The following is a 288,358-nucleotide window of genomic DNA, read 5'->3' as shown; positions in this document are numbered from 1 at the left end:
GTCACCCGGGTAGAGAAATTAAACAGCTTTTTTGCCGGATGGCCAGTTTGAATTAGGATTTCGGGAAGACTGAAAGAAAGAAAGCCTACATTTTCAGCAAGTTTCATTTCTGATTATTTCCCATTGTTTCTTTACAGTCTTCTTTGGCTTCCAAACGTTCTGTTCCGAATGTTTAAAACCTTGCCCTCTTTGCTTGAAGAGAGTTTTAAGTGAAAGAGGAAACAGGAGACTCACGGAATAGGCCCAGGCTAAGAGCCTTAGCGAATTTAGAGCAAAGAAGTGGTTAAGGATCCAGATGATTTAATCCCGTTTTAAGAAAAGGTTTTACAGTGAGCAATTAGATGCTGGTTAAGGAATTAATCACTAATGGGTCATTAACTTTGACTGCCATTGTACAGTTAACAAGCTGAGGCTGGATTATTAGACTCAGCCCCCAATTAAGGAGAAGATATTTACAAAAAAAGGGGGTGGGGGAAAGAAAAAAAGAAAATAAAGAAAATAAATTCCCAACAAATAGGATCTTAAAACGCAACAGGACAATGTGTAAGAATCCACACGGATGTACTGGATAAAAATGCACGTAAAATCAAGCAAAGGCGGAGAACCGGACATTGACGTTCCTCCCCAGCCTTCACATATTGAAATGAATTTATTCTGAATGGAAATAAACATTTGTTTATACATCTGTCAGCTCAGTGCAAGTGGTGTGTGTGTGTGCAGGGAGGAAAGCACCTGTTGGTTTTTTATTATTATTATTCTGTATGTAAATGACTGTTCTCTTGGTGATGTCCAATGTCTCTCTAGTAAAACTCTGCTTGCACAATGGCACCTCTCCTAGCCTATCTCCTCGCTCATGGTAGCCCTTGATGTGTATCCTAAAATCAGCTCTGGAGGGATGCCCAACAGAGCCAACCCTCTGGATCAGACTTTGGGGCACGCAGAAAGCTGTGGGGGTGAAGTCCTGTTCTGCTCACAGACAACTGTTCCACGAGTTCTACCTTCAGAAGACTTTTTGCACTCAGTGCAATCCTACACCTGTCTGGTCAGAAGTAAGTTCTGCTGACTTCCACAGGGCTTACTCCCAGGTAAGGGTGTCCAGGATTGCAGCCTCGGCCTGCAAGTGGTTCTTGCCTCTTGCAGAGGGTTCTGGATTGCACTCCGTTTATTCATGGTTCTGGACTACATCATCACATCTCAGATTGGGATTGGTTTTTGCAAAGGAAGATCAACAGCGAGGGACAAGCTTGCTTGTCCTTCTCAGCAAGGCTGTGGTAAATTTTGAAGTGCGGGAGCTCGTCATGGAGGCCCCAGTTGCCAGCAGCCCAAAAGGCCAGTCCAAAAGTGCAGGCAGCTTCCGTTACTGTTGCCGTTTGTGACTGTTATCAAATAACATTGTGTTATTTGAGTATAGTTTTTTATTCTGTATGCTGTTGTTTCTGTAAACTGGTTTCATAAACTGACTAGGAGAAATCCGATATGCCTTGAAATTATAGTGGGGATCTACGGTACTTAATTTTCACCTTCGGAAACAGTTGGGCAAACCAAAACGCGACTATCCTTCAAAATGTGTACTTCTCTGGGTTTTGTGACATAGTTTCCCAGCCAAAAATGTGTAAATAAATATGTAAATTAGGGGGAACTGCGAAGAAAAATTTGTGTAGCATTGTTGTTCGTTGGTGGCAACAATTTCAGCCTGTGGTGACCACCAGGGTGTGAGGTTGAGGCTTATATCTGATGCCAGCACTGACAGGCATTGAGGCTGTGCAGTAACGAGCATGTTATGATTCTGTAGTTGGGAGCGAGTAGGCAAAGCTAGTTTTATGTGCACACAATCCAAGGCCAAGGACCTGCTGTCATATAAAAGTAGTCTCCTCTCACGTGAAAGATGGGAGAGAAGTATTAGGTGGTCCAGTAGCAGGGATGCACAGAATGGAAGGGCCAAGGGGTGTCGAATTTTGGCCTCCACTGAAATTTGAATGACCAAAGTTCACCCCTGGAGTGCACAATCCCATTCAGAGATGGGGAGAACATCTTGCATGCCTATCAGGTCCAGCAGTCCTTTGTATGTGGGTTGCAATATTGTTGAGTACCAATGACAAGCTCAACTCCTGATAAATAACCAAGCAGCACTGGGAATCCCAGAGCCTAGGGCTTGCTGACCAGAAGGTTGGCGGTTCGAATCCCCGCGACGGGGTGAGCTCCCATTGCTCGGTCCCTGCTCCTGCCAACCTAGCAGTTCAAAAGCACGTCAAAGTGCAAGTAGATAAATAGGTACCGCTCTGGCGGGAAGTTAAACGGCGTTTCCGTGCGCTGCTCTGGTTCGCCAGAAGCGGCTTAGTCATGCTGGCCACATGACCCGGAAGCTGTACGCCGGCTCCCTCGGCCATTAAAGCGAGATGAGCGCCGCAACCCCAGAGTCGTCCACGACTGGACCTAATGGCTAGGTGTCCCTTTACCCTTTACCTATATATGACCAACATTTGAGGGGAAGCTGGGGTGGTGGGTTGTAGCATAAATCTCATCTCTCCAGTATCTCCAAATGTTGGTTTATTTATATGTTAGGCCAAGGGAGGGACAATGTTTATGCTGAAACCCATCGTCCCTTAAAGACCAGATCCTGCGTTCAGGAGTGGCTCCCCTGAGTGCTTCTTGGTTATGCCGCAAGCCATCCAAACACGTTCGTTGTTTGCCGGCTGCTCCGGGCTTCTCCACTTGGTTACAAGAGAATGGAGAAGGCCGAAGGGCTCAGAAGGAGGAGGAGGAGGAAGGAGGAGGAGGAGAGAGGCTGTTTTCAAAATACAGTGATTCCCATTCTTCCCTGAGAAAGAAGGCTCTCAAGTCGGCAAATGGGAGCGCCATTGTTGGGACCCCGGCCCTCCCCGCCAGCGAGGGATGTTGAGAAATAGCTGAGGTTAAAAAGCTCCCTGAAACGAGGCTGAACAAAAGATGACGAGCTTGTTTCTGACAGGCCCCTTAAAGATACGCACAGATTGTGAAAATATAATTAGAGGCCTGGCTTTGTCTGTCCACAATGAGTGGGAAATGTTGAAAGAAGCGGCCTCCTCACTCTTTATTGAACCATCCCCCCGCAGGAGACAATGAGGGGGCTTGTGAGCTTGCTCCTTCTCCTAATGAGAAACGTTAATTGCCACAATTTCCAGAGTGTGTAAAGCACCCTGTGCCCAAGGAAGCGGGTTGAGGGGGCGGGGGGGGGGGGAGTCGAGAGGAGGGAGGGCCCCGGGAGGGGGTGTTTTATTTAAAAGCTTCTCAGCCCCATTAAATGTGGTAACAGAGATAATGGAAAATAAAATCGCTGTGTTTTCAAATTCTGCAGCTCCGACAATATGAAAGAGTTAGCTGCAGATGTGCGATTGTCGGCCGATTCTCATCCTCGGAGCAAGTCGCCCTGGGAGGTGCCTCACATTTCTCCACTGTGGCTCTGCGCTTGCTTGCAAGATGGACAGCGGCTAAGAGGACTTCCTAAATTAAAAAAAGTGGGAATGTGGTTTGTTTTAATTTTGTGGTAATTTTTAAAGGATCCTCACAGACCAAATGTAAATGTCCGACACTGATTTCCACCTCCCTCTCTGTACAGCATAAGAAGAGAACTCGTTTGGTTCAGACTAACTAAAAGCCCAAATTCAGCGCATGAGCAATACTGGAGGTAGGATGCAGATGCCTTGGCTCCTAGCCATGGGGAATTTTTATTCAGTTCACATTTAAAGGTGACCTACCTGACTCACATGTTTGGTTAAAGCGTGCATAAAAATGGACATGTTCATGAAAGTAACTCCCAAAGTCGCATTACACCAGGGGAAAATGTGTATATTGCAAAAATGTGTATATTAGGCAGGACCGCATATGTTGTTGCTTCAGTTTTTTGCACACCGCTTGGTGGTATCCTTAATACATTAAACAATATAGAAATTACATAATAATTACATACAAAAATACAATTTTTACATACAAAAAATAGGAAAAATCATACATACACACACACCACAAACTTATGTAGAAATTAGGAGGACTGGATGTAAGATTGAAAAAATGAGAAATTGAGAGAAACAGAGATTTGCCCATATCTATCCTCCTTGAGTTTGTCAAATGCCCTTTAAATGTGGCCAGTTATGAGGGGCATCCTTACCACTGCACAGAGTGAGGCCACCGCCCTGGCCATTCATCATGAGACCACTCGCCATTCCCCCTTCTCAGGGGGCAAACCTGTATGTGCCGCAAGTACTGCTGCCTGTGGTGGTGTGGCCGCCATTTTGAATCTTCTGCAAAGCCCTGGAACAGACAATGTTCTGGGGCATTGTAAGTGGGGAATGGCAATGCCTAGGGTTGGGAAATAGAGAGACAGGTAATATGTTGGGAGAATTCTGCAGAGTGGCCTTTATTTTGTGAGGAGAGAGGGTGTGTGAGAGAAAAATAAAAATCTCAGACACCTGGCTCAGCTCCACTTAGGCTCACAGGTTGTGGGCAACCTGGAATCTTGCCAACTCTTCTGGATCCCTTTTTGTTCTCGATTTATGTTCCTGGGAATAGGAGGAAGGAATGGAGACAACCATTTGGTCGCAGCGCAGTTGGAGTAAGCAGGCTGTGTGCACCAAGATGGTCTCTTCCACTAGGCAGAGTGAGGCAGCCTCCTTTTTGCGGCAGATTTAGGGGAAAGAAAGGAACAAACTGGCTGTTTCAAAGTTCTCTCTTTTCCATTTCCTAGCTGTCTCAAGCGAGAGAGATAAAGGCTGTGGAACCCTCTAATTTCAACACACACACACTCATGCAGTTGGAAGGGATCCTGACGATCACCTAATCCAGGCATGGCCAAACGTGGCCCTCCAGATGTTTTGGGACTACAATTCCCATCACCCCTGACCACTGGTCCTTCTAGCTAGGGATCATGAAAGTTGTAGTCCCAAAACATCTGGAGGGCCAAGTTTGGCCATGCCTGACCTAATCCAAACCTCAGCTATGCAGGAATATGCAGCTGTCCCTTACTGGGAGCGCACCCCTAACCTTGGTGTTATCACCACCATGCTCTAACCAATGAAGCTACTATCCAGGCTGGTTCCCCATCCAGTTTGAAACCACCCTGGACCCTGCTTAGCTTTGCAAATGTGCTAGCAGTTTTACTGCTGCCTCAAATGTCTTCAACACAAAGTTCCAGGTGCATTGTAGTAATATAGAAGAGATATTTTATTAAAATGCAAACGCCTATATATATATATACAATGTCCGTCATCTGAACGGAACCTTCTTTAACTGAACAAGCTAATGGACAGCCTTGCTTTTAAGGTTCTATTCATCTTAAAGATACAGTAACATATCTCAGCATGGGTGGGTGGGTACCAAGGAAGCTGAAGAACAGGAGGAGGAGGAGGAGGCATGAAAATGGATCTGTGTGCAAGGAAGAGTTGAGAAAAGTAAGGAGGGTGGAGGAAAAAGGAGAGTGGAATGGGTGCACCAGGAGCTGCAAGAAAGAGGATGCAGTAGGGAGTATGGGAATGGGGTTGAAGATGAAAGCAGCAGCATGAAAGGGCCTGAAAAATAGGAGCAGGGGGTGGCTTCATAACTGGACAGAAGTGGGAAAGGGTGCTTAGCAGTTGCAATGTGTGCAAAGAGGAGGATACAGGAGGTTTTCATGGGGTGCTTTGTGTGCAAAGTGGGGGGAAGACGCAGAAAAGGAGGGAGAGGAGGCCTGGGCCTGGAGGTGAAGATGAAAACAGGGGTGCAAAGTGGAGCTGCAGAGATATAGAAGAAAGAAGTGGCTTCAGAAATGGGGTTGGGAAGGTGAAAAGTGAGTTTATTAGTTGCATGGGGTGGGAAGGAGAAGATCTTGGAGGTTTGTTAGAGGTGGGAGCAGGTGTTTCTCAACCTGTGGGTCCCCATATGTTGATGGACTACAACTCCCATCATGCCTAGCCAGCATGACCAGTGGTCAGGGATGATGGGAGTTGTAGTCCAACAACATCTGGGGACCCACAGGTTGAGAACCGCTGCTAGCTGGTGAACAAAGTGGCAGATTAATGCGGAAACGAGGCAGAATGGACTTTTGAACATGGGAGGATGCGGGATTTTTTCTAGGGCAGGAGTAAAATACTGAAAGTGGGGAAATGGCAGCTAGACTGGTGACTGGGAGCGGCCGCCGAGACCATATAAGACCAGTCTTGAAAGACCTACACTGGCTCCCAGTACGTTTCCAAGCACAATTCAAAGTGTTGGTGCTGACCTTTAAAGCCCTAAACGGCCTCGGCCCAGTATACCTGAAGGAGCGTCTCCACCCGCATCGCTCTGCCCGGACACTGAGATCCAGCGCTGAGGGCCTTCTGGCGGTTCCCTCACTGCGAGAAGCAAAGCTACAGGGAACCAGGCAGAGGGCCTTCTCGGTAGTGGCACCCACCCTGTGGAACGGCCTGCTACCAGATGTCAAAGAGAAAAATAACTACCAAACTTTTAGAAGACATCTGAAGGCAGCCCTATTTAGGGAAGCTTTTCATGTTTAATAGGTTATTGTATTTTAGTGTTCACACACAAAAATAAGATGCACAGTGTATTGTACGCAGTGGGTGGAATTTAATGTCACAGTATTAGAAATATGCCATCTGCTCAAGCATATCAGCTTGCTAGACAGAATTATTCTCCTCTCCCTCCACATGTTCTGGGGTTTCTCTCAGCAACCCCGGAGCCAATTTGGGGGAGGCACAGGGGGCACTGAGGTGGAGGAGAGAAAGGAAAAGCTCTTTGCCCAAGCGGAAGCATGCACAGGGCTGTCAACGCCCATGCTTTTGAGGGAACACATGTGGCGGTGACATGGACAAAAACAAACTGCTTCATTCATCCCTAACTACCGTTCAAATAATCTGGCACATGCTTCACTTGCAAGGGGGTCTCCAGTACAGTCCTGGATGACTCCAGTTGACAGGAGCAGCTGATGGGAAGAATTTCTGCCTGAGATCTTGGAGAGCCAGTCAGAGTACATAGTGCTGGGATAGGCAGAAAACTGCTTAACCTGGGAGTCCCCCCAAAAGGGGTCGTCTTATACACGGAAAAACACGGTATCACGAACCATCTGCAGATATCTCTCGATCCTGGCAATGAAATTAAGATGATTCTTCAGACAACAAATGCCTGGTAAAATATTACCTTCGTTAAAGCTCAAAATAACTCCTTTGCATCAAGTCTCCCATGGCAGCTAGGAAGGACCAGCTATTTCTTCAAGAATGACTGGTAGCATGTGCTGTCTAGGGCCCTGGTTTTACCAGCTGAGTCTTGGAGGAGTCCACTGGTGAGTTACTTGACAGTGCGCAACACCCTTGCAATTCCCAGAACATGCTCCTCGGTTGAGGCCAGGTAGTGTTCTTTGCATACTGGGCGTGTGGCCTAGCGTGCGCCCCAGAATCCTTTGCAGTGCCCCAGAATCCTGCCATGACAAGGGTCAACTTGGGAAGTGTTTCCTGAATGCAAGGAGCATGAAAACTATGGATCCAAGTCCATGTCATGGTATCTTATGCTATAAACATAGACTAGGAACAAGCTATCGAAGCTACAAACATAAGCCTGACCAAACTGTGGGAGGCGGTGGAAGACAGGAGTGCCTGGCGTGCTCTGGTCCATGGGGTCACGAAGAGTCGGACACGACTAAACGACTAAACAACAACAACAAGGAACAAGCTAACAGAAAATCAGTACTCTAGCAGAACCATTGAGGTGGTCTAAGCACATAAGCCAAACCTCATGATCAAGGCAGAAGCCAATGTCCCCTTCTCCCAGATGCAAGTCAACTTTGCCCTGTGGGAGAGGGACAAAATCCATCCAGGCCTCAAGTAGCAATTATCTGCTCATCTTCAAGGTGCACTCATTCATCCAGTTTCCCAAAGAGAACATGCCTTTGGCCCTTTAGCGCAAGGGTGGGAAACAGAGTGCCTTCCATAGGGTATTGGACTACAGCTCCCATCATCCTTGACCATTGGCAGATGGGGGCAGATGGGAGTTAGAGCCCAGCGGCATTGGCAGGGCGCAGGGTTAGTTAAGTACAAATGCATCACATGCAATATCCCTTATGCAACCACCGAGCCAAGGAAATAAGTAACTATACAAACTTTGGAAGACATCTGAAGGCAGCCCTGTACTGTATAGGGAGTTTTTTTTTAAAAAAAGTTTAATTATATTTTTATATATGTTGGAAGCCGCCCAGAGTTGCTGGGGCAACCCAGTCAGATGGGTGGAGTATTATTATTATTGACATTTTAAAGTGAGGTTGATCAGAACAAATATTCACAGGTTATTTCATTGTACCCAGGAACAGGTGAAACGAGCCACCATTGGCAGAACTGCAGGAGATACGCTCTATGCTTATGATAACGTACTCTCTTGTTAATTATTCTGCTTTAAATGTGCATTTTATATTTGACTTCCTTTAGTAGTGTCTTCTTTTGAAATGTTTTAAGATTTTTTTTTTGTTAACTTTGCTGCATTAAATGTGCACTCTGTAGCGGACCTCCTTCGCAATGGTTTATTTTGAAATCTTTCATATAACATTTTAGTTTCCTGCTAATGTTGCTTTGGGTGTATACTTTATATTTGACTTTATTCAGTCACGTTTTCTCCTGCATGGTGTTATTTGGTGTTTTAGTGTGCTGTAAACCGCTTTGAGTCCCCCCCTTTAAATATAAAACAGTATAGAAATGGAATGAATAATAATAATATGTGATGATCTGCTTACTGATTTAGCTTACAAAACCAAACCTTGATGGTCTAGAGGGATGCTGCAAACCACAGTCTGCAAACCACAGTCAACAGATTTAGAATTAGAAACCATAAGTAATAGATACAGAATTAACAACCCCAGTGTCCTGTCTGAAAATATGTGTGCTTTAATTTTACAAAACGTCCCTAGGAAGGATACATCATTTTCCTGCTTCTTCGTCACCTCTACTGTAATCCAGCCAATGAGTCAGGGATATTGGATGATTAGATCATTAAAAAAGAAGAAATACAACAATCAAAGCAAAGCTAGAACCAAGCCCTAAGTCTTGTGCCAAAGGTGGGGAAGAACACAAAGATTGCAGTGGCTAAATTGGAGGATTAAGGGGTTGGTGCAGAACGTTTTCTGTTTAATGCTCAGGTCCCTTCTACAACACAGAATGAGGGGGCACTCTTAACAGCAATAGTCTTTGCTTATCTGTCCTGAACATAAGATCTAAGGGATGAGACCACTTTCCAAAGGTGGAGCAAGGGGAGCTTTTCTCACAAACCACGCGAGCCAGAGATCTCCCTCCTCATATTGTCTGCCACGGTTTCCCAATGGACTGGATGTGCTCCTTTGCCTTCATCCTCAGCGCGGCAATACTGGTGTTGCGGGGGTCCACCTCTTCCAGCGGGAATTTGTCCACAAAGTTTGTCCCGCACTGGTAAGGCGGTGGAGGCCCCATGGCTCCTAGGGGTTGCAAGGTGTGTCCCATGGGGGGAGAGTTTAGGAAAGGGGGAGGGGTGTAGCTGCTGGGGAGGCTCTGTGGGGAAGCCACGAATCCTGGCAACGTCTGCAGGGGGCTGGTGTTGGGCATGGGCGGGTTCAGCCACGAGTCTAGGGGCAAGTTGCTGCCAATGGTCCCGATGGCAGAGGGCTGAGGTGAGCGGTTGAAGGAGAGGATGGGGGAATCCTGCAACTTCATGGATGTCACCTCCAGCTTCTCTTGACGACGCCACTTGGCTCTCCGGTTCTGAAACCAAACCTAAAGGGAAAAGGGGAAACCACATAAATACAAAGCAGGCACATACCCTCCAACATTTCTCAGATGAAAATAGAGACATCCTATTCTACATAAAAGAAGATCAAAGTGATCCATTCTGAAGGAAATCAGCCCTGAGTGCTCACTGGAAGGACAGATCCTGAAGCTGAGGCTCCAATACTTTGGCCACCTCATGAGAAGAGAAGACTCCCTGACGTTGGGAAAGATGGAGGGCACAAGGAGAAGGGGACGACAGAGGATGAGATGGTTGGACAGTGTTCTCAAAGCTACGAACATGAGTCTGACCAAACTGCAGGAGGCAGTGGAAGACAGGAGTGCCTGGCGTGCTCTGGTCCATGGGGTCACGAAGAGTCGGACACGACTAAACGACTAAACAACAACATTCTACATAAGGAAGCTTCTCCTGCTTTTGATCTCCCTCACACAAAGACATCATAAAACACATCGACATTGGCCACCTTGAGCCAGTGACAATGCATTCAAAAAATGAGAATGCAAAACACGGTTTTGTGTAAAATCCACACGTGCTAATTTATAGGCATAGATGCAGATTTGGAAACAATAAGCAAGGAATCACCCAAGGAGTCCCGTCAGTACAAACCTGCTGCAAGAACCTCTGCTTGTGCAATGGGGCTTTCTCTCCTCCCTCTCACCCCCTGAATTTGGCTCTGGGGGGGGGGGGGGAATGGGGAGAACCCCAGAACATGGCATGGGGTGAGGACAAGAGGGGATAATTTCACCTGGCAAGCTGCACTGCTTATAGGATGTTCACCATAACAAATTACAACCCCTGTAATTTAAGTAGAAATATAATGCAGCTCAGGGACATGGGTGGCGCTGTGGGTTAAACCACAGAGCCTAGGACTTGCTAATCAGAAGGTCGGTGGTTCAAATCCCCGTGACGGGGTGAGCTCCCGTTGCTCGGTCCCTGCTCCTGCCAACCTAGCAGTTCAAAAGCACGTCAAAGTGCAAGTAGATAAATAGGTACCACTCCGGCGGGAAGGTAAACGACGTTTCCGTGCGCTGCTCTGGTTCACCAGAAGCGGCTTAGTCATGCTGGCCACATGACCCAGAAGCTGTACGCCGGCTCCCTTGGCCAATAAAACAAGACGAGCGCTGCAACCCCAGAGTCGGCCACGACTGGACCTAATGGTCAAGGGTCCCCTTTAACTTTACCTATAAGGTAAAGCTCAGGGATACGACTCAGGAAAGGCTGTGGTGAGCTGTGAGCCTATTCAGTCAGCCATGCAGGTGCTAAACTGTTGATGAGACCCTCCTGCTCTCCCTCCTGCGGCTTCGTTAACCTGGACTTGGACTAGGCAGCCCTTGCAATAGAGGGGTGCTTCAGTGAGCAGCGAGGAGGTTCAGGCAGAGGAAACCAGAATTTATGAGGCAAAAATCCTGGCTATGTTCCCCAGTGGGATCTGGGGAGCTCACTGCATTCTGCTGTGCCACTCAAGCCTGTGTCTGCCAACTTAAAAGACAAAGGGGTGGGTGACCTGGGAGAGTGTCCCTGCCATAGACGAGCCTCCGTCTCCAGCATGATTTGTGGTTGGTTCCTCCATAATTCGGACAATTGGCATTAATCAAGAGGTGCTCTTGGGTTGACATATGCTAATAGGCTGCAATCAGTCAGCTGCCAAACGGACAGGGCTTGGCTCTTTGAAGGTATCTGAATGTTTTCTTTGAAGCTTGAGAACGCTTACGGCCGGGAAAGGAAGGTGGAGTAGAAGGTGATTTTTGCTTTCTTATGCTTTCTTACGGTTTTCAAATGGCCTCCTTTTTCCTGTCCTCCCCTATATAATGAAAAGGATGTGTGTAGCTCAGGCACAGGCAAACTTGGCCCTCCAGATGTTTTGGGGCTACAATTCCCATCATCCCTGACCACTGGTCCTGTTAGCTAGGGATGATGAGAGTTGTAGTCCCAAAACATCCGGAGGGCCAAGTTTGCCTATGCCTGGTGTAGCTGATGCTATGTTATTCTGTTTGTTGCTTCGGAAAGAGGAACAATGGAAGATAGTAATTAACTCTCCCAGCACACCAGGTCCAGAACAACAATGTATATTGTGAAATGGATTGTTTATTTATAAGATGTAACCAAGGTGCTGTTTGTAAGGTGAAAAAGTGGCCAGCTGGAAGAATGGTTCAACGGCAAGTGAAGGATGTCAACTGGACTCTAAATAAGAAATGATGCGGCTATGTTAGGAAATGGTGATGATCATATGTTTGGAACAGCAGTGGGAAACTTGATTTTAAGAAATTGTATTAAATTAATATAAATTGGTTTGATTTGTAATAATCTGGAAAATTAATTTTTAAAAATTGAAAAGTATATATACAGTGGTGCCTCGCAAGACGAAATTAATTCGTTCCGCAAGTCTCTTCGTCTTGCGGTTTTTTCGTCTTGCGATGCACGGTTTCCCATAGGAATGCATTGAAAATCAATTAATGCGTTCCTAGGGAAACCGCCTTCAGACCAGGTCCGGGGACAGTCTGTCCCCGGACCTCTTCTGAAGGCTGGGGGGGGGGGGACAAGGGCTTTTCTTCCCACCCCCAGCATTTTAAAAAACCCCGGGACAGCGGAGGACTTCTCCGCTCTCCGAGGCGATTTAAAAGCCCCTGGGAAGGCAGGCAGGGGGGACAAAGACTTTCGCCCCCCGCCCGCCTTCAGAAGGTGTTCCCGCCCCCGCCCCGCTTCGGAACAGCTTTCCGAAGTGGGGCGGCTGGGGCAGGTGTCCCCGCCCCCCCTCCCCACTTCGGAACAGCTTTCCAAAGTGGGGCGGCTGGGGCAGATGTCCCCGCCCCCCCTCCCCACTTCGGAACAGCTTTCCGAAGTGGGGCGGCTGGGGCAGATGTCCCCGCCCCCCCTCCCCGCTTCGGAACAGCTTTCCGAAGTGGGGCGGCTGGGGCAGATGTCCCCGCCCCCCCTCCCCGCTTCGGAACAGCTTTCCGAAGTGGGGCGGCTGGGGCAGGTGTCCCCGCCCCCCCTCCCCGCTTCGGAACAGCTTTCCGAAGTGGGGCGGCTGGGGCAGGTGTCCCCGCCCCCCCTCCCCGCTTCGGAACAGCTTTCCGAAGTGGGGCGGCTGGGGCAGATGTCCCCGCCCCCCCTCCCCGCTTCGGAACAGCTTTCCGAAGTGGGGCGGCTGGGGCAGATGTCCCCGCCCCCCCTCCCCGCTTCGGAACAGCTTTCCGAAGTGGGGCGGCTGGGGCAGGTGTCCCCGCCCCCCCTCCCCGCTTCGGAACAGCTTTCCGAAGTGGGGCGGCTGGGGCAGGTGTCCCCGCCCCCCCTCCCCGCTTCGGAACAGCTTTCCGAAGTGGGGCGGCTGGGGCAGATGTCCCCGCCCCCCCTCCCCGCTTCGGAACAGCTTTCCGAAGTGGGGCGGCTGGGGCAGGTGTCCCCGCCCCCCCTCCCCGCTTCGGAACAGCTTTCCGAAGTGGGGCGGCTGGGGCAGGTGTCCCCGCCCCCCCTCCCCGCTTCGGAACAGCTTTCCGAAGTGGGGCGGCTGGGGCAGATGTCCCCGCCCCCCCTCCCCGCTTCGGAACAGCTTTCCGAAGTGGGGCGGCTGGGGCAGGTGTCCCCGCCCCCCCTCCCCGCTTCGGAACAGCTTTCCGAAGTGGGGCGGCTGGGGCAGATGTCCCCGCCCCCCCTCCCCGCTTCGGAACAGCTTTCCGAAGTGGGGCGGCTGGGGCAGATGTCCCCGCCCCCCCTCCCCGCTTCGGAACAGCTTTCCGAAGTGGGGCGGCTGGGGCAGATGTCCCCGCCCCCCCTCCCCGCTTCGGAACAGCTTTCCGAAGTGGGGCGGCTGGGGCAGATGTCCCCGCCCCCCCTCCCCGCTTCGGAACAGCTTTCCGAAGTGGGGCGGCTGGGGCAGATGTCCCCGCCCCCCCTCCCCGCTTCGGAACAGCTTTCCGAAGTGGGGCGGCTGGGGCAGGTGTCCCCGCCCCCCCTCCCCGCTTCGGAACAGCTTTCCGAAGTGGGGCGGCTGGGGCAGGTGTCCCCGCCCCCCCTCCCCGCTTCGGAACAGCTTTCCGAAGTGGGGCGGCTGGGGCAGATGTCCCCGCCCCCCCTCCCCACTTCGGAACAGCTTTCCGAAGTGGGGCGGCTGGGGCAGGTGTCCCCGCCCCCCCTCCCCGCTTCGGAACAGCTTTCCGAAGTGGGGCGGCTGGGGCAGATGTCCCCGCCCCCCCTCCCCGCTTCGGAACAGCTTTCCGAAGTGGGGCGGCTGGGGCAGGTGTCCCCGCCCCCCCTCCCCACTTCGGAACAGCTTTCCGAAGTGGGGCGGCTGGGGCAGATGTCCCCGCCCCCCCTCCCCGCTTCGGAACAGCTTTCCGAAGTGGGGCGGCTGGGGCAGATGTCCCCGCCCCCCCTCCCCGCTTCGGAACAGCTTTCCGAAGTGGGGCGGCTGGGGCAGATGTCCCCGCCCCCCCTCCCCGCTTCGGAACAGCTTTCCGAAGTGGGGCGGCTGGGGCAGGTGTCCCCGCCCCCCCTCCCCACTTCGGAACAGCTTTCCGAAGTGGGGCGGCTGGGGCAGATGTCCCCGCCCCCCCTCCCCGCTTCGGAACAGCTTTCCGAAGTGGGGCGGCTGGGGCAGGTGTCCCCGCCCCCCCTCCCCGCTTCGGAACAGCTTTCCGAAGTGGGGCGGCTGGGGCAGATGTCCCCGCCCCCCCTCCCCACTTCGGAACAGCTTTCCGAAGTGGGGCGGCTGGGGCAGATGTCCCCGCCCTCCCTCCCCGCTTCGGAACAGCTTTCCGAAGTGGGGCGGCTGGGGCAGGTGTCCCCACCCCCCCCCCCCTTCGGAACAGCGTTTTAAAATGCTGGGGGTCGGGAGCGAAGCGCTGCCGACCCCCAGCATTTTAAAATCTCCCCGTGTCCCGGGAAGATTTTAAAATGCTGGGGGTCGGGCTGCCGACCCCCAGCATTTTAAAACCTTCCCGGGACACGGGGAGATTTTAAAATGCAGGGGGTCGGCAGCGCTTCGCTCCCGACCCCCAGCATTTTAAAACCTCCCCGGGACACGGGGAGATTTTAAAATGCTGGGGGTCGGCAGCGCTTCGCTCCCGACCCCCAGCATTTTAAAACCTTCCCGGGACACGGGGAGATTTTAAAATGCTGGGGGTCGGCAGCGCTTCGCTCCCGACCCCCAGCATTTTAAAACCTCCCCGGGACAGAGACTTCTCTGCTGTCCCTTGGAGATTTTAAAATGCTGGGGGTCGGCAGCGAACGCTTCGCTCCCGCCCGCCAGCATTTTAAGATCGCCCCCGGCAGGCGGGGGGAAGGCAGGCGGGGGGGAGCAAAGACTTTTGCCCCCCGCCGGCCTTCAGAAGAGGTCCTCTTCTGAAGGCCGGCTGTGGGCGAAAGTCTTTGCTCCCGACCGCCAGCATTTCCCTATGGGCTTTCGTCTTGCGATGCAAGCCCATAGGGAAATTCGTCTTGCGAAGCGCCTCCAAAACAGAAAACCCTTTCGTCTTGCGGGTTTTCCGTCTTGCGAGGCATTCGTCTTGCGGGGTACCACTGTAAAGTATATATAAACTTGGCCACCCCAGAGTCGGGTGTAGATCAAAATGCACATTCCATGCAATTTTCAATCATGAGTTTTCAGATATATGAAAATATCTCTTGTACAGTGGTACCTCGGGTTACAGACTCTTCAGGTTACAGACTCCGCTAACCCAGAAATAGTACCTCGGGTTAAGAACTTTGCTTCAGGATGAGAACAGAAATCGTGCTCTGGCAGCGTGGCAGCAGCGGGAGGCCCCATTAGCTAAAATGGTGCTTCAGGTTGAGAACGGTTTCAGGTTAAGAACGGACCTCCAGAACAAATTAAGTTCTTAACTAGAGGTACCACTGTATATTAAACGAGACTTGTGAAACTAGCTCATAAGTAAACAGCCAAATCACAGTTATTTGCCTTGAAGCCTAAATAATCACAAGGTGCTGCAGGACCCTGTTTTCATTTAAGTAAATGAGATCCCAAGGGTGCTTTAATAGTAGAATTTTGCCTGAAAGTCAACCAGCACTATTTGATTGCCCAAAGAAAAAGAGCTTCTCTGTCATATACTTTCTGAGTTTAGATGCCGGCCAAAATCCTTTAAAACCCATACCAAGCCCTGAGCTCCCTTAGTTAATTCAAACTTGACGGGTTAAAAAAGAAACCCCCTGCAGGCAATTTTGTCTCATGCTCCCCATCAAATAATTCCCCTTCGTCCATAAACCCAAATCTGCTCTCATTACCCACTAGAAGGGATAAAATTAGTGCTGGTTTTGGGAGGCTGCTTTTTCCAAACACACACACTTTTGGAAGCCCTCCCAGATTTTTTCCTTCTTCTTTTTACAGATGACTAGTAAATATTCCAGGCTTCTCAAACATTTTCGTGATCCAGGGATTACAGATCATTCAGCTTTAATTAAGCCTGCGAAAAACCTCCCACTTACAATTAAGCAGGTGGGGTGGGGGAGAAATCCCCAACTTTCTTCTTTTCGGTGGGAACTGACGTTTCTGAGAAGCAGCGGAGGTGGAGGCTCACACACACACACAAGGAAAACGCAGCTCTTTGCAACACACTCTACAACTGGTGGGATCCAGCTAAGGGTAAGTGCCGTACTTTTAAGTCCTTGGTGGAAAAAACATATCTCCATATGTATCCACCCACAATAGGATCTCGATGCGATAAGGAGGTAAATATTGCTCCTTGACACTTCCCCTCAATTTCTGTGAAGTGTGTGAATCGAGGGGCTCTTGCTTTCTTCCGCAAAGTTCTTCAGCAATCATTCATAACCTCCTCTAAACAAATTAGGCTCTCACAATGCAATTCATTTAGCGAAAAACACGGGTACCGTAAAGAGCTTAGCTGGTTGCTGCACTGCAAATATATATGCTTTTGCTCTGCATTAACTTGCACAGGACCCTGCCAGATTTAGAACTCTGAGAGACAGTGGCGTAGCGTGGGTTGTCAGCACCTGGGGCAAGGCAAGTAATTTGTGCCCCCTAACCCGTGGATTTGCGCCCCCTAACCCCCAGATGTTGCGCCCGGCGCGGCCGGCCCCCCCTGCACCCCCCCACCCTACGCCACTGCTGGGAGATCAGGGTTCTAAATCTCACTTGGGGGGATGTGAGGTGGGAGTTTGCTCAAGTACAGCAAACTCCCCTTCTCCAGAACTTCAGCCCCCAACATGTGGGAGGCTGCGCCAATGGGGGAGCAGACAAGGGGCTCCTCCCTTCTCCCCACCACCCCACAGAGCAGCCCCTTATGCATCACCACAAGAGAGGGAAAAAGATCTGCATAAAAGGTGCACGTGCTGTTCTATATGCATAGATACACATTTAGAAATAATTGCTGGAATTTCAATAGAAGTATACAATGCATCTCACCGCAGTGCGGAAGTGACCTGTGCCTGCTCAGCCTGCTGTCTGGCGACTAACTATTGAAGGGCAACTTCAAGGCCTTTCTTGGTCTCCCTTCTGAAAGATTTTCAAACTGAGCTTGGACTGAACAGCCCTTTGGAGAAAAGGCTGCAAAGTTGGACACATGGGACAGGATTCAACTCAATGGTTGCATGCACGGAATAAGGTCTGCTTGCTTGCACAAGTGGACATCCTGCTCTTCTGCTGTTATGTGTCCTCTTGTATGCTCCCTAAATCTGCTCCAGAGGGTTGGGATGGGGGGAACCCGGAACAACATCAATGTAGATGATATTTCAAATTGCATGATCTACCAAAATGACAACAAACCAACCAACACCTTTCTCCTGTGCTGGACATTGCATGATTAGGAGAATTCTTAGCCAGAGTATCTGAAACTAAACACTCATAATTAGAGAGAGATTGTGGTCTGGAGTGTTAAAAAAAGGCAGATTAAGGAAAATCCTTTACTACGTATGCAAAGTCTGAAATTATATCCAGGGTGGGGGAGCCTTTTACTGGATTAGCAGGGAAAGGCTGCTTTTGACTGAGGTCTTCTATTGAAGATGAGAACCTGAGGATTAACTGTCCAAGATTTCACCATGTGGCTAGATGGAGAAGGAGGAGGAGGAAGAGAAGACCACCTGACATTTTACCTGGACTCTCACTTCAGGTAGGTTGACCTTCATAGCCAGCTCCTCTCGGCTATAGACATCGGGATAGTGGGATTTCTCGAAGGCTCGCTCAAGTTCGTGCAGCTGGTAGGTGGTGAAGGTTGTCCGGTTCCTCCGGTGTTTCTTCTTGGGCTGGTCTTCATCGGACAGTTTGCCGTCGCTGTTGTTGCAAGTGGCCAGCTCTGGACTCAAGCACTCCTCTGAGCGTTTGGAGCAGTAGGGGTCTGGGGGGGGGGGGAGAAGAAGGAGAGGTGAGGCAACCCACCAACAAATGGAGTCAGAGCTCATGGATTTAAGGCTGTAACCTTGTACACACTTACCGGGGAGTAAGTCCCATTGAAATCAGTAGAACTTACTTCTGAGTAGGCGTGCAAAGGATTGGGTAGTCAAGCTGATTCACACCAGCATGTCTACCTGATGCTAAGCACATTTGAGTGAATGTAAGTATACCACTGATTTCAACACCATTTGCTTCCAAATTTAATAAATCCAGACTTCTTGTCTTGATTTGTTTTAAAATTTTGAGCTGGTTTCACAGAGAACTAATAGAGATAGATGATAGATATAGATGACAGATAGATAGATGATAGATAGATGATAGATAGATACATCTCCTTTATCTTTTAAAAGACTTTGAGTGTTTTACAAGAAAGAAAATATGTATTGCTATTAATCAACACCATATAATCACATTACTTAATTAGTGATCTTCTGTGTGTTCCTCCTTTCTGTTGCCTTCAGTTTTGACTTTATTTCAAAATAAAATCTAGTGTTAAAAGCAACATTGATATTGCTACTGTTTCTGCTTTTTGAAGCCTTACGCTGGATCCTAAAACCTATTACATATATGCAAATGCCATTGATTTCGTTGCTTTGAAGTCCGTTAGCTCTGATTTGGACTGGAGCAATCCTGTGCAGGCCTGCTCAGAATTATGCTGAACTCAGCAGCTCTGTGCCCAGCCAAGGATACATGGCCTTGGTCATTTATATATTATTATGAGTTAATAAAATTCTATCAAAATCTAAATGAATGGAAGCTGATCCTCTCAACTGCTCTGCACAGCTTGATGCTTCCCTTCCCCTTCGTCCCAGCATTGTACTATTCCCCTGGTAAAACAGAGGCCATTCCGAACCATTCTCCAATGGCTGTTTTTGGACCATCGCTCATCTGCTTTGGAAAGGTCTGAGATTGCATCTTGCTGGCTTAGAGCAAAGTCTGCCTAAGCCAGCTTTCCCATCGCTTCCCATGGTGTTGAGCCAGATGCTCACAAGTGGGGCGCGATTCACATGACACAAGTGCAATGTAGCCTGGGGGAAGCAATTTGAATTTGATGTGCTGGTGGGACCAGAAAACGATGAGACCTACACTTCATCCAGTCTAGCGTCCTGTTCTCACAGCAGCCAACCAGATGCCCGCGAGAAGCTTGCAAGTAAGGCAGGAGTGCAACAGCACTCTCCCCACTTGCGATTCCCAGGCAACTGGTATTCAAAGGCGTGTAATCTCTGACTGTGGAGGAAAAACATAGCTGACAAGGCAAGTAGCCTTGTCCTCCCTAAATTTGTCCAATCCCCTTTAAAGTCATGCAAGTTGATGGACTTCGCTGCATCTTTTGGAAGTGCAACCTTAACTAGGCACTGAGTGAAGAACTTCTAGTGTTCCAAGATTTAGCTTCATTGGGTGTCCCCAAGTTCTAAGTAGAAAAACATCTCTGCGTCCACTTTCTTCATAACCTGCACAATTTTGCACACCTTCATCATGCCCCAACTCTTCGTCATAAAGGGAGTTGCTCCAGCCCCTGTGATCATTTTGCTTTGCCCCATGTCTGACTCTTTCCCAGCTCTGCGAAACTCTTCTTGAGGTGTGGGGATCAGGATGGGACACAGTATTCTAAGGGTGTCCTATTCCCCTGGTAAAACAGAGGCCATTCCGAACCATTCTCCAATGGCTAAGCTTTTCCTAACATGAGCAGAGGTGGCAGCCCTCAGAGAGAGGAACCCCTGGATAAAATGGACAGCTCATAGGCGTATTGGTCCATTGGTTCCGTGCCATTTGATGGATCCATTTGGGAATACGCCGCACAAGTGTGGCAACCCCAGATGAGATAAGAAAACAAGCTTGAAGAACCGGACAAGACCATGTTTCTCTGTCTTCTAAGCTCCAAGGCTATTTCCCCCAAAATGGAAACAGCTCCCTTAGCGCAGAAGCAAGTCCCACTGAAATAATCTGAGCACTTGCCTTCAAGATGATGAGTTTAGGGTGAGAATCCCTCCCTGGGAAATCTGGTCCCCAACATACATTGTTGTATAGTTGTTTCTGACTCCATGGACCAGAGCACGTCAGGCACTCCTGTCTTCCACTGCCTCCCGCAGCTTGGCCAGAACTCATGTTTGTAGCAACTTACGTACTTCAGTATAAAATGCCATTGTAATGGATGGGGCCTCAGCCGCATTAACAGCCCATGCAAGGAGCCTCACTAAGTTCAGGTGGGACATGCGAATGTGTCCAGTTTCAGTGCGCTTGCCTTAATTTGCCATGCTGTGCTCTGGGAAATGTTCTCTTTCCTCTTTGCATGCCATAGTGCCTTTTCGAAAGTTGTACAATTTACAGAACACCCGGGGCACTGTTTGCTCAAGCAGCCAAAGACACACTCAGTAGGTTGCTCCTTTGAAAAGCATCACCATCACCTGGCATCTGCAGGCAGAGCTGGGAGAGCTGGAAGAGACACTTCTTGGAAGCCCTGAAGAGTGGCTGCCAGTCAGTGTAGACAAGGCTGAGTTAGATGGACCCATGGTCTGACTCTGTGTAAGGCAGCTCCCTGTGTTTGGGATTTTTAAAGAGTGGGGGTTTTTATTATTGTGTCTGAGGCGTCTCACAAAGATGCCTGATCTTTAAAATGCTTTCCTCCTCTTCTTCCTCAGTTATTCCCTCCAACACTTAACTAATTTTAAAGGCGCCCATTTTAAAAATGCACCCCTCTCTTAATAATAATTTTATTATTTATACCCCACCCGTCTGGCTGGGTTTCCCCAGCCACTCTGGGTGGCTTCCAGCACATAATACATCAAACATAATAAGACATCAGTCATTAAATACTTCCCAAAATAATAATAATAATAATAATAATAATAATAATAATAATAATAATGAAGTTATTCGAACTTGCTTCTAAAGGGGGTTAATGGGGGGTCTCCTTCAAATTGAAGCAAAGGAACCACACACTTTCACTGGTCCCAGAAACTACAGGAGGACTGGGTTCCTCCAGTAAGTGGGAGACTAAGACCTGACACCCCCCCCAAAAAACCCCTCGCCTTACCTCCAAAGTGTTCTTCCGCGGGCCCTTCCTGGCCCTGCCCAGGCTGCTCAGCTGGCATTTTGGAGAAGCAATCCCTGGGGCTGCGCTTCTCTCCCTCCTTCATGGACCTGCCTCCGCCACTGGCATCGTGGGCTTGGAAGGCACCCAAAAGGGGGTCCTCTTTGGTAAATCCCAGGATCGCTTCGATGCTGTGGAGCCTCGACGGGTTCCCTCCTCCGCTGGGGCTCCTCACCAAGTGCCCAGTCAGGGAGAAGCCGCCGTCGGTCATGTTCAGAAGGGAGCCTTGCTGCAGGTGCATGGAGCTCTCCTGGCGGCAGGGCAGGGGGCTGGTGTGGGGAGGGGGGAGGGCGAGGAAGACAGCCCTCCCCTTCCAAGGACCTCCGGGGGCTCCCCTATGCCATGCGCGCTCCTTCCTTGCTCAGCCGTCCAACAAGAGCACGACGGAGATACCCTGCTTCTCCTTCCTCTTCTCCTCCTCCTCCCGACGGCTGGAAGGATTTGAGAGGCTCCTCAGGCGACCAACTCCCGTCGGGATCTGCTCGTGTCAGAGGGCAGCAGCGGGCGAAGGCGGCTTGCGAGTCCTCGCTGAGCCTAAGCGGCTCTCGGCCCCAGCCGCCCTTCCCGTCTCCTTCCAAGCTGACGGGGCCGGGTCGTCCTCGGACGGCCGAGGATCAGCGGCCAGGATTGGAGTGACCTTTCTCCGGGCAGAGCAAGGAGCTCGCCCGCGCAGCGACGCCACCAGCCCTGCCTGGGAGAGGCGCAGCAGAGGTGCGTCCCGTCGGAGTCCCGCGGGCGCTGCTGCCTGCCTGCTCCCGTGCGCTCCGTCTCCCGGGGGCTTTGTGCGACTTGGGGGCCGGAGGCACCTGAATTAACGGGGGTGGGGGCTCTCCTTCGCCTCAGGCTCCTCCCCTCGACGGGAAGGGCGGCCCTTCGAGGAAACTGACCAGCGGGGAGGAAGCAGCCAGAGAGAAACGGTCGCCGTCGAGGGAGGCTGAGGAGTGGATGCGGTTTTGTTTTGGTTTTTTTGCTAGGGTTTCGGGGAGGTCTCGACTTCCGACGGGCTAACTCCGGTTGAAGAGGGAAAGAGGTTTTATTTTTGCTTTTAAAAAGGGCAGAAAACTTGTTTCAGAAGGTCCAGGCGGCTGCAGAGGGAGGGAGGAGCAGGGCAAAGTTTCCAGGAGGCATTTTGGAGCTCACGTACGCACGTCTTAAAAACAAGTGGGTTTTAAAAGAGGGACAAATTCGCGGAGAGGAGCAGCGAAGGCTACTAGCCACGCTGACTATGCCCTGTTCCACAAACACACTTTTAGAAAATCTCCTCCTGCGAACGGGAACAAGAGGATTTCTTTGTCAAAGGAGGAGCTATCTAGGGGCCTAGGGATCTAGTTTGGGAGTCTTGTCAGATTAGGATCTGAATGTGCGGCGGGGGGAGGAGGAATCGTGGAAGGGGCGCAGCTTCTCCCTAATCTTGAAAGACTTTCCAAGAAGCCCCCCCTTGAAATCCGTGGAGTTTAACGAAAGGATGGAGGTCGTTTTGCCAGAAAGGCGCCTGATGGTTTTACTGGTTTCTCTCTCTCTTCCCTCTCAGGCTGTTAATTAATTAAAGGCAATCAAAATTAGTTAATTGAAATAAATTGGGCAAGTCTCAGGAAGGGCTATCGGACGAAGACAGCGATTTAAGGAGCCGTCCAGGTCAGGACTGTGGGGTTTTAATTCGATTTCACCCCGTTGGCTTCGACGGAGTGTATTTGGCTCCTGGGTGTGGGTCTAAAGGACGAGGAATCGCTTGTTCTTTCTTTACTTTTCGTTTTTGCAAGGACCTCGTTCCCAGCGCGGCATTGAAAGATGTTATGCAGAGAGGACTCAGGGATGTGATATCGTTCCGGGGGGAAAAACTCCGCTTAAAATCCTATTTAAAATCTAACCGCTTAATCCGCAGTTAAGGCATTAATCGATTTGCCGCGCCTATTAACCACTCCTTGTTTTTCCTTCCCGGCTTTAAATAAATGAAATAAACTTATTTTCTTGCGACTGCCCAGCCAGCTGGATTTTGTGTCTGTTGTTCTGTCCCGTTTCTGGCCCTACATTTCTAGCGCTGATCCGATGTGCTTAAAAAAAGTTCTGCAAACGGAGCTGTTTCTGCGGTGGGCGCTGCTGTCGGTGAGTCTGAATGGCCGGATTCCAGACGCAGAAATACCATTTGATCGGAGTCAATCCGCTCTTACAACAAGTGCGGAATCAAGAAGGCAGCCACAGCCGCTGACTCTCCTGGGATTTATCAGCTGGGAGGGGAAAGGCACTCTGCACATGCTCAGAAACACGCACGCCTTTATTACTGATGGTCCATTTCCTGATCTTTTGTTGTCGTCGTTCTTGTTAGGCTTAAACTCACAAGTGTGTGCTTTCGATTGAAATTAAGGATAAGGGATGTCAACACCGATCTGTGTCGCTTCCTTCAGTTTCCTTCAGAATGAAGCGCCACCCCTGTTCCTATTCTCTTTACTCAGTATTTCCAAAATACAAAACCGTTGCAAATCAAGCATCTGGTCGCAGGAACTTCATTGCAGGTAAAAAACAGAGAACAAATAACAAGGACAATAAGAATATAAGGCGCGCGCGCGCGCGCGCGCACACACACACACACACACACACACACACATTATATATACACGCACATTATATATTATATATAGGATAAAGTAATAAAATAAAATCGCACCACCGGAATAAATAAGCAGATAAACCCACAATTTATTTATCACATATTAATATAACAAATGCAAACTGTTATGTTTCGAAGGATCTGTTCACGAAAACAAAGATATGCAGCAGCTTCAGAAAGATGTTAAATTGTGCGAAGGTATGTGTTTGGATATCAACATATGGGGATGAAGTTAGATTTTACTTTTTTGGGGGGGATCAACGTGTGGAACAAAGGGAAGAGCAAATCTTAAAGAAAGAGACACTTAAAGTTTAGAATCTGGCCAATGTTAGCTCTGAAACCACTTTCTGCTATTACTACTACTACTGCTACCAGCATGGCTACTAGTAGTTATAGTACCACCCTGCAATACTGCAGCTCAATTTGTAAACAAATATTAAAAGCACAGACAGCTCTCTGCCCTGAGGAGTCTACAGTCTAAATTTTGCCTCTAAGGCGGGGATTGAGGACCTTAGAAACATGGGCATAGCCAGGATTTTTGTTAGGAAGGTGGCAGCTTTTTTTCAGGAAATCAAAATTGTTGAGATTTTCTTGGGAAATCACGGATAAAAAATACCCCGTAAATAGGACATTGTGAGGGGGGGGGGAGAGGCAGAAACTCAGATAACTGAGTACTTTCAGTGCTTTTCGACAATATTTGTGGATCTGGTAGGGGGGCAGCTGCCCCCTGTCCCCCTTGGCTACTTAAAAATGAAGTTGACAGTGGGTGAAGCATAGGGATTAAGGGACAGACGTAGGCAAACACATACTTCCGTTTCCACTCCGTTTTGAGACTGGAGACTGGGATCTTTAAATAGGCTTTAGGGGAAAGTGGGCTTCTAAGGAGGAAAAGTATTTTGAAGATAAGCAGTGGAGGTACTTGGAGTGGTAAGATTCAGGGTCTCTCTTTCTCTCTCTCTCTGTTATTTGGGAAGTGTCTTCCTGTTGAAACAATTGATCAGCACATTGGTAGGCTGTTGTTCCAGAGGCCATCCGCTGTCCTGTGAAACTGCCATGCCCAGAAGTTGCTGTTACCTCAATAATAATAATAATAATAATAATAATAATAATAATAATAATAATAATTTATTTATACCCCGCCCATCTGACTGGGTTTCCCCAGCCACTCTGGGCGGCTTGCAACATAATATTAAAATACAATAATCTATTAAACATTAAAAGCTTCCCTAAACAGGGCTGCCTTCAGATGTCTTCTAAAAGTCTGGTAGTTGTTTTTCTCTTTGACATCTGGTAGGAGGGTGTTCCACAGGGCGGGTGCCACTACCGAGAAGGCCCTCTGCCTGCTTCCCTGTAACTTGGTTTCTTGCGGTGAGGGAACCACCAGAAGGCTTCGGCACTGGACCTCAGTGTCCGGGCAGAACGATGGGGGTGGAGACGCTCCTTCAGGTATACTGGACCGACAGCCACTGTATCATTTTATCATCTTGCACAGTGTCTTAAGGAAACATAGCAGCCTGGATTGAGCTTGCAGCATCCAGAACAAACAGCTTCAGGCAGGAGCCAGCACCAGGTTCTTTGAGTTGCTGAGTTCTGAAGCTGCTGAGAAAATAATGGCAGCTCTGATTTGGTTTAAGGCAGCCTCCTATGTTCTCCTTTGAGAACAACACAAGAAGGTCTGCATAAGGACTCAACTACACACCTATTTCACTCTGGGCTCATCCCTTGATGAATTCTACATGTGAAGAAGCCATCACAGATCAGATGGCTAATACATGTTACATTAAACACACATTTTGAAAAGTGTGTGTGGAATGGGTTCTTTGCCATCAAAGATGGTTTTTCAAAGGATGAACAAATGAAGAGCCATTATACAATGTACAATTTTATAACAAGGTATAAGTTTTAAAACATCATACATTATACAGTCATTCCTTGGTTGCTTCAGGTTGCGGGTTTTTGGGTTGCGCACTGTGCCGAACCCAGAAGTACCAGAACAAGTTACTTCTGGGTTTTGGTGCTTGCACATGCGCAGAAGCACTAAATCATGCTTTGCGCATGCACAGAAGTGCCAAATCGCGACCCACACATGCGCAGATGCAGCGCTGCGGGTTGCGAGCGTGCCTTCCACACAGATCACATTCACAACCTGAGTGTCCACTGTACTGACTATTTGTTCAACTAGCCATGTCTACACTGACTGCCAGCAGCAGGTATTCCTCACCACCTGCCACCTAAGTGAGACAGGGCCTTTTTCACTGTGGCACCTTAACTCCAGTCAGGAGAAGCCTAGGGCTTTGGGAGTTGGTGTTATCTTGTATGCTCAGGGAGTAGCACAGGTGGAATGCCTGTTAAAACCCCCCAGTCCAAATGACAAGGCATTAGGAACATTGCACCACTGTCACTAACAGATTTCCTTGGGAAGACACATGCAATTTTAAGTGGCGCAATGACTCCCCTGCTGACTGCTTCGAGTGTTTTCTCTGCTGCCTCCACGATGCTGCTAACTTGTCTCCTTCCACTTTCACCCAGTTCCCTTCTGTTTTGCCATCCCATAAACACACACAGTGGCGTAGCGTGGGGGGTGCAGGGGGTGCCGGCCGCACCGGGTGCAACATCTGGGGTTAGGGCAAATCCACAGGTTAGGGGGCGCAAATCCACGGGTTAGGGGGCGCAAATTACTTGCCTTGCCCCGGGTGCTGACAACCCATGCTACGCCGCTGAACACACACACACACAAAATGGGCTCGATAAAAGGGTAACCTTCCCTGGCAGCATTAGGGAGTGCAGGGCAACGGGTAAAAAGAATTAACTCTGGGAAAACAAAAGACTATAAGCCCCTTAGCAGCATGCAGGCAAAGGCTTAGAGGAAACACAGCCAATCGTGGTTTAGCCTGCCTCTCTGGTCTGGGTCGCAGGTTGGTCTGCCTAGCTGCCTGCCACCAGCAACAGCCAAAGGAGCTGTCTTGCATCAGACCATCTAGGTCCATCTAATAGTCCATTATTCTGTTTGGCCAGGCAGATGCCAGTGGAGAGCTTATTTTGAAAGCCTTTCCTTGTTCTTTGTCCCAGATATACTGCCTCTGGACAGAGAAGTTCCATTGGCAAGAATGGCTAACAGTCATTCTGGTAGATTGTAAAAAGGTAAAGGTACCCCTGCCCGTACGGGCCAGTCTTGACAGACTCTGGGGTTGTGTGCCCATCTCACTCTATAGGCCGGGGGCCAGCGCTGTCCGGAGACACTTCCGGGTCACGTGGCCAGCGTGACAAGCTGCATCTGGCGAGCCAGAGCCGCACACGGAAACGCCGTTTACCTTCCCGCTAGTAAGCGATCCCTATTTATCTACTTGCACCCGGAGGTGCTTTCGAACTGCTAGGTTGGCAGGCGCTGGGACCGAAAACGGGAGCGCACCCCGCCGCGGGGATTCAAACTGCCGACCTTTCGATCGGCAAGCCCTAGGCGCTGAGGCTTTTACCCACAGCGCCACCCGCGTCCCCTGGTAGATTGAGGGCCACACTAATACTGATGGAGAGGCTGTGAACCTGCCTGCCCTGCTTAAATATAAAATGGAGGATGGGGAGCAAAAGAGGATGGAGGAGACACACACATCACCTTCCTTTGCTGTGCTGTACAGTGGTACCTCAGGTTAAGAACTTAATTCGTTCCGGAGGTCCGTTCTTAACCTAAAACTGTTCTTAACCTGAGGCACCACTTTAGCTAATGGGGCCGCCGGAGCACGATTTCTGTTCTCATCCTGAAGCAAAGTTCTTAACCCGAGGTACTATTTCTGGGTTAGCGGAGTCTGTAACATGAAGCGTATGTAACCTGAGGTACCACTGTATGCAGAAAGCAGGGTTGAAAGTGAGTTTAATGAACTCTATGGTTATCATTTTCTGTTTGTGTAATTTTGTACCAAAACCAATAAAATATAAATAACCATTAACCCCCCCCCCCCAAACTAGAGCCTGAAGGCACTTTGGGATGAATAATAATAATCTTTATATGCTGCCCATCTGACTGGATTGCCTCTGCCACTCTGAAGAGCTTCCAGCAAAATCTAAAACCACAATAAAACATCAAACATTAAAAACTTCCCAATACAGGGCTGCCTTCAGATGTCTTCTAAAAGTCATATCACTGTTTATTTCCTTAACATCTGATGGGAGGGTGTTCCACAGGGCTGGTGCCACTACCAAGAAGGCCCTCTGCCTGGTTCCCTGTAACCTCACTTCTCACAATGAGGGAACTGCCAGAATTATGGAGGTGGAAATGCTCCTTCAGGTATAAAGGGTCAAAGCCATTTAGAGCTTCCAAGGTCAGCACCAACACTTTGAATTGAGTTTGGAAATGTACTGGAAGCCAATGTAGACCTCTTAGGACCAGTGTTATATGGTCTCAGTGGCATTTCCCAATCACCAGTCCAGATGCCACATTCTGGATTAGTTGTAGTTTCTGAGTCACCCTCAAGGGCAGTCCCATGTAGAGTGCATTGCAGTAGTCCAAGCAGGCGATAACCAGAGCATGTACCACTCTGGTGAGACAGTGTGCAGGCAGGTAGGGGCTCAGCCAATGTACCAGATGGAGCCCTGGACACAGAACTGACCTGCGCCTCCATGGACAGTTATGAGTCAAAAATGACTCCCAGGCTGCACACCTGGTCCTTCAGAGGCACAGTTGCCCCATTCAGGATCAGGGATGAAGCTCAAAGAGATGGGGAGGGGGCTGGGAGGGCTAGTATCCAGGGCAAAGTGGGGCAGAGCCCTTTCCATGCTTTTACTACTGCTTTACTTAGGTGTTCACGGCATCTATGCAAGGGATGAGGATTGGAAGAAGACCAGAAGAAATTGACCAGAAGAAAGAGACCTCCTTGGCTCCTCCACCAAACCCCATCTTAACCAGCCACCACTGTGAGAGGACAGCCCATGTTAATAAATGCACAGGAGCCCAGAAAGGAGGAAGAGTGGGAGGCTGCCAAGCCAACCTCTGCCTTTAGTGAACGAACCACCACAACTTATTTGTCAAATGCACTTGTCTCCTCTCCCCACCCCCTTCACTTCTCCCATGAGGGTGGTGGGGGTTTTGAGTTTCACACAGTAAAGCTACATTAATGCAATCCTTCTTTACTTGTTTTCCAATTAGCCTAATTGAATTCAGATTGCTTAAAAGTGGGCACCCGAGACGTTTATCTTGATGGGATGACGGCTCTGAGCTCCAGCGATCCTATTAGCGGTAAGAAGAATGAAAATCCGGGGTTGTGTTGTTGTTCCTTTGGCAGCGGCAGCCGGCAGCTCCCATGTGATGGAACACCAGTAAGACCACCTTCTTCTTCTTCTTCTTCTTCTTCTTCTTCTTCTTCTTCTTCTTCTTCTTCTTCTTCTTCTTCTTCTTCTTCTTCTGAGCTCTGCTTGCTTCCTTTGATATGGCAGCCATCCCTGGCAGAGATACACCCGTGTGCACATATTACATATCAATGTGTGCAATAAAAGCCATGGCATTTTTCAGAGGGGCAAGTGGGGGCTAGGCCAGCACAGACTTTTCTGGATGCTATGCACTGCTGCTCTTCAGCTTTTGTGAGTGTGTGTGTGTTTGTAGAGGAACAAAATATCTACCTAAAATTTTGGACCTTATCTAAGGGAGTGGTTATGGGGGATCCAACACTTCAAAATGTATAGAACTTTTTTTATGCATGCTACAACAGCAGCAAGAATACTCATTGCAAAGTATTGGAAGACAGAAGATCTACCCACCGTGGAAGAATGGCAGATGAAGGTGATAGACTATATGGGACTGGCAGAAATGACCGGCAGAATCCGAGACCAGGGAAGAGAGACGGCGGAAGAAGATTGGAAGAAATTTAATTCCTATCTTAAGAAACATTGTAAAATTATTGAATGTTAGAACGATGTTGCTTTAGAAATTAAGTGGTTTCTAGCTGTAATGATTATGTAATTAAGAAAAGAAATCTTGAAAATCAATAGAAACTATGGGGGGGGGATTTGCTGAATTAAATAACTAGAAATTGGAATACAGAAAGGGGAGGTATGAGGAGGTCGGGAAACTAAGGAACTAAGAAAATAAGGGATCGAAACTATACATGTTGTTGTCTGTGTTTGTATTTTTGTTCTTTTTTATTTTATATAACTTTTTTTTGAAACGTCAATAAATATCTTTAAAAAACAAAAAACACACACACCAAAATGTACATCTACATCACTTCTCTCATACACTATGAATACCAAACCTTCATAACAATGCATTGCAACCTTGGCTTTAGTCTTTTGCATTTGCAGGCAGTGTTCTAAGTGTATTGTACTTTGTAAACTTTTTTTTTAAAACACCTCCAAAATAAATAAGGGAGAGCCTGAGAGAAACAAAACTGGGCTTGCCAATTTTACAGCTGGCCATTGTAGCTGTGTAGCTGCTTGAGCTGCAGATGTCAGCAGCCGGTTGTGTTTATTCCACAGCTCCCTTAAAAAGCAGCTTGACATGCATGACTCAAGTAGGGGAAGGTTTCCCCATAGCTCAGGCACAGGCAAACTCGGCCCTCCAGATGTTTTGGGACTACAACTCCCATCATCCCTAGCTAACAGGACCAATGGTCAGAGATGATGGGAATTGTAGTCTCAAAACATCTGGAGGGCCAAGTTTGCCTATGCCTGCCATAGCTTCAATTCCATGTCAAGAAACACTTTACTGGGTTTTCTATAATTCTGGGTAAAGTCAGCTGTTAAAGGCACAGAAGCAGCTCCTGTTTGATTTCTACTAAGCTGGCGCTTGACTGTTTCGCAGTGACTTTTATGACGTGGCCCCCAATGCATGCTGATGACCAATCCCTTCTTGGGCCGTGGACGTGTCACTCACTGAGTTCCTTGTCTGAGCAGAGATAGGAATGTGAGGTCCTTGTCTCCATTAGCACATTCTTCGTAATGGGGGGGGGGGAGTTGCACAGGTTGAATTTCAGCCGGTCACATAGTATTCGGAGGAAGAGTGCCTTCCATAAAAACAATGATGTCCTGTTTAGCACATCTTCATCAGTAAGGAGTGGGGCTATATAGCTAAAATATGACTTGGTGAGTTTCATTATGATAGAGCAACATGGTTTAGACTGACCCTGTGGATATATTGATGATGAGACACTGAACAACAGTTCTCTCTCTTTCTCTCTCTCTCTCTCTCTCCTCTCCTCTCCTCTCCTCTCCTCTCGCAATGGTCCCTATAATTATATTTCAAACCTGTTAACTCCTATCAGCCTTAAATTTGATGGAATCTCATTAACCACTTGTTTGGTAATTCTGATTGTACTTTCTCCTTTGACCCCTTAAACCAGGAAAATGCTGATCCTATATGTGCTGACGAATTTAATTAGCTCCTCTAAACCACCAGATGCTTTCAATAAGATTTTCGAGATGTTCCTGTCACATTTTAATTCAAAGGTCAAGAGCTTTAGGTTTGTTTAGTGCCGTGTTTTTAGGTAAGGTACTTTGCTCAATAAAGTACCGTAATGCAAAAGGTTGGAGATCCATTGCCAATGGCCAGCTTGCAGTCGAAGTCTGTGTATGTGTGTTTAAAGGAATATAGAGTGATCGTCTCCGACCAGAGCTAAGAATAATTCTGTGACTGTAAAGAATCATACTGAGTCTGCTTTGGTATATTGATTCTCTCCTTCTCATAAACAGAACTTTAATATTTCTTAATTAAGGAAAAGTAATTAAGGGGTTATAGCAGGGTGAAAAAGAAGACAGGGTTCTGCCCTTTAGTAGTTGTATAGAGAAGGGAGTATTAGCCATGGTAGCTTGCCGGTGAGTTACACAAATGATGCTTGTCGAATTATTCACTTCCTTAAAGGTGTAGGAATCATGTGTGCTTTTGAATCTATTTTGCAGAGTTTAGAACAGCTCTGAAGTGTTTAGAACAACGCCCAACCCAAGTATCCTTCAGATTCTTGTTTGTTTTATTTTGCAAGATAATTGTTGGTATTTTGTAGGACACCAGCAAACCAGTGCAATAAGAGTACAAGGAAGAAATGATGATAAAAAAGGAGAAACCGTGTAGAGTGGATTATTGTACATCTCATTACATGCCGATACAATTGGTGGGAGGACCTGCTAGCAATCTCACAAGGTGGCACTCCTGCAGGTGCCCCCACAACCCTGCCACCACAGCAGCTGCACAACCCTGGTAAGCAAGACTTTGGCAGCAGGTGGCAAAATGGACTGGGCCACCCCTGGTTATTTGGGGTAAGGATGTGGAACCTGTGGTCGATAGCCAATGGCGATGGAACACGGAACCTTATAATATTACAAATTGCCCATCCCTGATGTCATAGGAATAATAGAATTGTACAGTTGGAAGGGGTCACGTGGCTCATTTAGCTCAACCCCTTGTAGTGCAGGAATCTTTCACCTATGCGGGATTCAAACCCTTGACCCTGAGATTAAGAGTCTCCTACTCTACGGTGGTGTGCCTGTTTTGCATGTAGAAGGTATCCAGTTCAATTTTCCTGGGACTAAGGTGGAGGAAGGTTGCAGGCAGTGGCAGCCCCTCGACTGGTTGCAGGCAGGTGGGGTCTACCTGAGGGCAGATTGAGATTGGCATTGCTATTGGCCCTAATTGACCAACCTTCACTGGGCATAATGCACTCTCTTATGTTCAAGATGACCTAAGACGACAGGGCAGCCTTTGCCAACCTGGTGCCCCCAGGAGCCGACTCCCAGTGCCCGTGGGGGCTTTGGCCCCTGCAATAAAATATTTGAGGGGGCTGGGTCCCTGCAAAGTTGATGGGCATTGCCATTCCAATGGTGTGCTTGCACTGTGTCATGTGATCGATTATGCACGGCAGGGCCCACCTGGGCTCACCTGTAATATTTCATTCAAGTTGTCACTTCTGCTGGTGCCCTCCAAGTCTTCTAGGAGACAACTCTCATCAGACCCACCCAGCATTGGCATGCTGGCCCCTAGAAGATTGCCCTGGAAGAAATGTGGCCCTCTGGAAAAAGCTTCTCCACCTGCGTTGTTATGGTATTGTTGAAAAAGAAGGTTTTTTCCCTATGTGCTCTCTCTGTTTCCCTCTCTCTGCAAAAGGTCCATACCCACAACTTCATTTTCATGGGAAAATATTGCCCGGTGCTGCCATGAGGTGAATGATAAGATTTGTAAGGGATTAGTAAGGATTAGTCGATAATCAGAAACTCTTCCAGGCACCTTGTAGATTAGCAGGTCCTGCTTCTTTAATAAAAGAGTTTCAGGGATAATTATAGCATGATGCTACCTATTATAATAAATCTACTTGGCTGTGTGCACAACGGGGGGGAGGGGGGGACCACTGCCCAATGCGGACAGGAATCAAGTGGCGTCGGGTTCTCATGTGAATTTCAGACATGTACCCAATGGCGTAGTTGAGCAGGGATGAAGTGCCACCACTCTGTTCACAGAAGGGACAACGACATCATGTCCAGGGGGTGCTATTTGCCAGTCCTCTGCATGACAAACAAATAAGGTAAAGGTAAAGGGACCATTAGGTCCAGTCGGGGCCGACTCTGGGGTTGCGGCGCTCATCTCGCTTTATTGGCTGAGGGAGCCGGTGTACAGCTTCCGGGTCATGTGGCCAGCATGACTAAGCGGCTTCTGGCGAACCAGAGCAGCACACGGAAATGCCGTTTACCTTCCCGCTGGAGCGGTACCTATTTATCTACTTGCACTTTGTGCTTTCGAACTGCTAGGTTGGCAGGAGCAGGGACCGAGCAATGGGAGCTCACCCCGTTGCGGGGATTCGAACCGCTGACCTTCTGATCGGCAAGTCCTAGGCTCTGTGGTTTAACCCGCATAAATAAGCATTTATCAAAGAGAAACTCACCAGATAAGCTCAACAAAGGAAGAGGTAGCTATGGGTTAAACTGCATGGAAGATGGAGCAAGCTTGTCTTCTCCTGTTCCGGAGGCTAGTACCCAAACCGATGACTTCAAGTTACAAGCAAGGACATTATGACTAAAGAACTTTCTGACAGTAAGAGCTGTCCGACAGTGGAATGGACTCCTTTTCGAGGTTGTGGATTCCTTTCTTTGGATGTTTTTTTAGCATTGGTCTTGGATGGTTTAGTTGAGATTCCTGCATTTCAGGGGTTTGGACCAGATGATCCCCAAGGTGCCTTCAAACTCTACAATTCTATAATTCACCCTCAAGTACAGGAATTCTGAGTTGGCCACCATGGCAAATAAGATTCTGTACAGTGGTACCTCAGCTTACATACGCTTCAGGTTACACACTCCACTAAGCCAGAAATAGTGCTTCAGGTTAAGAACTTTGCTTCAGGATGAGAACAGAAATCGGGCTCTGGTAGCGCAGCGGCATCAGGAGGCCCCATTAGCTAAAGTGGTGCTTCAGGTTAAGAACAGTTTCAGCTTAAGTACGGACCTCCGGAATGAATTAAGTACTTAACCCGAGGTACCACTGTACTGGATGTCTCCTGAGTCTGATCTAGGAGGGTTTTTATGTTCTGAAGCAGGTCACTTGTCCTTCCTTCCACCAGACTAGAAAGGCTTGAAGGTCTTCTGAAAGAGGCTTATGTCTGAACCGTGCTGGATTTGTGAAATAAACTTACCCCCTCCTTCCCACACTCGTCCCTGCAGCCTACACCTGATTTGGAGGAGCGGCCGTTTTCAACATTTGCAAGTTGTTTTCTTGAAAAGCTGAGTAGCAGCACGCGGAAGGAACTGGACTTGTCACGATTTTGCAGGAGGGATTCAGTTGCATACAGCTGAAGTTAGTGGGACTTGAGCTTCTGAATAGACATGTACTGTTAGCCCAAACTTTCCCTAGTGACTTGAGAATACAGAGTATATTGTTATGTCTTTGTGGGTGCTAGGCCTCTCTAATCCCCGGGTCCAACAGGTGTTAAAACCTAATCAAGCCTTCTGATCCCTGGATCCTGCAAGTGTTAAAATATAAGCCAGGCTAGTTTCATGATGAGGTAATCGCCTGGGTGTTGGGCCATAAAGAAAACAAAGGAAAGGGGGCTCTGTGTGAGATGGCAAATGGGTGGGGCTTCTTACACAACTTGAAGACAGTGAGAAGGACAATAGCCAGAGTTTAGAGCTGAAAGTGGGTGTGATATGACCTAGAAGAAAAGCGCCAAGCAGGGAGAGAGAGTGCCAGGCTTCAGGGAATCTGATCCTCCTCACAGCTGGCAGCCAGAAATGGGAATTGGGAAAACAAGATGTTCTTACCATGGCATTTTATTCAATATTCACAGAGACGGATGATGCCATCTCTTAGATAATGGCGTTGCTCCAATTAAAGTCCCACCCCCTCTGTCTCTCCTATTATACACCATCCCTGTGTCAGCTGATCTGTGCTTTCTGCCTTTGAGCTTTCTGTTCTACTACTCTCAATGCACGCCTGGCCCTGGGGGGTGGTGGTCAGGAATTCTTTCTAAAGACACTGAGTCTGTCAGCTGTCTCTGCCCTGCTTCTCCCTGCTGCCCTCCCAATATTTCCCAGCTTCTCCCCTCTGCAGCCTCTGAACTATGACCTTCTGCAAACAATTGTTCTCCTCTTTTTGGGAAGGTTTGGGAAGGGTATGTGTGTGCAATGTCAGATCTCTGTTCAACTCCAAGGCTGCAGCTAAGGGAAAAACAAGATCCATTTGGGGTGTTGATGTTGTGGACCCCTCCATTGCAAACTCAGGTTGTAGATATGTGCAAATAAACCATATATCATAAAGACACCACAGTCTCTGCTGTGCCTCATTTCCAAAAGGAAACTCGAATCCTGGGTAAGCGCCTGGAACCCTGGGATCTCACACCAGGTGGAGACTGGAGAGGCATGCAATACTATAATTGCATTAGGGAAACAGTGTACATTTAATCAATAATAACAACAAAATGTCCCAAAGCAGTTGGTAGGAAGAAAAAGTTTAATAACTACATTTCCCCCTCCCATACCCAGTATAAGGAACATCAGAAATATTATTCTGGCAGAAGAGATACAGTATGGAAAATCTGCACATGGGTCAAATGTAGAAGTACCGTATATTTTCCCTGTACTTAGAAACAAGTAATCTCTGTGTCTGGAGTTGCAATATGAAAAAGAGCCACAGAGCTTTTTGCCCATACAGAGGCTGCTTTCAGATGGGAGTTACCCTGCCCCCACACTCTTAATACTAGTGCAGCCAGCAAAACTAAGTCAAAAATCTGAGGAAACATATTAGAAGGAAGAGGTGGCTAGGAATGGGGGAGAGATTCGGCTCAGTTCACATTTAAATGTGACATTCCTAATTTGCATTTTCCAAAACGATATGCACAACCAAAGCAAGGCATCCTTGGGAATTTGCACTTCCCTGAATTTTCCAGTGCAAGTAATGTGAACAAAAATGCGTTTGAGTCTGGCCGTGCCATTTATTGAGAGGCAGTGTGAATCCAGTGGTTAGATCAGCCTTCCCACAGCCTAGTGCCATCTTGTTGCTTTGGACAGCAATGGCCATGCTTGCTGGGGCTGATGGGAGTTGTAGTTCAAAACAAACTAGATTGTGGAAGGCTAGGTTAGATTGCTGGATTATGGAGGCGGAGCCAAGTTCAAATCTCCACTCAGCTGCAAATTTCCCTGTATGGTCTTGGGCCAATCACTATTCAGAAAGCGCTCCTGGAAATTTGGATGCGGCCTTAATATTTCATTTTGTATGCTAACACCTGACATAATTCTATTAAGCCTTCTGGGTACGTGTAAACATTCATGCAAGAAGTGGAAAACTCAATATCGGGGGGAACTCCAAAGTTGGAGAGCTCATTCAGCAATACAGCAGCTCCGTTAGGGCTTAAACTTTTTTATTATTAAGAGTAATAGATGAGAAAACCTTCTCTGCACTGGGCTGCTCTTAAAAGCACAGGGGGTGGAAAGAAAAAGATAGCAGCCCCATAATAAACCTTAGCGAAGTTATAGTCATTTGGCTGAAAGTTGTAGGTGTCAGAAAAACCTTTAGTAGTTCTGTGATTCGATGCATTCTGAGTTGGTTAAATAATATGTCCTGTATTAAAGTGGCAGTGATAAAAGAGGTAATGTTCTGAAAAACAACAACACTGGAGACTTTTTTCTTTTCTTTTTTAAAGAAAGGTTCTCTGCTTTCAAGCAAATATAAAATCTACATTATAAATAGGGTGAGAGGAGGTTTGGAAGTTGTAAGTAGGTTTTATCTTAAACATATTCTGCTTTTACTCTACTATAAGGTTGCCATATGTCCGGTTTTTCCTAGACATGTCCGGGATTCCAAGGGCAAAATCACCATCCAGGAAACTTTTTTAAAAATCAGCAAAATGTCTGGGTTTTTGCAAATAGAACCAGGAAGTGTGTGCGCGAGTATCACACTTTACTTTTCCCGATCTCTATGGACACTCCTGCTCTCTGTACAAAGACTTGCTTTGCAAGCAGAGCCAAGGAGTGTGCATGTGAGGATCACTCTTTACCTTTTCCTGTCTCTGTGGTGTACCCACTTGGTGCATGCTGGGATGGGGCAGATGGAACAGCAACCCTACTCTATGACATCACTGCCCCCACTGGAAATAAAAGGAATATCTTCCGCTCAGCAAAGTCCTCGTGTAGAATAGAAACACCCCAACTCTAATATTTTTTTATCTAGGAAAGTCTGTTCTAATAACCCAAGGTGTGAACTACTGCACTTCTCTTCAATCCTGCAAAGCAAAATAATTGAGAATACTCCCATTCGCAAGTGACTCTTGCCACGTAATTCAGAACCTGACACCATGATGGGCGTTGGCAGGGACCTATGTGAGCAAGTGTATTTGCAATTGCTGCTTTAGGTTTGGATATTTACCTGCGGCGTTGGGGTCCTTCTGCCTCCACCATCATACGTCAGCACACATACCCTTATTAATTACTAGATTTTTTCTTTTTTGGGACACACACACACACACACACACACACACACACACACACACATCTTTCCTCGTGGAGGGGTAGAGAATGAGTAGCAGCCGCAGCCACAGCCTTCCATTTCTATGGGGTATTTGTATACAGATCTTGCAAATGTCTCTATTTACATTACAGAACACTTCTCCCCAGCTGCCTGTTTAATATCAGTGAAGGTGGCCTGGGCCTTTTCTTTGATTTGATCCATGTCCATGTTTGGGATGTTCTGAAGTTGCCCGAGTATAGAATCCTTGTCTTCTTCCTCTACTTGATCTTCCGCCACCATTTTCTGGAGGTCTTCCGGCAAGCCCACGTCGTCCCCAGCCATCTGGATCTGATTCTCATCTAATTCGCTCTGAGCAAGGAGGGAAAGGGAACAGGAAAGGAATATAAGTAGAAGAAGTGATGAGCATGTTCTGCAGGGAGAACTTAAATTTAAATTATCCCATCAAGTCAAATCTAAATCGTGTGCCAATAAAAACTTCCTGTAATGCTTGTAAGTTCAGACGGGGGGGGGGGATAGCAATTGCTATAACTCTTTTATCTCCTGTTTTCTCATTGTGTCTGGTTCTGTGTTCAAATCCCTAGCAAATGACCACAGTGCCTGGAGACAGATAGGCTGCATATCTGCAGCAGTGACCAGAGGAGGAATGACTGCTGAGAGAGGAAACGCCATGCTAACAGCAAACCTGGAGTCCTTCAACTGCCCCAGCTGCAATAAAACATGTCTCTCTTGTACGGTCTCCACAGCCATGGCAGGCTCTGTAGTTCTCCAACAGTTTGACCAATGGTACACCCTTCCATTGTCTCTCAAGACGGACAGGTGCCAACAAGGAAGAAGGACAAGGATTTTTGGATTCTTATATTTCACAAAAAAATGTTATAATATTTCTATGCCCAGTTAGCAATGCAGCCATTGCTGCAGTTCCAAAAACAAATATTCAGCCCCGTTCAGAGTGTGCAGGACTTCTCCTGCCATGTCATGCAACGCTTTTTTCTGCACAACAAATTTGCTAATTCTGCTGTCGGGGCAGGGTAGAGTTTGGGGGCAGAAGTCCAGTGTGTTCCACGCGGCGCTTTCAGCGAGACACTAAGAGTTCCAGGTTTTTCCAGTGCAGTCCTTTTTAATGTGAGCTATATACAGGCATTTACAAAAGAAACAGTCCATACAGAGTACTTACAAACGAATACTCTCCACCACAGCACCACCACACTACAGCACAACCACCACACCCACTGTTAAACAGGCTTTCCTTTTAAAACAGGTGATAGCCAATCACACTAATCACACTCCTGCTGAGTCACTCTGACCCAGCAGAGTATTGCATCATCCTGTTGAAGCCTGCAGACTTATCCAGTATCCTGCGAATCCCAACACAGTGCCCCTGTCATTATAATCATAGGAGCCAACTTCTAGGGGCGAGATCCCTTCAGCCCCCCCCCCCTCCCGTAAAATATTTGATGGGGATTACCATTCAAACGACATGTTTGCCCCATGTATTGTGATCATAATATAAGATGGGGCTCCCCCCCCATATTTTATTCAAGTTGGCATCCCTGATCATAATGATTGGGAGCACCTTCTGGTGTAGCCATGTTAGCTTACCACATTTTCAAGTAATAAAAATAACAGACATCACCATCTAAGGAGGGGGATCTAGAATCTAAAAAATTTCAGCTGCAGCCCTGGGCAATGCATCTTCAGTCAATTGCCTCTTTCCTTGCTCAAGCTATGGCAAATACTCTTCAACACACACACAAAAATGGCACAAACAAAATGAAAAAGAGCAATAAGAAAAAACGGCATGAAAATAAAACGGATTTGTTGGTAATAAAAATGGAAAGTGATGAGAGACTGTGAGAAAAGGGACAACACCTGGTTCACCATAAGTTTCCAAGCAGCCATGCTCCAGAGAGACAGAACTTACTAGAGAGCAACAAGCAGACATGAAGCAAAATGTTTTTCCATCAAGGTCCCTCCCCTAATGCACAGTGATTGGAGAGCCCTGGCAAAATAATTCCCTCTGATTAAAAGCTAAGAGCTATCCATCTTCCTGCCCTGCTCTCTCTTTCTCTCTCTCTCCCGCTCCTCACTCAAACAGCAACAGGCCATTCCCCTTACGGTCAGCTTAGTTTTGCTTTTAGATAGATAGATACACTGGTACTTCGGTTCTTGAACGTCTCCGTTGACAAACATTTCAGAACCCGAATGCTAAAAACCTGGAAGTAAATGCTTCTGTTTTCGAACGCGCCTCAGAAGTCGGACAGCTTCCTCTACGTGTTTTTCAATTTTCTCAACTGAATTTTCAGGTACCCCTTTGAGCCTTGGTTTTCGAATGTTTCGGAACTTGAATAGTCTTCCAGAACGGATTACCTTCAAGAACCGAGGTACCACCGCAGATGATAGATTAGATAGATATATATATAGAGATAGATAGATGATAGATAGATGATAGATAGATAGATGATAGATAGATGATAGATAGATACCGGTAGGTAGGTAGGTAGGTAGGTAGGTAGATAGATAGATAGATGATAGATAAGGTAAGGTAAAGGAAGCTATGAGCTATGCCGTGCAGGGCCACCCAAGATGGACAGGTCATAGTGGAGAGTTTTGACCAAACGTGATCCACCTGGAGCAGGAACTGGCAAACCACTCCAGTATCCCTGCCAAGAAAACTCCATGGACAAAGACAACAGGCATATAAAAGTTATGACGCTGGAAGATGAGCCCCTCAGGTCGGAAGGTGTCCAACATGCTACTGGGGAAGAGTGGAGGACAAGTACAAGTAGATCCAGAGCTGATGAAGCGGCTGGGCCAAAGCCGAAAGGACGCTCAGTTGCGGATATGCATGGAAGCGAAAGGAAAGTCCAATGCTGTAAAGAAAAATATTGCATAGGAACCTGGAATGTAAGAACCATGAACCTGGGTAAGTTGGATGTGGTCAAAAATGAGATGGCAAGAATAAATATTGACATCTTGGGCATCAGTGAACTAAAATGGACGGGAATGGGCGAATTCAGTTCGGATGACTATCATATCTACTACTGTGGACAAGAAACCCGTAAAAGAAATGGAGTGGCCCTCATAGTCAACAAAAGAGTGGCAAAAGCTGTACTGGGATGCAATCTCAAAAATGATAGAATGATCTCGATACGAATCCAAGGCAGACCTTTTAATATCACAGTAATCCAAGTTTATGCACCAACTACTGGTGCTGAAGAAACTGAAATTGACCAATTTTATGAAGACTTACAAGACCTTATAGAAGTGACACCAAAGAAGGATGTTCTTCTCATTATAGGGGATTGGAATGCTAAAGTAGGGAGTCAAGAGATAAAAGGAACAACTGGCAAGTTTGGCCTTGGAGTTCAAAACGAAGCAGGGCAAAGGCTAATAGAGTTCTGTCAAGAGAACAAGCTGGTCATCACAAACACACTTTTCCAACAACACAAGAGACGACTCTACACATGGACATCACCAGATGGGCAGCATCGAAATCAGATTGATTATATTCTCTGCAGCCAAAGATGGAGAAGCTCTATACAGTCAGCAAAAACAAGACCTGGAGCTGACTGTGGCTCAGATCATCAGCTTATAGCAAAATTCAAGCTTAAACTGAAGAAAGTAGGAAAAACCACTGGGCCGGTAAGATACAATCTAAGTCAAATCCGTTATGAATACACAGTGGAAGTGAGGAACAGGTTTAAGGATTTAGATTTGGTGGACAGAGTGCCTGAAGAACTATGGATGGAGGCTCGTAACATTATACAAGAGGCAGCAACTAAAACCATCCCAATGAAAAGGAAATGCAAGAAAGCAAAGTGGCTGTCCAACGAGGCCTTACAAATAGCGGGGGAGAGAAGGCAAGCAAAATGCGAGGGAGATAGTGAAAGATACAGGAAATTGAATGCAGATTTCCAAAAAATAGCAAGGAGAGACAAGAAGGCCTTCTTAAACGAGCAATGCAAAGAAATAGAGGAAAACAATAGAATGGGAAAAACCAGAGATCTGTTCAAGAAAATTGGAGATATGAAAGGAACATTTTGTACAAAGATTTCCATAATAAAAGACAAAAGTGGAAAGGACCTAACAGAAGCAGAAGACATCAAGAAGAGGTGGCAAGAATACACAGAGGAACTATACCAGAAATAAATTGATGTCTCATATACCCCAGGTAGTGTGGTTGCTGACCTTGAGCCAGACATCCTGGAAAGTGAAGTCAAATGGGCCTTAGAAAGCATCGCTAATAACAAGGCCAGTGGAAGTGATGATATTCCAGCTGAATTATTTAAAATTTTAAAAGATGATGCTGTTAAGGTGCTACACTCAATATGCCAGCAAATTTGGAAAACTCAGCAGTGGCCAGAAGATTGGAGAAGATCAGTCTACATCCCAATCCCAAAGAAGGGAAGTGCCAAAGAATGCTCCAACTACCGCACAATTGCACTCATTTCACACGCTAGCAAGGTTATGCTTAAAATTCTACAAGGCAGGCTTAAGCAGTATGTGGACCGAGAACTCCCAGAAGTGCAAGCTGGATTTAGAAGGGGCAGAGGAACCAGAGACCAAATTGCAAACATGCGCTGGATTATGGAGAAAGCTAGAGAGTTCCAGAAAGACATCTACTTCTGCTTCATTGACTATGCAAAAGCCTTTGACTGTGTTGACCACAGCAAACTATGGCAAGTTCTTAAAGAAATGGGAGTGCCTGATCACCTCATCTGTCTCCTGAGAAATGTCTATGTGGGACAAGAAGCTACAGTTAGAACTGGATATGGAACAACTGATTGGTTCAAAATTGGGAAAGGAGTACGACAAGGCTGTATATTGTCCCCCTGCTTATTTAACTTATATGGAGAATTCATCATGCGAAAGGCTGGGCTGGATGAAACCCAAGCCGGAATTAAGATTGCCGGAAGAAATATCAACAACCTCAGATATGCAGATGACACAACCTTGATGGCAGAAAGTGAGGAGGAATTAAAGAACCTTTTAATGAGGGTGAAAGAGGAGAGCGCAAAATATGGTCTGAAGCTCAACATCAAAAAAACGAAGATCATGGCCACTGGTCCCATCACCTCCTGGCAAATAGAAGGAGAAGAAATGGAGGCAGTGAGAGATTTTATTTTCTTGGGCTCCATGATCACTGCAGATGGTGACAGCAGTCACGAAATTAAAAGACGCCTGCTCCTTGGGAGAAAGGCGATGGCAAATCTAGACAACATCTTAAAAAGTAGAGACATCACCTTACCAACAAAGGTCCGTATAGTTAAAGCCATGGTTTTCCCAGTAGTGATGTATGGAAGTGAGAGCTGGACCATAAAGAAGGCTGATCGCCGAAGAATTGATGCTTTTGAATTATGGTGCTGGAGGAGACTCTTGAGAGTCCCATGGACTGCAAGAAGATCAAACGCATCCATTCTTAAGGAAATCAGACCTGAGTGCTCACTGGAAGGACAGATCGTGAAGTTGAGGCTCCAATACTTTGGCCACCTCATGAGAAGAGAAGACTCCCTGGAAAAGACCCTGATGTTGGGAAAGATGGAGGGCACAAGGAGAAGGGGATGACAGAGGATGAGATGGTTGGATAGTGTTCTCGAAGCTACAAACATGAGCCTGACCAAACTGCGGGAGGCGGTGGAAGACAGGAGTGCCTGGCGTGCTCTGGTCCAAGGGGTCACGAAGAGTCGGACACGACTAAACGACTAAACAACAACAACAACAAAGGTACCCCTGCCCATACGGGCCAGTCTTGACAGACTCTGGGGTTGTGCGCCCATCTCACTCAAGAGGCCGGGGGTCAGCGCTGTCCAGAGACACTTCCAGGTCACGTGGCCAGCGTGACATCGCTGCTCTGGCGAGCCAGCGCAGCACACGGAACGCCGTTTACCTCCCCGCTAGTAAGCGGTCCCTATTTATCTACTTGCACCTGGGGGTGCTTTCGAACTGCTAGGTTGGCAGGCGCTGGGACCGAACGACGGGAGCGCACCCCGCCGCGGGGATTCGAACCACCGACCTGATGATCGGCAAGTCCTAGGCGCTGAGGCTTTTACCCACAGCGCCACCCGCGTCCCCTAGATAGATAGATAGATAGAGGATAGGAAACACCTCTGCAGCATTTCATGTGTGCAAACGAGGCTTTGGAGGCCGAGAGGATGTTTCTCCTCTTGACCTGGAACACTTTGCTAACATCCTGATTCAACCTTGGCATTCAAAACAATGACACCTCAAGGCACCCTGATTTGACTTGTGACTTGGATTGCATGCAGAGCCGCTGCACACTGTTACATTTAACTTACAGATATAAACAAGACCTTCAGGATAAGGATTTGTAGTGAGTCAACCACTGGCAGAACTGGGTGGAGGGAGAAATCCGTCACATGTGGCATGAACCGAGCCAGGATTTCCTGGCAGCAAATCCTTGAGTCCTGACTGTTACAGGAACACCGATTAGCCATAAGGACCCTGAGACATGGAGTTGCTCTGTTCAGCCATTTGCCAAGTGAAAGCTGAAAGTGGGGGGAGGTATAGTTTAATTGCCACTGAAATGTCTTTCCCCCTTGAGCTCCAGGTCTAACGAATGGTGGTAAGATGGCAGTGGCTCGTTCTGAACTCAGCCGCTTTTAAGTCCTACCAAGCCGCCGGCTCCACAGTGCTAAATTAGAAGCACCATGAGTCACTTTTTCTGACCAACTCTTTCATTCCAAGTCAGCCTTTACTATCCATTCATACATATTTTTTTCCACTACATCATATTCATGCCAGACGACATGCTTTTTTGTTACGGTCAGAAGGGTGAAATAATGAACAATAAAATCACCCAGAAATGTAAAATCTGGCCTACTCAATTGCCTTTTATTGTGTGTGCCAAAAGTGAACCTGTTCTCTCTTAAGAAAGCTAACAGGAATGGGTCACCTCCCTTTCCATTTGACAGATTCGTTGTTTCACCACCTGCTCGATAGGAACATACTTTCACACTATATAAACGAGGTTATATTCTCATAAGACACAGTTAATCATGGCAGTTACTCCAGAGTACAAGAATGCAAGGAATGACCTGTTGGGTTTGGACAACAATACCTCTGGTCTAGCGTTCGTCTGTCAGCAGTAGCTACTAGCCAAATGCCCAAAAAAAGTCACAAACAGAGCACAGCTGGTATTGTGAATTCTTCTACCCTAATCGCACCAAAATTGGAAAAGGTGCTGAGCAGGAAACTCCATCTACTCTCATAGGTTGGTTGGTTTGCTTGTTTTATAACGGGACACGGGTGGCGCTGTGGGTTAAACCACAGAGCCTAGGACTTGCCGATCAGAAGGTCGGCGGTTCGAATCCCTGCGACGGGGTGAGCTCCCGTTGCTCGGTCCCTGCTCCTGCCAATCTAACAGTTCAAAAGCACGTCAAAGTGCAAGTAGATAAATAGGTACCGCTCCGGCGGGAAGGTAAACGGCATTTTCGTGCGCTGCTCTGGTTCGCCAGAAGCGGCTTAGTCATGCTGGCCACATGACCCGGAAGCTGTACGCCGGCTCCCTTGGCCAATAAAGCCAGATGAGCGCTGCAACCCCAGAGTCGGCCACGACTGGACCTAATGATCAGGGTCCCTTTACCATTACCATGTTTCATCAAGCCAGTCCACAGTGATATAAAACAAATCATTGATAGCAATACAGGCCCTCCAAGTGTCTCTATTTTCCAGGGACGGTTCTGGACTTATGGACGCCATCCCAGTTTCTGATTTGATCCTGGAATGTCCCACTTTTCCTTAGGATGCCCTTATTTTCATTGGAGAAATATTGGAGGGTATGGAGTTATGTGACCTCCTAACCAAGGAGATAAGTAACTAAACAACCTTTAGAAGGCATCTGAAGGCAACCCTGTATAGGGATTTTGTTAATTTTTAGTGCTTAATTATATTTTCATTATGTTGGAAGCTGCCCAGAGTGGCTGGGGCAACACATTCAGAAGGGCAGGATATAAATAGTCTTCTTCTTCTTCTTCTTCTTCTTCTTCTTCTTCTTCTTCCTAGACCAGGGGTCTGCAACCCGTGGCCCCGGAGCCGCATGTGGCTCTTTTACACCTTTGCCGCGGCTCCGGGGCGGATACTAGTGAGGGGAGGAGGCGCATTGTGCGCCCCGACACTCCTCACTGTGGCGGGCGCTGTACTGGCTGTGACGTCGCATGGGGGCGGTGCGTGCGTTTGTCATGCACCGTCCCGACGTCACCTTCCCGCCCGCTGTCAGATCGCGGCTCCGGAGATATATTTGTTTTAAATGTCGCAATGGTTTTGCAGCTCCCAGTTGTTGTTTTTTCTTTGGAAACGGGTCCAAGTGGCTCTTTTTGTCTTAAAGGTTGCAGACCCCTGTCCTAGACCCAGATGTGGATTCAGATGTATACCTTGTTACAATTCTCCGATCCATCTATTGTATGAAGCAATTAGCTATGTATATGCCGTTGCCTATACATATTCACTTTCCTCATTTATTTCATTATAAACACCAAGGTATCAGGTGACACCCTCGTTCCTGAATATTGTGGTTTGCAAATGCTAAAGCAGAACAATGCGCTGGACTTTTGTCTACCAAGAATTAATATGTGAGTAAATAACTGGTTAAGTAGCTGGCCAAGCCATTCTGCTCCTGAAGGGTTGTGCCTATTCATGCACTGTGTGCACACTCATTCATTCATTCATTCATTCATTTGCTCCTACTTTTATTCAGATGCACGATCCCATCTTACATTCTGAAACACCTCCTGCTGACAGCATTGATGCTTATTCCTGTTGGCCTTTAGCTGCTGTCAGCGTTCGTTCTGGAGATTTAATGAAGCATTAATGCTTATCTTTGATGGGTGAACTGTGTGTTTTTGTTTTTTTAAAAAACACACAAATCCTGTACATAGAAAGCCTGGGTCCCTCACAGCAAAAATCTAAACAAAATGGCCATTGTCTGAAGAAAGGACTGGTCCCATCAAGAAGGCATTACAGTAGATATATAGGAAACAATCCTATAGGAAACACAGTAAGCCCTATGCAAACTTACTTTAGAGTTAGCCCATTGAGACAAACTTCTGAATTAGCCTGCATAGGACTGGGTTGCATCTAGGGATGGGCAGATCTGTCAATTTCAGTTTCTCCCAGCCTCTCATTTTTCTACTCTTGAGTTCAGTTTTCTACATTTCCACAACAATTTCCTTCCCTCCCCTTTAAAAAAAGTTATTATGAAAATTCATCAGCATTTGACTGCGAATTTCTCCTAATATAAACATTTTTGCATGCAATTTTGTCCAAGATACAATTTTGTCCAAGTAAAGCGCTTCCCCCTGAATAACACATCCTTATATGTCATTTTCACTAGCATATGCATTTCAATGCACAATTTGCTCTTGTTTATGCATTTTTGTACACATCATTTGGCACTGCAAAATTCGGAAACGTAAGAATTTAAGGGATGGCAGTTTGCATATTGTTCCATAAACTGGAAATCAGGTAGATTCACCTTTAAATATGAACCGAATCAAATTTCTCCCTACCCCACTCCCCTAGCTCCCTGGCATCCTATTTTGAATGTCTTTCTGTGACTGAACAACACTATTACCCGTCCTCTTTCTGTAGCCCTTAGCTCTTTTTGTCATGCATCTCGACCACAATATGTTTTTTAAAAGAACAGTTGTCAGAACCATATTGACCGGCCTGTGCTGCCTTCTCAGCACAAGGAATGTGGTTTGGGCCTTCAATTAAAGATGTAGCTTTTTCAGTAGGCAGTTAGACGAGGAAGGACCTGATTACTGTTGTTGTTGCTGCTGCTGCTGCTGCTGTCAGTAATTTTACTTTTTAGTGGTTTGTTACGTGTTTCTAATGAATTGTGTTGCTTTATGGGGCTTATCAATATAACTAACCAAACAAACCAAAACAGATGAGGATAAAAGAATGTCAGTTCCCCTTCCTTGAGCAAGTTTCCATTGGAAGATGATCCATAAATAATACAAACAAACAAGTAGCAATTCATGCATCCAAACAAATGTAAATGGCTGCTGTTCAGACCTTTTCAGCAAAAGATTTTTCTACATGATTATGGGTGGTAAATAAATTATCCTCCACCACCAGGTGGCACTGCAGGTACTGAACTGCTTTTCTTGCCTAACCATTCATTATGCTGGCCTGGATAACACATATAGGTCAATTAAATAGATTCAGTAAGAAATGAAATCCTCTTGGGCCTGTATAAAGTCTCATATCTCTTTTCTGACGAGCCCTAAGTAGACCCACATCCAGTTATTTCACCCCCGACCTTCACCAAAAGGGAAATCTGTGATCCCCTCCGTCAGGGGTTCTCAAACCTCCTATCCCCAGAGCCCACAAGATGCCTGGAAATTACTTGGGTCCACCAGTCATGAAATGGTGACAGAAGGAGGCAGAGTTTGGCATAATTTGCTGACAATTACATCCTTCTCTACCAATACCTAACCCACCTGTGAAAATTGTTCTGTGCCAGAGCATTTTGCATGTGGCAAGGAGTTCAATAGCGCCACTTTCCTTGTGCTAAGGAGGCATTGTGATTCTGCCTCCCCATTTTATTTGATTCCGCGATTTTTTTTTACTGATCCTGATGCTCTTCCTTACACCTACAAGCCTTTCAAAGTACTAATACCCATCTCCTGTATTTTCTTATCCCATTCTCACTCAGCTTGTACACTACTCCCAACACCAATACCACAACCACTGCCCTTTTCTTTTACATTCGCTTCTTTGTCTTATAACACTTCCCCCTCCTTCTATCCCATTTCCTTCAGCACCTCCTTTGCCCCTTTCCCCTCAGAGGAGGGAGAACTTCCTTCCCTCCTCAGCCTTGGGACATTGGTGCCTCTCAACCACATTGGTCTAACCAACGCCTATAACAAGGCCAAGGGGTTGGTGAGCGGTCACTGGTCAGACTGTGGTACTAATACCCATCTGAAAATGGCCCAAGGCCCACTGATGAGTCCTGGCCCTCTGTTCAAGGAACATTGCCCTCATGTTTTTCAGGTTGCCCAGGGCCTTCCTCACCACACAGAACTGTAGAGTTGGAAGAGAAACCGAGAGCCAACCCCCTGCAATGCAGGAATCTCAACCACATTGCACTGCAACAAAGAGCTGCCTGTGCCTCAGTGCCTTCATTCTGCAGTTCACAGTGTTATACCTGTGAAAAGGATCTAGGGGTCTTAGTAGACCACAAGCTTAACATGAGTCAACGGTGTGATGCAGCAGCAAAAAGAAGCGAATGCTATTCTAGGCTGCATCAACAGAAGTCTAGTGTCCTGGTCAAGGGAAGTAATAGCAGAGCCGTCTTTTGTATTGGGCTTACTGGTGCGTTGCGCCAGGGCGCTGGCCTCTCAGGGGCGCCCCAGCAAGTGGGGGAGCTGCGCGGTTTTGCCGGCGGCCTCCCCTTTCCCTGCATGCCCGCCAGCTGTGCCCCGTCTTTGAACCACTGCGCTGGATATGCTTAAGATGGCCTTGAGTAATAGTCCCACTCTATTCTGACTTGGGCTCCACAATTTAAGAAGGATATTGACAAGTTCGGATGCGGGCAGAAGAGGGTGACCAAGGTGATCAAGGGTTTGGAATCCTAGCCTTACAAAGAACGTTTGCAGAAGCTGGGTATGATTAGCCTGGGAAAGAGGAGACTGAGAGGAGATATGATATCCATCATCAAATAGCTCAAGGGCTGTCACACGGAAGAGGGAACAAGCTTGTTTTCTCCTGCCAGTGTGGTGCAGTGGTTAAGAGCGGTGGACTCGTAATCTGGTGAACCGGGTTCGCTTCCCCGCTCCTCCACATGCAGCTGCTGGGTGACCTTGGGCTAGTCATACTTCTCTGAAGTCTCTCAGCCTCACTCACCTCACAGAGTGTTAGTTGTGGGGGAGGAAGGGAAAGGAGATTGTTAGCCGCTTTGAGACTCCTGAAGGGGAGTGAAAGGCGGGATATCAAATCCAAACTCTTCTTCTTCTCTTCTCTGGAGGGTCGGACTTGAACCAAAGTATTCAAGTTACCCAGCCCCAGCCCACCTGCAGAGGCAGTCTTGGGCATAAAAAGGTAAAGGTAAAGGGACCCCTGACCATTAAGTCCAGTTGCAGACAACTCTGGGGTTGCGCTGCTCATCTCGCTTTACTGGCCGAGGGAGCCGGCATTTGTCATGTGGCCAGCATAACTAAGCTGCTTCTGGCGAACCAGAGCAGCGCATGGAAACACCGTTTACCTTCCTGCCAGAGCGGTACCTATTTATCTACTTGCACTTTGACGTGCTTTTGAACTGCTAGGTTGGCAGGAGCAGGGACCGAACAACAGGAGCTTACCCCGTCGCGGGGATTCAAACCACCAACCTTCTTGGGAATAGCTATGGGCAAACTGAGCAGATAGATGATTTTTCCTCCCTGTTTTATAATGAAGCTGAATGTTGGCTGATTCAAGACTGGCAATAGTAAGTACTTCTTCACACAGTTCATAGACTATGGAATATGCTCCAGCGAGAGGTAGTGTTTGCCACCGTCTTGGATGACTTTAAAATAGGATTAGTTTAATTCGTAGGGGATACAGTGATTGATAGCTGCTAGTCATTATGACCATTGTTCATGGACTGCAGAGGTTGGGCATACACCTGATGTACACACATTTGCTTGCAAAACAGCCATGTAGACCCAGGAGAACATTTAGCGGGGTGAGTCCCTATATATATCAAATCCTGCGCTAAGTGACTTTCAGTGCCCCTTTAGCATTCCAGCAATAGAGTTCCACTTATGAGCAAGCCATAGGACTCATGGATGAAAACATCTTTTCAATGACAAATCTACCCTGACAATCCTATTAATAGGATTAAGGTTCATTAAGGACATGTTTTGTCATATAAGTCTGCCCCAAATACCCTGGAGGTTTAAGTCTTGCATCGGAACCTGGGGCCTCTTACAGACTAAAATCTAAAGTACATCTTCTGAGAGCTACCTACATTTTTTAAAAACAACAACACCAGACATCACTTTAACCAGAGAGTACTATATCAGTTTTATACCAGACTGCCCATCAAAATATATATTTTACATTTACATTCCTGCCCGTCTTCAAAGAAATTCAAGGAAGTGTAATGGGGGCTAGTCCATTTTATCCCCCAAAAAAACTCTGAGAGGTAGGTTAGGTTGAGAGAGTTTCACGGCAAAACCAAAACTTGAACCCAGGTTTCCCCGGAATCAAATGGATTCTGGTGCCAGATTCTTCTGTAGCCTGGTTCTGTTCGATTTTCTGCAGAAACAGGGGCACAAAAGTCATTACCCTTGAGCTGAATGTTTGCCAGTTTAAGTAAAAGTTGGTATTCCTCTCTCTTGCAAGCTGAGGCATGGCAGATGTGTAGAGGATTTCTGATTCTGCCTGGATGAAGTAAGCAAGTTGTGGTGAACCAGATTTCCTCCATATTTTTTTTACATATTTTTTTAAAGTGCACGCTCACTACATTCACCAAACTAACGTCACTTCTAATTTGGCCCCGAGTTGCAAAGTCTGACACACAGTGAAGCAATCACACTATTTCTTCACCATAGTTCTGTTTTTGCACATAGTTAACACACATGTTGTTCTTCAAACAATATGCAGCCAAAGTTCAAAATCTGCCCTTCTTCAAATTCTGTTTGTTTGTACAAATGCATGTACGCAAGGGGAAAGTGTGCATTACAGTGCATACAATAATATGCAGCAATGCATTCTATTAAGGGTGCAAACTTGAGCTTGAGATGGGAAAAAACGAGAAGTCAACATTGACAAATGTGTCCATCCCTAGTTACAGACAGGAGGGGGATGTATTGCAAAATGGGGGCCACATCACCACACAATCTGTAAGCTTGTCCTTGGCCCTCATCAAGCACGTCCACATTTGGGTAAAAGCAGAATTCATTGTGTCGGCGGGTTTGAAGAAATGTGCGCTGGTCAAGTTTTGCGTCCTGCTTGTCTGTTACTTTATTTTAGCCTATAGAGCATGATTTGCAGTGGAAGTCGGATGCCAAAAGACTTCTCCACCTCCATGCGCCCTGAGAAAAATGGTTCCCAACCCCCAAGGTCTGGCAAAGTGAACATTACGAGACCTGACAGCTCCTGGGAAGATTTTTTTCTTAACTTTTCTTTAAGTTGCGCCTTAACAAGGTGCCAGCGCAAGGGCCCAAGTTTAACGCTTTCCCCCTGCTGTTCCATAGCCTCGGTGATTGTAACCCTAAGCAATTATGAATGAAGGACCCCGAGGATTCAATAATTGGTTACCTGAGGACATTTCTGAATGTGTCAGATTCCCTGTGGATTGTTAATGTCATTACCAAAGCTTAATTTATACAGAAACTAAAAGGCTGCAGAGAAAACTTCCGAGCACTTAATTGGGCCATCGCTTCAGATAAATACTTAATTCAATTATTATTATTTTTAAAAACCAAAACATGTGCAGGAAAAATATCAGTACCAACACTTAACACTGCTATCCTGACATTGTAAAAGCTTGTTTCATTGATTATTTGGACAAGTGCATCTTGAATTGGATTTTGGCTTGATGGTCACTAAGGCAGGAAACAAGGGGGGGGGGGAATAGACTGACAAGGGTTCAGCATTATAATCTGGAACCAGAACATTGGTGCTACAACATGTTACAGGGTTTCAGCAAGAAGTTGCAGGACATGTACTGATTGGAAACTAAGGAGTATGACTGCCCTGAAAGTTTTCAGGCACAAATAGTATTGAAAGTGGGATAGGCAAATCATCTGCAGATGATTTGGTAATTACACTACAGTGGTACCTCGGGTTAAGTACTTAATTCGTTCCGGAGGTCCGTTCTTAACCTGAAACTGTTCTTAACCTGAAGCACCACTTTAGCTAATGGGGCCTTCCGCCGCCGCGCTGCCGGACCACGATTTCTGTTCTCATCCTGAAGTAAAATTCTTAACCTGAAGTAATATTTATGGGTTAGCGAAGTCTGTAACCTGAAGCGTATGTAACCCGAGGTACCACTGTAAAGGTAAAGGGACCCCTGACCATTAGGTCCAGTCGTGACTGACTCTGGGGTTGCGGCGCTCATCTGGCTTTATTAGCGGAGGGAGCCGGCGTACAGCTTCTGGGTCATGTGGCCAGCATGATTAAGCCGCTTCTGGCAAACCAGAGCAGCGCACGGAATTGCCGTTTACCTTCTCGGCCAGAGCAGTACCTATTTATCTACTTGCACTTTGACATGCTTTCGAATTGCTAGGTTGGCAGGAGCAGGGACCCAGCAACGGGAGCTCACCCCGTCGCGGGGAGTCGAACCGCGACCTTCTGATTGGCATGTCCTAGGCTCTGTAGTTTAACCCACAGTGCCACCCTCTCCCTAAAGTGATAGAAAAAATCCAAAAGTATGGACAAGTGGCAGGGTTTAAACTGAATAAAAACAAAACTAAATTATTAGTCAAAAATCTTAGAGAATCAGAAAAGATGGAACTCTCCCAGAGTTAAGATATAGAAAGCCATAAAAAAGTAAAGTATTTAGGAATATGGTTAACAAACAGGAATCTCAATATATATAAAGAAAACTATGAAAAAATGTGGAATGAAATGAAAAGGAATCTAGAAATTTGGAGTAGGATGACTCTTTCTTTTTTAGGAAGAATTGCAGCAATTAAAATGAATGCATTGCAAAAAAATGTTGTTCCTCTTTCAAACAATACCAGTAAAAAGTAAAAGCATCTGCTTCAAAAAACGGCAAAAAGATATTTCAAAATTTATGTGGAGGGGGGAAAGACCAAGAATAAAACAGAAAATACTTACAGATGTAAAAGAAAGAGGGGGCTTTTCCCTTCCAGATTTCAGAATTTATTATGAAGCAGCATGCCTTACTTGGATTCGGGATTGGATCAAATTGGAGAAAGAGACGGCAATAGAACTGGAGGGACATATTAACAGATTTGGCAGGCATGCATATTTGTGGTATGGAAAAGCCAAAGTACATAAAGGATTTCACAATCATATAATAAGACAATCTTTAATAAAAGTTTGGGAAAAATATAAAGACTCATTAGAAGAAAAGACTCCATGGTGGTTATCGCCTATTGAAGCACTATCATTTAAAATGACAACAAAGAAAGAAACATGGCCAACATATAGAGATCTATTAACTGAACAGGAAGGAAAGCTAAAATTGAAGGATTATGAGGAGTTGAAGGAATACCTTCAAAGCTGGCTACAACATAGACAGGTAAATGAAATCTTTAAGGAAGATAATAAGAAAGGGTTTGCTTATACAATTTCTAGATTCCAAAGAGACATAATAGATGGTAATTTCAAATTATGTTTTTTAAGAAAGCTCAAATTTTGTTATTGGAATGGGAAATGAAGGAGGAAGAAGTTAAGTCAGTAATGATTAAGTGGGCACAAGATGAGGGCATAATATACAATTTGAAGAATGAGAAAAACTTTGGAAAGTAAATATGAAATTCACAGACTGTATTTTTATTGAAAGAGAATTACATGAAAATGATGTATAGATGGTATATAACACCGATTAAGCTGGCCAAAATGTATAGAACAGAATCAAATAACTGTTGGAGATGTAAAAATAAGGGAACCTCTTATCATATGTGGTGGGAATGTAGTATCATCAAAAAAAATTGGGAGATGATATATAACGAACTGAAAAAAATGTTTAAAATGACGTTTGTTTAAAAAACAGAAGCATTTTTACTAGGTATTTCTGATCAAGGACTGCTGAAAGCGAAATGGAAAATATTCATGTATGCGACAACAGCAGCAAGAATCCTAATAGCACAAAACTGGAAGACTGGAGAAATATCTTCGAAAGCACAATAGCAGGAAAAATCGATGAACTATGCGGAATTAGCAAAGCTAATGGATAAGCTACATGAAAAAGACAGCAGTGATTTATAAAAAGAATGGGAACCTTTCATAAACTATCTGCAGAAACAACTGAAAGGAATGGACTCGGTTGCAGGATTTGAATAAACATTCACAACTTTATTTAACATGAAGAATAACAATGTAATAACATTTTGACAGACAAGGAATAGCAGATTGTATCATTTGATGTAACAAACCAGAGGGGTAACTGAAGGAGGTCAATGGGAAGGGGGTGGTGGAATGTAGAATGTATGTTTGGAAATGATTTTGATATTCGTTGTTAGAAAAGAAAACTAATAAAAATTATATACAAAAAAAGAAAAAAGTGGGATTGCATGTAACTGCCCCAATAAAATCATGAGCACAAGCTATCATGAATGCCCAATAAACAAGATGTCTGGAGAGGCTTCTTTTAGTTTTGGTGGCAGCGATGGTTGGGCTTATCTTGGAGGTCCCGGGCCACAGAGAGGTTAGGCTGGCCTCAACCAGAGCCAGGGCTTTTTCGGCAGTGGCCCCGATCTGGTGGAACGCTCTGTCACAAGAGACTAGGGCCCTGCGGGACTTGACATCTTTCTGCAGGGCCTGCAAGACAGAGCTGTTCCACCAGGCCTTTGGCCAGGGCACAGCCTGACCCCCTCCTTTGGCAATCCTCACAGAACTCTAGCCCAATGGTTGCCATTAATCTGATTTGAACTGATTTTATAATGAAATGATTTTAGAATGTTGTATCATTTTACTGTTGTTATCCGCTCTGAGCTCAGCTTCAGCTGGGGAGGGCTGGATATAAATAAAAATTTATTATTATTAATATCTGTGTTCATTTCTTGGACTTCATTGTAACTCTAGCAATGTCACAAACGCATGACAAATGGGGATCTGCTCTTTTTGGTCTGCATATCTGGAAGACCAACCCCTTTGATGCCTATCAGGTATAGAACTACCGAGCTGCGCAGAGAGATACAAGTGATGAACAAAATCATCATGGGGTCTTAGCAGTGGTGGACATCCATTCTGGGGGGCCCTGAAGCTTGAATTGTTATGGGGGCTCCTCCACAACCAGCAACGAGCTCCGAGTAACCACTGTTATCTTCTTTAATTGGGTTGCTTACAACATCTGTGCTACTGACTCTCAAAATTCAGGGTTGCTGAAATATATACAACAACAAAAATTAATCAATTTGAGTTGTGCGACTCAAATTGGGTCTACTAGACCCATTCCCTGCCCCCAAAGCAATGTAGACTAAAGTCAGGGAACAGTAGCCCTGCGAAGTGCTGAGCAATTTCTGGTCCAGATTCCTCTTGCCCCTCAGAGAAGTATAATTCCCAGAGTTCCCTAAGCCAGTTTGAGCCTGCAGTGTGGATATGCACGTTCACTGCGGTCAGAAGTAGGAAGATGAATTTGGTTTAATCCCCAATTAAACTAATGTATCCGTCTCCCTGATTCAAATGGCTCTGAATTTTGCTTGCATTACCACTGGATTAAAAGGGAGCATTACAACGGGAAAGGGAATTTCAAAGTGCACCGCACTCATTTGGCTGAGTGGTTTGAGGAACGGAGCATTTTAAACCTTTGAAGAATGCCATGTTTTATATATGAAGCGTTTACTTTTCCATTTCCTTCACCTAAGGACAGCCCCAGTTTTCTTGCCCCAGGTAAATCAATTCCCTCTTTTGGCAAGGCCTTAAATCAGGGGTGGGGAACATGTGGCTTTCCAGATGTTGATGGGCTGCTACAAATTCCAGCCTCCCTCATCAATGGCCATCAGTGGCTGGTGGCAATTGGAGTCCAGCATCTGGGGAGCCAGGGATTCCCCATCCCTGCCTTAAAATGTTCAGGATGCCCAAGCGTTCCTTCCGCTATTCATATCAGTTAGTAAACTGATCATAAAGAGGAAATTGTGATGCTCCATTTGCTCAGGTCCAAAATACACATGAGGCTAAATCTACCTTTGCCAAGCTAGAATCTCTCCAGATGTTTTGGCCTACAACGTCCATCAGCCCCAGTTGTGTGCACACTTGGTTTTCAGTTCTTTCCCACTCCCTCTCAACAGTCTCCCTGCTTTCTGCCTTAGTCCTCTGTGGGCTGTATTTAGAAGTTTCCCACTTAGATTCCCCCCTCTATCTATCTCTATCTATCTATCTATCTATCTACAGATGGGTAGCCATGTTGGTCTGCCATAGTCAAAACAAAAAAAATTCCTTCCAGTAGCACCTTAAAGACCAACTAAGTTAGTTCTTGGTATGAGCTTTCGTGTGCATGCACACTTCTTCAGATACACAGATATCTATCTATCTATCTATCTATCTATCTATCTATCTATCTATCATCTATCTATCTATTAATCTATCTATCATCTATCTATCTATCATCTATCTATCATCTATCTATCATCTATCTATCTATCTATCTATCTATCTATCTATCTATCATCTATCTATCTATCTATCTATCATCTATCTATCTATCTATCTATCTATCATCTATCTATCTATCATCTATCATCTATCATCTATCATCTATCATCTATCATCTATCTATCTATCATCTATCTATCTATCTATCTATCTATCTATCTATCTATCTATCTATCATCTATCTATCATCTATCTATCTATCTATCTATCTATCTATCTATCTATCATCTATCTATCTATCTATCATCATCTATCTATCTACCTATCATCTATCATCTATCTATACTGTATATGGAAGTGAGAGTTGGACCATAAAGAAGGCTGATCGCCGAAGAATTGATGCTTTTGAATTATGGTGCTGGAGGAGACTCTTGAGAGTCCCATGGACTGCAAGAAGATCAAACCTCTCCATTCTGAAGGAAATCAGCCCTGAGTGCTCACTGGAAGGACAGATCATGAAGCTGAGGCTCCAATACTTTGGCCACCTCATGAAAAAGAAGACTCCCTGGAAAAGACCCTGATGTTGGGAAAGATGGAGGGCACAAGGAGAAGGGGACGACAGAGGACGAGATGGTTGGACAGGGTTCTCGAAGCTACCAGCATGAGTTTGACCAAACTGCGGGAGGCAGTGGAAGACAGGAGTGCCTGGCATGCTCTGGTCCATGGGGTCACGAAGAGTCGGACACGACTAAACGACTAAACAACAACAACAAAATGTTGTGCTTCTGCAAACCTTGGGGTTACCCTGGATCTGCCAGTGCCTCCGTTGCTCACAACTCTTGACAATTTGTCTCTATTTATTTTATTTTATTATTACATTTATGTCCCACCTTTTCCTCCAAGGAACCTAGGGTGGTGTACTTGGTTCTCACCCACCCCATTATCCTCACGCAACAACCCTGTGAGGTAGGCTGTTCTGAGAGACAGTGGCTGGCCCAAGGCCACCCAGTGATCTTCATGGCTGAGTGCAGATTCAAACCCAGGTCTCCCAAGTCCTGGTCCAACACTAACCATTACACCACAATGATATGCCACTGTGCAATTCTTGACTTAATTCATGGCTCTTGCACTTTCTCACCCCCTCTTTGTAACGGTTGTTTCTCACACAGACCTGTCAAGTGCACTTATCGAAGACTCACCACTTCAAGTGAAGTGCCCATTCTAGGGACCACCACACAGCTCTTAGGAAAGCTTTAAGTATTTCATACCCTCCAACATTCCTCTGATGAAAATAGGGACGTCCCATTCCATAATGATAATTCTACTATTTATACCCCACACATCTTACTGGGTTGCCCCAGTCACTCTGAGCAGCTTCCAACAGATATAAAAAAGTAATAAAACATTAAACATTAAAGAACTTCCCTATACAGGATTGTTTTCAGATGGCTTGGGGGTCGGATAATCCATACCCTCCAACATTTCTCCAGTGAAAATAGAGACATCCTAAGGAAAAGGGGGACATTCTGGGATTGATCAGAAACTGGGGCAGCTTCTCTAAATCAGGGACGTCCCTGGAAAATAGGGACACATGGTATCTGCAAACTCCTGGAGTCAAAACAGTGGTGATAGGCCCATTTGCAGTGTAACCAGACAACAAACTCACAACCATATAGGCCTCTTTGCTCCTTTTGGTCTGTAAACAAATGGATAGGGAACTGTAGCACTACAGCCACTGAACCAGCCCCACTGGCATTCAAGCCTTCAGCAGGATATCTGGAAAGGAGAGGTTATGGGTGGGGTTCAAACAGTGAGTGCTGTCAGCAGAAGCCCTTTACCCCCATCTCTTCCCCCATGCCCCACCAAAATTGTCTTTGGGTGAGTCAGAGAATGCTTGGAACAGGGAAGAGCAGGGAGGAAAGGGCAATTGTTTTGTCTGGCAAACTGAAATGCTTGACCTGAAGGAATGATGACCTTAGCACAGCATTGAATTCCTACTTCTGTGCGTACAATTCTATGCGCCTGGGGTCTCCATGTTGACCACACAAGGCTGCCACTCCTGTGGATCTGCAGCTTTTGGAGTTACGGTAGTCCTAAAGAACATGCCCACCTGGAACAACATTGTTATGAGATTGTGGCTGGGCTGGACTCCACCACACACATACACACAATTGATGGTTTGGTCCAATCCTGACAGGCATATCCTGTGCCAACCAGTGGCAAAGTGATATATGCTGAAGTACAGGTGCCCTTCATGACCGCTCCCATAGACACACCTCCTTAACCATGCCCCTTCTAAGACGGCACAGCAAAAGTGAGCTTTCGACTAACAATGTTTCATTACCAAGCTATCATTTTCTCACCCCACTTTTCCCAATATGAACCCATCCAGACCCTTTGCTCTTCCTCTCAGGTTATCCTCCAGGTGCCCTCCCCACCAGGAAGTTTGAAGGATGGTGACAAGGTGAGGGCCTTTTCGGTTGTGGCTCCCCACTTGTGGAATGCTCTTCCCAGCAAGGTCTGCCTGGCGCCATCATTAACATCCTTTTCACAACACTCTTCTCCCCAGGCATTTGATGGATTCTGGTTATTTTTCTGTCTATCGGTGATAAGTTTTAGCTGCTAAAGTTTTGCTGCTGTTTTATAGGGCCTGTTTTATTGATTAGTGCACGGCTTTTATTGCAATACATTTATGCTTTGTGCTCTTAGTTGTAAGTCAAGCATGAGACTCGTAATCTCAGGGTAATGGGTTTGAGTCCCAAATCGGGTCAAAGATTCCCGCATTGCAGGGGGTTGGACTAGATGATCCTTGTGGTCCCTTCCAACTTTAGGATTCAGACTTCAAATTTCAAGCTTGTAGGCTCCTTATGTGGCAAGAGAAACCTTAGAGTAAAAACTGAAACCCATCAAATCTCACTGCTTGAATTGGAGCATGTGTAACAATACTCTCAGAATGTGTGCTGAACTACTAACACAGGATTTTTCTTGTAGCTTTATACTGCTGAACAGTAAACAAAATGCAGGCAGAAAGTCACACAGCCTCTCTCTCTCTATACTTAGAAACTAAGTCCAGCTGTTAAAACCTAATAACCAAGATTTAGCCACCATGTCATTCAATTGCAGACTGTAGTCACGCAATGTTCTGGCCTGGTGATGAAAAACACTTCAGACTTATATAAAGCTTTAAACTTCCCGTAGAAAAGGCATTAGGCTCCCCAGGTAGCTTTGCCATTCGCCTCACCTGCTTCCACTAATGTTCAGATACACACGTTTTAAGACGTTCCCGTTTGTATGTTAGTGGGTGGCAGAAAGTTAGATCTGCATTAGACTTGGCTCTGGGGAGTGTTCATCTCTGTTATGGCACCCTGCCTGTGGAACTTCCTCCCACTGGAGACAGTTGTGTCGTGTCCCCCCAACCCCAGCCCCAATAACAACCTTTCAGTGTCAGGTTTATACATATTCTTTCCCTCGGGCCTCTGGAGGCGGCTGATGTATGGAACTGGTGTTTATGCTGCCGAATTGTTGCCGTTTTTCAGGTGTGGTTTTATGGGTTTGGTCTGTTTTCTTTGATATGTTGCATTTTAACGAAAGGTTGGATATACTGTGGATTTGGGAGGAGGGAAGGGGGGAGGCAAAGGCAAGTGGAAGGCTATTTGCAGCTGCTCTTGCCTCCCTTCACCCCCAAGGCATCAGCAGCACTGAAGATCTCAGTTTATATACATTGCCAAGAAAGAGGACAAAAGTGGAGCAGGGAATTCGCATTCAATTCACATAGGCATCTTTAAATGTATACACATGCAAATTGAGAAATAATTTAAATAGCACTATAGTGGAGAAGACTAGTGGGAAATACAGTGAGTGTGTGATCTGTGTGCCTGTACAACATGCTGCCAGGGTGATCACTGCTGATGGGCAACTTAGGGGCCTCATCTGCTCTCCCTGAATAATGGTTCTTTATCCTTAAACCAGGCCTGGACTGAGCAGCCCTCCATCTTTGAATAGAGGACTGCCCTCTGAAAACTAGCCCTCTCTCCCTAAAAGGTGTCACTGGCTTCGTTTATATATCCCAGGGTGCCGTTTAATGCACAGGAGCAGGGACACTGAAAAAGAAAACAGTCAAGGGGTCTCTGGTAAATCAGGCTGGAGAGGACAACAATTCTACCGTACTTTTCCACATGTGTGTCTGTCTGTAATAATACACACACACACACACACACACATAATAATAATAATAATAATAATAATAATAATACTTTATTATTTGTACCCCACCCATCTTATTTGTTTCCCCAGCCACTCTGGGCAGCTTCCAACAAAGATAAAAAATACATTAAAATGTCACACATTAAAAACTTCCCTAAACAGGGCTGCCTTCAGATGTCTTCTAAAAGTGTATATGTATATGTATATGTATTCTCTCTCTCTCTCTCTCCACACAGAAAAGTAGGCAAGAACACACACGCATATATATCTTTAGGTTAATAGTTAAACAATATATGTTGTTCCCTCTTGTACTGATTGCAACCCCAACAAGGGACATTTTACATTTTGTTTAAAAATGATGGGCTACTGCAGGGGTTAGCAAACTTTTTAGGGAGGGGGCCGGTTCACCGACCCTCAGACCTTGTGGCGGGCCGGACTGCACACACACACGCAGCGGAGGGGGGCTTCTCTCTTTCCCTCAGCCCAGCCCCTTCGTTCCTGCCTCCTACGCTGCTCTGCCTGTGGTTGGGAGCTGCCGGCGGTGGCGGCGCCTCTTCTTTCCAGGCCAGCTTTCCCAGGCGCAGGGCCAGCAGACGCACCAAGCTCCAGCCAAATCCCCACGGTGCCCGTCATGATGCCCACCGCGTGGCCATGGACGGAGAGGCTGGAGGGCGGGTGGTGAGGCTTTGGATTGGCTGGCACCAATCAAAGCCCAGCTCCCTTCCCCCGCAGGGCGGGGAGAAGCTAAGAAGAGGGAGGGAGGAGGTGCCACCGCAGTGTGTGGGGGGGGGGGATGGGGGGTGGCAAAAAATAGTGCCTGAAAAAAAATGCAAAAAAATATGACGCAGCCTGAACGATCATGCCAATCCAAGCGGCGATTCCAGAACCATCCGCGGGCCGGATTCATAGAATCATAGAGTTGGAAGAGACCACAAGGGCCATCGAGTCCAACCCCCTGCCAAGCAGGAAACACCATCAGAGCACTCCTGACATACGGTTGTCAAGCCTCTGCTTAAAGACCTCCAAAGACGGAGACTCCACCACACTCCTTGGCAGCAAATTCCACTGTCGAACAGCTCTTACTGTCAGGAAGTTCTTCCTAATGTTTAGGTGGAATCTTCTTTCTTGTAGTTTGGATCCATTGCTCCGTGTCCGCTTCTCTGGAGCAGCAGAAAACAACCTTTCTCCCTCCTCTATATGACATCCTTTTATATATTTGAACATGGTTTTCATATCACCCCTTATCACCCTCTTCTCCAGGCTAAACATGCCCAGCTCCCTTAGCCGTTCCTCATAAGGCATCGTTTCCAGGCCTTTGACCATTTTGGTTGCCCTCCTCTGGACATGTTCCAGTTTGTCAGTGTCCTTCTTGAACTGTGGTGCCCAGAACTGGACACAGTACTCCAGGTGAGGTCTGACCAGAGCAGAATACAGTGGCACTATTACTTCCCTTGATCTAGATGCTATACTCCTATTGATGCAGCCCAGAATTGCATTGGCTTTTTTAGCTGCCGCGTCACACTGTTGGCTCATGTCAAGTTTGTGGTCAATCAAGACTCCTAGATCCTTTTCACATGTACTGCTCTCAAGCCAGGTGTCCCCCATCTTGTATTTGTGCCTCTCATTTTTTTTGCCCAAGTGCAATACTTTACATTTCTCCCTGTTAAAGTTCATCTTGCTTGTTTTGGCCCAGTTCTCTAATCTGTCAAGGTCGTTTTGAAGTGTGATCCTGTCCTCTGGGGTGTTAGCCACCCCTCCCAGTTTGGTGTCATCTGCAAATTTGATCAGGATGCCCTTGAGTCTAAAGATGTTGAATAAGACCGGGCCCAAGACAGAACCCTGTGGCACCCCACTAGTCACTCTTCTCCAGGATGAAGAGGAACCATTGATGAGCACCCTTTGGGTTCGGTCAGTCAGCCAGTTACAAATCCACTGAGTGGTAGCATAGTCAAGACCGCATTTTACCAGCTTCTTTACAAGAATATCATGGGGCACCTTGTCAAATGCCTTGCTGAAATCAAGGTAGGAGGGCAATTGTGCCTGATCCGGAGGGCAATTGTGCCTGATCCGGCCCACGAGCCTTAGTTTGCCAGCCCCTGGGCTACTGAGACAGGGCAGAGGGAAAACATTAAAACAAAAGTTTGCTTTAAAAAAACCAAACCCCAAACACATCTGATCTTACCTTTGGGAGTCTGTACTTCTCTCGCAAATGGACCCTCAGGACGGCTCTCTCGGCCTTTTTTGTTGCAAAGGCTGCATCTCTTTCCATCCTGGGAACAGAAATGGGAGGTTTTGTCATCATGGATGGCTAAGAAATTGGCAAGGAAGGCCGCACCACAGAAGAAATTGCGGAAAACCGCACAAGCGCAAGATAGATATTCTAATAACATAACGAAGGAAATGATTACATGCACACCATGCACTTAAAGCACATCCCCCCAAAATCCCAAAGAATATTGCGAACTGTACTTTACTCCCAGCAACCAGCTCTCAACAATGAGTCCTCTGGGCTGCATTACACACTAACCCATTTCTAGCCCTAACCATTTGGGCCCAGGATACCTCAAGGACTGCCTAATCCCATATATCCCAGCCCAATTACCGAGATCATGGAATCATAGAGTTGGAAACATGAGGGTCATCTAGTCCAACCCCCCTGCGATGCAGATAATCTTTTGCCCAACTTGGGGTTCAAACCCACAACTCTGAGACTATGAGTCTCATGCCAACTGAGCTATCTCAGACCTGGTCTTTGGAGGAGACACTGTTGCTGGTCTCCCACAGCTAGGATCCACCAGAAGCCATGTGTTTAGTACTGGGAGCCCAGTTTTGTAGAACTCCCATCCAGAGGAGGTCCGACAGGCCGCCATCCTCCCGACTGACATTCCAAAACCTATATCTGTCTGTCTGTCTGTCTATCTATCATCTATCTATCTATATCTATCTATCTATCTATCTATCTATCATCTATCTATCTATCTATCTATCTATTATCTATCTATCTATCTATCTATCTATCATCTATCTATCTATCATCTATCTGTCTATTATCTATCTATCTATCTATCTATCTATCTATCTATCTATCTATCTATCATCTATCTATCTATCTATCTATCATCTATCTATCATCTATCTATCTATCTATCTATCTATCTATCTATCTATCTATCATCTATCATCTATCTATCTATCTATCTATCTATCTATCTATCTATCTATCATCTGTCTGTCTGTCTATCATCTATCTATCTCTCCCAGCAGGCATTTTAACTGGAGTTTGATTTCATAGTTTTAACTGATTTTTATTCTTTTTTGTACAGTGGTACCTCTGGTTACAGATGCTTCAAGTTACAGACTCTGCTAACCCAGAAATAGTACCTCAGGTTAAGAACTTTGCTTCAGGATGCAACAGCGGCAGCCAGAGGCCCCATTGGCTAAAGTGGTGCCTCAGGTTAAGAACAATTTCAGGTTAAGAACGGACCTCCAGAACGAATTAAGTTCTTAACCCGAGGTACCACTGTATTGCGATTTTGAGACTATTGCATATAGGTAAAGGTAAAGGGACCCCTGACCATTAGGTCCAGTCGTGGCCGACTCTGGGGTTGCGGCGCTCATCTCGCTTTATTGGCTGAGGGAGCCGGTGTCATGTGACCAGCTTCCGGGTCACGTGACCAGCTTCTGGGTCATGTGGCCAGCATGACTAAGCCGCTTCTGGCAAACCAGAGCAGTGCACGGAAACGCCGTTTACCTTCCCACCAGAATGGTACCTATTTATCTATTTGCACTTTGATGTGCTTTTGAACTGCTAGGTTGGCAGGAGCAGGGACCGAGCAACGGGAGCTCACCCCGTCAATTATACAATTGCATATAAATTGTATAAATAAATAAGCAAGAACATAAGCGGAGCCCTTCCAGGTCAGACCAGGGGCATCCTGTTCTCCCAGTGGCCAGCCAGATGCCTCTGGGAAGTCCAGCAGCAGAGGAGAGCAATACCTCCCTCCAGCAACTAGTATTCAGTGAAATTAACATACAAAAGCAATACTAGTAGTTGGGCAGCATCTAAAGAGCTGTGCTGGACCAGACATTAGTTCCATCTACTGCAGCATCCTGCTTCCAACAATGGCCTTAAGGAAGTCCCTAAGATAGGCAAGATGAAGAATGGTATCCTTAGCACCTACTGTCTCTGAACATGGAAGTTCAGAGGGACATGTGCATTGCTTTGGGCCTCTAGTAAGCACTTAGCTTAAAGCCATGCTTCTGAAACTGGGAAGTGAAGGCCTTTGGGTGGGTGTGGAAGGAAGGCAAAGTTTAAGAGGAGGTTAGAATGGTTCCTTCCTCAATCACCAGTCAAGACACATGGGGTGGCTTTTAGCAGAAGACCTCTACTGGATATGTAGCACCATACTGCAGGATCATCCTGGAGAGATATGCAAAGATGGGAGTTCAGAAGGAAGCTGCTACTTTGCAAATATGGCCTAAAAGGCATTACTGAAACCTGGTGGGGGAGACTCGTAACTGGAATGTAGAAATTGAGGGGCATAACCTATTCAAAAGGAATAGACCAGACAGAAAGAGAGGAGTTGTAGCATTATATGTAAAGGGTGCGTATACATGTGAAGAGAACCATGAAGGCTGATGGAGAGTATATGAGTAAAAACTGTAAGAGAGAGAAACAGCTGTGACCTTTCAGTGTGTCTGCTATAAACCTCTAAGCCGAACTGAATATTTGGACGTTGCTTTCCTACAGCAGATTGCCAAACATTCAAAAAGGAGAGTCATGGGAGACTTCAACTACCCCAATACAGTGGTACTTCGGGTTAAGTACTTAATTCGTTCTGGAGGTCCATTCTTAACTTGAAACTGTTCTTAACTTGAAGCACCACTTTAGCTAATGGGGCCTCCTGCTGCTGCCGCACCGCCGAAGCCCGATTTCTGTTCTCATCCTGAAGCAAAGTTCTTAACCCGAGGTACTATTTCTGGGTTAGAGGAGTCTGTAACCTGAAGCGTATGTAACCTGAGGTACCACTGTATCTGTTGGGGTATCTCTGCCAAGAATGTAAGGTCCAACAAATTCCTCTGTTGCCTCGCTGACTATTTCATTTCCCTGAAAGTGGGAGGAGCAACAAAGGGATCTATCTTAGACCTGGTCCTCACCAACAGGAAGGAGCTGATCAATGAAGTACAGGGAACCTTGGGAGGAAGTGATCTTGTTCTCTTGGGTTTCGTTATACAGAGGCGAAGGAAGGTTAAGTGTAGTTCAACATGCACTCTGAACTTTAAGAAGGCCAATTTCAAAATGCTTAAAGCATTACTGAATGGTATCCCATGGTCAGAAATACTCAAAGAGAAGAGAGTCCAAGATAGATGGAAGTTTCTTAAAGGTGAAGTACTGAAAGCACAAATGCAGACCTGTTTTTATACGCAACAACAGCGGCAAGAGTATTCTTGGCCCAGAAATGGAAGCAAGAGGAAATTCTGATGAAAGGAGAATGGCAGACAAAATTAATGGACTACGAAGAATTGGATAAAATGACAGGAAGGATTCGAAACCTGCGGGACCAGAGATTTACAGAAGATTGGAAGAAATATACGAACTATTTGAAGAGAGATTGTAATCAACAAATTACACTAGTAGGACTACAAGAAGTTTTGTAAGGAGAAATATATGAAATATTGCAAAGAAGCGAAAGAAGAGAGACATTAGTTATGATGTTTAAATGTAATAGTGAAAGTAAGAAATGTAAATTAAGTGAAAAAATTGGAAAATTTTCAGATGTGATTGATGGAAGTAAAAAAATTGTATAAGATATAAAAGTATGTTTAATAATTGTTGAAAATATGTTAAACACACACACACACATGTATGTATGTATGTATGTATGTATGAAAGAAAGCACAAATGCAGACCATTCCCACAAGGAAGAAAAGTGGGAGGCCTCTAAGAAACTAGTGTGGCTGCATAAAGAGCTTACAGATGAACTGAGATTTAAGAAGGGCATGTATAAGAAATGGAAGAAAGGGGAAACGGCAAAGGAAGAGTATAGTCGTGTAGTCAACAGCTGTAGGGAGAAGGTCAGGCAGACCAAAGCTCAGAAGCTTACTGACAAGCTGGAACATGTGCAGAGGAGGGCAACAAAGATGATCAAGGGTCTAGGAAACAAGACATGTGAGGAACGGTTGAGGGAGCTGGGTATGTTTAGCATTGATAAGAGAAGACTGAGAGGAGATATGAAGGAGATTTTCAAATATCTAAAGGGCTATCCCATGGAGCAAGCTTGTTTTTTCCTAATTCAAAGGGTAGGATCCAAAGCAATGGTTTACAAGTTACAAGAAGGGAGATTCTGACTAAACATCAGGAAGAACTTTCTGACAGTAGGAGCTGCTCAACAGTGAAACAGACTCCCTTGGAAGGTGGTGGGCTCTCCTTCCTTGGAGGTTTTTAAGCAGAGATTGGATGGCCATCTGTCATGGACACTTTAGCTGAGATTCCTGCATTGCAGGGGGGTTGGACTTGATGACCTTCAGGGTCCCTTCCAACTCTACAATTCTATGATTCCTTCAGAGAATCCTAGGTTTTTTTGAGGATGCTGGGAATTATAGCTCTGTATGGGGCTAAACCATAATTCCCACGATTCTTGGGGGGAGGGGTGTGGAGCTGTGTGTTTTCAAGGTATGGTGTAGATCAGGCTTCCTCAACCTCGGCCCTCTAGATGTTTTGAGACTACAATTCCCATCATCCCTGACCACTGGTCCTGCTAGCTAGGGATCATGGGAGTTGTAGGACAAAAACATCTGGAGGGCCAAGGTTGAGGAAGCCTGCTGTAGATCATCGTCAGTGTGATTCCCCGTCCCCAGTGCTGTCACTTTCATAGCTGAATAACGTCCATGGTTATTTGGTTGTGGGCTTTATCTTACATTGTCCTTTGCAGACTTCTAGAATTTACAGTTTGGCAGCCCTGCTGCATTCTGAGCATCTGACGAAGTCGCAAATACAGGGAAACAGGGAAAACCGGAGAGGGAAAACCAGAGGGTCACAAGGCATTTAATCCAGCCTGATCCACTGATTCAGTGTGTGACCTTTGGCAAGTCATTTAACCTCTGTGAACTTCAGCCTATTCAGCTGTAAAACAGAGATATTACGGGGGGGGACGGGGACGTTGCGCCCATTACCAAGTTCTCTTGATGAGTAGGGCCTCTTCCAGATGACCTGGTTATTGAGCACTCATCATGATTTGCTTGCACAAGGTTTGCGGGCGATAATGCCAGCTGCTTATTCAGCATTCATTCCGATTTGTTTGCCGGGAGGTTATACCATGTTGGATCAAGCAGGCGTCATCCCACACTTTGCTGGGAGTATCCCCATCACTTTGTTTACCCCCAAAAGTCTGATTGTCGGGGATGGTGGACGGGTTTGTTGCGCAAGAGCTCCAAAACAACTTCAATGGCACTACCTGAATTTGCTGGTATGTCACTGAATCCCACCTGGAAATGGTGACAATCCAGAAGTGCCCTTAATCACCCATTTCCATACTGGCAGCTTTTCCCCCTTCTCTGTGTAAAAAGTTTCATTCCAGTCTTGAAATACGTGCAAATTCTGTTCTCGACCAAGAAACACCTTTTAGCATTTGATGCAATTTGGCTTAAAAAGCAGTATTGAAAGGCGTCCTTCACCTATGCAAAGATTGTATTTGTTCCAGGTGTTAAAGGAGGGAAGGAGGTTGGCCGCTCCCTCCTGTACACTTTTTTTTGCTAATAACTGTCCAGCATAAAGAAGTTGCATTTAAGATTCCATACGTTTAGAAGTCCACCTCACAGAAATGGCAACTTCTAAATATAACCTGGTCTGCCTTAAATTCCATAGATCATTAACCTTTCACCCTTAATCATCTTAGATGTGGGATTTAGACAACCATTATGTAATTGATCATTAGCAAAATGATGCACTAGGGATTTGAAATTCAATTGTTTTTGGAGTTGCAATTGTGCTTGGCCTTAATGCTTTTATTACTGAACCCCTTTCATTTTCCTTCACATGAGCGTACAGGCAGATTATTGATATCACTGGTATATTTGACAGTGTTAACATTTCACAGAGCTTTTCTACAACTTTAAAAATACCCAGCTTCATTTTAACAAGTCAGAACAGTTACTTGTGTGTGCTGTATATTTGAAAGTTTGGGCAGAGGAAGGGCAAATAAAAAGGCTTATGATTTTAAAATCAGTAGATTCTCCTCTAGGTAAAGAGAATTAAATTACAACAGACTATACTTTCCATTTTTTTGCATAATTGTAATGACTCATCGCAGGGGAAAAAAGCCAGGGATTATTTTAAGCACATTATATAGCACTTTCAAAGGCTCACATAACACTGAGCATTAATTCCCCATGTATTCATTTATTTTTAGGTGGGGGGGGGGAATACAACTTTCCCTCCCATTCATTTAGTCTACAGAAATAAAATCAAAACTAACCAACCGAATGAGGTATTCTGTTGAACTGGTCAAAATGTTTCAGTGGATTGAGGGACATTGTGACGCACTAACCACAAAAAAATATGGTTCTGTTCATACAGCTATCATTATATGGGACGTCTCAAGATGTTTCTCTTTTCCCTCTCTTAGTAATCTGGAGGAAGGGAATTAAAATGCCCTGGTGTAATTCTCAAGGAGATAGTGACATGAAAAATCAACAGGAATCTCTTGACAGTAAGTAGCACAAAGACTTTACCCATATACGTCCCCTGTGGTTTTATTATCTTGTGCACAGATTGAGACACAGTGGATCAGTTACAAGCTGATAATACAGGAATCTATACTCACTTTTCTTCTATCACTTGCTTCTGATATTCCTCATATTCTTCCCGGGTCATCCCTGCGGCTGCAGCTGGGTCAGCGGGGGCTGCCTCTTCCTTGGCCTCGTCACCCCCTCCACCAAGTCCCAAATTTTTCACTTGGTTGCTCAACATGCTTTTCATTAGGAAAGCCATGTTCTTCTTTGCTTTCGCCCCAAAACCGGCTCCCTTCCGAAATTTGAAAAACCAGCCAAGAGTAGAGAGACGCAGACCTCGAAAGAAAAAAGAGTAAACTATTCGGCAAATGGAATTTCTACAGCCTTGCACACAGATCTTGAAGGGCACGGAGCTAGAGGAAACTCTACGCCGAAAACAGTTTGTCAGCCATAATCTGGATTAGCGCAGTGAACTCCTTAGTATCCAGAGGCAGATGGTTCAGATTACTCGGAGGAAAAAATCATTAGATGCAGCCACCTACTTTTTATATTAATACCTTAAGCCAATTGTCATTTTAAAAAAGAAAAACCACCCAAAAATTTGTCGACATTGAGACAATGGGAAGATGCCCGTTGTTTCAAGACCTTTGAGCGCAAGAGATGCCTGTGATTGATGGGAGATGCTTAGTTTAAATGGCGGAACCTGGTTGATTGCATGAGCATCCTGCGACACAGGTCAGCAAACCATGGACCAGAGAGATTTGTAGGGAAGGAGGGAGGGGGGAATAGGATTCGTCATTAAACGAGAATCAATCCTTTTATCCATTAATATTGTTTTATCCCATTGGGCACTGGATTTCAGCCTGGTCTGCTCTTTCAGATTCCTAAGTGGTTTGTGGTCCGCCATTGGAACATTGTGCCAAACTTCTATGGAAATCTTTCTCTGCCTGCCAGTCATTCATACTCCGGCATGTAGAATCAAGTACGTGCATAAGGAGGGAAATTAATGACACATATAATTAGATGTGCATTATATTATTAGATGTCTATTATGTTTTATAGTTGAATCCGAGAGAAGTAGGTTACGGGCATATTTAGCAGGGGCACGGGAGTTTATTGCTGGGATGCCAGTATTGTGTATACAGTGGTACCTCGGGTTAAGTACTTAATTCGTTCCAGAGGTCCGTTCTTAACCTGAAATTATTCTTAACCTGAAGCACACTTTGGCTAACGGGGCCTCCTGCTGCCAGAGCACGATTTCTGTTCTCATCCTGAAGCAATGTTCTTAACCCGAGGTACTATTTCTAGGTTAGCGGAGTCTGTAACCTGAAGCGTATGTAACCTGAAGCGTATTTAACCCGAGGTACCACTGTACTTTGACATTGTAGCTTAGTATAGAACCATAGAATCACAGAATTTCAGAGCTGGAAGGGATCCCGAGGGTCATCTAGTCCAACCCACTGCAATGGAGGAATCTCAGGTAAAGCAACCATGACAGATGGCCACCCAACCTCTGCTTAAAAACCTCCAAAGAAGGGAAGTTCACAACCTTCAGAGGGAGACTACTCCGCTGTCAAACAGCTCTTACTGACAGAAAGTTATTCCTAATGTTTTCATTATGCATTATGTACTAGTGTGTAGTATGGTAATGTTACCTCTTTTTTTTTTTTTTTTTTTTTTTGCTGCCTGTGGCAGCCATTTTGTCCTAACACTCACAGTATTTTTTTATCAAGATACCAGTACCAACACTTCATATATTTTTTACCAGAAAAAGAGCAAAGAATGAGAGAACTGTATATAACAACTTTTTTACTTTTTCGTATTGTCTGGCTATTGGGTTATGCCTTGAAATACTGTATATTATTTATTAAGTTCTATGTTGTAAATTGCCCAGTGGTCTTTGGACGAAGGGTGGTATATGCATATATAATTTTATTTCTACGCCACCTTTCAAGGCAGCTTACAACATGAAAAAACACATAACCTCAACCTAACAAAAGTAGTTATAAACATCATAAAATACACAACCAAACCTATCAACTTCTAATCAGAAGATCTAAAATGAAGACACACAAAAAAACAACAGCAACAACTCCCCCAACAACTTTTGTAGCTGGAGTCAGTCAGGGCTCCGCCCTCTCAGGCTAGGTGGAAATGGCCTGCAAGGCAGGGATGGTGATAAATAAATGTTGATAATAAATAATAAAACAAAACAGTATGTAGAGATTAGCTCCACTAATTTCAGACTATTTTTGCAGCTCATGTGACTGGGCCCTAATTTTTAAAATCACAAAATCCTGCCCAGAACACAGAAAACGCGATGTCATGGAGGAGCAAATGTTATTTATTGCAGCATTCAGTCTTTCATTCAAGGACTCCCTCTTTATAGTCTGAAGTAAAAAAATGAAAAAAGGTAGTCTGAAGTGGTATAGTCCAGACACAACTTTATCCCTTCAGCCAGAACTAAGCCTCTCAAATTTATACTCAAATATACATAACTAGCTGGAGAGCCAAAGTCACGCAGAAGCTGCAAATAGTTTAGCATTTACCTGGATTAGTGTCACAAGGAGGGCTCAGTAGACTGTCCTTGCATCCTATTTTTAGGCACCAATGTCTTTGATGGAGCACTTCTGAATCGAGCAAATGACAGTAACTTAATGGTGTTTGGAAACGCTTTGGAGCATTGGAGCCTAATTCACAGCAAATTTGTGTGTGGTGTGTAATAATAAAATTTAAGGTCTTCTATATATATAATAAATGTTCATAAATGTACCAACCAAGCACGTACATAGATCAGCACAGGAAGACCGACCTGAAACCATTTTGACTCCCAAACTGACCAAATGTTTTCTCTGCAAGGAGGGAGGGAACCTTCCCATTGTCTCAGGTCAGGAATTTGGTAATCGCCATCTCAAAGGAATGGCCAGACTACCAGGAAAGGCAACCAGATAAGGCATTATCAGATAACCTGGCAGACAGGAAAAACAACAACATTCAAATTTCTGTTGTAGACCGCCTTTTCTGTGATGTAGGTATGATGTATCTGGGGGGTGGTCTTCAGCTCCAGGGCAGGGAATTTAAAATGTCTATATAAGGGCAGGCACACCTTGGCTCTGGGTCCTCCTACTTTCCTGCATGTGAGGGGAGCACCCTGTTGCAACAGATCAATAAAGATCAGGCTTACTAGCTGCTTTGCTTCTCAATATTCTCTAGTTGGCCTCTGTTATTTTCTCCTACCAATAGGGAACCCACATAAGGACTCTATACGAGCTCTTGGATACCCCATAAGGAAAAAAGGGCAGATTTTGTTTACAACAGGTGCATGAGGGAAATAGGCAAAAATAAATAGCAGAGTTTTGTTGAGAACAAATCAACTGGCAAATCAACCCAGTGTCTCTCCCTCCCCTGAGGCCATGACAGTTGCTGGTCAACACAAGACCCAGATTTGTGCACTGACAACAGGTTGGTGGTGTGAAAGGAAAAGGGCAAGCTGCGAAGGAAACCTTTTTGATAATGCAGAATGAAAGAAACGAGGAAGAAGTGAAATGGTATAAGATGGCGGGAGGCTGCGGGACTCTTAACTACCACCAGCCACAACCAGCATGGCTAGTGATCAGAGATTATGAGAGATGTAGCAAGCAACATCTGGATGACCTCTGGTTCCCTATCGCTATAAAAGAGACAAGCTGAACAAATAAAGAGAAAGATTTGGAAGCACTGGAAGTAATTACCATATTGGCCAGAATATAAGCGGCACATTTAAAAGTCAAGGGGGGGGGGAGGAGGAAAAAAGACAATACCCGAATATACGGTAAGCCCCTCGCTTTCTCCCTTCCCTGCCTTGGGGGAGAGGACAGGGGACTACGCATGGGATGGGCGCTGCTTTATCATGCTTCTGGTGGTCCTGGCCGCATACTGGAATTTTGTAAGTTTGCGAATATAAGCCGCACTTTAACTTTTCACAATCAGATTTTTTTGGGGGGGGAATGCGGTTTTTTGGGGGCCAATACGGTAGAAATGAAGCCTTATTTACCTAGGGATCCATCAGCCTCGCCATCCCCGGACCTTGGAGGGAACAAACGTACCAGGAAAGCAAAATCTTCTTTGGAGAAAAAGAGTTTATTGAAATCTGTGCACAGAGATAATCTGTACACAGAGACAACCAGCAGGATAGCTCCTGAAAACTGGCTGTAAATACATGGCATTTGGCAGGCATTCTTATACTGTAGGTACACATTTCTCCACCAATCACCAATTGCCAACCTATAGGTACACCTTCCTTAAACCAATCACCAATTGCCAACCTATAGGTACACCTTCCTTCCACCAATCACCAATTGCCAACCTATAGGTACACCTTAGGAGGATAATCACGTTAAGCACGTTCCTCACCCATTTCCCTGTCTTTTGGGCCTACGTGGCTTCTCTTATTCTTTACTTGACCAGTGTCACAAGCCAAACCTGCTCAAGCAATCTTTATTGGAATCTAAAGCCAAAGCTGCTCAGGCAATCTATATTGCAATCTATATTGCGACAGAGCTAAACCGTCCCTTCCTTCATTCCCTCCTCTTCTTTTGGACAGCCTTCTGGCTCGTCCAAGGCAATAGGCTGGTATTCACGCCTCAAAGCTATCACTCGGGGACCCATCATGCGCGACATTGTTTTGTGCACCATATTTTGCAAGCATTGCACCAAGCAGGGAATACAGAAGCAGAAAAGCAAAAGGATTATAAGTGTACTGTCAATACCATAATATGCCTGATTCAACCACCATCGGGGAGCCAATAATATAACCAATTCCATGGATCATGGATCACCTTCTGTAATTTTTAGCGGGTTTTCAGCTATCATTGTTTCCATGTGGTCAATTGTGGCCGAAATGCTGATATTTTACTCAATAACCTAGTCTCCATCTGACCATGTTCACCAGGTGCAGCACCTTCCTTGTCTCCTGCAACTAGGAGAACGAGGAACACTAGGAGGATCATCAAGGGGATAGAAGGATCGGGCCGTCGTCTCCCGCAGAGCCTATGATGCTCATGCCAGCAGAAAAAGAGACACATCCATGTGGCAAGGGCAGTTGAAATAACTCCCATCCACCAACCCCAATCACTCCATGGTTCCTCCCAGCAATATTCAGGGGGTGTGCTCATTGTTGAAGAGCCCACTGATATTTGTGCCCGATTACCTGTTGAGCCTCAAGGATGAGAGCCCACCGGTGAGCTGATGCTCCCACTATGTGGGTCAACTTTTCTACTAACCCTGTTGGGTGGATTGAACTCTCGTGCTGCCTCCCTACTGACCAGGGCATATGGAGGCTGAAATCCTGGGGTGGCAATTCTTATTTTGGGAGGCTCGAGCCACCACGATTGTCAGAGGTGGTGCTGCAGAATTTACTGGCACTTGTTCAGCAATTTCAATGCACACCTGGTTAAGGCTCCCACTCCTGTAATACTTGCATTAAGATAGGTTCTGTCCCATCTATTGCCTGGATTAAGAGTAGGACCTGGTCTATCAAATGAGGTTGGTACAGTGCTCTACCCCCCGAATGACAGTTGGTTACTTCCCCCCAACAGCAAGAGCAGTCCAGAACTTGATAGAATTCGACCGTCTCTGCAACTTCCCGTAGGAGCACTACCCACGCGTGCTGGATAGTGGTGTGGAAGAGGAGCCACAACGGGGAAGCGGGATGTTTCAATATGGTAACCTCATCAAACCCCTGTTTCCAATAGCCAATGAGCACGCCATCTCTTACCACCGGCAAGACGAACCAGTCATAGCAGAGGTCAGCAGGCCAGTAAGGGCGGTATGGCTCGGTGGGGTCAGGGCTGTGGGACATAGAGCAAATCAATACAGAATATAACAGAAAAAAAGAAAAGAGAAAGTCCTTATGAAAGTAGAACCTGGTGGACTTCCTGGATTAGTCCCGGCACGGGTTTTCACGTAGGGGACGCTGCCCGCGGGCGCCCCTCCCATCCAATTCTTCAGCTGTGCGTTGAGATATCAGCTTCCGGTGTGATATCAGCAGAGCGGTCGTCTGCCAGGCATCTGGAGATAGTCAGCCGAAGGGAGTTCTCTGGATCTGGTGTAACTGTCCAGTCTGAAATGGCTTTCTTCACTGAGTATGGTGGACCCAAGGGGTAATGCCGGCAACTTTCACGGCCGTGGGTGTGGAGAGCAGGACGGTATAAGGTCCCTTCCAGCACGGTTGTAGCGGCGTCCGTGCCCAATCTTTTACCCACACTTCATCACCTGGCTCGAACTGATGCAGCCAACACACAGGGGTTGCGAGCCTGGGTCCACCTGTTGAGACAGAAAACTCGGAAGAATATCTGGACTTAATTATTCAATTGCATATCTTGGCTAGCATATGGAGTTAACATTCTAACATATGGGACTGGTCTCCCAAACACCTTAATGGGAGACTATGGACCCTGAGTAATGCCAGGGGTAACATTGTCACCCAATTAGACCCAGTTTCCTGTGTCAGCTTGGATGGCTGATTCTAGGGTCTGTATGCTGTATGCAACTTTCAGTTATAGTGCCTTAGCCAATTCCTGCAACACTGAGTGAACAAAGGCTGGTCCATTGTCAGCTTCTGCCCCTTTGCCAGGTTTAGGGCTCTAGTGAGCGCTGTTATTTCTGCCAATTGTGCTGATGTTCCAGGTGGGAGTGGCTTTGCCTCGATCACCTGGTCTTCCAGGGCTACCACTGCGTAACCTGCCTTCCGGTGTCCAGCCTCAACAAAGCTGCTTCCATCCACAAACCGTGACGGCCACTGGGGGTCTGCTCCATCTTTAAGGTCAGGTCTGCTAGAGTACACCTCATCCATTACTTCAATGCAGTCATGCGTGGGCTCCTCACCTTCTCCTACCGGTAATAGGGCAGCTGGGTTGAGGGCTGTGGTGACTTGGAATTTCTAACGCGGATGTAGTAGTAGCATCTGACATTTCCTCATTTTAGCCTAGGAGAGGAAATACGTGCCGTTCGGCAGATGGCACGCTGACTCTTTCCTAAGCGGCCTCGCTCTCCTCCCCGGGCGGTTTCTCCCAACGGTGGACCTCCCGTCTTCAGGGCCATCAACTTCTCTGCCTGGTACTTCTCCTCTTTTTTTTCTTTCTGGGCCTCTTCCTCCCTCTGATTATAAGTGGTCTGGGCTAGTTCCAGCATCCATTCAAGGGTGTGGCCCATAAAAACCTTCAAATTTTTTTAAATTTTATCGGGCGCTGCCTGGGCTACAAAGGCCACTTTGAGAATTGGGGCGTTGGCAGCCTCATCTGGGTCCACAGGGGTATACTGGCGGTAGGCTTCCTTCAGCCTCTTTAAGTAGGCTCCAGGGGCCTCCTCTGTCCCTTGCACTCTCATGTGTGCTCGGGCTTCAGCATGAATTCGCCTATCCTCCTCTGTAGCTAGCAGGGCATCCATCAAATATTGCACATCATAAAAGTGGGGTTGTATGTTTAAAAAAATTCCCTCAAACAGCTTAATGATTTTGGCAGGGTTTTCTTCAAATGAAGGGTTTTGGTTCTTCCAATTACAAACATCTGCACTAGAGAAGGGGACATGTTGAACTGTATAAGTTCTATTGGGCACCACCCCATCAGGTCCCGCGGGGGCCGGAGGGTCATATACTCTATGGAGAGGCATCACTCTGGCCGCGCCCTTTTCCTGTGCTTCATGTGCCCTATGGAGGGTCACTCTTTTCACTGCCTTCCCCACTCTTTCTGCCACATTCTTCTCTGTTCCCCTATGCATCCTGCTGCTTTTAACAAATGGGGACTGACGTCCACTTCTTCTGCATAAGGTTCCACATACTTTCTCAAACGTTCTGCCTGTTCCTCTGTTCATATCTTTCCATCACTTGTCAACTTAATCAATCTTCCTACAAATGCCTCATCCTCATCATCCTCTTCTCTTTCCTCCCTTTCTCCATCTTCGCCCAGGTTTAACAATGCATTGTCCACAGGATTGGGGCTGGGCCATCTGCTCCCTGTGGCGGGGGTGGTGCCAGGGCTGTTGCCGGGGCATAAGGCAGTGGGGGCATTAAAACTTTATCTTCTTCCCTCTCTAAATCCTGGAGGACTGGGGGGTTGTCCTCCTGTCTTCCTGACTGAGCAGATACGGCTGCCTGAGACTTTTTGGCAGCATGACTTCAGCCAGGGGGGGGGGGGTTCTGTTCCACATTGGTCTTCCATGTGGAAATGTAGGGGATTTGATCAGAATGGACATTCAAAATGTTCTGATCTAATAGATTAATGAGTTGCAAATCAAGGGTCCTGATGGACGGCCAATTTATTCTTTTGGGTGGGCCAATCTAATTCACACAATGTCCTCATCCTCCCCTCATCAGCTTGAATCCCCAAAAGCCTTCCAAAGGGGTGCTTTTACTTTGGCCAGAACCCATTTCTTCCAGATACCCCGCTCCTATACACAGTAAAAATTCTCTCACACTTCACACACAACAGACCTGCCAGAAAATACACAACCCTGCAATCGCCCAAGGGGAACGCTAAGCCCCGACCTTCACACATCAAGACAAACACTGGAGTATCTGGTACACACACCACACAGAATACACCAAAAATCACAATATATATATATCCCTCCCTCTTCTGTTCCAAACTTTTGCTGGTGGCACTCTAATGCACAACCCTGCAATCGCCCAGCCAAGGGGCACTAATACCCCGGCCCACACTTGACAATTCAATCACCGGAGTATCTGACATGCAACATACAACATACAAATCACAGCAATATAATTTCTCCTCTGTTTCCCTTTTATTTAACCTTACTGGCACACTTCTACCACGGCCAGTTCCCTTTTCCTGGCGGCACCTTTATTGCCACGGCCAGGTGAGGCTGATCAGGCCTCGCCCTTTCCCTTGGGCTTACCTTGCTTCCGCTGCGGACCTGTCCCCTCGGCGCCATCCTCTTGTTCTCCCTCAACTAGATGTCTCCACTCCAGAACAGTGTGGCTGGCTCCCCCCCACGAAACAGGTGGGGTGCGCACGGGAGCCTGCAAAACGCTGCTGAGCTGTTCACCTTGGTTGAGCCTGGCCCTCCGGTCCGTATTGGGGGGGGGAGGCTTATCCCGGACGAGCCCCCAAAGAAATGAAGCCTTATTTACCTAGGGATCCATCAGCCTCGCCATCCCCGGACCTTGGAGGGAACAAACGTACCAGGAAAGCAAAATCTTCTTTGGAGAAAAAGAGTTTATTGAAATCTGTGCACAGAGATAATCTGTACACAGAGACAACCAGCAGGATAGCTCCTGAAAACTGGCTGTAAATACATGGCATTTGGCAGGCATTCTTATACTGTAGGTACACATTTCTCCACCAATCACCAATTGCCAACCTATAGGTACACCTTCCTTAAACCAATCACCAATTGCCAACCTATAGGTACACCTTCCTTCCACCAATCACCAATTGCCAACCTATAGGTACACCTTAGGAGGATAATCACGTTAAGCACGTTCCTCACCCATTTCCCTGTCTTTTGGGCCTACGTGGCTTCTCTTATTCTTTACTTGACCAGTGTCACAAGCCAAACCTGCTCAAGCAATCTTTATTGGAATCTAAAGCCAAAGCTGCTCAGGCAATCTATATTGCAATCTATATTGCGACAGAGCTAAACCGTCCCTTCCTTCAATACTACAGTGGTACCTCGGGTTACATACACTTCAGGTTACATACGCTTCAGGTTACAGACTCCGCTAACCTAGAAATAGTGCTTCAGGTTAAGAACTTTGCTTCAGGATGAGAACAGAAATCGTGCTCCGGCGGCGTGGCGGCAGCAAGAGGCCCCATTAGCTAAAGTGGTGCTTCAGGTTAAGAACAGTTTCAGGTTAAGAACAGACCTCCGGAACGAATTAAGTACTTAACCCAAGGTACCACTGTACTACTATGCTCATAACACTGCTTCTTTCAATCTGTACCTCTTTAAGGGGGTGGATACCCATGATTTGAGTTACATTTTAATGCATGTCTAACAGGGATTTCTGTTAAAGGTTTTGCAGCACAGTCCACATAGCCTGGAGGAGCAGTGTGGTTTTGTTGTAACATGCTCTTTTTGAGGAGCACTACAGAACTGTGTCAACCGTTTCTGGGTATAGCTTTAATAACCGTTTGCGTTATTTCCATGTGAATGGGCCTCCGAACAGAGCCACCCATTTCGTTGGACATATGGGAGGAGTCATTCTTGGCTAATCCCTTAATCCACCTTAGTACCTTTCTAATTAAAGGACACCCTACTCCTTAAAAATAGTACAGGATGTTCAGTAAGCCAAGCTTATCACTTGTTAATCAGCAGACATGAACTTTCCTTTTGAAATAAGATAGCATCTTGGGCAAGGTTGTCCAAGATGGTTTTGAGTTGCTTTATAGGAAATTTAAAAAGACTGATATGGCTTTCATATATTCTTTCAAAAAACAACAACCCACTAGCCCAATAAGCTTTGCCTGGAGAGGTTGGCATGTAGAATAATACTGGGCTAGACACACTAGCCCAAAGCAACTTTAAATGTATATTATTTTTTCCACGTTTATAGCTCATTGCAGCTCTGAATGCTGCCACTGAGGAAGGGCACCGTTAATTTGCCAATCATTATTTTGAAAATGACTGGAATATCACCTCCTAGAAAACTATGATGGGCAGGGCTGGAAGCAGATGTGAGCAGATGAATAGGTTTATCTTTAAGCACTAGGCAACATCCCAGACAGGAGAAAGCCAGTTTTCTGTGCTCTCTCTCACACACGGAATCATACAATCATGGAAGGGACTCCAAGGGTCTAGTCCAAGCCCTACAATGCAAAAACCTCAACTAAAGCATCCATGACAGACGGCCATCCAACCTCTGCTAAAAAACCCTCAAAGAAAGGATAGTCCACAACTTCCTGAGGGAGTCCATTCCACTGCTGAACAGCTCTTCCTGTCAAAAAGTGCTTCCTAATGCTGAGTCGAAATCTCCTTTCTTGTAACTTGAAACTTTGCTACAGGTCCAGAGCAGGCTTGCTCCATCTTCCGTGTGACAGCCCTTAAGATATTTGAAGATGGCTATCATATTTCCTCTCACACACCACAATGTCTCTCCATGCAGGCAAGAGGCATTGGCTTTGTACACATTAGTGGCTTAGAAATAGACTGAAGTTGAAAATGATGTGTGGTTGGTATGTAACACCAAGTAAAATTGCGAAAATGTATAAAACTAGTTCGAATCTGTGTTGGAAACGCAAAGGGAAGGAGGGTACTTTTTAACCGTATGTGGTGGACTTGTGCACAGGTAAAAGCTTTCTGGGAAATGATATATAATGAATTAAAGAAAATGTTTAAAAACACATTTGTCAAAAAAAACCCAGAAGCTTTTGCTAGATATAATAGGTGAAGAGATGGCTGGGGAGGGTGGGGTATAAATAAAATTATTATTATTATCATTATTATTATTATTATTATTATTATAGGACAAGACTTTTTATGTATGCAACGTCGGCAGCGAGAATGGACACAGAGATTCCGAAACTAACGGGGAAGATCAGAAACCAGGAAGTTCAAGTATTTTTAAAAGACTGGAGTAAATTCTTAAAAGACCACTGTAAACAGTTAAAATCATTGGCAGGGATGTAATCACTTGTAATGTGGAATTATTTATGGCAACTATACATAGTTAATTTACATGGCTAAAAGGAAAAGATGCAGAAAATTTCATCTTAGATATGGAACCCATGGAGGGAGGGAAGGGGGAAGACACATCAAAATGCAGTACTTCATAAGAAATGAAAAGGATGGATATGGATTGGGGCTAATGTTGTGTGCACATCGCTTCTCAAACCAGTGGGGGGTGCAGACTAAATGGGAGCATGGACACAGTTGTGGTCAAGATTCCAAGGGGATCCCAGCTATGCAGAAGCAGTCAAGGCCAGGCAGTGAGAAGCTGGGAAGAGTTGGTAGGATATAAGGTATGGAGGCTGCATTCAGTCCAAAGGCTGAAGATTGCCATCCCCACCCAACCGGACTGAGTAATACTGGGGGGAAACTTGGGATATTTTATTTTGTATACAGTTAAGTCTTCGTATTATAGGTTGAATCACTTTAAAACAATCACCTAAAGCATCTTGTTCCTCCTTCCCGCTACCAGCGCAGCTTTGCCAAATTACAAATGTCAACAAATCATTGCTAAAAATAGGTACTTTTATTCAAATTCATTTCCAATTTCCTTTAAGTGCTTGGATTTTGAGGACAACAGGACAGCTTTTTCTTTTAAGCATACAGGAGTTGACGATACAAAGTTATCTTCAGCAGTGTTTTTCCATTAAACAGTAGATTTCACCCGCAGAAGGTGGTCTGTACATAGTTAAGAACATTCTGCACTTGCTCGTTTGAATTTTACCCATCATCAGCACGATCACGTGTAACAGTGAATAACACAGCACCGGTTTGATGCAAAGTGCTTCTAAAACTGGATTCGTACGTTGTTCTCTTGCAGTCTAAAGGAATAGTATTTACACCAATTAGAAATGCTAACACAAGTAGCCTTTTGGAAAATGTGCTTACATTTGACCACATGCCAGAAGAGAGTATAGCTGAGAATTATGAAAAAGTGGGAGTAGATCGGTTTAGAAGCAAACATGCCAGGTAGATGTGTAGAATTGGCAGGGATCACATAGCAAATCTCTTTTTGCTAGCACCAAGTCAAGATGCACCAGTTTGGAAAGGGGTTTGTTTTGGCAGCCTTCTACTCCCATTCAAGACATAGGTCAAAATGCTGCAGTTTTCAGAAAAGCATTGCTCTGGTATTACTTCCCAGGCTACAGGTTACTTCAAGACCCAGTTTTATCCCACCTGGACACAAGATAACAATACCACTGGTTGCTTCAATATTTTAATTCTCAAATTGAATGCATCACAGCTGGGAAGATTCACATTTTGTTGAAAGAAGATAAGAGATGTCGTCTACAAGCAGATTCTCGTTTCTCGAACGATATTTCAGAAAGAAACATCTCACTGAAATCAGTTCTTCCAGCATAAAAAGCACTGAAAAGTCTTTCTGCAGTAGAAGCCGTATCTTTCTTTGGTGCTGGTGGGAGCAAAACTTGAGCAGATGTTCCTTTTTTTGATTAAAAAAAAAAAGAACAGTAGCTTTTACGTATTTCATTTAGTCCAAGGCACCTGTAAAAATACTTGCTGGTGTGAGTCTGAGCAGGTTAATTTGCCCTCTTGTATGATTTTGGTTAGTTAAAAATGCTGCTGCTGCTGTTTTATTTGTCCTTATTTGCATATTATGAATTGAAGTTTTGAGCAGCAGGTCCTTCAACAAACAGTAAATAAAAGCCTGATGAGAAACATCTATAATTCAGCACATAATGTTACTGATGTCATGGCAGGGAGGGAAGGAAGGGGGGAGACCACTTTTGAGAAGGAGAAAACTATTGCATAGATTTGCTCAATTTTTCCAAGCTGACAAGGGCAATATGCCTTCAACGTACGTAATACTGAACGTGGTAGAATGTTGCTGCCTTTTGAAAAATGTTCAGGGTGGAGTCCAATACTGTCCTTCCGTTTGCAGAACTCCTGTGAACAGAAGTGAGTTTTTGCTGATTGCGTATTTCCTCTGCAATCCCCATTGCCTCTCCCCAGCCCTGCTCCAGATGGTTGTCAAATCCTCCAGCAAAGTCAGAGATGGTGTGAAGGGAAGGGGCATTTGGCAAAACTCACTCCCCTCACTCCTCCGTTCACAGGGTTAAAAACCTTTCCACAAGCAAAAGAACAGCACTGGATACAATTCTTAAAAGTCAAACATTGTTAGAAATCCTGTTTTAAATTCTATTAAAGGCCTACAATTTCCACGGCCATTTGAATACAACTTGGAAGGCAACAAGAGCGATTGCAAGATGTAAACAAGGCAAGAGTAAATCTGTATTTTCAGTTGGGGCGTGGGAATTCCCATATAATGTGTTTACATGATAAGGCGGCGAGGCACCAAAAACCTTAAGCGGATTATAACCAACACCTGTACACCAAAAGCAGGGATGATCAAGAATGGGCCAGTTTGTAAGAAAATGGTTAATGTGCACTCACAATGTTCCCACGTGAAGGTATGCAACGTTTTGGAGAACATTCTAAAGAGTTCACTGAAGGATCGGCATGGTTTCAAACATTGCTCAGTGACTTTTTTAAAAGAAAGACCACCACTATATCATATACTCTGAACTCAGATTAATTTTAAAAAGTCATGCAAGCTAAGGTCTCTTCCTTGAAGAGAGGTTAAAGAACACTTTTACAAAAGTATGGTCAGTTTCAGAAGAACTATACCAAAACATGCTTGAAAGGACTACAGTATTTGGCAGACTTGTTTTCTTCCGTTGTCGCCACACAAGAAAATTCCACCTTGTGTTGGTCCACTGAATCATTGCTCTAAAGACCTTTTGACTAAACGTCTCTGCTGATCACTGTTATTGTGCATATTTTTGAAGGTGGGCTTGCAACATACCAGACTGATCTTGCCCAAGGTATGAATGCTAGTTTTGCAACCTCTTTCCATAAAACAGAAGGGGAATGCAATTTTAAGGTTTTCCAACCCCAAATAAATCTGATATGTAATAAATGTTTTACAGCAGCTCTTCCCACCCCCTGCCCACCCAAAATCAGATAATGTAATAATCAGCGCGAGCAGGACCACAGTCCCAGTTCTCTGCCTGGTAAGTATCCTGACAGTAGAATTTAAGGGGCGTATTCCAACATCTCCTGGAAACGCAAGGACAGAACTGGTCTCATTTCTTCCTCAGCGTCATTGTCAATTTTACATTTTATCTGGAATTCAGCATATTCAGTAAACACTCAATAATTTAAAATATTGAAGCATTTTAAACACTAAAGTTTCCCTCATCTGCAACTCCTGTAACGCTCTGCATGCACACACCAGATGCACACAGACTGGCCATCAAAAGAACTTCTTGGCTGCAGCTTCTTGTTGAGTCCTGCACACAAACAAAAAGGGGAGAGCAATTAGCAAAACCAAACACCAGGAAGCCTTTTGCTCATTTCAGCAAGGCAGTACCTCTTTCAGATCTAGGAACTTCAGATCTAGAATTCAGAGCAAGGTACAAGCACTAGTCTGGGCTCCCTTTTTTATGGGCTAAGACTAGAAGCAGAACAGGCATGAATCTGAACCAACTGAGTCAACTCTTCAGACATGCAGGCCCAAGTGTGGTTAGGGCTAAGCTGAGCTTTCAAAATTGTTTCAGGTTCTTTCAAATAATAATAAAAAAGCTTTGTAGAAGTGTGGCCATTTTAACCTACTTTATTTTGCACTAACGTTTGGGCCCTTTTAGGGACAATCTAGCTACACCTGTATGTAGTGACTCTGTTGGAGAACACCCTTGAAAGTAGGAACTTTGAAGCAAAGAAGGGATGTGTGGGTGGGTGGGGGAAGAGAATGGCATTTAACTCTTCCTGTGCAAGTCATTTCTCTCCTAAACTCTCTGTCCTTTACCAGTTTGGAACTGTGGGTGGCTGGAGAAACGGCTCCCAAAAGTTGCTCTTATGCATTGCAAAGCAACTATTCCCCAAGGGCATGCTGCACAAACAGAGGAGACAGCAAGACTACTGCCGTGCAGTGTGTTGTTTAGCCTGCAAAATCTTGTCCACTTGGGTTCTACAGAACTTGGCACTTCTAGCAAACATAATCTCCACCTGTCACTTGCCCCCAGAATCAGGCCCGCAAAACCATTTGAAGTGGCTTGTCAGCCTCCTCTCCATTGCTGCAGCCAGCCAGGAGGAGTGTCTCATTTCCCCTCCTTATCCAAATTAGCAGAGAGATCACGCTTGCCATTAACTTGCATGGGGAGCAGAGGGGAAGGAGGATATGTCCACCTCAGAAACAGCAGGTGAGAAGGAAATCCTGTCCTTCCCCAGCAAGAATCCCATTAGGGTGTGGGCTTCTCCATCCCACCCCATTGATTTGGGGGCTGCAGCCTTCTTCCACCTCCACACAAGTATGCATAGTGACTATGTGTGGCTGAGTGTGGTGTGCACAGGAAGGAACTACCATGGCTACATGGCTCTACATCACTGCTGCCATGCAGTATGATGAATGCAACACTCAGGCTGGGGGCGGGGGAAGCCACCCCTGCCCTAGGGCAAGAAAAAGGTGTAGGCAGTGCTAATCTTACAAGCTGACATTAAGAGAAAAGGCGATGCAATTGCTTCTTTGTCCTGCGGAAGTGTACTTTGAACTTTTGGGAACCCTTGATTAGAGAGGTGTGTTATTGGGAGTTGCCAAGCTTCAGTTGCTAATGAGATGCTTAACCTAACAGCCTCAATATGGGACACGGGTGCATAGCTTTCCTACTGCGGAGTTTAAGGTGGGGTGGCACAACTATCTAAGTTCATGCTTTAGGATGCAGACTGGCTGAGGAAAAATAGCTCAGACTCCTGAAATATGGAAAACAATATAATGAAGTAGTTAAGATCCTGGAAATGATGATCACAAAAGAGGGGGAGGATCTGTGCACAAAGAAGACACTCCTTCTCAGGAGTTCCACTCAGATTTCATCTCTGCAGAAAATTTCTAAGTATTTGTGTGCGATTCTGAAAAACTGTCTGAAGTCAGAAATCCACCAGAGTGTGCCTTTAAACTCAAGCTCAGGAGGAGAACTGGGCACTTCACAGTGAGCTTCAGAGATCTGAAAAGCAGCCAGAGCTTCCTCACTTTCAGAGTTTCACTGAGGCTCAACACAGCTTCAGGGTGGTTCTTATTGAGCTCAGAACAGGGAGGACAAGAGAGGGTGGCTCCCTGGAGTGGGGCAGGGGACCTGAGAAATTCCAAGCACCTCTGAAACTCTCTCTGATACTGCAAGGAAGACCTTGGAGGGCAGGGTGGAAAGGGAGTTTTGGCTAGCCACCAAGTCATTCTGGCACCAATGACAGGGCAAAGCCTACAATTTACCGGTATTTAATTTTGTTCAGACAAGGGAAGGTTTTTACACCTTCCTCTCTGCAGTTACTGATGCCTGCTTAGGAGGGACTGTTTTGCACTTTCGAGCCACTGAATCAATTCTATTCTGGCACGATGCAGGCAAAACGCATTCCAACTTACCTATACATGATGTAACCGATGAACAGTAAAGTCTGGACTGCTACAAATATAAAGAAGTGTGTTGTTGATAAACATGATGGGAACTGTGGCAACTCTGGACATTTAGGTTTTTCATTTGATGGCTAGAAAGCAAGAGGGAAGAGAACAATTTCTCAGCAAATGCAACATGCAGGAATAAACTCAAACAGGCATTCTTTGTTTCTGTAGGGAAGGTTTCCCTTATGCTTCCGTGTAAGAGAGTGCAAGGAATACTTGTGAATGTCCCAGTGTTGGTATATTCACAGGAGATAACCAAGCCTACTGACAGGCAGAGATTTTGGGCATCACTCTAGAACTTCAGGTTCCGGAGGGCCCTTTGGCAAGACAATTTTCTCACCACCTCTTCATAGCTATTGCTCCCAATGTTGCTGCTTTCCCTTCATCACTGTTACGCCATTGTTGGCCACGAAAGAGACCCAATAGTCAAGTGAGCAGGTGGGTGATTGATAATCCTCCTGCTCATTGCTGCTGTCAGTTCCCTCTGGGCCAGAGAGAAAGGGGGGGAAAGCAGGCAGAGAGGAAACCACAAGCAGCAGCAGCAGCAGCAGCAGGGGCCAGGGCTTCTTGGCAGTGGGTCTCCTGCAGACGGGTGAGCCTTGGTAGATGCCCTATCATGCCAACTCCATCCAAAAGAGTGGCAATACAGTGGAACCTTGGGTTAAGTACGTAATTCATTCTGGAGGTCCAATCTTAACCTTAAACTGTTCTTAACCTGAAGCACCACTTTAGCTAATGGGGCCTCCCGTTGCTGCCGCTGCGCAATTTCTGTTCTCATCCTGAAGCAAAGTTCTTGACCCGAGGTACTATTTCTGGGTTAGTGGAGTCTGCAACCTGAAGGGTCTGTAACCTGAAGCATATGTAAGCCGAGGTACCACTGTATAGGTTCTTACAGGCAAATGTTGACATTTGGATTTTAGCCTTTAATCTCAAAATGACTCAAGACAGCCCTACTATCAGAAAACAATGAATACCTCAAAATTACTTCAGAATAAAAGTTTAGCAATAAAACCAGTGACGCCTCAAGTGTCTCATGCTATGCATATTCTCTCTCTCTCTCTCTCTCTCTCTCTCTCACACACACACACACACACGAACGAGAGAGAAAGAGATCCACCCAAGAAACATGCAAAAATGACTGGACAGGGCACCAGGTGAAAAAAAGCAAATTTGCATCACCACCCCAAGCATGCTTACTTGGAAACCTAACTGAATGTCAACGGGAAGGAAGTGTGTGCAGAATTTCACATGCACAGCCCTGGTCTGACAGCCTCTTCTGGAGCCTTGCGGGGCTTCTGAGTGGCTCCGAAGCTTTGGAGCCAATCAGCATTGTCACAGACCACCTAGGATCCAAGCATCCATGAGGTAGTGATCCTTGCCCAAGTCAAATGCCCAACCCTGGCACCTTGCCAGGCCTTAAAACACTCCCTTGGTAGCATGCAAGCGGACACAGTGCAGCAAACTGCTTCCGCCTTTGACAAGAGGCTGCAGTACCATGTTCCTCTGGACTAGATGTTCGATGTCCCTCTTTACTACATGGAGATGCTCCTTGATGTCGTTGAAGTGCTGGGTTGTTTCATAGATTCCACCAGCAGAGGCAGGATGTTGACTGCCACTGACTAGCCTCAGTGTTTCTCCCACAGAGTTCCTGGAAAGAGACAAAAAAAACCCAATAGTGATATTTTCCCTCCCAAAGGAAGTAAGCAGCCGTAAGAGAGGGTCAAAAGCTTCTCTAGCCTCCCAACATCTGCAAAGCTAACAGAGGCAAACAGCTCTCTTAGCACCATTTGTTTGGTCCACTACTTGCAAAGGCCAAGGAAAAGAGAGACAAGCTAAGAGCAAGCACTCTATTCAAACAGTCCCTTTGTGTACCTCAGCTGCTTATTCCCAAGTATGGAGCCAAGATGCAGCAGATGGGAGTGAGCAGCCAAGGGTGAGATTCTACCGCGACCATTGCTGCTGCCCAGTCCAAGGAAGGCGGGGTTAAAGGTCCCCTTTGCTTGGACTGTGTTTCACAAAAGACAGCACACCTCACTGGCTGCTCAAGATTGCCCAAGTCAAGCTGCAGTTTTGAGTGTTTGTTGCTGTCCAGAGGTGCACACCTAGCTAGTCTTGTGTGTTGTCTGGGTGTGGAGAGCCAATTGGACACATGCCCCAAATCAAGGCATTTTAGAATAGGCATCAGGAAAGCCCTTACAATAGCCCAACAGTTATATGCATTTTATAAGGGGTGGAGATCCTGTACGTATCCAGATGTTGTTTAGAGTCCAGCTCCAAATCTGGCTCCCTGCACCCTAAAATTATATCAGCTCTCCTCAGGTGTAGTCCTATACACGTCTGCCCAGAATTAAGTCCCACTGGGTTAAATGGCACTTACTCCTAGGTAAGCAGATTACAGCCTTGATCAGCAGCACAGTTGACTGGGTGGTATAAAAGTACCCAAGTAAAGTAGAAGTAAAGTGGGGAAATTTTTTTTAAAGGAAAAATAAAGTAAGAAAACCCACCATTCTTTAGTAATGAATTCTTTTAAAAAATTCTATTATTCCACGCTGCAGATGATGATGCAGCTATGAAGTGTTTCAGTGTCAGCCTTCGGTAACCTAGATGTGTGCAATAAAATGTTTTGTGGCTGTCACAAAGCTTACAACTTTGTACCAAAGACTGATTTGAATCCAAGTCTCCCAAAGCTTTAAATGATGTCAAAACTCTAAGGAAGCTAAAATCTGTTTCAAGCAGCAGAATATGCTTTAGGGATAAGCAAAGATTTAAAGACATGGCCCGTGATTACCTTTTATACGACAAATTTCATTTCCCGCATGCATCAATGCAATACACAGAATTATATTGGAATAAATTCATTTTCTGCTCTTACAGAAAAGAAAATTAAAGCCACAAAAAGTGCAGATGCTGTAACTGGTGATATTAGACATCTAAACTGATTGGATAAGGGAGGCAGGCCTGTTTCTTAATCAATATGTTCATATAAGTTTCTTGTTGTGATGCCTCTTTCCAGTTGCAAAGAGGATTAGCATCTACAGCGACATATCATCATATGAATGATAATCCCTTTCATTGTTAACAGAATAATCAAAGTCTATGCCCCAAATTTGCTTCTATTAATTTACTTGAAACTTCACATTTGCTTGGACAAAAGATGATTTCACAGCAACTCTTTGTTCAGAGACTTACCCTGTAGCCTTTAGTAAAGCTCTTTATTCAGCCATATAATAACAGTGATTGCAACTTTACTTAAAAGAACCGATTCAAATCACTGCTTCGTGTAAACATTCAAACACACTGGAAAGCTCATCTTCATTTAAGTGTTGCTATGTGCTGAAGTTAAGCATAAACGCTTCATGTTTTAAGTGGGTATTGTTAAGATGCAACATTCACAGATATGAATGATTCATTGGTTACCAGTTGCATAAAATTTAAATTTGCAAAACATGGGAGCTGAACTGCCTCCTGGATCCCAGAACCTTGTTTAAGACAGGAGTTGGGAACTGGCACATCAGATGTTGCTGGAATCAAAATTCCTATTAGCCCCAGACAACATAGCCAAGGGCCACAGGTTCCTCAACACTGGTTCGGGATTAGAATACTGTTTCAGGAGACCAAGGCTCAAAGTCATCAAAGTCACTGGATGAAGTGTATCTCTTGGCCTCATTTACCCCCGACAATTGTTTACGTTTACGAGAACTGTTTACGTGCCACATGTGTATATTGTTCCAGAAAAATATAGACCATTACATGTTTAGCAGGGAATTCCCAGGCTTAAGTTAGGTTGTTTTTAAAGAAAAGATTCTAATCAAGTAACTCATCTACTTGTCAGTTACCAGAAATGCAAATGTTATGGATCTAAAATCCCAGCAAACACTCGACACAAAGCACTTTATTTCAACAAGGCTCTGGTCAAAAAGGGAAGTGGACCAATTTCTTCTACATAAGCTAGAAGTCTTTTCTAATGAAGCGATTAGGAAACATACAAATCTTGACATGAAAATTACAAGGACAGTAAGTCTTTCCCCCTCTGATGATGGCCACAAAGGCCAGGAAGCTGGGGGTTGGGGATACGGATTTGCTTTTGTTTTGTATCCGCAAGACATTCTTTAATCTCAAGCTGAAAATATTAAGATGATGTTACGCAAAAGCTTTCTTAATAAGTAGTCACTAAAAGGGCAGGCTTCTGATGTTAACAAGGAAATCTAATTTACTTGTCCGGCATAAAGATTTGCCAAGAATATTAAAATAAAAGCCGTCCCCAAGAAACAAGGGTGAAAATGGAAGTACATTCTATAATCTTTATTCTATAAAAGCTGACCTACTTAGGCACACTGAAGGAGCAGTCCTTGAACCATTAACAGTGATCAACGTTAACGGTTCAAAGCCGTTGCGCGAAGATTGCAAGAACATTTCCTACAAGGTATATCCCTCTCTTGTTTTCAAACTGAACACAGGGGCGACACAAGCTCACAGGCATTCTGATGGGCAGAGCCCAGTAATGCATTTGTCAGGAAACAACTGTTTGGGCGGGTGCTTACTCTGTGTACAAGAACATGTGTTGACACTTGGTACATCTCCCTCTGGGAGTGAGAGGCAAGTGCCAGCTTCCTGGCAAAAGCTTTAGAAGATGGGTAGCCAATGGGGAGTCCTCTAGGGTGTTCTAAACTACTAACTCCCATCATCCTTGACCATTAGCCATGCTACCGCTGCTTTAGAGTGCTCCATAGGTGGGACTGCATAAAGGCCACACTTTGTCCAGCAAGCTAGATTGCGCTCATTCACACGGTCCTCTCAACTATCAGCCCTAAAGCTCTCCTCTCGCGCCAACGAACCTTGCCACACAGCTACTCAAAACTCCACTGCCAGAACTGTTGGTTTTACAGGCCTACCACCTGGAACCCTCTCCCATTTTATCATCATAAAGCGACCTCGGTTTACCCAAACACGTGCTATTTTAGGGGGAAACTCTACCACCTTACAGAAACATATTTGCTTGCATTTCAGAGTCCCCTAGAAGTCTGTAAATACATTGGGTGCTGCACTGTGTAAAACGCTTAAGCAGTGAACAGAGAGAAAAATGAATAGAAAGGAGCCCTACACAAATAAACAGAAGGTAACGAGGCTTCCTATTAGACAGCTTGCCCAGTATAGTGCCCTCCAGATGATGTTAAACTACAGCTCCCATCAGCCCCAGTCAGCATGGCCAATGGCCAGGGGTGATGGGAGCTGTAGCCTACAAAACATCTGGAGGGCATCAGGTTGGCTGCTACTCCTTTAAATAAATAAAAAATGAAGCCATTCTAAACCCTCTAAGACAGGGGTCTGCAACCCGCGGCTCCGGAGCCACATGTGGCTCTTTTACACCTTTGCTGCGGCTCCGGGGCGGATACTAGCGAGGGGAGGAGGCGCATTGTGCACCCCGACACTCCCCACTGTGGCGGGCGCTGTACTGGCTGTGACGTTGCATGGGGGCGGTGCGTGCGTTAGTCATGCACCGTCCCGACGTCACCTGTCAGATCGCGGCTCCGGAGATATATTTGTTTTAAATGTCGCAATGGTTTTGCGGCTCCCAGTTGTTTTTTTCCTTCGGAAACTGGTCCAAGTGGCTCTTTTTGTCTTAAAGGTTGCAGACCCCTGCTCTAAGAGAATGCAGTGGTTTTATAGAAGATGTTTATATTGCCTTGCTTTTCTGCAATTGGTTCAAAATTTCTCAATTCAGCTGCGGGGGGCAGGGGGCAAGCAGGTCTGAATGGCAGAAATTCTTTTTTCTGTTGGCTTCTTGCAATAATGTGTCAATAATGTGTCAAAATAATATTGCAATAATGGATCGGTGGAGGTAGGGTTTGCCTTGGCGGCTTCTAATTTTCTACCTTCTCGGTAGTGTGATAAGTAAGTTAAACTATTATTGCGCACATTTTGTTTTGTTGTAATTAGTAATTTTCTTTGTTCTGCTATCATTCATGGTTGCAATGATAATGGCTAAGTGAGCAAAGATAACATATTTCTCAAACGCGTTATGAAGAGCAAGGAGAGCTCAAGTCCCAACACTTCCGTATATGCACCAGGCAACATGAAACACAACTCAGAAACAAAGTGGGGGTGGGTTACGTCCTCTTTTGTGCATGCACTCTTACTTCATTTCGATGACTTGTCTCAGGACCTCCTCTTGAGTTCTTACAACATTATCAAGCTCCTGTTGGGGGACCTTAAGGAAACACAGAAAGAGACACAAACCCAATACAGTTAGTGAAGAACGGCCAAGAAGGGGACCTGAGAGACATGCACGAACTGCGTGTTTTGCTTGCCTGGCCTGGCTGTGCTGGGCCACCACTTCCTCTTTTGGAAATCTCTTCTGTCACTGTAGAGACATATCTCCTCTGCTCATCCAGAATCATGTCCAACTGCCTGTTGAGCTGCTTTATTTCAAGATGAATTCGATTCTGGCCTTCAAAGATTTGCCTAAGCTCACGATCACTCACAGTCTCGTAGAGATCATCCGCTTAAAAAACAAATAAGAAACAAACTGAAAGGACATTCAATGTATACGTTATCAATGTTAGAATTCCTGCTCCGTGATTGCAGTCATGGAATTGTTGTCTTTCACATGACGGTGTATGTTTTGACTCCACAATGTGGGAAGTGACGGAGACAGGATGTTTGTGTTACTGTGTTCCGTGAAGTGGGACTATTGTCCTTTGTTCTTTTTCTCTTTGCTGTCTGATGCTAGAGAGAGGGAGCCATGTTGCAGTGCTCCGTGTGTGTTTAGATGTAAATAAAGTAGATTAGCCAAAATGCTGAGTTGCTGAGATCTGTTATGCAAGCTGCGAAGACTCTGTGGATCCCTAAGTGTGCCGGTCGCTGTGATGTTCGGGTTGAAGAAAGCTTTTGAAGCTCCCAAACGATCAACCAGGAGGGAGAGAACATGCCAGTCGGGCATGTGTCTATGCCAGGGTCCTACTCGAGTGTAGGACGAGCTCCTGACAACCAAATGGTCACAGCCAGGCATTCACTGGTGAAATTATCACTTTCCCCTTCAAACATTTCAATAGCATTTTTCTACGCGCAAGCACTATATACATGTTGCGTGCAGTTTTTACAACTTACATTATTTTATGCAAGCAACCGCTATGAAGTTCCCTAATTTAGCCCTGGTGAGCACAGATGAAGCTGAAGGACACAAGGCTTAAGTGCAGCCAACTTTGTTCACAACAGAGCAGCAGATAAATCTGCAGTTGCCCACTTGCCACATTTTGAAGAGCCTTTAATTTGACAAGAGCATGTTCAGAACATAGCACATCAAAGAAGAAAGCACAAGGGGTGTTCACAGGGAATTAATGGGAGGAATTAATGCTTAACAACTGAATCCAATACAGTGGTGCCCTGCAAGACGAATGCCTCGCAAGACCAAAAACCCGCAAGACGAAAGGGTTTTCCGTTGCGGAGGCGCTTCGCAAGACGAATTTCCCTATGGGCTTGCTTCGCAAGACGAAAACGTCTTGCGAGTCTCGCCATTTCCCCCCTGCTTCCCCCCCCCTTTTCAAAGCCGCTAAGCCATTAATAGCCTTTTAACAGCTTAGCCGCTAAGCCTTTAATAGCCGCTAATCCGCTAAATCGCTAATAGCGCTAATCCGCTTAGATGCTAATGGGGTTGCTTCGCAAGACGAAAAAACCGCTAGACGAAGAGATCGCGGAACGGATTATTTTCGTCTTGTGAGGCACCACTGTATATGCCAACTCAGAATCAAGCACCATTGAGTTCAATGGGACTTACTCCCAGGCAGGCGGTACAGGATTGCAGCTTAAAATGAGAATTTCAAAATTTAAGGACAAGACAGAGACTTCTCCCACAAACTTTATTCTGATAAACACATAGCCCACTGGCTCCTAGACCTTTACAAGGTCATTGTTATTTAAAAGGGAACTTTGGGGAGTGGGGGCAGAGAGAGTTCACAGGATGGGGGAATATGCAAAATTTTGTTGCTCTGCAAAATGAAGCATTGTAACCAGGCACCTCTTCAAATTTCATATGGATCCAAGTGTGGGCAGCACTGGAGCTAAAGCAATTTCTACCTGTTTCTCATTCAGACAGTGGCCTGGTCTGCTCATCCCATTAAACCATAGCTAAACTAAACCAGAAATGAATGTCAATGAAATCACGCTGAGAAATGAGCCTCAGTTTAGCTTGCTTTGTCCAAACCCGGCTCATGGTTTGCTTCCCTCCAAATCATCAGCAGAATGCAAAGTCTTGGTTTCCACTCGTTTTTGGCTTGGAGAAAAGGAAGTCATGAACCCAGGTTTGGATGACTGAAGCGACACTTGTTTGCTTCCTGGCAGAAGCACTGTGCAAATGAAGCAATCATTATTGTAGCAGCGTGCACAACCATACCGCTCAATCATTAAAAATCATAGCTTATTTTTATTATGGTTTAAGATGTTACCATAGCAGATGTCTAACAGCAAATCAAGATGAATGCATCACAAGAAGGCAAATATTCTAAACCGAGTCCTCCCTCTTCCCAGTCACCTGGCCACTTACTAGGCTGCCCTTGCATGTCAGGGTGCTCCTTCTGAAATTCCTCCTTCTTTTTGTCCAGCTCTTGCTGGAAATGCTGAAACTCTTCTTGATATTTCTCTTTGTCCTTTTCAGGAATTTCTGTATCAGGGGGAGGCTATAAAACCAATTTTAAGAGAAATTTGTTTAGGAGGCTATTCTGAATGTCTCCAGCAAATATCTTTGGTATTCTGCATCCAGACCAACCCCTGCCATTAGCAGCCAGAAATGTTAGCATTTGTTCACATGACTTTCTCCTAATGAACTAAGAAATCCCTAATATACCACTTCCCTCTGGCCTGTTCTCACACACAAACAACCAAGCATGGACCAGTATTTTTAAATCATGTTGACCATGTTGACAGATGGTACAATTAGAAGACCACACCCCTCTAACTTGCATCCAATCAGTTCAAAGCATCCAATCCAGTTCTGCATTGCATTCTCACCCACATTGCTCTGGGCAAGCAATTTCATCCCAACCACACAGGACCTTGTACATGCATTACAGCTGCTGAATTCAAGCAATCGTGGTTTTCTGGCATCCCAATGTGTGTTTTTGGCTAGGCCAAATCAAGACACTGCAAAGTTTAAGGAAAGGACTTCATAACCAGCGTGCCATCACCTACTACCTGGAGCCCATCAAATTCATGAATGCAATATTCAAATATTGATGTCAATGACAGCTCCTCAATCATTAAGGCTTCAGGGCATTCACCTTAAAGAACCTATGTGGAAGCGACGTTCAGCTAAATAACTCTACAGCAATTCTTTTCTCCTTATCCAAAGGCTAGGAATCATTGACTGAAAGTAGAATTTAAGGTAATACATTAGAACTGAAGCACAAATTGGCAGATAGCTTGCAGACGGGTGAGGGCTGCCAAAACACCATTATATATAAAAAGAAGGAAGTTCCCCCAGTTGCAAGCCAAACATTCATCTTTTGTTTCATTTAAATACTCTTCAAACTGTGAGAGTGAAGTATTCTTCAGTGCTGACATGAACGTGGAAAATCTCTTTTCTCACAAAGCCCCTGTCACACAAATACATCGAGGGAAGTAATTTTTATTGCCCAAGGATGCCTACCGCGACTTTGCTAGGCTCCGTCAACTGGAAAGTCAGGAAAGACAAGACATCATGGTCATCTGGGTAAAAAAAAAAAATCCCAAACACAGCAAGTGATTAGCTGATTGTTCCAACAAGTAGAATGACATCAGTATAAAAGAAAGTTCGTCTCTGCACCTGGTCCACTGTGTGACCAGCAGTACCACACATTAAGATTGCTGAGATGCATCAACAGATATGCATAGCAAAGCTGACCGTCAGCATCTGGGGCCCCAGAGAGATGACTGTGGCAGACTCCAGCATCACGGCACTTTCTAAGAGAACCTTAGGCCTGTATTTCCTCAAACAACAATCTCCCTGCTCCCGAAGCTCTTGGTGGCGAAGATCTTAAAGGACATCAGTGTGAGCCTCCATGAAGTTAAAACCAGCACTCTCCTAGACTGGGAACAGTGCTATACAGAAGCCCTCTTATCGGAGCCAATGCTCTTGACACTATCCCTCTCCATCAGGAAGAGAAACTCACAAAGGAGTCTCTGCCCAACTCCACCCACCAATAGCACTGGTATGTACAAGTGCCACAAACCAGAAGCGATTTAACTGAAAGGAATGCATCTAGGGCAATGACTTGAACTTCTACATCCTTTCTTCTGCAGACTTCCACAAAGCACATTAGCATCAGGTGCCAGTCATGGTTGCCAATTCTCTTGTTCCTAAGCTGGCAGACATTTCACAATTTAGCAGTTTTACCCAAGGGAGAGGGGAAGTCTTTGCTAAAAATGAAGGAGAGAAGGTATGTTTTGAATACTAAAAATCACCTGCAAGGCCACCAGTTGCTGCAGAGATCCCAAAGTATCCATTTGAAGGAAGCACCATGTTTTCCACTTTGGCACAAAACTCATAGTCTTCTTTGTCTGGAGTAAATCCATTGTTGATCAATATCTTTTAAAGAGAGAGAGTTGTAAAGATAGGAAGTTGCCTCATACAGTGTTTAGCGAATTCCCTGTCTAGCCCATATAGGTCTATTTCAACTGGCACAAACATTCTGAGGGTTTCCTGCCATTCTGCCACCTGAGATTTAGTAGAGATGCTAAATGTATGTCAATTACAGTGGAATTCCTCTGTACCCACCCTCAAACATATGGTGAGGAACTCATTGTGATGCTCAAGGCCAACTAGCTTGCTCCTACATCTTAATCTGTGTAAATTATAATAATAATAATAAAAATTATTTATACCCCGCCTTCCCCAGCCAAGGCCAGGCTCAGGGCGGCTAACAACCAATAATAAAAACAAGTTGAATGAATACAACTTAAAAACAAGATTAAAATACAACATCAAAACATTAAAATGCAGCCTTAATCTGAGTAAATTATGGAATAAAATTGTAATTTAAAACACTATTTAACTTTCCATTATTTAGGGGCACCATCTAATGTGTTACTTCAAGCCTGTAGTGCAGCCTATTTATTGAGAATTCCATTCTTTATACCTAAAGGCACAATGAATGATAATAATCCCTAGTTACCCTGCAGTCCTTACTATGAATGCAATCAATAAGGTGCCATGTTTTTCCATGCTCCACCCAACTTCTGTTTAGCTTTGAGGGGGGAAATGTCGTTCTGCAAGATGCAATAGGCTAAACTATAAACAAATGGAATACAAACTCTGATTGTACAAACTACCTGGGCTCTCCTAACAAAGACACACACATCTTGCTTTCATTAATAATCTTTCCCAGCTTTTAAATCCCTAAGGAAGTATGCCTGCTCAGAGACGGCAACATTAAAATATGCACACACAGAAAAGTATAGTGAGAGGAATATAATGAGAATTAAGAGTACATACAGTCAGCGTCTTTTGGTAGTATGTGATCTTTGCTCGAACGGGGTAAGGTTTGTTACGAAAGTCTCTTTGACACGACGCCAGTGCTTGTGTGGATCCATCACTTTAAGAGGAAACAGACAAACTTTAAAACCAGAAATATGGTAGAATACACACAGGTGTGCAGAGTTGACACCATGACTAGAATAAAGTTCAAGCGATCTAATCAAGAAATGAAATACTTATCATAATTTCCATTAATGTAAACTCTAAGAAAAAACCACATGCAGCAAAAATCCCCTTTGCCAGGAACTGCAAGTTCCTGGCAAAGACTCAGGGAAGCCTAACTACTGTTAGCCATGATATGAAATCTGGCATCATCTTGATCTGTTTTTAGGCATGAGGTTAAAAAAATTGTTCTATTCACCAGTGCCTTTGGAGCTCAACTCTGCATATTTTTAGTGGGGTGGAGTTGAATTCGATTTGCTCCTTTATTATTATCATTGTCTTTTAGGTTGTTTTTACCCTTGCTTTCATATCTGTTTTTAATGTTTCTCAGTTGCTTTGAGTTCATTTTTCCTACTCATGAATAGTAATAATAAAAAATGTTTATATCTGCATCAGCGCACATGTAACACGCTTAAAAAGAAACAACTGTATTTGGGGAATCCCAAATATACACCCAGCTTTCGCTCATTTTAGAACATGCTGCAACCCTCTGTCATTGCACAGGATGAATCAAAATGAAAGCAAACAAACATAATTTACTTCAAGAATTTTTACCCTGATTTATAAGCCTTCTAAATATCTTTCCACAGACAACTTACTTTTGATGGTCATAATGGAGCTTGCCATTGTTGCCAACAATGATCACCGCTGGGTTGTTTTTCTGAGGGGGAAACACATATTAAGATAAAAGTCTCTCTCAAAAGTGGTTTTTAAGTCTAATCTGGAACTCATCTAATTTGAAAGGTGACGCTGCTTAGCAATGTATAGTAAAAAAAAACTAGTAAAATGTTCTGTGGTTTGTGGTCCCGGATCATGCACTAGTAGTAATCTGAGGCATTATCAGAGTTCAAGAACACATTGCAGCCAGGCAAAAAACACTTGGGGTTTGAAGCAGGGCCAGTGAGAGACCTATGAAGTGTTCAGAGAGCCAGTTAACACAACTTTTCAACTGTGTGGAGGGGGGTATTGTTTTTGTTTGTTATTATGTATTTTTGTGTTTTATACAGTAAACTGCCCCATGCTCTTCCTGTAATACAGAAATTTATTAAATAATAACACTTGATACAGACTATTCATATCTTATCAGAGAATAAACAATGCCAGCTTGAAGCATTAGTATTCACGAGTAAGAAGATTAACAGTAAAAGGCATTGTTCAGAAGTATGCAAAGAGCTAAGTAAAGCTGGACAGCTTAACACACAACAGGAAAAATCAAAGCCAAGGACTTTTAAGACTTGGTGCGATACCACTATCTATAACAAAATAACTGAAATGTTAGAGAAGCAATCAAAAAAAACCCAGCAAAACCTATCAATGAAATAGCTCTTTATATTGGGCCACACCTGTTCAGCAAGACTTGCCAACATGAAGAACTTTGGGTGGCTGAATGAGGCCCTTAAACTTTTAAGAAAAAGCAACTAATTTTTATACAAAAGTCTCTAGACTTCATGCAAAAGGGGTGCTAACTCAGAGATTAAGAGAAGTTGCTCTTCTTTCTCTACCCCCACCACTTCATTATTTACAGTTATGTTTGATATTTTTTTTTTACCAACTTCAGTGTTGTTGCATTTTCACATAAGACATGGAAGGGAAGAAGTCAAACTCATGAAGAACAGGTCTAAGCAACATGATCTAGCTTGTCATGAGGGCTATATGGAACCTGTATTTCAAAGGCAGCATACCTCTGAGTATCAGTTCCTGAAAAACAACAGTGAAAGAAAGCTACTGCCTTTCCCCCATCTATGGGCTTATCAGAACTATCTGGTGACCAATGTAGAAAGCAAAGCCAGATGAGAAGAACCCTTCTGCCTAATGCAGAAGGCACTTGCATCCATTCTAGCTCAATAGAAAATATGTACGAATGCATTCTCTTCCAATGTGTCCAAATGCAGAGTTACTCTTACATTATCCTGAAAGCATCTTGCACATACCCACTCTATCTGCATAGATGGGTGGGCATTATGCACTATAACAGCTTCCCCAGTGAACAAGTTCCCACTTTGGCTGTGGCAAATGAAGGGGTCAAGGTTTTGTTTTAAAAACACAACAATGCAATTACAAAATAAATAAATAAATCATTTTATGTTTGCCCCAACATGCTATCCACTCTAACAATATATGATGGGATACCATGTAAATAGTTAAATGATCTTCAAGGAACCCAAGCATTTATTACCTCCCAATCCTTTGAGCAACTGTACTGATACGGATGTTCATAGGATCCTGTGCTAAGATTCTACTATTGGCAACAAGAGACAGTTTATGCACCTGCTCTGCAAAATATATTGTAGGTGATAATTCTATGGCAAGTCATTAAATTCAGTAGGACTTGCTTCCAAGTGCAAACTGGCTGTAAATCCACATGTTCTACATCAGCTATCTTAAGAAATGGGCATCTAGAGTCTACAGAACCTCATACAAAATACTATCAGAGAACTTTATTTGCTATGCATATTCTGTATGGCTTTCCACTAACCTTTGCATCGTTGTCAAATGAGTCAAAGAAGATGCCAACTCCATTCCAGTTATCTGCTGCTCCGAAAACAGGACCGTCTAAGCCTTGTTCTTCTGTAAACCAGACTGCCTATTTAGAGAAATTCAAATCTAAATTTTAGATCTCGGGTTCATACAACCAATTTGTCTGCAAATGCAAGCATTCTACCTACCAGTCCATCAGCTCCTACTCGTCCTCTCCCTGTCACTCGGAAAGTCACTTCAATTTCCCAGTATTCAAATATAGATTTGCTTTTTGTCCACACTGATCCCCTCTGACTTTTTAATGATGGAGTTATTCTTATCTGATCAGCACTGGGTATAGCATCTGAAAGGAAAGTAAGAAACAGATTTTTAAAATCATCAAGTGTTTCAAAGAACAACTGCTGCAGAAAAACACACACCTTTGGCTCCATTTGCAGAATTTATTTTTGACAACTGAAAATTACATCTGTTTTTACCCCTCTCATATTCCATTCCAATATTATATTACACTATAGAAATAAGTACTTTGCAAAATATATTGCAATACACTAAGCCGCTCGTATTAGCTGTAGAACCATGTCCTGTTCTGCCCAAGAAGGTTTCAAGAAAACAGTGTGCAGATATTTTGTTTGTTTTCCCCAGTTCATTAGTAACAAGGCTATTGTGTTAAGTGTGAGCGTTTCTTTAGTGCTTATTCAATCAAATGATTGCAGTATCAGAAGTTATTTGCTTCGTGTTTCAAGTGCTGGTTTAATCAATGACAGAGCAGTCAACATTACAACAAATTGCAGGCAGTGAGGCCGGTACATTAGAAATAAAGACAAAAAGAAGTCACAGCATAATACATGGATTAAGACCAAATTAATCAAAACTCTTATAAGACTAAAGTTTTTATTTTAATATATTTTATTACAATGAAATAATTGTCAGAGGGGGTCAGAGAAACAGATGCTGCTGGACACAGAAAAAATTATAAGCAGGGCTCTCATTTCTGTCATTTGTGACACATCACCATAACTATACAATGGTTTCCCATATGGCATTTCTATAAATGCTTTGACTAAAACAAAGAAATCAGGCAACTGCAAGCAAAATTTCAGTTTAAAGTAATTTCACATGTTCAATAAAAAGAACATATTCATTCCTAAAGAGTATATTTAGACCATTCTTTTGGCACCTTCATCATGTACTGAGTTAGCAAACTAATGACAAGTCACACACTGAAATCTGAATTTACAATCTCAAGACATGTTAGCTACGGAAAGTCCCTGAGTGGGATCAAGTTGCTAAAGCAGGCTGCTGACAGCAGGTCCCAAGATCCTAATATGTTAATTAGGACCTAGTAAGGAATAGCTGCCGCCCTCCAATCAGTAGTCACTATTACCAGAATGAATAAAAATTATTTCTGTCCATAGACACACTTATATGAGAAAAATCATTTAAACTGTAGGTATCTCACTGCAATAAAGTGGCACAGGGGGTAATGACCTGAACAAACAAGCAGCAGAAAGAACACTTTGCTTGTCAGAACCCATTTAAAGAAACCTATTACAGAGACATCTTCATGGCTTACCTAAGCACCATATGGTGTGGTTTACCTCATGGGACTGAAAGATGCTACTAATCACCTACCGTGGAAAAGCAGCACAACAGTGTAAACACTTCTGTAAAAGAAATACGCTGCTCCATCAGCAAGCTATATAAGCTGAAGTTTTTTTAAGTAGAATGAACACATACAGTAATAGCATTCAGGGACAATAAAGTATTACAGCCTGTGCCTGCATGCTATAAAATTGGGACAGAGGTTAATAAAATAATGTCACAGTATGAAGGAGTGCAGGAAATAAAGGCTTGTGGTTTTCTTGAGGAAAGTTAGAATGGAGTTTCTGCTCAAGTCACATTCAACAAGTCTTTACTCTTGGTTACAAAGGACTGGGAGAAGGGGTGAGGAAAGGCCTGTACCAATAAGCCAATAATATAAAACAAAAGGAGTACCGTAGGTGACAGGTATTCACCAACTGAAAGATGAGGTGGCAACGGTGTGTCTGTGCTAATAAAGCCACGACTCCCTGCCCAAACCTTGCAATTCCTTTAAAGAGAAGCCAAATCACTTCTGTGTAGCACGGTAGTGTTGCTATATAAATGAGCAATAGCAGTAGCAACAGGCAGACGTGTGTGCATGGTGCAGGAAGGAGAAAAGGCACGCATCTAGAGTGAATACTACTATGTAAGGCAGGAGTGAGGAAGCTGCAGCCAGATGTTGCTGGATCTCAACTAATTTTCCTGACCATCGGCCATGCTGCCTGAAGATGGAAAGAGTTGTAATCCAACAACATCTGGAGGGCCACAGGTTCCCTGCATCCACTCCAATATGCAACAGGTTTGAAAACAGTGGCGTCAGACCTTTTATCCTCATTGTATTCACATTATAGAAGACCTGATTCATGACAAAAGTTTATGAAATTAGCCATGGCATGGGGAAAGCTTGACAGACTTTTTTTCTTCATTCTCACATGGCACAAGAACTTTTAGAAACCCACTGAAGGTGAATGTTGGAAGACTCAGGACAGGTTAAAAAAATGTACTTCTTCACGCGATGCATAGTTGGAACTATGGAACTTTTTCCTACAGGAGACAGCAATGGGCACCAACTTAGCTAGCTGCAAAGGACAACTGGACAAACTCAGAGGATAAGGCTATCAATGGCTAGAGCCATGGTGGGTATGCTCTGACTCCAGAGCAACTGGTGTTTAGAGGCATCATTGTTTCTGGAGTCCCACTTCTGTCAGCACTTTACAGGCTACTATATATATATATATATGTATATATATTAACGTTAGTAATTTTGGATGGGCCTAATTACAAGACCCACATAGAAGGCCAATCAATATCACCATCGCTCTGAGCAGCAAGTATTGCTTTCGTTATAAGCTCTACAGAAAGAGTGCGTGTGTGTACAGCAAGACTTAACCAAGCACTTAGGAGCACTCAGCTAAGGCTTTACAAGTGATCTGTATCCCCCCCCCCCATTTTCTCCCAAATATGCGCTCCTGCTAAGTAGTGCCTTGGCCGAACAGACTACGTTTTCATCTACCTTCCAGCATTTTGTGCAACTATCTCAGCACCAAAGGTAGGAGACCACCGTCAACCTTTGGCCCACTTTACCTACTGCTGATAAGGAAGCAGCAGCAACACAGGGGAAAACCCCAAAATACCTGGGATGAAGGGAGAACAACACACAACCTCCAGCCATATGCCTTGCTTTCCCCATCGTGCGCATGTGGAAGCTTCTCCTACCTGTACTATTAAGGGCGAGGGGAGAAAGTCCAGAAGGTCCACGTGGCAGACCTTACAGATAAGGAGGTCAGGTAGCAGACCTCAATGGCTGGGAGGCCTCTCTAGGTTTGCAGCTCCCCCCGCCGGGGTGGTCGTAATAAGTACATTTTTAATTTTTCGTGAGGGCGGAGAATCTGCTGGCCCTGTGACCCCCAGGCGCGCGTAGACAAACCGCGCATGCTCGGAGAGCGAGGCAGCCGCGCTCTGCACAGGCTCAGGGGCACCCTCCACTTTGCTGTTTGCTTGCGGCGCTTCACGGAGCCGAAGCCCCGGGCCTGACGTGAAGCCGTTGGGACCCCTGGCGCTCCCTCCCCTCCACCCGCGGAGCCCTGCCCGCCGGTACTTACTGCCCGTGTGCACCCAGAAAGGCACCGACCCGTCCCCCTGCACCAAGTGCGGCCCCTTGAAACTGTATTTGTACTCGAACCGCCGGTGAGGCGGCGCGGGGCCGGCAGCTCCGGCGTCTATCTGGCCGGTGGCGTCTGTGGCGGGGAGGAGGCTGCCGACGAGGCAGAGCAGGACTGCTACAAGAAACCTCTCAGCCAGGCTCCCCTTCTGCACCCACACCGCCGCCATCTTGGCCCCAGCTGCGCGCAGACCCGGCTCGGCCAACAGGGCGCTACCTGATTGGCCGAGGCTCCCGGGGGGTGGGCGGGGCCAGAGCGCGGCCAGCGAGGCGAAGAGCGCCGCGGCCGGGTGGGCGGCGCCTCGTTTTATCGCCCCGCCCCTCCTGCCTAGTAACCCAGCCAGCCCCGCCCACAAGACGAGGAGGGGGGGTGCGAGGGCGTTGTGGACCCACGTGGTTTGAGCAGAGTCCCCGCCCACTCGCTACCCTCGCTTTAAAAGTCCAGCAACCATCAACGCCTCATTATTTTGTGGCGCGCGCTTTTCGCTTACGCAGGTCTTGTTCTCTCTCTCTCCCGCCCTCCAATATCTGTGACATCTCCTATTTGTGGCAGAAGCAACTTAAGCAAGGGTCTAACCCTGATCCTAACATAACATAATCACTCTATTATATACATGGCAGCCCATTGCCTTTCACTTTTTCACGATGCCTTAGAATCGATCCTAAATAAAAAGAAATTAAGGGGTGAGCAGTTAACGCAAGCAACATAGCGTTTTGCTATCCGAATTGATGACGTGAGGAGTTCATAGTGAAGCGCGTATAAATTGATTGTAAAATGACACACCGCTTGTCTGCAAAATCTATGTGGTTAATATTTTGCTTCCCCCCAACCCGAAGGAAAGTTATCTCCAAAATTCTCGCCAAAGCCTGAAGTCAATTCTTTCAACTATCTCAGGAGCTCAGCCACCCAATTCCGTGTCTCGTCCTGCTATGGCTCACCTTTGCAAAAGAAAGAAAGAAAAAGGTTTCCTTGTCAGAGTTCCAGGCAGCCCTAACCCACCACTCCTTTTAAGGATGTTTTCATCTCAATATCTTTTTTATACTTCTGCAAACCTTGGGAGTTTTCCCAAACCTGGAAATACCTCCCTCTTGTGCATGGATCTTGCCATTTTGGCTACACAAGGATCAGCACTCAGAAAATGAGTGATATTAGCATATCATTTTAGGAAATGTTTGAAGAAACATTGGTTGAAAGGGTCGTTGGCAACATGAAATCTAAATTCACCCAGGTATAAGGGCAAGGAGAGAAAAGTATCTAACAGGGCAATCCTATACCTGTCTACTTAGTAGTAAGCTGCCTGGAGTCCTATCAGGGTGAAACATGGGTTATTTATTATTATTATTATTATTATTATTATTATTATTATTATTTATTATTATTCCCAGTTAAGTGGGTATAGGATTGCAACATTAAGCTCATCACTGAAGTGCTATTGTCTGCCACAATGTTCTCGTTCTCCGCCCTCCCACAATCTGTTATAGAATTAAGATTTCTTGAAAAATGGGACATATTCACAGAAATAAAAACTTCCTGTTCTGAACCTGAAGGTCATCTCTGTAGCTGCTGGCTCCAATTCTAGAAAATAAATCCCAGACTTTCTTTTAGGAATTGTTTTAATCCTGATCAAGTAGATTTTAATCAAGGGCTGCCTTCTGTCAGACAACAAAAGGGAAGATCCCAAAATGCAATCTGACATGTGGGTGGTGGGTGGGAGGGATGACAGCCTCCTGCTGCGATGCTGTGTTTATTACACACCAAACGCTTTTGATACTATTCCCAGGGGAAATTCATTAGTAGCCTCTGGGCATATTGAGGTCCAGAGAAAGCAAAGCAGATAGATTGTGATCCTTCAATTGAACATGACACACAATGCAAGATATCTTTGAACCACCATGTTTCTCAGACAAGCAATAATCTAGTTGAAAGATATCTTGCGTGATTTCCATTAATATCTGTAGCACTTTATTTGGGTGTGTTTTTTTCTCTTCAAACATTGTTGTCATGGAATGTGTTTTCTGTGCTGTCATTACCTTGCATGTTAAGAGCTGATATTATCGTCAAGCTACATGAAGTTCACTGGGTAATAACAGTTCAGTTACCTATTCCTCAGCCCAGCCTACCCCACAGATTTGTTGTGAAAATATTATTAGAGGGACCTTGAGTTTCCTCAAGAAGGCATGAGACAAAAATAATAAATAAATGTTGTGACAGGTTTATGTGTCTATATATAAGAAAAGCCCTGCAGGATCAGATCAATAGTCCATATAGATAAAGGTAAACGGACCCCTGACCATTAGGTCCAGTCGACTCTGGGGTTGCGGCGCTCATCTTGCTTTATTGGCCGAGGGAGCCGGTGTACAGCTTCCGGGTCATGTGGCCAGCATGACTAAGCTGCTTCTGGCGAACCAGAGCAGTGCACGGAAACGCCGTTTACCTTCCTGCCGGAGCGGTACCTATTTATCTACTTGCACTTTGACGTGCTTTTGAACTGCTAGGTTGGCAGGAGCAGGGACCGAGCAACGGGAGCTCACCCGGTCACGGGGATTTGAACCACCAACCTTCTGACCGGCAAGTCCTAGGCTCTGTGGTTTAACCCACAGCGCCACCCGCGTCCAATGGCCCATATAGTTCAGTGTTATTTGTGTGTGTGTGTGGCTATGTAACTACATTTATACTTATGTCACTTATTTCTTTAAATTTATATACCGCTTGAATATAGAAAACCTCAAACGCTTTACAAAAAGATAAATCAAGAAAAAATCATAACCGTACCTTAAAACACTGACACAAGTTAAAATACTAAAACAGATTAAAATTACCTCAACTTTCTAAGCAACTGGGTAAACTTGCCTAAACAAGAATGCTTTTTAGCAGGCACCGAAAAGAGTACAGGGAAGACACCTGCTTGATCTCAATAGGCAAGGAGTTCCAAAGTGCAGGTTTTGCCACAATGACACACTAAGTGATCAAATTTTTACAGACTTGGAATGGGTATTATGTGGCACCTGTAGCAGGGCCAATTCCGCTGATGGAAGCAGTTGAGTGGGCACATTTAAGGGTAAGGTGATCCTGTAGGTAAATTGGTCCCAAGCTGTTGAGGGCTTAATATACTAATAGTAATACATTGAATTTGGCCCGGTATCGGCCCTTCAGCATAAGCTCTATGGATGAATTACAAAACAAAAGTAAAACACAATATTAAAATAAAATGTAAACTAGAAAATATTTTAAAAACACAAAAATGCAGTATTTTTTTTAAACAAGCATCTCCTTTCTGCCAGGGGAAAATATACCCAATTTTCCACTCAGTTTACAAGATAAAAAAAGAGCTAAGACGAGATTTGCTCCTCTTCCAGTTACTTTGCTGCTGCCCTGAACTGAGCCCTTGTTGGGCTTAGGTGTGTCATCACAGCTGGGGTTTATGGTTTAGCTTTAGGGCAAGTCTTGGTTACAGTTCATGGTCTGTCCAAAGAGAGGTAAACCCCACTAGCCTGAACTCAATCCCAAAGAAACTGAACCCCAAGTGATGAAATCCCTGGCGTCTTGCAACACTTGGAGGTTGGGTGGCATGTAGCAATATATTACGTTTCCAGAGCGAAGGATACCTATACAAATACTTTGGCCGGCACAAGAAACCTGCATAAAAATAGGGCTGCCATATTTTGAAGAGCAAAAAAGAGGACGCTATGATGGCCATTCAAAGCAAATAAATGCAATTTGTCTCAAATTTTACCCCTGAAAAAGAGCATGTGTCCTGGAAAAAGAGGACACATGGCAACCCTAAGACAGAAAGAAAGAAAGAAAGAAAGAAAGAAAGAAAGAAAGAAAGAAAGAAAAAGAAATTTACCTTGTTTCTAATTCTGCAGCTGACTAATCAAATTAAGGCTGGAAGTCAGCCTAGACACACACACACACACACACACACACACAGAGAGAGAGAGAGAGAGAGAGAGAGAGAGAGAGAGAGAGAGAGAGACAAACCCCTTGAAGGTACAAGGATAAAGAGTGATGGAAAGCAACAAAGGCGAGCCAGCCATGGCCCAATGTCAGAGCAAACAATAAAGAGAAAGTAGCTGGCACTGGAAGGGTACTGTGGGCTTGTAAATGTGGGGCTGATTTTAAAATGGTTGAATAATTCCCTTGAAGAAGGAATTTCAGTAGGTGAAGCTCTCATGTTTCAGGGATTGGGGAAGGAGTATCCTTTGCCATCACTAGTGGCGCAGGGGAAGATCTGGCTAGGAACTGTCCCATTTCTGCACCACCTAAAGGAATGGGAGTCATTCAGTTTGTCCCTAGAAACTCTAGGTCAGGGTTGCAGAACCTGTGGCACCGAGGTTGTTGGGACTCCATCAGCCCCAGCCAGCATGGTCAGTGGTCAGGAATGAAGGAAGCTGCAGTCCAAGAACATCTGGAGGGACAGAGGTTCTCCATCCTTGCCTTAGCACATCTTTTTTGAACCTTGTGCAGCATTTATTCATGGAGCCTCTGCTCATTAAAAGGGTAGTTGGCCACTTCACTTTTAAGACCTAGTGGCTAGAAATATTTTCACTGCTGTTGTTAGATCACTAGTAGGCTCTTTGAAATTCCAAGGCAAATTAGCTTTCCACATTCAAAGTTGGCGATCCTTAACTCTTAACATTTAATTGTAGGATTAGCTTGCTTACTTTTGAATGGACAGCCCCTGATATATTTCCAAAAATAACATTTAACAAAACAGGGGATAGAAATAAAACGGTCCAAGTCACGTTTCTCCTGAAGCCGGTGTGATTTCTGCTGGTTCATAATACAAAACATTTGCAGAAGAAGTTGAAGAAGAAGAAGAATTTTTGAAATGGCTACTAGAGAGGGTGCTTTCTGTGATTTTTCCCTGATGGTGGAATTTGCCTGATGCCATCTTTGTCCCCCTGCGGGGACTAGGCAAAGTCTGCTCAATTTGCTTGTGCTTTTAGTGGCTGGTAATGCTACATTTTTGATTGATATAAATTGTTTTTACTTTTTGAAACTTGCTTTTATACCTAGGTCTGTATGCCTTCTCATACACAGCTCAGTTAAGTAGAATTTTATTAAATGGCTTTTAACAAGCCCCCCCCCCCCTTTTCTATGACTGTTTCACAGGTCTTTAGGGGATTTTGAAGACAACTATGAAGGTATTTTTTGCTCAAACATGTATCTACAACAGCCCACCTCTCCAGGTGAGTTATTTAATTGCAGTACAGTGGTACCTCGGGTTAAGAACTTAATTCATTGTGGAGGTCCATTCTTAACCTGAAACTGTTCTTAACCTGAGGTACCAGGCCGTCTGCTGCCGCCGCGCCACCACTGCACGATTTCTGTTCTCATCCTGAAGCAAAGTTCTTAACCCGAGGTACTATTTCTGGGTTAGCAGAGTCTGTAACCTGAAGCGTCTATAACCCGAGCTACCACTGTACACTAAAGATGAACTGCCTTCTACTGTACAAAAGCACCTGACATATTCACCCAAAGGGGCTGCTTCCTCAGCATAGGTGGTTGGCTTCAAGGCTGCTTGGAATCACAGAACTGGAAGGAAAATGGAGGTCATCTTGTTCAGCCTTCACCAGCTTGTGCTGGTTGGGGCTGATGAGAGTTATAGTCCAAAACATTTGGAAGGATTCAGGTTGACAAAGGTTGATCTAGTTACACCCTGCACAGTGTGTGACCTGCAATGCAGGTGAAAGTACAGCATTCCTCCCAAGTGATGACCATTTAGCCATTTTCACTCGTATGGATCTGTGAGATGTGCTACTCACTGGAATATGGAACACTGTGAGACATGCCACCCACTCACTTCTCAAGGAAGTAATACTTTGTTATTGTTGTTGTTGTTGTTGTTGTTATAACAACTTTCACCGCATTTTATTCAAGGAAAAGTGAATGTACAAAATATTGCCAGATTCCTTTGCATTTAATCTTCTTCTTCTTTCTCCTCCTCTTCATCCTGGTTGATCTGGAAATATCGCAACTCGTAGCTCTCCTTGTTGTTGGCGACCATGCGGAGCCAGTTGTGCAAGTTCTTCTTCAGGTATTTCTTGGTAAGGTACTTCAGGTACCTCTTGGGAAAAGGGACCTCTGAGGTGACTGTGATTTTGATTTTGCTTCTCTCAATGATCACCACACCCCCACCAAGGTTCCCAGCTTTTCCATTCACTTTGATCCACTCCTACAAGAACTGCTCAAAGTTGGCAGCATCCATGATGCCACCTTCTACTGGATGGGTACAGTCTAGGGTGAACATCAGAACCTGCTTCTTCTTTTTTGCCACCCTTTGTCACAAGCTTCTTTGCAGACGCCATGGCAGCAGCAATGAGGGAGAAAGAGAGAAAAGGAAGGCGGCCGTGAGCATGCACCTACTTTGATGACGTCTTCCCGTCCCTCAAGGAAGTAATACTGACCATTCACTGAGCTGTGTTCGAAGGCAACATGTTTGCTCTGGAGATTCCTTCCAACTTCCTCTTTCCCAATCCCCATAACATAACTCCCACAATAAAATAGGTACCAGGATTCCAAAGGACCAGAAAAGATTATTCATGTACGTGACAACAGCCACACAGATACTACTAGCCCTGAGATGGAAGGAAGAGACAACCCCGACCAGAGAAGAATGGCAAACCAAGTTGATGGACTATGCCGAAATGGCAAAATTAACTGGGAAGCTCAGAAATCAAGAAGACAAGAACTTTAAAAAAGAATGGGAAAAGTTTATAATTTATATACCAGATCATTGTAAGCAGGTTAAAATATTGGCAGGCTTTAACCACACTTGTAATGTAACGGAATGTATAGATAATTTAGAAAGACAAAAATTGGAGAAGTATTGATATGCAGTTGAAAATATTATCAACAGGACACGTGAAAGGGATGGAGGGAAGTCAGGAGATTCAGAGTAATCTTGATATTTAGATTCTGAATTGGTTTTTGCTGTATGTTTATATTTATGAAAATCAAATAAAAAATTATTTACAAAAAAAATTAACTCCCACAATAAAATTATGCATTTTGCATCCCAATTTTCAAAAAGACATTCCCCACGGCTGCCACCTTAATTTACAGATCTTCATCTTTGGTGGTATGATGGAGACTTGGTGTGTTCTCTTCAGCACACAAGAGCGGATATCTTGATTTAGATCACAGCGTTAATTGCAGAAAACAAACGGACAATGAATCCAGTGCCATAATTAATTTACCCGATATTTACTTAGTTAATTTGTTCAGGGCAGATTAACTGTGGGTTGGAGAAGCTGAACAAGGAAAGTGAGTGACAGACGCAGTCTTGCAGTGGACGGCCTCTCATTGGGAAAGTTCATCTTCATTCTGAAAGAGACGCCTTCAGGGATCATGTATTTTGAATTCCCTGTGAATTTAGTGTCATCTTAGCTTGACCAGCTCTGGAAGAACATATTAACCTCCTCTTGTGATTTTTAGAAAACCATTCTAATTTAGCAAGTAATTAAGGGTCACATGTAGGATAAAGAGCTAGATAATCTTGGATTACGCACAGGAAGCTTTGTTTCCAAGGCAACCTCAGCGGAGGGGGGTGTTAATGCCGAGGTCAGTCAGTTAATGAACTGGGAATGGTGACTGCCTCCAAAACATGTTCGAGGCATGGAAATGGAAATAACAATTACATGACCATTTAACGATTTGATAATGGAAAACAAAAGATTACAAAGCTGGTTGCCACAGAGAAACATTGGTGACAGAAGTCCAAGGGGAGAGATCTGCTGAGCTAGGTCAAGGGAGGCTGAAGCAAGTGACGCTGGCCAAAAGCTTTTATTTTTTAACTCAAGTCGCTTCATTCGTCATCCACAGATTTTGTGACAGTCTCAGTATGTGAGCGGGAATTACCTGCGTAACTGTTTCCCAACCCCTTAACCTGTAGTGTTATATCTTGTGTCTCCTAAGGATAGGCCTGTTGGCCAAGGTTGTTCTCAAGCAACTGGTTTTGGAACTAGAGCCCATCCACACCATACATTGAAAGACTATGATGCCACTTTAAACAGTCATGGCTTCCCCTAAAGAATTATGGGAGCTGGGTTTCCCTGCCACTGTTAAGGATGTTGAGAGTTGTTAGGAGACCCCTATAGAGCTACAATTCCCAGAGTGGGTTAAAGAACAAGCCCTCTTTCTAGGGAACTATGGGAATTGTAGTTCTTGAGAGGGAAATAGGGGTCTCTGGGCAATTCTCTGCACTCCTAGCAAAGTACATCTCCCAGGAGCCGTTATTGTCGTTGTTTAGTCATTTAGTCATGTCTGACTCTTCGTGACCCCATGGACCAGAGCATGCCAGGCACTCCTGTCTTCCACTGCCTCCCGCAGTTTGATCAAACTCATGTTTGTAGCTTCGAGAACACTGTCCAACCATCTCGTCCTCTGTCGTCCCCTTCTCCTTGTGCCCTCCATCTTTCCCAACATCAGGGTCTTTTCCAGGGAGTCTTCTCTTCTCATGAGGTGGCCAAAGTATTGGAGCCTCAGCTTCACGATCTGTCCTTCCAGTGAGCACTCAGGGCTGATTTCCTTCAGAATGGAGAGGTTTGATCTTCTTGCAGTCCATGGGACTCTCAAGAGTCTCCTCCAGCACTATAATTCAAAAGCATCAATTCTTCAGCGATCAGCCTTCTTTATGGTCCAGCTCTCACTTCCATACATCACTACTGGCAGGAGTCTTTAGGGGAAGCCCAAAGAAATGGCATAATGGTGTTTTAAACCTATGGTGTGATGGGTGCCACTGTTGGCTTTCAAACCAGTCTAATCAAAAGGATCATGGGGTACAGCCTTTCCTGTGCTGTATTACATTAGTCTGCATATTTTAATTCCCCCAAATACACACGTGCATGAAAACTTTTCCTGACCCTGTACATACAAAACTAGCATGCCAGGAGCAAGGGCCATTTTTATTTTTTTATTTTTTGCCCAGGGAGGTGTTTCCCTGCCCTGCCATAAGGGACCATTCAAACAGTGTCCACACACACAGAGCACATGCTACCTGCAAACCTGTGTGGTATATATAGTTCAGAAAAAGCTTTACTGTGCGATCCTGATTGTGTAAACTGGCCCTTGTACCTAACATCTTTGCTTTATCACAGATGGCTCTGGGCAAATAGACTTTCAGCTTCATCTGTAAAACTGACCTGCCTCACAAAGGTGTAAAGAGAATGACTGCAAAGCATTTAAAAACATAACTAAATTGGAACTGAAACAATTGAATGATTGTATGTGTGTGTGAGAGAGAATTTTTCCAGACCAAATGTTCCTAATTATAATTGCTGACCAAAGGAAGGGGGGGGAGAGAAAAAAAGAATTCATATTATTCTAATTTAAAGGGTCTACCCCCACATTTGCAGATACTGATATTGTTAGAAAGCTGACTTGTTCTTAAGGGAGGAAAAAGAGGTGCGAACGTGTTGAATTTGGCAAGTTAATACATTCTGCATACTGTAATATTATTTTGACATTAATGCTGCAGGATGCATTAATATTTTGATGTGACTGTGTTTGAATACACCAACATTTTAAGGTTATTAAAAGAAGAAGTATCCAGGAAAGTAAAATCTCAACATTTGAGATTTTGACAGGGTTGGACTTTAAAAAGATAAAAAATAAAATCTGGATACAGTGGTAACTTGGTTTACAACCGTTTTGGATTACAACCACGTCAAACCCAGAAGTGTGTGTCCCTTTTTTTTGGATCATAACCCCCTTTTTTTGGAGGCCACATTGGCAAAAGCATGCCTTGGGTTACAACCTGTTTTGGTTTTACAACCTCTGGAACTGTTCTCATCCTGAAGCAAAGTTCTTAACCCAAGGTACTATTTATTTCTGGGTTAGCGGAGTCTGTAACCTGAAGTGTCTGTAACCTGAGGTACCACTGTACACTTGTTAGTTGTTTTTTATCCAGAGGTCTCCAAACCATTGAAAAACAAACATAAATACATTATACCAGTGGTTCCCAATGGGTGGTCTGCAGACCCCCGGAGACCTGCATAACCCACCCAGGGGGTCTGTGGCACCATGAATGGAACAAAAACTGCTACAGATACAAGCGATGACCATTTTGTATGTGTCCAATTAACGCGTGACCACCGGCACGTGGGTCCTTTTATACCAGGAATAGGACGGAATGGGGTGGAATAGGGGCAGAGCAGAACGGGGGCGTAACAGGACAGGCTTATGCACCCTCTGCTGGTGTGTGCGGGGGCCAGGTACAGAACCCCCACCAAAATGCTTCCTGCCTGTATATCAACATTTTCAAAAGTAGGGGTCCATGGCTTGGATTTTGAAAAACAGGCAGTCCACGGTACTTAGCTAATTGGAAACCACTGCATGATACTAGTAACAGATTCATACAGCTGCACACAGTATCTAAAAACAGCTTCGTAAAACACTAGAGGTTTATATCCAATGCTGCACCATTGAGGTTCCATTGGCAAAATGAGGCTTCTCCCTGCACACCCTCAAAAATTTACTTCAAGGGGTTGGAGGAGAAAATTCTGTTGCACACACAAAAGTCCTTGTTCCAGTGAAGCAGCAGCGCTGGATACAGCCCTGAAGATAGAATCGCAGATCAGCAGCTCGCAAGACACGTCATGCTTATAAATGCAAAACGAGTGCTAACATATCAGAGAATCTTTAACTGAATTGCAGTGAAGGGAAAGACAGGCAGTGTTGCTCATCTAAGTATAATTTAATTATGTTACCCAGCACTTAAAGAGAGAACACTGACTCTTAAGCGACTTAATTTCATTTAATTGGACTATATTGCATGCCAGCATAATTCACTGGTGATTTCATCACATTGTCACATATCCCCAGTCTCCCGTCCTTGTGAACAACCTAACATGTACATTACATTTGGAGAAAGGCAGACCCTGTAGCGTGTATATTGTCAAGGAAGTTGGTGAAAACTTTCCTGAATTCAAAGCCATGGCTAAAATGGTCCGGAGGATAAAGCTGACCAAGTCAAAATCTCACAAGGTGTGATTTAAAGAGCATCCACAAAGGAAAAGGATGCTACCAAAATGTGATGCGAAAACAAACAAATAAAACCTATGAAAAGTGTGCAGAAAATGTATTCGTTGATAGTAACCAACTCCCCGCCCCCTCATTTTGAGCTATACATCCTTCCTTCATGGGGATATTTTGCTCTGAAGTACAAATAGATACCCGTCCTCTACATTTTTTCTGGCAGCTGCTAGACTAGAAGCACAGGCAAAAACAGGCAATTGCTAGACAAAAGTATCGTGCAACTGCCAATCCACTTCTCAGCAAAGCTCCTGCTGAACAAACAGTTTTAACTCCCTTATAATCTGCAATTGTGTCTCGCTCTGTTTATTGTCTCCACTTAGACTCTAATAAGAACAATAAAAAGGTGCACTTGGCTTCCGTCGGTAATCGTCCAACCTTTTTGTTTGGTTAATAAGCAATTGGTCCTGTAGTTTAGCTATTTGGTGATCAGATTATGTTATCGCAGAACTGCAAATTGAAATACAACAGTAACAGAACAATAGTATTGGAGAACATAAATGATTAGGCTTAAAGGCAGCTTTCATACCTCATAATTTATCTTCTCTGATTGGTTGCAAACAATGTTTTTTACATGTGTTTTCAAAGGGGGGGAAGGTTTTCAGAAGCAGAATATAAAAATGACACTCACCTAGCAAAACAGGAAAGTGATTACATGCTCTTCCCCACCTCCTAATATTGGCTATTTTAAACCAAATTTGGCTGCAATCCTATACACACATCTGCAAGTCCATTGAACTCAATAGGACTTGCTTCAGAGTGAGCTGACAAGCATAGGACTGCACTATAGGTTTATGGTTGCCGTATTTGTAGAGACAGTTATTCTAACATGGGCAGGAGAGTTAATTCCACAGTAGCACTGGCAAAGCCTCATGGTCTTCCAGTCTTAGACCCAGAGACACCTGCACCAGTGGGTAAAAAGGTTGAAGTCTTCTCTGCTAGTATCTGGGGGCTAAGAGTCAGGTTGGATCAGTGTGGTCAGTGCTTTTTTTCTGGGGGGACGCAGGAGTACGTATACCCCTAAACATTTTGTGAATCTTTGTACTTTTGTCCATTTACTGTATTTAGTTACAGGGAACCAGGCAGAGGGCCTTCTCGGTAGTGGCACCCACCCTGTGGAACGCCCTCCCACCAGATGTCAAAAAGAAAAATAACTACCAAACTTTTAGAAGACATCTGAAGGCAGCCCTGTTTAGGGAAGCTTTTAATGTTTAATAGGTTATTGTATTTAGTGTTCTGTTGGAAGCCGCCCAGAGTGGCTGGGGAAACCCAGCCAGATGGGCGGGGTATAAATTTATTATTATTATTATTATTATTATTATTCCCGATTTGAACTATAAAATGGTGATTTTCTTGAGTAATAATGAGAGTACCCCTAAACATTATTATTTTTTTTGAAAAAAAGCACTGAGTGTGGTACACACAAAACCTGCTCATGGATAAGATCAGGCCAGATAAACCGAGGCTAGAAACAGACAGATGTCTGCCAACCAAGAACCAATGACTAGCAGGCAATAGGACAGTTGAGAAAGACTGCAGCAGGGATATTTTGCTTGTGCTCAGGATATTGCCCAGGCATTGGTTTGATTTGTAAGGTCTAAACCACTGAGCCTCTTGGGCTTGTCGATCAAAAGGTCGGTGGTTCGAATTCCCACGACGGAGTGAGTTCCCATTGCTCTGTTCCAACTCCTGCCAACCTAGCAGTTCGAAAGCACACCAGTGTAAGTAGATAAATAGGTACCGCTCTGGCGGGAAGGTAAACAGTGTTTCCGTGTGCTCTGGTTTCCGTCACGGTGTTCCGTTGCACCAGAAGCGGTTTAGTCATGCTGGCCACATGACCCGGAAAGCTATCTGTGGACAAACGCCGGCTTCCTCAGCCTGAAAGCAAGATGAGCACCGCAACCCCATAGTTGCCTTTGACTGGACTTTACTGTCCAGGGGTCCTTTACCTTTACCTCTACAGTGGTGGGGAACCTGAGGTCCTTCAGGGGTTGTTGGACTCCAACCTCCATCAATCCCAACCTCTGTGGCTTATATAAAGCCGCTACTTTATCGCCACTTATATCATTGCATGTTCCTGACTTTTGAACTCTCCTTACCTTTCAGAGTCAATTCAAGGATTCATGCTAACTTCTAGACTGCTAGCATCAAGCTATTCTATTTGTTTTGACAGTGAATGGAATTGTCCCTGTTTTCTGTTATTCAAATACCTGCCACAGGGAAGCTTGAGCAGACTGGCAACTGCAAGGGTAGGGAAGAGGAATTTTTTGCTCCCTATAAACCAGAGGCAGAGGTCTTTATACCCGGGGTCCAAATGCAGCCCTCCATATCTTGGGACTCTCACCTGGCCACTGCCCCTCCCTGGCCTTGCTTGGCTGGGATGTGTGCTTGAATAATAATAATAATAATTCTCCATCCCTTACATAAATAAAAAGCACCACTCTTAAGCTTGCAATTGCATTTCAAGATAAGTTCCCATGGGTACCAGTGGAGACGTCCTTTGAAATGCAAATAGCAGCTTCAGAGGGGTATTTCTTGCCAGGACCATGTCAGGGAAAGAAGGAGTTAAACTCTCCTTCCCTGCCCTGAGAAGAGGCTCTCTAGGCTTCCCTGCGCAGCTGCTATTTATGCAATGAAAAACATACACATCAATTGCATTTGCTGCAATTAATGCCAAGTCTAGTTGGCCCTCAGCCAGGATGGAATGCAGAGGAAGGCTGAGGATGGAGACTCAGAGAAGGCGGGATGTTACCTTGAGCCAGGAAAAAGGCCAGGAGTCTTGGAGTGGGAGGAAGGATGAACTCTCCATGCAAATCCCAAGGCTGCTAGGACATCTGTTGTTCTCAGGGTGCCTTCAGGCAGCATCCCTCCTACTCAGAAAGGTGACAAGGAAAGTCAACGGTAGTAAAAATATCAGAACGCTTCGGCACAGAAACATTTACACTGTATGTAATTCCATCTGACGTAGGCTTTCCTTCCTAGTTCCTGATCAGATTACCCCACCTGGTGGCCTAAAATGTAACACAAACTGTCACTCCTTAATAAAACAAGTGAGGGTTGTCGGCAGGGAAGGGAGATGGGAATTAGAGAGTTGCAGTCAGAGCAACTCACTCAGATGGTCCAGAAGACAGATTTTATATGTATAAAAAATCCTTTTGAACCTAACTGGATTCTGAAAAATACGTCTCCAAGAACATTTTTTTAAAAAGATTATTTAGCTGGACACAGGTTAAAGAACGTGCCACTAAAAATCGCATGATTGAATAACAAAGACCTGCACACAACAGCACAGATATCTCCGATCACCACTGAGCTTTATGGAGGCATCTTTCAAGATGGATGGCAACCACATTCCCACTCAGGAGGTCCACTGCTTATTGCTCTTTATTAGTTGCACTGAACTATCTGGACTGCTGCCAGTCTGGCTTTGCTGTTGGAACAGCAAATAAAATAACCAAGGAAAACCAACAACAGAAATGATTCGGAATAATCTGCACAAGTGCCACCAAAATGAATGGGAGCTTTTGTGCAAATTCAAGTGGTTTCAATGGGGAATGCCCAAAACTTACTCCATTTCTATATTATCAACTTTGTAACAATACCTGTAGCTTTTTACTAAGAACAAAGAAACTTTGATTTTCTGTGAATGCTTAGATTGTGATCCACTCTGTTCCAAAATATATCTTAACTTATTTTAAAAGAGAGAGATCGTTCACTTTAGAGTACATATATTAAACATTACGTTTTTTGGGGGTTTTTTTAAAGAGAGCAGTAAACCTGTTGCATTGGTTTCAGGAATGACTTTCTCCTTGTCACTCACCCTTTTAAATCAATTCTAATACTGATTGGGTGACCCACTACCTCTGGGTCAAAATGAACAACTGACTTTGTTGATGATTATTTCAAGCAGGATTTGAGCCAAGCCAGCTTGGACATCTTGCAGTCCCTTTGACCACTGGTGGCTGGAGAGTTTAGAATCTTATGAAGCAAGTGACCTGGAAGTGAACCGTGCAAAGCCGTAGAAGCACCCCGGGCTTTGAACTTTGGCTTTGAGAATGCATCCTTGAGAAATAACCCAAGTGACCCGCCATGTTTTCCTCTCCTTCTCTCGCTACCCTTCAAATACTGTATTTGAAAGATGAAAACACATGAACTTTTTAAATACAATGGTCACATTCAGATGATAACTTCCTGTGCTTTTGGTTAGGTGCTGTATTACCTGTCTTGGAAACAGGAAGCGTTCCAGAGAATGGCAAACCTTGTACTGATACCGCAGTTATCCTGTTCACTTTCTGAATTGGCACGATCTTTGAGTGGTGATCTTTCACAATAGGTCAAAAATGGGCACCTGAAAGTCCTGAAGCAGCTTCTCAATCTAACTAAACACATAATCAAGTCAGTGGTTAACATTTTGAACTATAATCAATAATACTTCATTTCATTTCATTTCATTTACTTATTTATCTAGTTCTAAAGTGGAGGGGTATTTTAAAACTGCATTTTCCACCAGAGCACCGAAGTGTTGCAGTCTACTGTACCACATCCTTCTACTGTACATGAAGATGAATTGTTAAACAAAAAACAACTCCACAATCAACACAGTCAAGACTGACTTTACTCCCATTTAAATTATTACTTGGTTTATTTGTTTAACTTGATGAGAATGTTTTTGTTTAGTCGTTTAGTCGTGTCCGACTCTTCATGACCCCATGGACCAGAGCACGCCAGGCACTCCTGTCCTCCACCGCCTCTCGCAGTTTGGCCAGATTCATGCCTGTAGCTTCGAGAACACTGTCCAACCATCTTGTCCTCTGTCGTCCCCTTCTCCTTGTGCCCTCCATCTTTACCAACATCAGGGTCTTTTCCAGGGAGTCTTCTCTTCTCATGAGGTGGCCAAAGTACTGGAGCCTCAGTTTCAGGATCTGTCCTTCCAGTGAGCACTCAGGGCTGATTTCCTTAAGAATGGATAGGTTTGATCTTCTTGCAGTCCATGAGACTCTCAAGAGTCTCTTCCAGCACCGTAATTCAAAACATCAATTCTTCGGCGATCAGCCTTCTTTATGGTCCAGCTCTCACTTCCATACATCACTACTGGGAAAACCATGGCTTTAACTATACGGACCTTTGTTGGTAAGGAGAATGTTTATAACCTGCCAAATCATAGGAAATATCACAGTGATGTACAAGAAAGCCATCAAAACATGGTTGTTGTTGTTTAGTCACTTAGTCGTGTCCGACTCTTCATGACCCCATGGACGAATGACCAACATTGAATCATGATAATTTCTCTAAAGATGCTTGGCAAAACAAACATGTTCTTAGCAGGCAATGAAATTTTAAAAATTGTAGGTGTCCAGCTTGCTGTAATAGGAATAGTGTTCCAAAAGAGTGGAAATCTTAGTTCATGAAGAAACTGGATAAATATGAGATAACACTGGGATAGTCAGAAGGACTTTTCCAGATCATTGCAGTGTATGAGGAGCACGATGGTCCTTCGGACATTTTGTTCCTATGCATTTTAGAGCTTTATATATACTGACAATAATTCCTTGAACTGAGGTCAGAAATATACTGGCAGCCAGTTCAGGCCAGTCAGCACTGCTTCACGTGGTTTTTAATGCTGCTTTGAGTGTTTAGATATTGTTTTTAATGTATTTCCATCCTCCTAAGGCAGGGAAGCGGAACCTCAGGCTGTTGTGTTGAGGTTAAAATGTGGCTTTCCTGGACCTCTCTGGCCTGAGGGATTCATATACCCTCCCCAGGCCAAACTTGCTTTACATCCTCTTCAAGTGTTTTTGCAAGGCTGGAATGTGTTATTGAACTTTGACAATGCTTCTTGCTGCCTTGATGGTGGATAGAGAGGGAAGTGTGAGTGCGATGAAACTAACCTACAGAACAAAAGTAATGTTCACATTTACTGTGCTATCCCCTTTTGCTTCTGGCATGTGGCCCTCGAAACATTGCCCAGAAGGGAAAGTGGCACTTGGGCTGAAAGGAGGTCCCCTACCTTGCCCTAGAGTAGCCCATTCCTGCTTTTGACAGCCAGCCAGCCAAAGAAATCCTTTTTCCTTTCATTGGTGGTTTGTGTGAGGGCTGTTTGGCGACTTCAAGCCTGTTGCTGCCTCCATTTGCTTTTGTAGTTACTGCATTAGATTAACCCCTATTTACATCAGTTAATTGCAATTTGTTCATTAGGAAGTTTCTGTCATGCCTGCCCACCCCCCACCCCATTCTTCCCGACTGCAGTTAGGAGGATATCCTCAATTTTCATGACAATAAGAAAGGAAAAGCAAAAGCATGAAATTCAAAGGAATCTGGAGACAACTAGCTTTCAGTTTTAGACTATGAATAGAGGAGGGTTACAAGTTACACAATAAACATTTAGCCAGTCTCTGGCTGTTTGCCAGCATGCTTTCCTCTGCCAAGCCTCTGACATATAAGAAAGCCTTCTTTAAATGGGTATTTCTTCTAAGCAAAAGTCAAATCAATCTCACTTTGTTTACAGTGGGTAGAGATTGATATAGGTAAAAGCTATTTTACTAAAGTAGCCAGGACCTAATGCACTGATTACTATGTTTCTGGTCATTATGGCTTTGGACATTAGCTCAGTTGGTAGAGCATGAGACTCTTAATCTCACAGTAACGAGTTCGAGCCCCAGGTTGGGCAAAAAATTCCTGCATTGCAGGGGGTTGGACTAGATGACCCTCTTGGCCCCTTCCAACTCTATAATTCTACAAGTCTATTATTTATACATTGACTTCCCTTGGAATAAAACGCCTCAAGTGAGACTTACTTCTGAGATGTGTCTAGATGTATTCTTAGCCCACCTCACCTCAAGGGCTTGTGGGCATTTGGCAACATTCAGATGAAATCCTCAATAAAATGCAAATCATAAAACCCAAGAATTCAAATGATCTGTTACTCTTGCTCAACTTTGGCTGTTGAAAGGCCAGCACAAAAAGAAACAGCTGCATACATCGGTACTTAACCTAAACGTGTGACAAAATATATATTTTTTTATCAAGGGAAATTCTTATATTTGCTCCTTAAATTAAGGCTGCTACAAAAACAGTTTTGCACTGCAGTTAATTAGAGCAAGCTGTTAAAAAAACAAAACACCATCCCATTTTATTTTTTTTTAAGTCTTGCAGAACTTCAGGAAAATGTGCTGGCTCATACTTGAGAGCAAGCCTTTCACCATCAACAGATCTTTGCCTCAGCCAAGGAATTTGAGAGGTTGCTAACATGTCACAAAGCTGCCTTATGGGGGTTAAGACTTACAGACCCCACATGCCAGAATAGCACATGGGAGGGGGTCATTTATTAGGCTAGCCCTGCCCTCCCCATGCTGATACCCTCAGCCACTTGCCCAGTCAGGACAAGAAGGAGCTCAACAAACATTTTTAAAAAATTATTTATTTACTTAACAAAATGTATCTACCACTTTTCCAGCAATATGCCTACCAAAGAATATTTAAACCATAAGCAAACGATCCACAGTATCAGACCCTCTAAGTGTCCTTATTTTCTAGGAACAGCCCCAGATTTACAGAAGCCGTCCTAATTTCTCAGATGATCCTGGAATATCCCACTTTTCTTTAGGCCGTCCCTATTTTCATTGGAGAAATGCTGGAGGGTATGGAGTTACGTAACCCCTGAGCCAAGGAGATAAGTAACTCTACAACCTTCTGAAGGCGGCCCTGTAAAAGGAAGATTTTTTTTTAAAAAACTGTTTAATGTTTTATTATGTTTTTATACATGTTGGAAGCTGCCCAGAATGGCTGGGGAAACCCAGTCAGATGGGTGGAGTAAAAGTAAAATAAAATAAAATAAAAATGGAATAGGAAGTCCCTATTTTCATCAGAGAAATGTACCAAATAAAGGTTCAAAGCCATTTAGCCCCCTCTCATCCTTCTTCCTATGCAACTTCTGTGATGCTTCTCTCAGAACTGTGGGAAATCGCAGCTCAAAACTGAAAAACAAGCTTCTAGCCCTTAAGTCTGCAGAAAGAAAGCGAGAGCAAAGTGAAGGCAGCAACACAGAAGCGACATTGTTGCTATTTCAGGTAAATCTCCTTCTTAAGGCTTTCGAGGAGAGCAAACAACGCCTTTGTGATCTCCTCCTGCGAGCAAAGATGGGAGGTTCAAAGTGTCTCTACTGCATAAAGCCCTTTACTTTGCCCTGCGTCTCTTGTCTGAAGTTGCCTCAAGTGCCTGACGTGCTCCTTCATGGAACAACAACATACAGTGAATAATCAAATCCGGCAAGCTTCATACAGGGTTTTGAGGCTGTTGCTTGTCTTCGCCGTGTTGCCCTTAAATCAAAACTGGCTGGGCCGGATCCCTTACCAAATCCAGCTGCCCCAAAAGCGATGTCGTGAAAACATCTCCCCCTTCAAACAACCCCAGTTGCCTTTCTTTCCTCACACAAATAAATAAACACACACACATCCTCCTTGCTTTGCTTGGTCCCTCAAAAAGATTTCTGTCCTTTTTATATTTCCTCCCCTCTTTCGGTTAAACCCTCATTAACTCCACTCACGCTGTCTCGCTCTGTTTGCCAATGCTTAAGTAGCACTTTAATAAAAAATTAAAAATCCCCCACTCCTTCTCCTCCTCCTTCTCCTTCCTTTTTTTTTTTTAAAAAGCAACCAATTAGCACCTCATCAGCTTCAATTAGAGGAGACAAAAGCAGTGTAAAGATAACTCAATGAGAGGGGGTGGCATAGCATCATGTAATCGCTTAAGACAGCATTGGCCATTCAGTGCTCTAAGAGAGCGGGGCCTATTCACCCTTCTTTCTTCCCTTTTGGGGGAATTTAGGACTATTTTGATGGGAAGACAGGCCTCCCAGAAGTCTCATAGTCCCTCATTCAGGGGCTACCTGTTTACAGCTCACAGAGCAGAAGGGCCTAAACAATCCTATATTGTACGCTCAGTGCTTCCTTAAACCTAGGCCTCCATAAAAGCCTGTTTTCAGTGGCCGGGACTACTAAGTTAAAGGCCGGCTTTATCCTCATTAAGTGTTCTCCTTGTACTGTCTTCTAATTACAGGGGAAGGGCAACAATGTATTTTTCCCCCCAATGAGAGTTCTTTGGAGCAGTTAATTTGGTGACTGTACTAAATGCCTTTAAACATTAATTAGTGTGGAAGGAACCCTAATTTCCTCCGCAGCTTTCCTGTCCATTTAACTCCCCCTTGTTTTCACATAGGCTTGGATGAGCCTCCATAATGAAATTACCTCATTAATGCCTTTATTCTCGCACAGTAACTCATTCAAGATCGCCCATTTAAGTTTTAATTTGACGCTGTCAAAAGCAAAAGCAAAAAAAAAAAGCCTTCATGGTTTGATTACTGCATTTTTTTTAAATAATAAAAAAAAGCCTCTCGCCTGCCCAAATGAGTGGACAGATTTAAATTATTAAGATGGCAAGTAGTGAGTTATAATTGGATACAAGCAGCACTTCAGAGAATATTAAAAGCTTTCAAAGGCTGGCCTACGTAGTCTGTTGACTATTAACTGCATCCACTGAGTTACTGTGGGGTTTCTTCTGCCCCAGAACGGACAGCAGCGCAGCACCTGAGCCTCTGTAAAGCAAATAGCTGGTCTTAATAAACAAAGCTTAAATAGGGTTGCAATTAAATCAACAAGGCCTGCGCTCCTTGATGATGAGTGCAGAAGACCTTCCTTTTGTCTTCCTCCGGCCTTATCATTTGCAACTCCCTGTTAACCTGAGGAGGCCTGAGACAAATGGAAATATGCGGTGACTTCCCTCAGAACCAACAGTGAAATAATTCCCAGATTATTGAATCAAAAATGAGTAACACGTAGCCCCAATCCTATCCGAGAAGATAACCCGACTGAGGTCAGACGGGACTTACTTCTAAGTAAATGTGCATAGAACAGCAGCTTTACGCAAACACACATAATACTAGGTGATAATAATAAACTATAAATGCTGTTGCGGCATATGTGGAAATACTGGTGAGGTGCTTCCAGTGCTGGGACATACACCAGGAGAAAAGGCCCACCGAGTGCCGAAATAATATATTTAGCATTCATGTAGTGCTTTCTGAATGATCAAAATCCTTACGACACCTCTGCGAGGTAGTTCAGCATTTTTTCCCTCAGCTTGCAGGAAAGTTGAGAGAGAGAGAGAGAGAGAGAGAGAGAGAGAGAGAGAGAGAGAGAGCGCCTTGCTTTAATGGCACTTAGTGAATTTGTGACAGAGGTGAGGACCAGCTCAGGACCAAACAAGAGGTGGGCCTATTCCTGCCTTTCTCTACTGTGGCCATATGTCTGGAATTTCCCAGACACGTCCAGGATTCAAACGGTGAAATTAGCGTCTGGGGGGGTGGGATTTAAAAATCAGCAAAATGTCCGGGTTTTCGGCAACAGAACTTTTGTGTCCAGATTTTTCTTCTTGAAATATGGCAGCCCTACTTTTCCCCTTGTACATGTGACTAAAATAAAATAAAATAAAATAAAATAAAATAAAATAAAATGGTGTGAATATAGAGAACTAAACTGGGACCATGGGAAAGGGAGAAGGAGCACCCCCCAAAACCCCCCACAGTACAGGTCTGAACTGGGACCACCTGAGCTGGCTACTTATACTGTATAGGGAAGAAAACTTCCATGGACACCGAAGGGAAATTCCCTCTCATTGTAAATAGCGGGTGGTAGAGGACTGATCTGGCTTGTTCTCTCTCCCCACACCACCAGCTATTTAGGTTTTTGGAACCATCAAGTATGCAAGGGGTAAAGTAGGGCAGAAATCGCTGAAATGTCCGGGAAAATCCAGACATAATGGCAACCCATGTCGGAAGTGTAGATTCTCCACAAAAGGCATTCAAAGCAATATACAATGGTGCCTGAAAGCAGAAAAACACTGTGGCATAGGATGTTTTTGATTCAGTGCTATTCTAATGTATCTTAAAACGTAGCTGCTTTAGTTGTATCCTTTACAAATAAGGAAAACATAATGAAAAAGATACAGATTGATGTCTTGTTTTTAATATAATGCCGCACAAGTCCTGAAGTTCCACTGTTATCAAAAGAGGCTTCGGAACCAGAATGAGCACCGTTATATAAAATGCATCACAGAACTGAATGTGTTTTCTTTTCACAGACTGAAAACCATATTTTCATTGCTAACCATCACGAATTCTAACAAGATTTATTAGCTTTACAAGCTTAGCAGTTTCCCACATCTTCATAATCCCATCAGCACTCTTTGGGAAAAGTCTGATGATTTCTAGAGCCGAGCTTTTCCTTGCCTAGTGGCTCTAAATGGATTGGATGGCAACCCTATGGAAAAGGAGATTATGTATCTTTTAAAAAGAAAAATGCAACTCGTGTTTTTATTTTATTTATTTGAAATGCTTCTGGGCTGCCTTTACGAGTCAAAACAAGATGGCTTACAAATCAGCATACTCCTTCCACAAAACATTAATAAAAGCCAGCCATAAAAACAACAAATACATCCGGCACAAACAAGCACAACCAAAACCATCAGCAGAAGAATTAACTCTGCCATGACCTCACCATGTAGCCCTCATCCAGCAACCATCTCTCAGCCTCAACCTGCCACCTGCAATAATATTGGCCTATCTGACTTTCCCAGGTGTCATAGGAAGTAGTGGGGAGGGCACTGGTGTCCACAGGTACCACGTTGGTGACCCTTGACCTATTTTTGCATCTGGAGGATGGGCCCTGTCCTGTTGTGCATTGCAGCTTCTTGGCCTGCATCAAAGCAGAAAGGGAGAGCTGGTTTAGCTGGCTCAGAAGAGCATGAGCTCGCAGCTGCAGCTTGCATCTTACAGCAGCCATGAGTTCCCTTGGCAGTCTTTAATCAACTGCCATTCTCTGAGCCTTAGCCATTGTCAGTGCCGGATTTACGTATAAGCTAAACAAGCTATAGCTTAGGGCCCCACACTCTTGGGGGCCCCCCAAAAAATTAAAGGAAAAAAAACACCTGGATGTATATTTCCAATATATAAGATAAAAAACAAAATAAAATAAAACCTACATACAGCAACAGTGTTTTGTGTTGTGTAGGCTCCTTTGATGTAAGTAATGGGAACCACCTGCTAGCCTGCTCCCTAAAATATCACTGTTTTTCTCATTTCTATATCAATTACTTTGATAAAAGACGTATTTTGTTATGTGCAAATGGCTTTAGATACCTATTAGGTCCATAAATTACCATATAGCATATATTCAACACAAAAAATAGTGACAATTTGTTGTTGACAAAGGACAGCTGGACATATAAAGGGCCCCATTACCTTCAGTAGCTGAGGGCCTCATCCAACCTAAATCTGGCCCTGGCCACTGTCCATACAATATGGCATAGTAACAGTGGCCTATTGCATTGGATTTCTGAAATTGTTTCCATGAAGTGCCCAGAACTTGTCAAATGTACAATATAAGTGCTAAGTATCAAGGCAACGGGGGGGGGGGGGGGGGTTATACTTGCAGTTAAAGCTCACTTTCCTGGAAGCAGAAGAATGGAGAATAAGCAAAGAGATGAACTGTGTCCATGTACAGGCCAGCAGTGGTGGTGATGGGAGGAGGAATGGAGGCAAGACTCGGAGTGAGCAAATCTTTCCTAAGTTCTTCACTTGCAAGTGCAAATGAAGTTCCCGAGGAAGGGAATAAAACCCTGAGCTCCTTCTTCCCCTTATCTGAGTCTGGGTTAAGGATAATGCTTCGCAATCTGCTTCCTTCTGTACAAGCAGCAAAAAGTGCACTGTTACGGAGTCTGGACATGTTCTAAATGCCACTGATGTGACCATTCGTGGTTATGCATTCCCTTGGAAAGGAAAGAATTTGCAACTTGCTGATGCCATCTTGTGGACAAGGAAAGAAGCCAACCAAGAAATTCTGGGGGAAAGAGACCTAAAATTGCTGCTTTACATAGGAATAAAGTTCCAGGTGAACTTAATTTGGGACATTTCCAACCATGCTATTTTAAACACTGAAAAGCATTTTGGGAAAGGATTTGCTCAAAAATATGCCCATATTCACCTAGGACAGAACTGCCCAGATTGGCTTAATCTGTCACCAGTGATTTCAGCATGATTAAGCCAAATCAGAAGGTAGATCATAGATCATAGAATCAGAGTTGGGACCACAAGGATCATCTAGTCCAGCCCCCTGTGATGCAGGAATCTCTCGTCCAATGTGGGGCTCGAGCCCACAGCCCTGATAGCAGATGGCTGAAGGTGACTGATTCAGGAAGCAGACCTTCCAAGCATTCCTATTTTCCAGGGACGTCCCTGATTTAGAGAAGCTGCTCAAGTTTCTGATTTGATCCTGGAATTTCCCACTTTTCCTTAAAGGTAAAGGTAAAGGTACCCCTGCCCGTACGGGCCAGTCTTGCCAGACTCTGGGGTTGTGCGCTCATCTCACTCAAGAGGCCGGGAGCCAGCGCTGTCCGGAGACACTTCCGGGTCACGTGGCCAGCGTGACATCACTGCTCTGGCGAGCCAGAGCCGCACACGGAAACGCCATTTACCTTCCCGCTAGAAAGTGGTCCCTATTTATCTACTTGCACCTGGGGGTGCTTTCGAACTGCTAGGTTGGCAGGCGCTGGGACCGAGCAACGGGAGCGCACCCTGCTGCGGGGATTCGAACCGCCGACCTTTCGATCGGCAAGCCCTAGGCGCCGAGGCTTTTACCCACAGCACCACCCGCGTCACTTTTCCTTAGGATGTCCCTATTTTCATTGGAGAAATGTTGGGGAGAATGGAGTTATCCAACTCCCGAACCATCTGGAGGCAATCTTGTACAGTGGTACCTCAGGTTACAGACGCTTCAGGTTACAGATTCTTCAGGTTACAGACTCCGCTAACCCAGAAATAGTACCTCAGGTTAAGAACTTTGCTTCAGGATGAGAACAGAAATCACACGTTGGTGACAGCGGGAGGCCCCATTAGCTAAAGTGGTACCTCAGGTTAAGAACAGTTTCAGGTTAACAACGGACCTCCAGAATGAATTAAGTTCTGTATAGAGTTTTCTTTAAAGTTTAATGCTTTATTGTGTTTTTATATACATTCATACCTTGGTTTGTGAACAGCTTAGTTGTCCAACAAATCGGCTCCTGATTGCCGAAAATTGAAGTAAGTGCTCTGGTTTGCTAATGTTTTTCAGAAGCCGAACGTCCGACACGGCTTCCGCTTGAGTGCAGGAAGCTCCTGCAGCCAATCTGAAGCCAAGCCTTGGTTATTTGAACATTTCGGGAGTCGAACGGCCTCCCAGAATGAGTTAAGTTCAAGAACCAAGGTACCACTGAATGTTGGAAGCTGCCCAGAGTGGCTGGGGCAACCCAGTAAGATGTGTGGGCTATAAATAGTGAAATTATCGTTATGGAATGGGACGTCCCTATTTTGATTGGAGAAACGTTGGAGGGTATGAGGAAGTGTCGTGGTAACTTTCAGTTGGCTTGGCTTTGCCCCTAGGGATGTTGTCATGCACCCAAATCTGGGGTTGGCTATGTGATATGGGGTCAAACTGCATGTTAGATTAAGCAAGTGATGAGTAAATACATGCTAGACTTTTGCTCCCTCCCCCCATGGCCCAGATCCCTCCTCCTGTGGCTAATATTTACGCCAGCAGTGAAGCTTCTCCAAATTTGTCTTGCTTTTCTCTAAGATTTTATATTCTTTTCTTTGAACAACAACAACACCACCACGGTGTAACAAGTAAGAGAAACAAGCAAACCTGCAATATTCAAACCAGAAGTAAAGCAGTCAATATATAATCCCACCCAAAGTATCAGGCCCTCACTGGCCCCACTTCTGATGGCCGAACTGGCTAAGTGCAAAATGGAACAAGTGTTGCTCCTTTCCTTCCTCCACCCCCTATGCTTTTTCTAGCTGCAGGTTTGATGGTCCTGAAGAAAAACTAGCTCTAGCAAGATTTCTGACTAAATGCAATTCCATGCAGTGAAAGATACAAATGAAACCAAGATAAAACACCAGTTTGCAGCTTCGCTGAAGTTACAGCATGGAGAAAAGATTCAGAGGGAAGTTTCCCCCCCCACACCACCAGAGGTCACCCCAGAGTGGAGACAAGTGCACTGTGGTGTTTTCCTTTCCTTTTTTCCTGATTTTAAAAACCCCACAAAAAAACAAAAAGATGGCAATTGTGTTTGCTGTGGCTACACATTACACATTTCATCTGAACATGCAAACACAGATTCCTAAACATTTATGCATGTACAGCAAGGCGTCGTGCTAGAGCATGGGCCCTCACCTCGTGCACACCAAACATAGTTGGGAATAATTGTCTGTCAGAAAACCTCAGTGTGAAACAGTTGTGTGTCCTTGGAAGGTGCTTGTGTGCTGTGACTAGGCCTCTATGTGGCCCACAAGACTTTCCCATCTCTCCTCCCCAAGCCATGTCTCACACTGGCCCTGATCCACACCATTTTGAGTATTTTTGTTTGGATGGAATGTGTCCTTGATGTGTGACAATGCCATTTTATTTGCCTGGGTGGATATGTACAGTGGTACCTTGGTACTCAAACGCCTTGGTTCCCAAATGCTGAAAACCCGGAAGTAAGTGTTCCGGTTTATGAACGATTTCTGGAAGCCAAACGTCCGTTGCGGTTGTCAGCTATCGTTTCCAGGGCGCCTGCACCAATCAGAAGCTGCGCCTTGGTTTTTGAACATTTCGGAAGACAAACCAACTTCCAGAACGAATTAAGTTTGGTGCTTTTGTTTTTGCTATTTATTTTGCGTTTTTGTTTTTGAGGCTTTTTCGGTTAATTTGTTTTTGTGACTGTGTGGAACCCAGTTCAGCTACTGATTGATTGATTGTGTGACTGCAGAAATGGAAAAAAGCCCCCCCCCATCCAAACAATGACTAACATCAGTGCAGGTAAGAAAAATAATAATTATTTTAATTTTTATCATCTACAATACTGTCTTATTTCTTTTAAAGTACAGTACATTGATTATTGCTTTCATTTTATGGATCAATGGTCTCGTTAGATAGTAAAATTCATGTTAAATTGCTGTTTTAGGGGTTGTTTTTAAAAGTCTGGAATGGATTAATCCATTTTGCATTACTTTCAATGGGAAAGCGCGCCTTGGTTTTGGAATGCTTTGGTTTTGGAACGGGCTTCCCGAACGGATTAAGTTTGAGAACCAAGGTACCACTGTACGTATGCATATATCAATGTTTGGTTTTTGCATGGATGAAATATAGCCTACTATACATTAGGAAGTTACACCCATTGTCCTCCTAATGCTCAACCAAGTACTGTATGTTTCTAATGGTGATGGGGCAGACTCTCCAAAGACAATCAGCACTAGCATTTTGTATGCCACCTTTCCATAGCTAAACCATGCTCAAGGCAGCAAGCAACATGATACAATATTAATATAATTGCAAACATAACAAAAGAAGCCATGAATGAATAAAACACATCAAAAAGAACACAACCAAACTCAATTCCTTACTTAAATCTAAAAGATCTAAAAAATATAGATACAAAAATATATCAATAACAACACTCCCCAACAACAAAACCCCTAAACAATAGCTCAACTTAAGAGTCATAATAATAATAATAACAAGAATACATTTTTATTTATACCCCGCCCTTTCTGGTTCAGAAAACCGGGCTCAGGGTGGCTAACAACAAGTTTAAAACACTTAATTGATGTAACAAAAAAGCATAAAATACAGTATAAAACATGAATAACAATAAATTCAGAATTCAAAAATCAATTTAGGGGGGAAATCCATCCAATAAACATTAGATGAACACCAGGGCTAGCTGACTAAATTAGTCCTATTTGGACCAGCGAGGAGACCAGGGGAGAATTAGGGGAGAATCATAAGGCTCAGGCATGTTTGTATGAGTGAAGACAGTCTTTTCAGGCTGCCAGCCAGCCAAGCCATTAAAAAACCTTTGCCCACCTGGTCCCCTACAGATGTTTGGGCTGCATCTGCCAGCATGGCTTCAGGGTTAAATACTAGCACTTTCTATCAGGCCCAGAAGCAAACAGGGAACCAGCACAGTTGATATAGCAATGCCATACTCTGCTCATAATCTCAAAGAGCGTTCAGCATTCTGACCACTGCATTCTGAACCAATTGCAGCCTCTGAACCATCTTTAAAGGCTACTCCATGTATAGAGCAATTGGAGTAGTACCCTATTGCTGTGCATACGTTCCATATGCTGAGAAATTTGTTCCTCGCCCCATGCAGGCTACCTGGCCCAAGTATTCCCTCTAATTAAAAGAACCCTGGCATAATTGAGCATTTAGTTGAATGAGCAATTCACTTCTGAATAGCGCAAATATTTGGATACAAGTGTGTGGTCAGCAGACACTTCATTGATATCTCTGACAATGAAGGCCCCCGTGGGAACAAAATGGGTATAAAGGGGAGAGCAGCCATTTATGGGGAGGTGAGTCATTAAATAAAAAATGGCCACAAAGGGGATTTTTCTCCGCTCCTAATAAACTGATTATCTAGGCTGCCTTCTGAGCAAATGGGTCTGGCATGGAATCAGGATGGCCAATTTGGAAGCCCAACTCATTAACCTCTTTTCCTGAAAGGTTAAATTGGAATAAGGATAAACTTGCTGCATTAGGAGAATAGAAGGATATTGTGGTGATCGCTGGTGGGGCTTATTCAGGTGGCTTTGATGCCAGGGGTTAGGAATGCTGCCCACACCTAGGGCATTATTTTGCCCATGTCACTGACAGGGGCAAACATGCAAAACGGCTTAGGTTGCAAATGCCTGGCTTGCTGTACAGTATACAACCATTGTGGTATTTTTCTTGTGGGGAGAGACACCTTGGCCCAGAAAATCCCAGTGTGGGATAATCTGCAGCCAAAATCACAAATGCATGATTGCTAGAGAGTCACAAGCAGGGGGATGTATGACCTCACATCCTGTAAACCTTTGTGTCAGGAGGGGGAACAATAGAAAACAATCTTCTTCTTTCTGTCACTGTACATGCTCTTTTTCTTTCCTACAATGGTATAGGTTGTCAGTGAATTCTCCTCAAGAGAGTGTATACCACTATGAGCTGGAAAATGGACTTCTGTGACTATTAAGGATTCTTGCCTGCCTGATTTTCATCACTGTAACTGTTGGATCCTGGCAAGTCTTTTCATGTGAGTAAACCTGTTTTAATCATGTATTTCTAGTGCTGCTATTGTATCCCACCTTAAATGGGGTCATGACCTAGTTATGTGTTCTGCCTTACTAGTTGAAGACCAGTGCCTTAGGGAGTGTGGCTGCCATTATTATTATTATTATTATTATTATTATTAGTAGTAGTAGTAGTAGTAGTAGTAGTAGTAGTACAGTGGTACCTTGGGTTAAGTACTTAATTCGTTCCGGAGGTCCATTCTTAACCTGAAACTGTTCTTAACCTGAAGCACCACTTTAGCTAATGGGGCCTCCTGCTGCCGCCGCGCAGCCGGAGCCCGATTTCTGTTCTTATCATGAAGCAAAGTTATTAACCTGAAGCACTATTTCTGGGTTAGCGGAGTCTGTAACCTGAAGCATATGTAACCTGAAGCGTATGTAACCTGAGGTACCACTGTAGTAATATTCTGAGCTGCTGTTTTGGCACAATGCTTCCTGGCAGAATTTGGCTACGAAATACTACTGGTTTGGGGCATTTTCATACATGAGGTTTCAGTTGCTTTTGGTAACATCCCTTATGCCATGTTAAAGTCTTAGGTGGGTGTGGGGAGTTTTTGGCCCTCCAGATGTTGCTGAACTTCAAATCCCATCATCCCCAGCAAGCATAGCCCCTGGGTAGGGATGGTGGGAGCTGTCGTTCCGCAACATCTGGAGGGTCAAAGGTTCTCCACGCTTCAGATAGATATTGCATTTCCTTGTAGATAAGCCTCGCACTTCATTTGCTACACATGTCTTTAATTTCCTCCACATTTTGATCAGCTCTTATGCTATCTGGGCTTCTACCTACGTGCTCCCCAAGGTCGTTTTACTTGCAAACTAATGGATGGGAAACGCCAGACTTTTTCATATCCTCTAGAAGGCTGTTTCTTTTCCTTTTGATATATATTGGCCAGCAGCAGGAGAGCAACGAATCATCTTAGATATTACTCACCTATTTTCTCACAGGTCTTTCCATGCCTGCTTCGCATTCTTTCCCAGGGTCACATTCCATAGCCGACAAATGTGCCATGTGATTCGGGTTAGAATCAGAAATGCAGTGTTTCCACCCTCACCCGCTGTTAAGGACTGCTGTGTGTGACGTAACCGTGGCACTCCTGAGATTCTTTTTGAAGGTTTTCTGTGACACGTGGAGGTGTCAATGTTGGCTGACCACAGGACTTTTCAAGGGGGGATTTTCTCTTGCAATCAACTCTTGAGTTTATCATTGGAGAGTCACAGGTGTAAATAATTTCGCCATGAGTTTACCAAGTTAATGAACAGGATCAATTTAGGTCCATTAATTTCAGCAGGTCTACTCTGAGTAAAACTTTCTGGAGCACCGCCCAATACATTTATTTGTAATATTTCTAGTCTGCCTTTTTCATGAAAAATGTTTGAGGTGGCTTACAGTTACAAATGGGACGCAGGTGGCGCTGTGGGTTAAACCACAGAGCCTAGGACTTGCTGATCAGAAGGTTGGCAGTTCAAATCCCTGCGATGGGATGAGCTTCCGTTGCTCTGTCCCTGCTCCTGCCAACCTAGCAGTTCGAAAGCACGTCAAAGTGCAAGTAGATAAATAGGTACCGCTCCGGTGGGAAGGTAAATGGCGTTTCCGTGCACTGCTCTGGTTCGCCAGAAGCGGCTTAGTCATGCTGGCCACATGACCTGGAAGCTGTACGCCGGCTCCCTCGGCCAATAAAGCGAGATGAGCGTCGCAACCCCAGAGTCAGTCACGACTGGACCTAATGGCCAGGGGTCCCTTTACCTTTACTTTACAGTTACAAATACCAGGGTTGTGTGTTTGAGCCCCACGTTGGGCAAAAAGATTCCTGCATTGCAGGGGGTTGGAATAGATGATCCTTGAGGTCCCTTCCAATTCTACAATTCTTGATTCTATGATATATAATGAAGCAACAATATGCTGCAGTGTTGAGTGCTGTTGTTCAGTGTCCTCCAAAATATTCTGCTCCATTCATCCTCTCACCCAGTTATTGCCCCAGCCTTGTCAGTCAGTGTTCTGTAGCCACCAAGCATGCTCATTCCTCACGGGAGACTTAGGGACTTCATCAAACCATAGGGCTTTCCTAAGCCTGGTGTGTGGATTAGAACAGGGAGCTATGGAGAACTGGTGCATTGGTGCCCAAGTATGAAGACTAGTCTTTTAGAGTTGCTGAGTAACTGTATGTATATAATGTTTTCAGGAACAATGGGAGCGTCTCGCCCTCCCCTATTTCCCCTTGGTACTCCCTGTTCTTTGAATCTTATGAGAACCTGACCTGGTTGAGGGAGTTGGGTACATTTAGCCTGGGAAAGAGGAGATTGAGAGGGGATATGATAGCCATCTTCAAATATCTAAAGGGCTGTCACATAGAAGATGGGGCAAGCTTGTTTTCTCCTGCTCTGGAGGGTAGGGCCAGGACCAACAGATTCAAGTTACAAGAAAGGAAATTCCGACTAAACATCAGGAAGAACTTTCCGACAGTATGAGCTGTTCAACAATGGAACAACTCCTTCAGAAGTTGGTGCATTGGGTTTTTTAGCAGAGGTTGGATAGCCGTGTGTCAAGAAGGTTTTAGTTGAGATTCCTGCATCAGAGACGGTTGGACAAGATGACTCTTGAGGTCCATTCTAACACTACAATTCTATGATTCTATGATACCATGATTCGAAGTTCTGATCCAGTACTCATAGCCTATGCTTCGTGTATGTTTCTTCCTATATTTCAAAATTAGTGCAATGTTGTACTGGTCCCGGGGGGAAGGTTACCGTTGGCGTAGTCAAAGTCCGGTCCTGGGTCACTAGTCTGGAAACAGTTCACAAGGAACAAGGCGGGGTCCGAAGCAGGAAGCCGGGCGGGGACGGGAACACTGGAAGGTCAGGTCTGGGTCCGGGCAGGAGCAGGTACTCAACAACATTGCTCCCACAACCTGGGACCGGGCTGACTGGCCTTTATCTTCTCTGAGGCCAGGGGCGGTCCCGGCCCCCAGGAGACCCGCCTCTCCTGGCCTTAAGGCGAGCACTCCTCCTGGGAGAAACCAGTTCCCTCCGCCTCTCTGCCCTAAGCCTCTGCAGTTCAGGAGAGGCTGGGGAGTTACTGGACCCAGGGGGAGACTCACCTTCCTCTGGCAGGGCCGGGAGAGGCACACCTGTAGGCACTGTGTCCTTAATCACCTCCGGAGCTAGAGTTGAATCACCTGGTGCCTGCTCCTGAGGATCCAGCACAGGTGCAGGTGCTTCAGATCCAAGGCCACGCCCCAGTTCAGCCGGCCCTGGAGGCGGGGACTCTTGTGCAGGCTGGGGTTCCTCCGGTTCAGCCTCTGAATCGGATTCCCAGGCCATCACAAATGTTTTGGTTTTCTTAAAATGCTACAACCCTCTGAACCCCAGCAAAAGTCTGGAAATCCAGTCCAAATGAACAAACAGATGACATAGTTAACTAACGCACTATCTATAAAGTCTAATGATTCAAATATAGGATACCAATCTAGCCAACTTTAAGCACTTTTAAAACCCCATTAATTCATCCAAGGCAATCAATGGGACTTAACAATGGCTGGATGGTGCCCAAACACAGTCAAGCTGTTTGCTTTGTGCGCCAAAGGCTGAGCAAAGGCTGAAGTCGATAATGCGTTACACATTCAGTGCCTTAATTTGCTGGAAATAAATTTAATTGCAAATAATCTCTTAATATTGGGTGTACGTGTGTGATGGGATGGTACAATTTTTACTGTCGAGAGGCAGAAGTCAGGCTATCAGTATATGTGTGAAAAAGGCTTAGGTAGCTCAGCTCGTCCATCTTTCTTTCTGTTTATCTGGTTCTGATATACAAATGCATTCCTGGCATCTTTGGCTGCTTTTTCTTTTTTAATCTGGATTTTAAGAATAACCTTCTTCCTGGGAGTCTTCCTTCCTGGAGTGGCATCAGTGACCAGACCCTGCTGGACCTGTTCTTCCTCTCCACCACTGAAAATTGCTTGCTTGTTAGTCCTGTGTCTTGGCATTCTAACTGGGACGGGGTGGGAAGTGGGGTTCCTTGTGAACAAACATTTTTGTGGACGTCACATGCCTGAAGATTTCCTTTGGTTGTGAGATGTTTCTTATATATTTCTGTCAATACCCCTGAGGGACTTCCCAGTGTCGTGGGCATAACTTCTTAATAAGTAACAGCCTGGGTGTCAGGGTCCGTGCGGAGAAGGGTGACATTGAGGAGGAATGGTGGGAGCCTTCCCCCTTCCCCTGCTCCTGCTCCTGCTCAGGATCCTGGATCTTTCCAGGAGCAGTGGGACGATATAGATTTGGAACAGCGGTTGGCAGAGGGACATAGACAGAAGTTGGGAAGAACTGGGTGGTGAACAGCTAGGAGAAGAAGAACTGGGAGAGACTCAATGTTGCTGGAAAGCATCCATCTGCTCAGCCCAAGGTCAAGGAGATCAGGTAAGGTGGCAGCACAGAAAGCATAGTGGTTGAGAGATCAGGTTTCAAGATGCGGAAGTGACGAGGGGGGACTAGGGAGGAAGTGGGTGGAACCCTTAATTGGGAGCCCCTTCATTCCGAGGAATGCACTATTTTGTTCTCTTGCTGTGATCATTAAAATCTCTAACTGGTAAGAGACTCCTTTCTCTTTGTTCTGCATATCTACTGCCTGGGGGGTGGTGGAGGAAGCTGGGTCCCTGAAGCCTGACACTGGGGAAGGATTTTGTTGCAGAGCAACGCCTTGCCTTCAGAAGGTCCTAGGTTCAGTCCCCAGCATCTCCAGGTAGGGATGGGGGAATTGGAAACCCAGGTGATCCACTATTAGTCATTTTAGACAGTGCTGAACTGGATGGACCCAATGGTCTGACTAGGAATGAAGCAGATTCAAATGACCCATCTCTTTTATGGACTCTATACTGCTCTGTTGCACTTGGAAGGGTTTTACTCGTTTTATAATTCCAATGGTTTTATCTGTTTTTATAATATTCTACTCTATGGTTGTAACCTGTCCTGGGATAGGACTGTGAAGGGTAGGCAAGAAACCTTATGAATGAGTGAAACCTTTGGAGGGCGTCAGGTAGTGGAAGTCGAGCCAAAGGCAAGAGCTGAACTAAAAGATGCCTCCAGGATTTTTTGGAGCCAAATATTTGGCAGTAACCTTGGGACAAAAAAGTCTCTGACAGTCTAAAAGCTAATCAGTTGCGGCAGAAATCTGCAAAGAGTTTTCACATGGCTTGGAAAGCAAAGGAGAAGAAGCCATTTTCTTTGTGAAATGCTTTCCATCTGTTGTTTGCTTTTTAAATAACCTAGATCTAATTCGCTGTGTGCAACATCAGCACTGCTTTCAAAAGGCAAATCACCAACACATGCTTCTCTCCATCACAACTTGGAACGCATATGGGTCGTGTCATGCGGCACATGACAGTTTCAGTGCTTGTGAAAAGGTGGAACCTGTTTTCATCAGAGGGCAATGTAAGGTGACAGCACATGACCATTTGCCAAATTGCCCCTCATCGTGGTAAGGATGGAACCTCTTGGTGAAATAATTATATTTGATTCAAACCAACCAACCAACCAACCAACCAACCAACCAACCAACCAACCAACCCTTGAGGAAGCAAGAAAGTAGTAAATATTCCCTGCGCCACTTGGTGGAACGTTATAACCAACTTACCAATACAGTGGTACCTCGGGTTAAGAACTTCATTCGTTCCGGAGGTCCGTTCTTAACCTGAAACTGTTCTTAACCTGAAGCACCACTTTAGCTAATGGGGCCTCCCGCTGCCACCGTGCCGCCGGAGCCCAATTTCTGTTCTTATCCTGAAGCAAAGATCTTAACCCGAGGTACTATTTCTGGGTTAGCGGAGTCTGTAACCTGAAGCGTATGTAACCTGAAGCGTATGTAACCCAAGGTACTACTGTAATTTGACTATGTTGTCTAGAATATTGCTACTAAAATCTCTCTGAACAGGACAAACTCATTTCCCCTTCAAGGTTCGCAAAACAAAAAGAAATTGGCTCAGTCCTGTGTATTGTTACTAAGTAAAAACATTGTTATTTTCAGTTGTGGGGGAGAATGACATGAGGCAGGTCCAGTTAACCAGATATACAACTCACAACAACAAAAGGAATTCTTGGAGTATCCCAGAACATCTGCTCTACAGGCCTTTGAATTGCCACAATGAGCAATGCAATCTGCTGTCTCATTGACCACCATGCACTAAAACGAAACACTGCGTCTCCTGGGATTTTTTGTAAGCAATGTTCATGCTCTGGGCTTTCGAAAATGAGGAGTCATTGGATTTGATGGAACAGGTCTAGTAGCAGAATGGTCTACTCAGAACTAAAGGCTCTCAACGTGTAGAGCTGGTGGACAGAAACCAGCTACGCCGATAGACTCTTCCTATCAAAAGCAATTACTGAAGGAGGACAAAAACTGTGCCTGGGTGGTGGGCACAGGGACAAGTCAAACATTCTCAGTCCTGAAGTCACAACATTTCTAAGCACTGGCTGCTTCTCTTTGGATATCGCTAACCAAAATGTTTAAGGAGTCATGCGGTCCATCTTCCTCACTGGGAACTCTCCTGGTCTCCATTAGACAATGTTTTTAAAAAATAATGTCTTCATTAGAACCATGCTGTTGGAAGTCATCCAAGAGATCCTACAGTCCAGGATAGAAGATAGCCAGATAATGGTCCAGGTATGGGACATTGTGCCCCCCCAGAGAGGCTGCAATCTACTTTAAGGTAAATCGTGCCTGTGGAGTTGCTAAGCTAAATACATTCCGATAGCTGTCCAATGGCAGGCCACAAGTATACACACTTTGCTTTATGGGACTATATAAGCAGCAATGGTTATAGGAAGGCTTTTAATTGATGGCACATTCAGCTTGCTGGGTCAGAAGCATGTCCTATGTTTTTCTTGAAAGGAATCCCACAACTTTCTGGGGCAGTGTTCTTCTTTACAGTTCAGCTTAAAACTTGTAACATGCCCACCCTGTTAAAGGCCTGGTCCTATTTGATTAGTGTCCTTTACCTAGCTTTGTTTAAGTAAAGGCATAGTCTCCCTCCATCTCCATGCCTGTGACCTGTCAATGGAAGGAATTCTCCCAGTCCTCATGTTCAACTCTGGGTTGTATTTCAAAGTAGCACCAAGTGACTTGCTTCACCGGCCCAAGGATTTCTGCACGTGTAATGGAACATTTCCTCCTCTCCTTCCTCGAAGCTTCTGCTTAAGCCATTGTAAAGGATCCCCAAATCTCTGAAGCAGATTTGGGGATGTCATGGGGCACATGAGTGGGGAAGAAAGTTACGTTGTGCAAGCAGAAATCCTTGTGATGCTACCACTATCTATGTCCTAACACTTCCTGTCCCTCTTATGACATCCTTTCAAATACAGTGGTAGCTCGGTTTTTGAACGTAATCCATTCCGGAAGACTGTTCGAGTTCCAAAATGTTCGAAAACCGAGGCGCAAAGGGCGGCCTGCAAATTTCATAGAGAAAACTGAGAAAAATAACATATACACTCAGCAGAAGCCATTCGACTTCTGAGGCGTATTCGAAAATGGAACCATTTATTTCTGGATTTATGGCATTAAAAAACCGAAACGTTTGTCAACGGAGACGTTAAAAAACCGAGGTACCATTGTATTACATAATTGTAACATGCCTGTCCTTATTTTTTCTCTCTCTAGGCTTACAGACCCACTTCCCTTTGTTAACGTTGTTGCTCTCCCATAAATCTTTCCTTATAGCTGTGATTCCCAGAAGTGGAGAGGGGGAAGAGGAGAGAAATGCTCCATATTGGATTGATTTGCTTTAAAATATTTTTTATCCTGCTTTTCTTTCTGGAAGAATTAAACATGGTAAGAATCAGATTTGACATATACAAAGATCACTTTTCCTCTAAGACTACTATCCTTTAATGTAGCACTTCTAATGTGAGGAGGTCACTCTGGCCAACTGCTAAACGCATTACATTAGGTTCCCTCGACGGCGGGGGTGGGGGGAGGGGAGCTCCATTTTAAGCTACACACACACAGAGCAAGCTCCTTTGAAGGAGAGCTCCCAGAGTCAACTGGCTTGCTCCTGAAGCAGAACTTTCTTCCAGAGAGGAAAATCAGTTTCTTTTCAAAATGGAGCAAACACCCCCCCCCCTGCTTTGGCTTCACTTAGGCCTTGCTACGAAATTAAAAGATGCCTGCTTCTTGGGAGAAGGGCAATGACAGGCCTAGACAGCATCTTGAGAAGTAGAGACGTCACCTTGCCAACAAAGGTCCGTATAGTTAAAGCCATGGTTTTCCCAGTAGTGATGTATGGAAGTGAGAGCTGGACCATAAAGAAGGCTGATCGCTGAAGAATTGATGCTTTTGAATTATGGTGCTGGAGGAGACTCTTGAGAGTCCCATGGACTGCAAGAAGATCAAACGCATCCATTCTTAAGGAAATCAGCCCTGAGTGCTCACTGGAAGGACAGATCGTGAAGCTGAGGCTCCAGTAATTTGGCCACCTCATGAGAAGAGAAGACTCCCTGGAAAGACACTGATGCTGGGAAAGATGGAGGGCACAAGGAGAAGGGGGCGACAGAGGACGAGATGGTTGGATAGTGTTTTCAAGGTTACCAGCATGAGTTTGACCAAACTGCGGGAAGTAGTGGAGGACAGAGGTGCCTGGCGTGCTCTGGTCCATGGGGTCACGAAGAGTCAGACACGACTAAACAACAACAAAGGCCTTGCCATTGGGGAACTCCCATATGCAGTTGATGCCAGTAGGGTTAACTTTTGCCCCACTTGCAAAAGAATACAGTGGACACTCAGGTTACGAACGTGATCTGTGCGGGATGCACGTTCGCAACCCGCAGTGTTCGCAACCCGTCTGCACATGTGCAGGTTGCGATTCGGCGCTTCTGTGCATGCGCAAAGCATGATTTAACGCTTCTGCGCAACCGCCGAAACTCAGAAGTAACCTGTTCTGGTACTTCCGGGTTTTGGCGCATCCGTAATCTGAAAAAACGCAACCTGAAGCATCTGTAACCCGAGGTATGACTGTAATTGGGAGTTCACGTTTAAGATCCCAATAGTTTTGATGTGTCCATGTCTGCTTCTGCCCCACATGTATAAGAGCTCATGCAATGTAGTGCTTTAAGTGTTGGCCTAGGATCTGGGATACCATGCTTCAAATCCCCGCTCAGCCATGACGCTCACAGGGTAACCTCGAGCCACTCACTGCCTCTCAGGGTCATTGTGAGCGTGAGGCTAAAATGGGATATAAATGTAATAATAAATAAATGCACATGTACATCTGGTGTGGAGCAGGGAAGGGAACAGCCTCATGGGCCAAATTGGGAGCTGTGCCTGGACTAATTAGGCTGGAGACACCCCCCCCCCCCGCTCATTCAAACCAATGCTCCTTCCCCTGCAATTTTTTTTTAATAATAATTTTTATTAAGTTTTCCATTTTAACAATCCAATCCAATCACATTAATTATTCCATATTATACAAGTACATATCATAAAGTCCAAATATTTTGCCAAATTATAATTTTTTTTGTTGGGGGTTTCAGTTCAAATTTTCATCTTTGGTTTAGATCAACCCACCCTGAGCCCAGTCCTACTTATCCCAAGCCAAACTGGTGAATGATCATGCAACTGAGTGCAGATTCCCTATAGGTGCAAGCCATTGAGATTGCTGCTGTAGAGCTAATGCATCATTCAGCATTATGGAAGGCAGGCGTGAGTGGAGAGAGAGCCTCTGTTTTTCCAGGGACTTTTGACGGAGGTGCACCTCCCTGAGCTCTGCAAGCCGTAACACATTGTATTCTCCCCTGATGGAGCCTGAAACTTGTGGACCGCTCCATCCAGTTTGGTGTGGGGCACTGGTGTGAACTTTGCATTTCCCCACAGAACCAAGCGGTTATCTCCAAGAACCAAGCCCACCCCTCCCTTGGTAAACCTGGCATTTCATCTGGGTACCAGATTTTTTTCAGTGAATCCGGGGACACTTTTTTTTTTTTGGAAGCTGAGTAGCAACAGGGAGTCAGTAGTAGGGATGGTGAGGCAAAAGACCCTGGGCCCAAGCACACATGCATATTGTATAAAGGTGCAAAGCCCTTCTTTCGCACCCTGTGAAACATAAATGTGCAGAGTTTTTTTTAAAAAACTGGGCAACAGCCCGCCGCCACCCATGACTCCCAAGCCTCCCTGATCTCCTTCCCCCTTTGTTTTGATAGATCAGGGGAGGCTCAGGAGTCACGGGCGGGCGGCCGTTGCCCAGGAGGGGCCAGACTGGTGGTGCAGTTGGCTCTGTCTGGCTTCAGGAGCTGCTCACTGCTCGCTGCCATGGCGCAGGAAAAATGGCAGGCGACATTTTTCAGCTCCTGAAGCCAGCCAGCTCCTGAAGCCAGCCAGAGCCAACTGCGCTAACAGGCTGGCTCTGGGCTGCTGAGGCTGCTGCTGCCACGTTTCCCAGGGACAGATTTGCAAATCTGGGGACATTCCAGGGACGGAATTTGTCCAGGGACAGATTTGCAAATCTGGGGACTGTCCCCGAGAACAGGGGACGCCTGGCAACCTTAAACTATAGAGCCCCACCTTGATCGAGGGAGCCTGGGTGCTGGCTTTCTGAAGCAGCCTTTCCTAAGCAGCTGTTCTCCAGATGTTGTTGGATTCCAGCATGAGGGATGCTGGGTGCTGTGGTCTAGAAGGGCACTGACTTGGGGAGAGATGGTATGAGGTGCCCATCAACTGTGGTTTGTCACTGGCCACATCCACAAAAACGACATACTTTTGTATTTGCTTTACAGCCAAACTACACCTAATATAATTACGGCCTGAGGATTTCGTTCACACAGTTGAAGGATATCCCCCCTCCCCACTTTGTATAGTCAGCCAGTAAAAGCTGTAGCACCTGCTTGAGAAAAATAGCTTATATGTGTCAGCCTGTCACACTCACTGCCCTCCAGCAATGTGCAGTGTTTGTCTCTGCTGGCCTCTCTTCATAGACACCATTTCAAAAAGAAGATGGAAAAGATACAAGGGAGTCAATACCGAAATAAGAAAAAATATCCTTCTTTAATTGCAAATACATTGCATAATCACAGTCACTTTTTATACTCTCTAGTACTTCATATAATCATCATAAATAATTGTGTGTTGCATAGCTTTCTAAATGTGTACAAAGGGACAAAGCTCTGTGTCTTTTATTATTACAAAAAAGGGAGGAAAGTAATAAAATTATGGGTCACGTTGTTAACCTCCAGTTGCTTCCGCTCGTTTACTGTGAAATATGATCTCAAAGAGAGATTGGCCACAAATCTACTGAGAATGAGTTTGCCCCAGATCCACTCATTACTGTGAGGCATGCATGGGGAAAATTCCTGGTGAACTGTCTGCACAGTTACAGACAGTCTCGGACAGGGATTGCACTGAGATCTCGAGGGATTACTCAAAGGTTATAGAATATTATTTCTTCCTTTCTTCTGTGTGTTTGTTCATGCCAGTTGGGAAATCTTTAGCAAAAACTTTTCAATGCCTGCCTCTCAGCTAATTTTTGGTTACTGCTAACTACTGCAGAAGCATACACACCAAGGGGCTAAGCTGTCATATGTGCAGATCCTATGCACTTTTAGCTAAGAGCAAGTCCCCTTGAACTCAGTGGCTCTTGCTACTATGTAGACATGGACAGGATCAAGCCGCCTTTCTACTGAAATCAATGGAACTACTTTTAATAATGATGCTTAATCAGCAATACATAGAATCTTTGGAATTGTGGCCATTTAAAAACACGTTCTAGGGAACTAGTATTTTTTCCTGTAGACGCATTAAGCCTTTAAAAAGCAAAAAGCAAAACTAAACCATCTTTTGACAACACAGAATATTCTCATTACACTAAACGTTGTGAATGGTTTGATTATACTTTTCGTAAAATAAGAATGGGTGTGAGTCAGTCAAAGCCTGTACTTGGCTCACTCCCACTGAAAGCAATGGGACTTAAGGTCTGCTGGATCATGCCCACACTGCCTCTTCTTGCTATTCTGCTTTCATGCCTTAATTCTACACCACCCATTACTAAAAACCCAAGGAGCCAATCCAATTGGCCCATTGCACATGCTTTTAAGAAAAAAAGCCATCCAGAGAACTGAACTAGATTCATGAGATTTTCTGAAGTACCACTAGTGATGTGAAAGCCCTTGAGCATTGCAGCCCTCAAATCAGGACTTAGATTTAAGTAGGGGATATATTCAGAATATTTATTTTCGACCATGGACCAGCCATAATCTCTTCCCCCGTCAGCACTAAATTGGCATTGCGTACAAGTTGCAGCCGGGGGAATATGGAACGAGAACTGACTACATGACTGTTTGTATTTTACCAAAGATACATGGATTAGAAGTCTGATTACAGGCAATTTTATATTGCACCTAAAATGGGGATCATTCAAGGTCATTGTTTCGTGGCTGGAAAGTACAATTATGAACTGGTTAATAACATTGACACTTGGCCACTTTCCTGAACTTCACTGTTTTGCTAAGAAAAAGGAAACGTCACGCATTTGTAGCTACCTTTGACTGCAAATTATGCCACTGCATTTGGAATTACCAATGCGTTAGGATTTTTATTTTTTACTTTTTGCTCCAAAGCAGAATTTATTATCGTGTCCATGTTTAGACAGTTCTGGGGCTAGTTCTTGGGCTAACAAATAATACAGCTGGATTGTGTTACTACCAGTAAACATCTCTGTAAGAAAAGGGAATCGAGAAACTTTGGACAATAAAACATATAAAACTTTATACATTATCAGTGCATTTTTAAAATATTGTACAACTCTTTTTAACAGTGCAGTCTACAAATCATTTAAGCCACAGAACTAGTACCTAAGGTAGCTTACAGGTCACTCGGCTGTAGAAAATTACCCTGGTGCACTTGAAGACCCTTGCCTTTTGAGCACTGATTGTTGCAGATGTAAAATTTCTTCCTTTATGCTAATGTTAGGCCATTGCATGAATGCAGAAAGTCCCATTCCTTGCCTTGCACACCCTGTATCCTTGGTGCAACGAGAGGAAGGGAGTGTCATGGTGAAGGTGAGAAGGCAAACAATTATTTACAACTCCACGTTGTACATGTCCTCACCTTCAACTCCCACCAGCAGCATCAGGGAGTTGGGTGGCAAGGAAATGGAGGCCAACAGCACGGCATAATTATTTGGGAGTGTCTCAACAGGTAGAGTACATCCAGCTTGCTCCTTCAACTGAGCTCCTTTAAAACTGCCTACAATTTAAAGTCACAGATACAGCAGCTGCTCCCCTACTGGAAGACAAAGGAGAATGAAATGTGTTCTGAGATGTAGAAAAATTGAAGATATATACACATGGTCAACCAGTATCCTGTCCAGCCTGCAAAAGAAAAAAGGAACAGGAGGAAGGCAGTGCAGGTGGATGTTCATAGCTATATTTGCACAATCCTTCCTCTAGATGTGAGCAGAGTATGATATGGGAATCCTGGGTGACAGCCAAATTCCTGATGCCCCTTGCTCTCGAGAGTTGAGTTACACTATGAGCAGACTCATGGGATGCATCTGTTGCTAACAATCTAAGAGAGCAGCTGGATCAGAGCAAAGGTCTATTTAGGACAGCATTCCATTCCAAATAGTGGCTGACCAGATGCGTCTGGGATGCCCACAAGCCAGGCATGAATGTTATGGCGCTGTTCCACTTGTGTTCTGCACCAATAGATATTCTGAAGCACACTTCCTCTGATATGGAAGGTAATATATAGCCATCATAAACCGCTGAGCTGTAGCACTTCAGGCAGTAACCAGAAGTTCAAACATTTGAATGCTCCTTATCTTAGAAACAAACAACTCCATGGACCAAAGACAGCATGTCAAGGAAAAGTGTAGAAAGGATTGTTCCTTTCTAACACATATGTCTTCTACCTACAATCAGGTCTTGGTTTTTCGTATGCAGGTATACAGTTCTCCACCTGCACATTCCAACAATAGATAATTCTCACTGAGTGTTGATCACCTAGTTGGCTCTTAATTTGGTCCTGCCTGCAGTGCTAAAGTAAGGGAAGACGGTAACTTCAGTGAATCGTGTACATTGGCCCACTTCCAGGGGGCTAAACTGGAATATGTGCAAGTACGCTGGCTTAAATGACTTGTGGACCACTGCCCTGCAAAGTTTTACTCTTTCCAGGTCACAAGCTCGATTTAATGATTGCCTTCTCCGTATGTTCGGGAGTCTTTCGACGCAGTCCTTTGTTTGTAATCTTCTCCGGATCCCAGATCCACTATGTCCTGATAGTTTGTAAATTCCTGAGGTAATGGAAACTCTTCAGTCGATGAATGAGTCCTGTGGCCAAACACCCGCTCTTGCAGCTCAGCGATGTCATTTCTGATGTCGGCCATCATTAGCAACAGGAAGTCAAAAGAACCAGGTGGCCCCTAGAAATATTAGAGGTGTGACAATTAAGTTACTAGTCCCTCGTGCTCCTAATGACTTACAGTACGTCACAGCACCAGTTTCAGATAGATTATCAAAACAGAGGAAAGGAAACTAATGAAAGTTGAAGTCTGGAAAAGCAATCTGTACTTGAATCTTTTCCAAATGCAAATTTCAAATAAAAAATGCTTCAGTGTGTAAGATTCCGTTACCCTTACTATTGTGGGCACAGAGTTGGCTTTGTATAGGAACTGAGAGTGTCTAATATGAGACATTCATGTCTTCACCACTTATTTCATTAAAAGAAATGTCAAAAATTGTTTAAAGGGAAGACCACAGAAGGCACTTATTGGGACTGAAAAACAGACAGATGCTCACACCTCCATACTGCTAACCATTAAACAATGTCCTCAGTCTGGAGCCCCATGTGTGCTTCAGAGCAGTTCCAAAGCATAAATGAAGACTGTTCCAACTGATTGCAGTTGGAGGGGCAAAGGAATACAGATATGGGAGAGACAATTCCACCCATACAATTATCAGCAGCCCTGGAAGACAGGGGTCAGTTTTTCATCGTTCCCATGCCCAGTGCATTTGTCTGGATGGGGGAAACATGAGGTTCAGATTTTGGTCACTGTAGCTGTTAATATTAGTATATTTAACAGTGTTATAGCAAAAAGAAATACATGAAGCAGCCCTTCATTTCATGCTGTTATGGGTGGTATCCAGCTAAACAGTTATGCTAGCATCAAGCACTTTGGGCTGTGCAATGGAACTTTGCCTTTCCTCTCCCAGTGCACCTCCTAAATTCGATCTGGGGGGAGGGGGGTTGGGAGCAATCCTGCAACAGATTTAGAAGAACATGGGGGGCTACACAGAGAGAGGAGAGGGAGGGGAAGTTACGTTGTGTTGCTCAACGGGTTTATGCTAGTGCAACTGTTTAGTTGGATACCCCCTCTTTATGTTGTAACACAGAATTGAAGAGTTGGAGGGTCATCTAGTCCAAACGGTAGTAAGTAAATAAACATTTGGAATTGGATAAATAAATAACATTGCATTGCAATTGGATAGGATACTTACCGGTGCTCCTTTTTCTCCTGGTGCTCCTCTGTCACCCTGTAACAAACGTCATTTTCATTGATTAAAATGGAACCATAACTTGGAGACCTATTCCATCCTTTGAAAGCAACCTGCATCAAAATGTCCCTTCGACTCTGTAGAGACCTCATCTCACTTTCACCATGCAAAATCACTTATTGTGTTATCCTATGCACGTCTACACAAAAGCTGGTTTCATTGAATTCAGTGTGTATATAAGCTAGTCTATAAAGGATGGTAGCATTAGAACAGATTGATTTAGGTGTCAATCAAGATGCATTTGTTTTCTCAAGCATATGAAACTGGTTGAGAAGTGGGTTGCTGCTTGATTGTAATGTAAAGGTAAAGGGACCTCTGACCATTAGATCCAGTCATGGCCAACTCTGGGGTTAGGGCGCTCATCTCACTTTATTGGCCGAGGGAGCCGGCGTACAGCTTCCGGATCATGTGGCCAGCATGACTAAGCCGCTTCCGGCGAACCAGAGCAGCGCACAGAAACACCGTTTACCTTCCCGCCGCAGCGGTACCTATTTATCTACTTGCACTTTGACGTGCTTTCAAACTGCTAGGTTGGCAGGAGCAGGGACCGAGCAACGGGAGCACACCCCGTCGCAGGGATTTGAACCGCCGACCTTCTGATCAGCAAGTCCTAGGCTCTGCGGTTTAACCCACAGCGCCACCCGCGTCCCTGATTGTAATGTAGTTTCTTTCATATTTTGATATTTCATTTATGATACTTATTTTAAATTGGTGTTTTCCCCACTCACTCCTACTATGGATTTGTATATTTTTAATGTACTGTATTGCTATCTAACAACCTGGAAACCTTTGAGTTGAAGGCCAGAAAACAAATTCAATAAACAAATGTCTAAATAATCGTTCAAACCACGCATTAAGTGATCTGAAAAGTTATACCTGAAGCAAAGGTTAAGCGTTTGAACATCCTACTGAGTTCAATGGGACTTTCACTAGGTGTATTTCTGAGTTCAGCAGGGCTCTCACACTAAGTGTGAAGCCTTGATTTCATTTACCATTTGTTACATATGAAAGTTAAGTATCATATTTCCAATCACAATTTTTTATCTGTTGTAAGTATTCAAATCAACCAGGCTTTGATGATTATTCCAGAGCAGGGAAAAACTCTGAAACAACTTCTCCCCAAAAGCCAAATCCATCTGTATTGGAAATAGTTCCAATCAAATTTACTATAAAGTAAATGAACAATAGATTCATTTACACCCTAGATGTAGGCGAAAAATGTTTCCAATTAATATAGCAGATGGACAATATTATGACAGCATGGAACCTTCAATTTCAAGACATATCTAAAGAGATATGACCCTGATTTGTGATAAAAGATAAACTGCAATGCTCAATAGCTCAATAGATTTGTGGCTCCATTACTGTATCAGGATTTGGGTCTGCAGCTGTCCTGAGCTTGGGAGATATCAGGGATATCAGGTGGAGATTCAGCCTGTACACGACCATCAAACTGGTTAGGAAGGAACAACAGGAAAACAATCTATATTAGCAGGCAGGCCATGTTGTACGCCCAATTCATACAGAAGTTCTCTTGCAAGGCACTCTCACACTACTCAGCCACAAGGGGGCTCTGCTTGTTGTTTCTTGGGTTAGGCCAGCTTTACTGCTGCCTTCCAATTAGTTGGGAACTGGGAGCAACATTTCATAAGACACATGCTAGAGGGGAAAGAATTGCTTGCTCACCTTTGCTCCATCTCTTCCTGGTGCTCCCGGAGGACCCTGAAAAACAAAACCACAGTCCTTACGAACATGCAATAGCACAACCAATACGCTGCATGCATTTATGGAATGGAGGTACAATACTGACCACGGGGCCCCTTCTGCCCTGTTTAATATGGGACAGGTCTGGAGAGGGTCCCATAGGCCCCATTGCTCCTCTAGGGCCCGGCAGACCTGGAGGGCCAGGAGATCCAGGAAATCCAGGGCTCCCTTGAGGACCTGTGGCACCTGCAATAAAAGGGAGATGGTTAAGGCTGTCAGTGGGTTCATAGATGTGGCTGGTGAATGGGGGCTGACTTAGGACAACAACGTGGAGAAGCATCACCCCTGCTTTAGCTTGTATCTCAATTGCTGGGAGACTAACCAGGAGCCCAGAGGTTTGCACCATCTTGGCCAAAATAAGATCAATTCAGCTCAAAGATTATGATGCAATTACATAAACAAAACAAAACAACCACATTACTGATTGATTGATTGATTGATTGCATTTTCTCCAAGGAGCTCAAGGAGGCTTATATGTTTCTCCCTGCTCCCCCATTTAATCCCCACAACAAGCCTGTGAGGTAGGCTAGACTGGGAGAGAGTGACTAGCCCAAGGTCACGCACCAAGCTTCATGGCTGAGTGCAGATATGAACCCTGGCCTCCCAGGTCCCAGTCCGACACTCTAACCACTCTATCACGCTGACTCTAATGATATTGCCCTTTATTGCACGGTATTAATAGTAGTACTTTAATGCTGGTTCTGAATGTGTTTTTATTACTTTGCATTTCACAAGGATGTTTTTAAAATGTCGCAAGCTGCCTTGGTTCCCAGCTTGCAAGGAAGGTGGGATAGAAATGCAATAAATGGAATAAATACTGTAGCTCTTTATGTCTCCTGCATATAAAGAGCACAAAGAGTGAGATCTTGCAGTTTGAGCTTGGCAAGGAAAGTTGAGAAACCTTTCTCAATTCCCAGTCCAGAGATTCACTAATCACTAAACAAATATATAGCTTGGGAATGGAATATTTTCAGTTAGGAGAGGAGGTGTGGAAGAATCAAGCTTGCAGCACCTTGGACAGCTCCTGGGATGGGATAAACCAGATGGAATAAGGCATGCTTTGAGGCTCTAACTATGTATGTGTGTGTGTGTGTGTGTGTGTGTGTGTGTACGTATATACCATATATGTGTGTGTTTGTGTGCATGCATGGTTGTTCCTACTCTAAGCTCCTTGTACAAATGGTAGTATACAAATATGATAAACATAAAAATTAGTTTAACTACTTTATTGCTTTACCTGGAGGACCCTGATCACCTGGCTGTCCAGGAGGACCTGGTATTAATGTATTGGATGCAAGTACTTTTTCTCCTGTGATTGGTTTGCTAAGGTCAGCAGCATTATTTGGCAGCAAAGCAACCTGCAAGAAAGAAAGCACCACAAACCATTAGCTATGCGGCATATTCAGTGACACCTAGTTGAGTTTTTGTTGCTTGGAAGACAGCACAAAATGAAATCCGCAGTTCATGACCCAGCTACTAATTCCATCAGTCTATCCTCTGAAAGAGCCATGGTGCTACACTTGGACTGGGAAGCCCACTGCTATTTGATGGATAACTCAAGGCACAATCCTAACCCCTGGCCATCAGGGGTTGGATGAAGTGGTGTTGCTGGCACTGCACCCACAGACTTGGAACTTGCACCTGTTGGAGAGGAAGGTCGGGGTCAGGAAAAATGCCCCCTTTCTGAGACAGTTCCTAGGCTGAAACAGAAAAGAGGCGCAGATCAGGTCCACTGGCATCATGTGATAGCAGCATGGTAGGCACAGGAGCCTCTCTGCCCCAAACCATTCTTCTTAAGAACTTTCTGTAGGCAGATACTGGTGTCAGCTCCTTCCTGCCACTTGGGAAGGTGTACTGGGGCACCTCTCTCTGACAGAGCTTCTCTGTTGGTGGTTGAGCTTCCTTCATGGCAGAGGTCAGTGGAGCCCAGCAAAGCTCTGGACATGGTGGATCAGGGGCTTACTTTGCACTGTCCCCTATTATCTCTCCACCACCTTATCTACCTCTCAGAGTTATTGTGAATGGGCAGCTTCAAGGAAGCAAAAAATACCCAAACATGAAGAAGTAGACAATAGTCTAGTTACAGGTTGGTCTGCCGTAGTCTAAACAAATACTTCATGCGTGTATCTGAAGAAGTACACGAAAGCTAATACCAATAACAAACTTAGTTGGTCTCTAAGGTGCTACTGGAAGGAATTTTTTTATTTTGTTTAGACAATAGTCTGGAATTAATAGCTTTACCTTTTGTACTTGGGTACATACGCTGCAACACAATATATCTCACCAAATATTAATGGTGTATGGTGTGTGTACAGTACATGTAAGTTTATTTTTTTAAAAAAATCTCTGGCTGCTGCTTCAGAGTTCTTAAAGAGACGTATGTTATCCTACATATGAGCACTATGGATAAAGAGAGAATGTATTTTGATTAAACATAGGCAAGCATAAAAACTAAAGTGAAAATTCACCCCTTAGTTTTTCACAGGGACAAATTCTAGACTTATTCCTGGATTTGCTGAATAGTAGTAGTAGTACAGTGGTACCTCAGGTAAAGTATTTAATTCGTTCCGGAGGTCCGTTCTTAACCTGAAACTGTTCTTAACCTGAAGACCACTTTAGCTAATGGGGCCTCCCGCTGCCGCCGCGCTGCCAGAGCCCGATTTCTGTTCTTATCCTGAAGCAAAGTTCTTAACCTGAAGCACTATTTCTGGGTTATCGGAGTGTGTAACCTGAAGCATATGTAACCTGAAGCGTATGTAACCTGAAGTGTATGTAACCCAAGGTACTACTGTAGTAATTACTGTCTGCTCTGACGTGTAGCCCCCATCCCCAAAGTCTTCAGCAGAGCTCTTGTTACAGCAGATTGCTTAAACCAGGGGTCTGAAACCTGCAGCCACCCACCTAGGACTTGCCGATCAGAAGGTTGGCGGTTCAAATCCCCGTGACAGGTTGAGCTCCCGTTGCTCGGTCCCTGCTCCTGCCAATCTAGCAGTTCGAAAGCACGTCAAAGTGCAAGTAGATAAATAGGTACCACTCCGGCGGGAAGGTAAACAGCATTTCTGTGTGCTGCTCTGGTTCGCCAGAAGCGGCTTAGTCATGCTGGCCACATGACCTGGAAGCTGTACGCCGGCTCCCTCGGCCAATAAACAAGATGAGTGCCGCAACCCCAGAGTCGGCCACGACTGGACCTAATGGTCAGGGGTCCCTTTACCTTTTACCCATTATCCTCAGCCAATGCAGCCACTGTGGCCAATGATCAGGGATGATGGGAATAATGAACAATCTGTTGGATTAGACCAAACAGAGATGCCAGAGACTGAACCTGGAATCTTCCACATTCAAAGCACTGAGCTATGGTGTTTTCCCTTCCAAGGGCTCAGAATACTTACAGGATGAGAACATTTTCTCCCCCTGCTGAGTGTACACATATGCAATTTGAGTTTTATTGCCAACTCGTTTATTTATCTCGAACAGATAAGACAGGAACTTTCATAAAGGACACGTAGGGGCAACAGATGCCAACCTGCAAATTCAACATGACCCTGAAGCTCATGCAATGTATGCTAAGCCAGTCACTCACTCCTGTCTGCTCTCTCTTCACTATCTCAAGGTCAGAAGCATCTACCCCGTGCTTTGATGATGAATATTATTATCTTAGCCAGACACGAGCATGCACTGATCTAATTTCTATCCCATTCCACTTTCTTGATTCAGGCTTGGAATCGCTCTTGAAAATGATCTCACTCCCAAGTCTCTCTTCATGCATGAATCTTTCTTCACAAGGAAACAGAATACCTCCCTACAATATTTTCAAAAGGGACAATAGTCACGGAAATGAGATCTAACCCCCACCATGGCCCGCATTACATGTACTTTTGAAGAAGTTCCGTGCGGAAACCGTTGCTCAGTTGGCTTGGCGATGGATCGCCTGGGTCCAGGCTAACACTTATTTCTAATTAAATACATACTTACATGTATCTGCGCGAGCAACATGTGCAATGAGAGCTATTCCACACATGGGAATGCTTGCATGCCTGGATTGCTTGCTATTTATTTCTTTTGGCAAAGGGCTCTCCCTCTCTCTGACTAGTTTTGCAACTCTGTGGAGGGGGATGATGGGGAAGAAGGTTTTTTTAAAAAAAATGTATCTCTGAGGAATTATTTCCATTATATCTGCATAGAATCCCTGAGTGCTGCAGAGAATCCTGGGACATCATTTAGGGCAAGCCTAGGCAAACTCGGCCCTCCAGATGTTTTGGGACTACAATTCCCATCATCCCTGACCACTGGTCCTGTTAGCTAGGGATGATGGGAGTTGTAGTCCCAAAACATCTGGAGGGCCGAGTTTGCCTATGCCTGATTTAGGACTTGCTTCACAGTGGCTATTCTCCAGGTGTATTGGAATTTCTTCTGATATAATGTGAGCAGAGAACAGGACGTGGAGAACACACCAAGCGCTCCACACTGCAGGGAGAGATCGGTGATTATAAGCAAGCTGTGTTTCAGGGAAATTTGCCTACCACTGCTGATATTCTATCCAACGAACTGCTAAAAAGGAGCTATTCTGGGCTCCTTTGGGAGGAAAGGTGGGATATACCGGTAAATTTATCAAATAAATGCATACATATGCAGTAAGCTTCTGAGAACTCCAGGACCATCATGTCCATCAGGCAGCAGCTGAGCTCAAATACTTCGCTATTATTTTGCAGCCCCATTTGCACTCTGCACACACCATTCACTGCAAGCTCTTTCTTATCTCCCCATACTGCTCCAAACCCAGCACTACAGTGTCATTCTGGTGCATTTTCTTGGGGGTAGGGAAATGGTGGCTTCTGGAACACCTAGAACACCCCAGAACATCTACTGCCACTCGAAAAGCCCCCAAAACCTATTAGGAATCCCACCCTGCTTGAAATCACTCCAAATTTTGGCTGCCTTTTGCCCCACCCTCCAAGATTCCAAGCCTAGAGTTGGAAGATTCACACTTCAAGCTTAGCCTCACATCATGCTATCAGATTCCTGATGATCTTGGCCAGGGTGAGTTTCTCTTGCATGAGATAAAACACAATACGGTTCCCTTGCGGATTCTTCTTTTGAAGGTTTTACAGAATAAAATTGGCTTCATAGTCTTATATTAAAACAAAATAACAAAACCCTGGAAAAGGACTCTTTCTCTTCTGAATAGCAAGATCCACCACACCTGATATATTTTTCCAAACAATCCCACGCAAATCACACATGACAACCTTCACAAAACTCAAGTTTTCACATGTGTCTCAGTTATGTGTGATTTTTATTTTATTTTATAAAAAAGATAATTACCTTGTGTTGGGAGAAAAATAGATACCGCCCCCCAACAATCTGTTACATTATATAGCTTTGCAAGGAATAATTACCCATATCATAATCTAGAACTGATTGTCATAAAGAAAACATGCTCTTTCCTTTGGGGATTTAATCTCTCCTGTATCAGAAAAGAGCGTGTGAAAAATATTTACAGTTCAATTTCATTATGTGGGATTATATTAATGTACCCCCAAAATATGGTAAATACAAAACGTGATTAAACTGACTCTTGTAAAACTGGCCACTCAACAGGAAGGGACCGATAAACTGGTTCTAGGACTACTCATTGCCCTAAATTAAGATTATTCTTCTGAACTATCTTTTATGAAAACATCCCCAAGTGACTGTGGTTTTTTAAGCCTCCAAGGAACAAGATTGCACCGTTTCCCTAGAAGACGAATTCACTTGCTGAATTTCTATATCTGGGTTTATTGTTCTGCAACAAGCCTATGAAATATCTTATTTAGAAACTTCATTCTGGCCAAGCCTATTATGTCTTTCTTTTCATCTCTCGTCAGCAGCGTAGCTTGCCGTGAGGGTGCCTGGTGCGGTGTGCACATCCTGCAGCTGGGGGCGGGGCGCACTGTATGGATCCTCTCTGCCGCCTCCCCCTCAGCCGTAGGGCGCCTGAGGGAGAGGCGGAGGGCAGACGCAAGTCCCACGCTGCCGTTTCATGGGATGATTACTGCATTTCTAAGTTTCTAAGGCAGATTTTTTCTGTACCGCCATGTGTCCCAAACGCATCATTGAGACTGGAGGCAAGTCTCCCTTCAGTAGAAGTACAGCCTTGGCAAAGAACTCTTAACTTCTGGCTCCGCCTAAACTCAAATCCCCCTGGTTTACTATCCCTAGTACTTCAAGACTCCCATAAAAGTGCCTGGCTTAAAACTGTCTATCAAAAACTTCGCTCTTGTGGCCTATCCCCACAACACTTACTCACTATGGGCCCTACTAAAGCAAACAGTCTAACTGGTCAACATCTAAAAGATATCGAGCATCAGAACAACCTGGCCACTATAAGGAAATTCTGCCCTTGTTATGTTCATTTTCCACCTCTCCATTTTGATTCTCTGGCCCCACATCTGCACAAACTCATTATCCCAAAATACAGATGTGCTTTTACGCTTGCAAGACTGGATGTTTTGCCATCTGCGGTACTTGAGGGTCAATTCCAAAAGATCCCGCCTGAGAAACGTCTTTGCCTCTGTGGAGATGGTAGCACCGAAACAGCGGCACACGCCCTCCTGTCTTCTACTGTATACAAAGACCTGAGGAACGAGATAATCACCCCACTCGTACTAACCATCCCAGGGCGCTCAACCACTGCCACAATGTCCTTTCTTCTATCAGATCAAAATGAGCAGATGACAGCAAAGTTTGCTAGGTTCATAGCAGGGGCAATCAGAATAAGGGCCACCAACTGACTGCTGATTCAGGACTTTAAATTGTGCTCTTATATCAAACTTCCTTTTCTGTGTATACTGTAATGTTTTACTGTTGCTATGGCCATTGGCTAATGCGGATAAAGTTTTATATTATCTATCAGGCAGCATGCAGCCTGCAGGCACCCAAGCCACCATGTCACTCCCAGGAGAGATGCGTGACTTAGGCACGCTGCAGGCCCCGCGGTAAGTGCCACCCCCACAGTATGGGGCCTAGTGCCAGCCACGTTTCGTTATAGTTGTTGACTGAACTTAAAAGTTTCATGAGCATTTTTTTAAATAAAAAAAATTAAACTCATATTTTTGTCATTTTGTCACCCCCCCCCCCCGTGATGACACCCAGGGCGGACCGCACCCCCTGCCTCCGCCACTGACTCTTGTACCTTTTGTTTCAGTTGCAACACTGTCTGCTTGATCTGATAGAACTCTTTGCAAGAGGCACAGCAGGCCCCCGGTTTCACCACGTTATCAGCCTTCTCAGAAAACCCTGCAAAAAGGGGAAAAGAGAGAGAGAGAACAAATATTCCAATGCATTTTTCCCCCAAGAGGAAGAAAACAAAGCAGGGAAGAGAAATGCCAAAGAAAGCTGTGCTGGGGTGATGAGTCTTTGAAGTTTTCCTTCCTGGCCGTTCCGTGAGAGGAAGAGGTGCCCTTGGTATTAACAACCTTTCCCAGTTGTGAATCACCATGAAAGGGCTGCACAGATCCAGCCTAAGCTCGCTGCAAACAGTCTTAGCAGCAGCTGTTTCCAGTTAGCAGGTCTTAATGCCCTTTTGTAAAACTCTTTTTATATCTTGGCGGGGGGGGGGAGTGTTTACCTCTCTACTTTTATCTGAGTCTTTACTGTACGGGACCCACAGTGATTTATAATCCCCCTTCAAGGGCCAATTTTTGTATGCTGTAAATTGTGCCAATATCTCATGCAGCGAGACCTTTTGCTTGCAATTTGCACAAAGCTGGCCTTTATCACCACTGATTATGTTTGCTGCGCAATGGGACGCTTAATGGCAGAAAGGGTCAGAGCCACAATCGCCATAAAAAGTAACTCTGAAATATCTACTGGTACATTGCTGGAGCCACTGAAATGCGGAGAATAACAAGAGAATGCAAGAAGTATCAGAATAAGGCACTCTTTACAGAGCTTTAAATCTTCAGGAAAGGCACAATATACTCAGTGCTTTTCTTCTGGAAAAAATTGGTGCTGGTGCTGAGCATCCTTGAGTACCCCCAGAAAAAAGCACAGAATGTACTTATTAATTCTTATTATCGGCACCAATCAGGTTGAGTGAGGCTAGAAGTAAATTGAGGCAAGGGTGGGAGGACTCCCTGCGTGACGGGCAGGAGTCAGATATAGTCGGGTCAATTCCAATGCCTAAGCCAATACCGCTTATATTCTGTAACCAATAAAGTTGTGGCCTAAATTTGCCCAATAACATTAACCTAATACCTGTCTCCTTGTGTCTTATTCATCAACGAGGGGGTGGTTTCGGGGTCTCGACACACAATTATCGGCACCAATCAGGTTGAGGCTAGAGGTAAATTAGGGCAAGGGTGGGAGGGGATCTCCTTTGTTGGAGGTACAGTCGTACCTTGGATGTCGGACGCCTTGGCTCCCGAACGATCGAAACCTGGAAGTGAGTGTTCCGGTTTTCGAACATTCTTTTGGAAGCCAAATGTCCAAGTGGGCTTCTGCGGCTTCTGATTGGCTGCAGGAGCTTCCTGCAGCCAATCGGAAGCTGTGCTTTGGTTTCCAAACGTTTTGGAAGTTGAACGGACTTCCGGAACGGATTCTGTTCGACGTCGAAGGCACGACTGTATTTTAACAGAAGCGGGACAACCACCTGCCAGGGATGCTACATATTTGCATTCTGAACTGCTCAGCCTGGATAGCTCAGTTGGTTAGAGCATGGTGCTGATAACACCAAGGTTGCAGGTTTGATCCCCATATGGGGCAGCTGCATATTCCTGCATTGCAGGGGCTTGGACTACATGATCTGCAGGGTCCCTTCCAACTCTATGATTCTATGCAGGTCCTGCATTCAACAGGGATGAACTACAAGTTCTCCTCCCCACACCCACCTGATTCTATGAGGCTTTCTCAATAGTTTGCCCCCAACAAGCCACAAGTTCCACACCCACTGTGTGTTGTTTATAGAGGCTACATTGAAATCCCTTGCCAGGGTCTGAGGCCCAGAACTAACTTGCACCCCCCTGTGCTGCTTGCACAGAAAAAGTAATGACACACAGGAGCTGCTGGAAATTTAAGGCACGGCAGCCTCTGACATTCACCAGAACCCTACAAAGGCATCAGTTAAGCCCCACAACTTGCACTGGCAGCAGCTGAGGTCATAACCCAAGGATGCGGTCTGCAAAAAGGTGAGAATCAGATAAAGGAGGGCAGAGGCCATAAAGCAGTTGTAGCTTCCTGGCCAGTAGCAAAATGTTTAGGGCTGTTTTCACTTGGTTCCCGGCAGCAAAGGCTAAAGCTTGCAATGGGTGACCTGGCGGACTGCAGGTATAGGGATCAGTTTATCTTCCACAACACATCTTTGGCAAAGGAGTTAAGTGTAAGGGAGAGGCACTTCATCTGCCAAGGGAGACTACCGGTACTTGCAGCAACACCAGAGCAAGTCAAGTGGCAATTCTTGATCCCTATAAAAGCTTGAGGGAGAGGCTTACTTCCTGTTCTTAGCAAGTAGGACACAACATGGTCCAATGAATATTTGCTTCTTGTACTCATAGAAGCTGTGGGAAGGATTCCTGCATTGCAAGGGGTTGGACTAGATGACCCTCGGGTCTCTTTCAACTGGAAATTCTATGATTCTATGAAACCAGTGAACCCAGTAAGAGTCACACAGTCACAGAAGAAGTAGAGCCTGACCCCTCTCCCCCAGCCATGTAGGAAAGATGGGTAGGAACTAACAAGGGCCTAGTCGTACAAAACCACATCTTTTTCACACCTGCTAAGCTCTTCCATCTCCTGCACGAGGACTGAAATTCAGCATACAACAGATATAATGCAAATGCAAACTCTGCTCCCCCCAAAAGTTGGAATTGTTTTTCCAGACAGAGAGAGGCTGAAATAAGTCAATGCGTTCTTCCACAGTGCTGAGTACTGGAAACTTCCATAGTGTTGAGTACTGGAAACGAAAGCCGAGGCTCTCAAAGTTCTGTACCAAACTCTACAGAAGAAGTGTGAAGGACTGAGAGGCTTCTGAATTATTTGCCACCTCACTGACAGCGAAACCGGGCTCCCAGAATGCATTTCTCTTCCGCATATGAAGCTGATGTCATAGACAATATTCTTCCTTTGTGAAGAAGAAGAGTTTGGATTTGATATCCCGCTTTATCACTACCTGAAGGAGTCTCAAAGCGGTTAACATTCTCCTTTCCCTTCCTTCCCCACAACAAACACTCTGTGAGGTGAGTGAGGCTGAGAGACTTCAGAGAAGTGTGACTAGCCCAAGGTCAACCCAGCAGCCTCATGTGGAGGAGCGGAGACACGAACCCAGTTCCCCAGATTACGAATCTACCGCTCTTAACCACTACATCACACTGGCTGAAGCTACCTAAACACCTTATGTGTGTGTGCTATCATTACTGAAAACGTGGTCCTTTCTTGTCTGAAGTTAGACAATAAGAAAATGAGCCCAGCAGCAGCAGCAGCAGTTCCTAAGATAATACTGTTTGATGGGGCAGTACATTTGCTTGAAGTTCTCAGGTGGGATTCACCTAGCCAGCCCCATCAGCAGAACCCCTGCTCAAGGACATCCATTTTGTGCTCCCATGGGCTTCCCATACCCCACAATGGGCCACTGCAGGGTCCTGAGAACCCCCAAAACAGCATGTGGTGGAGGGGGACTGGGGAGACTATTCAGCTGGCAAATGGAAACGCTTGAGCAGATGAAACAATGCAAAGAGCACAATTATATGTTGAATTATACCCTTTGTTTCCTGTACGTTTCTGAGCACAATTCAAAGTGTTGGTGCTGACCTTTAAAGCCCTAAACGGCCTCGGTCCAGTATATCTGAAGGAGCGTCTCCACCCCCATCGTTCTGCCCAGACACTGAGGTCCAGCGCCAAGGGCCTTCTGGGGGTTCCCTCACTGCAAGAAGCCAAGTTACAGGGAACCAGGCAGAGGGCCTTCTCGGTAGTGGCACCCGCCCTGTGGAACGCCCTCCCACCAGATGTCAAAGAGATAAACAACTACCTGACATTTAGAAGACACCTGAAGGCAGCCCTGTTCAGGGAAGTTTTTAATGTGTGACATTTTAATGTATTTTTAATCTTTGTTGGAAGCCCCCCAGAGTGGCTGGGGAAGCCCAGCCAGATGGGCGGGGTACAAATAAAAAATTATTATTATTATTATTATTATTATTATTATTATTATTATTATTATTATTATTTCCATGCTGAGTGCCTGCATGTGTTCCTCCCACCTCACAAGGCTTATGTTATCATCTGTCTTGTATTATCTGCCATTGGTTTTCATTTGATTATGTGGCTATGCCGTGCCCTCTCTACAATATGCAATAGGATCTCCATGTCACAAAGATGGTCCATTTCTTTGGTGCCCCTCCCCATATTCAAACCTGCAGCTCAAATTCACAGATGGCTAAGGGCAGCAGACAGCTTTCATCCCTCTGGCGCTGTAAAATAAACACACACTAATTCATTTTCTCCATCCTGTGTGTTATCTTTGGAGATTGGGTGAGATACTGGTGTCTTTGGAGATTGGGTGAGATACTGGTGTTTTGTTGTTGTTTTTAATTTAAAAAAATCAGTATATTATTAACATTGTAAGAAAGGATTTATCAGACGATCTGCCTTGAAGACCTAAATTCCACTGCAATTTAAGCCAGCTATTTTGGAAAGGTTATTGCAATGCAAATGGTTTTTTGTGGGCTGACAATGGCGCCTGAACTTCTATCTGCCACAAGATGGCATTCCTAAGCAGATTATTTCAAACAGTAGACTTAAGAGTCAGAGCGAGAAAATCCTGTTCTCATGTATGGTGGACTGGAATTATACCTGCTTAAAATATTTCTTCTGCATAGCTATTAAGGGTGCAGAAACTCTGTCACCTGGCCACTTGGTTTTGCAAAGCTGGATTAAAAAAAGGAGGCTCAAGAAGAGTACTTTTGGGATCTTAGACATCAAACGTTATGGGAATCCTCTACCCTCAAAATGTCTGTAAGGAACTGATTCTCTGCTTTTTTGTGACTTGCTGGACAAGAACAAGGTTTAGCTAGTCTCGTCTTCTTACTGGGGAAGGGAAACTGAAGTCAGCCAAGAAAGGACCACATTTTCAGTCATGACAGCTGACACACCAGGGGCATAGATAGCTTCAGCTGACTTCACAGGGCAGAATAGTTCAGCTGGTCTATAACTTCAGCTTCATATGCAGAAGAGCAATGCATTCTGGGAACTCAGCTTCACCAGGAATGGCTGAGAGGCATGTGGTCTGAGCTGGAACAACCAGCTCAGAAGATAATGGCAAGAGCTCTGAATCAACTGATCTGGAGACAAAAATATGCAATTTTAATAACACTTCCTTCTGAGCAAAGGGCTTTAGGCTTGGAGCTTTTCACTGATTTTATCAGAGCACAGTGTGCACAGTGGCCAGAATAATTTAAGAAACAGCAGTGTAATACCTTTCTCTCCTTTGGTGCATGTTTTCCCATCATCTTCACGTATGTACCCCTCATTACATTCACACCGATAGCTGCCAAGGGTATTGACACAGATGTGGGGGCAGAGAGGCTCGCTGCTTGTGGCACACTCATCGATATCTGAAAGGGGATGGATGCCGCAGTGGGTTAAAAAAGGAAGGGAAATAAGAAATAAAGGTTTCCTAAAACTGTTGCATTAAATGCACTCGATTAGTGAGGGACTACTGCTCAGTGGAACTATGTGTTGCATGCAACAGATTCCAGACTCTCAACCCCCATCATCTGCAGTTCAAAGGTTCAGACAGCAGGAGATGGGAAATACCTCTAAGTTGCAGAGAGATAGTGACAGCCAGGTTAGACAAGAGCCTGTGGCCCTCCAGATCAGGGATGGAGAACATATGGTCCTCCAGATCAATGCTGGACTCTGAACTTTCATCATTCCTCATCGTTGGCCATGTTGGTGGAGGCAGCATCTGAATTAATCTGAATTAACTATGTAAAGGTTTGGAAAGAAATCCAAAAAGATCTGCAAATTTGGAGTAGAATGCAATTGTCATTGCTGGGAAAATTTCAGTCATAAAAATGAATATACTCCCAAAGATGCTATTCCTATTTCAGACTGTACCTATAGTTAATGACATCTGAAATTTTAAAGAATGGCAAAAAGATCTATCTAATTTTATTTAGCAGGGGAGAAAACCCAGGATAAAACATAAAATCATGATTGACACTAAAGAGAGAGGTGGTTTTGCCCTGCCTGACGTACAATTATATTTTGACGCATCATGTTTATGTTGGTTGAAAGAATATATTTTACCAAAGAACAGATACCTATTGGACTTGGAAGGGCATTACCTAAAATTTGGTGGCATGCGTTCCTGTGGTATGGGAAGGCCAAGATATATGAGAGTTTCTCAAACTACTTAATTAGGAAAAACCTGTATAGGGTATGGGGAAAATAAAAAACTTATTAGAAAGGAAAACACCAATGTGGCTGTCACCAACAGAAGCCCTTGCAAGGAAAAAATAATAATATACAGAAAAATTGGAGTACATATAGAGATTTGCTAACTGTCACTGGGGAGGAATATAAATTGAAAGAGTATAGAGAGATAAAAGATAAGTGACAGATCTTTACCATCACTTGAATGCAACATTTAAGTCAGTTAAAAAAATATGGAATAGCGGAACAAAATTCGCAATTTGAAAAGGAGTTATTGGGATCCAGGGTTAAAATAGACTAGAAAAAAAATGCCAAAATCAACAAAGGGAAATTGTTGAAAATGCAAGGTAGCAGAGGGAACTTTTCATCACATGTGGTGGTCGTGCAGCATAATTAAAAACTATTGGGAAATGATCTATAACGAACCTTTAAAAATGTTGTAAAAATCCTTTTCTAAAAATCCAGAAGATTTTTGTGGGGTTAATAACAACGGAAGTTACCAAAAAAAGGGAGAATTTTGTTCCTATATGCAACAACTGCTGCATGTGTGTTATTAGCGCAAAAATGGAAAGGTATCAATAAAAGAAGAATGGTATATTAAACTGCTAGCATATGCAGAGCTAGCAGGAATGACCACTAGAATAAGGAATAAAAATGATAAAAGATATAGGAGGAAAGGATATTCTTTATTGAATATATGAAAAAGTATGATAAGCAGACAATCAACCTAGCAGGACGGTAAGATTCTCAGCAGTGTAAGAAATAACTAGAGTTTATATAAGGAGTTGCGATAGACAGCATGAACCAAGAAAATGTGAGGAAAAGAAGAGATAAAAGGAACCATGGAAGGAGAGGATGGGAAGTCAGTTAAGGAACGTTTTCTGGTTGTTGTTTTTGTTATTTCAAAATTGTTACTTTTTATTATTCCAGAGATTCTTTTCTTTTCACATTATTTTTGTTTACATTTTGAAATGTATCAGAAATGCAAATGAAAAATGTATCAAAAAACAATAATAATCTGAATTAACCAAATTTTGGAAGCGCATACAAATCCATATCTTTGAATTTATGGCAAGTAACCTTGAATTAATTTCAGGTGCAATCTTTTCCACCCACCTAAGCAATAGGGTTTCTCTCTGTTCTTGTGCCTTTCGCGGTCATACCGATAACCAGGGTAGCATGTGCATAAGACTCGTCCAAAGTTGTCTGTGCACTGCTGTTCACAAGGAGCTTCTGCGCAGACGTCATAATCTAACGGGAGAGAAATGTGCTTGTTATTAGCAGCTGTACAACACTGCAAAAGCAATGGGAAATTAGTGTTTGTCCTTCTGTTACCAATGTAGTTGTACTCCCGTTACTAATCAAGAAAACGTAGACCTCAAATTTTTATTTACACGGGATTGCTATGTGTGACAAAAGAACAGGCAAAGAAACAGATACCTCTGGAAGAAAAATAAGATAAATGTAATTACACAATGTTGTTATTTTTCTTCCATCACCTTCAGGATATATATTTTTTTGGGGGGGGGGGACTCTCGAGAAAATTCTCTGCAAATAAAAGTTGGTTAAAAGAAATATACTAAGCTAAGAACCGTAGATGATTGTAACTGTTGGGCTGTGGAAAAGCTGCACACAGTTTAGTGAATGCACTGTACACCTCCACAATGCTATTTCCAGAACCAAATTTAGTGGTTTACAGGATACAAGGACAATCACCTCCTGGCAAATAGAAGGGGAAGAAGTGGAGGCAGTGAGAGATTTTACTTTCTTGGGCTCCATGATCACTGCAGTTGGTGACAGAAGTCACAAAATTAAAAGACGCCTGCTTCTTGGGAGAAAAGCAATGACAAACCTAAACAGCATCTTAAAAAGCAGAGACATCAGCTTGCCGACAAAGGTCTGTATAGTTAAAGCTATGGTTTTCCCAGTAGTGATGTATGGAAGTGAGAGCTGGACCATAAAGAAGGCCGATCGCCGAAGAATTGATGCTTTTGAATTATGGTGCTGGAGGAGACTCTTGAGAGTCCCATGGACTGCAAGAAGATCAAACCTATCCATTCTGAAGGATATCAGCCCTGAGTGCTCACTGGAAGGACAGATTGTGAAGCTGAGGCTCCAATACTTTGGCCACCTCATGAGAAGAGAAGACTCCCTGGAATAGATCCTGATGTTGGGAAAGATGGAGGGCACAAGGAGAAGGGGACGACAGCGGACGAGATGGTTGGGCAGTGTTCTCAAAGCTACCAACATGAGTTTGACCATACTGCGGGAGGCAGTGGAAGACAGGAGTGCCTGGCGTGCTCTGGTCCATGGGGTCACAAAGAGTCGGACACGACTAAACAACAACAAAGATGCAACTGGAGATAGGTAGGATCAGCTGAAAGAGGGGAGACACATTGTTGCCACATAGGAAGATGCTTTATAGCCTGCCAAACTGGTCTATCTGGCTCAATATTTTCTACATTGACTGGCAACAGCTCTTTGGGGTTTTGAGAGTAGATTTAAGGAGGCAGTGCCTCTGCAGGGTTCCACTGTCAGAGGCAGTCACAGATGAGCAGAGTGCTGTTGCATTCGGGTCCTGCTTTCGGTTGGCCACTGTGAGAACAGGATGCTGGACTTGATGGGCCACCCCTTAACCATGCAGGGTTCCTGACTGAGGACAGGATTCCAAGCCCATGGAAATTCCCTTTTCAGACCCACATGAAGGTCATGGGTGGAACTGATATAGGGGAGGTGTTGTGGGTGGTGCAGATACCAGTGAGGGGGTAGCCAGGTGGGATGCATTCCCACTTGCCCCTTTAGGCATTCAGGAAGACTGCCTGAAGATGCTTAATGTTCTGCAAGTTTCCCTGCCTCACCTCCAATTTCCTGGCTTTTGCTAGTGGTGACAAGGAATCATAGGGCACAATCATGCTATGGTTTGTGTGATACTACAGGGCAGCTAGGAGGAGATATGGTGTTGCTGTGCTGCTTTCTATGGCCTCCACTATACGTATTCAGCCAATGGGGGCGTTTCTCCAAGGGAAGAGGGTCTTTGCATCCTGCTTTCATTGGGCTAGACTGGAAAAGTAATATACCAGCTTGCAGGCATTGGCAGCTGCATCCACCCATGACTGGCATTTCAAGTGTGACATTTCTCTCTCGCATGGAACTAATCTCCATTTAAGAGGGAGAGAACATGTAAACCATCACTCTGTGAACTACAGCACCAAATGTTTATTTTGCTTCACGCATCCAGAATCGACTTTGAGGCTTACAGTTCCAAGCTTACTGCAATTGTGCTAACTGTGTATGATGCAACGGAGCTCCATCGCAGCTCAGGCTTCTCATTGCTAAATTAGAACAACAACTTCTATCCCACCTATTTTTCAGAAGAAACTCAAGGTGATTTTTTTTTTAATAAAAAAAGGCAACAGTTATAAAATACAGAACAATTCACAGTTTACATCGTAAATCAAAATATTAGCATAAAACCCAAGGCCACAGTAACAATGGCAAAACAGCTATCAGAATTAAACTTCAGAATGTTAGAACAAAAGGAAATATTAAGCCTAAGGCCCCTTTAAGCAATGAACAGCCATGTCTCCACTAGCCGTCAAAAGCAGTACAGTGATGGGGCCTGATGCTGTATGTTTGCTAAAGCGTTACATGCAGCAGGTGCCACTGTAGAAAAGACCCTGTCCCTGGACACCACCAAGTGTGCCTTGTGGTGTTACGGGATCTGAAGAAGAAGTTTGGATACAATCAGAGCATGTAAGGAGGCACATACAGAAGAAGGTGGTCCTTGAGATACACAGGTCTCAAGCTTTTAAGGTTTCTAAAGGTTAACACCAGCACCATGAATTGAAGCTGGACACAATGTGCAGCCACGATGGACTCAAAATGCATCTCAGTTGTCAGAATGCTCCTATCCCATTTGGAGCTCGATTTTGCAGAACAAACGATTCCAAGTGTTTTCTCAGCATTGAGCCAAGATAGGTCGAGTTTGCTCACCTGCTAAGATTTTTATTCATAGTTTGGTTTTGCCCCAGTGCATTATCAGCTCTGTGTCTGGCTGCCAAGATTTCCGGGACTCTGAGCTGCTAAAGCAGCACATCTGCCAATAATAAATCAACCTGATAAAGCCAAGGTGAATCCCTTTTGTTGACTGCAAGAGGCAAAAGAGTGCGTTGAGTTGAGCATGTGCATCTGTCTTGGCAGCCTAATGTTCATAATGGTACAAGATCAGCCCTTGATTGCCAAAGCAGAGAGCACACAGCCCATAAAACACTACTGTTCCAAATAACACACAGTAAGTGTAAAACTTTAATAAATGATAAACCGCCAGCTGAGCTCATCTATGCAGTATTTTAAAAGGTGGTGCAAAATTAACACCCCCGTTCCTTTTAAAACCACATACTTGATTGACATACTCCAAGGGGTGGGCCTAGGGGAGAGGTGAAGCGCAGAGCCAGAGAAGAGAAGACGGCATTTGGGTGGCACATTATGTCTGCTAGAGCCAATTGTTGTGATGCACAAAAATATTAGGGTAAAACCCAGATACAAATCCATGCTTAGCCATCTTGGGCCAGTCACTAATTTGCCTCCAAGGGATGTTATGAGAATAAAACAGGGAGGTGAGATCCTTGGAGAGGGTGGGCAGGGTAATAATACAATAAATAATAGAAAACAGGGAGGGTGTTTTAAAAAGCCAAGTTCTTTTTTGTCAAGGCAGTGCAGCTGCAAGGTACTGAACAACGGAAGAAGAAGAAGAAGAAGAAGAAGAAGAAGAAGAAGAAGAAGAAGAAGAAGAAGAGTAGTAGTAGTAGTAGTAGTAGTAGTAGTAGTAGTAGTAGTTTGGATTTGATATCCTGCTTTATCACTACCCGAAGGAGTCTCAAAGCGGCTAACATTCTCCTTTCCCTTCCTCCCCCACAACAAACACTTTGTGAGGTGAGTGAGGCTAAGAGACTTCAAAGAAGTGTGACTAGCCCAAGGTCACCCAGCAGCTGCATGTGGAGGAGCAGAGACCTGAACTCGGTTCACCAGATTACGAGACTACCGCTCTTAACCACTACACCACACTGGCTCTCTGGATAACAGAGACTGATCTAAGGCATGAGTAGGAAGCAGGTATCCAGACACAGCCATTGGGGGTGGGAGGGCACTGTCTCAGGCAGCAGCAGCACCCAAAAGTGACGTCCTATCAGCCCTACCACCTCCACGCCTGGCTACCTACTATCCATCCCCAGAAGAGATGGTTGAAGTAAGAAACTGAAATGGTAAATATGGGTTGGTTTATTCACATGACTTTGAAGGCCTATAATGTGGAGACTGTTATGAAGCAAAAGGAGACATTGTCAAGCTCAGATACGTCTAGTGAATGTCTAAAATTATGGAGTTATAATGGTGACTGGAGACACGACAGCAGCCACTGGATGATTTTCCATAGCAGAGGTAGTCAATGTGGTTGCCTTTGGATTTGGTGAACCCCAGCTCCCATTAGCCCCAGTCAACATGGTCAGTGGTGAGGGATGATGGGAGCTGTAGTCCCATCAAAGCCTGGAGGACACCTCATTGGTTATCCCTGGTCTATACTCACTAACCGCCCAACCCAATGTATTTCGCACTGAGTTCGGTGAGACTTACTCCCAGGTAAGCATGTAGAGAAACAAATATTTGAGCCCATATTTATTATAGTACAGGAAGACAGAAACACTGTAGTGATAAGTGTTGGAAAGTAATAATAATTTAAGAACGTACCTTCAGGAATGCATTGTCCAAGAACAAACTTATAACCCTTACAGCACTTTTTCCTAAAAAGACAAAAACAGACAAACTATCTATTAGATGGAATTAGTAAATTAAGATCCCAGTCCTATCCATGTTTATTTGAACATAAGTTGTACTGAATTCAATGGCCTTTCCCCCAAGCAAGTAGGCATAGCTTATGATATTACCTGTATTACTTTCAGAAAGTCCAGTAATGCAAGCAACAGCTTCAGCTAAAGCTACTTCATTATTGTAATGTGTTTTGTGTTGTGTTGTCTTGTACTGTATAGTATAGTACAGTACTGTACTGCATTGCATTGCATTAAAACATTTATTCTCATTCCTCTGCTTCAAGGCCTGAGGCAGCTTACAACAATATTATGTAAACTGTTTAGGGGTTTGGATGATTAAATCATATATTTGTTGTTATTGTTTAGACGTTTAGTCGTGTCCGACTCTTCGTGACCCCATGGACCAGAGCACGCCAGGCACTCCTGTCGTCCACTGCCTCCCGCAGTTTGCTCAGACTCATGCTGGTAGCTTTGAGAACACTGTCCAACCATCTCATCCTCTGTCATCCCCTTCTCCTTGTGCCCTCAATCTTTCCCAACATCAGAGTCTATTCCAGGGACAAATCCTGTTAATTCACCCCCCCAACAAAAAAAGCATAACCCTCAGAACAAAATACAAATGGGAGACATGAATGCAAATGCAGGTCTGAAACTACCACAGTAAAGTGGGAAAATGAGATGGTAGAATTCTGAAGCCATAAAACGGACTGTACTAGATTGACCGCAGGAGCAAATGAACACTCCCTGGAAGGGAGGGGGCACCCCCATTCAAATCAACAACAACAACAACATCAGTATGCCATAGGGGGAAACAACAACAACATCATCAACAACAATGTGCCATAGGGAGAAATTATAGACCAGCCTGCTCACTGTTTATGCTACGTAAATGTATTACTCTGTTTTCCTTTGGACCCCACCAGCGAGGCTGAGAGGGGGGCCTTGTTGTCTGGGTGACCTCCATACACACTGCCCAGGCTTGCACCTTGGGGAGGTCACTTTGCTGCTGGTAATGCGGCAGCTGGACTTCACCCCCGGAGGCACACTCCATTGTCTCTTGAGACAGACAGATGCCAACAAAAAATGTTTTCCAACTAAGATCCTTCGCCAGCTACTATTTGTACAGTCAATGTTGGCTCCAGGGGTGAGGGAGCCGTGGGCCAGGTGTCCTCTGTTCATGAAACCCTCTTGCCTGTCAATCGGTCCTGGCAGGCTTACCATGCGGTGGGCAGCAGCAGTACTAGATGGCTGGGTTCTGCCACTATTTTAATTTCCCACAATGCCCCAGCTTGTTCACTCCTTTGTGGAAGTGGGAAACTAAAATGGCGGCCTCCAGAGGTACACCCTACGGCCCAGCACTGCTTGGAGTGGCATGTCAGAAATGAATAGGGAGCCCAAGGCAGCTGTCAGTTGTGAGTCCTAAGGCCATGGTATTTGCCGAAGCATGATGGCTGCTGAAGCCAGCCTTGTGTACATGCATCTTTAGAAACAAACCGAAACCTGTGCTCCACAGGAAGGCCTAACTTGATAAAGGGTGTCTGAAAGCAGACTGGTGGGAAAACAAGAGTTCAGCTACTGAGACTTGCAAAAGTTAATGTTGCCGTAACGACGTTCATGATTTAAAGAGAGCAGAAAACAAGAGTTGACATTAATAACATATTTCAGTCCGCAGAGGGGTAGCATAACATGTGGTCCAGCTTATCTGGAAAGAGGTTCCTTGAGGTATGAGCAAGATTCAGAATTATCCTATGCTGCTTTCGTAGGGGAAGGGCTAAAGGTCAGCGGTAGGATATATGATTAGCCAGCCAGTTCCCCATTCCATTTCCAACAGATACTCATCGTTCTGTGGCCAATGAGCATGTTCAGTCCTCTAATGGCTGTTTTTTTTTGGGGGGGGGTAGCAGACACCCTGGTGCCTAATCCCAGCAGTATTAAAATCTTGAATTTCCCCATTGATTTCCATGGGATGCTCTCACTTCTAGCTCTTGAGGAAATTTCAAAAGAAACATCATGGCATGAACGATGAAATGACCAATCCGTACAATGAGATGGTTCTGTCTACCTGTTTTATACTCACATCTCTCTCTGTCCCTCTTCCTTTTCTGTTGACTCCTATTTCCCCTCCCTCCCAGTTTTCTGTTTTTCACCTCTTGACAGTTAGTCAGTATTCCATGGGCATGGAACACACTCACTTCTCATTAGGGTGTTTCTGTGGCCAACCCCTACCCAGTTTTTTGTTTGTTTGTTATTTTGTATTTCTGAAAAATCTGAAGTTGCTCCAAGTCTGCTGATACCTCCCACATATTTGCAATTGTTGACATTTTGGCTCCATGAGCAACAAATGGGGGCAGAACTGACTATCCCAACAGATGCTTATGATTTTTTAAAATATATGTTTGTGTGTGTGTGTGTTCATTTATGAGAATGAGGGAAAAATAATAGGATGTACAAATCAATCAAAGGAAAAAAACATAGCTGAAAAATGTGAAGCACGGAGATTTGAAGAAGGCAAAGTTAGAGCTTTCTCTGTGGGTGGTTACTTGAGTTTACAGGAGCTTTAAATAATAGGCAGAACAATCCTATGCAGGTCTGCTCAGAAGTAAGGCCCATTGAGTTCAATGGAGCATAATCCCAGATAAATTGGTAAACCTTAGGATGCAATGCTAGACACACCTACTTTGGATTAAGCCCCATCAAGACCACTTTTGTGTGAACATGCATAGTATTTCACTGTTAATGTTTGATATTTCATAGCTCACTAGCAGTTCTCTCATGGTGGCCCTTTAATGGATGCCTTAGTGGGTATAAATCTTGCTTTCCTATGCAAGAGGAGACTCTAAACGCAGTGGAAACCTTCATCTTGTATATGTAAACCAAAAGTAACCTTTTCAGTCCAGCTTCTTCTTAAATTACACTTTAAGCAAATGACCTAGCTTTCCCCCCCTTTCAAAGTGTGGTTTCCAGAACATCTTGCAGATGTGGTTAGAGAAATCAGATGTCAAACTAAGGACTGCGAGTTTACCTTCTGCCCCTTAAACCGCAAGTCTTAAGACAGAGAGCTATAAAATTATGCATGGTGTTGAGAAAGTGGATAGAGTGTTCCCCCTGCCCCAAACTCATAATACGAGAACTTGGAGCCATCTAGCAAAACTTATTGGCAGACAATTCAGGACAAGCCAAAAGAGAATCATTCTTCAGACTACAACATAGCTAATTTATGGGATTTTTTTGCTACGTGATGTGATGGCCACTAGCTTATAAAAAATTAAAACGGGATTAGAAAAATGCATAGAAGACAGACCTAAGACAGATAGGCCTCTCAATGAACACCCAAATACACCAGGGCTGAGAAGGAATATTATGAGATGGCTATTGCCTTTATGTCCTGCTTCTCAGAGGGCCTGGCTGGCCACCCTCAATGCTGGGCATGAAGAACCATTGGTCTGATCTAGCAGGGCGCATGACTCCCAACCTGAGTAGCAGCTTTGACTCTGACCTAGACAGTGGTGGACGTACATTGTGGGGTCCCTGAAGCTGGAACTGCTATGGGGACCCCTTCAGAACCAGCAACAAGGTCTTGGTAACCACTGCTATCTTCTTCAGTGGAGCTGTTCCATGATAGATCATCACACTTTTACGGCATCTGTGCTACTGACTTTGGGATTGTTGAAATATACAGAACAAAAAAGTAATCAATCTGAGTCGTGCGACTGAAATTTGGTCTACTAGACCATTTTTTTTAAAGCAACACAGACTAAAGTCAGTCAGTCAGTCAGTCAGTTTGACTTATTGTGGTTTATTTAGCAAGCAGCCATTGGACACATAAAATAATAATAATAACAACAACAACAACAGGAATACTGCTACCAATAATGGTTAACATTTCTACTCCCCAACCCCTAGTGGACAAATCATTTCCTGTCCCCCCCTCAAGTTTTGTTACACGAATTTGTAAAGCCTTCACAAGAAATTTAGATATTCGAAAGGATATAGATCTCTCAACATTGGTCAGCAAAAACCAGGTCTTTGCAAGACACGACCTTCCTTTCTGTGATCTTAGCAATGGGTGGATTTAAAGTAACTTCTGGGGCCCCTTCCTAGGTATAAGCTTTCGTGTGCATGCACACTTCTTCAGATACATGCACACAAAAGCTTATACCAAGAACAAAATTATTTGGTTTCTAAGGTGCTACTGGACAATTTTTTAAATATTTTTAATATATATCCAGCCCTGCACAGGAATCCCCAGAGGCAACCACCACTAAGCACCTAAAGAGGCAACTGCTTCTTCATCTGGAGACCCCATGCTCCCCATTGCTGGATGACTGGCCCAGGCAATGAGCCAGGAAAGAGCGAAATGAGAGGAAATAGAGCACTAGGCTTCAAGACAGAAGACTGGCCCTTTAAGCTCTCAAATGAAGATGAAAAGACCTGATTTCAGCTTGGTTGAAGCAAGTTGGAGTTAACTCAGAGGTTCTGCAACTCCAGCCTGAATTGCCCCATCAGCTTCTATTCGAAGTCTGAGTAGATGACTTGGGTTCCTCATACATAGCATCATGGCTTTTTAGAAATGTAAGTTTCCCTACTGAGCATTAAGGGTGTGTTCATATAACCATTTTGGGTTGGTTAGCAAAGGGAATATTAGCAGATTAACTTCCCATAAATGCCATCCATTCCAGAAGGGGACACACTCTCTCTCTCACACACACACACACACACACACACTTTTTTTTTGCTTGGTTTGAATGATGAGCCTTACAGGTACAGTACCTTCCATAAAGATGCTTTTGCTTTCCCAGAATGCCCTGCTGTCTCTTCCACATTAACAGCAAGCCGAAGCCAACATAAATAGCACATGAGGCTTTAAGGCAATTTCCCACTAACATCGTAAACCAACAATTCAGAGTTTCAGGCTTCCTCTAAAAGTCAGTGACGCAGGTGAACCTGCAAAGTGTCCAAAGGGCTACAAGCCTTGGCTGTAAGAACTGACCCTTTCAAATTAGCAACAGACTATCAAAACTATGTAAAAAGCAAAACTCTGGCCTACACGGTTTCAAAGATTAAGCTGAGCACAAATTCTTCTTAATGAATTTAGGATGTCTGGTGCTGTGGGGGATTGGAGGAAGTTTTGCCTTGTTTTGCAAACACTGGTCTTCATTAAACCTTCTTGTAACATGCTGCTGTGAAGTTTTATCTTTAAGAAAAACAAAGGAAGGAGGAAGACCTTTCAAGGGTGCACCAAGAAGACTGTTTGCTTCCTTCATCCCGCCTACAGTAACATGTAGCAGGATATCTCTGAGACATTTTTCATTAGATTAGTATCTCACAAGTCATCCACGATCCAAGATAAACTAGGCTACTGCTATATGTGAACATCAGAAAGGTTCAGACAATCAGAAATATATCTATCATCTATCTATCTATCTATCTATCTATCTATCTATCTCCTGGGATGTTGTTTGGTGCTTGTGGAAGTCAGTTGGTAGTTCACCATGCTTCGACCAGTGTGATGTCTCAGCAGAGTATGTGGAGCCCCAGCAGACAAAACTGAGTTTAGCTGCGGGTGGCACTGTGGTCTAAACCACTGAGCCTCTTGGGCTTGCCGATCAGAAGGTCAGCGGTTCGAATCCCCATGACGGGGTGAGCTCCTGTTGCTCTGACCCAGCTCCTGCCAACCTAGCAGTTCGAAAGCACGCCAGTGCAAGTTGATAAATAGGTACCGCTGCGGTGGGAAAGTCAACGGCATTTCAGTGTGCTCTGGCTTCCATCACGGTGTTCCATTGCGCCACAAGTGGTTTAGTCATGCTAGCCACATGACCCGGAAAGCAGTCTGTGGACAAACGCGGGTTCCATAGTCGCCTTTGACGGGATGGACTTAACTGTCCAGGGGTCCTTTACCTTAGCTGCACCACAGACATGATTTACACCATGGATGATGATGATAATAATAATAATAATAATAATAATAATAATAATTTATTTATATCCCACCCTCCCCAGCCAAAGCCGGGCTCAGAGCAGCTAACAACAGTAAAATAATACAGCATTCTAAAATCAATTCATTATAAAATCATTATAAAAGAAACTTCCAGGGAAGAGAGATTGCAAAACCAAAGAGCTAGTGAAGTAATATTGGCTTTCTGTTCCTTCCAAATGCCCATATTTTGAACCTTTGAGGACTTGCCATTTCTAAACGCAGCAGGCACTACATCGTGCCTTGAATGTGTAAGAAGCTTGGATAGGTAATGTTTCCAGTACACAGAAAACAGTGAGGCTGCCTTGAAATTAATCTGACATATGTGAAATTCTAAAATGCAAGGCCTGAAGTGACCCATGGCACTCTGCACGCCAGTTATGTTTCCCAGAAGCAATTTATCAGAATGGTTGACACCGAAGTGGATGATTAGCAGAGTTATTTTCCTGACAAAACCTATTGTCAGGCAAGAAGAACAAGGCTGACAGGCATTTTCTGAGAAAATTACACAACTATATTTTCATAACGGTTAGCAAACAGGCTGTCATTGATCTGACAAAACATCAAACACAATGCCTGTTTTGTGGCTCTGAGCAACTGTGCGTTTTAAGTTCCTCAAAACCTCTTCATAAAACAACAGTTTTTAGGTGTATACCTAAGATGATGTTATAAATTGGGGGACAGGCAAGGCCCCAAACCTCTAGATTCAGTAAAAGGTTAGAATCTGAGCAAAATCACAAATTTGTGAGTTTAGCAGGGGCTGGAAATAATACCAGCTGGCTTCCTCATGAGACCAGCTTGGTGATGGCTCACTTATGGGGTGGGTTGTTGAAGACACAAGAGACTGATAATGACCTGCTTTGTTTGATAATGGTGAGGCAGTGGGCCCTGATAAAAGGAAAATCTGGTTGCTTTGCAATTGGCTTGGGAAACAAAGAGGTTGTGATGCTGTTGAGTAAACCCAGAAAAAAGCACTGGATGAAGCCATAGCACAGAGACACAGGCAGCATGGCTGGTCCCTCCACTTGTAAACCCAAGTCTACTGCTCCTAAGAGGGAAGCAAAGGACCCTCTTGAGATGTAAGTGCTCTGAACTCTCTCCGTAGTGGATTCGGGTGTATATATGTGTAAATTAAACCATATGTCTTAAAGACACTGCAGTCTCTGCTATGCCTAATTTCCAATGGAAACACAAACCCTGGGTGAGTGCCTGGAATCTTGTCACTGCTCGGCAGAGATTGCGGGTGACGTGCAACATTATTTTAAATATGCACCCCAGAAATGTAAAATGTGAAAGTGATAGGTGCATGTCTGGTAACACATATAGTGCACAGGTACACTTGTAAGGAAGTCCAGAACAGTCCCTAGTGGCCACTGGGCTGTGAACCAACAAGTGAAAACATGCCTTGGCCATTTTGTTTGGATACCAGATTGCATCCAAAACACTCTTCTTATATGGTTAAGTCAAAACATTGGAAGTGGAGAGAAGACATTTGCAAATATAGCCAGTATTCCTTTTTCAGTGGATTTTTTTTGGGTTGGGTGTCGATAGCACAAATCTGATTGACCGAAGGCATTATGACACCATCACATTTGCAATGTGAACCCTGATTGAGTGGATCAAGGAACAAGGAAGAACCTTAAGAAAAAGCAGATGAGGTTGTGAATAGCACAAAAACGCAAAGATGGGAATTTTAGGCCACTCTTGAAAGCATAACTTTTGCCCCCAAAATTATGTTTAACTCTGCTTCTTATTTAGTCATTTATGGGTCTATCCCTTGGGTACCTTAAAGAGTATATATCTATAACTGACAAACAGTATAAACATATTTGGTCATAGGGATTTTGAGATCTGGATGTAATACTTTTGATCTTGTATAATTTTAGGTACAGCACATTGAATTCAGAATAATCTCATAATTATTCAGTGAACTGCAGGTCACCAAAATGCTTATTTATCTGAACTCCACACACAAAAATCCCACTGAGACATTTGCCTCCTTGCCAAAATCCTGTATGAACAAATAGCGACCATCTGTGTTTGCAAGCATGTCAAGTAACCAGTAGCTGGTGGGAGTTCAGCAATAATTCATACACTTATTTTTTTAAAAAAACATTGCTGCTATTTGGTATGGCCTAATTGAATGCTGAGCCAATTTTACTGGCTGTTCTTGGGAGATATGTATCAAAGTTCTGAAATAAATGTCTGCTGTCAATCTACAGTCAATGGGCTGCATCCAAGTGTTCCTCCATTCATGGAAGGCACTTTGATCCAGTGGAGGCTTCCTTGAATGGAAGGAAGAGGTAGGTGACTTTTGCTTTTTCACCCATTTCCACTGCATCCCCGAAATTTACTCCAGAAGGTTGAAGCCTGTGCCAGGACAGCAACAGAGACTGCAGGAGAAAGGGGAAATTTCTGAAAATCTCTTCTGTCCTCCTTCCATTCACAAAAGCCTCTGATGGATGAAAAAACCTTCCATGGATGGAAGGACAGCATTAGAAAGAACCCAGTGTGTTATATTTCCACTATCATTCCCCACAGTGGTCTTCTGTTATATAGCCAGAGCTGAAACCGAAGTGCTTGGAGGTTCACAACGCAGGGGGACAATGCAAATGTTCTTTCCACCACCATCCAATTCTCAATTAGTCTCCATGCCAGTTTTCTTTCCAAGCTCATAAATCGACTGCCTGGCTGATGGCACATTGTCAGCTATTTGTCTAAACAAAGGTGAGCCAAAATCCAGTACTAATTACTGCACATCTGTCCAGACTCTCATGGAATTCTTAAACTTCCATGACTCTTCATTTGCGACTCCAGTTTCACAGAAAAAATGCATGCTAGATAGAAAGCCATAATTCCATTCCACTAATGAACAAAGTGCCAAAGGAGGAATTTGGAGCTCGTTAGTTGACTGCGGCTCTGTTGCTAGGTCAACCGAGTTAAACAGCAACAAGTTGCTGGTGGGTTTTTAGATTTATTAAATCTACTCTACTCCAGTTTAATGCAGAATCTTTCATCAGCAAGATCACAAACGTGCTGCACAAGCAACGGCTAATAAACTGCCTTTCAAACACTAATAAAAATCGAATCACACAACACGTAGACACACGTGAACACCTATTGTACACAGGAACACAGAAGAGAAGAGTGAGCCTGAGGAATGTATAAATGTACCAGGCAGAGTTGAAGCCTGGCAGTATCCCAAATAGATTCTAAACTTTTTGACATAGTCAAACAGCATTATATAAATTATTGGGAAATTATTTAGTGTTTGCAATATTGAAACATAGCATCACCCATGTACAAGGACAGCAACGAAAGGTCCCTGCCCCATTGGGGGACAACAGAGTCAGGGGAAATGAAGGAAGAGATCAACAGGATAATAGTATGTTATTATTTCAGCTACATATATTTAGGCTTAGAGGTTGAAGCATTTTAGCAGCTTTTTAGAGGCTGAATCAACTGCAAGTTTGCCAGTAACATGCAGGAACAACCATGCACCCAAAGCAGGTAGGGCTTTGTGTATACTCCATGCAGATCCCTAAGGGATTTTTTGAATAGCATGTACAGCATTTGCTGCCACTAGTCTAAATCATCTGAGCCTTGACAAATGCTGCTAAAATTTGGGTTGCCAATGACTTAATATCACAATCAGATACTTATGGGAAACCCAGAAGCAGGACCTGTGCACAACAGCAGCTGATTTTAAGAGGCGTACCACCTCTGATAAGTGGAGGTAGAACACAGCCCCTGTGACTAGCAGCCATTGAAAGCCCCACACCCTCCATGATCTTGCCTATTCCTCCTTTAAAGCTGTCCAAGATAGTAGGTCCTGAAAACTTTCACAAAATCCTGTGCTTTTGAGTGCTTGGAAAATGTGACATCCCACAATAAAAGCAAAACTTTGATGGAATACATGAAATAGGTACAAAGCAAATCAAAAACAAATGTGAAATTATTATTTTTCTGCATGTGCAAGCATCTCTGGGTTCTAATTTTTCTTTGCAAGAATTTCAGGGAATTCTCTTTTCCAACTGCTTCAACTCCAGGTGGCAATGGTGTAACCAAGATTCATGCTTATCTGAAACAAACGTTCAAATGACCCTGATCTAGTGTGGTTATGAATGAAGGAACTTGGCATTTCCCTGCAACACGATGCTCTTTTTAAACCGCAAGATGCCATTTAGAATCTACCTTCTCTCTCTGGAGACAGGCCAACAGACTCCCATGGACACTGTTTGCTTACTTACAGTCTGCTGAGGTTACGCTTCAGACCACAGACTGAAAAATGTAAAAAGAAAAAGGGGGGCCATACTTTGCTTAATGTCTCCTTCAGTGACAGATGTCAGATTTATTATAGAGTTTTGAACATTAACATCACTGGAGGGAGACGTTATTAAGACAGATCTGACAACTTAACTTTAGATATGCTAGTTATGACAATGAATTCAGAGTACAGTGGTACCTTGGGTTACATACGCTTCAGGTTACATATGCTTCAGGTTACAGACTCCGCTAACCCAGAAATAGTGCTTCAGGTTAAGAACTTTGCTTCAGGGTGAGAACAGAAATTGTGCTCTGGCGGCACGGCGGCAGCAGGAGGCCCTATTAGATAAAGTGGTGCTTCAGGTTAAGAACAGTTTCAGGTTAAGAACGGACCTCCAGAACGAATTAAGTATTTATCAAGTATCAAAAAAGGACAGACTAAAAAATGCATCGCTTTTCAAAAATTGTTTTAATTATTCAGATTGTTTCTAGAAATGCACTTGCTTTGTTCTTCTTGTTCACTTATGCCACACACACACGCACCCTGCAAAATGTGAGAAACAAGAAAAAGGAAGGGGGAATAGAGTAGTATAGTGTTTTTAACATGCCTCTCATTTACATTCCTTTGGTAACCCTTACAATAACCCTGTAAAGCATGTCAGTCTGAAGGCACATGAGGCCACCAACTTGCTGAAGCTAAGGAAGTCTAGTGGCTTTGCTCAGTTCCTAGAAGAGTGATCTCATGGGAACCACACTATTTCGCCTTAGGTTCCACAATGGCTGTGATCTGAACCACTGAGCCTCTTGGGCTTGCCAATCAGCGGTTTGAATCCCTGCGACGGGGTGAGCTCCCGTTGCTCTGTTCCAGCCCCAGCCAACCTAGCAGTTTGAAAGCACACCAGTGCAAGTAGATAAATAGGTACCACTGCGGTGGGAAAGTCAACGGCGTTTCCATGCACTCTGGTTTCCGGAAAGCTGTCTGTGGACAAACATTGGCTCCCTCGGCCTGAAAGGGAGTTGAGCACTGCACCCCATGGTCGCCTTTGACTGGACTTGACAACCCTTTACCCCCCCTTTTTTTTTTGCTGACTGGGACTGATGGGAGTTGTAGTCTAAAATGCTTTAGTGGAGGTTCATCCATTGCAGGAGGTTGGCCTAGATGACCCTCAGGGTTCCTTCCAACTCTAAAATTCTACAAGTCTATGATGTCTGGAGGGCAAAGGCTAATATATGTAGTCAGTGTGCCAATTACACAGGTCACTTTCTAGAGACCTCCTTTAAGTGGCACTGAAGGCTTTTTCTACAATCTCCAGGAGGAGTTAGAAGTGGAACTTGCAACAAAACTCTACAGTAGGGAGTGCTCCTGTTCTGTGTTTTTAGGTATTCAACCATGCCTTTTTAGGTATTCCATTTCTCTTTCTCCCCACGTTTTCCGTCTTCCAGCAGTCAAAGTCAGCATTCCATGCCGACTGAGCACATTCTCTCCTCACTGGGATACTTCAGGAGGTTCCCCTCACCCACTTAAGTGTTTTCTGCCTCTATTTTTTGTATCTTGGGGGCTCACCTGACCACACTGATACTTCTCTCGTGTGCGGATTGTATGCTAAGTGTCTGTACTCGGACAATTAACATTACCGCACAGTTTGGCTTTTTATTTCTTGGAACAACAGCTCATTGCGATACTGTAGAGCAAATTCTTGTGTGAAATGGTTCTGAGTTTTAAAAGCTGCTTGCTATGTGCTGCAGGAGGCAGCCGTACTAAAAAGTAAATCAAAGTCTTACCGGGAATGCAGATCACTTAAAAGTTCTCTGGAGACTGACTATGCCACATCACCACCATGCCAAAATAATTAAAGCACATCTGTTTGTTTTCATTTAATGGTGTCCGTGTATAGTTTCACATAGGAATGACTATCAGTTAGTAAACTGGTGGCAGGAAGGACAAGAAAGCAGCACTGCTGTCAGCTTCAGATTATGCTAAGTATAGGGCAGGGCTTTCTGAAGTAAAAGCAGCAGCAGCAGCAGCAGCAGAGCCTCCCTTGTTGTTTGGGTCAGTAAGCAAGCCTTACCTGGAAGCTATCACTTTCCCAATTGGTATTTCCTTGATAGTGTGGCTGGTTTTCCTGCAATACCCACCAGTCTGGTGTAGTGGTTAAGAGTGGTAGACTCGTAATCTGGTGAACCAGGTTCACGTCTCCACACTCCTCCACATACAGCTGCTGGATGACCTTGGGCTAGTCACACTTCTTTGAAGTCTCTCAGCCCCACTCACCTCACAGAGTGTTTGTTGTGGGGGAAGAAGGGAAAGGAGAATGTTAGCCGCTTTGAGACTCCTTTGGGTAGTGATAAAGCAGGATATCAAATCCAAATGCCTCATCCGCCTCCTCTTTGAGTTTCAAGGTTCAGATCCCGGTGCTCCTTCAAAAGTCTCATAGAAGACAGAAGAGGTTCCCTCTTATCTCAGAGTGCAGGATCAGATGGGCTTAACTTGCAGGACTGCAGATTTCAGTTGAACATTATGGACAGCAATGACCTTGAGGGTGAGGTGGTCTCCGTGTCCCTGGAGGTCTTCAAGCTGGGCAGCCTTCCACTGATGATGCTCTAGCTATGTATTTCCAGCATCAAGCAGGATGTTGGACCAGGTGAGTCAGAAGATACCTCCCAACTCCAAATCCTCCAAACAAGACTTGCAGACTGAGGTCTCTGTGTTATTTGTTGCTACTCACACCCATTTCCTCTGAAATGATTACAATAGAATTTATGTCTGCGCTAATATAATGACTAGGATTCTGCCATCTATTGTTGCTAGATTCTGCCTTGGCCCAGTATACCCGAAGGAACATCCCCACCCCCATTGTTCAGCCCGGACACTGAGGTTCAGCACCGAGGGCCTTCTGGCAGTTCCCTCACTGAGAGAAGTGAAGTTACAGGGAACCAGGCAGAGGGCCTTCTCGGTAGTGGCGCCCGCCCTGTGGAACGCCCTCCCACCAGATGTCAAAGAAATAAACAACTATATGACATTTAGAAGATATATGAAGGCAGCTCTGTTTAGGGAAGTTTTTAATGACTGATGTTTTAATGTATTTTAAATCTTTTGTTGGAAGCCACCCAGAGTGGCTGGGGAAACTCAGCCAGATGGGTGGGGTGTAAATAATAAATTATTATTATTATTATTATTATTATTATTATTATTATTATTATTAAGCACTGCAAAAGTTGGCATATGCTTAATATCAGGGCAACACCCAACAGAATTGCCTTCTAAAACAGGTCCCTGAATGCCCCTAGGCTGCAATTTATATCTCTGCGTTTCCCTGCTGGCTGTGAAGGAGGGGAAATTAAATACATGGCAGCAGCAGAGTCTGAGCTCATGGACCTTTCATAACACTGGTCCCAAAAGATCTACATTGGCTCCCAGTATGTTTCCGAGCACAATTGGTGTGGACCTTTAAAGCCCTAAACAGCCTTGGCCCTATAAACCTGAAGAGTGTCTCCACCCCCATCGTTCTGCCCGGACACTGAGGTCCAGCGCCGAGGGCCTTCTGGCGGTTCCCTCACTGCAAGAAGCGAAGTGACAGGGAACCAGGCAGAGGGCCTTCTCAGTAGTGGCACCCGCCCTGTGGAACGCCCTCCCCTCAGATGTCAAAGAAATAAACAACTATATGACATTTAGAAGACATCTGAAGGCAGCCCTGTTTAGGGAAGTTTTAAATGACTGATGTTTTAATGTATTTTAAATCTTTTGTTGGAAGCCACCCAGAGTGGCAGGGGAAACCCAGCCAGATGGGCAGGGTAGAAATAAATAATAGTAATAATAGTAATAATAATAATAATTGCTACCCTGGGTCCGGGACATGCAGCGTCTGGAGCACAACAGGGGTTGTGATGGCACGATCTCTACTGATGTCCTGGTGCAGTCCAATGTGGAGAAACAAGCTACGAGACTACACAATTTTGAATACCTAACTGGAACATACCAAACCAATGAGGTCTGGGTTAGAATAGTTTTCTTTTTTTAAAAAAAAAAGCAAGCAAAGAAACCAGAAACATTTGCTAACATCAACAGGAGTAATTTGGACTGACTTTTTAATGTGAACTATTTAAGAGCTCCATAAAGGAAGTAAAGAAAACATTTCATGTGTGGCTACTAATATATAAGTGGAGAGATCCAGATGCTGCTCTCCCTTTATATGCCTGCTCCATTGTTTTAAGGAAGGGCATTATTAAAGCTGAACAATTCTGAAATTAAGTGCACCGGTTTAATAAGCTGGTTGAGAGGAGAAGGGAGAAAGGAAGGGGGGGAGAGAACAAGCAAGAGTGTTTTGAGGGAGCAAACGTTTCTTCTCCAGCCAAGCAAATGTTTATTACTCATGGGGATGATAGCAACATATGCTGCAGATAGAAAAGTCATTATGAACGTATCCCCCCCCCCTATGAACAGCTCCCAATACTGATAACATCTTAAAAATGATATTTTAGGAAGATAATATTAATGGAGAATTATGGAGTGTTACTACACTGCAGTGACTGAGCCAAGGTTACATTTAGATGTGTTCAACCAGAGGTTGTTTGTTGCTAGGGATCCTGCTACACATGCTGGAAAGATGCTAAAGAGGAAAACATATTAATGGTTATCTTAAAAAGAAAAGAAAAGTATAATATTTGAATTAAAAAGCAAACTCTTTTGATAATGCGATGAATGTTCCAACACATGCCTGAGATTCTTGGGTGCCTTAGGTAGAAAATACAAACTGCAGCCTCTCTGACAATTAACGCAGGGCCCAATCCACCAGATGTTTTCTGGCACAAGGATCAATGGAATACATACAAGGTGTTCAAGACCCATAGAGACAGGAGAGGGAATGACTTGTAACTCCTTTCACTGCTATAAAAAGCTGTCTGTACTGAACTTTTGAATCCTGTACAGTGATACGTCGGGTTACATACGCTTCAGGTTACAGACTCCGCTAACCCAGAAATAGTGCTTCAGGTTAAGAACTTTGCTTCAGGATGAGAACAGAAATCGTGCTCCGGCGGCACGGCAGCAGCAGGAGGCCCCATTAGCTAAAGTGGTGCTTCAGGTTAAGAACAGTTTCAGGTTAAGTACGGACCTCCGGAACGAATTAAGTACTTAACCCGAGGTACCACTGTACAGTCATACCTTGGGTTACAGCCGCTCCAGGTTGTGTTTTTTCAGGTTACAGACGCGCTGAAACCCAGAAGCACCGGAATGGGTTACTTCTGGGTTTCGGCGGCCGCGCATGCGCGGAAGCGCCAAATCACAACCCATGCGTGCGCAGATGCGGCGCTGTGGGTTGCGAACGTGCATCCCACAAGGATCACGTTTGCTACTTGAGCGTCCACTGTACATGCAAGTTGAAAGCCTATGTACTGAACCACCTTTGCCACTTCATTGTAACAAGTGTTTTGTATGCATGCTGCCTTATCACAAGGCGGCTACTGTGGGATGTTTAAAGTCCAGTCAGAACAAAAAATGCATGTTTTGCTGGATAGGCACATGACAGGAGTTGAAGCTCACAGAGCTTTCCTGTAAACTTGCTAGAAAGAACTCAGTGAGGGACGCTCCCACTGTGCCCTGACTCATCTCAAAATAAAGCCATTCTGTGCCTATTGCTACCTGCAGCACAAACTGGCTTGTTGTGTGTGGTCGCCTCCATATGTTTACGTTTCCAGCAGTGTGGGTGAATCTGGCTGAAGACTGCGGTTGACTGGTGGTTAGGTATTTACCATATTTTTTGGTGTATAAGACTAGTTCCCCCCCTAAAAAAGAATGTCAAAATTTAGGGGGGTGTCTTATACTCTGGGCCATCTTCCCCCATTTTCTTAAATCTGAGTCCCCCAAAATAGGGGGTGTCTTATACATGGGGGCGTCTTACAGACGGAAAAATACGGTACATAGAATTGTAGAGTTGGAAGGGACCCCCTAGGGTCCAACCCCCTGCAATGCAATAATTGGAATAATAATTAAAGCCAGTGTGGTGTAATGGTTAAGAGCAGTGGACTCGTAATCTGGTGAATCTGGTGAACTGGGTTCGCATCTCTGCTCCTCCACATGCAGCTGCTGGGTGACCTTGGGCCAGTCACACTTCTCTGAAGTCTCTCAGCCCCACTCACCTCACAGAGTGTTTGTTGTGGGAGAGGAAGGGAAAGGAGAATGTTAGCCGCTTTGAGACTCCTTAGGGTAGTGATAAAGCGGGATATCAAATCCAAACTCTTCTTAAATGCTAACAGGGTGTGGTTTGTTTGGATATGTTTCACCACCACCACCATCGAGAGTATCCAGTCTGTTGTTTACTGACCCTGTGGCTCCAGGACAAGGGAGTGGGAATCCATTCAAATAAAATAAATCCCAATATTCGCTGTACTATTGGCATCTCTCGCTATAAAGGTTCCAGGAGTCAAGCAAGCAGAGCTGGGAGACCCATCACTCCCAGAAACCTTGGAAAGGATAGCCAGGCTGAGCAGACTGTGTTGGGCCAAGTGGACTCATAGGGTGATGTGACAAAAGGCTACTGAGCCTCTTTCGAAACAAGAAGAAGAAGAAGAAGAAGAGTTTGGATTTGATATCCCGCCTTTCACTCCCTTTAAGGAGTCTCAAAGCGGCTAACATTCTCCTTTCCCTTTCTCCCCCACAACAAACACTCTGTGAGGTGAGTGGGGCTGAGAGACTACAAAGAAGTGTGACTGGCCCAAGGTCACCCAGCAGCTGCATGTGGAGGAGCGGGGAAGCGAACCCGGTTCCCCAGATTACGAGACTACCGCTCTTAACCACTACACCACACTGGCTACACTTAAATGTGTAGCTTGCAATCATGCAGTCACAGAGCAGGATGATGTCCCGTTCAAGAACAAGTTTTTTAGGCTGTGTTGGGGGTCACACTGCGCTAGACAATAACTTCACTGTGTCTTACTTTAGTGGCTAAAATGTGCAATCTCACTCTCCACACACTGCGTCTCAAAAGAAATGCTAATGTCATTGCAAGGCTCAGGAGTCAAACTAATGTACTATAAAAGCACTGGGTGCCTATCTTCTGGCAGAGATGATTCAGCCAATTCCAAATACTCAGAAATCCTGAGTCAGTCCTCCTAAAAATATAACAAGACAACCACTTGGAAACAACAGGCCATTGTGTAATATATCAAGTATGTGTTAGATTCCTATAATTTCCTCCTCTGGCTTTGGGGCGGTCAAGGAAAGATTACACTGGGGCATTTTTGTTAAGCTTTATTTCACAACCAGAGACTCTTTTAAAAGGAAATTAAATAGGCATAATAGTTCCTGAGTGGCTAGAGCCAAACAGCTAAGACCGAAAGGTATTTACATTAGAGTGGCCACAAAACCATTGAGAGAATCTTACGCCAGGTTTGCCATTTGCCAAAACTGAAATTTCAACACCTGCTGTATTTTTGGTATCCTGCTCAAACTGTTCCAGAAAGCTAGCTGTTTATGTAACTGCATCAGCTAAGAAGTCACTGGCGTGTCAGGGCCCTATAAGGCTCAAACCAGTCACATGCTCTCAAAGACAGTAATCAGAAAAAAGTGCTTCTGAGCATATGCAAAGAGTTTATTCCATTCCCAGCAAGTAACACAGTTGTTCAAGTTACGACCACAACACATTTCTACTATTAACCTCAAACATGAATATATTACTAATTGTTTGCTCAAGCTGTTAACATGAACATGGTGCATATTAATTGATTTCAAACATTTCTGAGTCAAGCCATCGGTTCATCTGGTGTAGCACTGTCACACTGACTTTAGTATCCCCATAATCTGCTACCTGATCTTTTTCACTGGATTGAGCCAGGAGTGAACTGATGGCATTCTGCATACAAAACATGTACAGTGGTACCTTGGTTCTTGGTACTCAAACAACTTGGAACCCAAACACTGCAAACCCGGAAGTAAGTGTTCCGGTTTGCGAACTTTTTCAGAAGCCGAATGTGTTCGTTTTGAGTATTACGCTTCTGTTTTGAGTGCCAAGCTTCCGTTTTGAATGTTGCGCTGTCTGTTTTTGCTATTTATTTTGTGTGTTTGTGGCTTTTTTGTTTTGTTTTTGTGACTGTGTGGAACCCAGTTCAGCTACTGATTGATTGACTGTGTGACCGCAGTACAGTGGTACCTCGGGTTACATACGCTTCTGGTTACAGACTCCGCTAACCCAGAAATATTACCTCGGGTTAAGAACTTTGCTTCAGGATGAGAACAGAAATCGTGCTCTGGTGGCGTGGCGGCAGCGGGAGGCCCCATTGGCTAAAGTGGTGCTTCAGGTTAAGAACGGACCTCCGGAACAAATTAAGTAACGTATTTTTCGCCCTATAGGACGCACCGGCCCATAGGACGCACCTAGGTTTTTTTTGGGCGGGGGGAATAAAGAAAAAAATTTTATTCCCCCCCCCCCAGCCGCGGCTTCAGCGCACCCTGCGCTCTGCGCAGCAGGCTGCGAATGTCTTCCCGAAGCGCCGGGCGCTCTGCTGCAGCGCGCCCCACGCTCCGGGCAGCAGGCTGCTATCCGCAGCCTAGGGAGCCCTGCGGGAACTCCCGCGGGCTCCCCAGGCTTGCTGATAGCTTCCTGAAGCCTGGAGAGCGAGAGGGGTCGGTGCGCACCGACCCCTCTTGCTCTCCAAGCTTCAGCAAAAGCCTGCATTCGCCCCATAGGAAGACACAGATGTCCCCTTCATTTTTGGAGGGGAAATGTGCGTCCTATAGGGTGAAAAATACGGTACTTAACCCGAGGTACCACTGTACATTGTTTATTGCTTTCATTTTATGGATCAATGGTCTCGTTAGATAGTAAAATTCATGTTAAATTACTGTGTTAGGGGTTGTTTTTAAAAGTCTGGAACGGATTAATCCATTTTGCATTACTTTCTATGGGAAAGTGCTCCTTGGTTTTGGAACGTTTTGGTTTTGGAACGGACTTCTGGAACGGATTAAGTTTGAGGACCAAGGTACAACTGTCTTCTACCTTGAAGCCAGATTGCAAGAAAATTAGCTCTTAACATGGGGAGGTTTAAGTGGCCCTTTAAAAAAACCCCTAAAACTTCTAATCCACTCTTCTTTCTGGAAAGCTCATGAGCTGCTTCAATGGGGCTCTTGTGTGCGGTTTCTCTAGCCACCCACAATCCCAGACCAAGCCACAGCTTCTCTGTTGGCTGCATGACTTAACAAAATCACGCATGTTTTAAAGGACGATTAATTTTCGGCTTGCAGATTCCTCTAAACACAAATCTCAGTGACAGGATTTGGACCAGGGCTTATGCGCTTGCGGGGATGTGAAAGATATCTTGAACTTCAGCCGGCACTAAAATTAGTGATTCTCAGTCACGAGTGTGGAAAGATTTGGACTCCCTGCATCTGGGAGGGATGCGTGTTTTGGTTTGGCTGGACAAGGCATTTTTGAAGGGTTTGACAATGTCAGAATTAAAAGAACCAGACAATTTGTCCAAGAAAATAACTATATGAAGTGCTTGAGATTTTTTAGATATTATAGCCAGTGCACAATGTTCCTGAACATTCAAACAGATGAGATTTAAATTGAAAAGGAATGTTCCTGCAATTTTAAGAGACTCAAATGAAGCCTAATTCAGTGGGTTGAAAGATAATTCAAATTGCAAGAAGGGAGTCTGAAGTATAATCTTGGGCTACCAAGAGGCCTCAACGAAACCGCTTCAAAGCCTCAGTTAGCCTACTGTAAAAAGGCAATAAAATATGCATTCTGAAGACGCACAATTCCTAAAGTGCTGTATCACACTTTCCCCACACCCCACCTCCCGAATGTACAGATCCACCTTATCTATACTGAATTCTTGGTTACAAAGCTGCTCTATTGCATTCTACTTACAAAGCGAGGAAGAGGAAGAGAAACCCCCCCACACAATGAGTGTTGACTTGGGGATTTGTGAGAAACAACGTCCTGGGTGACTGCCATATTTGAGGCCAGAAAAGACCCCTCTGAATAGATTTACCAATTTCCCTCATCCCTCAGGCTCTCTTTATTATTCTTTTTTTTTTTTTACTTTTTACTTTTCCTGTAGTGTCTTGCATAGCTAACTTGGTTGTTCCTTCCTGGGCTATTTGTTGAGCTGCAACAAATGGGTTATATTCAACATAGGATTTCTCATTGTGCAACAGAACTTTCCCCCCTCTCATCCACCCGTGTGCCCTCTAAATTTGTTCAGGATCCCCCCCCCCCGGTGGAGCAGGTTTAGGAACCGTGCAGGTCACACACATGGGAGGGGGGCAGAAGGGGGAGACCACCCAGAAATTACTGTGCCAACACAATTATTTACTTGAATATCATCCTATATGTTTGCATGTGTGTGCATGCATGTGCCTATATGTATTTCAATCAAATCCTTCTGTGCCCTATTTGCTTATTCCCCCTTCTCCCACAACAAATCTGAATATATTTATTTTCCTAATCATTTCTTTTTCCTAAGTATTGGGAAAGTTGGATGTGGGGATTTGAAGGTGAGGGGAGAGGTGAGGTGTAGAAATACTGGATTTAGTCAAGTTGATACAGTAGCACCTCAGGTTACAGACACCTCAGGTTACAGACGCTTCAGGTTACAGACTCCACTAACCCAGAAATAGTACCTTGGGTTAAGAACTTTGCTTCAGGATGAGAACAGAAATCGTGCAGCAGTGGCGCGGCGGCAGCGGGAGGCCCCATTAGCTAAAGTGGTACCTCAGGTTAAGAACAGTTTCAGGTTAAGAACGGACCTCCAGAACGAATTAAGTTCGTAACCCGAGGTACCACTGTACTTGGAAGAGTGGCCAGATGATCTGTGACATAGATATACTTACTGTTGCTATTCTAGAGGTCACTGGGGTAAAGGATCAAGATAGCATAAAGGACTTCCAACCTCTCGGAATGCATTTTATGAGATTCTGAAGGAGATCAAGTTTATGGAGCTGAACCCTTTTTCATTATATTTGGGCATATGGTCTCCTTTAAAGGAAGCTTTATGTAAGTCAGATTGCCCTTTCTTGTAAGACAGTGGGATATTATTCATTCAATGGTGTATTGTTCATTATTTGGCTTTGAGTGGATTGATCCATATGTTCAATGTTTTTTTTAAGGGCTCCCACTGCCTACATATTATTAAGTAATTTCTGATGGCTGGTTTTATTTTTAAGCTTCAGCAAAGAAATGGTCTGACTGATACCTGCTGTATTTTATTTACCCATTTGAATTCTTCTCTCTGGTCACATCTAAACTACAAATGGTTTTGTATCAGTTTAATGGCAGGGCTCCCCTGACCCAAGAATCCTGGGAACTACATTTTCGCGACAACTCTCCTTGCAAAATTGAACTTGCCTGGACTCTCTCTGGAGAATTAATGACTAGTTAAGCCAGTTGAAGCCTGACTCTTCCTCTTTCTGAGCTCTTGGTAGGGTGGCCATGTACCCTCCTTCTATTTGAAGGGCTGTCAGAAGATAAGCATATGTTTGACCAAGTCCTCAAAGGGCTGCCAGTCGGTTTTAAAGATGAAGAATGATAAGAAGGAAGAGCGGGTGCCTTGAAATTGCTTGCTTAACCATAAATAAGACAGGCATTCACTTATCTGTTTAAAATATTTATAAGCCACATTTCTATTAAAATACTCACAGTGGTAGACAACTATAAAAAAAAATCATGATGTAATAATAACACAATAAAACCATTAGGTAGCTGTACCAGCATGAAGCAGTCTAAAATATAAACATAAGTAAACCAGAAAACAGATCAATACAGCAGCTACCAATTACCCACAAAAGCCTTGAGGAGTAAAAAGCTCTTTATTTGTCATCTTATTTTTTTTCACAGGCACTAATTGCTTGCAATCCTTTACTTGCAAAGGAGCAAAAGCCCAGTTCTGTCTCTTGGAAGTGTAAGGATTCATCAACGGGAATCCCAGTGTCTAGTGATAACCTGGGTAAACGGGCATTTTCTTAAAGCACTGACACAAAACCCTTCCTAATGTAGAAATTCCTCTGGGCCATGCATTAGCTTCACTGTGCAAATACTGGTATGAAGAGCAGAAGGGAAGCTGCAGCCCTCCAGAGATTGCTTGATTCCAGCTCCCATTAATCCCAGCCAGTCTAGGCAAATGGTCGGGGATGATGGGAGATGTAGTCCACATGCAACATGGGTAGGTCTAGGAGCAAAAAGAGGGTGCACAGTATGCTATGGAGAGACTCCATCAGGCAAGGCCTTCTTCCACCTGCCTTGCCTCACCCCCTGGCCCTGGGATTCTTCATAAGGAAACTATGCCTGGAGGAAGAACTGTGAGGGGAGAGACTTCATCAGGCAAGGCCTCTTTCCACCTGCCTTGCTCCACCCTCCAGTCTCTCCTTCTCATTTTCTATTGTATTATGTTGTGCACTGTGATTTGCTGTTGTTTTATTGATTGGAGTTTAGAAATTACTTATTGTAACTGTTGAGTGGATTTCTGTTTAATTTTGAAATGCTGATATTTAATATTATTCTATATTATTTTAATGAATGTTGAATGTTATTTTATTTGCATATTGTATATTGTATTATGCATATTGTCTTATTTATATGATGTTAGCCGCTCTGAGCCTGGCTTTGGCTGGGGAGAGCGGGATACAAATAAAATTTATTTGTTTATTTATATTTCTACTGTGCAAAATTCAGAAGTTTCCATGCACACACATGCCTCCATGCTGGCAAGCAAGAGGCATAATAATAATAATAATAATAATAATAATGAAGTGCCATGGTCAGATCACTTCCTGGTGCAACTGGACTTCTCTGCGACCCATCCCCTCTGCAGGGAGGTGGGACCAATTCGGATGGTCCGCCCCCGCCACTTAATGGATCCAAATTGTTTCCAGAGAGTGGTAGGGGATGCTTTATCCCATGTTGATGGCCTTTCAGCTGATTCCCTGGTGGCCCGCTGGAATGTGGAGTTAACCAGGGCTATTGACTGTTTGGCTCCGAAGCGCCCTCTCCGATTGCATGGAGCCCGGACAGCCCCGTGGTTTTCCACGGATCTGAGGGCAATGAAACAATCGTTGAGACGGCTAGAGCGCCGGTGGCGGAGAACTCATTCCGAATCTGACCGGACACAGGTTAGAGCTCAACGTCGAGCCTACCAAGTGGCGATAGCGACGGCGAAGAAGAATTTCTTCACCGCCTCTATTGCATCTGCAGAAAACAGCAGCAGGAGACTTTTTCAGGTGGTTCACAATTTAGCGGAACCACCTGCAACATCAGGGCCCAGCACGGGCCACATGTTCTCCTGCAATGATTTTGCAAAGTTTTTTGCAGATAAAATCGCTCAGATTCGGGAAGAAGTAGACTCCACCGTGGGAGCAGGGCCGGGGCGGGAGAGTGCTAGAGTTCTGTCTAGTCAAGTTGAGTGGGATCAATTCCAATCTGTTACCTCCGAGGATGTGGACAGGCTGCTTGGACGAGTGAAACCAACCACCTGTCTCCTGGATCCTTGCCCATCCTGGCTTATAAAAGCTAGCCGGGAAGGACTGGGCGATGGGCTTCGTGGGGTGGTGAATGCTTCCCTCCGTGAGGGAGCCTTCCCAGACCCGCTGAAAGAGGCGGTTATTAAACCGCTTCTTAAAAAAACATCTTTAGATGCGGCCACGATGGCCAACTATCGCCCAGTCTCAAATCTTCCATTCCTGGGCAAGGTGATTGAGCGAGCGGTTGCCGAACAACTCCAGGCACGCCTGGAAGAAGCGGACCATTTGGATCCCTTCCAGTCGGGATTCAGGCCTCATCATGGGACTGAAACTGCCTTGGTCGCACTGGTTGATGATCTCCGGCGGGCTAGGGACAAAGGTGAGAACTGTTTCCTAGTTCTGCTGGATCTCTCAGCGGCGTTTGATACCATCGACCATAGCATCCTTCTGGACCGTCTTGAGGGGCTGGGAGCTGGGGGCACTGTTATACAGTGGTTCCGCTCCTTCCTCCTGGGCCGTGTTCAGAAAGTGGTGGTGGGGGATGAGTGTTCAGACCCCTGGGCTCTCACTTGTGGGGTTCCTCAGGGTTCTGTCCTCTCCCCCATGCTTTTCAACATTTACATGCAGCCGCTGGGAGAGATCATCAGGAGGTTTGGGCTGGGTGTTCATCAGTATGCGGATGATACCCAGCTCTACCTCTCTTTTAAATCAGAACCAGTGAAGGCGGTGAAGGTCCTGTGTGAGTGTCTGGAGGCGGTTGGAGGATGGATGGCGGCTAACAGATTGAGGTTGAATCCTGACAAGACAGAAGTACTGTTTTTGGGGGACAGGAGGCGGGCAGGTGTGGAGGATTCCCTGGTCCTGAATGGGGTAACTGTGCCCCTGAAGGACCAGGTGCGCAGCCTGGGAGTCATTTTGGACTCACAGCTGTCCATGGAGGCACAGGTCAAATCCGTGTCCAGGGCAGCTGTTTACCAGCTCCATCTGGTACGTAGGCTGAGACCCTATCTGCCTGCGGACTGTCTCGCCAGAGTGGTACATGCTCTGGTTATCTCCCGCTTGGACTACTGCAATGCACTCTACGTGGGGCTACCTTTGAAGGTGACTCGGAAACTACAACTAATCCAGAATGCGGCAGCTAGACTGGTGACTGGGAGCGGCCGCCGAGACCATATAACACCGGTCTTGAAAGACTTGCATTGGCTCCCAGTACGTTTCCGAGCACAATTCAAAGTGTTGGTGCTGACCTTTAAAGCCCTAAATGGCCTCGGTCCAGTATACCTGAAGGAGCGTCTCCACCCCCATCATTCTGCCCGGACGCTGAGGTCCAGCGCCGAGGGCCTTCTGGCGGTTCCCTCATTGCGAGAAGCAAAGCTACAGGGAACCAGGCAGAGGGCCTTCTCGGTAGTGGCGCCCACCCTGTGGAACGCCCTTCCAGCAGATGTCAAAGTGATAAATAACTACCTGACATTCAAGAGACATCTTAAGGCAGCCCTGTTCAGGGAAGTTTTTAACATGTGATATTTTATTGTATTTTTGGTTTTTATGGAAGCCGCCCAGAGTGGCTGGGGAGGCCCAGCCAGATGGGCGGGGTATAAATAATAAATTATTATTATTATTATTATTATTATTATAATTATTTACAGATAATAATAATTATTACAGATCAAATGCACATTCTAGCAAGAAGGCTAACAGACACTCTGCTCTGCTTCCTACCACTCTCGCACCTGCACCGAAGTTATCAGCTTAGGCTCACGGATTCAGGTGCGGATACTGGGACCCTGCAAATTTTTACTTCAAAACTCCTTTTCCAATGACCCACAAATAGGACCAAGCCAGAAGGGCACTGCTTCCTCTAGATATACAGTACTGAACTACAACTAGCCAGCTAGCATGGCCAATGGCCAAGGGTGGTGGGAGCCGCAGTCTGAAATATCTGGGCTGTAGTCCAAAATGTTTGGACAGGTTGGGAAAGGTTGCTCCAGGCAATCCTGTGTTACGGTGTAGCCCTATGCAATTTATTTGCGAAAGCCTCATCCATGAAATCAATGTCTGCATGCTTTCCACATTAAAATAGTCTGGGTCCTATTGCATGTTTTCCATCCATATGTTATACAAGTTTAAATTCGCTAAATTATGACATCTGAAATGTGCCAAACTTTCTTGCGTAACAAGGCAAGGAACTGCAAGGTATCGTCTAACGGGAGAATTTTGTTTACATGAATAGCTTACCATGTGTGTAAGTTATGGCAACCAAACTGTCTATTCTGGCCAAGACCATCAATATTTAGAATGGTGCTTTGTTTTTCTGGTTACTGCAGATCTCTTCTGAATTGCCTACCTATGTATAGAATGTAATAAGTAAACTTTAACAAAGAAGGGATTGTTTTAATTGTTCAACATACTAAAGGAACTGTGGCAGTCACATTAATGATGGAAACCATCCCAATGTGGGTAAACAATGAAACCACGTTATCAGTCAAATGCATTTTATGCCAATGCAGAAGACTGAACAAAATCAGTCTTTGATTATGCTTGAACAATTTCCATTATACCAGGAGGGTGGATAATAATGAAGAGTAAAGCACAAACATGCAGCCTAACAGGGGAGTCATTGTTTCAGATGCTTAAAGTATGGATTGTGTAGTCAACTGCTTCAGCAGCAAGAGGCAAATGAAGAAGGACTGGTAGTAATGGGCAATGTTGTATAAAATTAAACACTGTTCTTTAGTTAAGACCAACCCACTGAGTAGAAGGCATTTTAACAGGGCATGCAAGTGAAATTTTGCACCGTGAAAAAGTACATGAAGATAATTCTTCAATTAAAAGAAAATGCAGGGAATATTCATTCCCTGTATATTATTCGCTCCCAGCTAAACCCTAGGGAAATTCTAACCTTTTCATGCCAACTGTATCTCATAATCCCATGAAACTCTGTGCTAACAAATGCAATTTACTATGGCAAAATATCTATGAGCAAGAGCAGCAAAGCGTTTGAACAGTTTTAAGGCTACAAAGCCCATGGGTTGTTGCATCTGTAAACGAAAACAAATATAATAAGCCAGGGTGTACCACGGTTGGTCTGCATGTTGCACAAAAACTGACACAATTCGCTGGATTGAATTTTGAACAGATTCTAAATGATTCTTGGTTTTAACCTCCAAATACAGAAGTTGAATGTGATAAAGCCCTTGAAAAGACTTGGTATGTATGGCTGTATAAATCTGAGCCAGTGAAATTTAAACACATTTTAAGACACATTTCAGTTTCAGCAAGGAAGTGCTGGATTGTGCACATAATTAATATGGTTTCTTTCTTTTTTTCACTTGATTCCCCTCCCCCTCCCCTTTTGCTGTATTTTTACCACCTTCACCCATTAAATCTCCTCTATACCCATAAGGGCTAGAAACTAATAAACAATAAAAGTTAAATTTCTCAGGAATCTAATTAGTGTTAATGAACTTTACAAAAAGCCCCAGGCAGGGAACACCCCCCCCCCCCACACACAGTATGGGATCATGCATACTCCCAGGTGGCCAAGTTTACAAAACTAGCAGTTGAAGGTGGCGAAGTGTTGTTTCTCAGTATGCTAGCCAAATATCACCTCCTTGATAGAATAATACAGTGTGTATATTTTCATTATTTGATCACACTCAAAGCCTTTACAAATCTTATAGATCACTCATTGCACTCAGCAAACACCGCATACCTCACGTTAAATTTCCCAGAAAATGGCTGATTTTAGCTGTGTGTATATTGCAGCTAACTGTGAGGGAGGTATATATAAATATATATTTTTTATATCGGAGCTTTTTATCTTTTGATACACCACCTCTGTTTGGAATGCCGTTTTCGGAACATTTAAGTTACCTGCATGTTTCGTTAAATAAACATCACTGCCCAAATCCCTAGTACTGTATTCCTTCCAACTAGATGCTGTGGTTAATTGCTTAGCGAACAGAATTATTGCTGCTGTTTATTTATATACCACTTTTGGGTTCAAAGGCCCCCAAAGCTATAAACAGCATATCAATTCAACAACAACAACAAAAAAAATAGTACATGATAGAACTACAAAAAAGATACAATAAAGCAAGCATAAAAACAATACCTTGTACTGTAGTGGCCTATGTAACAAAGTTAACCATATTCCAGAAAGGGTTATATATAATAACCAAGAAATAATAAAAAATGTATTTCTCGCTGTTTGGGGAAAAAAATAAGCATCAAAGCTATTTACAGCACCATAAAATACAAAGCAGCTAAAATTAGTTGAAAACCAGAATAACGAGCAAAACGAAATGTGATCGCCAAATTCTAAAAAGTGTGCATACAATAATAGTATTAAAAGTACAAAGGCTACCCCACATCAACATAAAATGAGCAGCACAGCAAAGGCCAGAATCATACCAAGGCATGAACCAAAAGGCATGAGATTAGCCATTTCAATACTGAAACTTCTGCAGAAGGCAACATTTCAAAAAGCCAGCAGAGGTTTTTAACTAATGGCAAATTGTCATTTAAACAATCCCTTAGCTGGGGTTTCCCATCTCCACCACCTCCACTCCCCCCCCCCTCCCCTTGACTACTGTCAACCTAACCATTCTCTAAAAAAATCGCTATACAATATTTCAGAATGGCTGACGTTCTATCGCCCTATGCTGGTCAGCCCAGAATTTGATATGCGCATGGCACATGCTAGCAGCCAAAACGAACATTTTGCGGTTACCAGGGATTAGTCGCAAGCATCATCTTCAAGTCAGTGCAAGGATTTTAGCACTGCAGACCTCCACTGGTCTCTTGTCATTTCACACCGGGTTACATACTGAAATTCTGCACATTTGTTTTGTTTTTAAACCAAAAGACAAGATCCAATAAACAAAACAGCTGAAAACAGTTTTTACAACCCTGCCTACAAAAAAATGTCCAGTGGCATAGATTTACAAACAGGTCTTTGTCATTGCATTCAGACAGCTATGGAAAAGGGCAGTAAAATGGTTGAGATCTCCCTCATTAAAACTGCGCAGTAAAATTTCATACTCAGCTCTCGTCCATGAAGAAATGTTTACAGTTTGCTGCCAAAAACCACAAAAGCCCCAAGGTTCTCCCCCCCAATTCATCTTAATTTTTATCCCCACAAGCCACTGATTAAGCTGTTAGCCCTCAGGACGTCTCCTTCTGAATAAACACTGAATAAACGGAACCTCAAATCACTGGCATTACAGATTCGAGAAAAGGGGCCAAGACGCTTATCAGAAAGTCATAATGATGGCAACCACACAAACTTGTAACTCCATGTAAACTAATTTATTTTAACTCCAAGCACAGTAATTAAGAGTGCTGACAAGCAGCCTTGTACCATTTGCACTGCTAAATTCCCCAGTGTTTACAGAGATACTCTGGGTAATCAGGCATTTTCTTAAAGCACTCACACAAAACCCTACCTAATGTAGAATCTCCTCTGCGTCATGTTGTTTCGTTTAGTCATTTAGTCGTGTCCAACTCTTCGTGACCCCATGGACCAGAGCACGCCAGGCACTCCTGTCTTCCACTGCCTCCCGCAGTTTGGTCAAACTCATGCTGGTAGCTTCGAGAACACCGTCCAACCATCTCGTCCTCTGTCATCCCCTTCTCCTTGTGCCCTCTATCTTGCCCAACATCAGGGTCTTTTCCAGGGAGTCTTCTCTTCTCATGAGGTGGCCAAAGTATTGGAGCCTCAGCTTCAGGATTTGTCCTTCCAGTGAGCACTCAGGGCGGATTTCCTGCAGAATGGATAGGTTTGATCTTCTTGCAGTCCATGGGACCCTCAAGAGTCTCCTCCAGCACCATAATTCAAAAGCATCAATTCTTTGGCGATCAGCCTTCTTTATGGTGCAGCTCTCACTTCCATACATCACTACTGGGAAAACCATAGCTTTAACTACACGGACCTTTGTTGGCAAGGTGACGTCTCTGCTTTTTAAGATGCTGTCTAGGTTTGTCATTGCCCTTCTCCCAAGAAGCAGGCGTCTTTTAATTTCGTGGCTGCTGCCACCATCTGTAGTGATCATGGAGCCCAAGAAAGAAAAATCTCTCACTGCCTCCATTTCTTTCTTTTTTTTTTTTTAAATAATTTTTATTAATTTTCCAAACATGTATTATACACAAACAACAAAACAAAACAAAACATACACACAAATAAACATGTATAATTTCTTAAACTCATTTTCCTTCACCTTGTTTCCCGGACTTCCCCATACCTCCCTTTTTCTGCATCCTTATTTTTCCCTTGTATCAGCAACCCTCCATTTAATTAATTAATTCATCTTCATTGTAATTCCCTTAAATTTATGATATACGGCTGCAATTCTCTGTTTCTTAACACCATAGCATCTCAGCACTCCTCAATATTACAACAGTTTTTAAGATATATTTTAAATTTCTTCCAGTCTTCTTCCACTGTCTCACTCCCCTGGTCTCGGATTTCTTCCCCTTCTATTTGCCAGGAGGTGATGGGACCAGTAGCCATGATCTTCGTTTTTTTAGCTGTACTGGTGTGAAAAGCGGAAGGGAAGCTGTAGCTTTCCAGAGCTTGCTGGACTCCAGATCCCATCAATCCCAGCCAGTATGGCAAATGGTTGGGGATGATGGGAGATGTAGTCCAGCATTGCAAGTGGCCACAGCCTGGGAACAGCTTTGACTGGCCAGCTAAACCAAGTGAGGGTAGCTGATGGGTTTCAAGCTCTCAGTGAGTTAGGGACTTCCGCTGCATGCGAAGACAGGCTTCAACGGACTGAGCATTCACTACCCCGCAAAGCCCATTGCCCAACCCTGCCTGGCTCGCTTTTATGAACTAGGATGGGCAAGGATCAAGGTGGCAGGTGGCTGCTTTCACTCGTCCAAGCAGCCTGTCCACATCCTCACCCTAGTTCTTACTGAGTCGGATTAAAAGGTACCCCAGCCCGTACGGGCCAGTCTTGCCAGACTCTAGGGTTGTGCACCCATCTCACTCAAGAGGCCAGGGGCCAGCGCTGTCCGCAGACACTTCCGGGTCACGTGGCCAGCGTGACATCCCTGCTCTGGCAAGCCAGAGCTGCACACGGAAACGCCGTTTACCTTCCCGCTTGTAAGCGGTCCCTATTTATCTACTTGCACCCAGGGGTGCTTTCGAACTGCTAGGTTGGCAGGCACTGGGACCGAACGACGGGAGTGCACCCCGCCGCGGGGATTCGAACCGCCAACCTTTCGATCGGCAAGCCCTAGGCGCTGAGGCTTTTACCCACAGCGCCACCCGCGTCCCTTTTACTGAGTCGGATTAGGGCTGCCTATTCTGCCTGGTAGCAGATCTTCAAGAGTTTAGGATGGGGCCTTTCCCAAACTCTCTTAACTGGAAATGTTGGTAATTGGACCTGGGGCCTCCTTCAAGAACAGCATGTGCCATAGCTATGCTTCTCAGATGCGTTAGGTAAGAGGGCGAAGTGAGGTAAGGAAACAATTATTATTAATAATAATAATAATAATAATAATAATAATAATAAAATTTATTTTTACCCCACCAATAAAATCACAGTAAAAACATAATAGGGGGGAAAGGGGGGGGGAAGAAGGGGGGGACCAATTTAAGATACAGGTTAAAATGCAATTTAAAATGGAGCCTCATTTTAAAGCAGCTGATAAATTGTTATGTACTGAGTTGAATAGGATCCAAACTGCAGCAGTCTGATTGGTCCTAGAACAATAGGATTCAGAATGCAGCAGTCTGATTGGTCCTAGAACAATGCAGCAGTATGATTGGTTGGCAGGAACTACCCAATCATGCTCCAGATAGAAGTGAATCCACAACCTGATTGGCTTACAGTAGAATTCCGGAATTAGCCAATCATGTGCAGCCCATTGTGTAAATAATGTATATAAAGCAGATACTTTGAGGGGACTTTCATTCATTCCTCCTCACCACTATGAGCTGAATAAAGAGCATGAAATCACTTTGCGACTCTGAGTATATTTCATAAATCAAGACCATAAGGGGAGGGAAACATAAGGGTCAGACCGAGTCTAAACCAAAGGCTAGGTGGAACAGCTATGTCTTGCAGGCCCTGAGGAAAGATGTCAAGTCCTGCAGGGCACTAGTCTCTTGTGACAGAGCATTCCACCAAGTCGGGGCCAGTACTGAAAAGGCCCTGGCCCTAGTTGAAACCATTCTAACTTCCTTGAGGCTCGGGACCTCCAAAGTGTTGTTATTTGTGGACCTTACTAAGGTCCTCCACAGGGCATACCAGGAGATTACAAGTAGGGGCAGTCGCAAGGGGAGATAGAGAAGTGGTCCTGAGATGCTGCATTCTGAGACAAGCTGCTCAGACTGAGGAAATGAAGTATGCTGCAGGAATTACATAAATGGTGTGTTTTGGCTTCCCAGAATTACCAGCCTCCAAGTTCTGATCAGAGATTCCTGTTGGCTGCCTTCAAGCATCCGACGTTGCTTCTTTTGATCATTATTCTAGAGGCATAGAAAGCAAGGAACTGGTTCCTAGCATCCAATATCCCTGGCTCAACCCAAATTTTAGAGTCCAGCAAAAAGAATCCCGTAATAAATCCAGCAATAGGGTCCATTAATAAGGAGATGGATTGAAAGGGTCTAGCAAAACCATTTAGTCCAAGTCACACCAACGTACAGAGAAAAACGTGCAATTCAAGCCAATGATTTTTGTAATGCCCTCCATAAGCTTGCTTGCCAGAAGAAGGAAGTTCATGTTCAGTTACTCAAAAGCTCAAAATGCTGCTTTTAAAAGCAACATTAAGTAATAAAAACCCTCCCTGCTTTTTCTACCACATAGGAACAGCCATGGTGGAGAGCAATTATGGAACAAATTGGGGACCTCCCCTCCTTTGCCAAGAAAAATCATGGGGGAATGCAAACAAGAAGCATAACTGCGTCAAACAATGTGAAACCAAACAAAGCAGCCTTGCTTGGAGACGGGGGGAAACATTTATAACAAAACCCAACACCCGACAGGTAGTTGGAATCTCCTTTAGGATGTGGGTGGCGCTGTGGGTTAAACCACAGAGCCTAGGACTTGCCGATCAGAAGGTTGGTGGTTCGAATCCTGCGACAGGGTGAGCTCCCGTTGTTCGGTCCCAGTTCCTGCCAACCTAACAGTTTGAAAGCACGTCAAAGTGCAAGTAGATAAATAGGTACCGCTCCGGCAGGAAGGTAAACGGCATTTCCGTGCGCTGCTCTGGTTCACCAGAAGCGGCTTAGTCATGCTGGCCACATGACCCGGAAGCTGTCTGCGGACAAACGCCGGCTCCCTCGGCCAATAAAGCGAGATGAGCGCCGCAACCCCAGAGTCGGTCACGACTGGACCTAACAGTCAGGGGTCCCTTTACCTTTACTTTACTTGCACAGCACATTTTCTAGTTTCAAGGTGGCATTTATTTTTTCTTTGGATTCTATTATTATTATTGTTGTTGTTATTATTATTATTATTATTATTATTATTATTATTTATAATTGTTAGTCGCTTTTCTCACTGAATGACCCAAAGCAATTAAAAACAACCAAGAAATAACCTCCCCCTAAAAACACAGCTGTAAAAGGCTGGTCTAACAGATCGTAACTAAAGATTCTAGTATCTTTAGATCATTTAGGTGCACTTCAAAGTCCTCCAGAATTCCAGGCCCCAACTCACTTACTAAGCTATGGCAAGGCAGGGCAAAAATGAGCAGCTTGTATCATCAGCGCAGCTGGATTGTGAAGAAGATGAGTTCCTGGGAAGATGAGTAACTCTAGGTGTCCATTAATTCCAGTTGATGTTCACTGGGCGAGTGTGGCTCTTTCGCCGGTCAGAAATAACTAGGTATAGAAAGCCAGGTATACCATACAATGAATGAAATGACTAAGGAATGAAAAGTTGGTCTGATGGACTCGGCCACCTGTAAATTCAGTCATGGTGCCATTTCCTGTAATTTCAGGTTAAGCAAAAGACAGTAACACAGAGATACTTTTAGCTTTCACTCATTTAGTAATAAGGAGATGGAATAAAGAAACAGATGACTGGTGTTTTCACATGTTTATGAAACTCCTGGGGGAAGATACTGGATTGTACGTATATAATTTGTTAGAAATAATCTGCTGTTTTCCTGTACATTTGTGCACCACCTGTTGGGAATGTAGTCCTGCAAGTTATAGAAGGTTTAGCTTGCCAGAGATGAGGCATAGTTTCAAAGGCAAGTATTATCTAGAATGGTCTGTGAATACTGGCACTCCTCCAGATCAGCTATTTTATGGAGCGTCCATCCTTATTTGCAAACACAAAGTTTATGTGGACCTTAAGAGTATACCGAGCCTTTATTGAGCAATCTTTTTTCCAACTCATATAGTCTCAGAATATTGTTTTATGGTTTTTTGTGTGTGGTTTTATATTTGAGATACGTGTTTTGTTATAACTGCAACAATCAATAGTATTGTTGTTGTTGTTTTAAAAAAATACTGAACATTCTTTCTGATCTGTCCACAGTGCAGTTATACAACAATGAGTTTTCATTCTGAATTTACTCAAGATTTGCTTGCAGGGTGTTTGTACGTCTTCCCATTAAACCATTCATTCATCCCACACATTTCAGTGCTTTTCCCAGTCGCTTTCCTAACCACAAATATCCATTTTTTAAAAAATGGAAAAGTGGATTGTTATGCTAGGGAGACAGATTGCTTTAATCCACTTCAATTGCGCAAACTTAATTTTCCAATATGTGCTCAAATCCCCGCCGCCTCGCAAAATAATGACAGCATCCTGGAATGTATTTTGTCCCTCATCTGCAATAAAAGACTCTGTGAAGAACCCTAGATACCAAGCCTAGTTTGATGCCCTGCCTTCAGTCATCATAGGAAACAGACTACTCACAGAAACTAATAAAGAAGTCTGCAGGAAGCTAAAGTGGTTAGGGCTGGGCAGGGGAGGGGAAAGAAGTCGTTTGTTCTCCATGAATTTACTTTGATCCCCGTAAGAAATAAGTTGCATTTCCATTTTAACCCCTCTCCATTTTAGTTAGAATGGAAAGAAACAAGTGGGAAATTTTATTTTTCTGAATCTATGTGTTTGCTAAAAGATGAAAAGCGATTGAACAATCATGGCTACAAAATGTTTCCTTGTTGAAGAGGAGCGAAATGTTTTACCACCTAAGCTTGCACCACTCTTGAGCTGCAAAGGGGGGAAATCACATATTGAGTGTTCCACCACCCCGACAATCCCCTGACTCTGGAAAGCTAGCATGCAAATGGCGAAAGTTCAAGCCTAACCCAGGTCAGTTTTGGATGTGCAGACCATTTTCATGTGGTGGTGGAGCCTTAACATTTGTAGATCCCTAAGTATTCCGGAACAGCTGGACCATGTGATCAGGTTTGTTATGGCAGGGTAAGGAAGCACTTGGGCTTCTATCTCAAGTAGGGATGGGGAACCAGATGTTGCTGGGCTCCAAGTCCCATCAGCCTAGCAAGCATGGTCAATGGCCAGGGATGATGGGAGCTGTAGTCTAACAACTTTGGAAGGCATCACAATGGATACCCCAACTATAGGTTCCAGGGCATGGCGCAGGATGGTAATGAAAGAGAGAGCACTTCACTCCCTTCCCCTGAACTAGGAGGTAAAGGAACCCCCTGACCATTAGGTCCAGTCGTGTCCGATTCTGGGGTTGCGGCGCTCATCTTGCTTTATTGGCCGAGGGAGCCAGCGTACAGCTTCCGGGTCATGTGGCTAGCATGACTAAGCCACTTCTGGCGAACCAGAGCAGCGCATGGAAACACTGTTTACCTTCTCGCCGCAGCGGTACCTATTTATCTACTTGCACTTTGACGTGCTTTCAAACTGCTAGGTTGGCAGGAGCAGGGACCGAGCAACGGGAGCTCACCCCGTCGCAGGGATTCAAACCGCCGACCTTCTGATGAGCAAGCCCTAGGCACTGTGGTTTAACCCACAGTGCCACCCGCGTCCATGGAAGTAGGGAAAGGGGCAAAAATTTAAACCAGACACTTAGGTGCAAAGAAACAACTTGACCAAACATCAGGACGAACTTTCTGACAGTAAGAGCTGTGAAATGGACTCCCACCGGAAGTGAGGGACTCACCTTCCTTGGAGGTTTTTAAGCAGAGGTTGGGTGGCCATCTGTCATGGATACTTTAGCTGAGATGTCTGCATTGCAGGGAGTTGGACTAGATGATCCTCAGGGTCCCTTCCAACCCTACAGTTCTCTGATTCTCTGATATCCTGCGGTGAATGCTAACAGCAATATTGCGCCTTCTCTATAAGTGTGCAACTCCCTTTGCTAGTACATCCTGCTGCAGAAACGAGAAAGGCTGGACAATGACCTGAGTGTTTTTCTTTTTTTTCTTTTAATATGGAATGAAAGCCAAAGCTAATAATGAAGCCTACAAGAATAGGTTTTTGCTTTGTAAATGGAAATCATGGTGTGTGAAGCTAAGAGCAAAGGAAGACCACAAGGCTATCTCCCAATCTGGACTTAAGATCATTATGGATTAATTGAGAAAGTCTGGAATTGATTCAAGTTCCAAATTAGCTTTTCACTATTTTTAGGGAGATGTTACTTACATCTTTCCACCGCAGCTTCGCAGCCACAAAGAGACAGAAGTCATCATAAAAGGCAGATGTCTGGGCATTAGACTACATTAAAAAAATCTATTTTTATTAATCAGATCTATAGCACCTTTAATGGGCAATGTGCTTAAACTATATTTGTCCTAGTGTGGTGTAGTGGTTAAGAGCGGTAGTCTCGTAATCTGGTGAACCGGGTTCGCGTCTCCGCTCCTCCACATGCAGCTGCTGGGTGACCTTGGGCCAGTCACACTTCTTTGAAGTCTCTCAGCCCCACTCACCTCACAGAGTGTTTGTTGTGGGGAGGGAAGGGAAAGGAGAATGTTAGCCACTTCGAGACTTCTCCGGGTAGTGATAAAGCGGGATATCAAACCCAACTCTTCTTCTTCTACTACTAATGTCATAAAGGCCACTTATACATTCCAGGGTGGGTGGTGGTTACAGTCTGTCACAGCAACTCCACTACACATCAGAGCAATGCCATATTGTTTGTGGCTGTTTGCTCGCTCTCCAAGCTGCCACGGAGCGTCTCGGGTTCCCGTCAGACCCGATTTGAAATTTTGGCCAATCGGCTGCAGCCCGGGAGGAGGGACTTCGAGAGCGGGCCTGAGTGCAGCAGTCTTCACTCAGGTCCATTCCCCACCCATATAAAGTGGCCAGTAGGGGGCTGAGAGGGATATACACCCAATGGGGATGCGGATGGCGCTGTGGTCTGAACCACTGAGCCTCTTGGGCTTGCCAATCAGAAGGTTGGCGGTTCGAATCCTCACGACGGGGTGAGCTCCCATTGCTCTGTGCCAGGTCCTGCCAACCTAGCAGTTTGAAAGCATGCCAGTGCAAGTAGATAAATAGGTACCACTGCAACGGGAAGGTAAACAGTGCTTTCGTGTGCTCTGGCTTCTGTCACGGTGTTCCGTTGCGCCAGAAGCAGTTTAGTCATGCTGGCCACATGACCTGGAAAGCTGCCTGTGGACAAGCGCTGGCTCCCTCGGCCTAAAAGCAAGATGAGTGCCACAACCCCATAGTTGCCTTTGACTGGACTTAACTGTCCAGGGGTCCTGTACCTTTTTTTTTACAGCCAATGCCTTTGCCAAGGCTTCCTATATCTGAAATTAATAAAGTTGTGGCCATTTGACTCCCAAAATTGTTGTAGTGTCCAGTTCTTCTTTCCTTAAAGACCTTGATCCTGGGGGTGAGGGCACTGTGACTGGGCATGCAAAAGGCCCATTGGATGTTTCTCTTATTTCAGTTTACTTACTTATATCAGTTTATAATACTGTAAATAGTAATACCCACACATCAGTACTCTTGATCCCCATACATCAGTGATTCTCAAAGGGAGGATTTATTACATCTAGCTTAGCCCTTGGTCGCTTTTTTCTAGAGGAGCCTTGAAAGTGACATATAAATCAAATGGCCATTGCAAATTTTGTGTGAAAATCCAAATGCAAAAGCCAACCACATCAATGGATACAAAAAACACACACAAAACAATAAAATCTTAAGAAATGTCTTACCCTGTCTGGCACAAAGGGCTATTGTGAATTCTTTTGTCATTTCCTGTGGATTAACGCTGAAAATATCCCATCTGAATGATGTGAGGTGCTATCAACCACTGGACTAGCCTCATCTGTTCTAAATAAAGAATTCTCTCTTGGCAGTAGAAACATTGTAAATGAAAGAAAAGAGCCATCCTCCTTTAAAATAAAAAAATGAACCGATTGTGTTGGATAACGCTAACCACCGAGAGATCTCAGACCCCTAGGAGGCAAACCAGATGCCAAATGTACTCAGGAGCTTACAGGAGGTATTCAATAAGGAGGAAGGAAATGAAGAGCAATTAAGATGGATGTTGGGAAGAACTTTCTAATTGCACGGTGCCTCATGGTGCCTTTTACCAGCTTTGGTTGCTAAGGGAGCTATGGCCCTTCCTGGGTTGAAGAAGAAGAAGAAGAAGAAGAGTTTGGATTTGATATCCCGCCTTTCACTCCCCTTCAGGAGTCTCAAAGCGGCTAACATTCTCCTTTCCCTTCCTCCCCCACAACAAACACTCTGAGGTGAGTGAGGCTGAGAGACTTCAGAGAAGTGTGACTGGCCCAAGGTCACCCAGCAGCTGCATGTGGAGGAGCGGAGACGCGAACCTGTGTGATAGCCTGGCCACAATCTGGTACCCTCCAGATTGGGTTTTTGCAGCGCACTCTGTGTGGGGATATTGGGACGCGGGTGGCGCTGTGGGTTAAAGCCTCAGCACCTAGGACTTGCCGATCGAAAGGTCGGCGGTTCGAATCCCCGCGGCGGGGTGCGCTCCCGTCGTTCGGTCCCAGCGCCTGCCAACCTAGCAGTTCGAAAGCACCTTCGGGTGCAAGTAGATAAATAGGGACCGCTTACCAGCAGGAAGATAAACGACGTTCCGTGTGCTGCGCTGGCTCGCCAGATGCAGCTTGTCACGCTGGCCACGTGACCCGGAAGTGTCTGCGGACAGCGCTGGCTCCCGGCCTATACAGTGAGATGAGCGCACAACCTTAGAGTCTGGCAAGACTGGCCCGTACGGGCAGGGGTACCTTTACCTGTGTGGGGATTCTCTTGAGGCAGACCCAGAAGCTGCAGCTGGTGCAAAAGGCAGTGGCTTGACAGCTTGAATAGTGGGAATCCCCCTAAACCCTAGAAATTAATAAATGCTAGGATCTGGGGGTCCTTTGTGATATGAAGGGAGAATATAAGCCACAAGGGGTTGCCTTACCCAAACCAGACTGGCTGGCTGAGGGAAGACCAGAGCTGTTAGCATTATGATAGACAGCAATCGAGGGTCATCAACAACTCCTTGTCCCAGGCAACTGCTCTGGGGGAGTGCAAGGGGCTTCTGGGAAGAAGAAAATGACAGGTCCACTTTGATGAGCGTGACTGCCTGCAATGCTCTGGGCCATGCTGTAAGATCTGGACCCCCTCCATGCAGGCAGAAGGTGTAAATAGGCGAATAAGCCCTATTTCTTAAAGCACGACAGCCTCCGCCGTGTCTTCTGTTCTCCGAAGAGAAACAGACCCTGCACATGTGCCTGTGACCCCATGCGCTCTGGCCACTGCTTGGAAGAGAAAGGGGGCAGGCGCCAGGCTTTTGTAACAATATTATGGCACTGCTTAAAAAAACTCGCACTGGTGGCCAGTTAGCTACAAGGATATATTCAATGTGCTGGTGTTAGTACACCAAGACCTATTCAGTATGGGACCAGGATACCTAAAAAATGACCTCATCCTCTATATACCTGTTCTTTTGCCTCTGAGCTCAGTGAAGCCCATGAAAACCTTACAGAAGATCAGTAACAGCGCCACCCTCCATATCCCTCACTTCCTCCAGGACAGTAATTTCCCCACCACAGAGTCCTGCATCCACCCAAATTTGCTTCCTAGTTATTGGATTCATTCCAGTTTATCTTTACTCATATAATTATTCCATATTATTTATCTGCTCCGGCTGCTTAATTTCCTTCACCTAGTTTAGCTGTGGGAGGGAAGAGGAAGAAAGTCCTTTATTAACTCACACACAATATAAAAGATATCAAACGTTTTCCCTATAGCGATCAGAGAAAGTTCTCAGAGTCCCCTTCTTACGCTTCTTTATTTTTTAAGTCTAACCTGCAGTTCTTCAGATGCTGTTGGACTCCAACTCCCATCAGCCGAGCTGGCATGGCTGAAGGTTGGGAATAATTGGTGCTGCAGACCCCACCAACATCTGGAGGGCACCAGGCTAGCCATCTCTACTTTAAACCAAACTTGGACTGAACAGAAGACACCTTCAGAAAGAGGATGGTCCTCTGACAGCCTTGAGAAGAAAGGAATGCCATCTATAGGATACATGGCTGCTTTATGGGAGCAGTGCCTTCCCACCAGCTTCCCATATTTGTTTGGACTGAGGCTTCATATCTAGTTTTGCCCATCATTTCTGCCTTTAACAGCTTCCTGTATGCATGCGCCCATCTGTTGCCTTCATCTAGATCAGGGCTTCCCAAACTTGGGTCTCCAGCTGGTTTTGGACTACAATTCCCATCATTCCTTTACCACTAGTCCTGCTAGCTAGGGATGATGGGAGTTGCAATTCAAAAACAGCCGGGGACGCAAGTTTAGGCCTGCCACTCATCCGAAGTATCTCGAGACCAGTGTCCATTCCCTTCTGTGCTGTCTGGGGCCTTCCTTCCTCTCACCTCCCCTGCCATGCGGTTATTTCATCCCAGTCCTGCACCTTGTGGTTGTTGTTGTTTAGTTGTTTAGTCGTGTCCAACTCTTCGTGACCCCATGGACCAGAGCATGCCAGGCACTCCTGTCTTCCACCGCTTCCCGCAGTTTGGCCAAACTCATGCTGGTAGCTTCGAGAACACTGTCCAACCATCTTGTCCTCTGTCGTCCCCTTCTCCTTGTGCCCTCAATCTTTCCCTACATCAGGGTCTTTTCCAGGGAGTCTTCTCTTCTCATGAGGTGGCCAGAGTTTTGGAGCCTCAGCTTCAGGATCTGTCCTTCCAGTGAGCACTCAGGGCTGATTTCCTTAAGAATGGATGCATTTGATCTTCTTGCAGTCCATGGGACTCTCAAGAGTCTCCTCCAGCACCATAATTTAAAAGCATCAATTCTTCGGCGGTCAGCCTTCTTTATGGTCCAGCTCTCACTTCCATACATCACTACTGGGAAAACCATAGCTTTAACTATACAGCAAGGTGATGTCTCTGCTTTTTAACATGCCGTCTAGGTTTGTCACTGCTTTTCTCCCAAGAAGCAGCAGTCTTTTAATTTCGTGACTGCTGCGCCTTAGCGATGCCTTCTGTTTTGTGGGGGTGGATCGTGATGGCTCTGCCACACTTTCCTTTGCTTTCACACTAGTTTTGATACCTGCTGTCACGAAGGTTAGAGGGCAACATCCCAAGCACCCATGACCCTTTCATCTGCAACAGCAGGCAGCATAGGAAATGTTCGAGTTGCTTGCGTGGCAGGAGCACAGCTGCATCGTGTCTTCAGGCAACGATAAAGCAGGAGTTGTGTTTTCATACCAGAATGTGTAAAGACCTCGTATCAGCAAGGACAAGAGAAAGCGAACTGCAAATAAGCATATTCCTCCCCTGCATTCCTCTGAAATGCTGATTAATGAAGTTTGCTGCCAGATATCTCCTCTTCACAACAACAACAACCTATCAGCAATGACAAATAATGTAAAGGCCAAACTGGAAATGTGTGAATGCTTTTCACATACAGCAGCTCAGCAAAGAGTAAGATCAGGCCCGTTAGACTGCAAGGGGAAGAGCAACAGAGGGTTTGTCCGCACTTCTGTTTGTTCTGGGACTAGAAAGCATGGGTCCCAGTGGTTTTCCACAATTCCCAGAGTGCCATGTGAAAAGGGAGTGATTGCTAAATCATTCTACAAAGCTACAATTGCGGAGTCTCTGCTGAGCTCTTAAAGGAAACTGGCAATTCTTTTCTGCAGTTGAAAGATGCACGTGTAAATCCTCTCTCTGCTGAATTTACCTTTTTTTTCGCTCTATAAGATGCACTTTTTCCCTCCTAAAAAGTAAGGGGAAATGTGTGTGCGTCTTATGGAGTGAATGCAGGCTGCGCAGCTATCCCAGAAGCCAGAACAGCGAGAGGGGTCGCTGCGAGCGCTCCCTCTTGCTGTTGTAGCTTCTGGCTTTGCCGCGCGAAGCCTCTTCAGGGCACGGGGAGCCTTCATCCAGCTGCCCTGAAGAGGCTGCGCAGCTATCCCAGAAGCCAGAACGACGATCCTTCTCGCTGTTCTGGCTTCTGGGATTCAGAATATTTTTTTTCTTGTTTTCCTCCTCCAAAAACTAGGTGCGTCTTATGGTCTGGTGCGTCTTATAGAGCAAAAAATACGGCAATAATAGTTCAGTGGTACAGCAGATGGTTTGCATGCAGAAGGCTAATTCAAGGTTAATTCCTGGTATGTCTTGCTAAAAAAAAAAGTAGAAGAGGTAACAGAATTAGGGGAGTCCTTTGCCTGAGGCCTCGGAAAACTGGGGCCAGTCAGAGCATGTGGCCACACCACCCAAGGCGGATGTAAACTGTAGTACAAAAAAATCTGGAGGGCACTAGGTTGGGGAAGACTGGTACAGAATATCGGACCAATGGTCTGACTCAATCTAAGGCAGTTTCTATATTCATGTGACATGCTTCTTCAACATACAGCTACAGTTTAGCATATACCAAAATTCTGCACAAGTTCTATTAAAATAAATGATGACCAGACCAGAACTTTTTTTGAACTGTGTTCTTGACCTCTGGAATCATTTAATATAATTTAACTTGCACGTGCTCATTGAATTGATGAGCCTTGTTTTATGGCAAGCCAATCAAGAAACAAAAGAAGTTTTTCCCCAAATTCCCAAAGAGCATTAATCTAAACCTTAAAGCCCTACTACATTCCTCTCTATCTCTATTAAAAATAATTACCCAGTGGAATATACTCCAAATGAATGCATTCAGATTTTTTTTCTGGAGGAAACCATGACCTTTTACACCCCTTAGGAAAACATTTTTATGCTTGCTTCCAAGAAGTAGGCAAGAAATCAGCATAGCCAATAGAAATACTGTTTGTTGTTTTTTCATTTCGTAACGCATGCTTTTGTAACGTGTCCATTCTAATTTCACGAAGGTCCATTCAGGTTAATCACCAGTCCTTGAGAGCAGATAGACTTAATTCATCATATATAAACTTACCTGCACATGTGTTTATGCTTATCTGACATTGTTAGCACAACTATTCCCGTAAGGACTACAGTACAGGATGCAGGCAAACCATTTAATACTTCATCTAGAGATCTCATTCAGTAAACGGTACATCTTCCATTTTTCTCAATGGCCACAAATCATGCCTGTATGCATCAGTAACAGACCTTTCCTACTGACAAGCGTTTCCCTTGGGTAGGATAGCTCCATAAATGCAAAGTGGTATACTGTATTCACAATTCCAAGTGTTGGTGTTGACCTTTAAAGCCCTAAATGGCTTCGGCCCAGTATATCTGAAGGAGCGTCTCCACCTCCATCGTTCTGCCCGGACACTGAGGTCCAGCTCCAAGGGCCTTCTGGCAGTTTCCTCACTACAAGAAGCAAAGCTACAGGGAACCAGGCAGAGGACCTTTTCGGTAGTGGAGCCCGCCCTGTGGAACGCCCTCCCATCAGATGTCAAAGGGATAAACAACTACCTGACATTTAGAAGACATCTGAAGGCAGCTCTGTTCAGAGAAGTTTTTAATGGGTGACATTTTAATGTATTTTTAATCTTTGTTGGAAGCTGCCCAGAGTGGCTGGGGAAGCCCAGCCAGATGGGCGGGGTACAAATGATAAATATATTATTATTATTATTATTATTATTATTATTATTATTATTATTATTATTATTATTATGAAGAATCTCCTCCACCAAAGTCATTGAAGAAAACTCCTGAGCCATGCATATATGTTTCCATCAATGCAAGAAACCACTGAATTAGTGTGTTTGCGGGAAAATCTGAACTTTCTCATTCTTAACAATCTGTACAGTGGCAGTATTCATCTTATGATTTGCAGTCTGCAAATACCACAATTATAAAACAGACATTGTAAACAATCTTTTACACGACGATTGTTGTTCGTTTCTACTAAGTGCTTTTCTTCTACAAAGAAAATAGTAAATAAAAAGGACCCTGCCTTTCATTTATAACACATATTTTACGGTGTTGTTTCATGTATTTGCAAAATTTATATCCGCTAACTATAAACCCATGCACACATTAAATACTGTGAATCATTAAAAGGCATTTTAAAAGAGCTCAAAGCATTTACTCGCAAAAACAATGTGGAATATCTCTCTTTACCACATTTGAAGATATTTATCTTTACCACATTTGAAGAATTCCTAATGCAAAGTTTCTGCTTTGTGGAATGATTTACTAACCCACATCCACCCTGCCAAATAATAACAGGTTTTTTTAAATAAACAAACAAATAAATAAATAAGTCTTCTTCCAAGGCAGATGTTAAAGGATAGACGGATGTCTCAGTCATCATGAAACGGTTATTAAAAGAAAAAAACACTGCTCCAAATGCATTTCTCATAGGAAAGTATTGTCAGTGGAATTACCTGAATAAAGAGTTGGCATTCCATAATAAATGCCAGATTTTTAGAAAAGCTTTGGTACATAGTTATAGCAAATATGAAAGGCAAAAGAAGAAAAGAGTCGTGTCCACTTTGTTTAGAAAGCAGCTTTGTTTAATAAGCAGTATATACTTTAATAAATGTTTATCTCTCACACTTCAAAAAATAATAATAATAATCTCGGTTTCCAGATTGCTTCACTTATTACTTAAAAATATGAAGCAAATGCAGCCATTTCTCCAAGGCAGCGAAAAGAAAGTGCTTGGAACTACATTGAACAGGCCTGGTTCAGGTGACACTGTAAACCCAACTATGGTTTACCTGGTTCATGGAAACACAGAAGCTCCTGGAGACAAACTCTGGTCCTTTTGGTTCCCACTTCCCACTGAGGGAAGAGCTTAACCATACCCTCCAATGAGACACAGACCAAAACCAGGACGCCGTGATCCGGGTCCGTACTCCCACAAGATTCACGTGACATGCATGGGGCCCCATGCGAGATTACAGCCCTGAAAAAGCCCCTTTCCCCTTAGGTGTTTCCCCCCGTACAGTTATTTGTACATATGTGCACCCCAGGGTTCAAGGCCGGCCCACCCATGAGGCAAGGAGCATGGAAGGTGACTTGGGTGGCAGTATCCAAAGGGGCAACAAATCCCAAGGTAGATCTTTATTTTCCCCTTTGTTCTTGATGTTCACTCACCCCTTCTTCCCTGGTGGGGAGTGAGGGGACGCCATTTTGTGGTTTGCCTCAGGTGCCAAAATGTATTGGGCCAGCCCTGCCAGGGTTATATTCAATATGCTGCTACTTGCCCCTTAGTGTACCAGTGGTTTAAGTTTGGCTATGTAAGCAAAAGCACGGGACAGCTCCAATACGTATTGGTATATAGATACTAACCCTTGTCAACCCTGCCCCTTAGTGTAATAAAACATAAGCTACATGCCAGCAAGCCTATGGCATTTTTGTAAATGATCTACTGCTACATTAACATATCAGATTCATGACCCAATGCAGCCCAGCAACAGAAATATTACTATACCTGTCATAACTAGAATTGTTAGTTGCAATGAAAGGGGTAACCTGAATATATATGGTTCACAATTTCCTGTTACTGCAAACCAACTTTGGCAATTCAGATCTCATTGCAATCTCGCCGCTTCTTTTCTTGCAATTAATCACATACGGACTGTGCATTCTTTCCAGTCCACGACAATGGCTTTCCCGAGGGCTGTTTGGACAATGGTTTCAAATGAGCCATTTCTCAAAAGGGCAATTAGTGCTAACAGGCACTATTCCCAAAGTCCTGGGCCTCCAACGGTATCCAATGTGCTTTTCAAGAAATCTGAGAAATGTCAAAATATGTAACTTCCTGCATCATTTTTATCTTGCTTTGCTTCATCTGGTTAAAGACAACGCTGTTGTTGATTAATAGATTTAATGATAAATGAACCACTTCGTAGCAAACGACCTAAGCATATTTAGCTGTGAAAGAGAGAGAGAGAGAGAGAGAGAGAGAGAGAGAGAGAGGAAGAAAGGAAAAAGAAAGTAAAGTAGATTCAGCTTAGGCTATGGTAAAATATACAGCAAAGAAACTTCTCTACTTAAGCCACATGTGAAATCGTTGCCCTTGATAGGAACAATTAGCAACTTGAGCTTATGGCAGGAAACACGACCTTGATAGCAAAGAGGGTGTAAATGGAATAGTATTTAAAAATATTCAGCTATAGATGTTGAAGTGAAACCAAAGCTCCACCAATTAACAACATCTTATTTTTGAAATTTTGCTGCAGGTGGCTGCATAAGTCACCTGCAGCAAGCTCCACAACCCAACAGCTACATATGGTGGACCAGGTAGGACTCTCTAAAGCTCCAGGTTTTGCTGAGGACTGCCATGCACCATGATAGAGGATTGGAAGCAAAAGGTTTGCATGCAAGCGATTGGCTTGTACTCTTTCAGCACTCTTTCTGAGCCCCACCCCCATTTCCATTTAGACACCAGTGGCAACAACAAGTATGGCAGCAAGTGCCCCAAGGATCCCAATATTATTTCATGGTTTAGAGTATTTGATGAAAGACAAACAAAATGAATGAAGTAAAACAGGCTTCCTTAACCCCAGCCCTCCAGATGTTTTTGGCCTACAACTCCCATGATCACTAGCTACCAGGACCAGTGGTAAGGGATGATGGGAAGTGTAGTCACAAAACATCTGGAGGGCCGAGGCTCAGGAAGCCTGAAGTAAAACAGTTGATCAGGCTTCACCAAAATTAAAAGAAAACAGCCACATTTCTTATAGCTTTAAAAAACAGATGTTTTCAATGGCTGTCACTGGAGGTGACAGGTTGTCGCCATGGTAAGAAGCAAGAGAAGGGGAAGATATAGTCTTCCATATTATGGGGAAATGTATCACATTTCTATTTCAATTATTGTTATTATTTCTAAATTTCCACTTATGTGAAAAATTAGCATGTGCAAATTTTGTGCGGACTGTATCCTCCTTTGGCTTCTGTTTTGGGGATGCATAGATCCCCATCAGCCGGAATTTAGATGCATCATGGACAAAGAAGAAAACGAAATGTGTGACACCGGGAATATAAGAAGGCTGTAATATACCCAGGTTCAATGCATTTGCTCAAAAGTGCTAATGAAAATTGCCCAGCTAAGTTACCTGTTACTTCAAAGAGCAATCTATTTCTTTGGACGCCTTCCCGAAAGAAAATGGCTGTGCACCATAAAAAAGGCATTAGGCAACTGGGGCTTGAAGCCAGCTACTTTCATTTTTGCTTTTTATTAAAGCAGGAAAGCATATCTTTTATTACCTGCACTGGAGTGCATGCAGGTAAAAATGATTGACGAGTAATCACACAGTGGTTCAGTTTGCACCTTGGCTAAGCTGCTCCACTGCCACCCATCACCAACAACCTTTGCTTCCTCCAATGTTTCATGTTGTGCCTGAATGAATGAAAGCTCACTCAAGCTTCAAAGAACATCATCACTCTGTGTGTGTGTGCGTTTTAAGGATGTGTCTGTTCAGTTCTGCCAGCGGTCTGCTGGGAATTTCTCACAAAAGCAGGCTTCCCCCTTGGAGGGGATTATCCACTGACTTTGAAGATGTTTTGCCAGCAATTATTCCCCTTAGGTCAAGACTTATTATAGTACTCTACAGCCGCTGACACAGTGTGGTATATAAAGTGGACGAGACTTCTTGGTTTTTTTATCCAAAGGATCACAGGTAAACTACGCGGCTGACACCGCCTATTTTTAATGTATGTTGCAAACATATGATTGTCATCCCAATGTTTTATGGGCAATGGCGGAGCCTCACCGACTTCAGCAAGCTGGACTGCCCAGAAGAACTGCACAATCTCATGCCAGTTTTCATGACCCCCCAAACCCGCCTTGCTTTCAGAGACGTAAAGTCTGTGCCAAGTCAGATTGCTTAGCAAAAAAGCTGGTTGCTGGGAACTGATTAGCAGGCTCCAGACTGAGGGCTGGGTCTGAGCAGAGTCAACAAGATAAAAAGCATAAACCTCTTGCTCTTACCCTTCAAGAAACTCTTCATAGCCCTGCTTCTCCTTTACCTTTCCTTTTATCTACAGGCCAGCACAGACTAATTGCACTTTTTTTAAAAAAAGCTTCTACCCATGATGGCTCCCTGACCTGATTGTGATTAAGGAATGCATCTGATGTGTTTGCCCAAGGGAAACTTGGTATTTTGCATGCTCACACCACAACCCTTACAAAGCTGCCTTAGTTACAGGTATCTGAAAAAGTGTGCACACAAAAGCTCATACCAATAACAAACTTAGTTGGTCTCTAAGGTGTGGGTTAAACCACAGAGCCTAGAACTTGCCGATCAGAAGGTCGGCGGTTTGAATCCCTGCGACGGGGTGAGCTCCCGTTGCTTGGTCCCTGCTCCTGCCAACCTAGCAGTTCGAAAGCCCATCAAAGTGCAAGGAGATAAATAGGTACCACTCCGGCGGGAAGGTAAACGGTGTTTCCGTGCGCTGCTCTGGTTCGCCAGAAGTGGCTTAGTCATGCTGGCCACATGACCCGGAAACTGTACGCCGGCTCCCTTGGCCAATAAAGCGAGATGAGCGCTGCAACCCCAGAGTCAGTCACGACTGGACCTAATGGTCAGGGGTCTCTTTACCTTTATTAAGTTGTTACTGGAAGGATTTTTAAAATTTTGTTTCGAAATCTGCTTAGGCCGTTCATCTCTAGCCCAGCACTGTCTGCCCTGATCAGCAGCACCTCTCAAGGGTCTATGGCAGAGGTCTTCCACATCACCTCTTGCCTAATGCTTTTAAGAGGAGCTGTGCCAGGGTCAATCTTCGAGAAATGTATGCGTTCTACACCACTGGGCTATATATGGTCCCCTCCCTAAAAGTAAAGCCTCCAGCCTCGTTGAATGGGCAGGATATCTGAGGAGCAGAGTCCTTACTCATCAGTTGTCTCTATGTGGGATGAGCCCATCTATGCATGTACCTGATGAAGTAGACTGTAGTCCATAAAAGTTAAGTCATAATAAATTGGTTAGTCTTTAGGGTGCGACAAGACTGTTTATTGATTTTGTGCAAGATGACTCATCCTTTCCCTACACACACACACAGCTGAAGGGAGCGGAGAAGCTGTGATTGCTTGTGTGAGAACAATAAAAATGTTTTTGGGAACAGAATGAGCAGCAAAAACAGAGCTCAGCTAAGAGCTGTCCCTGGAAGTTGGAAGAATTTTGGGAGCACAGGGATGTTTCTCTGGCTATATGATGTGGAACAGAAGATTTGCTCCTTGCAAGAGTTCTGCTGCCTGTCTCCACTTATTCTCATTTAGTATATCTGTAAATATACCCAAAATATTACAAAACACCATACGTACCCAGCAATTTCTCCTTCCAGAGGAAACCAAACCTTGGTAACCACTGCCACTGGAATGTCTTGCTGCTTGTGGAAGTTGGGAATGTGAAAAAGTGTGCAAGTGATCTCTTATGTCTAATGCTTTTTAAAAATTACTGTATCAGCCAAAGAGTGGTTAAAGTGTTCCCAGAAGTAATTAAATCATATCAAGTGAACTTGTGAATGTAACCATTGCTGTATTGGACAAATAATAACAGTGGGATTTGGCTGAAATGGTGCATTCCGCCCCTCTTAAGTGCCAAAAATAGGAAGACGGTTCATTAAGGACCTCAGAGGAAAAGCACAATGGACCTAAACTGATGTGAAAATTCAGCTAGCGTGGACATCATTCTCCCCCTTTCTAAGTATTCTTAGATATACTCTCTGCAACATGTACCTGGCTATTAGACAACAACTATTAAAACAGAAGTTATATGTTAGCTGAGGGACTAGGAAATAAACATTGGCCATCCAATCATTTTCACATGAGCTCTGAAAAGCATAACATCCGTGGTCAAAAATAGTAACAGAAGACATATAAATCTTCCATGGGAAAGAGACTACTGGGGAGATTTTACCACCTGGAATATAAGCATTTGGTTTCCTAAAATACACACCGCCTGTCAATGGTAGCAGTGCCCATAGTGTGAAGGTGTCAAAACCGGCAGCAGCAGCTGCTAATCTCATTTAGAGAGGAAGGGAATTCTGAATTTTCCCCAAAGCCTCTTTATGAAGCATATCAGGAAACAAGGCCCAGTGATTCAAGTCCCCCTCCTTCTGACATCTATGTGCCATTCATAATGCAGATTCTTTTGATGAGATGATAATGATTCTGCAGCCCAAAAGAAAGGATTTGTTTACTTTGTGATTTTTTAAAAAATCCTGCCCTTCTGCAAATTTTCTCAGGGCAGCATACCATACCATAACACAAGACAACTCTTTAAGTATATAAAAGACAAACAGCAGAATTAGATTTATTAGAACAGATAAAATGATAATCAAGATAACTTACATTCCATGCAAAAAGCAAATAAAAATGATTTTGCTGCCATCAGAACAAAATTATTTTATTTTATCTAAGAGTCCTTCCTTAGGAGGGGATTCCACAGACAGGGGATGTACAGATGAAAAGTTCCTGTCCCTAAGTCACCTTCTGCCTGTTCTCAGAGGGTGGAGCAGATTTCGTGTGCAGAGTTTGGGAGGCTTGTGTGTGTGTGTGTGTGTGTGTGTGTGTGTGTGTGTTGTGAACTGCCTTGTGATTTTCAGATGAAGGGCGGTATACAAATTTAACAAATAATGATAAGTAATAAGCAATGGGTCCAACGGTTAAGAAGGCAGTTACTGCACATGCTGTAGAGGGAAATGAGAAGCAGAGGGAGAAGGTAGCCCATCTAGGAGAAAAGAGAACCTGGGAAGGTAGCCCATCTAGGAGAAAAGAAAACAGTGATCCTAAATCTCTGCTGTTTTGAGGCTATACTCATTCATGAGAAAGGCTTCGGGAATAAACCCTGAGGAAAAATCTGTACCTGCTGCCTTGTGGGACATCTTTGGGAGAAGAAAAGGCTAAGGAGGAATGCCTACATAAATCTGGACTGGAGTCCCTAAGGCGGTTGGATGGGGTCTTGTAAAGGAACCATGGAGTGCAGACGACATAACTCTAGGGATCTAATCTGTGGTTCTAGCTATATACTGGGGTACTTATACATTAGCAAAAAAGAGGAAGAAATAAGATACAGGTTTGTATAAAATGTGCATATACTCTACATATATGTATAGATGCATCTATAAGCATAGATGCATATTTAGAAACAATTACTACAGTAAGAAGAAGAAGAAGAGTTTGGATTTGATATCCCGCCTTTCACTCCCTTTAAGGAGTCTCAAAGCGGCTAACATTCTCCTTTCCCTTCCTCCCCCATAACAAACACTCTGTGAGGTGAGTGGGGCTGAGAGACTTCAAAGAAGTGTGACTGGCCCAAGGTCACTCAGCAGCTGCATGTGGAGGAGCGGAGACGCGAACCCGGTTCCCCAGATTACGAGACTACCGCTCTTAACCACGACACCACACTGAGTCAACTGTTACGCTAGGCAGCTCCTGTACAGTGGTACCTCTGGATACAATCGGGATCCCTTCCGGAGCCCCCTTCGTATCTAGAAGCAAACGTAGCTAGCGATGGAACGTCGCTCCATTACTTCCGGGTTGCCACGGAGCGCAACTCGAATGCGCTCAACCCGAAGCGCACTCAACCCAAGGTATGACTGTATGTGGAAAGGTGTGCGATATTGTCATTTGCCTCAGGTAGCAAAATATTTTGGGCCTGTCCTGATCCTCTATAATGTAAGGAACACGGCACATTAGGGTTAATTAATCTGTGGCTGGTTGGAGTATGCATGCGGATTGCCTTCAGTTATGTTCAGTATGCCTGCAAGGGTAAGGTGAAAAAGACCACAAGTGTCTAGAACTCTCTCTTCCAGGGGGAATGTAAGAAAAGGAGGGAAAAAATGGCTCTAAAATATCACATAGCTTAGGGAAGTGTGGAGCTCAGAACAATATAAAGGACATTTTCCTAACTAGCTTCATTTGAGAATACCATGCATGCAGCTGACTGTGAGAAATTGCACCGGGGGTAGCTCCCCACAAAAAACACACACACCAGAAAAACCACGTATTATTGTAGTGCAAGTGCTGAACCAGAAGGATGGAAAGACGACAGAGTTGTTGTTAGTCTGTTATAAAACACAGAAAGAGAGAGACAGGGTCTTGATGCACCTTAAAGACTAATAAATGCATTTGTGGCGTATGTTTAGGACACTCCTGAAAAGAAGAAAAAAGCTTATACAACAAATCAAATCTGTTAGAATTTATGGTGTCATAATTCCACCCACCGATGCAGAGGAGGGGAGGCTTTTTCAGAAATGCAAATCAGGCAAGGGGGAAGAGAAAGGGAACCGAGTGCCTTATACACAGCACCCAGGCACAGAGTTCCAAATTTAAGAAAAGAAAACATACTTACTCAAAGTAAGAGGTCCCACAGCTACCGCAACTCAAGACCCTTTTGTGCACATCTGACATTCTTTCATTATTGTGTATGGTGTTAATTTCACTGCCTTCGTCTGGTTGTGACGTGGCCAAGTTTCGGTTGTCATAACTCAAAATCTCCCCAAACTTTATTGTGGTTACCAGTCTCAACATTAACATAGTATTTGGCACGTACGCTTCTTATGGCTTTTTTGGAATTGGTTTGTTTGCCTCAGAAAATGCTTGGTTGATAAAAGAAACGTCCTATAATATCTATTGTGACATGGGAGAGGGGGAAAGAATGAACAACAAGACCACTGTGGTGGCACTCTAGAGACCTCACCATTTAGGGAGGAGCCAGCGTATGTTAATCTCATCTGCAATGGATGGAACCTTAACAAGTTTGCATATAAAACTGCAACTCCCGATAGGAACGTCCTATGGTTCCATTCACCTTCACATGGATAGAGCAGGAGAGCCCAGGACACATAAGAATTACAAGAAACCATGACAGCTTTTTAAAATAAATAAATAAATAAATAAATAAATACGGTAAATAAATAAATAAATCATAGTAACAAAACATGATAAGGTATTTGCAAACATGCTACTTAATAAAGGTAAAAGGTAAAGGTAAAGGACCCCTGGACAGTTAAGTCCAGTCAAAGGCGACTATGGGGTTGCAGCGCTCATCTCGCTTTCAGGCCAAGGGAGCTGGTGTTTGTCCACAGACAGCTTTCCGGGTCATGTGGCCAGCAGGACTAAACCGCTTCTGGCACAACGGAACACCGTGACGGAAGCCAGAGCGCATAGAAACACTGTTTACCTTTCTGTCGCAGCAGTACCTATTTATCTACTTGCACTGGCGTGCTTTCAAACTGCTAGGTTGGCAGGAGCAGGGACCGAGCAACCGGAGCTCACTCCGTTGCGGGGATTCGAACTGCCGACCTTCCAATTGGTTTAGACCACAGCACCACCCGCATCTATTTAATACATGAAGTGTGACTAATGCAAATTGTCAATAATAAAGGTAAAGGTACATGACCCCTGGATGGTTATAGATGCCAACTCCCTGAGGACTTGGGTGCCCAAGCACCCACATAATTCCCCATGAAGGGGCCAGGCACCCACATATTTCAGTGCCAGAGCCATGCACGCTGCATGGCACCCATGGCCCCAGACACCCACGGTTGTGGGGCCACGTTGGCACTCCTGGTCCCGAATGTCAGTTTCACTGTAGATCTGTATTTGTTCCACCTCCAGGCTACACCCGCTCCCCAGTGTAGCCACATATTGAAAGTGGACTTCCTCTGCATTTTGAAGGGGCTCTATGCAGGCCTCATCATTGCGATGCCTCGTGAAATCTGTCTTCTCATGAGATTTCAGCACCTGAGTATCTTCTGAGACCAGCTGATCAGTTGCACACGTTTTATACCACAATCAACAAAGAGTCACCTTAAAGACTAACAAATTGATTACGAGATTAGCTCGATTAGTCGACTTCACCCAATGCATGAAGTGTTATTCCCAGTACACAGACTTGCAACTGAGGACAAAACAAAAATGTATGCTATAATAAATTTGTTAGCCTTTATGATGCCACCAGACTCTGCTGCTTTTGCTGCAAAAGATTAACACTGCTACTCCTCTGGAAACTAAATCATAATGGTATTTGCCTGGCTTCTGTCTTGACATTTGGCTGTTTACTAGGTTTAGCTGCCTTGCGTAGGTTAGATACTAACTGTACAATTCAAAGTACTGTATTTTTTGCTCTATAAGACTCACTTTTTCCCTTTTTGCTTTCACTGTGCAGCAATCCCTCTTGCTGTTCTGGCTTCTGAAATTCAGAATATTTTTTTTCTTGTTTTCCTCCTCTAAAAACTAGGTGCGTCTTGTGGTCTGGTGCGTCTTATAGAGCGAAAAATACGGTACCTGAATGCATAGTGCATTTATATGGCACTTTCCCCTAAGCCAGGCACCCCCAAACTCGGCCCTCCAGATGTTTTGGGACTACAACTCCCATCATCCCTAGCTAACAGGGCCAGTGGTCAGGGATGATGGGAATTGTAGTCCCAAAACATCCGGAGGGCCGAGTTTGGGGGTGCCTGCCCTAAGCACTCAATTTGCTTCGCTTCCATTATTTCAGTAGTTTTTACAACCCTGTAAGTTAAAGAAAGGTAAAGGGACCCCTGACCATTAGGTCCAGTCGTGACCGACTCTGGGGTTGCAGCACTCATCTCGCTTTATTGGCCAAGGGAGCCGGCGTACAGCTTCCAGGTCATGTGGCCAACATGACTAAGCTGCTTCTGGTGAACCAGAGCAGCATACGGAAACACCGTTTACCTTCCCGCCAGAGTGGTACCTATTTATCTACTTGCACTTTGACGTGCTTTCAAACTGCTAGGTTGGCAGGAGCAGGAACCGAGCAACAGGAGCTCACCCCATCGCGGGAATTCGAACCGCCGACCTTCTGATTGGCAAGTCCTAGGCTCTGTGGTTTAACCCACAGAGCCAGCCGCGTCCCTACCCTGTAAGTTAGACCATTCTTAATACCGTCGGCATATAAGATGAGGAGGAACGAGGCTGTCAAAGAGCTGATTGCCTAAGACCACCCCATAAGTTCAAGGATCAGGTGAGGTTTGAACCAGGGGCACCCCAACTCATAGCTCTTTCTCTTAACCACGATACAGTTTCAGAACCTATGTTTTCAGAATCATGTTTTCCAGATGTGGCAATCAAATGCCAGAAGATGAGATATGTGGTTTGCAAAGGTGTTTGTTTTTGATCTGAGTGCACAACCCCGATAGTGAGGCATAATGGCTGCGGAACATCTGAATGCTTTCCAGAACCTCGGGTTTCTTAGTATAGCATGAGAAGGCCAGCTTCAGGCCCCTGGAGCTCTTCCTCCTGCTGCAAGAGGTCAGCACAAGAGGCCAATACAAACTTCATCACTCATCTGCTAGGTAAGCCCTAGTGACTGATCAGGGGGACCATATTGCTTCAAAGCAACATCGGTCAGTGAAGCTCACAAGTAGAGGAAGGAAATAAAAGCATTTGGCATCTTCAGAGAAGAATAAGATGATTTAAAGTAAGGTAACAATGCCCAGGAAAATAGGCAAGCTTGGGTGATCTAAGCAGAGGTGCAAATAAATTTGAGGAGTCCCTCCAAGTTAATGACAGGTATAAGGCAATTGAAAGGGCCCAGTAGGTTTCAAATTGTTGCCATTGTCTGACAGCTTTTATCCTTTAGAGCCAAGCTAGAGAACAAAAGCCTATTTTTGGTAAATCGAAACCAGAAACAGCGGAGATTTTATGAGGGCTTTGACAAAATGTGGGATGGCAGGGTTCGGACGTGGGGGAAGCTCCGGGTTTCTTGCCAAATTCTTACGCAAGCTGCATTTCCGAATGCAGTGCATATAAAACCCTGTTATGTTAAGAGGCATTTATTAATACGAGTTATTGCTTAGAAAGCCCATACACATACACACACGGCATAAGGCACATGCATTTAAAGTGCATCCAGCCCTTCCCAACCGCTGAATCCCAAAACTGAAAAGGTCAAAGATTCAGAAATGTACCAAACAGCGACTGAAGGAGGGAGTACCCTTTTTTTGTGCTTTCATACAGGAAAATGCTTCTACAGCTTACTGCATGACCTGGCTTCAAAAAGCGCACACCCAAACTCCACATTGATATCTAGAACCTCTGCCACATGGTATTGCATTTGCCACATTGTCTCTTACTAGGAAAATGGTTTTAGTAAAGATGGATAATTGACTTCCTGCCCAATGCAGGCATAGCACTGAATTCAGCTTTATGTCTGAAAATCTAAACAAGGTAAAGTGTCAACCAAAACCAAGAACATGGAGCCATGCTTGAAAGTGGGTGTGCAGACCACATCGTGAATTAACTATACACCTATAACCAGCAAACCGCAGATAAGGTAATTACCCTGCTTCTGCAGCTGCAGGTAGCTTTCACAGGTTTCTTCCTTTACAAGAAGCAGGGTTTAAGCTTGACAAACTGAACCAGGGATGGGGAACTTATAGCTCTCCAAATGCACTGGACTTCCAGCTTTCATCATCTCTGGCCTTGGGCTAACTGGGGCTGATGGGAGCCGGATGGAATCCAACAATATTTGGAGGGCCACAGATTCTCCATCCCTAAAGTACACCATGTATATCTGAGATACTAATCAGGGTTAAAACTAACCATAGTTAAGCATTGCTTCTGTATTGTTCTTGATCATAAAAGGAATGAAGGATTGCTGACAGATTCGTTCTGACACATTTGTTAAAGGAGGTTAAGGAGAAGCATGAGACTAGCCCAAGGGCACCCAGTGGGCTTCAGTATCCAAGTCCAAGAATCTATCAGCTGCAGCAGGACGGCTCCCCTGCAGTGCGACCTTGTTGTCATTCACTTGCTCAAGGAAAATTAAGAATTGGACGCTGGCCTAGTGATCAAGGTCCTTTAACAGTTGTGTATAAGTGGGAATTTTAGTAAATGTAGCTTATCTTTCCCTTATGCTTTGAAGGTGCAAACTTCTGCACAGTGCAGAAAGATTGTCAAATTTTGAGGAGAATTTTATAGTTTCGTACTTGGGTCTTTGGATAAGACTAAAGATACTAATGTTAATGGTGCTTATTTCAATGAAGGGATCTTTTTGGAAACTGCCATAATAGAGACATAGAAATTGGAAGGGACCACGAGGGTCACCTAGTTCAACTGCCTGCAATGCAGCAATCCTTTGTCCAATGTCCCTGAAATTAAGAATTTTTATTTTTTTTTAATTTATTTTTATTTTTATTATTTCGGTCACAGACCAGTTCCGGCCCACATAAAATATCAAGGAAGTCATAAAACACGATAGGGATACATTTGAAGTTGCAATTAGGTATAACAGGGACAATACAGATATAGCAACAGTTTAAAAATATATAAATTAAAACTTAGTCAGTAACATGTAACCTAAAATTATCATTTTAGGCCTTAATCATTATGATAGCACAGCTTGTTCGCTAAGTTTCATGGCACTCACACAGTATTTGGCTACCCTTAACGTGATCTCAGGATCCTTGTCCTCTACCGGGGATTTTAGACATTGAAGTTCGGATTCATTTGGAGACCTTTGCATAGCAGGGGTAATAAATACCAAGCGTATATCCCTGTAGAAACGGCAGCGTAACAAGGCAGCGTAACAGTTTCTACCTCCATCAAGCCGCAGCGGCAGACTCGTTCCGCGTATGGTTTACCCTCGAATCTGCCCTGCAATAAGGCAGATGGAAGCACGTTGAATCTAGCAAGGGTAAATGACTGTCTGAAATTAAGAGTCTCATGTTCCACCCACCAAGGAATGCAGACTAGTGCTTTAGCCTCCCAACAAGTATGGTAAGTGAGGCTGACTGATACTGATTTCCTCCAAATCCAGACTGTGAGCTTCATTCATGGTTGAGTGGGGATTTCAATAGGAGTTTGCCACTTCCAAGCCTAGCACTCTAGCCATGAACATTATATTCACTCTCATTTGGCCAACAGGATATATCTTTCCATTCTGCATAAACTCATTGGTACTGTTTTGTATTCTTTAAACAACCTGGCCTTTTGTGTTTTTAAAGTGCGTATTCTAGCCTTTAAATATGAATGAAAGCTGGCAGTGCTTGCTAAAAATCTTGGGCTTCACTGTTTCTCCTGGCTGCCTGCTACCTGTCCACAACTATAGAAGTCAGCATAAGATTGCTGGGATTCCCACGCTTTACCTGGGAATAAGTCCTACTAAGCTCAACGGGGCTTATTTATAGTCAACACATACAGGATTGTACTATATATTACAGGAAAAAAAGATGCAAATTAAATTAAACAAAGTTAGAGAAGATATGCAAAGCTGTTTGATCAGCACATTTTATACAAGTTGCATGGTGCAGCTTTTTCGGAGCAAAATTTGGATCACTTGGACATGGAATTTTGTGTTTACAGTGGTACCTCTGGTTATGTACTTAATTCGTTCCGGAGGTCCGTTCTTAACCTGAAACTGTACTTAACCTGAAGCACCACTTTAGCTAATGGGGCCTCCCGCTGCTGCCGCTGCACGATTTCTGTTCTCATCCTGAAGCAAAGATCTTAACCCAAGGTACTATTTCTGGGTTAGCGGAGTCTGTAACCTGAAGCGTATGTAACCAGAGGTACCACTGTATTTTGCAAACTGTCCTGGAAATGCAGTGAGTGGAACATAAAAGGGACAAAGCCGTGACTCCTATAAGCAGCAAGTTGGGATCATTATGTAGGCAAGGTTTTTCCCCCCTCTTTCCATTATTTCCCTTGCACAGTCAGATTCCATGTAGACTTCTGGAATCTCTCTGTTCAGTAGTTTGCCAGCTGGTATTTTGACAGCTGTCACCTTGGCCAATAAAGCAAGGGCTGAAGCTAGGGTAATCACTGCAGGAGGGTTATACTGTAGAGATCTATTCTTCATCCTCAGTGTGGTAGAGACCACATGCGGTAGAACCACAAAAGTTATGGGGGGAAAGAAGTTTAAAAGAAACGAAAGCTGATCCTAATTTTGAAGAGTTGCTTTGTACCTCCTCCCCCTACCAGCTTTTAATCTTCTGTGCCAGTATCCTATTGCCTAAGGTCTCGTGGGTGCAATTGTGCTGACTTTGTGAGGAGCTTCAGGAATGCAATTCCTCAGAACACACTTCAGCATATGAATGCAAAGAGCAGTTTCTTATTGCCTGGTGGCACCCTTGCTTTTCCAATACTGAATGTCAGGTCTGGCCATTTATAAAGCAGGGAATTTGCTTGCTTATGACAGGTGCCAAGTCCTGTTATTCGGGCTTGCCGTGGAAGGCAATGGGTTTCTTTCTCTGGTATCAGATTCTCCCCAACTCCAGAGTTATCCCTCATTTTGAATTATGGTGCTGGAGGAGACTCTTGAGAGTCCCATGGACTGCAAGAAGATCAAACCTATCCATTCTGAAGGAAATCAGCCCTGAGTGCTCACTGGAAGGACAGATCCTGAAGCTGAGGCTGCAGTACTTTGGCTACCTCATGAGAAGAGAAGACTCCCTGGAAAAGACCCTGATGTTGGGAAAGATGGAGGGCACAAGGAGAAGGGGACAACAGGACGAGATGGTTGGACAGTGTTTTCGAAGATACCAGCATGAGTTTGACTAAACTGTGGGAGGAAGTGGAAGACAGGAGTGCCTGGCGTGCTCTGGTCCATGGGGTCACAAAGACTAAGACACGACTAAATGACTAAACAACAACAACAAATTCCTGATAGCTATATACACTTAAGAACATAAGGAAAACCCTGCTAAATCAGCCCTCTGATTAAAACCGCCGCTTAAAAACTTCCAAGGAAGGGGAGTCCATTCCATTGTCGAGCAGCTCTTACCGTCAGAAAGCTCTCCCTGAACAACGCTTACAAACATAATAAAAACTATTCCGAACTATGAATTAAAAAAACTATTTTCGTTGCAATTTCTGCCTGCCCTTAGTTTGACTTTTACTTGTTCAGAGCAAAATAAAACTTAATTCAAGAATAAATACTGGAAGATAAGGAGAAAATTGCACCATAAAATGACAGATTTATTTGTTTTTCCTGAAATGTGTAATCTATTGATATAGATCTTGGTATAGATCCTGAACTGACTTTTTTTTTTAAGTGAAGCCAAGCTTACTAGAATAACAAATAAAAGTGGGTGTAAAACAGATGACACAGTATACATTAGTTTATCCAATATTGTTAATCAACTCCCAAAATGGTTTTCCACTGGGGAAGTCCATGTTTGAAATATGCTCTAATTTTTCAGAAGAGCATTTCAAACATCTTTAAACAATTAAGACATGCAAACAGAACTTCCAAGATTTCCCTTTATCCCGAATGCTGAACCAGATTTTTCTTTTGCTTCTCGATACTGAGGTCGAAAGTAGAAGAACAAAACAATACATAACTTGAACTGCCCTTAATTTTTAATAAGTTGACTGATCCCTTTCTGCATAATCAACCAACCAACCAACCAACCAATCAATCAATCAATCAATCAATCTCTTCTAACTTAAAGTGCATACCATCAGATAATCAATATTTGTGCCTTTCTGAGGATGATGAAAGTAATATAATGTACCACTTAATAACTTTAGAAAAAGGTAAGAAAAAGTGTGCCCTTCAATTTTACTTGTCAGTTTTACAGATCAATGTTGTGGCTTGCTAGGTGCTTAATAGTTCGCAGAATTTTTGAATCCCAAGCAAACACACACACAAGGTCATCAAGACCCAGGTATGCTACATGTAGGAGTAAATGTGGGATTTTGGAAGCCTATCCAGTATGTACCGTGTCGAACAACATACATTCTTACTACATACAGTGCTCTGAGCTCAAGCAAACGTACTCTAAATTTACATCAATATATCAATACTTTTTTAAAAAAACAACAACCCCATACTCTACTTGAAGAGGTGATTTCTTGAGGTGCTTTCTCACATGCTACAATTCCTTGCGTGCTTCACCCCCCCTAACTTTTAGAAAGTCGGACTATTGCTGTAATCTAATGTATGCTAGAAAAGACTGTTATGACATCCTATAACAAATTGCCTTCAAGTAAAGCAGTAAACATTCTTTACTCGTTTGTGATATGTACCATATGCTGGCCCAATCACACATTTTTTGTGGTCAGATAAGTATTTGCAAAAGTCATTCCCAACACCACGCAACAGAATAACAAGCAAAACTTTTACAGAGATAATGTATAGCATAGTGTCACTGAACAGATAAATGTTAAGCTCTTACGGGCCAGTTTTATGGGCTGCTTCACTTGTTACTGAAATACTAGATACAAGGCTGTCTACCACATACATTCAATGGTCCTCATAATAGGCAACAGGTCTTTTACTTAAGCTACGCACATGACATAGGGAGCCACAATTGGTCTGAGTCCTTGGGGTTGATATTCATTGCCATGGCTTAGCCAGGCTTGGGCAGAGGAAATTGAGACAGGGTTTGGTTTTCCCCTTCATTCTGCTGCTACACTACACTGAACTAAGCAATAGCATGGTTTAGAATGACGTCTGAACCTGGGCAAATGGGTTTAGATCTCTTCATACTAGGCATGGGGTGTAATCAAGGTTTATGGCTTGTAGTTTGGTCCAGAAGAGCAAACCAATCAAGGAGGATCAAAATAGTCCTGATTTCTCTTTGAGTACCCATGCTCTCACGTTTCTGTGTCTCCCCCTCCAAAAGGGGTACACTTTCTATTGCAAACAACCTTCAAAAGCACATGAAGTTCGGATTCTAAACATTTCAGAATTGGGGGGAAAAGTCATCAAAATAATTGGCATTAACAAAACAGTCAGCTGCAACAGTCAGCAAACTTGCAGCCAGCTTGCATTATGCATCAGCTTGCAGAAATGCTTTCCTTTTCCTCTAAAAGGTAATCAAAATAGAGGCAAGTGGCACCTCTGGGACATTCCATTAAATGGGTGCTATAACAGAAAAGGCCATGAGTACAATAATATACATGTGAGTGCCTGCTAATTTCCTAAACATCTAATCTGCTGTCCCATCTTAGATTTGCTTCATATAGGTGGATAGATCGACAAGCCCTCCTTTGGGGACACTTTCATATTCGCATTGCATTTTTAAGACATATCCAATGATGTGTGATGGGTGCACTTAAAAAAAAGAAGTTATCTCTGCAAACACATGCATCATGCAGGTTCACTTTTTGAGCAGGCAAGGTTCAAGTTTGCCATTTTTCAGTATTATATGAAATGCTAAATTCATGACAATGTTTGATCCTACTGAGTAACAAGATAAAAATCAAGGATGGGGTGGTTGCAAAGGTCTTTTGTGACTGACACTGTATTTTAAAAAATACAGCCTCATCCATAAATGTTTTACAGAGACGTTACTTGGATTATGAGAATCAGCATCATCTCAAAACGTTTTGCTCTAGGCTTTCCTAACCAACGCACCCATCCCATCATTGGATTCTCCACAAACTCTACATCATCTGTTTAGATTTTATGCTCTGCTGGACATACTTGTTATGTTTTATCTCCCAGATAGCGGATCAGCAATAAAGGTTTGCTTTTGTGTCAGATTTTCTTCTTTAAAACTTTGAAGAGGTCTTATTGCAGCAGGAGTTTGAATTCTCACATGGCTTTAATTCTTCTTTTGAAGGAAGGGAGAGAATGCGAAGTGGAACGAGAAATATAGTAGGACGACTGCAAAGTGTGTGATGCCTAAGAACCTGGCCAGCACTTTAGAAGCTCTTAAGCAAGGTGCTGCTAAGGGAAACACTTACTATGGGCTCTGAAAACAGATACCCAGGACCTCAAAAACAAATGCAACAATAACTTAAAGCATTAAATAAAACAACAACAACTGTATCAACAACAAAAAAATCAAATTAGGTTTGTAAAAGACTAATTAATGACCACACGACTTCCTGGGAAGCAAACTGTCACAATGAAAAGATTTATTTAATCTTTTACGGTGAAATCCTTCATAACTCCAAGCACTGGAATTAACGTTGTAAGCCTCCAAGCTCAAATTAAGCCTTCTAAGTGGACTTTAATTGCACTTTGAGAAGTGCCTATGATTCCCTTTGCCACTATAAACAAGAGCCAAGAACTCCCTTCAAATTGCCACTGAGGTGTGTTCCAAACTGAGGTTCCGCTCAAAAAAAAACCCCGCCTCGTGCTTCTTTTAATATCTTGTTATCCTCAGCGCAGTAAAATGCAGGAGAGAATACAAAGGAGTTCAAATTTACAACCCAGGGGCAGCTTTGCAATTTGCATGAATTTGAATATCAAGTCATTGAAAATGAGTGATTTTCCCGCCCTTCATATTCATGGACTCCCCCCCCCCTTTTTTCCTTGCCACTGCTTAATATTGATTGGGGAGGAAGTGTGTGTCTGAGTCCGAAGTGAGCTTAAAAGCTAAATCCTAACCATGTCCACTCAGAATCCAAGTCCTAGGGAAGTCAACAGAGCTTACTATCACATAAGAGGAGTTAGCGTTGCAGCCAAAGGAACACAGCTATGGAGGCCACACAAATGTACCAACTCCATCCCTCAACCACAGGTCGTCTCAGGATATCTTCCCCCCTGTGGGCTGTGACATCCTCCCCAAGTACAGTGGTGCCCCGCAAGAAGAATGCCTCGCAAGACAAAAAACTCGCTAGATGAAAGGGTTTTCCGTTTTTTGAGTCGTTCTGCAAGACAAATTTCCCTATGGGCATGCTTCGCAAGACAAAACGTATTGCGAGTTCTTGCGAGTTTGTTTCCTTTTTCTTAAAGCCGCTAAGCCGTTAATAGCCGCTAAGCCATTAATAGCTGTTAATAGCCGCTAAGCCGCTAATAGCCGTGCTTCGCAAGACGAAAAAACCGCAAGACGAAGAGACTCGCGGAACGGATTAATTTCGTCTTGCGAGGCACCACTATATCTAATCCTTTCCAAATATCTAAACACAAAACTATGAATGGGTTGACCAGTTTATTTCTGGTCTCTCACTTTCACATATACTCACTCATAAATTCATCCTGTTCTATTTCCACCTTACTCTGAGATTTGCTTTGAAAATGATAATGATAATAATCCACGGGGGAGGATGTATTTTATATTTATACTAAGGTGCTTGTTTCTGAAGGAATTCTCTATTGAAAGTGCATTTTAAATGTATTCCGATTATTATTAATTTATTATTATTATTGGAAGAACAGACTGTACTGAAATATTCAGGAAGCACAAAAGTCTGTGGAAAATTCAAGTTCTGATCTGCACTTAAGTCAAGGAGGTGCAGATCAGGCTGCCTCAGAATTTGCAAAGATCGAACTAATCAAGGATGCCAACATACCACCCTTTAAAAATGGACATCCTAAGCTCCGCTATAGGGACGCGGGTGGCGCTGTGGGTAAAACCTCAGTGCCTAGGACTTGCCGATCATATGGTCGGCAGTTCGAATCCCCATGGCGGGGTGAGCTCCCGTCGTTCGGTCCCAGCTCCTGCCCACCTAGCAGTTCGAAAGCACCCCTAAGTGCAAGTAGATAAATAGGTACCGCTTTATAGCGGGAAGGTAACGGCGTTTCCGTGCGCTGCGCTGGTGCTGGCTTGCCAGAGCAGCTTCATCATGCTGGCCACGTGACCCGGATGTGTCTCCGGACAGCGCTGGCTCCCGGCCTCTTAAGCGAGATGAGCACGCAACCCCAGAGTCGGTCACGACTGGCCCGTATGGGCAGGGGTACCTTTACCTTTAAGCTCCGCTATGTATCAGTGTGTAAATCAATTTAACCGAGAAAGATGCTACTTTTAAAAAATGTGACATGTCAAAGGGACAACAAATGGAGAAATTCCTTAAATATTCTGCAAAACTACTTTCAACTCACTTTTTTTTTACCAGCTTTTTTGTCTTCTCTTCATTCTTTTCTTCTGCCCTGCCCCTTTTAAAAAGAAATTTGATACTGAAGATATTATTTTTGTTTTATTGCTTGCCCTTCATCCTAAGGTCCTAGGGTGCATTACAATATTATATGAGAATATCTTGCAAGCTGTTTCTGTATATAGAAGGCTGGGAGGAAGGAAGGCATTAAATGTGGGTTGGACTTTCATCATGATTTTCCATTTCTTCTTCATCTTCTCTCAGTCGTAATGCAAACTGTTCGAACCAAACTATAAAACTAAAACCAGGGGAAATGTTGATGCAAACAATGACTTTTCCAAGTTTTATAGAAAGCTAGCAGATTTTTTTTGTTGCTGCTGTCAGCAGCAAAGATATCAAGGAGATGTCCATTAATAAAATAGGTGGGAGCATGAGACTCTTAACCTCAGGGTCATGGGTTTGAGTGTCACATTGGGCAAGATTCCTGCATTGCACTGGGCAAGATTCCAGGGGTTGGACTAGATGACCCTCATGGTCCCTTCCAACTCTACACTTCCATGATTCCTTAAAAAAAATAACAGCTTGGGTCCAAGGTTGCTGTTCAGTTCATTCAAACAAGGACAATCTGGGTTACCCATTCTGCAGGAGTAGATTTTCAGACAGACACGTTAGGCTGTGGAGGGAAGGGGTGACAGAAAACGCCCATCACATGAGCACCAACAATTTCCAGAAGGGAAGTTAAGATCCAGGCCAATATGCTTTCATTTTTAGCGCAAATGGCAAAACATATGAGCCATCTTGTTCCATTTTAGACTGAGCACAGACTGCACAGTACCAGACAGTTGGAATTTTTTTCCATAAAAGAAAACAAAAGATTAGATACAACCAATCACGCGGGTTTGGGGTTTTTTTCACACGTAATTAAATCTATCTTAGTTAATGTGCTCAGTTCTATAAAACACAATTGAATGAAAACAAAAGCATACTATGGTTGGGAGAAGACCACAGTTAATATTGTGTGTATATATATTTTGCTAGTCTCCTGAATGATATGCTGTCCTAAAGACTACCCAAGTAGACATTTGTGGTTTTCCTAGTTTGTGGGCAATTTTGTATAACACTTCAGATGCAAAGCCATAATGTGGGTATGGGGAATTATTTAACTACATGGGAGTCTAATTCTCTAAATTATTTTTAAGAGCCTGTCGAACCCTCGTCCCCAACCCAGCCCAAACGCAAAATACCAACCATGTGTTGTGGTCTACTGGCTGCAAAGGAAGATTTTTCCTCTGCAGCCATGGCTTGAATTCAAGCCGTGACTGCAGCTGCAAAGGAAGAATTAAGAGCGCACTCTAAGAGCACTCTCCTGATCCTTCCTTTCCAGATGTAGTGCCTGTTGAATTTAGCACCTTTCCCTGCTGTTACATGGGGACAGGAAAAAGTGCCAGATTCAAAAAGTGCAGTATCCTTCCAGCAGTTGGAAAGTGATAATCAGAGTGTTCCTTTTCAGTTTGTCCCTGTGGATTTACTAGTCTCACACCTTATGTCACATGACATCAAGTAATGGGCAGGTGGGCGTGGCTTGAACCAAACCATGCTGAGGGCCACATGGGGAGGCTCTGTTGAGTGGTCGATAATCCACCCTGTTTTAGCAGCCTGCCCAGGATTGCCAGAATGACTTCTGCTTTCTAAAACAGCATAAAATATTCAAGTATAATACTCCAATATCAGCACATTGTACAGGCTGCCTATACATTTCTGAGACCTGTTCAGGGTACTGGTTTTAACCTATAAAGCAGGGAGAGGAGAAAGCATTTTTCAGCAAGAAGGCCACTATTTTTCATGAACAACCTTCTGGGAGCCACATGGTCAGGGCCAGAGGCAACAGTGGATGGAGCAACAGATGTCACTCTTACCTTTGCACAGTAACAACAACAACAACTACTACTACTTTATTATTCCCCAGCCACTCTGGGCAGCTCCCAACAGAATATTCAAAACACGATAAAACATCAAACATTAAAAACAGGGCTGCCTTCAGATGTCTTCTAAAAGTCAGATAGTTGTTTATTTCCTTGACATTTGGTGGGAGGGTGTTCCACAAGGTGGGTGCCACTACTGAGATGGCCCTCTGCCTGGTTCCCTATAACCTCACTTCTTGCAGTGAGGGAACCGCCAGAAGGCCCTCGGTGCTGGATCTCAGTGTTCGGACTGAACGATGGGAGTGGAGACACTCCTTCAGGTATATAGTAAGCCACATTCCAACCATGCGAAAGTCAGAGATTTCTACACACACCTCCATGCAGGCAAAATGCAAGATCACAATTGAGGGATGCATTCCAGTTAGGTGTCATGGACTGGCTGGATGCAGAGGAGTTTGGGAGGCACCAGCTGGGGATCCCCCAAGGTTAGAAGGCTGAGAACCAGGGAATTGGTGGTGGGACAACCATGAGTGGTCAGAGGGAGAAGAGGGAGACTGGGAGTTTGAGGTGTTGGAAGCTGAAGAGGTAACAGGGTTGAGTGAGGAGGAAAAGGCCGGGGCAGAGAGCAATCCAGAACCAGAGGCAGAAGTGTAGGTTGGAGAGGAGGAGGCCAAGAGGTAGAGATGAGGCAGGCTGCTGAAGAAGTCAAGGGGTCTCCTCCTGCTGCTGCGACCAGCTCCCCTCCTGCCTGGTCTCCCAGAACATGCAGAGAAATGAAGAGTGTGGAGCAAGGACAGACAAGACAATGGAGCCTCAGGCTGCTGGGGAGAGAACCAGGGGAGGAGCCTTAGAGAGCCATGGGAAGGTGGGAGCCTTCAGTCCCTGCAACGGCCTCAATGGGGCAAGACACTGTGATCACTAGGCTTGCGCTGTTTTGGTTTGTCCAAATAAAGAGTTAACTTCACTGACACCAGTGTTCTTTGTTGCTGATCTACTCCTGACTCTGGCTCCTGGCAGTACCAGGAGGAGACCACTTTTCTGCTGAAGCTCTTCTTCTAAGCTGCCACCACCACCCATTTGCAGGGTTCAAGGCTTAGGTTTCCCCATGCCAACATGTGTATGGAACCACATGAAGGAGAAAGCAGCTGTGTGAGGATCTGCAGCAGAAAAAAGGTGATATGAAGGTTATGTGCCTCCTTCTCCTGCTGCTTCTCTGTTCCAAAATGCCCTATCCTGAGCCAGCTTTTCCGTAACATAAGTGGTCATCAGGCTCTGGAAGCAATGCCAGAGAAAACATTTTGAAGTACATAGCTCAAAACTCAGATTTCCCTACAGCACTACTGCATTCAGTGTCAAAAATTAGAGCATCTTCTGCCTCCCAAGAACAACAGAGAGCAGGCCAATGTTTCAGAATCTGAACATTCAGAGCGCTCCCTTGCAGGTGACAGGTCCATTTCCCAAAGAAAGGAGATGGTAATTTGCAAGCCAGGTAGATACAAGTGAGGCAATATCAAAACAGCAACCCGCTGTTGTCATTATCATGAGCAACAGTAACCAGCACCACTGTACAAAGTACAGTGGTGCCTCACAAGATGAAATTAATTCGTTCCGCGAGTTTTTTCGTCTTGCAGTTTTTTCGTCTTGCGAAGCACGGTGTCGAAAAAGTTTTGGAAAAGCTTCAAAATTCACCAAAGTCTTCAAAAACCTCAAAAAAGGCTACCACACCATGTGCTATGAGTTGCTCCTCGAAGTCAAGTCGCAACTGTATTAACGGTTTTAAGAAAAAGGAAACAAACTTGCAAGACGTTTCCGTCTTGCGAAGCAAGCCCATAGGGAAAATCGTCTTGCGAAGCAACTCAAAAAACCAAAAACCCTTTCGTTTTGCAAGTTTTCCGTCTTGCGAGGCATTCGTCTTGCGAGGTACCACTGTATTTAAGAATGCAATCCCTGCCATCTTAGCTTCACAGCCGAAAGTAAATTATAGAAACAGAATACAGAGAAGAAGAAAAAAACTGGAGGAGAAACCCAAAATCAAAAACTCGGTCAGGGAGGCTGGCTGAAATAAATGAGTCTTCCAATAAACTATTTTTTAAATAAAGGAAGAGAACCAGTCCAATGATTACCAAGCTCTAATGAAATCCAAAGTTAATGAGCAACAGAGTAAAAGGCACAAAGAGAAGGAATAGTAGAGGAAATACAGAGTTCAAGAAGCAAAAAAGAATTGCGGAAATGTAAGAAACAGAGGGATAGGCTGGTGGGAGGGCTTGAGAGAAAATGGGGAAATTAAAGGGGGGGGGAATAACACAGGAGCTAAAAAATTAACACACTTCCAAGTGAATAACATACACTTAAGCTGGATATGAAATGGAAGAGGTAACCATCATTTTTATATCTATATAGGGAAATTCCTATCCTCTACAATAAAATAAAACTTCAGGTCAAAAATTCAGACCTGGAAGATGCCTGAATCTCTGCTTTGGGGATTAGAGATGCGCTGTATAATAAAAAGGGTTTTAATGCTGCCTCTAGAGCTCAAGTGCCCACATAATAAAAACCACGACACACTGCAGGTCAATGGCTGAAAAAATAATAAAGAATGAATTGCCTCCCTTCTGCTGCAAAAGACTAGGTTTCAGGAAGGAGGTAATTAGCCAGGGATCTCAAGAAGATTGGCAAGTGCCTGTACCTTAACCAAATGAATTTTCAGGCTGCCTCCTTCTCCCATTGTGTCTGTGTGTGCGAAAAGAATTAAAAAGTCAAGGCAGTCTGGAGAGAAATAGAAAGGCTTTCACTGGAATAAATAGGCCTTGAGTCCAGCTACTAATGGAGCACCAAAGCATCCAAACAGAAAATATTTATTGCAATATGTATAATAATACTAGTATTAGGTTGTCATATTGTTCATATGCACAGAGAACTGTCAGAAAGTACTGAAGACAATTGTGAAACCCAGCAAGGAAACTTAACTACCTTAAAAAAGTGTGGGTCTTTTATTTTAGTAACTGCTTATGTTTGCAAAATGTAATTTTCCCAAAGGTCAAGTGAGGAAAACCAAGCGAACATTTTTTTAAACAAAAAATGGAAGAAGGTCCAAACTTCTCAACGTGTTTTCTCTTTTTTATTATTATTCTTGAATACTTTTTATTGATTTTCACAAACATAACAAAATTAAATAAAACTTAAACTTCAACATTTTATGTCTTCTTATTTACCCTGCGAAGTTTTGCGCCCAGACTTCCCTCCTTCCCTGCTTCAGTTTTCCCAATTTACATCCACTCTTGCAGATTCTTATTTACACTCTATATACATCACAAGATTTATGTTAGCCCTGCTACAGTTTTTAAACTTCTACAATTATTTCGTATGTACACAACAAATTTACTCCACTCCTCTTCCAACTTTGTCACTTTTTGATCTCGAAACAACGTGTTTTCTCAACACAACTCTTATGCTTGTATGCATCCAGAAAGGACATTCAAGCCCACTCATCTTTTAAAATCAGTGATATCATTCAATTACCCTCCTATCCAATTAGATAACAAGTTGATAGCAAAGATAATGTTTTCTGCCGTGACCCAGTTTACAAGGTACACTGGCTGCATGGTTTAAGAGCATGGCTTAAGAACACAATGCTGGATCAGACCAAATGCATATCTGGTAGTCCACCAACTGCCGGGAAGTTCTAGCTAAGCCCACAGAACATGAGGGCAATAATAGAACTCTCTTGCTATGGTTTCCAAGAAACTATTTGTCAAATTTCCCCCTTTAAAGCCACTTCAGTTATTTTTCATCTAGAACCATTAAGACCCACATCCATTTGGCTGTCTGCTGGTAGAAACAGGCTCCTGTGTGGTTTGGGATGATACTGAACTGCATTTAGGAAATCTTTTAATTTCAAGATTTCCCCAGTCCCAGCTAGAATTGGCGTGAAACACATGCAGGTGAATGCGCAGAGGTGTCCACACACTTCTGTCCCTAGAAATCATGGTGATCAGCACACAATGAATCTGAGCCACGATTCAGGTGACACAGATTTCTGATTTTTTTTTTTTTTTACCTAGGAAACAGATCTAGCACAGCATTGGCTGCAGTGAGTTGCAGTGGCTCTCCAGGTTTCAGACAGGAGACCTTTCCAGCTCTGCCTGGAGGTGCCAGGGATTTTATTTCTTTGTGACCCAACCTTCACCCTAAGGCCCCACCCTAAGGATTGCACCCAATACCTTCTGAATGCAACACAGATACTCTAACGATTAAGCTACAGCCTTTCCTCAACACAGAAGCTGCCACGTCAACGAAGATCATGGGAAATAGAGATGGTGCATGTACTTTTATAATGCCCCCCCAAATCTTAAATAAAAACAATTTTTAAAAAACAACTAGGATCACTGGGTCCATCTGACTCAGTTTCAGATAGGGGGTTGCTCCCAGTCCTCCCTGGAGAGGTTCAGGATTGAACCTGGGACTTTTACATGCAAACCATGTGCTCTACCACAAAGTGCTTAAGCCTCAGTTTCAGATGTGATTGTGATATACAGTGATCATGTCGTCTTCATACAGAAAAACAGCTGCATGAAAATGGCCTCCACGTCACCTTTCCCTCCTAAAAATAAATCGAAACATGAGACCTAGGCTTCTAAGAGAAGAACACGGGCTGCACAAAGTGCCCAGCGATGCATGCCCACCTCCAATACAAATAAAATGTATTAATCCTGCCAAGATTTTCCTGGATAATTGTCTCAAGATCTGTCTGGCCTGTTGCGTCCGAAGGAAAGTTTTATTTCAGGCCCAATACGTTTCAGAACAATATTTTCTCTGGGGCACATTTTGAAGAGCAATTATCATCAAGTGCTTAAACCACTATGGTAACTCCTGGAGCTAAAGTGGCTTATACACTTAATAAGAATCACTGTTCAAAGTGTGCCCTTGAAGAAGGATTGCTCTGAAATGCACCAGGATGAAATAAATCTTCCTTCAAGCACCTGGAGTTCCTTCGTTAGGTGTTGCTTCCCTGGTTTAGTGGTCAGTTTTTCTGTTGCGCCTGAGCCCACTTATATGTTCCTTTCTCCCTTCTGCTGTTGCTAGACCTTCAACCCTTGTATCTCCCTCATTCAAAGGAATGGCCGAGGCTATATTATTTAGCAGCTAGCTATCATTCTAGACTGGGAGTGGTGGCCAGGACCCAGTACATTTCTGAGCACAATTCAGAATGTTGGTGCTGACCTTTAAAGCCCTAAATGGCCTCGACCCTGTATACCCAAAGGAGCTTCTCCACCCCCTATTGTTCAGCCTGGCCACTGAGGTCTACCTCTGAGGGCCTTCTGTTAGTTCCCTCACTGCGAGAAGTAAAGTTACAGGGAACCAGGCAGAGGGCTTTCTCAGCAGTGGCGCCCTCCTTGTGGAACACCCTCCCATCAGATGTCAAGGAGATAAAGAACTACACAACATTTAGAAGACACCTGAAGGCAGCACTGGTTAGGGAAGTTTAAAATGTCTGACGTCTTATTATGTTGTTATATTTTGCTGGAAGCTACCCAGAGTGGCTGGGGAAACCCAGCCAGATGGGCAGGGTATAAATAATTAAATTTATTATTATTATTATTATTATTATTATTATTATTATTATTATTATTATTATTCGTGCTGGTTATCACTGGGTTCATATGTACTAGGCTTCTACAGGAATTGGGGAACACACTGGATCTTCCAGCCACTTGACAATTAAGTAAATGTAAGGGAATATGGAAGGGTGGCGCTGTGGTCTAAACCAAAGAGCCTGGGGCTTGCCGATCAGAAGGTCGGCGGTTCAAATCCCCGCAACGGGGTGAATTCCGGTTGCTCAGTCCCTGCTCCTGCCAACCTAGCAGTTTGAAAGCACGTCAAAGTGCAAGTAGATAAATAGGTACTGCTCCAGCAGGAAGGTAAATAGCGTTTCCGTGCGCTGCTCTGGTTTCACCAGAAGCAGCTCAGTCATGCTGGCCACATGACCCGGAAAAACTGTCTGCGGACAAACATCAACTCCCTCGGCCAGTAAAGTGAGATGAGAGCTACAACCCCAGAGTCATTCGTGACTGGACTTAACTTTACCTTTTTAAGCAAAACAAAAAAAATTCCTTCCAGTAGCACCTTAAAGACCAACTAAGTTAGTTCTTGGTATGAGCTTTCGTGTGCATGCACACTTCTTCAGAAGAGCATGCACACGAAAGCTCATACCAAGAACTAACTTAGTTGGTCTTTAAGGTGCTACTGGAAGGAATTTTTGTTTTGTTTTGACTATGGCAGACCAACACGGCTACCTATCTGTAACTGGAACTTTTTAAGCAAATAAGGAGTTATTAAAACCCAGAGCTATAGCAACCTTTTGGTTCACTGAACTTGCTTAACTCTCAGATCCCTTTGTTATTAGGTAAAGCATCGCTGTCAGCTGCTCTCAGGGCAGGAAATGTTAGGTAATAGTACAAAGGGACTGGGAGGGAAGACACTGGGATGTGAACTTTCATGTTCTTTCCTTACGTCTGCTATTCTAATGGTGTGCCTTCTGAGAGCAGGGGTTTGCCTTAGATTTGCCTTAGATCAAGGCGCCTTTGCCTGGTTAGGCAAACTTGTCTCATTACTGCTTTGTATTATCTATACTGACCAGCAGTGGCCTTCCATGGTTAAGCTGAAGGCATCAAGAGTCAAGCCTGGGATTCTCTGCAAGCAAATCATAGGTTCTGTCATGGAGCTTTAGAAATACTGAGCTATCGATGTCTGAAAGAGCACTATGCCCCTTCAACGCTCAGGTTAAGCAAGTCAACTGCCTGTCCATGCCTGGAAGGGAGACAACCTGGGAACCCCACTTTAGGGATGGACAGATTGGTCCATTTCCAGTGCATGTCTATTCTCTCTTAAGTATTCTCTCCTGTTTCTGCATTAATCTGTATTATTGATTGACTGAATTTATATCCCACCCTTCCTCTCATACTATGATACAAAAGTTTTTATCACAGTACATATTTTATCACAAAATAAGGTATATGAATACACAATTTATTGCAACACACACATTTCTAAACCTATTTTATCCTAAATATGTTGCTTTATAAGTTTTGGTACAATTTTTTGATCCAAAAATGGTATTGCAAAAACCAAAGGATAACAATATTCCAATTAGTTTGAGAGGTGCAAATTAAATCAGCTTGCTTGAAAATATGGGCCAATGAAGTTTTGCTCCATCTGCAGCTTGAATGCACTACTGTGATCTTTCAGGAGGAATGGAAGGATGTTTGTGGAGATGTGCACTTAAAACTGATCAAGTGAAGCTTCTCCCACAATTCAGATTAGTAGAGGGACATTGCAGACATTACCCTATGTTTTCCACCCATCATATGCTCAATGGGAACTGCAGCCAATCAGAGCTCCCTAACAAGCATCTTGCAGCAAGCACATTTCCTGCATTCACTTTATATGTATACTTCAAGAACTCTACTCATGAAAATGCAATGCATGAGATGACAGATCTAAAAGAACCCAACACTAAAGCTTGTTGAAAAATAAGTCATTAACTGTTGAGTTACAAATTATTATTATCATTATCATTATTATGGCAGCTTACAAAATCAAAAATACAAAACAGAATAATTAAACCCAAGAAACCAGTAAAAACAAACCTTTTCCAGCAGACACATAATTAAACAATTTGTAATGATCCTCTTGCATGTTACTTACATAAGCATAACTAAATGATGTTTAAAGTCCATCTTAATTTTGACATTTTTCAATACACACTTTGAAAGTGATGTTTAATCATGCACATTGTTTTAAAATCCCCTCCCACAACGATGTGCGTGACTTTCATACATTACCTATTAAAAAACCGGTCATCTGCTTTCCATTTGGCAACTGATTTTTTTTTAATTTAAAGGGGATTTGATTTAATCATGCAAATGCTATTGTTAGGGTGTGGAACTATTGTATTTTTACATTAAGTGACTATCAAAAGCTTTTCTCATTATAAATATTACGATTACATCATAAACTCTTCCAGTCCCTGCATTCACTCAACAAAACTTTCCCCCTCGTCATAAAACGCAGGTGATTTAACCTCCACGGTACTGTTTATGTACTTACTTAAGATAGCTATTCTAGTCTTCTTCTTTTTGTTCTCTATTGTATTATGAGGAGGCTGGAGGGCTACTCATTCTCAAAAAAGTGCACAAGGTTGCATAACTGGGACACACAGTGGAACAGAACCATGCATCCGTTCTTCTGTAAAAGGTAGAGGTAAAGGTACCCCTGCCCGTACGGGCCAGTCTTGCCAGACTCTGGGGTTGTGCGCCCATCTCACTCAAGAGGCCGGGGGCCAGCGCTGTCCAGAGACACTTCCGGGTCATGTGGCCAGCGTGACATCGCTGCTCTGGCGAGCCAGAGCCGCACACGGAAACGCCGTTTACCTTCCCGCTGGTAAGCGGTCCCTATTTATCTACTTGCACCCGGGGGTGCTTTCGAACTGCTAGGTTGGCAGGCGCTGGGACCGAGCAACAGGAGCGCACCCCGCCGCGGGGATTCGAACCGCCGACCTTTCGATCGGCAAGTCCTAGGCGCTGAGGCTTTTACCCACAGCGCCACCCGCATCCCCATCCGTCCTTCTGACAATGGCCTTATTGTTGCTTACCTGGACAACTTGGGCAGGGCAACGGTAGGGTCAGGGCTGCCTGGATATACCAGCAGGAGAAACATTCTCTATCCACATTTAGGACCAGCATAGATCACCTCTATTGGATTTATTACCCAACTTTCTTTTGCAACACTGAGAATGTGATAACCTTCAACCTTTTGTCAAGTCACCAATCCCATGGTGTTCAAACTCAAGCTTCCTAGATGAAGGACAACACAGCACTCTCCATTATTATTTCATACCTCCTACTCTTGAGCATTCAAAGTAGGCTCAGAACAGAAACCCTGGTGAAACTCATTCAAGTTAAGCACAAATCTGTGCCATTGTCAGGCCTAAGCAAGAGATTACGCCACCTCTTCAGAGATTGCTTCTGCAAATAAATTGGATCTTAGATACTGGATTTCTTGCCTGTCTTGACCCCAGTTGCTGCTGCATCATAAAGTCCATCCAGCAAAAGCTCTTGCCTACTCCTTATAGGATAGGGACGCGGGTGGCGCTGTGCATTAAACCACAGAGCCTAGGACTTGCTGATCAGAAGGCCAGCGGTTCAAATCCCCGCGACGGGGTGAGCTCCCGTTGCTCAGCCCCTGCTCCTGCCAACCTAGTAGTTCGAAAGCACATCAAAATGCAAGTAGATAAATAGGTACCGCTCTGGCGGGAAGGTAAACAGCGTTTCCGTGTGCTGCTCTGGTTCGCCAGAAGCGGCTTAGTCATGCTGGCCACATGACCTGGAAGCTGCACGCCGGCTCCCTCGGCCAATAATGTGAGATGAGCTCCGCAACCCCAGATTCGGTCACGACTGGACCTAATGGTCAGGGGTCCCTTTACCTTTTTACTCCTTCTAGGAAGGTTTACACACTCTGCAGCAGAGTTCTCAAAAGCAAAAGGCTCTGTCTGGGAGACAGGGTGTGGCAGTCGAGTCAAATAAAAATCCACCAAAATTATTTCCATATCTTTTTTCTAATAACAATTAACCTTTATTTTAACCATACTTGAACCAACCAATTACCTAGAAGTAAGTTTCATTGCATCTAATGGGATTTAATACCAGGAAAGTGCACATAGGGTTGCAACCTTTAAAAACGTTTGAAATATTGAAAAGTAATTTAGAAGGAAAAGGCACATAATGATAAAACTCCACCCTACACATTGTGTTTTTTCTTCGACAGACCCATGGAACTAGAGCAAGCCTTACATCTGTATCATATTAAAGCACTTATTTATGGCTTATTTTAATCCATGCATTAGTTATGGGCATATGAGGTACTGCAACTGAACACACACAGAAACACACCCCACCTCATAATATGTTAGGTTTTGCATTTTGAACTCCGATGGGAGTCGACAGATGCATGAAATGACTTGTTACTCTAGATTTACCTGATCTCAACACATCTAGGGGAGTCATATACTGTGCTTATCTCCTAAGTTGTTTTATTTTAGATGTGCTTGCCTCAGAGGGTCCAAAGAGCAATATTTTTCCTGTTTGATGCTTCCAGAAATACTTGTTTTCGCTCAGAGCATAATTCTGTAGAATCAGCACCACACTGTAACATATCCATACATTAAGATATTCTGCTGAGGCTCTTCAGATACCATTGTCAGAGCTACAGTATCTAACAATACGTCTCAGAAGAGGTACCCCAACTTTTGAACGACTTCCCTACAGCGGATCATTTGCCACCAACACTGCAATCCTTTCTATGTCAGGCTATAATGTTTTGTCCACGCAACTCATTTAATTTATGCATTTTTTATTATTAAAGGTTTATCTTGGCTTTTTAAGTCAAGATATACCATACCAACCCTTGCCTCCTATTTGCCCCATCCTCACACCTCTTCTGAAGACATGTGTATAGCTCAACACGCGCATGTCTCAGCGTAATAAGCCAAGTTATGTATGTCTAAGCTGGGCCAACAGCTTGAACCAATACAGAAACCTGCTTACAAAAGGTAGGGAAAGTTAGATGGGTGTGCATAGAGAATAATCTCTCTTTTCAGCCACTATTATTACACCTTTCAGCTCTTTAGCTTCACACATAATTTCAAAACTAGGAAACTCCATGGAACCATTAAAATATTAGCCTTCTATTTGTGGATTTGTTTTCCGGACATTTCACTAGCATTTCTAGCCTAAATCATTTGGTTGTGGTGGTAGAGAGATTTTTGCTTCATGTCCATGCTGCCAGTTGGCAACCCAGGAGATCTGTTACAAGAACAAAGAAGATGAGAGCAGACTATGTTATTAGCATGAACATAATAACATTCCAAAGAATGCACAGGCCATCTGGATTTTAAATTTGCTTGAGCGCACAACCTCACAATGAACAAATGAGTTTAAAACATGAGTGAAGTGTAAAACAGACACTACCTTTCAAATACAAGGGTGTGGAAATTTAGGGCATTTATCAGGGGCAAGGGGATAACCAAAGGTAGGGAGAACACAACTATTTTGCCTTGGAGAGGGGTTCATTCATGGGTTCCTTGGAAGACAATCTCCAATTTCACACACACACACACAGTTTCTTTTTTGCTTTTGCTTTTTGAGGCTACTAGCTCCGCACACAAGTGCAATAGTCAAATCATGAAGAATTCTTGCAAGCTTGCTTTAGCGGAACACATTACGCAGTGCTGTAAAATGAAGCATGGTCATTCCAGATGACTTCTGATGTGATGCACAAAGATGATGGAGAAAATGCACTAGGTGAAAAATGCCTCTTCCTTCTTTCATACTTAGGATAACAGGGTTTCCGTACTGTTAATAACTTCCAGAGGACTGGCTGGGCTAGCAAAAAAAAGAACAAAATCTTGTACCACTTAAAGACTAGCAAATTAGCTGTTGTCATAAGCTTTCATTGACTCAGTTCCATGAAAGCTTATGTCATAATAAGTACAGTATGCTAGGGTTGTCTTTAACTAATGTTTACACAGAGTAGACCCACTGAAATTAATGGCCCTGAATTAGCCATTAATCTCAATGAGTCTGCCCCAGGTAAAACCTAGCTTAGACTTCAAGGTACTCCAATATGATGATGATGAAGGTAAAGTGTTTTTGTATCTTTAACAGTTGTACAGAAGAGAGGGATTTTCAGCATATGAAGTTTTTCTCACTTGCACTTGCTACGTAATGATTAAAACTATAGGAACTATGCACTCCTTAACCCCTTTCAATGGTTTCTGGAAAGGGAAAACACCTTTTGCACAGCTCATCTGTGAAGAGGTACTTGAGCTGCACCCATACTGGGAACATAAACATATCCCTTCAAACATGATGTGCAAATTCATCTTTTGCATACAATATCTGAAGTATAGGAAAGGACTAATTGCTCACATATGTAACCTTCTGCCACCCCTCAACTACCACACAAGAGAGTTTCAGTCCTGTCTAAACACAATCTGGACAATCTAGATTGGATATAATGTTTGGTTTGTTTGTTTGTTTATGCACTTTTACAACTAATATATATACACCATACAACATTCATCATTATCTCTTATCCTCGGACTTCCCAGTCCATCTCTCCATGGCATTCTAGGTAGTCTTTTGTCAGCTGCATATTCTATTATTCCACCCATTTTCATCTCAAATCTTCCTTTATTTAATGTTATCTGCTGCTCATATGTTCATTCCTACTTGTAGGTTAAACTGACTATTACATCCTCTGAGATGCTCTTCAAAACACTCCCACTCATCTCTTACCCGTGTCTCACCCTCATTTCTTAGTTTCTTGGTCATAGGTACTATTGTCTATTCTATGAATTTATTCTGCCAAAATTCTTTTCATGGGTATCTCTTTTTGTTTGCATTTTTTTCACATACACCACTCCAGCTGCAGCGATCGCATATAAAAAGAGACTGAGTGCCTTTTTTGGGATATCATCACTTGTTATCCCTAACAGAAATGCCTCAGATCTTTTGGGAAATGTGATCTTAAGGATCTTTTTTTTTTTTAATTCTGTATGAACCATCTCCCAGAATTCCCTAGCATATTTACACGGCCACCACATATGGATCAGGGTTCCCTCCACCATGTGGCACTTCCAGCATAGATTTGACCCCTTCCTGTACATTTTCACCAGTTTGCTGGGTGTCAAGTACCACTGGTACATCATCTTTTGTAAATTTTCCTTAATAAGGAAGCAGGCAGAGAAGTTCATAGTTATCCCCCATAGTTTTTCCCACGCTGACATTTCTATATTATGGATAATCTAAATAATATTCTACTCATCACCCCACTTTAGATGTAAAGTGTAGAAGTTTATATGCATGAAACTATTATGTTTGCACACAAACCTATGATGTTTACTTATTTAAACATTCCATTGAATTCTCGGTTATATTTATATAGAAATATAGAAAGAAAAAGTAATAATACAGAAAACAAGCTAAATTAGAAATGGGTCACAGCTAGGACGGGGAAATGGTGCAGTACTGCTCAGCAATAATAACTGAAGTACACCCATTACAGAATATGTTTATCAAAGACTTATAAAGTAAGCATGAAAAAGAAAATATGCCACCTCCTATGTGTCTGTTAATCTATTAAGAGTTGAAAAGTAAATAACACATTAGGAAAGCCTCATAAAATACAAACATTGGCATATAATATTGGAATTGAATGTCTGTCTGCATCCACATTTGTGTATGAGATAAAGTCATACCATACTGCATATGGCCCCATAGATACCTTAGATTTGTGCGAACTATTTTAGAGAAGAGGAATTTGCCAGACATTCAGAGTACCAGTAATCTAAATCATTCAAGTTAAACATTTCCCAAAATTTGGCAATTGAAGACTTGGCTGCTGTTAAGAGATGTGAAATACGTTCTTTATTTTGCAACTCTTGCTTTCAGCTTCCATTTATAAATTTTAAAGTGCTAAGTAAGGAGAAGAGGGAATATAGTATGCTTAGTTATTAAATAGATTTCAGTAAACACTTTAGTCGTCAAATCTCCAACTTTGGGACAATCCCACTACATGTGTTTATAGATGCCAACAAGGCACATACTCCACAAGTGTGTGGCTGATTAAAAAAACCAAAAACCTGCTGTGGAATAAGGTACCAGCCATGAACAAACTTTCATGAGTTTGAGCTGATGAAGATTTATAAAGGGATTTGGTTCATAGTCCATTCCATTGCTCTTCATTTAACGGGTATTCCAATGAAGTTCCCATCAACAACTGTGACTCTGAATCAAGCCAAAAGAGGGATTTAGTAGCAGTTCACGTATTAAAGACAGGAACCCCCTCACAAATTTGTAATTCCTTCAATTGTTTGGTCAAAAAGGGTAAACTACCTAATGGCGAAAAACTATATTGCGGAAAGGGAGGGTTTGACTTGTAGCACTCCAAATTTTGGGATGGACTGGACACCCCTTTACACAAATAATATAAGAGTGTAGCAAATTAACAACCAATCCTCAAATGCAATGGGGGATTTGGCCTTCTGAACCCTCACCCACAGTTTTTGTCTCCTGTCGTATTTTGAATAAAGCAAAATAGTCTGGATTTACTCAGGCCGTTGTTTATTCTATTTATTTGGACTTGTGAGGAAAGAAAAAAGGAGATTTAATTTTCCATTAAGCAGCAAGATATTCCAAGATTACTCAATTCTTTTCACATTTTTCTGAGAGAGATAAAAACCAGATGTATCTATTGATTCAGCCTCAAATATTGTGCACTTACAAGCACAAAGGGCTCCCTCTCCTAAATTTCAGTTTCTTTGGTTTTAGGGCCCAGCCACAGAAGAAAATAAAACTTACAAAGCTATTTATAATGTATTACTATTTCTGATTAGCATCCTGGGCTGAGACTGGCTGTGTACACACCACGCTTTGAAAAGCACATGTTTACACCACATGTCTCTGCAAAGGATTTCTGGGAGCTGCGGTTTACTCTCCCACAAGCACACCTACAATTCTCAGCACAGCTTAGCAAACTAGGGTTCCAAGGATTCTTTGGAGGAAGTACAGTGGTGCCTCGCAAGACGAAATTAATTCGTTCCGCGAGTTTTGTCGTCTTGCGATTTTTTCCGTCTTGCGAAGCACGGTGTCGGGAAAGTTTTGGAAAAGCTTCAAAAATCACCAAAGTCTTTAAAAACCTCAAAAAAGGCTACCACACCGCGTTCTATGAGTTGCTCCTCGAAGTCAAGTCACAATTGTATTAACGGTGTTAAGAAAAAGGAAACAAACTTGCAAGACGTTTCCGTCTTGCGAAGCAAGCCCATAGGGAAAATCGTCTTGGGAAGCAGCTCAAAAAACAAAAAACCCTTTCGTCTAGCGAGTTTTTTGTCTTGCGAGGCATTCGTCTTGCGAGGTACCACTGTAATGTGTTTTATGTGTATGAATCAGGGTCAGCACGCCCATGGGGTGGACTGGGGAATGCTGACTTGGGCGGCAGAAACCCAAGAGGCAGGGAGCTGGCGGAGGCAGCGGTGGTGGCAGTGGCCACCTCTAGCCAGATGTTGCGAGATCTCAGCAAGAAACTGCAGCCACTTCACAATGGCCAGCATGCGACCCACATAAGGGAGGCTTCGGCAATGGGGCATCCCTGGAGTAGGGAGACCTGGGTTCATATGTGTGGGATAAAATGGGGGTAGCCATGAGCTCCTTGGAAGAAAATCCAAATAAACACTTACAGTGGTACCTCGGGTTAAGAACTTACTGGTAATTCGTTCTGGAGGTCTTTTCTTAACCTGAGGTACCACTTTAGCTAATGGGGCCTTCCGCTGCCGCCGCGCCACCACTGCACAATTTCTGTTCTCATCCTGAAGCAAAGTTCTTAATCCGAGGTACTATTTCTGGGTTAGCGGAGTCTGTAACCTGAAGCGTCTGTAACCTGAGGTACCACTGTATTTTGTAAAGTAGCTGCACATTTTCTGGACAGGTAACTTGGGGATTGGTGGGACGCGGGTGGCGCTGTGGGTAAAAGCCTCAGCACCTAGGGCTTGCCGATCGAAAGGTCGGCGGTTTGAATCCCCGTGGCGGGGTGCGCTCCCGCTGCTCGGTCCCAGCGCCTGCCAACCTAGCAGTTCGAAAGCATCCCCGGGTGCAAGTAGATAAATAGGGACCGCTTACTGGCGGGAAGGTAAACAGCGTTTCCGTGTGCTGCGCTGGCTCGCCAGATGCAGCTTCGTCACGCTGGCCACGTGACCCGGAAGTGTCTCCGGACAGCGCTGGCCCCCGGCCTCTTGAGTGAGATGAGCGCACAACCCTAGAGTCTGTCAAGACTGGCCCGTATGGGCAGGGGTACCTTTACCTTTACCTTAACTTGGGGATTGCAAAAGCACTGCATTCCTTGAAATGCAGGGAGTTGTTAAAAGGCACATGATGGGGTCCTGCTGCCGAAGCTGCGACAGGCGTTATGCTCATAGAACCAAAGAGTTGGAAGGGACCATGAGGGTCATCTAGTCCAACCCCCTGCAATGCAGGAATCTTTTGCCCGACATGGGGCTCAAACCTGAGAATGAGTTTGACAGACTTGAGCTATCCACTAGCTGTTTGGATAGGAGGCTGCTTGGAACTATGTGTATGTTGCTCTGAACTTTTTGGAGAAAGTACAGGCTAAGCATGAAACAAACAATTGAAGCAGGCGTGTTATCTTCAAGCAGTCACGAACAACTCCAAAAGGTACGTATAATTCTTGCTTATTCAGCCATGATACGGAGCAAATTGACCTCTGATTATAGACGGCAATGGGGGATTCGGCCCCAATAGCTTTAATTAATTTACCTCCACAGAGCTTCTGTGTTAAAGGATATATATGTATTCCTTGCTGAGGGCAGCCAGAGGAATGCACTAGAGAATCCCCTCTTGTGAACTACCTCCTGCCAAATCCTTGCTGATATTTATTTTATCCCAGTCCCTGGGGTACGAGTTCTCAGATAAGACAAGGTTTCAATTTTTTAAAAAAGTTAGAAAGGCAGAGCCAAGGCTATAATTGTGGGATGCTTCTATGGGAAAGTACAGTTCTAACATGCCCAAAAAACACGCATAAATTAAAAAGATCATTGTCTCATTAAGAATATGAGGGATGCTGATATATGGAAAATTTAAAAAAGATATGCATGTATGCTTTCAAACTGTGAAAGCGCTGGAAATTCCTTTTAAAAGTAACGAAAAAGGAGGGATGTATTGGCGAGGAATGTTCAGTTTTAGACACATGCAAGATAGGAGAGATAAAAGTGCAATATTTCAGTGAAACATCTCTTCTTAAGGCATCACTCCCCCTGCAAAAGCAATTAAATATGCTGGAGTGCAATTCATGTTCACATTATTATTATTAATGACTAGCAGTATTATAAATTGTAAATCACCCAAAAACCCAGACACTGCACAAAACGTAAGATGAGTCAAGCCTGATCAGCTTATAATGCAATGAAGGCAAACAAGTGCCATATATGAAGTGGCTACTTCAGTTTAACTAGCCATTATTAACACATGGAAGGAGCTCATCATAGTGCCTTAAAAGCATGGTGTCTGTAGCCATAAGCGGAGGCAGAGACATGTCACCTCGGATCACATGGTTAAGCCCAATCTTGCCCCTGCTCTGACTTCACAGCCAGTACAGAGGGTTGGAACGGATGGACTTGGAGCTATAGACAACTGCATAACCCCATAATTAGGAACTAGCCATTACAGTTTTAAGCTGCTATTGGGACTCCATCAGTGATCTGAATCCACCTTGGAAGAACAATTGAAGTGAAGAGAAGAAAGGAATAGATACCACACATAAAAATCTACGCCAGGATTGTTTGTTGTTAAAATTGTTACCAAAATAAATATCCCCCTGGTGCCTCTTTGTCAACTGTATGGGCAGCTACTTCCTGTTTAGAAAGCAGACAAAAAAGCGAATCATTGGATACCCTCACATGGTTTCAATAAACATGACAAACCTTGTTGTGAGGCACAAATGGGGAATGTAACAATACCCATGTGAATGATTTGTACACGGGTGCCTATGATGAATCTTCTTCAGGCATTCAGTCTGGAAACTTGTGGGCTGGTGGATGGGGGTACACACGTTCACAGCATGAGACTCAATCTCAAGGTTGTTGCTTCAAGCCCCATGTTTGTGTTTCCAGGTCCCCCCAGCCTGCTGCCAAGTGGGGATTCGAGGCGATACTGGGAGGGTTTTTGTAGGTTGGAAAGACTTGGTGGGCTAGGTATGGACTGCAGCTGCCTATCCAGATGGAGAAGTCTGGATTTACTAAATTTGTGTCCTCTGAAAGGATGAATTAACCGGAGGTATAAAGGTTAATTCAATGAGGGAAAGTACCACTTAATAGTTCAGTCACTCTTTGGCTCAAGAAGAGCCAAAGAAAGTAAACCGCTAACTCCCAGTGGTTAGCAGAAAGAAACCTCAGTAAACTGAGCGCTGATGACATGACTAAATCATTTTACTGATGACCACCAGAGATAATGCATTCCATGAAAAAAGATGAACCATAATATGCTGTTGGACCAGCCTCCCGATGGAATCAGCCTGAGATTATACATCTTCAAGAACCCACAGTAGATTGGATCAGTACATTGGTGACTGAGAATCTGTGCTTTCCAGAGCCAGGACTGATTAAAACAGTGCATTTGTCACAGATGTTTTGAGCTGTACACTGACATGCACAGTCAACTATGGATGCAAGGACTCTCTTTCTTTGCTAAGAGCATTATGTTTTGAATCTTTGTGGCTACAGACACTTAGTTAGAGCCTTTGTTGTATTTTGTTACATACCATTAATGTTGAACACCTCTCGTAATGCCAATATCTTACATAATTGTACTTTCTTTGGCTCATATTGTTGGCTATTTTTTTTTTTTAAAAAGCAGCAGTAACCTGAAGAAGAAGAAAGCAGTAATCTGAAGAAGTAGAGAATTTTGTGTTGTCAACAGGATCTTCTAGGGTCTCATGTGAGGTTCCCAGGTGCACCTGCTAGAATCTATGATGACTCCACATCTGTTTTCACTTCCCTACCTGGCCCACAATGCCTGTATATAATATATCTTTTCTTCCTTTCCCAAACAAGTGACTGATAAATACAGCAGCTTTCAGCACATTACATGGGAAATCTGATTACACAGGTATCTGTATCTTCTCAGTTGGGGTATGCAATAGCTTCAGGGACCATTCTGATCAAGAATATGGCACTGGGGAATGGTTAAACCCTCTAAAGATACTGGCTGCCCTCTGCAGCTGCATTTTGGTAAAAAGAAAAAGAAAAAGGAAGGATTCTGATTGTGCTTTTCCTGCACAAAATGCAGTTTGGCTCAGAAAGGAACTGATGAAGAAAAACCCTATCAACATACCCTGCTCCAGTCCCAACATTTAAAGTATCCCCTGATTGAAAATATGAAACTGCTGTTACGAAACGTCTTTTGAAATTATTAAGATAAGTCATATGAATCTTCTGGATATGTCCACCAGCTCATAAGTGTTCAGGTCTTTATGGCATTATTTATAAACAGAGCAGAATTGCTGAGTATGCAACTACAGAGCTCAAGACATTCTGCAAAGCCAGAACGCTGGGTTGTTGTTTTCCCCCCTTTTCTTTACTCACAATCTGTCCAAAAGTAAAAATAGTTCAAAGACCTTAGCTATGATTTACTACATGATTTTAAAAAAAAATGCTGAAATAACTCTAAAGTCGTTGCTTGTGTTGATAGATTTGGACAAGACTGCTCCCTCTTAAGAGATCTGTGTCTCAGTAACAACAACAAAATAAAGCAGTCTTGAAAGATTAAATTCCAGCAGTCAACTTTTATATATCACTTTGTCTATATCACTTCATCCATACATCTCTATCCTCCTCATTGTGCTGCCCCCTCAACAGATCTTGATTGGAGAGAAATATAGGGCATAAAAGCATTAAATAAATAAATCATCCCTCACACTCACACAAAGGCAAGGTTTCCACATCTATTCTGTCAGCAATTACCTATTTGGCCTTCCCCACCCCCCAAAAAGGAAAAAAATGGCCATTCTCCTAACTCTTCACCCTTTTGGTGCAATCCATAATTAGGGAAAAACAATTTCCCATTTGCCCACTGCTTGTCTCCACATCATACATCATTAACATGTGGAGAGGAAGCAAATGTCTGAAAACGTATAGTAAATACAAGTCCAACATCCTTAATGGTAATCGCGGCTCCCTGGCATGTACTTATCATGCTTTCAGATACACATTCTTCCTCTCTCTGTTATGGTGGCTATTGCAGAGGCAATAAGTATAAATGTACAGTTTCTGTAACAAACAAGGCGGTCATCAGCCCCACCAGTTGATCTAGCACCGTCTTTATCATTAATAAGCAAATGATTTATCAAAAGACTGTTGTCTGGTTGGTTTCCTGGCATGCAGAACTTTAGGATAATTTATAAACACTCTGTATACAGTCTCTATTGCAAACTATCTTGCTGCTCTCTGTGTTTAGAATTTATGTAGTGCTAGAGACATAGAGCCAAAATTGATATGAAGGACATTTTAAATTTTTTTGCCTTGCTGTGTACATTAAGCTCACTACAGTGGTACCTCGGGTTAAGAACTTAATTCGTTCTGCAGGTCCGTTCTTAACCTGAAACTGTTCTTGACTTGAGGTACCACTTTAGCTAATGGGGCCTCCCGCTGCCACCACACGATTTCTGTTCTCATCCTGAAGCAAAGTTCTTAACCCAAGGTACTATTTCTGAGTTAGCGGAGTCTGTAACCTGAAGCGTCTGTAACCCAAGGTACTGTATTGTCTCTGTTCACAGCTTTTTTAGAATTTGCATTACAACAAAAACTTGCAACACATGATTGACCAGATTTCACAGCGGTACAAAATAAATTAATGTGCACACACCACAGAAACTAATAGTGCTATCATCCCCATTTACAACTGTAAACCCTGGTTAAGTGGGGAAGCCTTGAAGCAAACATTTGGATTTGATGACCTTGATATCTCTTCTCCTATATTATATTGTGATAAGTGTCAACTTTCCATCGGCCTTAGTGATTTGCCAGGAGATTTTATTTGCCAGGAGATAATGGTAGTCCTTTTTTGTTGTATAAGCATGCATATGTCTGTGTATAAATCTCAAGCCTTCAGCTTGAAGAATAAGTTAGCTGTCTCTCAAATCTTCCTATCAATTCTGTAGTTGGCAGTTTTCAGATAACAATCCATTTTAAAAGCATTGGGCTGGGGTTCAAATGTGACCCTTGCCATGTTTCCCACCCTCAGAGAACCTCTGATAACATCTGCTTTGCATGACCCCAGCAGTCATCCAGCTTCTTATGTAAACTAGCAGGGAAGAGGGCGGAATATTAAAATTATATAGCTATTTTCAGCCTTGTTATTCTATTTTGTGCAACTTTGTCCAAGTTCATTAAGACAAGACTCAGAGACTGCACTGGGCCCTTCAGGTGTTTATTTTAATTAAATTCTTTTTGATACTGGATTTCCTCATGCTGAACCTTGAAAAACACAAGGGTATTTACACTGCGGATCACTCGGTTCATTCCGTACGTGCTTCTAAGGGTCTATAAAGTGTCTAGAATGTGGGTGACTCATCGCTTTGTCCTTTCCATCTGATTCCAGGAAAACCGTTGATGTTCTCAATCGGTGCTTGGAGGTTACAAGGGATTTGATGAGCACTAATAAACTGAAGCTCAATCTAGACAACACTGAGATTGGGGCGGGGGGGGGGGTCTGATCCAGAAACAGTACTGCAACTGGTTTTGCCTGGCATAGTCATATCCTTGATAAAAAAAATCAGCTTTGTTGCTTCTGAATACAGTGGTACCTCGAGTTACATACACTTCAGGTTACATACACTTCAGGTTACAGACTCCGCTAACCCAGAAATATTACCTCGGGTTAAGAACTTTGCTTCAGGATGAGAACAGAAATCGTGCTCCAACGGCGCAGCAGCAACAGGAGGCCCCATTAGCTAAAGTGGTGCTTCAGGTTAAGAACAGTTTCAGGTTAAGAACAGACCCCCGGAATGAATTAAGTACGTAACCCGAGGTACCACTGTACTCCTGAACCCGACATATGGATGTCCACTGCTGCTTTTGCCCTGTTTCAGCTGATGTGTCAGCTATGTGCATTCCTCAAAAAGGCATACTTGGCCATGATAATGCATGCCTTAGTTGCATCCAGAATGGGTTACTTTAACATGTTCTACATGGCAATGACTTTGGGCAGTCTCTTAAGCTGGAAAGGATCCAACTTACATCTTTTGCTATGGAATCTGCCATCCTTTTCTCTCTTGTTTCTTCTACTCCTGGACTCACCTGACACCTCCTTTCAATATCTGCAGCAAGAGTAACAAGGAGGAGGTGTCCCACAGTGGAAAACAAAGATTTTTGAATAGTCTGAGCTGCAACTAGTCTTTACAGACGATTACTTAGTGTTGTTTTCTTGTGCAACAGAAGCCAAATGGCAAAGGCAAGACACCTTTCCCCCAATGCTTGTCCCTTCCAACTAGGTAGAAGTCCACAGTACAAGAAACTTATTCCCTCACTCCCACCCACTTCGGCTCAACCACAGATATTTTTTTTTCTGGAAATTTTACAGCAATGTACCATTTACATATTCCCACTGCGGAAATGGTTTGGACGGGTTTGCAATGTAAGAAAACATTTCAAAAATCTGACTTTGCGTCTCTGTGGATATGAAAAGTACACTCCAAAATCACAACAGCTATTTTTCTTTCCTACATGAGGAAAGTAGTAGCCCAGTGATTTAGTACAACAGAGAATCAGTACAAACAAACAATGTTTGGTAACTCTTTAAGTGATCTGCTCAGAAGAAATTATGTGTGTGTGCAAGTAATGGGATGTCTCCATTGCAAGCGAGAGAAGCTAAGACACTGCCAAATATTCTTGGGTGAAAAGTAGCATTTGGGGATCCCAAAATATTCTCAAAAGTCCCTTCAAAGCTTACCTTTACATGCATGTTTGCTCAGTGTAAACATCCGTTCCAGCAGATTCTTTTCAATACCATTGTTTTTCCTACTGGGCTTCTTCCTCAAAATGTAATGGCCACAAGCAGTTAGGGATGAAGTTGTGAGGAGAGCAAATGAAGCCAAATCAGAGCAAGGGCAATGCACTACCCTCGCTCAGAGTGGACAGGTTGAGGACAGAACCTTGCCTGAACACATGTGAGGATAGGGAAAAGAGTGATTCTACTGTATTAGAGCCATTAACACTGTTGCCTGCATGGCTGTCCACTACCCAGATAATTCAGGCACTTCTTTTCTTGTGACTCCACCTCCTCTGCCTAAAAGAGAAGAAAATGCTTTGCCTCTGATCACAGCCGTCCTCCATTTCCACCCTGAAAGAACTATAGATCTGTCCAAGCAGTACATTTAGTCATTAATGGGAATCTTTTGCAACATGTGAAAAGGGCTCTGCAGTCAAGGGGTGTGTCTGCTTCTGGCTTAGCCATTAACAGAAGCCATTACATTAAAACAGTCGTTCCTTAATGGTTGGTTAGTACCCAGTCTTGGAGAGCAAGTCTTAAGCTTGCCATGCCCTGGTGACACTGATCAACCATCTCCACCTAGAGATTGATATGAAAAATTGCACTCTATATTTTTCTACAACCTTCAATACTTTAAGTTATGATGGTTAGGTGACACAACTGTTGGACATGATCATTTCAGTCATTCTTGCAAGGAGGTCCCAGAGGATAACAAGAGATAACTTAGGTTTATGCAGGATGCCATGCTGCTCACTTTCCAGTTTAATTCATATCTGAGGCTGCTCAAAGAGGTTGCAAAGATTCCTGCATTGCAGGGGTTGGGCTAGATGACCCTCGTGCTCCCTTCCAGCTCTACAATTCTTTGATTCTATGAAGTTATCCATTCCAACTAGCTGGAGGTCTGCAGCACAGGTAACATATCCTACCTCCCCTAAAGGCTTTCAGACTTGGTGATATTTCACTGTTTGGCCTTAGCTAAAACTTTGAATGTGAACTCAAATGAAGCCTAGAGAAAGCCCATGCAGCTGTGGTCAGCAGGCCTCCAGATAATCATATTCAAGGCAGTCCCAGCCAATTGGCGACCCCTCTGTTAATGGAAGTGAGAACAGCGGCTTTCACCCATTTTTATTTCCTTTTAAAATGTTGATTTGGGTGGAAGAACAATGGTAAAAAAGGTAAAGGTACCCCTGCCCGTACGGGCCAGTCTTGACAGACTCTAGGGTTGTGCGCTCATCTCACTCTAGAGGCCGGGAGCCAGCACTGTCCGCAGACACTTCCGGGTCACGTGGCCAGCGTGACATCGCTGCTCTGGCGAGCCAGAGCCGCACACGGAAACACTGTTTACCATCCCGCTATAAAGCAGTACCTATTTATCTACTTGCACTTAGGGGTGCTTTCGAACAGCTAGGTGGGCAGGAGCTGGGACCGAACGACGGGAGCTCACCCCGCCGCGGGGATTCGAACCGCTGACCATGCGATCGGCAAGTCCTAGGCGCTGAGGTTTTACCCACAGCGCCACCCGCGTCCCTTTAGGAAGAACAATGGAGCTCTTCCTAATTTCTTAAGGAATTTTTAGCCTAAATTACAGAAATAGGTGTTGGAAAACCTGGAGAGAGAAAAAAACTCTACTGGCAAGTTTACTGTTTGTGATGTACTTTTAAAGGGGTGGGGTCTGATAAACTGTTGATAACAAGGAGAGACAATTGCCATAAAGAGGTCGCGGAGATTCGAACCACCGACCTTCAGATCGGCAAGCCCTAGGTTCAGTGGTTTAGACCACAGCACCATCTGCGTCCCAAACAGGTCAGCACCGCTTCCCAAAATGATGTAAGATTTTCATGTACACACACACACTTCAGCAAAATACCCCAACCTATTTGCTGCCTCCAGTGTGGTGTAACAGAGCTTGTGTGTGGTGTAGTGGTTAGAGCACTGGACTAAGGCCTGGGAGACCAGAATATGAATCCTCACATGGCCACTTGGCTTCACAGAGTTGTTGTGGGGATGAAATGAGGAGGGGACAGAACCATGTACGCTACCTTGAGCTCCTTGAGAAAAAAGGCAGGATAGGAAGTAAATAAATGGTGTGGTGGATTCTGGATGTCAGCTTAAGCTCAGAACTATTTAAGTGTGACATGTAAACAACAACCCTAGCTTCCTTGTTCATTAAAACCATTAAGGACAACATCAAAACCTCATCCAACAACACAGCATTCAAAAGATCCAATATTCATTATCGTGTCAGCTTTCATGTTTATATTAGATTTCTTCACCATATCTCTCACGTTGCCAAATTCATATCATCAGGGCAGAAAGCAAATGTATGCTTTCTCTGAGGGAAGATAAGTGACCTAAGGAGGTCAGGAAATATTATACACCAAAACAATCATGTTTATACATCTAACTAAAATTATACTGTATTTTCCAGTTGGTTGAGAAACAAAATAGACATGCACAGAATTACCACACGCAACAAACATCTGTTTGCGCTACAGTCAGACATATTGAGAGGATGGAGAACGGGAATTGGTCCAAGGACTAAGGCATTCAGTCTGGCTCCACTGAAGTCAAAATGAATTTGGGGCTTTTGTTCTGGGGTGGAGGGGAGAATCTTTAATTTTGTCTTCAGACACCTGTTTAGGGCAACTTGTCCAGTATACATTTGATGGAGAGCACGTTATACCTTTCCAAAATGTGACAAACATCAAAGAAATGAGTGGCATTTATCTTTAACCAGTGATTTAGTGGTTGGACCACCCAGTGATCCAAAATGCACTTTCAGATGACTCATGAGACCCCAATGAAAACAACAGAGAAAGATATGAATGTTTGTGTTATTATTAGATAGTAGTAGTAGCGGTAGTGGTAGTAAATTTCTATCAAACCCTTCCTCCCAAAGTAGACCTGGGCAGCAAACAACAAAAACATTCAGGCAATACAATTAAAAACAACATATTTAAAATCAATTTGAAACATCTAAAAACTTCACATACCATCACAGCTAATAACTTCAGTGTTGCCAGCAACAGTATGTTTGTGCCCCCAAATGCCTGGATAAACAAGAATGTTTCTAAAGTTAATAATGAAGGAAAGAAGGGAGCATTCCATAAATGGGGAGCCACCACATAGAAGGCCCTGACACAGGTCAATGCCAACGGGGTAGCAGCCAGGTGCAGCAGCACCACCACCACCGGGGTCTTCCCTGCTGATACTTTGGCCGGAGGTGTTTGACACTGGGAGAGTAAGTCATTAAGATTCTTGGGTCTTAAGCCATTTGGGGCTTTGTATGTGAATATTAATACACTGAAAGGGCTTGGAGGCTCGCTGACAGCCAACACAGTGCTTTCAGGACCAGTGACACATGATCAGGCTGTCACAACCCAGCAGCCACACTTGACATTAGCTGCAGACTCCCGGCCATCTACAAGGGTAGCCTCATGTAGAGTGCATTATAGTAGTCCAGTCAGGATGTCACCAGATCAAAAACAACTGAGACTAGGCTACCTGAGTTTAGGAGCAGACATAGTTGGTGAACCAGCCTAAGCTGGCCAGGCACAGAAGCCACTTGAGACGCCATCGACAGGGAAGAATCCAGTATTCCCAGACTACAAACCTGTTCCTTCAGGTGCAACCCTTCCCAAAACAGATCGTCCGCCTAGTTTCTGGACACAGGAACTGCCCACCCATAGCACCTCTGCCTTATCAGCTTTCATCCTCAGTTTTTTAGCCCCATCTTGCTATCGTGTCAAATTGTTTTAACTGATCTTAGTACTATATTTTCAGGTTGCTGTAACCCACCCTAGGACCTTCACAACTGCAGGTAGCAATACTATGCATGTGGATTTGAATCTGCATTGCAAAACTTGCACACCCACCTTTGCAGATAAGTGTCGCAAACATGTTACGCAAACATATGGGAAGGTAGAAAGGAGTGAAAATAAAAGCGAAAGCTTTTCCCACATCCCTAAGCAAATTAATACCTTCTCCAAAGCAAACAGTGATAACTCTTCACTAAAACTCAAATCCTTCTGCGTTCTGGTGCAGCTTTACTCAATCAAGGGAATAGGGAAGAGCTGCCAAACCACAGCGTTGCTGGGTTTGGGCATGCTTCATATCTTTGGGATCTCTATATCAGTCAAGACATTGATATCGATGCTGTTTTTCAAGTGTTTGTTTGGGGACTTATAGCACAATCCTAACATGTGGTGTTCCACTGGATTATGGCTCCACATCAAATCCTCTCTGTCTTGATCTAATTGGTGCGGGGGGGGGGGGAGTTAGGCCACTGCCTAAATCCCCCTCAAACATGGAGCCAACCCTGAGAGTATCCATTGTGCCTAGCAAACTCCTGGCTGCTGAACTCTGGCTCCTTTGCTCCGACCCAGTGTAAGTCTCTTCCTTGTTGCTGGTGTTAACATTGGTGCAACTGTGGCAAAGGCACTCTTTGCTCAGTGGCTCCATGGTTTGTCTTTCTCTCAGTCTATACCTTCAGCAGGGAGTGATTCGGTTCCCTTGTGTGGGTTCTGCATGTCATCTGTTTATTCACTTCTCTGGAATTTCTGTCTTGCTTCTCTCACGGCTTCTCTGACATCCCATCAAAATTTGCCCTCAACCGAAGAGGCACATAATCTCAAGCTAAACTCTACAGAGACCTTCCCCAAACCAGTGCTCTCCAGAAGCTTTGGACTGCATCACCCAGCACAATGGAGAAGGCTGCTCTGCAATATTCACTCCCTGCATGTTGTTTCTAAATAAGAGGGCTCCTCAGGCAGCGGTACTGATGGATAACAGATTGCTTTCTCCGCTCAGTAAATCTGCACAATTTTTAAGCCGTGTTACAAGCAGGCAACTACTTATTCCTCAGCAATTTGCTGTTTGATTTACAGTAAGTTGTTTTAATGCATTCTCCATCAAGGGCAATGATCTCTAAATTAAATGCTTCGTCAAATCACCGTGTAGGAAACAATACTGCCATCTCTTCTCAAGCTACGGAAAGTAAACTTTATTTTCTTGCTAGGGAATTGTGGTGTAATCTGCTTAATGACTGGCCTAAATGGTGGAAATTACAGGGTCTTTAATGGAATCCTAAAGCCATTAACATTCCAACGAGATATTAGTGGAGCCACAAGGCTCTGTTTTGAAAATTATTTCAGCGGGGTGGAAAAGGCAGGCATGCATGCTGTATTGCAAGAGAACTCCAAATCTATGCTGTGATTTGTAAATCTCCCCCCTCCTTGAGAGGTCAAGTATAGGTTTTTGTATCTTTCGTAGGACTGCGTTGAATTTCTCTTCCAGCAGAAAATTCAAGGGAGCGTTTGAGTGGTATATAGGATGAAAAATCAAGAGTTTGGTTCAAGACTTTCATTTATTTGGGGGCTGATCACAACCATGATGGCAATTTTGTTCTTTCCTGCACTTTGCTGTCCAACAGGAAGACATACTAGAAGAGTGGGAAGCTACCTGGTTGCCTAGGCAATGTGAGAATGCTTATCTGCCTTAACGGCTGCAAGAAAGATAAGCTTCCCCACACTGGCTAGGCAGCCAGAGTACTTCTTGTCTCCCAACACTGTCCTGCAGAACACAGTGCTGGAAAGAACTAAATACACCTGAGTAGTGTTTTTATACTAGAATATATCATATATAATACAAATGCTCATTTATTTATTTTTAAAAGTGTTTTCAATGAAGGTAAAGGGGGGATGTGGAGTGATGCAAGGAACAAAGTTCATTCCTCACCCCACTGCAAGCTGAGCCAAAAATGAAGGGTGTATGACTTCATGACCAGGAAAGTTAAAAAGTTTTGTTTTACCTCCACCCTAAATTATCCCGTGCCAGGTTTGTCTCCTAGTTCCCTGAATGTATATTACCTACAAAGGCTAGGCTGCGTTATAAAGAACAGCTGTTGTTGCACTACCATAGGAAATCCTTGGAGTGGATCAGGCATCCATCTCCATTTCACTTGCTGTATCTGGAATTCCTCCTAGAACACCATTCATAGAATCAAAGAATAACAGAATCATAGAGTTGGGACCCCTGAGAGTCATCTAGTCCAAGGTGCCACACCTCTCCTTTCAGAACATACCTGTTCTGCAAAGCCTTTGGCTCAACTCCTCATCCCCAATTGAAACAAAAAATCTAATTCTGTGCAGTTGTATTTGCTATCTTGGGTTCCTTCTTACTCTGGTTTTGATGTGCACGAAAGGTTGCAGTGAAAGAAAAGATGTCACCATGAGGAGCACAGAAAGACATACAGTGGTACCTTGGGTTAAGTACTTAATTCGTTCCGGAGGTCCGTTCTTAACCTGAAACTGTTCTTAACCTGAAGCACCACTTTAGCTACTGGGGCCTCTTGCTGCTGCCATGCCGCCGGAGCACGATTTCTGTTCTTATCCTGAAGCAAAGTTCTTAACCTGAGGTAATATTTCTGGGTTAGCGGAGTCTGTAACCTGAAGCGTATGTAACCTGAAGCGTATGTAACCCGAGGTACCACTGTACTGTAATTGGAGGGTTTCTGCATGCTACCAACAATGGTATTTGTATTTCTAGTGCTTGTAAATCAAACCCTCTTCTGGACTCCAAGGTTTGCACATGTTCTATATCACTGAGACATAAAACAAAACAGAGCTGGTGCTTTATATGTGCAGTATGGTAGCTGCTTATACATTGCCAAAAAGAGGGTGGTGGGAGAGACAGAGAGCACCCATCACCAAAAAAGAAGCCAAAGGGAGATAATAGTAGTTTCCAAGCACAATTCAAAGTGTTGATGCTAACCTTTAAAGCCCTAAATGACCCCATCCCTGTATACCTGAAGTAGCATCTCCACTCCCACTGTCCAACCCAGACACTGAGGTCCACCTCTGAGGGCCTTCTGGTGATTCCCTCACTGCAAGAAGTGGAGTTACAGGGAACCAGGCAGAGGGCCTTCTCAGTAGTGGTGCCCACCCTGTGGAACACCCTTCCATCAGGTGTCAAAGAAAGAAACAACTATCTGACTTTTAGAAGACATCTGAAGGCAACTCTGTTTAGGGAAGTTTTTAATGTTTGATGCTTTGCTGTGTTTTTATCATGATGGAAGCCACCAAGAGTGGCTGGAGCAACTCAGCCAGATGGGCAGGATATAAGTAATAAATGATTATGTTGACGCAAAACTGATACAAAGGTAGCTGCTGTTCTAGAATCATTTGTTGTAACCAAGACATTCATGTGATTAGTGCAAAATACAAAAATGTTGGTTATGTTTTAATGAAACTTTGCTGGGTGTTGTTGTTTTTTTGAGAATGTTCTACGAAATCAAGAAAGAGAAGATGTTCTTGAGTTTTAGAATAATAAAGAGCTGCAATATTTCTGACTTTACTTCTGCCAAGATAGTGTCTTAGTGGCCTATAAACTAATGATTCTATCTTTGCATGCCAGTGACCTTTAAAATATATCAGGTCTGTGAACTTTGTAGATTGAAGAAGATACTATATGTGCTTCTACGGTATCACATGCACAATGGATGTTACTGGCAATGAACAACGGATATAATTTTGCCAATTTATTTGCAAGCTCAGCAGTTGGAATTCAACAGGGTAGCCCATCTGTCATACAGAATAGTGTACACAATACATCAATTTGGGGGGGGGGGGTTTAAGCCTCTTCCCCACCACCACCACATGACACACATACACACCAACTGTACCGGTTTCTTAAATTATAAATTATCTGGGAAAGAACCACAGGTCAGGGACTGCTGTTTACTACAGTCACTGGGGGAAGGACAAGACATGACAGGTTCAAGTACTAGGAAAGCAGATTTAGATAGTATATGTTTCCTGATCGTCAAACAGTCAGAATGGTTGGCCATTGAAATGCTGTGGAATCTCTTCCCTGGGAGACTTTTAGGCGAAATGTAAATAAATAATTTATAAATAATTTATTTTCCGTTTAAAGTTACTCCAAAGGGTTTTGTTTTTTTATAAAAAGATATTTTAATATGAGAGTGCTCCTTTTTTCTCAAGCAGCTGCACCATGTTTCTATCGTGACCTAATTCAGCCCTCGCTTTACTCTGTCATCCTGCAAATGAATTGCAAAGCTGACTAGGTGATGTGTTACTTGCATTATTATTTGATTGGCTTGTTTTTATTTTGCATTCCGTTTTCTGCTATGATATCTGTACTGATGAAAGGTGGCTTATAAATATTAATTAACGGATAAGGGGAAATTAGGGGATATTATTATTTATGGGGAAATATACATTTTCATATAAGAAAGTAGGCTTTCTTGCTGCCTTCATTTCCAGAATGAGGTTTTTTTAAAAAAAAAATCTGGCACCTGGGCCATAGGTTCCTCACTTAAGAGTTACATCTGTATAGCTCACAGAACAAAATAAACTGGGGGAGCAGTTCAGCATATACCGTATTTTTCGCCCCATAGGACGCATCGGCCCATAGGACACATCAAGTTTTTTGGGGGGGAAATAAAGGGGGGGGGAATTATTTTTCCCCCAGGCGCTTGTGGGGCCGGCAGGGCGGAGAAGCGCTCTTCTCCCCGCAGCCCGCCTTCAGACCAGGTCCGGGGACAGCGGGAAGACGTGCTGCGCCTCCCAGCTGTCCCCGGAGCTTGCGGGGCAGGCAGCGGGGAGAAGCGCTCTTCTCCCTGCCGCCCGCCTTGAGATCAGGTCCAGGGACAGGGGGAGACACGCTGCGCCTCCCCACTGCCCCCGGAGCTTGCGGGGCTGGCGGCGGGGTCTCCCCGCCGCCAGCCTCCAAACCACTTCGGGAGACAACGGGATGGCGGCGTTCCGCCTCCCTCTGTCCCCCGACCTTGTGGGGCTGGCGCTGGGGCTCTCCAGGCTTCAGCGAAAGCCTGCATTCACCCCATAGGGCGCACACACATTTCCCCTTCATTTTTGGAGGGGGAAAAGTGCGTCCTATAGGCCGAAAAATATGGTATTTTAGGGGTGTGTTGGCAATTTGCAATGGTGTAGAAACTCCCGAGGACAAGAATGTTGCCCTCTGTGGTTCAGCAGCCCAGTTCCAGCTCTCTTGCAGCGACTTTCATCCTTTTGAAATGCATAGCACAGCAGTCTTTCAGTATATTGGACTTTGTGAGCAACTGCATTCCACGGAAGGTTTTGGGTTTTTTCCCTTTTCCTTTTTTTACAGGAGACTTTACACAACTGTGCTTTTCAGTTAGCACCCCAATTAGCGCCTGACAAAAGCACAAGTGTATTTCTGCTGAATAAACGGTCTTACCTTGATGTTATCGGGCTGAATGTTTCCTTCTCATATTTGGAATCAAAGGTCTGAAATACTGTATCCCCCTACCGGCAAATGTTTTAATAATTAAGATAAGGACTCAGGCAATTTCCTGTATATGAACAAATATTAAACCCTGTTTTCAAAGATGCTGCAGATATTGTGGATTTCAGTGGCAGGGCAGAGGCCTTGTATGGAAAAGGTCACAGGCTGGGAAAGGAATGAAACACAAGAGTCTTTCCGCATACAGTACTGGACTTTGTAAGAAACTGCATTCAACAGATGTATACATATACTGTACTTAACACAGCTCTGTTCTGGAAAGCAAGTGGAAGCAATTTCTTTCTGCCATTAGTGTGCTATGCGCAGATACACACAACAGAAGCTTACCCATTTACTTTCAAGAAGGCGGAGAGAATCTTTTCCCATATCACAGAACCAATGGAAAACTTTTTTTTAAATCAATTTATTTTCACCAGATTAAATACCATAGAAGAAAACCAGTCTCCAGGCTTAGGCAATACTGTTGCTTCCAATTATTCTGAAACTGTAGAAACTTATGCCAAGTGCTTCACATAAGGTTTCTAAGTAATCATACAACCACATCATGTATTACTATCAAGTAGGTCATGACTGCAGACAAGGGCTGAGATTGAAACCAGGTTAATCCCAATTCACATTCTTGGTTACTAAATTATGCCAACTCTCAACTCTAGTTCTTATTTATCCCATACCTCCTAACAAAAAGCTCTACTTTATATTACAGTGGTACCTTGGTTTACAAACTTAATCTGTTCCGGAAGTCCATTCTTAAACCAAAGCGTTCTTAAACTAAGGTGTACTTTCCCATAGCAGCAGGGGACTCAATTTACAAATGGAACACACTCAACAGGAAGCAAAACATGTTCTTATTCCAAGGCAAAGTTCAGAAACCAAAACACCTACTTCCGGGTTTACAGCGTTTTTAATCTGAGTTGTTAATAAACTAAGCTGTTCTTAAACTGTACTTCCATCTAGGGCCCAGTTGTCTTCAGCCCAACCCATAGGGCAGGACTTACCCCTTGATTTGGTGTGAGGAGGCTGGTCTGGATATTAAGAGGTCTAGCAGCACCAGTTTCCCCCTTTAGGATGGAACGCCCCCAGAGATTTATGGAATCAAAGGGATTCCTGGTCATTTTGGAGTATGCTTTTATACTTAAGTAGACTTTCCAATGCAAATAAAGGTTCAGTCGCTGCCACTGGAAGTTAGGTTTCCCAACTTTTGATAAATGATGCCACAGCATTCCTTGTTGTTGAGTAAGGGAGGGAAAAGGAGTTATGTACTGAAATTCATATCTTAACAAATGAAGAATCTCAACCATCAGATCAGAAAGAGCTAAGCACAGCTATATCATCCGCTTTAACTAGAAACACACTGCTCCTGTTAAAGAACCGCAGTAGAACTAGCTGAAGGAACCTTGCTGTTGCACTTGGACCCGTAACAAGATTGTATCATGTCTTGCTTTTGCTGTTGCCTTTGGAAAACAAAAAGGGATCTTTTATTTTCACATCAGCTGCCAAAATGTATTACTACAAAAGTTTTGCCTGTTATTACTATATCGTATGTCAGCATATAACCACAGGGTTTGGCTGGAAAATACTTTCCTATTTAAAACAAAATTAATATTGAGTATTAATAAATGTTTTTCAATGAAGCAACACATCCATCATTAGCCATCTCTACATCATACCACTGCCAGCATAGTGCAATATTTTATTCTGAACACTGAGAAACAGCATGCACGACATAACCACGTGAAAAGCCAGGCTCTGTTTGTTTGCCTCCTTTATTCTTAAATCAGCATTAAGTGCTGGCTCGCCCATGAGGCAGGAGGAGGCACCTGCCTCAAGTGGCACCGCCGCAAAGGGCTACACACCTATTCCACTGTCCAGCTGTGCTATGGGTCTCCATAGTCTCTAAGGGCAGAGAGGGAACAGCAGCAAACCTCTGCAAAACGCCAAGTCAGCGAGAGGGGAGGCGGTCATCTCTCCACCTCTCCCAGGAGTGTGGCGGGGCTTTGTACCAGATTCTCCCTTCAGGATAAACCCCGTCACTGAGCAGGGGTGGAGGAGATGTGCAAAGGAAGGGAGAAGCTGGTGCAAAGCCCCACTACCAGGTGGGAGGGGGGATGCAGGAAGCATCTCACCCTGCCTACCGTCCCAGTGGAGAAGACTCTGAAAGGGCTTCCTTACGGAATTTGCTGTGGGATGTGATACATAAGTAGAAGTCAAGTACAACATTCCTTGTTTTCCTAGAGTGGACATGCAAGGGGATGTTTGGGCCAGCCAGTCGAAAACTTCCTGTTTCCTCCTGTGCTGGGACATACTTCCTCTTGCATGTGACAAGAGGTGGGCGTGACTTTACCTGTGCAGGTAACAAAAGCACAAGGCATGCAGCCATCTTTCTCTTTTTGACTTCCTCTCTTTGATGGACCAGCAGCTTTTTTAGCTAGAAATGATCAGCCAACAGAGGACAAAGGGACTATCTCCATATGGGATAGACTCACATACATATATATCTGTAACTAAGTCTGCCTTCAGGGATCCAACTGTGAACTGATGATGTGAGTAAACTACTTTTATATATCTTAAATAAGATTGTGGCGTGTTTATTCTTTTAAGAGGAAAATAAAGGGATCCTACCAGGAATCTGTATTGAGAAGCTTAATCAAGCTTGCAACCAGCTACGCGTTTAAAGGGGAATGTTAAAACTCTGCTAAGTTATAGAACTTGCTAGCGTAAGTTAGGAAGGATATTAATAAACAATATATCCTCTCCTGCCTCGCCGAACATTCCCACATTTGCCTCCCCAATTGTAGGGGTGGTAGCAAGGCATTTTGCTTCAAGTGCCCAAATACCTCAGGCTATCCCTGAGCAAGGCAACTCTGCTCATATGCAATATGGCATTAAACTGCAGGTTCGAATTGCATCTGCTTCCAAGTCCCATATTTACAGAAGGAATGGCCTTCTCATGGAAACGCAAATGAGCGGCTTTATGATAAAATGGGGGCTGTCTGTCTCACATGTCTCTCCACCCCACCCCCAGCTGCCATGGGAACAAATAAGCAGGTCACAAGAAGTCAAAGCAATATATCCCACATCTTATCATTACCACAGGAGGTACTTGCGTAAAAAGGAGCAGGGAATTACCAGCCAAAGGCTAAATAAAGAGGACTCTGTGCGCATTTGCAACGAACAAGTTTAAGAACAAATCAAAACTTTGTAATACAAAACTGTAGAGATAAAATAAGTCTCCAACAATATCCAGCTTCTGTATTTAGGAAAGCTTGTTTGAAGAAAATGTCCTCCCTGATTAAGTTTTAACCGAGTCTTCTCCTTACAAACTGCAAGACCCTGGATTCAGAAAGGATGACTCAGAACTTTTTTCAGAGAGTTTAGCATTTGATAGAGAATGCCATCTCTACCCCCCATATCATGCAATCCACCTCGCCCCAGTAAACTATTCACTTTTTTTGCATTTTGGCAAAATTAATTCATTGTGGTTAAGCTTTGTGAATGATTTTGAAAAATTGTTCATTTATTACTTGTTTTTGTTCGGCAAGATTTGTTACAGCTTCTTCCCTTGACTCTAATTATCAAGACTGTAATCCTATACCCACTTACCTGACAGTAAGCCTCACTGAATTCAATGGAATAACTTCTGAGTGTACATGCTTAGGATTGCATTATAAATATCTGATGGTGGGAGGGGGGGAGGGATTTCATCTTTTTTCAACTGCAAATGCATATGTACAGTACATGAGCTTCATGTAATGCACTTTTATTGTTGGTGTTGCTTTTTAAAATGTGTTTGTCACCTTGGGACTAATGTCGATTGCAATAGAAACATGTCTTAATAAATACAGAGCAGCCTGTTATATCATACCCAGCAGCTCATACAAAGAACTGCTGCCCCCAAGGATTGCTACCATAAGGTGTCTGCCCAGCACTGTTACACATTCTTGTAGATGCTTGTAATTTGTATGTCAGGTTCATGCCTTGATGCAGACCAGAATTCCAGAATTCTCCAACCTAAGCCTAGATTGGTCCACCACAGGATTTAGAGACAGTTCTGGAAGGGGAAACGCCAGTATGTCTGGAACTGAGAAGAAGGAAAATACCCTGAAATGAACATCTTCCTTTAATAACCATAGTCTCAGTACAGCTTCTTATTTCTAGGAGTCTCAGGCCTCTGAACTCCACAGCAAAATCTGCTGTATCCATTTACTCTTTGCAATATAGCCAGACCTCTGCTGATTTAAAGGTCAGCGTTGCTTGTTCTCTGCATTACAAATATATTAGGGGAAAATATAATTTTTGTCCTACAATAGGACAACTGTATCCCTGGTTTTCATCTGTGATACAACTGGGGGATACACTGCCATATTTTGCTAGGCCAGAACTCATGGGTAGATATACCAGGGTTGATCTTGCTATGGGATACTATGAATTGGTAACTTGAAGTGGCATTCATCAGGGGGAATTGAATTGTTGTTTGTTTACTTACCAACCACTCAAAGGCAGCATTCACATGGTAAACCAGGGATTGGCAACATGGCACCTGTGGATTTACATGTGACCGCAGAGTTCCCTCCCCTTCTCGTGTCTGATGAACTGTAGCCAAAAGAATAGGTTGTGGACTCTACTTGGTTGTGGGGTGGGGGGTGCCCAGGAAGGTTTCGTTGGTTTGCAAATGTGCCCACGGACTCAAGAAGTTCAATGAACCCAGCAGTAAACCAAAATTTATGGCTTACTATGAATATGGAGATTAGGATGATTTCAATTTAATTCCCATCCTTCACCATAAGGTCCCAATGATTTAAAAAAACAAGCACACAAATATTAACAATTTCAAATCATTTACGCATATGTGTGTGTGTGTGTGTGTGTGTGTGTATGGTATGTATATATGTACGGTATATCAGGTGTGGAAGAGGTATGTCTTCAGCATATGACGAAAACCGCATAATGAAAATGCCAGATGCAACTCTGTGGGGAGGGAATTCCACAACTTAAGGGCTGCCGGAGAGAATTCCCTCTCCAATCTCCCAAAATTGCTGAGAGAGGTGGAAGTACCAAGAGGACCCCCCCTGCTTATCTTAAAACTCGAGAGGGTCTGTAGAGAAGGAGGTGGTCTTTCAGATATTGCGGTCCAAGTCATTTAGGGCTTTGCACTTTAATATGAACGTCTTGAATTGTGCTGTCCTGTTCCTGCCCATGAAGGACACATGCACTTTCTCATGCATAAAGAAGCCAACAAACAAGAGGTGCAAACTCAGCAACAAGACCAGAGCAGGAATTAATCCAGACAGCCTTAGACACCACAGATACAGCAAGGAACAAACCTACCCAAGAGAGGCGTTTCAAGGTTCCCTAACCACAGCTCAGAAACAAGGTCAGGGGTGAGGATTCTGTGATCAGGAGCAGAGACTGCACAAGAGCATGAAGCTTTCCCCCAGCAACTGGCTCCACCTACCCACCATGTTTTTAAAGAGAGGTAGGGACAGTCTAGCTACTTGCATGTATGCCTGTCTTGCTGAAAATGCCTGGCCTGCTGCCGCCTCTTGATACGCACCTCAGAAAGGTGACCTTGGCTTTCCTCCACCCCTGACAGCTCAGTCCATGCTGTGGAGCTCCCCTGCCCCTCCATCTGGCAGAGAAGTGGCCTCCCTGGCTGTGATGGTATTCAGACTCGGATGCTGAACCTGAGGGACCCCAGCCTGCACAGGACTCCCCGCCTCCAGAACCAGCTGAGCCGGGGCTGGGGCTTGAGCCTGAAGGGTCCTCACCTGTGCTGGATCCTGAGGTGCAGGCACCAGCTGAGTCTGCTCTGGCTCCTGAGCTGATGGAGGACCCATTGCCTACAGGTGCTCCACTCTCAGCCTCATCAGGGGAAGAGAAGGTTGCCTCTGGGTCCAGCCTCTCCTGAGCTGCAGAGGCTCAGGGCAGAGAGGTGGAGGGAACTAAGTTCCCGCAGGAGGAATGCTTGCCACCAGGCCAGGAGAGGCGAGTCACCAGAGGATCAGGGCCGCCCTGTGCCTCGGGGCATATAAAAGCTGGACAGCCCCAGTCCCAAGTTGTGGGAGCAACATTGTTGGTTGCTAGTTCCTGCCTGAACCCTGTCCTGCTTTCCTGCCTGAGCTCCTGACCCGCCCTGGCTTCCTGCTTGCAAGCCTGTTCCTGACTTCACCCGACTCCCTGCCCTGCACCCAGCTTCAGCTACTACGGACTGCCTCCACGTTGCACCTTTGACCACAGACCGGACTTGGACCTCGCCTCTGGGTAACCCATGGGACCAGCACACTGGCATTGGGTGGCCATGCCTCCTCACCCTGAGCCAATGAAGGCAAGGGGGCTACGAAACGTCCAAAGGGAGAGCCTCAGCGGAAGGGCCTGGCTCCAAGTCAGAAGCTTGAGCAGGAGAGCTCTGGTGCACACGGCCTCTTCCTCCCACTGTCCTGCTCATCAAAGTCCTCGGGGGAGGCTATGAGATGGCCCCAGAAACTGGCAACTCATTCCTCCCACACCACGAGCAACACAAACCACAATCCCTGATTTAGCTTTATGTCCAAACTGGGGTTCATGATTTGTTACTGCTGACACAGAAGATATTTGGGATGCCAAGAACAAACTTTGGCTTCATGTCACGGTTTGTATGGAGAGAAATAAAGCACAATCCTCAGTTCAGCAGTAACACTAAGCTGGGAATCATGGTTTGTTGCTCCTGCAGGGAGAGGAGTTAATGTAGGAGCCCATCTGCACCATTCATTGTAAACATGGTAAGAATCCTTTACAACTAGCGAGGGGGATCAAGGAACAGTAAAGACACGTTTTTACTAATTTGGTAGCAACCTACCAAATTATTATTCTGGAGGTGCTCTTTCCAGAACTTCAGCTATGAAAAGCTTAATGTCACCATGAAACTGTAATATTACATTCCCTACATGCAATACAGAGCACAGACTAAAATGTCAAAAGTAGCAGTAGCCGCAGCAGCAGTAAGGATATATGTCTTACGCAGATACCCGTAGCAAAAGCTCATCTTGCATGCATGTGGCTAAAAGACTTGTTGTTTACACGCTACTTTATTTACTTAAGAACAAGTAGACCGCTTAAATATGTAGCACGAGGTAGATATGTATTCCATAAAAAGGTACTGCCAAAAAGCTTAGCTATAATTTAACAGATGTTCTTAGGTACTCTTGTGAAAATAAAAGGCAGCCTTTCAATAACAAAATGCAAACTAAACCAAACCAGAATGCAAACTCAACTTACTTCAAGCTCTCAGGAAACATGCAGGGAGTCAGACTTCACCATTTACTCACAAATGTGCAAAGAGTCAACCACTAATTTTGACAGTTATTTTAATATATTAAAAAAACCTTCGGAAACTACCATAGCACATGTTGGCTTGACTCAAATTCAGATCACAACACAAGCCAAGGATTTTGCTTCATGGCCTTGGAAGAGTTACACTGCATCGTCCTTGGCTCTTTATCTGTAAAGCACTGACAGAAATGAATTATTTCACAGGGTCCCTGTGAGGTAGGTAGAATGGGAGCATGCTGCCACCCACCTCTACGGATAGGGATTGTGATGATGTGGAAAGGCCCCATGTCATATTGTACAATAAGCCAAATTGAGACAATACAGAGCAATACTTTCAGATGTAATCACTCTGAAATTTCCTTGCACATGGTGATTTTTGGCTGCTATCCACAAACCACTAGAGCCAACAGAATGACTTAGCCCCAGCGAAATGTAGGTAGCTCGAACACAGACATGCAGGACCAAAATGGGTTCTAAGTTGCGCTTTGGTGAGTATCATCATGAACAGTTTACTATCCAGTTTGTCAGCAATGTAAGCCTATTCATACCTCATTCAAGGGTTTCTTCCACAGCTATAAAAAGTATGGGTGTCATAAGCATTTGTGGAAAGGTGAACAACCAATCTGAAATGCGATAGATAGATAGATAGATAGATAGATAGATAGATAGATGATAGATGAAGGTCTCCTGGCCAAAGCAACATGGGAGGCAGCAGTTGCAAGTTACCAGTCTCTGCAGCCACAGCAGGCGCTGTGATTCTCCAGCAATTTGACTTCACCACCGAAGGCACACTCCATTGTCTCTTGAGGCAGACGGATGCCAACAATAATTAGTAGCACTGTTGTGTACTAGTGCTGAGGCTCTTTGCACTAGCACTTGTGCGTTTTCACAGAACGGTCTTAAATCAGTCTATAGTCCAAATGTAATACTTCCTTCGTTGATTTCTCTCCCACATTAATAACATGAATTCACACATAGTATATAAATAATGTGAGAGAAACTTTTAAATATGTTTTTGTGCAGTTGACTCAGAGCTAATCCCACTGGAGCGATCACTATGATTCAAGTACCTCTCATGCATTAAAAGCTTTATCTTCGGGGAAAGTGGATCAGGTTACGCAGAGGAGGTTAGTAATAAGATATCTTGCTCAATCTTTATTTAGGAAAGCAGGTCCTCATCACCTGACCCTTTGCATTAATCTTTAGCACTTGAAAATCTAGTTCATTATCATCCTTTGCAAAACTTCTTACAAAAAAACCTTTCCCGCTTCCCTCGTTAACATGAGCTTTTCCAAATCTAAAGAAAAGAAATCAAAATAAGATGTTCATTATTCTGCAAGCAGTTGCTAACATTTGGCAAGTGCTATATATAATGCAGTACCAATGAAGAAAAGATCTGTCCTTACGCTGCTAGGATGCTTCCCAGGAAAACATTGGCTACTTGTACACTAAGGCATTGCTTTTCCACAATCAGACATAAGGGAAATTAAAATGGTGGTTTGACACATAACGCTTGCTATATGTTCTGTTTCCCAGGAAAGCCCTTCTCTAGGGTCAAGAATCCCTATAAGTCTTATTCAGTAAAGGTCCCCTGCAATGTTGTTTAGTGCTTTCCTCCTTGCAGTTTCTGTCCCTTTTATATCATGAATTGCTCTTTTCTATACTTCCATGTTTTCTTTCAAAGTGAAATGGTGCTGTTTCACTATAACAGAAAGAAAGGGAAAAATAATGACAGGAAAACCATCATTAACACACACACCCTTGAGGTACTGAAGCCGACTAATTAAATTAAGGAACAACTCATCACTAACCCCACAGCAATAAATAGGAAGCAATAAAAAGGGCAGAATGTGTCAGAAGGACATTTTTAAATCAAAAGCACCAAAGCACATAAAATCCTTAATACTTTGTGCATCACATTGGATGGGAACTGCAACTGAATTTTACAAAAATGGTTGCCACTGACAGTTGGTGATACACTCCCAGAGCCTAGGAGTGAAGATTTGCTTGCCTTCTGGGCAGAACACAAGAGACACAATTACCCATCCCAGTTAACTCTGTTGTTGTTGTTTTTAAAAATGTTTCTCCAATGCCATTTTCACTGACCTCATTTATCCTGCAACACCCCACAGGGAACAAGAACTATTAGTACTTAGATAAACTTCTGCAAACCACTCTGAGCCTGTTGATGGCATTGACAAAATTTTACCACTGGGTTTTAATGATTCTGAGTGAGATTTATTATCTGTTTTATTTTGATAGCTGGCTTTTGCTAATTAACTGTGGTGGTGCTTTATGTAAGCCATTTTTAGATAATTTTACTAATAAAGGTCACACAAAAAAGTTAAATAGGGGGCAGCCTGATGAGACAATAACTCTGCACTGGCTGCCAGTGAACTACCAAGCCCAATTAAAGGTGATGGTACTTGCATAAAAAAACCTAATCACCTTGGGACCCAAGTAACTGGAACAATTCGCCCAATATCAATCATTTCAGGCCATATGATCAGCAGGATACGTCATGTTGGTGGTGCTACCTGTCAATTGCTGCTCAGTTGGCATTGACCCATGACGGGGCCTTCTCTGTGGTGGCTCCATCCCTGGTGTGTCAGCTGTGTCTGTCCCCCTCATTGTTGAGCATAAGGAGCAATTGGGAGGGGGGGAAGTTTCCTGCTTACTCAGGTATCTGATGGCTGAAAGGCACTGCTGTTTGCAACCTTGAAATTAGGTATGAGGGTATGTGATTGTTTTTAAAGAGTTTTTACATGTTTGTAGATGTTTTTAAATATGCTTTTATTTTATTTGTAATTGTATTGTTTTAACATTTTGATGTTTGCTGCTCTGGGCTCCTTTGGGATGAAGGGCAGGGTAGAAATTTAAACAGAAATTTAATTCCGCTCTGCATATCATTTTTACATCAGTTTGTGGGTTTTTAAAAATAAGTCTTTAGTATGCACATTTTTGCAAGGAATATCCCCTAACATATTGCTTTTTAATGTGCATTTCTCCCTAATACATGCATTTATATAGATACTATCTGGCTGGAGAACTGCAATGTAAAATTCAGAGAGGTGCTTGTTTTGAAAGATAGCTGTGTTTTGGTTCACATATTGTTTCAGCAAGTGCAAATTGGATAGGTTCACATTAAAATATAAACTAAAGCTATTTCCCCCCACATAACTAGCCCTACAGCAGAAGAACATATGGAGCTGTAATTTCATTTTGCCACACAGATCCAGCTTTCTCTAAACACTGAACATCAACAGAGGCCAAAGGACTTAGCTTGGGAAAATGACAGACCCTTTCCAATGTTAATCACTGCTGTCTGCCTGGATTTAGTTAACCATTTTTATAAACAGCATGCAACCATTAGACCAGTCATACGTCTTCTCAGATGGCCTGCAGCAAATGTTTACATGTATAATGCAATCAGCTGCTCTTCAGGCACACGCTGCGTCTCAAGGAAACACATTATCCTCGAGCTTTAGCACCAAGAGAACACCACTTTTGACAGCCACATAACACGAGCCACAATCAGGACGTTTCTCACAATCCTTCTAGGGTCATCTCAGCATAAGAGACTCCACCAGACACACATGGCACTGCACTGTTGACAAAGCACCATCACCATCACAGCACAAAAGTGGCAAAAGTTTCACACTCAGCCAATGCAGCAAACAAGGAATTGCAATTTTTTAAAAAGATGCTACGGGATCATGGTTTCTGTTTATCTCCTATGTGGAAATCCTTTAAGCTTCTGACCACATCCCAATCAAATACAGATTCAGATATATACACTTTCTGACAATGATTCAACTGCATAACAAATACATCTAAACTCTCTCAACACTTACTGAACATTTTATTAACTTGTTTTACCTGGTCCCCAAAACCCACCCATTATATAATAAAGAAGTGATTTTCCTTTTCCATTCTTCTCTTAATTAGTGACCCTTCTTGGTTATGCAGAGCTTTTTCTTTTCATGGATTCCCCCCCCCCCCAATTTCATTGCAAAATAAAGTTTCATGTTAAGCGAAATTTGTCATCCTTATTTTACCATGTATCATTTTGTCAGTGGAAGTTTCTTCCAAGTAAACACACATAGGATTGTGCTGCACAGATGCAAAAGTACTAAAACACGGCGTGGGCTCCTCACTGTCATTTCATAAGGCATGTCATAAAGGTAGCTAACCTGTAGCTCTCCAAATGTTGCTTGTCACAGCGCTGTCAAGCAAGGGATATCCAGAGGGAGGAATTGACTCTTTATTGTCAAAAGTACACTTAAAGGTAAAGGTAAAGGTACCCCTGCCCGTACGGGCCAGTCTTGACAGACTCTAGGGTTGTGCGCCCATCTCACTTAAGAGGCCGGGGGCCAGCGCTGTCCGGAGACACTTCCGGGTCACGTGGCCAGCGTGACAAGCTGCATCTGGCGAGCCAGCGCAGCACACGGAACGCCGTTTACCTTCCCGCTAGAAAGCGGTCCCTATTTATCTACTTGCACTTAAGGGTGCTTTCGAACTGCTAGGTTGGCAGGCGCTGGGACCGAGCAACGGGAGCGCACCCCGCCACGGGGATTCGAACCGCCGACCTTTCGATCGGCAAGCCCTAGGCGCTGAGGCTTTAACCCACAGCGCCACCCGCGTCCCAAAAGTACACTTACAGGTTAGGAAAAGGCATGTCCATCAGTTCATCATCTCTCAGATACTCCTAGGTGGGCACCTAATGAGGCAGTTGCCACAACAGAAAGGCCCCACCCCTGACCTTGGCTTAGGTATCTCCCACACCTGAGCTGCACATAAGCAGGTGAAGACTACACCTGCGTATAGCCTTCTGCTCCTCCGCTTCAGCCCTCTTTTGGACCAGGGAGACAGCAGAGCAGGAGAGGTGGGGGCAGGAGGAGGAGATGTACAAGCCCTTGAGTCTCCACCAACCTGACCTCTTTCTCCCTCCTCCCACACCTGTTCTTTACCCTCCAATCCTGCAGCTTCTCATGCCTCTGACTCTCATCTCCCGGCTGTTACTAGGCTACCCCAGTTCACTGACCCCTTCTTCCAAGTGGGTCTCCAACCCACCTTCTCCCAGTGCCCACTCATCATTATCCAGCCACCACTCCTCAGTGTCCAGCCAGTCCCTGGCCTTGCTGGACTACAACTCCCATCTTCCTCAACCAACAGCATCAATGATACGCAATTATGGATTTTGTAGTTCAGCAACATCCGGAGGGTCCACAGGCTCCACAACCCTGTAATAATGGGACTTGTGAATAAATCATTAGCTGGCATTGCTATGTGTTTTCACTCCTTAACGCTTTTGCTTTTTATTATTAAAATGTGTTATTAAAATTATTAAAATATATTTAAAATTATTAAAATGTGTCAATGTTCCAAGGCACTGGAAATCTAACAGCATCCCCACCAAATAAATTGAAGTAGCCTTTCCCACAAGAAAGCAAGACTGCCCAACCAGAGAAGTCGCTTATAAACTATGCATTCATTGTCACACAGTTCATTAAATCTTCTTGCATGTTGAACTTCAGAACTGCACAGTTCTTTACAACCCAGTATGGTCATTACACCTCTAGTTTCTGAGTCAGGGAGCGCCACATGCATCAGCCAAACAAGTGCAGGTGACAGGTGAGTTACAGAATTTTACATGCATATGCACTAAGCGCCATAAACTACTGCACCATATATATTTCTCCAATACTAAAAGGCAAGATCATTTATCTTGCAATCGCTCAGGGCACATTCAGTTTTCCCCCACAGTGATTGTAATGCACTCCCAAATTATATTCAGCACTGTAACTGCTTCGCTTCTGTAACATTTGCCTAAGCGTTGCTGTAGACAGTGTAGAGGTTTCTCTGTGTTTTGCGCCAAAGGCTGAGAAAGAAAGTAATGGTTAGCCCGTATCTCCTTGCACCGACTGAGTAGTGACAGACCATTTGAAAAGGCTATTCTGCCAATCCATTTCTGCCCAGGAAGGAAGAAGTAATTCCTTTCTATCCCAGGGGGGAAAACCGTAAACTACTACAGCTGGTTTTTCAGTGTCAAACCACGGCAGGTCATCAGAGCAATAAACCAGCACTAACCTTTAATGATGAACATACTCTAAAACTGTGGTCCTCAGCACATCTACATCTATCTTGCACACCATGCAGGCTAAACCAAAATTTGCTGAGAGCTGCAGAAAATCTTGATTCCTTAGTTACACTTATTATACGCATTTGCAAACACATCATTATTGCATTCAGAGTTTACATTTTAGGTGCGCACTAAAAAAAAAAAATGTGTGAAGAGCTTTCAGAGAAATAAGTTCATGGAAATCAGTGAGACTTGCAGCCAGATCCTAATCATGTCTAGACAGAAATAAATCACAGTGATTTCAATGGGGCTTGCATCCTGGTGAATAATATTAGGAGTGCAACCATCCTTCCAAATAAGTTTGTTTAGGTCCGCAGTACAAGTCATCACTATTTTTTAGAGATACCAAAGGGTTCCTGTATCAGCAATGGCACTGGGGTTGTGTAAACACTCAGGGTGAAATCCCAGAGGCATTTTCTACTGCAAGAACACCATTTCAGTACCAGAGCACAGAAGCTTCAGTAGAGCAGCTTGCAAGATTCAACAAACTCCAAAGACCTAATCTTGTTTATATTTAAGGATAAAGGGTAAAAAAAGAAAGAAGGGAGCGTACAGCAACATGATATGATTCTTTATATCAGCATTATCAAAACAGGACAAACAGCCGCCCTCCTTATTTAATCTTAGAAAGGGGATGTATACCTCTAGTATGCATGCTTACTTCACAAACCTATTTAATTATTTACTTAATGTGTTACTCTGTAGCACCCGGGTTTTTTGTTGTAACCAGAAATAATAAACAATGTGGTTTAAAAACCAGGGGAAGAAGAGAGCAGTCTCCCTGCCCATCTTTACAGAAACATTTCCCCTATGCATGTGAGGGCATTACAAATTGTTGTCTATGGTTGCATGCTCAAATACATGTGGTCAGATGCTCACAGCACACCACTGAAGACCGGCCTTCATGCCTATGCACACAAGCACCATTTAAAGTATTGCAAACAGGCTTGTTAGCATTGTATGCCTGCACTTGCAGAATCAAAAAAGGCACCATTGCAGCATCACAGTAAACGTATGCAGGAATTTAAGCCATAAATAACAACCCCCTTATATAAAATTGCCTGGTATATTGTTTGTTACTGAGCTTATACTAGGTCCAATGATTAATTTCTAAGCAGAGTAGTTCTGGGATATACTCCAGATTTGAAGCAGTAAACACTGGCTTAAAATGTGGAAACTTGTGTATGTAAACACGCACCAGACAAATGCCAGGGATCCAGAGGCAATCAAGGTTTCTTCCTTGACACTCAACTCTTCCAAGTGCCCCCCCCCCCTCAATGTAATTGCAAAGGCTCCCTTCACATTTTATAATACAGCTGAGCAACTGGAAGTCTCGGGGTGCAAAGAGAGCCCTGCCCTGAGATGCTATCTCACATAGAGAGAGAAAGAGCGGCCAACCCACAAGCAAGGGAGATGTACAGAAGCGTCAATGGCTGAGGAAACAGAACTTGCTGGCAGCTCAGGGGTAGGGAACTGGATCCACCTGGCAGGACAGATTCCTAAACACACACACACATACCCTGTGGCCCCACTTTGACAAGTCAGCAGAACAATGCACCTGTCAACCACATGATGTCATTATGGTGTCAGGTGATAGACACCTGGCAAACAATGGGACGGGGGGTCTCAGACCAGGGTACCATACCAGGGTTTGGCACCCCAGGTGCCTGCCTTGAGACCCATCAAACCTTGAGACCCATCAAGTTCTGCTGCTGCTACTTCTTCCTGTTGCTATCTGTTCACCTGCGTGTCCTCTCTCTCTCTCTCTCTCTCTCTCTCTCTGTGTGTGTGTGTGTGTGCACCTTTCCCTTTCTCTGGGCAGTGGTGCAGGAAGGAAAATAACACTCTGCACAAGCTCAGGGGTGTGCTTTTAAACACCATGGTCTCCCAGGTGCCTCTGTTCACAAGGCATCTTGTGAAGATCTGTCTTTTCGCCCAGGCTTTCCCTAACCCAGAAGATCTAACTCTGCTATTTCTGATCCCCTATTCTTCTCTGTTTTACTGTTTTTATTTCACTGTTTTATTTATTTTAGTGTTATCCTTGCATACCACTTGACACTTCTCTTCTTTTGTTAATACTAAGCGATCATATTAATATATTGATTTCAGCAGGAATATATTAATTTCATGCCCGCCCTCAGCAGGCATTTTAACTGAATTCTGGTTGTGTAGTTTAACCTTTAACCTCATTGTACTATTGATTTCATTGCACATCACACACAGAGACGCCTGTGATTAAGTGGTCTTCAAATAACAGTAAAAATAAATGCTTTTCAATGAAGATATAAATAAAACAAGGGATAGTCCCAAACCTCTGGGGCTCAGACACGTGGTGGGAGAAGAAGCATGGTTCCTGTGTAATAGACAGATTAGGGTTGCCATATTTCAAAATGTGAAAACCCGGACACATAAATTGATAATTGAGCTTTTTCTTTGGCAAAGGTGCTGAGCTTTTCGGGGGGGGGGATTTGAAGTTTCTGAGCTATTTTAAGGAAATTTGCCCCCCAAAACCAACACTTCCAACATGGGTTGCCATATGCCTGGGTTTCCCCGGACATTTTTACCGATTTGCAGACATGTTTCCCAGTATTTCCAATGGACAAATCCCGGATATGCCCAGGAATTCCCATTATATCTCTATTAGGGCTGCCATACGTCCGGACATTACCAGGATTTCAAAGGCAGAATTGACATGGGGTGGGGATTTCTGAAAGGTGGCGCTTTGTCCTGGATCTTAGGCAAGTCAGTCGAAAAAGTCGTTGGCATTTGTACGTAAAAAAAAAGAAAAGAAACCTCAAGAACATTGGAGGGTTTCCTCAAAAAAGCTCAATAATTTTGGTGGTTTCCTTAAAAACCAGCATTGTCCTGGTTTTTACTTTTTGAAATATGGCAACCCTAATAGATATATTATATAGATAATATTATGAGAAGTATACACGAATGAGAAGTATGGTGCCTGAAAAATCAGAACTCCTATTAGAATAAACAAGTTCCGTTTTAAATACTGAAACACTAAATAAGATGGATAACAATGTGTAATAGAAAAAGCAGCAGACAATTGGGTTAAAGGTGTATGAAAGAAAGTAATAGAAGTGGAAAGAAATTGCAATTGAGTAGATTGGAAGTCTAACACATAGGTGGGGTGAGGGATGGTGATGGGAAAACTATCTGTGGGATTGAGTGTGGGTAAGTATGAACATTTCTAAGGATTGTATGAAATGTATATTTGTATATTCGTAACATTGTGTGTATTAATGCTGAATTATTTTAATAATAAAAACTTAAATAAACAAAAAGAGAAGTATGGTGCCTGTGGGAAATATATATGTGTGAGAGAGAGAGGATATATTGGGGGGGGGGTGTTCCTTCAACTAGCCTCTGCCCTCGAACCCCCCACTCCGTTTTTCTCCTCAGCGCCTCAGGTACCCCCGCGCAAACGCGCTCGCTCCGCCCTCGCGGCGTTCCTGTGGCGGCAGGAGGCGGGCGACCGGCGGCGCGGACTGACCTGAAGCAGGTGGCGAGCTCCCCGCTGGGCTTCAGGCAGGGGTACTTGGTGGTGGCCACTTTGCTCTCGGAGCAGACCTCCCTGCGAGGGGGAGAAAGAGAGAGAGACCGTGCTTAAACCGTCGCCTGAGAGACGTCCAAAGTCCAGTTCCCTTCACGTCTCCTCCGGGGGCAGCTCCGGCTTGCCTGGCCGTCGCGGAGGCGCGGGAAAGGCGGCAAGCTGAGGAGACGCGGGACAGGCCCTTCCCTCACACCCCGCACCGCCGCCGCCGCCCTGGCCCTCCAAGCCGCCGTCCCACCCACCTGTCGCTCTCCTCGGGCTCCTCGCGGTAGGTCCACGCATGCCCGAGCGCCGCCAGCAGCAGCAGCCCCAGCAGCAGCAGCCAGAGGCGCAGCACGCTGGGCGAGGTCGGCGGCGGCCACAGCGCCAGCAGCAGAAGGCGCCGGGCACCTCCGCCGCCGCCCCGCAGCACCATCGGGCGGCCTCGCGGCTCCCCTGCGCAGCGCCCGACCTCTCCGGCTGCGTGGCGCGCTCGAGGGCGCGCAGAGAGAGAGAGAGGAGGGAGGGAGGGAGGGAGGGAGGCGGAGGCGAGCGGTGCCCCCTGCGGCGGGAGCGAGTCAGCGGGGCCGGCGGCGTGACCAGCGGGAGGAGGGAAGAGACAGGCAATGGACGGCGCTGGGCTAGGCGAGGAGGAGAGAAAAGAGGGGTGGGGGTGTTAGAGGGCGACCAGATGCTTCCGAGAGGCGATCTTGGGTTGCTTTGCCCGCCGAGGAAGCGGAGAAGGGGGGAAGCGGGAGAGCCAGATGTCGCCGAGGGTGGCGACCCCAGGAAGTGTTGGGGGAGATCAGCTTCCCCCCCGAAGCTCGTGGGGCAGGAGAGAGGAGGAGGTGGGGGGGAGAGGACAGAGAAAGGGGTCGCCAGCTGGTGCACGGAGAGGCTGCCTGTCGGACGGGGGGCGACGCGAGAGGGAGGATTCCGGTGTTACGAGGTTCCCCTCCACACACAGAGAGATCACCAGGAGATGGGAGATAAGAGGGATGGAGATCGGGAGGTGGAGGGGTGGCCCGCTGTTGCGCAGGGATCTGGGGAAGTTGACTCTGGGGCAGCAGCAAGGGAGAAGCAGCTTCTCTCGCTGGGAGGGGGGCGGAGACAAGGAGCCAGGCTCCTCGAAGATTAAGGATGAAAAGGAAGGATAGTCCGAGGTATAGCAGAGGAGCAGGATAGGAAGTGATCTAAAAGTTGTGGGACAAAACTTGGTTTCTGTCTAGCCAAGAGATTGGGGGGGGGGGGGGGAGATGTAGGGAGAGCATGTGCTCAAAGGGTGGAGGAGTATCTAGCTATGGCAGGATGTGGGACAGGGTTTTTTTGTGGGTTTTCTTACAGCTACTACCCAACCTGCTGGTCAGGGATAGTCTGACATAACCATCTTTCCAGGAAGGAGCGGGAGGGGTTTTCCAAAGAAGGCCAGGCAGGAGGACTCAAAGAACCTGGAGGTAGATAGAAGAAGAGAGAGCCAGCTATAACAGGAGGAGCATGTTCCAAGGCAGCCAGAAGATTAAGCCAAGCATTTTGGAAAGGGGGGGACTCAGGCTAGATCAGTAACCATAAAGTCAGGAATGGCCAGGAGGCTTTGAATGGAGGAAGGTTGGGGGGTGGGGAGCCAGAGGTTGCAGATGGGCAAGTGGAAAGAACCATCCAGGGGTCAGGAGGATTGGGAGTGGGGGTGAACAGGAGAAACAGAAGTTGCGTAGCTAACTTGCGCAAGTTAGCAATTGCAAATGGGAAGAGGCTTTGTGAGCAGATGGAGAGGTGCAAGAGGCCCGGTTGGTTGTGCAGTTACATAATGTTACACCCCGCCTCACAGTGTGAGGTTCCAAGTGCGCTTTCACAAGGTCCGTGTTTCCTTTTGGAAATGAGGCACAGTGGGGACTGTGGTGTCTTTAGGATATATGGCTTATTTACACATATATTATACAACCTGAGCCTACGATGGAGGCGTTCCCAACATTGCACTCCAAGAGCGTCTTGCTTCTCCCATAGGTGCAGCCTAGGATCCAAGCAGACATCAACATTGTCCTTGTCTCTCTCTCCAGCCTGCTGCTTTACTTCTACATTACATCACTCCTGCTGTAAACTCTTCTAAATCACATCGCCTCTGACTTTATCTGTGAAGCGAAAGGGGCTCTGCCTGGTTGCCAACTCTCACTGAGTTATGGCTCGTTACCCCAGGCCATCA

General features: G+C 44.2%; 4 protein-coding genes and 1 pseudogene across 6 annotated transcripts; all 5 read right to left on the bottom strand.

Annotated features, from left to right (window-relative positions):
• Positions 1-8,850: 8,850 nt before the first annotated feature.
• Positions 8,851-22,409, bottom strand: RAX (retina and anterior neural fold homeobox). Of its 2 annotated transcripts, none has more exons than XM_028749103.2 (3): positions 21,138-22,409; positions 17,818-18,047; positions 8,851-9,731 (listed from the first exon to the last, which is right to left on the bottom strand). In XM_028749103.2, the coding sequence occupies exons 1-3, from the start codon at positions 21,433-21,435 to the stop codon at positions 9,279-9,281; spliced, it is 981 nt and encodes a 326-aa protein (XP_028604936.2). In that variant the 5' UTR covers positions 21,436-22,409; the 3' UTR covers positions 8,851-9,278. The 2 variants fall into 2 exon arrangements, with proteins under 2 accessions (XP_028604936.2, XP_028604935.2); XM_028749102.2 differs by having other exon boundaries at positions 17,806-18,047; positions 21,138-22,405.
• Positions 22,410-35,826: 13,417 nt separating this feature from the next.
• Positions 35,827-71,470, bottom strand: CPLX4 (complexin 4). The gene is made up of 3 exons (XM_077936451.1): positions 69,976-71,470; positions 63,336-63,423; positions 35,827-38,068 (listed from the first exon to the last, which is right to left on the bottom strand). Exons 1-3 carry the CDS (start codon positions 70,140-70,142, stop codon positions 37,841-37,843), a joined length of 483 nt encoding a protein of 160 aa, XP_077792577.1. The 5' UTR covers positions 70,143-71,470; the 3' UTR covers positions 35,827-37,840.
• Positions 71,471-82,054: 10,584 nt separating this feature from the next.
• On the bottom strand, positions 82,055-105,106 carry LMAN1 (lectin, mannose binding 1). 2 transcript variants are annotated; one of them, XM_077936450.1, is made up of 13 exons: positions 104,844-105,106; positions 101,349-101,503; positions 101,159-101,266; positions 99,282-99,343; positions 98,479-98,578; positions 97,449-97,572; positions 96,655-96,713; positions 95,554-95,686; positions 93,323-93,516; positions 93,152-93,210; positions 88,509-88,662; positions 86,979-87,100; positions 82,055-84,858 (listed from the first exon to the last, which is right to left on the bottom strand). In XM_077936450.1, exons 1-13 carry the CDS (start codon positions 105,070-105,072, stop codon positions 84,822-84,824), a joined length of 1,536 nt encoding a protein of 511 aa, XP_077792576.1. In that variant the 5' UTR covers positions 105,073-105,106; the 3' UTR covers positions 82,055-84,821. The 2 variants fall into 2 exon arrangements, with proteins under 2 accessions (XP_077792576.1, XP_028604220.2); XM_028748387.2 differs by having other exon boundaries at positions 93,152-93,222; positions 104,844-105,105.
• A 5,704-nt stretch (positions 105,107-110,810) lies between these two features.
• LOC114606588 (large ribosomal subunit protein eL22 pseudogene) lies at positions 110,811-112,997 on the bottom strand (annotated as a pseudogene).
• Positions 112,998-145,125: 32,128 nt separating this feature from the next.
• CCBE1 (collagen and calcium binding EGF domains 1) lies at positions 145,126-287,320 on the bottom strand. Its single transcript, XM_028748104.2, has 11 exons — positions 286,425-287,320; positions 286,123-286,203; positions 170,560-170,612; positions 165,934-166,068; positions 163,857-163,994; positions 158,585-158,688; positions 152,651-152,771; positions 151,460-151,599; positions 151,336-151,371; positions 149,593-149,628; positions 145,126-148,517 (listed from the first exon to the last, which is right to left on the bottom strand). The coding sequence occupies exons 1-11, from the start codon at positions 286,595-286,597 to the stop codon at positions 148,284-148,286; spliced, it is 1,251 nt and encodes a 416-aa protein (XP_028603937.2). The 5' UTR covers positions 286,598-287,320; the 3' UTR covers positions 145,126-148,283.
• Between the last annotated feature and the right edge of the window lie 1,038 nt (positions 287,321-288,358).

Source organism: Podarcis muralis, chromosome 11 (assembly GCF_964188315.1).
Source record: "Podarcis muralis chromosome 11, rPodMur119.hap1.1, whole genome shotgun sequence".
Lineage (NCBI taxonomy): Eukaryota > Metazoa > Chordata > Lepidosauria > Squamata > Lacertidae > Podarcis > Podarcis muralis.
The sequence above is the reverse complement of the archived record's forward strand: the minus strand, read 5'-3'. Positions and strand labels throughout refer to the sequence as shown.

Coding starts and splice junctions, on each gene's coding strand:
- CPLX4 (XM_077936451.1), bottom strand. CDS start 70,142: ATGGCTTTCCTAATGAAAAGCATGTTGAGCAACCAAGTGAAAAATTTG. Junction 63,424..69,975: donor AAGCAAGTGATAGAAGAAAA/GTGAGTATAGAT, acceptor TTCTGTTCCCAG/GATGGAAAGAGATGCAGCCT. Junction 38,069..63,335: donor AGAAGTACAGACTCCCAAAG/GTAAGATCAGAT, acceptor CTCCTTGCTCAG/AGCGAATTAGATGAGAATCA.
- LMAN1 (XM_028748387.2), bottom strand. CDS start 105,072: ATGGCGGCGGTGTGGGTGCAGAAGGGGAGCCTGGCTGAGAGGTTTCTT. Junction 101,267..101,348: donor GAGTAGGAGCTGATGGACTG/GTAGGTAGAATG, acceptor TTCTCTAAATAG/GCAGTCTGGTTTACAGAAGA. Junction 96,714..97,448: donor AGCAACTGGTGGCCTTGCAG/GTGATTTTTAGT, acceptor TTTTTTACCCAG/ATGACCATGATGTCTTGTCT.
- RAX (XM_028749102.2), bottom strand. CDS start 21,435: ATGCACCTGCAGCAAGGCTCCCTTCTGAACATGACCGACGGCGGCTTC. Junction 18,048..21,137: donor CGCGGAAGAACACTTTGGAG/GTAAGGCGAGGG, acceptor CCCCCCCCCCAG/ACCCCTACTGCTCCAAACGC. Junction 9,732..17,805: donor TACCTGAAGTGAGAGTCCAG/GTAAAATGTCAG, acceptor TTTTCCCTTTAG/GTTTGGTTTCAGAACCGGAG.
- CCBE1 (XM_028748104.2), bottom strand. CDS start 286,597: ATGGTGCTGCGGGGCGGCGGCGGAGGTGCCCGGCGCCTTCTGCTGCTG. Junction 286,204..286,424: donor GAGCCCGAGGAGAGCGACAG/GTGGGTGGGACG, acceptor TCCCCCTCGCAG/GGAGGTCTGCTCCGAGAGCA. Junction 152,772..158,584: donor TGTTGCAACTGAAACAAAAG/GTACAAGAGTCA, acceptor TCTTTCTTGCAG/GTTGCTTTGCTGCCAAATAA.